Below are 288,358 nucleotides of genomic sequence, written 5' to 3'. Positions count from 1 at the left end.
CCTGAAAAATATTCACATTGACCAAACGGATCTAATCTTACCCTCTTTTTTTCTTCGATCGAATTCGAAGCGTGAACTCTTCACAGCTTCTGCCCGCGATGCCACATCTGGTTGTTTCTAGCTGAAGCTCCGCGTGCGTGTCTCGTAATATGTCTTACAGGCAGCTGGAAAACAATTAAATGAGAGTGGTATGAATAAAAACATAAGTCACAGTAAAATTAAACAAGGAAAGATGAAAAAGTAAAAATTACTTAGACACAATGGCGTCATTATCAGCGTCATGTAAATCTGGACTTGCAGACAGCTTCGAAGCAAATATAGGTCACAGACTCGTTGGAGGCGAGGTTAGTCTGTAAAAAAAAAAACTATGGTTAAGATCGGTATCTATTAACGTATCTATGTCCTTATACAGAAGAATTAATGAAATTCATTCAATGAAAGCATATTCTTTAAATCTTACCCTTGCTCGTCGCGAAGCGTCTGCTACAGTTTATCTCAGAGTTGTGAAGACGGGCACTGCTTCCTGTAAATTACGAAGATAAAAATATATATACTTTTATAAAACAACATCACCAGCTTAGCTCTGTAATGAATGGTGCTGAAAGCAGCCACAGCTCTGTGCTGCTCGGTTTAAACTTGGTGGGGTTTTAAAACATTACTGCCAAGTCTAAGTAGCCTGTTTAACATCCAAAAAAAATATTGTAACGATCAAGAGTTAATAAACAGTACAGACTAGCTCGCCGTTCGTCATTAATAATCATATACTTACGTTGTCTTCTTCTTTTCTGTGAGCGCATCTTTGGAGAGTGTACCGACAACTCTTTTACCAGTTGGCCTGAAATATTCCCATATTTCGGAAGTTTTTGCTCTAACTCTCAGACTCATCTCCCATGTCCCACCGATTTTTTTCAAATGGAAGCAGTGAGGGCGGGGCAGAGTGATAGAGAGAGACCGTGGAGCAGATTAACCAGCAGGGCGCGAACAGCGCACACACTGGTGTGGAGGTGAATTACAGTGAGTTATAATGGATTACTGGGAAATGTTAATAAAAGCACAATTGAAGTCAGGCCATTTCAGCAGAGCCAACCGCTTCATATGCCATGGACATGTGAATATGGTGCTGAATTTGCCAGTATTTTAAGAAGAGAAATGGTTGGGACCTTGTCATGCAATGACAGAGCTGATATGCTTTATGTGAAGCACAGTGTTTTGGTGTCAGCAGAAAGACTTCTCTTAGAAAACTGTACAGTGGAGCCTCTGTCTCCATTCCACCAGACAATGTTGGATGAGCAAGACCAAAGACTGTAGTCATGTCACTATGCTCAGTGGTTGAGCTAGCACATTTTACCTTTGTGGCAAAGCCTGATTAAAACAAATTGTTGAAATAAATTATTTTGTGTACCTTTTTTACATAACATTGGTCATTGCTAATGACATACAAAGTAATTAATCTAGCATACTTCCATTAAATAAATCAATTCAAGCTAAAATTGAAGAGTCTACAATTAGGCTATACTGAGTCTGATCTATTTTAAGAGATTTTCTTAAAATTAAGTTAATACCTTTTAGAAAAATGTCACCTGGGGTAAAACTCCTCCTGCTACCCTGATTTGCATTTGTATAGCTCACAGCATTTTCATTTACATGTGAAAGCCTCCCCTAGAATTAGAGGGAGGGGGGGTCATGGGGGGACAACTGCCAAGCAAGGCCCACGTCAATTTCCGACAATTTTCTGCAGTTTTCGGTGTTGCCTGTAAATTGCCGTGTACAGCCGTAAACCTGAAGTTCCACGACAATCTACAGTGCCGCATACTGACGAAAATCCCACTTTTCATGCAGTGATAATCGGCCAGAGCCTATAATCGCCCAGGGCCGATAATCGGTCTCTCCATTTTCTATATTTACAAGCGTAATATACGTATTTTAATGACCTTAAGTTATTTATTTTTTCAGGCAACACCTGTTGGTCAGCATACTGGTACAGCATATAGTGGAGCTGTTTGACTAACGTTACTGGTATTTTGTATTATTGACTTATATCACAGAAATGTGTTAATATTTGTGTGTACTATAATGCCGTTGTTTTGTTTGACTCATATCTCCTTGTGTGACTAACGTTAGTTTGACTCATCCTTCACAAGCCATCTAGCACACAGCAGCAGAGCATAACATATGGTCAATGCAGTCGACCTGTCATCTGAACAGGCCTCGCAGCATTATAGCTAAGTTAGGTCTTGCAATGCGAGACTGAACAACAGTAGGATTACTTACATATTCACACTATAGCCACATGTAAGTAGCTTTTAATACTTTGGTTACATTAACGTGTTTTATTAACCTTTATTCTGTTGATATATTAGCTTGCGAAGGAGCTATCCATTGTTAACGCTAATTTATCTAAAAAAGCAGAAATGTTAGCTAACTACTGCCAAGATATGATTTTACTGGAGACCAGAGAAGTGTTGTAAGACTTCTGAAGTGTTGTCATACATTTGCACTGTGCATGGTAACATTAGTACAGTATACCCTTATTTATTTTTAAATGCATTTAAAATGAAACCATATCTTGGCAGTAACGTTAGTAAGCTACTGCTTTTGACATAAATTAGCTAACGTTAGCAACGGATAGCTACTTTGCAAGCCAATAATAGATAGCCCCAGCAAACAAAATTATAATACAATAAAACACGATAACTATGTAGCCAGTATTACAAACTTCTTACATGTGGCTGTATTGTGATATTTTAGGTGTGTTCGGATGACATGTTGGATGCATAGACTTTATCCATGCTGGGCTAACTTTAGATTGCTTGTGAAGGATGACGTTAGTCACACAAGAAAATATGTTATTGTAATTCAAACAACACAACGGTATTATGATTAACACAACTATTAAGGCATGTCTATAATATAAAATCCTGTTCTTTCCAACCTTTCTGGTCTAAGGTTCCCCCACAGCCCTGTCATATTAACTCACATACCCCACCCTATCAATTCCCAATGTGTTCACACTATTCATTATAGCCTATTAAATTAAATATTCTTACATTTTCATGCAATTGAACTGTAAACATTTAAGTTGGTTTGGTCAGAAATTCTACTAGCTAGGCCTACTACTTGAAGTGTGGCTTAATGTTTCAACAGTCATCCATTACTTTTAGCTCATAATTTGAACCGTTTAGTCGGTAGGCCTACTTTTAGCAATTTATTTCTACCATTCATTACTTCGCTATATGTTTTAACATCAGTGTTGAGTTGTTTTAGCGGATATATTGTTTTAAATAAATCATTAAATTTATTTTTTTTTTTTTTTTTTTTTTTTTTTTTTTTTTTTTTTTTTTTTAAAAAATTTTAAAAACCACAAAAAAATTTTTTTTTTGAGAATTATTGTAGGTTTTTTATCAAAGCTGTGAACATTTTTCAAGAGTTGAGCGCACACACAGTGAAGAGTATGAGAACGAGGGAGACATGACCAGAGTGCTGCAGCGTCTACCTACGCACAGAGAAAGACTTTTTGAGAGGGCACATGACTAAACTGTGTGAGAGGGGTTATTATGGCACGTTAATATGGATAATAGCAAACATACAAATACATTTATTGAGCACGGAATATCTTTTTTTGCTGAAACGAAATTGTTTTTGCAAGTGATAATTTCTGTTCAAAATGTAATGTAATGTGCATGCAAAATATCGTTCTCTGTGCTCAAAACACACAGTTACTCGCTCAGGAATGACGCACATATACTGTATAATGCCATACTGTACATGGAATTTTTTTTGGTACTCAAAAGGTACAAAAAATTACAAATTAAGAGATTTAAATTATATTTTTAGTCATTGTTTCTCTTCCTTATGATTTGTCCTTTCAGAAACAAACCTGGTTACTCAAAGTAATCCACAGACCTTGCTGTGAACAGTCTCCTTGGTAACTATTCTTTTCCAAAGCATGGCTGTTACCTTGTTAATGGTGAGGTCTATTGAAAGGGAGGTGTGTGGATTAGATTGCATAACAGGAACACTGTTCTGTTACAAGACTCTGCTGATAAGTTTAAAACTTGTTTTTTTTAATTGTTTGATGCTTTGAGTACCACAAACCAAACAACATTTTAATGGTGGAAGATTCGGTGGGGGGAAATGTCAAAACCATCAAAACACTGAACCTGGTTAAATATTACTAGGATTAAAGTTTTTGTTTGTTAGTTCCACCCTCCTAACAAGCTTACGGCATGAAGATGAATTCATAAGATGCACAACAGCAATTTAGTTCTACAGTCAAGAGCAATAACATTAAATACATTCCTCCTCAACATAACCATTGTATATGCAGTACATCAGCATCAAATATTTTGCATGCTATAGGATTTTCTACCTTTGAGCCTTTATATGGTATTAAGGCCCTTAAGGCACTGGCCACCTCCTATCTCTAATAGTGAAATGTGGCATAAAAAGTCATTATAAAAACTGAGCCATTACTCCTTTTTTTTCCAAGGGTTTAGAACATTTGCATGAAATCACATATATGAGAGAGAAAATGATGGCAAGGCAGTTTTCACATTTCACTTCCAACGAGTCATGCTGCAGTATTATATGGCAATTACAGACATGGTTCACCTCTATTGGCTTAGCCATAAACTGTAATTCCCATATAGTAGTGATTAATTTGATTTTCTGAAGCTTTAAGGGGAGCTTGGCTCCATAACATATTTGATTTTTATGGGGTAAGTAAAAAAAGTCAACTTCAGAAGCAGCAAAACAATATAATTACTGGTACCAGTAGACATGTTCTTTTCCATAATCAGTTTGTCATTTGTAAATCATGTCTAGCACAACAAACTTGGAAGTGGACAAATAGAAATACTTATAACAATATATGATTCACATATAAAGGCATGTGAGCAGATGACAACACTGCAGGTTGGTGTGAATGCACAGTAGCCAAAAACTAAGTGTGCTATTAAAGTTGTTTGTGGTGCCATTACAGGCCTGTCTCTAAAACTGGCATGTTATGACATTAATGTTGATGGTGGGGATTCAGAATCTGCTGACTGCATAGGATCTGAGGCCGATCGATACAGGCTCCATGTATGTAAATGCAGTCATTAAATCTTTTTTCCAGTTAAGTGTCTTTTAGGAAATATGCAATAGGGAATAGCTATAGTGAAAGACATGAGACACAAATAATTCTAATGAGTAAGGAAGGCAGAAAGTGTTCCTTTTGGTTTTAGGGGACAGCAGGTGTCATTCTTTGATCTAAACATAAGGAATATTTTTGCATGACTCTGCAGAGGTGATTAAGTGAAGTTAGGCACTTGACAGCATCTGCTGCTGTTGAATGCAAATTTGCTGTTGTCACACTATCCACAGTATCAGCAAGAGCATGGCGTTGCATTCTTATTAACTAAGTCCTCATCTGTATGATGAAAATAGAGACAGAACACATGAGCACATTTAATCAGAAAGCCCTGTAGTATCCCTGAAGCCTAAACATTAGTTACCTATGCAGCTTGCATACAGTAGTAATATTCCCACTCTGTTAATGTGTTTGACCTCAGGTACAGTACTTTCTGCTCTGTGTTTCATAGTCTGATAGTCAGTGTTTGAAGTTTGAAAAAGCCAGGACAATTGCAGAAGTGGAAATGTTGACTGCACTACTAACCATGACCTCAATTACTTTCCCTATTGATGATATAAGAGCAGAGATGGGAAGTAACGAAGTACAAATACTTCGTTACTGTACTTAAGTAGATTTTTCGGATATTTCTACTTTACTATTTTTTTTTGTGGCGACTTTTTACTTTTACTCCTTACATTTTAACACGAATATCGGTACTTTCTACTCCTTACATTTTAAAAATTGGCTCGTTACTTTAGTTTTGTACAAGAGGTCGTAATGTCGGAGAATACGCGGACACGCCACTCCCCCCCGCGGGGGCGGCGCCACACACAGAAAAAATAGTGAGAAAAAGAAAGAGAGACTGCTGTCCGGAGGATAATCAGTTGAGATGGTGTGTGGCGTCCTTGAGAACTGTAAGTCGTATAACTTATGTTGTCAGTTCATTTAAGCCTGTTGTTGTATTGGTCTATAGTTCCTGCACAGTTAAAGTAGGTTAGCTAGTGATTTAGTTGTTTGTGTTCTTCACCTGTTAGCTAGGTTTCACGTTGCTACACGCAACGTCATTCCCAAGCATCAAAAGAGAGAAGTTGTCCGTGTTTTACAGACACACCTGGGGGGATGGAGGGGGGGGGCGAAGTTTGAAACCAGCATCAGCTTTAAATACGGTCCTAATCTAGTCCTCACTAGCAAGTTTCAAATACTTTCACTGGAGTTACCGTTATTATTTTTCACGTGATCAATACCGAATTCAATCTAGCTAATTGGATGGGAATATACTGTAGGCTACGTTGCATGTAACGCACCACTACAAGACGACTCGACAGATTCGGCCGCATTCTGCATTCATTTGCGGCAAATAATTGCAACATGATGGTGGTAACGTTAGCACTAGTAGTATGGACGGCGACATGATTGAAAATGAAGAAAACAGAGATCCCAGAGATTAGGCAGACAAGCAGCAAGACATTTCGAATCATCCCTGGCCTTATCTGAGAGAGATGTTTGAGATAGGCTAGGAGGCATCAAGTATGACTCCTGGCCAATGTGCTGTGTAACTCTAAAAGTATGGGGAACTTCTTAATTAATCTATGTTTAGTAATTCATATTGTATCCTTTATTTTCTTTCTATATTTGAGCACACACACATGCATGTAGATTCCTTTAAATGTTAAGGGGACGATTAAAAAAGAGAAACTGGATCTGTGAATTCTCACAGAATCACAGTTTAATTCATATCTTGCTACTCAGTCAGAATCTTATTAAGCTGGAGTCCCAGTCTCTGTCACAATAATCATATATGTGATGTTTGGCAGACATCCATTTAAAATGTAGACAATGGCATATAAAGAGCCTGGTTTTTATGTCCACTGAAGTTTCTCATCTTGCACTCTAGTAACGTGTGGTCCAGGTAGCTTTGCATAAAAAGTGGTTGTCATTCGCAAGGCTACTTTTACTTTTATACTTTAAGTACATTTCAAAGCCTGTACTTTGTTACTTTTACTTAAGTAAAGAAGTTAAATCAGTACTTCTACTTTTACCAGAGAAATTTTTAACACTTCTACTTAAGTACGGGAAGTGAGTACTTTTGCCATCTCTGTATAAGAGACATTAGATAGATTATTCTACTTCCATTAAGCAAGTTGTTTTGGTCTCTGTGACTGTTTCCATTTTAATTCTTATGCATGTGCAGCAATCCACATCAGATTCAAAAAGCGAGGCTTGTGATAGTCTATATTTTGCTTATTGTCACAATTGTCCAATAAAATAGCCAAAGCTAACAATGATTGGAACCCACTAACAAGTATCAGTGTCTCTATAGCCAAAGCCTGATGTAGCTATGGTCTGTGCCATACACCTCCATGTATGTCCAGTAAATATTAAATAAGCCACACTGTTGCACTGAGTGACTTGTTCCTTCATTAGATTTATCCACAGCAGAAAACAGTCCCCAACAAATGTCTTTGAGTAACATTTTCTAAAAACTACAATGCCCAGTCGCTTTAGAAAAATTATGTAGCCTATTCTTAATAATTCAGCTAGATATTTATGACAAATTTTAAATATTTAGGATTTCAGAAGGCTGAGAAAGGTAGAGAGAAGTCAGATAGAAGTAGTAGAATTAACCGGTGTTGGTTTTGTTTTTTTCACGTGATTTGTTGGCAATAAAAATATGTATATGTAATATGTCAGCTGAATAAATAAAGATTTCGAAATAAAATGTACAGCACTTTGCCACTGTGCAAGATGTTTTTCCTTACCAGATATTTTGTGCTTTGTCCATGCCTTTCCAGTTACTTCAAGCCCACAACTCCCTGGTCTCTCTCAGCATCACTGCGCCCCAAAGAGCATTTCATCTCTATACACATCACAACGTCATGCTTGATCACGCCTTGTCTTTGTAGATAGAAGATAGATAAAGACATTAATCTTGCTCAAGCACATAAAAAGGTATATAGTACAAATGCACACTCCATAAAAAGCAGATTTCTGAATCTAAATGACAACGTGTGAGGCAATTGTCTTTCATGACCTGCGACTATGCAACATAGACGTGTATGTTTCAACCTAAATATTTGTTTTTTTTCCATCTCGTAGAATGCATGGTTAGACTTCAGATAGAATTTATGTTAACAAATGTACCCTCATTCAAATACCCACTGAACAGAACATGACAGCAGCCATCATCAAAGCAGAAAGATTTCTGCTCACATATAGAAATGAAAAATTTATGAACATTCAGCATCTACATGTACAAAATATATATATTACTGTGAAAAGAACATACACTCCACTTTATGCAGATTAATAATGGCGATCATCATTTAAACCAAGCTTTTGTAATAACCTAATAGTATGCCACTACAATGCTCACCCGCCTGAGACCGATAGGGAGAAGAAAAGATCAATTGAGAGGTCCTCACCGTGTGGTTACAGATTTAATGGAGAGATTCAAATTTGTTCTTATTTTTTTTTTTTTTACAAACATTTCTATAATTAGATGTATAAAAAACAGAATCTTTTTAAATTAAAGAATGAACAACACCAGATGTATATTAAAAGCACAGATTCAGACAGAGCACGGAATAAAGTCTCTAAACTGGTCTAAAAATATGCCAGGAAATGCAAGGTTAAGGATGAACACAGTGTTCTATTGACAGAATGGCTTTTTGTTGAAATAACGGCACTCTTATGAGGGTCTGATCGGAAGATGAAACAGCGTTGGCCTTTTCAGGTGAGCTATGTTCATGACATTTCTCTCGTCTGCTCTCTGAAGCCTGCTCAAAATGTGATGTCCATATGTTTTCAGCAGGACTGGCATTGCACTATATTTTACTGAGTTTGTGAGATGGAGAAGACATTTTAAAAACAAGCACTTTCTGGTTTGTCCTTCAAATACGCCCACACACTGTGTTCGCTTCAGTCTCAACTCTCCCTGGCAATGTTACATTTATTGTTCGTCTTCTGAATAAAATAAACCCCCATGCATTAAAGAAAGTCTTGGGGTGGTTTATTTATTTATATACATACATGTATTTTTAATTTATTTTTTCAATAGCGTGTAATATGTCCCTTGTCAGAATTGGATTTGTTTTAAGATTTTTTTCCTAGTCCAAATGGAGGATGGCGGTCAAGGTAGGAGAGGAGACTGCTGGATAGGTGGAGGAGAACGAGATGCATTAGCCAGATGTTTACTGTATGGGATGCTGTTTTGTTGCATGTCAGATTCTATCTACATACAATATACAGGCACACTGAGTCAACACTGCTTTGTAAGCATTTTGCAACTCAACAACAGATGTAGCCAATATAGGCTGTAAAAAAAAAAAATATCATCCCATCAGTTTGTAAAGGGATGTTTTGAAGCCTGTATTTGGGTTTACTACTTAGTGTAAGGTGGAGTTAAAAAAGAAAGCACCTGTCAATCAAACAAACCTGTGAGCAGGCTTGCTCACACAGGGCTTTATCGGCCCTCAATTTTACTGTTATCATTGAGTCTCACAGCTCTCATCCACCTCATATCCCGCAGCCGCAGGCAGCCGCTCCAGTTTAGAAGCTCTGATAAAGTAATTGTACTGTACAGTATCTGTACAGCACCAAACAGCTGACTGACTATGCAGTCCCATCATCAGGTAGGAAAACCAATATTTTAGGATTCTGCAAAGCCCCAAATTCCATGTAATGCCACTACTGTTTTTAAAGTATATGTTTGCAATATGTGCACATGGCAACAATGCTATGATTAAGGTTAAGGAAAGATTGTGGTGTGGCAAAAAATGGTTACGATTCTGTAACAGGTTCAGTTGTATACTTAACTACTATACTTCATAGGGGGTTATTTATGAAAATGACTGTACAAATGCTAAATCATGCTCTATAAGAGTAGGTTGAACACTGTCAGACACATTCTAGTTTCTACAGTTCTATTATTTATTCCATCCCATATCCAATGGCAGGACGGTCCTTGGTGTGGTGTTAAATTGCGTAGCCCAGGCCTCCCTGGCTGAGTTATGTTAGCATAGTAAGCACATGTGGGTATAGCATGCTAACTTGCTAACATAAATAATTTCAGATAATTTCAATATGTGGAAATGTTTGTGAATGAGCTGAAGGTAATACAGATACCTTGTCATCCAGCTCAGTGGTGCATTGCCGCCGCCTTCTGCTCTGGAGTGTGGCTCAGACCACAGACTTACAATCTAATTCACTTCAAAAGAGGAAGTAAGAGCTTCCAATGGGTTTTAGAGCAGAGGGGACTGTACCATGTCGAGTGGAGTACAGAAGGGGGAGGGGGAGGGTTATTGTTTGGGAATAGTCTTTTTAAATTACCATAAATATCTATCTATATTTTTTATGTTTCTGTGTTAGGACAATTGATTTATATATATTTTTGGTTTTGTTGTTTTTGCACAGAAATGTGTTATTGTCTTAATTGATTATGAACTAACTTTGGTTTGTCTGTAGGAGGAGCTCCGGTTTAAAGGGGTAGAAGCTTGAAATCGGTTTAGTTCAAGTGCAGACCTGCTGCTTGCTGCTAGCTGCCTGAAAGCACTAGGCTCGTTCGAGATGAACTGCGCCTCGCCTGTAAAATGGACGAGAGCAGGCGGCAGCAACCGGGGGCGGTGACAAAAATCCGCTCTCCAGCCGTTTCCAGCAGCCTACAGGCTGAACAGGAAGTGACAGAAACACTGTGGTCCGATTCCGATTTAATAAAATGTTATCAGACCCATATATCAGCTTGTACACAAGTCTCCAGTTGTTTTTATTATGACAGAGTAGCTGTCAAAATGCTCTACATGCAATCTGTTGCTGATTTTAATTAACAATAACAGACTATAGATGATCTGTAATCTGAACATATTTAGTCTCTCTGACTTCTAAACGTCACTATCAGCCACACAACATGTGTTCTGTACAGAATAAGCCTTTAAATCAGACAAATAGCAGTTTAAATCCCTCCAATTCAAAAACTATATAAAGTTTATATAAAACGTCATCATGTTGAATCGATTCTGAACCAATCAGCTGTTAGATCAGCTGAGAGGCAGGCGTTTCCCATCATGCCCTGGTTCTGCCTGGGTCTTGCAGTCGGTGAAAAGCAACAGCACTTCCTGCGTCTCAAACCTGCGGCTGCATTGATCTCGTGAGGTTGTTGTTGACCACGTGTGCATGATGTCAGAGCAAGTCGGGATCAAGTCGGACACAAATCAAACCGGCATGCATTGGGCGCCGATCGCCGGTGATCGATTCTGTGCAGACCTGGCTCATCTCGAACGAGCCTACTTATTTGTTTGTTGAATGAGGGATTTCCTTTTGGTTCTTTTGAGGTTGTTTTTTTTTCTACTGCCTCACCTAAACTCGCTTGAAGTGATTGTTGGTGTTGTGATGTAAGACCTTCAAATAAAACACACACCACGTGAAAATTGCTCCTACGATTGTTCTCCTTTCATCACTTGACCAATCCATATAACTAAAATGACCAAACAAATTAGAGGCTAGATAGTTGGTGGTAAAAGGTTAAAGGAAAACGTTTTTTTAAAAACACAACAAACAGAAATTAGAACTGTCTGAATCCAGCATCCTGTTGCTCGGATCTGGCTAACTGCTGTATGGACAAAACACATCCTTTGAGTTTTCAAGCAGTTTTGCCAGTTTTTTCGGCCTCCTGTCAGTCATCCAGAGCTGTCCTTCCAAAAGACTTTATCTTTGCATGTGTCCCTTTCCCCTGCTCTGCGGACTTATTGAAGTTAATTCCCACACTGTCTGTGAAACACTAGCTTGCATGCAAAACAGAAACACAGGAGTTGTAGCTACATCTAAAAACACTACAGGGTAACTCAACCCCCTGCCCCCATCAGAATGTCAACAGGACATGTGCATACTTTCAATTGTTTTTATTACACTCCAGCTGCCTAACATGATTTTACCCTTCACGGATCTCAGACTCTGAACTGGAGAGCCTTTTAAGTGCTTTCCCCATCAAGTCTAACGCCTATGCTTTGTTTACACCTAAAACACTCCCCTTCACCCAACAATCAGAGATGGTTTCTCAGTGCACATCATCAAAAAGCTTCCCCAAGTAATACAGCAGCACAAAGTTTTATATTGGAGGTTACATAAGGTGAGTGTTGAGAGCGATTTTGTAATAAAAGACAAATAAATTGTTCATGCTGAAACAACAGAGGGAGCTGGTTAACAGATTTGTTTTTTTAGGATTAGAAAACATCCGGCAATGCGGATCTATGCCCATGAACGTTAGTTTTGGTGCTGCTAGCTTCGGGAGTTGTGCACTTGATGTTTTTTAGAGTTATGCAGTTAGTGAGTATCTAGAGGGTAGATTTACAACTCTTTCCTTTGATTTAGTATTTTAGTTATTTCTAAGTCCTCAGTCCTGCGCACGCACACACACACACACACACACACACACACAACAATAACTACACACTCCTGACATTAACAGGCCTACATAGAGAATGTGTTTACTCCCAAAACTCCACTGGCTCCCTCAGCCCAAATATTTAGACTGAAAGTCTCAAACTCTTTCCTTTGAATTGAAGTAATTGGTTGGCGTTTGAATATTGGCACGCAGTGTAGTGCAGCCCAGAGAAGGACTGTATGTGCTTACAAATGTGTAGTGTGTATGCACGTACGTACATGTGTCCAGCTTTATTAGTATTCAGTAGAGCTACATGAACGTGTCGACTCCCTCTTTTAAAGTCACCCCATCCTCAACTCTCTGCCGCTTACTTGCTCTCTCCCCTTTCTATGCAAAGGTCTTAAGTGTGTCCTGTGGGCAGCTATTAATGAGGCACTATGTGGTGAGTCTTATTAAACCTTAATGACAGGCAGGAACCTGCATGGATGTCAATATGAGTTGGGCTCAGCCAATGATCAACACAGAGAATCTGTAATCCACAGTGTGGAAAAAAGGTCCCCTGCCAAGCTGGATCCCTCTGTTATCTTCCATCTGAGGTTTGCTGTGAAACAGGCAATTTTGACGTCATATAAAATGTTTGGACACGCGCCATTGTCTGATGCACAGATTGAGAGCATAAAACAGATGACGTGTATGCACAGTTCACACAGAAGAATACATAATTTAACTGAAACATTTAATGGAGACTTAGATTTGATGAAGCCATATTCAGCTAATTCAACAGCAGAGAAAAGACATGGACATATGGACAGCCCTTTAGCAAAGCCACAGGCCGATGAAGGTGATATGGACTGTAGAACACAGAACTCACCAGGATTTGCTTCAGGAAGAGCTTGACCATGTGTCACTCATGTTTAAGATCTTCCTGAGGCTAATCCTGGTGTGTTAGGTGCATATACTCTAAAATATTTATTAGCTGCCAAAGACTTCATCCACATCTGTCCAGTTTGTTTTCAAATCCTTAGTAGGACAGCTGCTATAGAGGTGCGCCAGTTTTTCTTAGATGTTCTTGTATCGTTGAATGTGGCTGACATCACATAATCTACTCTCACCAGACTCCTGCTGTACCATCACACCTTTTCTTCCATTTTCCCTTGGTTCCCCCGTGTCTGACTGATGATGTATGCCCAACGTCAGGTTGTAAACTATGACCTATTAGTGGTGATGAATGGTCACAAGGCACTCTTTCTCCCCCTGTTTGCTGCAGCTGAGGCATGCTGTTTTGGTTATTTCAGCCTGTGTGTGCTGTCCTGACACATAAACAGAGAAAGGGGCTCTACCAACTGTAAAAATGCAATTCATTAGTTTTCATAGTGAGAACACACAGCACTTAAAGTGTGCTCAGCAAATAGACTGCGTAAAACATGGACGTAATCTCTGTGATGTCACCCGTAGGTTTCTGAAGAGCCATTGTGAAGCTCACTATGGGTGGCTCCGGCTGTCGCCATCTTGGCAGTGCCTGACTCCGCTTGTCCCCAACTAATCAAAAAATGGGCAAAGACGTGGAGGGTTAGGGTTAAATGTGGATGGAGATGAGGCAGGGCCAAATGAAGCCTACAGCCACCTTTGACGGCACCCACCTGTCACTCAAAGTGGCACACCCCTAATTGTGCACAACTTTAAGCCTTAAAGGTCACATATTATGCTTTTCCGTGTTTTCTGTCATATCTACAATGTTATAATGTTGGATTTTCATGTTAATCGTTGCCAAAACTTCAAATAATGAGGTCAACATATTTTAGACAAATCCCTGTGAGCTAAAACGCTCAGATTTTCAACTCGGGTACAAAGTCCTGCTATATACTCCGTTGCAGTAGCTCCAGCTTCAACTAGTGAAACACGGAGAGGAGGCTCGGGAGTTTCCAGGAAGCGCGCTGGCCAGGCAGAGCAGACTGGGCTTTTTCGGGAGGAGGGATTAAAGAGACAGGCGCTCCTACAGAGCGTCTCATACAGAGGGTGAATACAGGTGCAGCAGCCATGGGTATTATGAGAAAGTGTTTTTTTAACATTAAAGTGCCCATATTATGAAAAAAACACTTTTTCTGGGATTTGGGGTGTTCTTTTGTGTCTCTGGTGCTTCCACACACATACAAACTTTGAAAAAAATCCATCCATGCTGTTTTGAGTGAGATACAGTTTCTGAATGTGTCCTGCCTTCAGTCTCCTAGTGAGCTGTTCAAAATCGGCCTCGGACTGTGACGTCACAGTCCGAAATGTAGTGGGCTAACCACAACCGTTAGCTCGTTAGCATGCTAATGCTAACGCTAGCATGCTACGTCGTTCTCAATAGCAAAGCACTGCTACAACACACACAAGTTCACCATAATCTACAAAAGAACTACTTACATGTGCGCCCTCATTTAGAAGTCTCCCAGCTAATCCTGCCTTGTAACTGACCAAAGTTGGAGAAACAGGCTTTCTTTTACTGTCTCTAGAGTTAGCTAGCTGACATGATCTACATCTGAGCTACTGAGCGTAATGCGAGATGCAATCAAAGATAGTACAGAAGAAGAAGATGAAAAGAGGTCTCACTCTGTAGCTAAAACAGAAACCAGGTGAAAAGAGGATCTACAGCAGTGAGAGAGAGCTGTGCAGTACAACAAAAATATGGCGTTTTTTGAAAATTAAACCATGTAAACCTATTCTGGTACAACCTTAAAATACAGTTATGAACCTGAAAATGAGCATAATATGGGCGCTTTAAAGCATGTAAACATGTTCTAATACAAACACAAAATGCAAGTATAATCCTGAAAATGCATTAATATAATTTAAATGGGTCAGTTATTTTAAAATTGTTACCATGCAGGGGAAATTGGCTTTAGAGACAAAATCCATGGAGTCCATGGGGAGCCTCAAGTGGCCATTCGAAGAACCACAGTTCCACATTGACTATTTTTCAGCCCGGAGGATGCCGCTTGGTTCAGACCAAACACAAAGCAAATTTTCTTCAAACGTTATGTTATGACGTTGGTGCTAACATGGTACATAGTAAAGTCAGGTTGAGTATAAGCGTTGGCTGGAATCAAGTAACAAAATACATATTTTCCGAAATTTATCCATGGTCCTATGACTTCATTCACTTGTCTTCAAGCCCTACCTTTTTTTGTCTCTGAACAGTACTGAAATTGACTTGGTATGTAATCGCGCCTCAAGAAAAATTTGCTTTGCGTTTGGTCTGTACACACCTTAGCACTTTAACAACACTTTAGGATGCCAGTTTCAGTCGGTCAGTCAGCTGGTCAGAAGGTTGAAACTGCTTTGGTCCAGTTGGGGGAGAGTACTTTTTCTAGTAGTAGGATCTAAGATTGTTTTTTTTAGACAAAACATTTAACAATTACTCATTAGCTAAAAACTAAAATTATAAACCTATTTTGCAATATTCATTTTCTCATTTTACCGATATTGGCATGCTTTTTGAAGTTTATCATGTTTTAGCATTCCAGATTAGTGGATTGTCCTTTCAGCTAAAGAACACTGCAGGAAAGTAAGAGCTAAGAAGTGTTTTGATTTGATTTCTTGACTTTGACAATCAAGCAAGGCACATTTGTATTTGTTCAGCACCTTACGAACAAAAAGGCAATGATAGTGATCAGGTACACAAATGGATAAAAACAACGACTAAGTTTGTAAGTACAGTTTACAGAGCAGAAAAAATAAGCACACATTTTATAAAATAGCAGTGGCCCACAGAAAAGTTTTTAGTCTTAATTCATAAGAGTTGGAGCAGTTGTCAGAGCATTTTTGTTCTGAGATGAGGTGTGTAGAAGCTGAAAGATGCTTCACAAGGCTTTGTTTCAACATGAAGCAAACTGGTCCCAGTCCACCTGAGTGGTCTGAATGGTTTGTAACACAGATGCCAGATTCATAGATATTTTCACTCTAAACTATTTAAAAGTAATACTGCTTTAAAACCAATCATTTGAACCATACAGTATGTAGCCAGTGCATTGATGTGACAAGTCCACTCTGCTTTCTTAGTCTTAGAACTCCAGCAGAAAACTGGAAAGAACGTTTCAGTTATCCAGCCTAAAAATAAATCCCTGGACAACCTTTTCTATGTTTTACGTGATGCAAATCATGTAATTCCTGCTACAGCGAGCAGATTCTATATTCTCTTGATGTGGCTGACAGTAGGGTGACCTTGTGAGACCGTATGTGGTGTTTTTTTGCTCTGTCAAGTGTCAAAAGATTAAAAAATGTGTATCTTTTTATGCCTCAAAGAAACTGCATGAAGTCCGCTCAAAGGCAGGACATTGTTCAAAATTCCAAAAACTATGGGTGCAACAATTCTAACTCGACTTTCAAACATTGCAAAATGCTATAAAAACTATATTATACAGTTAAAAGTGACTATTACATGCATTTTAAATGTTTATTTAGCACTTCACAGTAGGTTATAACCTTCTAATTATACTTCAAGAAATTAGTGACTTTGAGAAATCACAGAATATAGTTGTAATGAATATGTTGGAGGATACAATCCAATGCAATAAATCTAAAAGAAACCACTTCCAGAACTTTGTGCAACCCTGTTTCCTAGAATATGTTTACATACCCTTAATTTGCAACAGCAAATATGTTTTGAAGGAAACATAATGCATATGGATTATGCTTTTTATATATATAGAACTTCTACAAGACAGGGTTGGTGTGTGTGTGCGTGTGTGTGTGTGTGTGTGCGCGCGCGCGTGCGCGCTATGCAGGTAAGTACAAAATTCTTTTTATTTGTCCATAGAAATCGCAGTGCTCCAGTCCTCTTCACTGTGACATGCCAATCATAGCAAATCCCCAGCTGAAGTACTTATAAATCTGTTTGACCTTAAATACCGTTGTGGAAATACATGAGACGAGCTGAGGTCAGTCAAGCTTAATGCGACCTTACGCAACATCTATCCCCAGACCCACTTGACCCTTTGCTACAGAGTCAAGAACCAGTCAACCAGTGACCTAAGTTAACCTCTGCTACTGTGAGCGCAAGCATCATGTGTCGATCGATCGATGTGTGATACATTGTGATGCATGTTCATGTGTGTGGGCTGCGACAATGTGCTGCAACATGGTGTTTCAGTGTGGAATAAAAGCAAGACTGGGGTTTGTACTTAGCATCTGATGTCATGACAACCTCAGGGGACATTTTGACAGGGGCATTGACAATGATACATCTGTGACCTTTTTGTTTCTCAGGTAAATTGAAATGAAGGCTGCATCGTACACAGACATGATGAAAATTAATAGATAAAGTATTTGTTTCATATATAAAACTTATTTGGTTTTGTAAGATTTCTTATCTGCGGAAAAAACACAGACTTAGACACAAAATGAAACTTGTCAGGATTATTTTGTTAATTTTCCTTCTAAATCTTTCATTAATCAATTTCACTAAATTGAATTTACAGCTCAATTCAGTTTGAATACAACATAGCAGAGACAATCAAATACATTTTCCCTATTACAGTAATTTGAACACAAATACTGTGTATTGTATGCAAGTATACAAAAAACAAGCAACAAACCTGTAAAAAAGCGTTAAAAATGTTACATTAACATACTTTATTTAGAATATTTTAAAATTAGAAAACAAGATTAGTGAAACATTTGTCCATATATGTCCCTCCAATACACCAGTTTCCTCTGCTTTGCTGCTTTTCTGGCTTATATAATAGATTCTGCTCTTTGTGTTTGGAGCCACTTGGTATGCATCAGGTCAAAAATATGAAGTGGTTGAAAGTGGAATTAAGTCGAAAATGGCCCACCTCAGTATCTCCCACTTTAAACAAGTAATATTTCAACAAGCAATTTTGGGTCAATGCAATTTTAATACAAGTATTACCACATGTATTTTTTTGATGGCAACAACAACACCTAAACTTTATTAAATCGTTTTCATAAAAAGTATGTATAATTTGTGTTTCTGTTGTATTGTTATATAAAGTGACAACTGATTGTATAGTTCATATCAACATGAAGAGTGATGCATACCTGCCAACATTGGGTTGTGAAAAAGAGGGAGCATTCTTGCATAACTTTTTTATATTAACGAATGAGTTGCTACAAAGCTAATTCAGACTATCAGCTCCACACAACTCTCTCTGTATTTCTCAGTATGGCTATGTTCACAAAATGATGTCGTCCTGCGACTTTCCCGCGCAGAAAATCAAGGGAAGATAATTACCTCTTTTAAAGAGTCTTTAAGGTTACGATTTCTGGGGCTTTAAAGGTCCCATGGCATGAAAATGTCACTTTATGAGGTTTTTTAACATTAATATGCGTTCCCCCAGCCTGCCTATGGTCCCCAACTGGCTTGAAATGGTGATAGGTGTAAACCGATCCCTGGGTATCCTGCTCTGCCTTTGAGAAAATGAAAGCTCAGATGAGCCGTTCTGGAATCTTGCTTGTTATGAGGTCATAACAAGCAAGGTTACCTTCCCTTTCTCTGCTTTGCCCGCCCAGAGAATTTGGCCCACCCATGAGAGAGAGACATCATGACTTGCAAATGAGCAAAGTGACAGTTGGTCAAGGCCACCCCCCCACCCTCCACCTTGCCCCGCCCTCTCTCCTCCTCAATAGCTAGAGACACAAAAAATGGCACATCTTAAGGAAAGCTCATTGTGGGACTGGCTCTAGTGGCTGTAATTCTGCACCAAGGCTGAATTTCGGGAAAGAAACTTCAGATATAGTATTAGGGGACCACTAAGGTCTATATAAAAGAGACTTCAGATACAGTATTAGGGGACCACTAAGGTCTATATAAAAGCATCCAAAGAGCACCATGTCATGGGACCTTTAAACCATTGTTTAATCCTGTTGTAACTCTTATCTTTTTGGAAAAAGGTGTCCTTTATGCAAGACTAGACTAAATCTAAGACTCTTTAAAATGTTTATGTTCTTGTGTTTTTATGGTTGTTACTGTTGCTTGTGTATTATTAGTTGGGAAAATGAACTATATCGCTATAATGTATGAATGTTGCAATTATCCTTCATCAACTTTCAAAAATAACCTGCATGCCACACAGTATCTCTTTCCTTTCCCAGACAAAATGTAAACAATGACCCACCTTCCTCTCTACATGACTTATATTATATTATTTGATATTGTATGTGGCTTATACAGCACTGAATTCAATAACTCAATGTGTCACAGTACTACAGTAGCTTCTGGCTGGATTCCATTTTATCACCAACGACCGCACAAGGCCAGGGGGCTATTGCACAAAACCAGGATAAGGTATTAAGCCGGAATATTCCAGTTATCCTGAATGAATTTAGCCTTGACTTGGTTGCACAAAAGCAGAGGCACCTAAGTTACCATGGAGATTTGTTTGTAAAGCGTCTTTGAGTTCCATGTAAAGCGCTATATAAAACTTATGTATTATTATTATTATTATTATTATTTATTCTGTACAGCTAGCCTGCTCTTGACCAGGCTAACAGCCAATATATATTAATCCTGGAGCCTTTTCTGTTCACTCAGCAGTGGTTTTTACCTTATTGTTATCAGCCTGCATTAAAATACAACAGGTGTATATTGCTCTTCAGTAAAGCACTGTTATTATTTAAAGTTGACCATTATTTTTTATAATTATTCATGTGACAGTCATTGTTACTGTTATATTGCTGTATGAAGACTGCTTGTTGTTAGAAGTTTGGTGAATATATTACAGAGATAATTAGAAAAGGCTGATTTAAATGATGTCAGTGATGAAGGACGATATATAAAGTGCTATACACCTGTTAGTGGTTCTTACAATGGCAGACTGGTCAGGGACAAATACACCTTTAATTATTTTAGTGGATTTATTTCTTTTAGTATTCTTTAACAAAGGATCATGTATGTTCCTCTTCCATGTGCACTGTCTTTGGCAGTCTTAGCACACAATGTGTGTTCTCTCCAGTGAACTGGGACTATAATCTGGGAGGATTGAACAATTATTATAGGTTTTTATAATTGTACAATCCTCCCTTATTATAGTCTTAGTTCACTGGACCAGTAACTATATAGTTGAGGCTACTGTACATACTGGACATTCATGAAACAACAGGGTGAGGACACCTCAGTGTTTTTTGACCTTGGGAAATAACTGATGAGTACACTGTTATAGTCATGTTTAAAGTGTGCATTAAATGTATCACTTAATTATCTTTATAGTTTCGTTTCTATGTCCATCAAAAGGCCTTCAAACCAAAGGAAGCAAAGCATATAATATGTAAAGAAGGAAACTCTGCCTGGACCAACTGAATGATACATCTAAAAATATCCATTTACGAACTACTGCTTTTAAGGAGTTAGGCTAATTATTTCTACAAATGAACTGTTGTACACTTTGCCTGAAAAGCGAGCAGTGGAAGTAAATACGTTACTTAGGTAATTTATATTTTAGCCTGAGAGAGAGAGAGACAGAGTGAGAGAGAGGGATATGTATGCATCACAATCTAACATTGTAGATTAGTGGTTGTAATTGATCTTCATGGTAAATTTCCTGCGTAACTTAGGCCGTCTTCTGCTCACTTTTAAGGCAAAGAGTACAACAGCTCATTTGTGCAATTAATTAGCCTAACTGCTTCAATGGAATGGCGGTTTCAATTAAGAGCAATGGTCAGTTAATGTATATTTTTAGGCTACTTACGCATTCAGTCAGTCCGTGATTGTCTGCCTCACTTTCTCTCGCTGTTTTATTACAGCAGCCGTGTTTCTTTCTTTTTTTTTTTACAAATAATGTGTTTCACGTTGTCATAATTCCATATGAAGCTACTGCTCACTCTGTGTAAAGAATACACAATACGTTTTCTCCATTATAGCATCAGTAAATCAGAAATCTCTGATCGACATCGCAGTCTGTTAAAGAAAGCCGTAATCTATCCGAATTACTTCAGCCTGGCTCGACCTAGTCGCTCCTCCTCAGCCTGGCTTGGCATTCGTGAAACACACCAAGCCAGGATGCACAGATTAGACTAGGTCCAGCCTCGCTTTATCAGTTATCCTGGATTTATAAATTGTACTTTTGTGCATACTCCCCAGGTAGCCAAGGTGTTTTTTTGTAAATGTTTCCTCCACTATCCTGTAGGCCTATATAAATCATTCAGCACCGGTGAATGAGCTACTGCCAGCAGATGAAGGGACATGAATCTCTGGCTGCATGAAAATATCAAGCAATGGAAATGTAGCCATATGTAAGCTGAATAGATGTTTTTGTTGTTGTTGTAGTGTTGTCCTTTTTTGGGATGGTGAATGGAGCAAAGACAGATACTGTAGATAGAATATAGTTGATGTAAAATAAAATTTGCTACAAATATTGTTACTGACTATAGTGAGACGTAAGCCTGGTAAACAATACTGTGAAATACCATAACTAGTACCACTCATCCTCTGTTACAGAGGCTATTAAACTCAGACATCTTTTAAATTATTCATAGGTCCTGTGAGAAGCAATAGGCTACATAATCAGTCAACCATCCCATAGTTGTTGTTGTCCCATTAGTCTGTTGAAGTAAAATACATCAGACGTCGGTGTGGTCTTTCATCAGTCAGACATCTAAATATTGGCTATATTTTATTACAGCTGTGGCGACTAAACGTGCCACAGATTGTCATGAGGGTGCAGGTTACAAGGCACTAGACAATTTCACAAGTCTTCAACACACTGCAACTAGATGCTATTCCAAGCTACACCACTTCTGATGAAACACGTCCCAGAACCGTCTCGACTGGGAATAAAACACATCACCATAGCCGTTACCACCCTTTTCATTATTGTATTAATATTAGAACCTGTGTGCCTTGATAAATAAAGTGGTTAAATAAAAAATAAAAAGGTTAAATTAAACCTTCTTTTTAAACATTTAAACATTATCGTGATACACTTTCCCTATCAACAACTCACTATTGAGTTTGCGTTTGGCAATTTGAGTGTAGAGTGTATTGATCATGTTGTGTTTGGATTTCTTATATACATGTAGAATTCTGTTAAACGTAAGTCCACATTAGTACCCTTACTTGTTATTAACAGTAGTATTAATAGGCTGATATTTATATCAGAATAAGCTATATATCAGAATAATAATATTTATATCAGAATAAGTTATATATCATGATTTATTAGGACAAACCAAGCAATATTATGTACAATCAGACATTCACCACCCCCATGTCGCCCGAATGGATTGATCCTTTGTTTCATAACCATATTTTCAGACACTGCGACCATTCGACTGTGAGATAGTCGACTATTCTGGGTCACTCCTACAAGATATACGTATAGCCAAGACACATGCAATAATTATATCATGCAACTCCTGAAGTAGGGTACTGACACCATTTTGGGTCCAATTCAGGCACTGACTAAGCTGAAATGGAAACACTGCTCTGCAACATGTGTCCTTCGGTTTAATTAAAGGCATTCATTTATGATTCTGTTATTATACAGTTTTGGGGGGAAAAATGAATGTTCAAATCCCAAAATTGAAAATCGAATACCTACCTAACTAATAAATAAATAGTGGAATATTCTGATCTAGCCCTATACGCACTTGGTGTTTCTTTCTGTTAAGCTCTTCTGACTGGTGACTGATTGTGTTCCTTGGAAACCGCTGTACTGTAGTAGTTCTTGGAAGTGAATCCATTTTCACTTCAACAGTCAATAAAAAGAATCAACGAAAAAAACAACTCTAAATCACTTAGCAAACTCACTGGACCTGCTCATAATGGTTGGCAATTATTTGAATGTTCTAATAGTAGAGAGGCCTTTTGACTGTCTCTCTTTGAAAAGCCAGCGTAGGTGGTTTGCATTGTTCAATGTTCAATGCTCACTTTCCTCATAATTGATGCAGCTTTCCCATGATGTGTTCCAAAGATTTGTTCAAACATATCGCACAGCTGTTTAAAATATACTTTGGACAGTGTGAAAGATTTAGCCCAAGGAGATCTGGCGGTTAATATGTTTGGCCACTACAACCTTCCACACATGTCACACTATATCAGTTAGATGGTGCATTATAATATCTAAATGATAATACGTGTTTTTGTGCTTTTGTTCTCAGACAGCACCACGTACAGACATGCAATGCTGTCTGAGAACTAAAACGGGGAGATACACGGAAGTACTTATGTTTTCACCAAGGTGTAAAATAATGGAAAATGAGCTCCAAAAACTAGAACTGCATATAGGTAGTTCAGCTGTAACATGGCAAACAATACATGCATGCAGTGTATCTGATGTATCAACCAAAAAACAATCAAATGCCTGCCTCTACTGACTTATATCCAACTGCTGAAACTCCCTTACAAACAAACTACATATACAGTACTATGAATGCCAAGCACAGGGTTCCACGCTGAAATGAAACCAAGCTGACCACTAATTGTTATTGAATGTAGTACAGATTGAAATACATTCAACCCTGTTATGCATCTGTGCAAATATGAACCACAATTAATACAGACTCTAGCATTACAGCATTTTTAGTAGAGTAAAGTCTCCTATGTGAGTGTAATGGCACTTAACTTGACTGCCTGAAATGGATTCCCAGGCCTTTCTATTAAATATGAATGTGTATACAGAGAGGCTAAACAGGCTTTGAATAAGATCAATCAGATCAGTTTGGATTAGGTTAAAAAAGTATATATATATATATATATATATATATATATATATATATATATATATATATATATATATATATATATATATTGCACACCCTTTTTGTATGTGATAAAATAACATAACTCAATAACATCCTTAATTTAAAACCCACCCCAAGTGAAGGATAGTATCAAGTACCTTGGGGTTTTGTTCGCGAGTGAGGGGACAATGGAGCCGGAGATTGGTCAGAGAATCGGCGGCGGTGCGGTATTACATTCCATCTATCGCACCGTTGTGCCGAAAGAGAGCGCCAGAAGGCAAAGCTCTCGATCTCGATCAGTTTTCGTTCCTACCCTCACCTATGGTCATGAAGGCTGGGTCATGACCGAAAAGAACGAGATCCAGGGTACAAGCGGCCGAAATGGGTTTCCTCAGGAGGGTGGCTGGCGTCTCCCTTAGAGATAGGGTGAGAAGCTCAGTCATCCGTGAGGAGCTTCGGATTAAGGCCGCTGCTCGCTGCGTCGAGAGGAGTGTTAGGGTGGTTCGGGCATCTGGTAAGGATGCCCCTGGGCGCCCCCCTAGGGAGGTGTTCCAGGCACGTCCAGCTGGGAGGAGGCCTCGGGGAAGACCCAGGACTAGGTGGAGGGATTATATCTCCAACCTGGCCTGGGAACGCCTCGGGATCCCCCAGTCGGAGCTGGTTAATGTTGCTCGGGAAAGGGAAGTTTGGGGTCCCCTGCTGGAGCTGCTCCCCCCGCGACCCGACACCGGATAAGCGGACGAAGATGGATGGATGGATGGTGCCAACATATAAGGCATATTCAGATACATCTAATAAAATTATATTTTACACCACCATGCAATAATAAACTGAAATATGTAGTGGACAGTAGACTAAAAAATATGTAAGGCACATTAAAAAGGACATCGCTCAAACTGTTTTTACTGCCAGATCCATCACAGTTGATTATGTTTTTTTCTTTTATGTTTGGATATACAATTTCAGAGTCTCTTATGTCCACTTAGAATCCAATTTAGCAGCCACAGGGCATCTCATCTGATTTTGAGATAGGAAGATCAATAACTCACGATGGTATTTAAGATGCAACAGAAATGGTTTGTAATGTTTTCCAAATTTCAGCTGTAATTCAGAAAGGCACCAAGAGGTGGTGAGGGAGTGTAACGGGATATAACAAGACACAATGAATCACTTCTCCCAGAGAAGTAGCCTATAACCTTTGAAGTAAATATAGTATCATAGAGGAATATATAAGGCTACTATTTTACTCTGACAATAACATACTGTGCATGAGGGGAAAAGGCTGACTTTTACAGAGTCTCTATTGCATTAGATTTAAAAAATTCAAAAATCTATTTAAGAACAGGAACCAGTTGATTTGTTGGTATCAGACCAGCCAACTTGAAGAATTTGGTGTCAAAGCTAAAAGCTCAGTCACCCTAAGATAATACGTATGTATTCTGAAACATCAACTGTGCAAGAAGATGCTGCAAGGATTGGTACAGCACCTATCTAAAGACAGACCATGGTAGTTCATGCAGACAGTGATGGCAGGCACCTCGCCAGCTGGGGACATCTGGGCATAAATCACTGCACAATCTGAATATGTGAGGCTGAATGCACTCCATAGCTACATCACAGCACCGGGTGTGTTGTGCCATCTCAAATGGAGTTCAGTTGTGTCTTTATGCTCCTTTCCAATACTGTGTAAAAGCTCAGCCCCACAGCAAAGCCAGACTTTGTTCACTATTTGTTTGCTCCCACACCTGCACCACTTTGGTGTCAGCTCCCCAGCACACCACTCCAAAACTACTGTGCTGACCACAACTGATTCACAGAACATGTAGTCTGTTGCATTCAATGAAAACCTGTGCCTCTTCAAGAAGAATAGCCTTTGGTGATTTCTCTTTACCCTGCTTGATGTTCAGTTCTGTACAGATACTGTACTTGGATTGGTCTACTCCCTCTTCTTTATCCGGCAGCAGGTGAGTCATACAAGGGCCAGCAGGCAGCATGATCCAGAGTTGAATCTGAGGTGAGACAAACAATATAGAGACAGATATGGGGACTCGAGTCTGAGACTCGGAATCGAGTCGCACTTAAGTCGCACAAACAGCTGACTTCAGACTTGACTCGGACTCGACCCAAAAGACTTCAGACTCGAGCTTCGAGACTCGTCAACAACATGTTTTCATGCAATTGTTGCTTTTTAAATCTAAATTTATTCATGTATTTCTATCTTCTTTTATTGGCGCATATGCATTGGGGAAACATATGACGAGTTGCATGTCCCCTGCCCTTTGCCATAATGTGCAACGTAACGCATGCATTATGCCTTATGTGCGCGCACTCGCATATCAAAAAAGTACATTGACGATGGCGACACCAAGTCCTCCCGGAGTTGTGCCTTTTGTCATTAGTTTTGCTTTTGATAACTTGGTAAACAGTGGCAGTAAGCGAACAGCTACATGCAAGGTGTGTGGCACCAAGATAAGTGATGCCGGATCAACAACGTCGAACTTCATCAGGCATCTCAAAATACACCTAAATAAGTCAGTCACTCACACGCCAATGTGAAAGAGACGTTACATTTAGCATATACCACAGGTAACAAGCTAACCTTCACAAAGTGTTTTGCTAATGCTGCGAACAGGCAGATTGTATCTTCATAGTTAGTATTTGCTGAGCCTCAGACATCCGTGGCGCACAGGAGGCGGGACCCACGGATCCATCTCCCCAGGAACAAACGCTGTTTCGGGTGGGCAAACTCATGTGATGCGTAATTGATCCAGTGGATGATTTGAAGGCTATTAAGTGTACAAGGTGTACCCGGTCCACCAAACACTGGGCAGTCTTGACTGTCTTAATTCTGCACATATTTCTGTTACTGTAGTCCTATTTACTATTTCATTATTTCATCCATGCGCGGTGCAGCAGATCCGTGCGCACTGTCCCCTGCCGTGGAGACACTGGCCTCACAAACCTCTCCTCCTCTGAATCGGGTCTCCCTCGCCCTGGACTCAGTTTCACTGAGCCTACTAACACTTAGAAAATACATAAATTCCATTAGATCAGTGAGTTCAAACTGCTTATTGTGCGTAATTTGGACTGACACTGAGATGCATGTTCTGTAACTGGTGTGGCGCTGCCACTATTCTCTTTATTTCCACTTCGACATTAGACATTTTTTTGAGTGAAAGACGTTACATTTAGCATATATCGCCACAGGTAACCGCAAAGTGTTGTGCTAATGCTGGGAAGAGGCACTTTGTATTTTTATAGTTGTATCCTTATGATGTGACAGACTTAGGTTAATATTTCACCAGGTCCGAGGGCTAGAGGGATATGTTTAGTAGACCCCATAAAGTTATCCCACAACTGATTTTAATACTGTACTGTCTGGATGGCAGCTACAGGACATGCTTTGAATTCATAAGATTTATGGGACAGATCAGATGGCCAGAGACTTCAGACTTGACTTGGACTCGTGGCAAAAGACTTGAGACTTGACTTGGACTTCCAAAAAATGACTTGTGAACATTTCTGTATAGAGAGAACAATAAATGTGACACCACTTCTTTCTGAAGCTAACATGCACTGACCCAGAGACGGACAAACTGTGGCCTAGGAGGCAACTTCAAATCCAATGGCATTGTAAGATACTCTGGGTAAAGAAGACTGGATCTGTGCTTCCATCTGGGCTTTGGTGGTCTATTCAGTGTGTCAAGACAAGTGACCTTTCAAAGTAAGTGCCCATCAGACTCAAACTGGAGCCAATTACTGTGCACACTTCATTTTCACTTTTCACAAACAGGTTTTTACTAATTCTCATCGAAATATACCCACATAAAAAATCTATATCACATAGATAAACACTGTTTTGTTTCCAGCTGCAAGAACTCAGTTTGAGATAACCTGATAAACAGTTCTCTTGTGGTATGTACTTTTCTGACTGTGCTCCTAGTAATACAAAGTGAAGAGAAATGGGAAGAAAATGCAAATAAACTGCTGATCATGTTTCATAATCTCTCAAAGTAATTATAAAACAACACACAGTTTAACTTGAGTGGGTTTGAGCAGCAAATGCTATTTTCTAGATACATTTTTCACCTGAGTTCATTTTTATTTTTTTTATTGTTTTCATTTCAATTTAACATATTTTTGACTTCCCTCAGTTTAAAATAAATGAATAGAATAAATAGCAAAATGTGCTCTAAATATAATGAATGTATTTTACAACACAACCATTGGATAGTCTTGAAAGCAATAGATAAATCAAAGAAGATAAATCTCGACATGCTTCACTGTGCCTCTGATCCTTATTTCCATCTTTGCATGTTGGATTAGATCCTGTCGGCAGTACATGAAGCCATCATCAAAGGCCTAATGCATGTGAACCCAGTATACAGTTAGGGCGTTTAAAGTAGTCCCTTAACAGTAGTGTGTGTGGTAGTGCAGGACCAGCGTTTCTAATCTCTTTACTATGTGAGATGTTAGTGCACTGACCTGCCTGTTGGCAGGGAACGCAGTGGTGAAGGGAACTGAGCATTAAGCGATTCTATCATCGAGGAGAAGAGGCGGGCAGTGTGAATGTGTATGTTGGCTTGACGATAACATCTGCTGGCTAGCAATTGGAAGTTTTTAAGGCCAAACCTCCACCTTTAGGAGAAACGGATGAGGTTGCATTGCTATAACCTAAACATTACCTCAGTTATATCTGTCACAGCACAGTCCCAACTTCAAACACGCCTAGCCAAACGGCGGGGAAGCTATTAGCAGGGGAAACACCAACACCGAATTATTTATGAAGACAATTATCGCTCAAAAGCAGTGTGTGTGTGTGTGTGTGTGTGTGTGTGTGTGTGTGTGTGTGTGTGTGTGTGTGTGTGTGTGTGTGTGTGTGTGTCACAGAACAGGTCAGACAGAGACTGAGAAGGAAAACACAAACTGTACAAAAGGTGTAGAAACAGCTTTTAAAAGAGAGAAAGAGCAAATGAGGCCATGCTGTTGTCTAACGCAAAACCATTGGTCTTTTATCTGGGTCTCAATTATTCAACTAGAAAGCAGCCTCCCCCTCCAAGAAGAGAGTGGATATTGGACTCTATATTACCTTTCGACAGGGGAATAGTGGGTCTGCAGTACATTCCACCTGAGAGGCTGTTCTGGGACCGGGCACCGGCTGCGCCCCTAATGACATCATCCATTTCTTGGGGCCTCCTGGAACACGATTATGGTGATTTACAATTTATTCACATCTGTTGTGTTGAATTCCTTTGTACTCAGTTCAGCTGTTTAGAGCTCTGTGATCTACTTCTCTGGGCCAGTGGTACTGCAAATAGCCAGGAGTGGATCAGTGAAGACCATATTTAAACCTGTGCAGCTGAATGCCCATCTAATCACATACAGAACCACCTATGTCAACACTCCATCTGTACTGTACACATACAGTATGTACTCTATATTGGATACATGTCATGATTATATTATTGAAGCACACATCACATTTTAACATTAAATTAAATAGTCGGACAGATGTCACATGTATTGTCATATGAATCAACAGCTCACACTCTGCAATATGATGAAAGTGGATAATTCTTCAGTTATATTATATTGACAGTAAACATGTCAGATGTGTGGGCAAATAGTATTTGGAACAAGGTCATATGTATATCCTTTGATTTATTGTTCTCTGTAGGGGATCAATTATGGAACCACAGATGAGGTATGTGTTAATTTTGAGAGAAGTGGCCAATTCTAAACTGTTGACCAAGGTCTTAACCATGGGTGCTTCCACAACTGGCTTCGGTTTGGTTAGATTTAAACAAACTGGTGCGTGTTCCCGATTAGTTCAGTTAAGTGGAGCTGGTGTGAAGCTATTATTTAAAATCAGACTATACAACTGGGCCTAGACCGGCTTAAAAGCTGGGTTTTGGTCCTCGCCTACGTGAACTAGGGTTGGGCATCGAGAACCGATTCCTACTTGGAATCGTTTCAAAAATTACGATTCCATCGGAATCGTTTCTTTATTGGAATCGCTTGGAATCAAATCAGATCATGGGTTCCAAATTTAACATGCGCTAGTTTTGGTTTCCATAGCAGCCAGGCGCTTGTTGTGTTGCAGCCATGGAGCACAGTAAGCGGTGCTCTAGTGTGGCTTTATTTGACGTTGAAAAAGCCCGGTCAAACTTTAACCCACCTTTGAATCAAAATAAAAATTTCGTCTTATTTGTGAAATAAGCATGTGACCCGTTTCAACTCCACCACTCACCGGAATCGAAAGGAAGAATCGGAATTGGAATCAGAATCGTTCAAATCTAAACGATGCCCAACCCTAATGTGAACTGTAGTGGGGTTTGAGTAATTATGTGATTTTTGCATCGGTTCAAAAGCTATTGTTTTAGCCTTGAACTGTCAAGAAAGATTTTCCCTGATACATCAGACTGACAGAAGAAAAAAAAGTAAAGTGAAAAATGTGTTAAGCATGTGTCTTTAGAGTGAAACATGATGCCCACACAGTAACTACCCTCCAATAATATTACACTATACGCTCTGGGTCAGGACGTATGTTTCAGTGACAAGGGGACAAGAACAGGACATGAACCCCGGTCTCCTGAGCGAAAGTCCTGTGTTGTTTGACCCATCCACCACCCCAACCAACTTCATAACGCAGATTTTCTTTCAATCTACTCGCTACCGTTGTTGCTCTTAATACTAAGTCATCTTGAGATTGAACTGCTGCTGGACCAAATCAACTGGACCACAGATGTAAAAGTGACCTGATACATGTGATTGTGAGGGACCGAGTAGGCAGTTATGAGGAGTAAGAAGTGGAATTTCAAAAATAGGGTTTTATTTACCCAAAACATTAAGAAAGGAATTAAAAAATAAACAATAGAAGTTCTGGTCAACCAAACAGAACTCAACACAGACTATGAGAACTCAACACAAACCGAATAAAACTGAATAGAGCTAGACAGACAAAACAGAACAAAATTAACAGGGAGACATACTGGGTAATGGCTTGTCGGACCACTTGAGGCTGGCTCCAAAATGCAATCCCCAACTTTACAGCAGAATTAAATTTGTTTACAGCCTAGTACATAAAACAGTTTTGGTTTCTATAGCTAAGTTCCCGCTTCGTGACAACTGTTCGACCTTTTTATCGGCTAAATTCAACTGTAAAGACCATCAAAGACTGTCATGTGACCGGTTGTCACGTGACCAGCCGTCACCTAATTTTGTATGGTATCATACTAATTGGTGTGCATATGTTTTTGTACAACATCATACAAACCCTTTAATGAGAATGCGTTGAAGTATAATGTATGAAGGTCAAAAGGTAAAAACATAAACTAAATGATGAGAATAAACTAAGTGTAAATTATAGAGAAAACGGAAGTGCATGAGTTTAGGAGGGTTACCAACATTTAAGTCAGTTGTGTGGCAGCAGGTGCGGCCATCCCAGTGAGTTATCCTATTATCAACAGGGGTTTGCATATGATTACCCTGGCACAGCACCGTCAGAGAGATTTAGTCATGCCTTAACTTGGCACCTGTGTTTCAAAACAAGACATTAAACTTTGAACAAAAAAAAAATACCTGACTGACTGAACAAACTATTAAGTTGCATTCAAATTGACAGCAGATGGCCAATTTCCGAAGACTCCTCTCCTGTAGGCAATTTCAATATACTGGATCGCAGAACATATTATATGAGGTCTGGCTGCGGGAGGGATTATTTATATCATGTTGTTGCCAGCTGTTATATTCACCTTGGCGACCTTTGCTGTACAGATGACAAACCTCATGAACATGCCTAATAAATGAAACGCCTATGTTCTCATCCCTCAAACACAGAGTACTTGCAGTCACACTGTATGCACATACACACATATCACAGAGGCTGCCAACATAATCTAGTCCATCTCCACTATCTGTAATATATTACACTAGTGTGAGTGATGAGCACAAGGAGAAACAGACTATGACTGGTGCAGCATCAATTTAAATTTTCAGATTGCTAGGAAGGGCCACGTGAAGGGAGGGAGGCATGGTGAGGCTACAAGATACAAGAGAGGTTTATCAATGAACACAGAATTTATTTGAGGATAAGCCTCATTCTGTGGACCCTCCCTTATCGCCTGGCCTGGAACTGGTTGGTTAAACAGGCATGATGACTTCACATTTGATGACTACACAACACTGCTGTGGGGGTAGAAGAATATATAATAAGGCTCATTTAATTTTTTTCCCCAGACACAGACATGAGACGTGAATGTGACACACACTTGTGATGAATGTTTCTGAATAGAAAAGATATTATCAGATGTACAGTTTTGGTGCTGCGCTAAGAAACTTGGCCCAACCGCTTATTATATCTACATTCATGAGGATTGTTGTGTGAAAGGAAATGACACCCTTGTAATATAAAACATATGTAATTTGGCTATTTTTTCTATTAACAAACAGCACCTAATGAATTGGTAAGATCCATTCTCAGTTTTGCAAGCAGTGTGTGTCTAGACAAGAATCATTGGTAAGGAATCACTGACATATATACAATACAAAAGGTGGTTCAATTGTAGTCTGTCCTTGTCAACAGCAGTTGCCTTGAGAAAAAGCATAATTTAACATAGCAAAAACATCAGAAACCATCACACTGGGTTCACAGTTAAATAGTTTTCTTGAGAAGTGTGCTTGAGCATACCTGTTTGTGTGCATATGTGTGTGTGTGTGTGTGTGTGTGTGTGTGTGTGTGTGTGTGTGTGTGTGTGTGTGTGTGTGTGTGTGTGTGTGTGTGTGTGTGTGTGTGTGTGTGTGTGGGGGTGTGTGTATGTGTGATATGAGACCTTTTGTGTTTCTGTACATGTGTCGCACATAATTGAGTGTGTGTGAACATCCTGATTGCACACTTCAAAGAGCAGCAGCAGTGAGGCTCATCGGGAAAGTGACTCAGGCCCCATAGAGACCATGAGAAAGAATCAAACAGGCTGCCATTTTTTGTGGCCTGCCAGGTTGACAGAGGTTGTGCCTCCCATCATTCTCTCTCTTTTCATCTGAACACTTCTGCCATTCTTCCTCAAAGCTATAGCATCAGCTCCAAATTGAAGATTGCAGATTATCTTTGAAACTTGCCCTGGAGCCGGCGCAGGTTGCATGCAATAAAACTTTAAACCATAAGGATAAGAACAGTCTTGGCTGAAATCATAAAAAAAATGATGTCCAGCATTAATGCCTGTGTACATATCTGGCACTGGAGGTAAATCATGCGTTACCAGAAGCTGCTTTAGCTACTGATAGGAGGATTTTGTTAGAACCAGGTTGGCTGTTTCCACAGGTTGCCAGTCTTTGTGCTAAGCTATGCTAACTGGCTGCTGGCAGTAGCTTCATATTTACCATTTTGTGAGAATGGTATTGATCTTCTCATCTATAAGTTTCTGCAAGAAAGTCAAGTATATTACTCAAAATTTCAGCTATTCATTCAATGTAATCTTTTGAGTTTATTACAGTATTTCTTGAACAGAATAGTGATGGGTTCCTACATGAACACCAAATACTCTGCCAACATTAGAACAGCTATGGTTATGTCTGTTGATAGATTTGTGTCTGTGCATTTTTTTCTGTGCTCTTCTGACTGGTTTAAAGTGGGCAGGGCTCGTTCGAAAATGTCCCGTATTTCTGATCACCCGGTAATATATAACAATATTTCCATTAAAATCTGATCACAGTTGGCGTTTGTTTGTGTTGCCATTGTCAATGAAATATGATCAAACCACACCCAAGTTTTATCAATGTTAAACTCTTAATCAATTTCCTGAAAGATATTTGTAGCATATTTAGTCATGAATAAAGAATATGTTATATACAGTACATATTTGTGCCTCAGGGCATGTGTGCATGCATATACAGTAGACAGTACATGTATGTGTCTACTGAGAGTGATGAAGGATGACAGCACTGATGTGTAGGGACAAAGCTCCAGGAACGCTTCAGCTTCTTTCCCTGAACGGTGATGTTGTGTTTGCCAGAGGCGAGTCTGATAAACATGTACAGAATCATGGGGAAGAGAGATCAGGAGCCAACTTTGAAGAACATCTAATTTACATTTCCTGTACATATTTGAGTTATAACTGACACTCTGATAGAGTGACTTCTGTTGAATGAGCAGATGAAAATGAAGTGTCCTACTCAAGGACAATTTGACAGGACATGTTGTTAATGGACAGCAGTTATTGTCGGGGTCGAACCGGTGACAGAATTGTCTTTCTAACCACCAGGCCAGAGGTGGGTCTAATAGACATGTTGTGTTCTGGAGACAAGAGGTCAGTGGCTGTCAACACAGCACACTTCCTGTCAGCCCTGCAGGGGTGCAGCTCCCCAACTGATGCCAAATGGGAAGCGATAAGCCTCTTTAAGCTTGTCAAAATGACTGATGCTTTAATGCTATCACAAATAGTAAGTTTTACTCTATCAATGTATGAAATCTGGCTGTGATTTTTTTCTTGATGTTTGCAGGAACGTACATAACTGAATATTATTCAGTATTTTGTTTGGCAGCAGTCACAATTTCTATTTTGTCAATGTGTAAAAGCAAAGGATGACCAAACCAATTGCTGTTGCTGAATTTCATTTGATGTGGAAATCTAATTGAATGGACGGGCCAATCTGATTGGCAAACTATTAACCCAACCCCAAGCCCTCAATATTTCTTGAAATGTGATTGTTGGATTCTAAAGTGAGTCATTGAAATGCACGGGCATGGCTCTCCAGGAGGTATTTTCATTTGCAAAGGTAAATCATTTCATTCCTTTAATGTCTGTGGAAGAGACTGAGTGGTGCCTTTGATCATGACAACTGTGAACATGATAAAATAGCTTCTGTCAATGAACTAAAATGAAATTCTGAAACACCAACTTTTACACATTAAAATACCGAACACTTTATTTTGCTTTACTGACAATGGTTATCGTTATTACTAATGACAAAAAAAATCCTTCTATTCATTGCATAACCATAACAAATAGTGAAATGCCTTCAGACTTTATAAAACTTCTAGGTAGTTTTGAATTTATTTTATAAATAACTTGATGCGTAACTCCATATGATATGGGTATATACACATGCCTATAAACAACAAATGGAAAGATTATTTTTTATGTTATCTATATAAGTGATCCTATAAAAGACTATCATTTGTTTGTTCACGTCTTCCCTCTTTCTTTCTTTTTTCTGACAAAAGCAGGCAACAGTCAAATTATGAGGCAGGGAGAAACTATCTCTGTCAGATACAATTAGTATTGATAAGATACAGTATGGGCTATCTACCTGCAACAATGGAGCTGCCATTACACATATTGCTCTCTGCCTGTCTTTGGCCTGGCAGAGACAAGCAGGAGGGAGTGGGATAGTGCGACCTGGTGAATGACGGCTAAAAGCCTGGGCAATCATGGTCGGCCAACAACATTAAAACCTTTTATAGATTTCTGCATGCCATTTTGTGACGATAGGGACATTTTTCAATGGGTTGTGATTGCTACTGTCAGAGGACCATGGCTTGCTTGCATATGGAGGGTTTGAGGGTTGCTGCAGATGGAGGGAAAACAGAAGAAATTATATTGATATTTGTTGTCTCCCCTTCAGTCTGCCTGTTGTATTCCTTTGTCTGTGTGCGCAACTTTGTGTGGGATAAAAGGGGTGAGGCACAGAAAGCTGTTTACACTCATAGTGTGGGTCAAAACAATAAATGATTTCAAAAAAGTCAGACTGGAATGCTGATTTTCTGTGTCAAACATCAACCCTGAGGTCCATCCGTTATCCATTTTTAGTCCATTTGTTAGTATGCAGATGAGAATAAGCTAACTTAAAGCACATTTCACCACAGGCCTTATTGATATTGAATTATGACTTATTCAGCATGAATTTTGATGACTTTATCAAATTTGCATTTCATTCAAATATTGAGTAGTTGTGTCAGTGTATCATCAGAGAGTGTGAGACAGACATTGGATTGTAAAATTCCACTGTTTCTCAATATACATGCAATTTGAGGTCTCATCATTTTCAGTAAAACGAAAAGTTCACTTAAAGAATTCTAATCATGATCTTGAGTTTGAAAGAGATTAAAAAGACGACCCAAAGTAATTAATTCTTATTTATGGTGCTGCACACTGATGTGACGTCACAGACTGGAAGTCAGAAAAACGTTTTGTTTGGGGGGGGTTTCGTAGAAAACTGCAATGAATATTCATTCATTCTTGCCAATATGTGTGTATAAGTGCATTTAATTTGCTAGTAGCCTACCAAGTGTGACTGATTACACATACTTTTTGGAGTGTAAGCTTCTACAGCTATACAATCCAATGCAACAGCCACTAAAAATGATTCCACTGTGAACTTTTCAAATGTTTTTAATTTTTTTTTTTTTGAATGTATCAAAGAGGTGTTGATTCCACTCTACTGTGAGTTTTGAGGCTGATTTTGAGCCATTTGTGGTGTTGTTGCAGAGCAGTGCTTTACATTGAAATACGTTCTTTTTAACTTCACCTCATTCACATATATATCAGTAAAATGTACAATATGATTAATTAGTTCTTTGGAGAAATATTTGCCATACTGCATGAGAGAAAATACTAACATCACCTATGTCAGGGTTGCCATGTACACTCCATTGGGTCTGACATTCCCTTTAAAGGCTTGGTTTGCGAGATCAAAGGTCCTGCTCTCAGCTCCACTTGGCATTCACAGTCACACTGTGTGAGCAGCACAGACAGCTAAGACACCACATTGGCAAGATATAACCACACTTCTAGTCCTGTCTCCATCTATCCAAGAAAAAAAAAGCTTTATCCTGTTTAACTCCACACTGAGCTATCTGCATATTACCACTATGCATACTTCAGTATTATTGCAGACAAAAGATAAATCTTGATGAGATTGGATGTGGATTTTTGACAGAAAAACTGACTGACTATGGAGCTCTGACAGTCCCAGCAACAAACAGAATATGAAATGGAGCTCTGTCTTTAATCAAATAGATGCTAGTTTTTTATTTCAAAATGCAATATCCATTTTGGAAGAAAAAAATACTTCAACTTCATCATTTAATATTTCATAAGGAATAATAATTGCATCCTTAAATTCCTAAAAAAAAATTTTTAATGCATTTTTATTACTTTAAAATCAAACCTCCTAAAGTGAATCATTATTGTAATGCTTATATATAATGCTCTATTTTCATGTCCAAAATTAATTTGTCACAATGAATGTGATGTTTTTTATATGTCGTAGATATCTCCTTTGGAATCTTCACATAGTTGTGCCATGTGTGTCTAGTAATTGATCAAATGTCACAAATCAAATTGCTTACATGTCTCCACATAATACAATACTATGCTGTGTTTAGTTATCCCATTTCAGTATTTAGTGTTTCACAGTCAAAACAGTGAAGCTGTTGAGATATAGAGGGCATATTCAAATATGTGCCAGTCCTTTGAAACTCTTCTACCATTCTTTAGTTTTCAAAATGCCATTTAGTGTTTCATAACAGACACGGTCACTTCCACATGTGACTAACCACTTCCACATTCATTATCCCCTTAAGCCTTGGGCCCACAGGTTATACTGGAAGTGGAGACTGTAAAAGCTGAAGATGTCATGCATGAGAAAAGCCACCATACAGAAGAAAAAAAAACATAATCACTCCTCTCTCTCTCTCTCTCTCTCTCTCTCTCTCTCTCTCTCTCTCTCTCTCACACACACACACACACACACACACACACACACACACACACACACACACACACACACACACACACACACACACACACACACACACACACACACACACACACACACACTCTCTCTACCGGCAGTTATTTACTCCCTACATTCTTTCATCATCTCTCAACAACCCAGTCATCTTTGCTTAGCATTATGCCAAAAGTAAAACCACTAAGCCCAAGCCTGTAATTCCACATGATTTCCCAGTGTGCGTAATTCTCTTCTTCCCAGGCAACATTCGGGTGCACTATCCCAGGAGTGCTATGAGGAAAAGAGGCTGTTATCCAACACAGGTTCATGAAATCCTCTGATCTGACACTGCATAATCACGAGGGGGTCTCGTTATCTTTGCAACAAGACTCCACAATAGCAGTCCATCCCCCGGTAACGTTTCTCCCTGATGCCCTAAAGTCGGCCCTTATCAGAGCCCACAAGGGTTGGAGAAGCTGAAGGTGCTCATCCTCAGATCCACTGGAAAGGTCCAAAGGTCAGAGGATCCCATTGGCCAAGATTCTTTTATCACACTCTGCCTAGAGAGGGAATACTACACTGAGAAGCACCAAGATGCAAAGCTGTCCAGGCTGGCACAAAGGTCTGTGAGAATCCTTACCCCATGTAAGCATTGGCACACTATGTTTTCCATTTAAGTTTTCCAATCTGGGAGAGTAGCTCTGATGGAATCCCGTAAAAATACGCTTCATAGCTATTAATTCTTTTCTGTTGTATTCGTTTAATTTGTTTTTGATTTTTGTGCCAACAATTATAGTGCCTGTAAATGTATGGATAGGATTTAAAGCGTGCAAGAGCTTGAGGAAGTTGCATATAACACACTATGTTACTTATTATCACAGCTAGGTCATTAATACCATTTAAAAACCTTGTGTAAAGACCACCACAGTGGCTATGAATGGACTTAGAGTGGTTTTGATTTATACAAAGCAAAGAACAATAACCAGGTTATGTCATATACCCTGTTTCACAACCAAATCAATAAATACTGTTAGCAGTTTCTTTGTTTGCTTTTTGCCCAAATAAAAGTTCTCAACCTAGGACAAGAGTAAATACAACAGCGCATCAGTCATGAAAGCCCTTTTCATAATCCTCTCTGGTCACACTGGGGACTCTTTTGGAGCAGTGTCTTGCAACATCTGGCTACAGCTTAACCTTCCCCTTCAACACCCATGAGCCCAGGGGCACACAGCACACCATACACACACATGCCTCTAGGGTGTGATGCATGCAGACTACAAGGGCTTTTACACTGTGGCCGCGTGCCGTGCCATATAGTATGTGTGCCTGTGAGTCTGCTGATGGTACTTGGCCTGTGTAGTGATGCCAGTAGTCACACACCAGGCCATCAAAGGCAGTGCTGTGTACCGCCTGATAGTCCGGAAGCCTCACATCCCCAACGTTCCTCCTGTTCACTCCAGTCCAGGAAGCAAAACATAGCCGCTGTCAGAACACCGGTGCCCACTGGCAGCGACTGCTGAGAGATCACATAGCCAGAAGTTCAAGGGTGAAAAAATGGCGACTGGCAACAAACCACTCGCAACAGCTTGGGACAGGTAGTTTTCATATTTATTTCATATTTTGTTTTCACTTTTGTTAGGTGGCAGTTTAAGGTTGTCATGCCATATAGACTGAGACAGGAGTTTTATATTTTTGCCTGCTTGTTTGTTTGTGTTTCCAAATTTCGTGCTTTACTTTTTTATCCACGTTGTGGCATCACCATCAAATAGGCTTTTCGGCACCTGAGCGTTCTCGGTGACAGCTGTGTGGGAGAAGTCTTACTCTGAAAATGGAAAAGGTCTCCTTCCCATAGAAATGCCTTAGGGAGAGAAACATAAATCCCTACGTCCTTTCTCATTATTGACCTTCTATTCATTCTCAGAAGCAACACAAATTGTAGACAATAACTAAAAGAGAAGGGTTACTTTTGAACAAAATGTACCATAGTACATATTCATATTTCACCCAGGTTCTTGTTGCCTTTTGTGTAATTTTTAAATAGCCATAATTCCAGTTCACAGTCCAGAGCAGCAGGCAAGGGTAAATAATGATATAATTGGTTGTTTTATGTAGCTCGCCTCTGCTCCTTCTCACTGGTGGCACATTTATTTCATCCAGTGGTGCTTTTAAATAAACAATACACCCCACGGTCTAATGCGTTCAATACAACTTGAAGAGCAAAATGACACATGCTGCTTGTTTTGACAGTTTGGACGTATAGGGAAACAGAGGAGAGGATACACCAGCTTGCCTTCAGATTGCCAGGGAGACAGTGGTTCAGGCACACAAAGACTGAATGCAAATTAGATAAGATTTAGTTTAGAAACTGATGTGTGCTAAAGAGCTAAGCCTAACATTCCGAGATGCTAATAAAAACACAATAGAATCATAATCAGCAAGTGGAGCGTGGCTACAGCCTGACTGCACGGAGGAGATTTGTGTTATCTTCATGGTCATTGGGATTCAGAATGCGTATTGAAGCTATAACCAGGTGGGCCTTCACCGCTGGTCGCTGATTTGTGTTTCGTGCGAGAGATATGGCCCAACTGCTTAAGGTCTTCCTTTCAGGGTTGCAGTTACTTTATATGTTGGGCTGTGGAATTTAAATTCTGAAAAAAAAATGTAAACGTTGCAAACTCTGGCTGTCTGTGAATGTGAGATGATAAGAATTACACTTTTGTCACTTTCAAATCTGCTTCAACTGCACAGAATGCAACAAAAATAATTTTGAAAATTTAAGCCAGTTTTTTTTTTTTGTCTGTTTTTTTTTTCTTTTCAGTAAAAACATTCTGAATGCAAAATATCTTGATTAAGAGCAAATATATCACATTTATGAATTTCTGGAGTTGATCTTGGCACCTTCCACTTCCACATATCTTTTCTTTGTTATAGAAGAGAGAAAAAGCCTGTGTTATATCATTAATGGTGTATTTGCAATTTCCTTTAAAAGTCAGAGCATGTAGAGTTTTTCCCAAGGAGCAATTGTTTCAATACGTCATACTGACTAGTGGGAGTAGAATAATGTGTCCTACATTGAGTAATGTCGAACCAAAACTACGAGCAAACACTTCTGCACCAAGTCATTTTTCACAGTGTGGCTTAAAAAGGTTTCATCTGCTCCTGGACAGCCTGATGTTGGCTGGAGTTTAATCGTCCCAAACCGGGCACAGCAGGACAGAACCAACAGAGAAAAATGTCTCAGTTTAGTATGATCACTGGCAGATCTGGAGTGTTTTCTATTTGTATGAGCCTTATGGACCCTCATGTTCCTCTCTCTCTCTCTCTCTCTCTCTCCATCTCTCTCTCTCTGCTTGGCCCTGCATTATTTAGTGTACCAACGGAAGATTTATATGAAGTAAACAGCGGATTTTAGCCCTTGGCTTGAGAAGACCAGACTGCCGATCAATATCTCTTAACCCATTGATGGGGAGTGAAGGACAGATCTATTATTTAAAAAATAAGGCAGCAATTGAGAAGAATATAGTACACATGAGCACATGGTTACTTTCTTCTTTTCAAACTTACTCTACTTGCACCTCTCAGCATAAAATGACTAACATGATGTTAGATCTCTGTTTGTTTTTCTCCCTTTAGCTGCCGATTTTCTGTGTCGGTTTATCCCCCCCATGCCTCTTGGCTACAATCCACTCATCTGCAACAGATAAACTTTGTTTGTCCCTCAATCAGACTGACCTGTGTAAGATATACTGAAAGTGTTATTCGATTCAAACAAAAAAGCAAACTGAGGCTGGTAAAATGCTAAACAGCCTGCCAACTGGCTCCATGCGGGTGGATGGATTGGTGGTGGCGGTGGAGTGCAGGGTTGAGTGTGGAGAGGGGGAGCATTTTGGGGTTTCCCTTGCCTCTGTCAGAGTACTGCAAAACCATCCATCAAGTCTATTTTTATGGGACTAAAGAGCTAAACCACAAGCCTGGGGGGAGGATATTAAGGGTCTGACAATACGAGCTGAGGCAATTGATCTATTTAAAACACCAGTGGCAAAGCGGTGGTGCGGTGCAAGATTTGTGGCGTTTTAATTTTTTCACATCTTGATTAGATCTGTATGGCCTATGGGTAAACATTGTCAGTAGATCCTATTTACTCCCTCTAAGGACCAACATATGAGGGAGTACAAGGGTATTTTCCTTTAATGCCTGCCCTAACTGGCCACATTGTGTCTTTTTCTTCTTTTACAGACCTTATTAGCGTAAGGTTACTCTCCCCAAGGATTTAAATAGTTAAAAGCAATGCCAAACCCATTAATTCACCGTTTACTTTTACTGTTAGGCCCACTGCTGTTATCTGGGACATTAACGCCTTAAACACACCAACCAGCGGAAGAGGGTGGCCTGCACCGAGCTACCTAGCAATGGAAAGCTGCAGCCGTTTGATTTTTGTGGCGAAGTGTGGCCAAATTAAAAGTTGCGGGCAGTTTAACTTTGGCTTGGTTTGTCTGTTTGCTTGTCTGTCAGCAGGATTAGGAAAAAACTACTTTACCTATTTTCATGAAACTTGCTGGAAAGGTGTAGCATGGGTTAAGAAAGAACCCATTATGTGCAAACCAGATGCCACAGACAGACACTTAGCGGTGACTTTTGGATGGTGAGTTTCAGCTTGTGTAGTCTCACATTGCCAGACTTTCCTCCACAGCGCTGCGGAGGAGAAAAATGTGCTCTGATTTCTTTAACCAATCACAATTGTCTTGGGCGGTGTTAAGCGCCGGACGGAGCCGCTGCAAAATAGCCTCGGGAAGGAACTTGTGTTTGTGGAACGTGTACTTTCAATGGTTGTTTTAGTCGTGCAACAGAAAACTCAGATTGGACAGATAGTCTAGCTAGCTGTCTGGATTTACCCTGCAGAGATCTGAGGAGCGGTTAACCCTAATCCTCATTAATTGACCGGAGTTTAAAATTACAACACAAAGAAAGCCCAAGGTAACGGACATCCGGCGGAATTTCTGGCAGCACCGGAGCAATCCCGGAAGTGGAACGTCGTGGATATAGACTACAGTTTGTGTGATTGATTATCACGTTATATTTATAGTATTACAGTACACAGCGTCACCCTCAAATTGTGCATTATGCAATAAATTTAAAGGAACACGCCGACTTATTGGGAATTTAGCTTATTCACCGTAACCCCCAGAGTTAGACAAGTCGATACATACCCTTCTCATCTCCGTGCGTGCTGTAAAGCTGTCCGACGGCTCCAGCGGCATCAGCCCATCACAGAACATGCAGGTGAATGGTTCCAGTAATCCTACTGCTCCGAATAAGTGACAAAATAACGCCTACATGTTCCTATTTAAATGTTGTGATTTGTAGAGTCACAGCGTGTACAAAAAACAAATGACCTCTTATTTCTAACCGTAAACAAACCGGGAACTATATTCTCAGGCGGAAGAATATAGTACTTGGGCGGAGTGATATGCTCGCAGCAAGCCTGTCTGAGAATATAGTTCCCGGTTTGTTTACAGATAGAAGATGGCTGTGTCTCATGTTACGTTGTTTTTTGTACAGGCTGTGACTCTACAAATCACAACATGTAAATAGGAACATGTTGGCGTTATTTTGTCACTTTTGTCACAATTCGGAGCAGTAGGCTAGTTGGAACCAGTTACCTGCAGGATCTGTGCTGGGCTAAGCTAATGCTGGAGCCGTCAGACAGCGTTACAGCACGCACGGAGATGAGAAGGCTATGTATCGACTTGTTACGGTGAATAAGCTAAATTCCCAATAAGTCGGCGTGTTCCTTTAATAGTGAGTTGTGTTCTATCTTTGTATGTCTGCTGCATTCTACCACTAGGCTGCACTGTTGTAAAGCAGCTATAAGTTGAGCGTCCCTGTGCCTGTTCACCGGGGTTGTTGCTTTGCTGTGCTGCAGTTTAGGATTGCGCTGACGACCTGCACCCGGGTCGGGGTACTGCAATTTCTGCTACTTCATTTCCTTTCTATATTCTTTACTTAGTTATAGTAGTTAATATGTGTTATGTTTTTTTGATTAATTAATTGGTTGTTTAAAATAAAATTTCTTGGTAGCCTACTGTCCCTTGTGGAGTGGTCACATTCTAAGAGCCAGGCTGTGACATGGGCAACTCTGACATGTTGAGTAAATATATGGACATATATAATATCTGATAAACTTTAGAACATTAAATATTTTGCGCGCCTGACATTTTTTTTCTTTTTTTGTGATCATCTTATTCAAGGATTAATCTCCACTTAAAGCCTCAAGAGAAAACAACTGGTATTCAGCGAATATTGTTGAATAATCCAGTACCTTTTGCAAGCTAAATAAACACATTTCAACACCCAGCTATGTCCGAGGAATCTTGAAGATATAGTCCAGAGTTTCAATTTCACACATGTAGTTACACAACAGGAGATTGTTTGTCTCAAATGCATTCTCACTTACTGGATATACTCCGTGAATATATGTGTGGTTTAGATGAGGGGTGGTGCTGTGTACAGCATGCAGCAGAGCCTTTTATAATTTGGTCATATACAACCGAGTTGCTTGCCGTTACTTGAATTTTGACGATTTTGGCGTTGGCCCTTACCTACAGAAAGTGTCTGAATCTCGTCGACTAATAGACATTTTCTTTGTTTTCTTCCAGTTTTGCGTGTTTTCATCAACACGCCCACTCAAATGCTGTGAGTTTTCACACTTTCGGCTCAATCGGGGACTACAAGAACTTCATCCACAGATAAACTTTTGGGTAAACATCTGAGGGGAGAATTTTCCTTGAAAATCTGAAACAACCTATTGCAGGCATACATGTGTTGTACATGTTCTTTCCTTTTCCTGCTCCTTTTCCTGTCTGTTTCAGTTCAAATATAAATGGACGTTGAGGTTAGGGTTATGCTGTCATCCCACTTACTGTAATTCAACAGACAGAATCACTCATGGCCTTACAAAAAGGTACTCTATCTGTAACAATCCTGCAGAGCCGGAGCCTAACAAAGTTATTAAAAAAAAACATCGGCATGTTTGGGTGTTATTATAGTAATATTAAGAGTGCCTTAATGATACAAGACTCAGAGTTCTGTTCAAAATGGCATGTTTATTGATTAATGGGTGTAGTAAACATGCTTTGAGCAGCTACTCTGTCAGAAATACAAAAGAAGTCAAGCAACTTGTGCATCTTTTTTCTGTTTAAACTGCTATACCTGTACTGATGCAAATATGTTTCCTCTTCAAAACTACTGGCTGTGCCACATTATGTGACAAATGTTCATACGCTATATGTGCATTGCGTTTGTCTTCCAAATTTCGTCCAGTATAGATGCAAGCATTGTTTCCTGTATCCCTTGTGCACATGCATGCCATTTGAATCCAGAGCAGGAATGTTGGCCATTGGTTTGATATGATAAAAATGTTGAGAATTATATGTCAAAAGACGTAGCTAAGGGGGACAGGGCTTAGTGACATGTCAATTACAGACTTTAACACACACACACACACACACACACACACACACACACACACACACACAGAGAGCAAGTGTTCATTGTTTTCTGCTATTTTCCTTAATTTTATGAATTGTAATTTTTAATGTAATTATTACTTGATGATTTGGCAATATTGTAACTCATGCCAATTAGCCAAAGCATATTAAACTGAATTGATTTGAGTGAAGAGAGTAATAGCTGAAGTGGTGCAGTCTGGATACAGAAGGGAGGCGTGAGAGAAGAACTTTTGCCTACTGGTTAACCCGTATTCAGATAATATTGGTGTCAGCTAGTGAATAGTTGATATTGCAAGCCTCATTTCAATGTCCCAATGTGCAATAAGAGACCAACACTTCCAATTACACCAACATGCTAATCTGTTTGGATAAGTGCAGCAGCAACTAATTCCTGGCATGCTCCTGCGGACTTCATGTTCCTTCACGACAGCAATGTCCTTGCTTAGCACATTTCTGGAAGGAGAAATACAGTTTATCACTGCTCCGAATCCACATGGTTATGTTGTATACTTTGTCATCAAAGGTGAAATCGTGACGCCAAATCCAAAGTTACAGTACAGACCCACCTTTGCTTCTGGACAAGAGAACAGTTTCAAAGGATTCCTGAGTGTCACTTCAAAGATTTCTACATCTCCTTGAAGTTTCCTCTCTTCCTCTCCTGTTTGGCTGTTCCGTGTACAAGTGTGTTTTAATCTACATCCCTGTAATCTTCTATCCATTTCTCCATCTCTCCTTCCTACCTCTGCCTCACTCAGGTTAATGAAGGACACAAATTCAAAGACTCATCAAAGCGGAGATATGCTTTTTAGGCATAACCTTTGCTCACAGGAATATGATCTGAATTGGCCGTGTGTCTACAGGTGGGAATAATACAAATTTCCAACTCTGTACGGTTGCCATATAATTAAATTGGTATACATTAGCAGCTTCTAAGAAGTGTGGTTTATAAATAATGAGTAACAAATATCCCACCAATGCTAGATTCCTTCTACCTGCTGTTTCATCAGGTGTTTAATGCAGGTTCTTCAAAGGTAATTTAACAGTTTTATCCAACTCTGATGATTGGCATTAATAAGACCATTACGCTTTTTGAGAAGGCAAGCAGACAGTGAATTCTGCTTCACTACATTTCTTATTCACAAAGGAGGTGTTGAAAGACTCAAATGCATTGCCCTGAGCTGACACTGCCATTATAAGACACAAATATTGCCAGATGTATGGGAAGAAGACCTATTACTATGGCTCATGTTACACCTCACAGCTCTTAAAGTGCTATTTCTACTTAAGCTGTGACCTTTTTAAAAACTGTTCAAAGAAGATAAAGTCTACACAACAGCTTAATGTTCTGGAAAAAATGCTTTAATAGTGCAAGTAAGGCACACAACGTTTCGGCCCACAATTTGGCCTTCCTCAGGTTTTTAAAAACTGCCCATGGCAACAGTTTATCAAGCAAAAATGCATAGTTGGAAGGTTTCTCTTCATTTATAAGTTTGAAAGTAACATCAAAAATGTCAACTAAAGTAAAGACACAGTAGCCTAAATCATCTAAAGTTAAATACATAATATTCTTTCTATAAAGTACATGAACAGATGATAAAAATATTCATTCCCCAAGACTTTGTTAGGGGTGTGTCCTATAGAAAACTGTAAATGTAATAGTTATGTATGTTTTGTTGTACTTTTGTGTTTTTCTTAGTGTAGCAGTAACATAGCAGGGGACACCTGGTCTAACTCCTTTAGATAGATATATGAGCGATTCACTTTAATGTTTTTCCTCACTCACAGTGTGAGAGCAGCTGGCTGATTTCCTCTTTCTCACTGATAACTGGTGCTGCATCTCTGGGGGGCCTTTCATTTTCACTCAACGACTATCACAACTGCTCAGTGAAAAACACTTTCTAAACTAAGTCAGTCATTCTACTCATTGACAAGCCAGGCAATCTAACTGAGTGTTATGGTATTGTTAGAGCCTATAAAATGTACTTGTGAGATTATGGAGCTGCCATTGTAAAGATGTAAAAAATGAGCATCTTCTCCCACAGAAGCTTTGTAAACTCTCCAGAGACTAAATCAGTATTTTTTGGTATCTTCATACAACAACTGAAAAGGTGTGCCTCTTTTATTGCAGTGGCTTTTATGTTACAATATCATAGGTATAGCCTGGAAATTTGGCAACTGCAGATATAGATTATTGGAACGCTGTTGCCAAGATAGGAACACACCCTGGGTCTGCCTCTCACTGTTCCCCAGGCTGTCATTGAGAAGTGTAAAATTCTCCATAATTTACATTTTAACACTTCCTGAAAGACATAAACCCATTAAGAGGCCCTCAGGAGGAGTTGCCTTTGGTTTATATTTTTATGAATCTTCCAGGAGGGCTTTTACAGCGTCTGCCTGGCTGCATGTGCCAGATAGCCCCCACGGCTACAGTGCATCATGTAAAAAAGGAATGGTAATTAACGGAATAAACAGCATTTTACTAAGGTGATACGTTGATAATAACATTATCACTTAGAGGGCAGACTTTTTTTCTGAAAATATTGTGGAAGGGCAGCCAGGGAAATCTGGGTTCTGAGTTAAAGGGATACTTCACCGATTTAGCATTAAGCTTTGTATCAGCAGAAAAACAGTAGTATTTTTGAATGACCGTGCTTCCCTCCCTCATGTCCTCTTGAGACCAGAGATTTCTGTATTGTGGGTCTGGAAAAAAATCTTCCGATGACCATAAACGACGATTTTTGCGTCATCGGAAGATTTTTTGCCCAGATGCAATGGACTACAGCCAGTAGTAGGAGCTACTTCCGTATGTTTTCAACCAGCCCATAGGGGGTTGGACTGTTGTCTTTTTCCAAAGATTGCCAAGGCGAAACGAGCGTCAGCCATCTTGAATCCTCGCTTACTGGCTTCTCAGAAGAAAACTTTTAGATAGATAGATAGATAGATTTATGGGTGAGGCTATTTGCACCCCTGGTACAATTAGCAGTGTATGCTATTTGCACCCCTGGTACAATTAGCAGTATGCTATTTGTACCCTGGTGCAATTAGAAGTGTATGCTATTTGCACCCCTGGTACAATTAGAAGTGTATGCTATTTGCACCCCTGGTACAAATATCAATGTATGCTATTTGCACCCCTGTGCATTTACAGTACCTTGGCATATATTTACACACAGTTATCCATACTACTCATGTATTACACCTTTTTGGAATATTATCGCCCTGACATTCTTACCCTAACCATAACCATCCCACTCCTCTTGCCTAAACCTAACCAACCCAAGCAGAGCAGGCATATTCATGAGTCTTCCCCTACCACCCTGCAAAAAAAATAAAAATAAATACGCGTTCGCGGGTCCTGACTTACGCAATTGCATGCAAATTATCCAATCCAAATTTAAAAAAATAAGATCACCACACAGGGGAATCGAACTCCAAACTCCCATACCAAAGGCAAGCGCACTAACCACTCACCTAGCAGTTCTTTCAGAAAATTCCACAACTTTTTACCACTTCGTTTCTTCAAGCCTCGTTTGCTAGGTAACTATACTGTATACAAAAAAATAGGTACTAACTAACAAACAAACGGTTGTATGCTTTCACTGAAGACAGAAAGCGCAACTGTAGTATCCATTTTCCGCTAGAAATTCAATTGTTATAAACTTTAGAGCCAAAACTTCCCTAATATGCCAGTTTCTGCGGTCATGGAAGATGAACGTCCGCCATGATTTCGGTGCACGCGAGCAACGTTTTTTTGTTGTTACGTCACAGGGTGTAAATAGCTCAGCTGTGTGGCCGAGGCTATTCGTACCGGGGGTGCAAATAGACACTCCGTAGATTTATTCATCCCAAAGGAAATTTTAGAACAACAATTGTGTGCATTCAAACTACCGCACTTGTGTACCACCGGGATACATTGGTACAGATCGGAGAATAAGCAGGACACTTTATTACAGACGCAATACTCCACACACTACGAGAGTGCCGTCCGCTGGCTATGGAGACCAGTGGTGTTGTTTGATGCATCTGGCCGGTAAAGGGAAATCATCAGCAGGGAACGTTGAACGAGTGTGCCAGTGGAAAGCTAACGCTAGCCGGCCACCTGTTCCATCAATCCTGCTTGCAAGTGTCCGCTCATTAGACAACAAACTGGACTACATTCAACTTCAACGAAACTCCCAACGCGAGTTCAGAGACTGCTGTGTTTTTGTTGTTGTGGAAACATTGCTGTATTGGACTATCCAGCCAGTCGCCGGGTAAGACTAGCTAGTCGATGTGGGCTGTGTTAACACCAACTGCCTGGTGCAGAAATGGGGCGCTTGTATCCAACTGCTGGTGGAGTTTGTGACTGTAAAATACCGACCATTCTACATTCCATGCAAATTTTTGGCTGTGCTATTCCTAGTATACGTTTTAGCTGAACTTTATGGAGCATATAATGTGTGTGCAGTGCAATAAATGTAGCTTGTTTCATGTTGTTTTTATATAATGTCGTTTTTATATATTTTAATTGTGAAACCACTTGAGCCACGGTGAAACGTTGTTTCATGTATATGGTTGAAATGACAATAAAACACTTAAGTTGAGTTGACTGTCTCACTGTCTGTCTGTAAACGGTAGGCGTGGCTTGGGAGTAGACGCTAAAGCAGCAAAGCAAGTGCATTCTGGGATTTGGTGTCTTTCATCCACATGAGCCAAAAACACATTTTCTGGCTTTTCTCGGCGTAGAAGGCACCAATTTCTAAAAAATGTTCACATTTCTACTACATAAGTGGCCCAATTTAAAGATATATTCATCTTTCCAACGGTGAAATATCTCTTTAATGTTCATGCATTACATTTCTGATGTTTTATTTTGAAATTCAATTTTAATGTTTGTAGCCATCATATATCTACCACAATGATGGTCAATTGCTACAGTATGTTATATAATTAAATTTAAACAGGACTGCTGAAGCAATTCATTGATTATTCAAGTTTTCTGTTTTGATTATTAAGTCAATCATTTATAGTTCCACCTTCTCAAATAAGAAGACAAGCCATCTGAAGACATTACACTGGGCTGTGGGAGCTTGTGATGGGAGTTTTTCATTTCATAGCAAAACAATGAATTAATCTAAATAAATTGACACATAAATTGATTATAAAATATGTATGTACACTTTGTATTAAATCACCATTTTCAATAAACATCTGTGTGGGTTTGATAGTTTAGCACCGCAGTCTTTTGTATCCATTGGGGACATCATACATTGTTTTTGATACAGCTCACACAGAGAAGATACACATAATACAATCATAATAGAGACTGAAGCCCAAAACCAGCTTCCATACATTTCTGTGTGCATCAAAAAAATGTGAGGATACTTAAAGAATCACAAGGCTGATGTCTTTGGTGTTTGTGAACTACCTGACATGAAATGTCAAGATTGTCACTTACCTCTTAAATCTCAACTCTATCTACATTTCTCATCTTATTATTCAGTGTAACAACTCAGTGCAGAGTCCAAAGTCATTACTCAGCAAAGATCATCCAGGACGATGGAAATGCGGACAACTTTTTACAACACAAGCCCATGCTGTTAGACATCCCTCCAGTCCTTCCTTTAAGCAGTGTGCTTCTGCAGCATCTCTAAAACATGTTTCTCTCTTCCCTGTCTCTTCTTTTATGAGTTTTTCAAAGAATCTGGCAATGTCTTTTACACTGCATACCTCTGAGGAGGTTTGAAAAGAGTAGTCAGTTGGAAAATGAAACCTGAGAATGGGTTTTAAAAAACATTGCTGCTGAGATGACTGTACAAGCTAAGTAGTGCTATTCTCCATGTCTCTTTGGAGGAAAACTTTTATACTTTGTTCTTCTCAAAGGATAAACTGCTTCACACTTTATCCTCCTTTACTTAAACAAGACTGACTGTGAGCTCATTGTTGGGTAACTGTGCATGAATGGCAAGTAGAGCTGGGATTTACAGTTTCCCTAGCAAAATACATAAAATAACTTCTGGATCTCTGAATTGCTCAGCTTTCAAATATCAGGTGTTAATGCCGCAGTTAATGTCACATTGGAGTCACCTATTTAAAACGGAAGAAAAATAGTAAAATTATGTAAATAAAATAACTTCAAAATATTAATCTTAATTGATACTCCGGAAAACTTTAACAACCACTAACACAGCTTCCATGTCAACTGAAAATTATGTCTGTGGATACTAATTGGTAAGAGCAAAACCAACAAAAAAATGAGAAAAACCCCACACCCATGCTGTACTGAACAAGGCATCAGTTAACAAAAATTTAATGTCAGGCTGAATCAATGAAGTGAAACAAAATGGCAGCTCATTCTGTTTATCAGGCAACGCAATGTGTTTCAATGTGTTTTTGAAATGATTAAATATAAAGGAGAGCCAAACTATGAAATAGCTTGGACATGGCAGCACAGTGGACATTCCTTCATTCATGTGCCACCACTCCTCCCAAATTGCTCAGGAAGACAGTATAAACAAAGAATTCCTAGAGGCTCCTCCGAGGGGCCTTAGCTATTCATCTACAGCAGGGGCATTTGCGTGGTACAAAATGTTGGCATTGGCCAGGTGGCACATAGTTCACATTAACCAGATGCTGGAATGCTAGCTTCAATCACTTTGACCAGTGGTGGGAATGCTTGCTGAGATCTGGCTGCTCCTGCTGCTGCACCACACAGACACTGTCACAGGTTAACAAATCATATGATTGTAAAGTCATGACTTCTCTGTTGGAGTGCATACTTGTACAAATGTCAGTGCATCAAAAAATAGTAAATTGGTCTCTCACTTAAACATTAGTTGCAGTGTATTTGTTAATATAAATGTATGTCTTTCACATACTCACATGTGCTGGTCTTCCTCGAAATGTAACTTTGCTTCTTTTGGAAATAAATACCTTCTCTAACTGATGTGTTTTAGCAGATGTGTGGATAATTATTTTACACGCTTATCTAAATTGAAACAGGTGTTAAAGGTTTTCCTCTCGAAGGTAGAGGCATTGGTAGTTGAATGCAAATGTTTATAGTTTCCACACAGTGTGGCCAGTAAAAAAGGAATACTGTTGAGGCTAAATTACATTTTAGATAAGTATAGCTCAAGGCATAGCTCAAGGCCATTAGGCTGTGCTTCCTTCAAGTATACTCAGCTGTCCTTCACTACAACATATCATTTAGTTTTACAAAGACAGATGCTCAAAAACAGAAATATTCAGTAAACAAAGGTTTTTAAAGGCAATATAATCGTATAATCCTTTTTCACTTAACAATAAATTTCTCTAAGAGCTACTTATCCTTCGTTTCCCAAAAGCATCCTTATGCCAATATGATCATAGCCCTATGAAAGAATATGGACTTGGATAATCTTAGCCTGAAGATGCTTTTGGGAAACGAGCCCAGGACACAGAGTTTCTCCTTCTAGGATATCCTAACAGAAGAAAATGCTAATTGAAAGTGTTCATGCCAGTTCAAAATAAATAGATTTTTTTCTAGTGTTTCTGATGTCAGACCCTTCAGCTCACTTAACAACATCCAAATGCTGAGGTGGAGATTCTGAAGTGGCCAAAGAGAGACACTTTGAGCCATTTCCATTATCACAAGTGTCAATGAGCATTTTCTTTGTAGGAAATGAACCTGTCTTGCTCCTTCACATTGCATGCATGATGTGATGGAATTTCTGCTTACAATTGCATTCTTATTTTTCTTATTTTTTGTCATCTAAATTAAGTGCTCTCATACACAAAGCAAGTGGTCAGAGTGGCACAAAAATGATATAAAATGAACCATAAACTATACTTGAGTTAGCAGAGTTATTTTCAGATGAGCACTTAGGGAAGAAACAGTGCCTAAAATAGTTTACTCCATTATCGTCAAAATGCCAGTTGATGAAAATACAGTAGGTGTAAAAGCAACACTCAGCCTAATGGCTCAATGCTGATGCTCTAATTGCGAAAGCAATATCTTAAAAGCTGCAGAAGTCTCTTATTAAAAATCAATACATATCACTTCCATCAAATGTCTCATCTTGCATATTTTTTGTAGAGCTTTAGCATTTTTTAGGTTAAACCAATAATCTTACTACATCTTGTTGATGCTTTGTGGTATCTCAAGTAGAAGTTTGAGTATTTGCTTTGACCTTGATCACGTATCTACTTTAAAGACATTAACTACCAACTATGTTCATCATGAAAACAACATAATTCAGCTACTGACTTACTGATTCACGTATTCACCTAAGGCTGAACATATTTGAAGATAGATAATATAAGTTTTTGCATTGTGATGCATTGTCTGGTAACTGAAGCTTTCAGAGGCTTGACAGACATGCAGACCTTAAAGTGCTCATATTATGCTTTTTGGCTTTTTCCATTCCTTTATTGTGTTAAATATCTTTTTTGTGCATGTAATAGGTTTACAAAGTGAAAAAGCCCAAACTCCACCCAAAGGGAGTTACCATCTCTCACAGAAAACACTGTTAACAAGCTGCTCGAATTAAACAAGCAATTAAAACTACTTTAAGAAGGAAGATTAATTATTTCATGATTAAAAGAAACCAAATTAGACACTCAGTTAAAAAGATCACAAACCACCTAGCAAACATGCCCTGTTGAGGCCCAAGTGGTGCCACTGCAGGCAGAAAATTGGGCCCTGTTCCATTCTAGATGAGAGTTAAAGTTTGACAGAAATATTTCAACCACATACTTCAGTTTCAAAAGACTGATCATATTAATACATTTTGGTAAACCTGCAGGCCATAGAAATCTCCCACTTGAACCCTGGTGAATAGCTGGCTGGCGAGGTCCCTCCGATGGGGGCTCACAAATGCCAATCAGTCAGTAAGTGACATGTTGCTGTCGAAAGCCATAACAAATCCCCAGAGGTCAAGGAAATAATGTTCTGAGGCTGGTTGTGGCCTCTCTCATGACTCATGTTTTCAAAAACTGAGTTTCTAAGAAGTGAGAAAACTACCTTGATGAACAGGGTAAAACCTCTTCACTCTGTCCATGAAACTTTCTCAAGATGAGGAGGCTTGAAAAGGAAACTTGGAAACAACAGAACACCACCAAAATAAAGGCAGAAAAGGAAGAAAAATATCTCTTTCCAGTCTACAGAGTGTTAGCAGAGTAATATGGATGGCCGTGTCAATACAACTGGCTCTTTGTTTTATGGCCATAACAGCTCACCATCCATCCTCGGTTTACAGACTATTGATTACGGCAGACTCAACATCATGTGAATTCTATTTGTGCCTTTGCAGAGTAAAAGCATAACTGCCCATTAAATCTTTTCTCAGAGCTCAAGAAGTCCTACTTGGCCTTCGTGGAAGCATATGCTCATAACCATTGAAGTGCCTTATCTAACCCTCAGCATACTACCTTTGTTCTGGAACTGCTGTGGCATACTGCACTGTCAGGTTTGTAGTTAGAGGTAATGAGATTAATCTAAATCAGTATGCTTAAGCAAGTTAGTGTGTGGGCTACTTCTTTGTATTAATTATACTGGTGACAGTAGGAAGGTTTCATTACAAAACATACATCATAAAATGCTTAATTGTTGCATCTGTAAATGACTGATTGAATAGTTTCAACAGAGTCACCTTTTTTCAATGTGTCCACAAAAATATTGGAAGTACTGTCGAACTCTTTTTTCAAATCTGAAGATATATCTATTAATGCATTATCTTATTATTTGTCCATAGTGGTATTTACAATGAGCAATTTGTTGCTGCAAACTAATGTTATAAATGCATTACCTTTAAGGACATTTTATTAGTTTACAACATTGAATCACAGTGAATATAGCAAGGCTTTTTTTAAACATATCAGATAAATACAGATAATAACTTTATGCATATGCAGTAGCACAGGTTTCCTATTGTGGAATATTACTGCATTTGCAGTTTTGGTCATTCAACTTAACATTAGGAACATGAACAACACATTCTCATATCTAAGTGACATTATAGGTTGATATTCCAAAGACTCCTATAATGAGACTTACTGCCTCACGTGGTTTATCCATTTGACCGTAGTCATGTGACCGTTCCATTTAAGTAACGGGCGCTGTGTAAAAAATTTAGTAAACAGGTAACGGAACTAGTTAAGTTCAGGCAACAAAAATGCTTGATTAGGGTTAACAAAACATCAGGGATTGGCTTAAAATGAGTCATGTAAAACTACTAAAATAAGGAGGTAAAGTGACGTCACGGACGTCATTGCGTCACAAACTATAGGTCCGTAAAACTGGGTTAATTTCAAAATGACAGTTGACTTTTAGTTTCACACGGCACACAAACCCAGGTCTCCTGAGTGAAAGTCCTGTGCTTGTTTGAATCATGCACAACCCCAACATTCCTCCTTCTGTGGAATTTGGGCCTTTTTTTCTTTCAAATCAATTCAATAACATTTTATTTATAGTGTCAAATTATAAAAGGAGTTATCTCAGGGCACTTTACAGATAGAGTAGGTCTAGACCGCACTCTATAATTTACAAATACCCAACAATACTCACTTCTTCTTTTGCTGTCGCAATGTTTACTACAGCCACGAGAGTTCACCGCCCAACAAGAAACGCAATTGTCGTTAAGAGCTGCTTGCATAATCAACCCATATGGTTGTTTTCTGGGTAAGGACAGACTGACATGAAACATATAAGTTCTGTACAGTATCAGCTATAAATAATCAACGGCCCCTCTTAAAGTCAGGAACTCAAGATAAGGTAATAAAGTATGACGATAGTTACGTATTGTATCTCCAGATTCTATGAGTATAGGCATAGCCCTCTAAGAGCTGTTGCTATTGGGTTTATCCTTTCGCGCATGCGCAGTCGTGAAGATTTCTTTCGCGCCCTTGTGCCCTGCCTATCTGTGGCCGAGGCGCCGCTCTTCAGGAGGTGTGTTTCCGCATCCCTTCCACTACCTACAGCTCGTGGCTGTCCGAGGTGCGGTCTAAACAACCCACCAGGGGCAATGGGACCGCCCAAGAGCACACGTCTGCTACTGGCTGGGAGTTGTGACATGTGCAGCTAGATGTTGACATAACTCCCGGGGGGACAGCCAAGGCTAGCAATCATGGCGGAGACAGCAGAGCGATGTTGTTCTGTGCTGCGGTCACCCAGGCGGTACACAGGTACGTGCGGTCAATGAAGCATGGACCTGGATCGGGGGGATGGCGCTGTGAGCCTCCATCGACTTAAAAAAGGGGCCTTCGGAGGCAGGATGGAGGATGTAGCCGGTCCGTGAGTCGGTACGCCAGCGGACACCACTGTTCTTCGAAGTCTTCAAACTGCTTGTTGCTGAAGAAAACTAGGGAGCAGATCTATGGTCGCGAAACTGTGATATACAGTAACTGCTGACGTAATAGAGGCCCATGCAGGGCACAAGGGTGCGAAAGAAATGCGCAGACTGCGCATGCGTAAAGGGATAAACCCAATAGCAACAGCTCTTAGAGGGCGAAGGCCTACGAAATAGAACCAACCACTATATTACCTATATAACCACTGATAATGTGCTTTAGTTGTGCATGTTCCCCTGTTTACAAACAAAGCTCCAATTAAAGAAATTACCACAACTAAGTGCTGCATAGTGAATGTGGGGCCTTTGGGGACCCTTGGGCTCTGGAGCCCTGGCGCAGCTGCCCACTTTGCCAAATTAATCCAGCATGGGTCCCAACTCTAATCACCTTTTAAGGTTGAAACACTTTTAAGTTATCTACTGTCTTTAATTGATTATAAGTATCTACATCACTTTTTAAGTATCCGCTGTCATCATGTAGTTATCTGTTATTATCTTTGGAATATGATCTATTTTTAAATGTCCTGGGCTGTATTCTGTCTTTAATGTATTGTATGTCTTATTGTATGTAAAACACTTGATTTGGCTTAGTGTCTAGAATTTGAAGAAGATTAACGAAACAAAGCAGCGAAGAAACCAGCCATGCTGCAAATAAGCATATTCAATCTTCACAGAACATTTTCAGGCTGCATTTCTGGAGTGATCTGCTCACGGATATTAAAAGGGGCCATGAGGAGTACTAGGCAGCCTGTTAAAATAGCTGTATAATGTCTTCTGTAGCTCTGGAGGAGCTTTTGTCAAGTCTGAAATAAAAACCCTGATGATGTCATCAGGATGTCATCAGGACTTGGGTGTTTACAAGGCATGGAGGGTCTAATGACACTATTGAGTTTTGTTGTGGAAAGGATAGGATCCAGTGTTTTTGGACTCGGGACTAAAAGTAAGGAATTGGAAGTGACTTCTATTGAATCAGTCAACAAGTCCCCCAACTTTATGGGAGCGAAGTACTAAATTCCTGAAGTACCACTTTACTTATCTATTATTTACACTGATCAAACCCACACTGTGTAAGTTGTACCATTTAGTAAATAAAAGTCTTATGAGTATTAATAACATCATTAACATAAGATAAAGGAAACCACAGTCTTACCTCTGCAGTGTTTTGGAAAACATGATAATACACTTCATCTAAATCTGGGCTTGTCTTTGAGTATACAGTACTATAAACTAAAGTTTTGTCAAGTTGCATCCAGAAGGAATGCATTAAACCAAGGTCAGAGTTAGACAACAATGCCTGCATTCTCTGTTTTTTTCTCTGGCTATCTTGTAAACCCACACACAGACACATAAACCCATAAATAATCACTGCATCATTTTTCAAGGTATAGAAACACTCTCACATTCTCTGTTTTCCTATTCCTCTCATTCCTCTCCTCTGCCCCTGTCTCTAAAAGAGAACAACACGTTGTCATGACGATCAGTTGCTAGCACTGTAGCACAGTTGCAGATTCAGCAACAACATACGACCGTTCACCAATAAATCATAACACACTCACAAACACACACAACACACACACACACATCACGCCGTTGGCTGAGGCCTCCACCTGATGGAAAATACACCACTGGAGCAGGAATATTACATATAATGTGCATACATGCATACCATTAACATCTGCCAGTCTGCAATCCTTATAAAAGAACCAACCTGCATTGGAGGCAAACAGATTTCCCCTACATCTGCACGCATCATCGTAATGCCACGCAATGCCGGGCAGCCAGATGGCAGCGAGCAGCAGTCGAACTGAACAGACCAGGTTTTGAACTGTAGTTCCTTCCTGTCTCGCTCAGAATGGTTACAGAGAGGCTCATGGGAGATCACGCAGGCTTTTCATGAGGTGAGGAGCAGACCACCTGTGCAGTGGGGTGAAGGAAGGCAGAGGGACTGTGTGTGTGTGTGTGTGTGTGTGTGTGTGTGTGTGTGTGTGTGTGTGTGTGTGTGTGTGTGTGTGTGTGTGTGTGTGTGTGTGTGTGCCTGTGCGTGTGTGCTGTTTTGTGTGTGTGTGTGTGTGTGTGATGTGATGAATGAGGAGATCTTACAGTATGCAGGATTATAGCCAAGAAAATAATAAATTACATTTTTCCTCTTATTTATGCAGAGGACAGCAACAAAGATTATAATAATTTTTACACTTTGGATGTGCAGCATGTTTTTGGGCATACTATATCTTACGAGGTAAACACACAAGGGATATCTACTAGGCTACATTAAGAAGTTCTGAATAAATTCCTTTTACAGGAAACTATTTGATGTTGAGTCCAAAGGGCCTCATGGTTCAGAGACCATGGAGGTTTATAATGTTATCAAGTGTGCAGAAGGTGTGCCTCCCTTCATTTTTCTAGTATCCAAGTAAGTAAAAAGTGATTTGGCACCACACACACACACTCAGACACATGCACACAGTGAATGCTTCATTAAACTACATCTATCCTCCCAAATGGGCCTCCATAAACCCAGAAGGGAGGGATACAGACAGAGATGAAGACCAATGCGTGGCAGTTCAGCTTATCTCAGAGATAAGATGGAGACCCTTCAGGGAGATGAAAACAGAGAATGAAAGACAGGGGGGAGAGAGATGGAGAGAAGAGAGACAATTTGACAGAAAGTGACGGGACAGATGTTGAAAGAGAAAGAGAGACAGACAAGTAAGGAAAGATGGTGGAAAAAAAGACAGACAGTCAAAAGATAAGTGGGAGAGAGAGAGACAGAGAGAAGGTTTATAAAATGTATTGGACTTTATAGGCTTAAGGTCAGTCTCTCTCTCTGTATCTTTGTTCCTTTATTCAGTGGTTATAAATGCAAAGATAAGGACTGTGCTCCGCAAATGTAAATCAGCTAGTGGGGAGATCAAACAGTTTTAGTTGATTTTGCCCTTCGGTCCACACACTTGCTTCCTATCAGAATAGAAATTGTTACAGTTCTCCCTCAGTCAACCCTTAGAGAATACGAAGTAGAGTTCTCCAGAGCCAGGGAGCTCACAGGGCATCTGCTTAACTTTTCTCCCTCTCATCCACAGCTAAACTGTGACTTCAGATTTAAAAGAATTTTGTTAGAATTCATGGAATAAAAGACATTATACAGTAGTATATAGTAGTAGTGTAGATGCTGGGTTTTGGAATTGAATATCTAGCAGGAAGAGTCAATTGTAATTAGGCTTTAATTAAAAAGGCACCTCAAGGAGAGTGGTGTGAGACTTTCCATGCAAAATGAAATTTTTTCATACAATGTTTACCCTTTTGAATCTACACTAAAGTGTGCAGCTATTCATTGATAATCTCCTGAAATAAACAAGCAGGCTGAGAGTTGTGGTTACCTTGAGTGGAACTTGACTCAATCAGAACACAGTTGGGTGACCTCCATTCAAACATGCTCACATGTTCACAATGACAATGCTAACATGCTAATGTTTACCAGGTATATTGTCAATCATGTTTATCTTCAATTATCATGCCAGCATTTGCTAATTATCGCTAAACGCGAAGTATAGCTGAGGCTAATGGGAAAATCATAAAGTATTTGCAGGTATTTGGTAATAAACTAAGTTTTTCCAGACAAAATGGTCGACAGACCGACCAACCGACAGACGTTGCCATTCCTAGACCCAACCATTCATCGTACACTGAAGTTGTATTTGTAGACAGACTAGATTCACTGACATCACCATTTGACAGTTGACCAACAAACATTTTTTTACAAGTGATGCTGGAGACTTTGAATCCTGCAGGAAGTGACTATGGATACATTTGGATTTTCAAGTTCCCTACAAAGTCCAGCAGCTAATGTCAACACTATCTCACTGTGTAAAACCTGTCAGTGCCACTGCCAAAATTGGCAGGAGTCTGAGTCCTAATGGGGGCCATTCATGTTAAAAAATGTATGTTGTGGGGCATTTTTGAATTACAGCATCCATTATGTGGCAGATGTTACATCTCGTTCACATCTTTATGCTCTGTTGGTTTGACAGAGACCTGAAGCGATTCATTTCAGTAGAAGTTATTTTGTTGAGCACTAAAAGCTTAATGCCTCGAGTGGACAACTGGTCAATGATTTACTGTGGAAACTGGGCATCAACCGATTATGGAGGCTGTGGATCTTTCTAAATTCTGCATTGTCAGTGTCGAAGTCTCGAAACTGCTGGAGGTGACAAAACGACAACAGCTGGTTTATGGTCCGACAAACTGTAAATATAAAGTCTTTGTGGATATATGGGGTCATCATTCTTGACTATCACAGACCGAATATGTAAATATGTTTAAATTCACTGATCCAATATAAAAAAGAGAGATGGTAACCTTTTGTTACTAGTATTTTGCTAGTAAAAATAAAATGTACTACATAAACAGTTTTAGGCATGGTGTGTGTGCGTGCATGTGTGTGTGTGTGTGTGTGTGTGTGTGCACTGTAGCAGTGTTTCTGAGTGACTTGGTTCAGATTGACTCTATAATGCTCCAGAGTGCAACCATCTGAGACTCATCACCCCTAGACACTGCAACCATGACATTTAAGGAGTTTTAATTCAGAAACACCTTAAAGGGAACAGACACTAGAGGGAAAAGATGATGCAAATCACATTGGTGAGCTTTCCGAGGTTACAGTCTTGTATATATAAAGAGGGCCTGAAAGTCTGCGATACAGAGTCTGACAATGCAATAAGCAGGCAGAAAACACAACATCGCTGTTGCATCCAATGAGTTATTTTTTCACCAAATTACAGGGCTGCTCCACCAGGCACCTAAGACCTGTGGGGCTACATACTGCCATTGTAATGAATAAAAGATATTTCACTGATGATTAAGTCGCAGTAACAGCAATTTAACCAGACAGTCACATTTGTATTCCGGGAAACACTTGATGGTTTAACTAACCCTAAATGAAAAATTACTACAATGATATTATATTTGTGTGTTTGAAATTATAAAATTATATATCTCAATCACAATGTACTTGCAAAATATGTTGGTACTTCTTAAGAGCTCTCAGTGCAGTCTTAGTTTGGTTGTCATGAATAACTGCATTTATTAAAAGTAGACTTGCATGTTTACCTAACCTCAACAAAAACTGAACAACACAAATAATGCTAACAATTTTAGAAATATTACCAATTAAGAAACTCCACCCACGAACAAATAATATGCAACAGATTCCTCAAAAAAGTTATCAAACCAAAGCCAAGTATCTTTAAAGGTTTGAATGACAACACAACCATACAAAAGCAGGTTTTGCTTTTCTTATATTTCATGACAAATCAACAACAGAAAAGAGGCAAGTCATGATGGAAAAACTGATCATCATCCTACAGTGACTATGTTTATGTTTATGTTTATTAAATCTGATACATCATACAAACATCAACAGTGGATTTGATCTCTATACAGGTAGAAAAGAAAGCAGATGTTGATAATGTAGGGAACATCAAACGCTCGTTAAGGTTTGGATCATTATGCATCTGCTCTATGTGGCTGATGTTTTCGCTGCTATTTGCCTAACATGAGCTGTTCCACGTGATCAATTAGTTCTGGTTTAATCAAAAGTCAACTGTTTTTTTTTTAGCCCAGAGACATACTTATTTGAATATGTACAGAAGTTTTTTTTTTTCTGTTTTTTGTTTTGTTTCCTTCCTGGAGTGCTGCCAATTTCCTTTTTTCCTGTTTTTGTCTGCCACCCTAATGCTCTTTGGAAGAATGCTCTTTACACCTGCTATCCATTTTCACACACCAAGTACATCTTTTCCATTCCCTGCTTAAGACAGGTTCTTTTGTGTCATACAACATGTATCTATAACATTATCTGTTTTTCATTTTCTTTCTGATGGGTCGAAAAAAAGAAGAAGAAAGGAAGTATCCTTGACCTTTGTTGTTCTACCAGCACCTTTGATGAATGTGTAACCTTTTGAAATAGCCCAGGATAGTTGAGAGACACACAAGACTGGTCAAAAGAAATTCATTGCTTATTTATTGCGTACTGTACACAGTACATTATTCATAGCTTTTAGTCACTGCAGACATTTACCAGATATATGGTATGAGGTAGTGCATTGTATGGTAGCTGTTCTATGATTTCCAAGCTCGTTGATCACACAACAGACTGTCCACCGGTGACTTTGTAGTGGTGCATTGCATGGACTATGAATGTCTTTTTTCTTTTTTTTTGGTATAGTGCAATACAAGTGACCAACATGAAAACAAACATTTTGTTGAGTGAGGAGGTCCAGTGTGTTTATAGATATAATATTTATCTTTTTGCTTGAAAAAGAAAGATTTTGTGCTAAGCTTTCACACAGAATGGTGATGAATCAAATTGAAATAATTACCTTGGCATCTGCACTGCAGAATTATTCTGCATTTACTCAAAATTAGATTCATTTAGATAATAATACCGCAGTCAACCTCATTCCACCTTAAACAATGAGGCCAATGTCCAAATTGGTGGTCACAGTCCTAATTTATTTGCATTTCTGAATTTCATTGAAAATTATTTTTACCCAAATCTTTCTAAATTACTACTAAAAGTCTTCTTTTTTTACACGCCTGTTCATATTTGTCCACCATATTTTCTCAGCAAAGAAGCCCATGCAGATGTTCTCATATTCCAAACTAGGATTCTCATTCACATTAACCCAAATGTCTTACTGTAGATTCATTGCATTCAGAAAAAAATATGAATTTATAAGAATCCCCACCTCAGCACACCCCTTTAGACATTTCAATAATAAATGCTCTCTCCCTCCTAAACCTCTCCCGTGGGTCAAGGGCTGATGTATGGGAGCCCATAGGGGACATATTGGATGCATTAGCTGGGCTAGAGTCTGCACAAATGGGAGGTGAGTGATGGCGAGGAATGTTGACATCTTTGACATCCCAGACGGCGAGAAAACAAGGCACTTGCATTTCAGCCATTGTCAACTGCAGACTGCAGTCAATTAATACTGAAACAAAAGAGTGTCTACAGGACAAGGACAAAGAAGAGAACGCTTACCAAGAGATCATTTTTGGTTAAACTTTGGGCCGGCAGTGAAATGTTTTTGTAATCACTCATCAGCCCTCCTTGGTATTGAATTCCTGTTACACTATGCCTGCTTTGCATAGTGCAGGCCAATTACTCCAACTTGTCTGCTTCCCCTTGGAGTGCTAATGCAATTAATGGGATTGTGGCTTAAGCTAGTTGGATGTGGGTGACCATACATTTGCCAGGGGATAAAATCAGTGACAGAAAGACGTGTACACTTCAAAACCGAAAAAATCTCAAGACGTGTTAAAATCACTTTGAAGACCATCTTAAAGTCTTAAAGCAGCAAGGTTGGAAAAGGGAAATGGGCATTTTGCTGATGAAACTTGATGCGCATTATGCAATGCATTCATTCCATCCAGTATTACAGCAGAGAGCACACAATATAGTCAGACTTTATCTATCAAACGATGGCTTGGTAGATGAAACCTGATGACTGAAAATGTTCCATGATTCAGTCCTCTCTGTCTCCACTCCTTTTTTGTCAAACACAAATTAGCTACCTGCTCATACAATATTGTATACAAAAGATCTATTTTTGCCATATTACATGCTAATGTGATGCATGCTTTTATAAAAGGTTGAGCTCAATGGACTGTATGGACATACTTTATTTTAAAATATAACACGTAAGAAAACCAGTATCTAACTTTTGCAATGAACAGATAAACTGGAACTGGGCCATATCCTTATCATGTGTGGTCAGTATACGGCTACAAAACACGGTCCTCAATAAACTCCATCCCACAGAGGCCATCACCCTTAGAACTGTAAAAGCGGCTCAAAGTGTTTCACAAATCCAGAGACAAAAGGCAAGCAAGAGTGAGCAATTTAGTTCTCACTGCTTTGTGAAGGGCCTCGCAGCCCACACAGCCCCATTCAGTGGACTAAAACACAGGCCAGGATTACGCTTATCAAGCATCAAATGTTTGGTCACACAGACAAAAGCTTATTGCTGTGGGACAACTTTGATGGCCTGTGGCTGAGAGCAAAGAGGGCCTCTTATGACAGAGAAAGAGGGTGAGTGGAGGGCGAGAAAGGGAGGGGGCCTCGGCAGCACAATCACTACTTTTGATAATGATGAGAGCAAATGAGGGGATGGGCAGTTAGGGTTTGTTGAGTGGTATTATCTCTTTGGACCATAATGAAAAGGAAGCAGCACATGAACCACGGGGTGAGAGACTGAACAATGGCAATCCCAAATCGTCCAGAGGTCTATGTGAGTTTCAGAGGCTAATAATAGCTGGATGGATGAAAAGTCTGCTGAAGGCTTGATATAAAGTAGTGAAACAATTTTGTCATGGAATTCCAATCTGTCAACAACACACTGTCAGAAAAGCAGAAGGAGCTATTACAGTTGGTTTGGCATAGATCCATGAAATAAACTTTGATGACCTTGGAAAACAGGTGCGACCACACTGCTGTGCTGTCACCTGCAAGGGCTAAATGTCTGAATCTGACAGGCAGCATTTACCACATTAACACACAATGCAAATCACCTTCACCTTAGGTCTTTCTTCTTGGTCCAATGTGTTTACCCTGTTTGCTATTTTAGATCTCTTGAAGGATAATTCAGTTTTATTACTGCTTGGTTTCCATTTTTTGGCCATCCTTCCTATCTGTAATAATAACATTTAGATCTGGGAAAGTGGCAACATTTCTGAAATCAGAAGTCAGATGCCCCCCCCCCCAGGTTAGTCAAATATATTCAGAAGAGCAAACAAAGGTGGCCAAAAATATGAACATTAGACTCAAGTTGTAAACTGGAATTATCCTCTAAACAAGGTAAGACACTGGTCATGTTATTTTCTCATACTTGTCATTTTTGCCTGAGCTGCTTCATTTAAAATCCATTCCAGCATTCATGTGTCCACTGTCTTTTCTAGGATCTTACTTGTGGAGTGAGAGAGGAAACCCTATTTCTAGTTTCACCAATGACACCACTTTATCTACTCTTCTTTGCCTACAGTACTTTAGCTCATTTCATGTAATACTTTTATCCCTGCACCAACATTACACAGAGCTCACCTACATATTCCACAATCACTGATACACTCTCCCAAATCCATCAGATATATTCTCTTTCCCTGTTAATCCATTTGAGAACTACACTCTATGTAAATCCTGTTCTTCATTTTTCTTTCTTGTTATTCTTATTTCTATAATCCTCAGCTCTCTATCTCAGTTTCTCTTTCTGTGTCTCTTCCCATGCCACTTCCTTTCTCTCTTTTTCCACACTCTCCCTCACCTCCTCATTATGTCATTCTCTTCCTAAAATGCCTGCTCTCATATACCTGCATCTACTCAAGGACAATATGTAAACAAGTATACGTGATCTGGCATCTCTCACTGCAATATGTTTCCTTCCACCTCTCCTCCTCTTCCTCTCTCTCTCTTTATTGCTGCTTGTCTAATTAAAAGGCATGCAAAACATTAAATTATGACTCTGGGACTTCAAGCTCATCTCCTCGCAGATCTACAGTAAAAGGGTCAATTATATGAGGCAAAGTGCTGAGAAAAATTAAACCCACCATTAGCTCCTTTGCGCCATCTGCATTATTGCAGAGTGCACATGCAGAGTAGTGTCGTAAATTTTAGCCTGGTTTTTCTTAGGAGGGCATGCTTTGCTGAGTTTGCTCCTGTCGGAGTAAAGCATAATTATTGTCAAGGAGGTCTGTCACAGTTAATCTAATTCACTGACAAGATGACAGTCTCACTAACTACTTGGGGATGCTGTATAATCACAAGATAGATGTTGGGTGTGTTTGTGTTTTTGTTCTACGGGCCCAGCTTTTGAAATGACATGCAATGAACCAAAGCCTTCTCTGCCATCTCGAAAACCAGACCATTACTCTGCGTATTGATATTCCATAAGGGTTCACATTCCTAGGCTTCTCCTCTCTTGCATCCCAGTTCTTTGCACTGATGTGGCAATATTCACTTGCACACAAAAAAAAACCCACACACACACACAACATAGCACAACTCAACACAACACAACACAACACAACACAACACAACAGTCCTCAAAAAGAAGCCGTAAAAAGGATAGGAGGTCAATCAGCCATTCTCCATTTGCGTTTGTTCTCAACACGGCAGACTTTTCTGTGGAGTCTGAATACTAAAAAGAGAGCAGGTCTGTGATGTGGAAACGCCACACAGGTCTCTATCACCTCCCCAGAGACACCAGGTGCCTCAGCAGACGAGGGAAGAAACGGAGACTTGTACTTTATTCATTGATACCACCCGCCGAAGTAAAGAGTTTAAAATGAGTGGAATTACAGGATCAATAGTGTGATTAGCAGAGGCCTTGTAGCTATTGTGTGTTGTTGGCAATCCATTGCATCAAGTTAAACCCATGGGACAGAGGGGGGCTGTTGCTCCTTTCAAGCATGGAGGCCTAAAGAGGAGGAGTAGTGTGCGATAACGAGGCTATAACACATCTATCCAGATAGATGTTAAAGTTAGATTGATGTTAAAGTTATGCCAAAATAAATGTCATGTGTTTCCTACATATTATGCTTGTCTCTTTTTCAACACTTAGAAATAGTGTATTGTTTGGTACAGTAATAAATCAGGATAAATGCTAATTTGCTTTTTTATATTATGGGTAAACGACACTGGTGGAGCCTGAGACAGTGAGGCTATTAGGCAGAGCTATTACATTAAAATGAAAAATATTAGTACCGCACTGTAAAGAAGAAAAGAAAGGCGAACGGAAGGCTGAAATAGAAAATTGTGAGCTATTTTATTATGTATTTGTTTTCTTAGGGATCTGTCAGTTTTGTTCTCCTTTTCGATTTGAAAGCTAAATGCAAAAACAACAATTCTCCAAATCAAATAAACTACACTGGTATGCACCTATTATGTAGTATTAGGTATATCAAGAGGTTGTAGAGCATCACTTACATACCACGACTGCACTGTCATACAACCAACACTGATAACGTTAGTGTCAGAGTTTGGTATGTAATTGGTTGAGAAAATCATCCTTTACATATCATGTCTAGTATGTCAAACAAAAAATGCCTACAAGTGAAAAGGCAAGTTTCAAATATCGGGGTTACTGCTACTATGAAATGTTACTGTCCTCTATCCACCTGTTTATATTCATCGTTGCTGGAGATGTTCTCTGCACTCAGCTATTGAGAAATGTAGCTTGTTGCCCTGGTTGACAGTGCCAGGAAAGTCCTTCAAAACATGCATAATTTTAGTATTTTCATCAATGGACAAAATAGATGAGGAATATAAACACAGTGGCCAATTCATCTTACTGTAAAACCTTCTCTTGTATTTTACTTTAGTGCCAATAATGCATGCACATTAGTGCATTTTTCTGGCTGAGCTCGTATGCGTGTGTAAAAGCCACTAAAGCAACATCTTGATATGACTCTTGTTGGGTTAAAATTTAACTGAAATTAAATTACATGGGTATTTTCAGCTACTGCATATATATCTGCTCTGTTATATTGTTATGGTTATTCCCCCTATCTTTGCATAAAACAGATTTAGGATGTGGTTTGTTCTCCTGCTATGTGCAAAGCTATACATGTACAGCCAAATAAATCATTTCATTTTAAATTGTATTTGCATAACGCAGTAACATCACCATTCTATCGTAGCAGGTGGTCACACAAACAGCCAGACAGCAGCTTGCTACACAGGAACCACAGACTAAACAACAACCCACATTATCTTTCAAGCTAATTCCTGCTTTTAAACTAACAAACAAGGACAAATGTCTATTCCTGCACACTGGCTTGCTGAATGAGCAACAACAAAGACACCCACCACTATGTCAGTTTGCAGGCTAAGAAGCTAATTATAGCACATTAAACTGCTTAAAATCTTGGTTAGTTTAGACATTGGTGTGGTTCTAAAGCTGCCTGTAGGAATCATCAGAACTGTGACGGTATTGTAGAGAGGATGTCCGGGTGAATGGATGAATTAACAAAACTTTGGACTTTCCTGTCTCCAACTGACTGTCAATATCATTTTTCTTTTAAATTAAGACCACAATCATTCTCTAACCTAACCACTTTTATTATAGTAACCCTGCTGACGAAGGTCCTCCTACCTTTATGAAGTATTAAGTTAACGTCACCAAACTATGGCATGGTTGCATAATGAAAGAGAATAAATCAAGTTCTTCTGCCATTAGAGGCTTAAATCTGAAAACTTACTTAAAAGTATTTTAAGTAAGAGCCGAGAGACATGTATCACGCTACTTCCAACTTTATTCTTCTTCTTCATCTACACACATACCACTCTGTATCCTCACTGTGCACTCTAGCGCCCCCAGTGTTTACTAACAGTATTAACAGGACACAACAGACTTGTTCAAGTGTGGCCATTCAGAACGGCCTTTTGATTTCCAACATGGACGAACAACAAGTCATACAAAGTCGCTCTTTTTCAGCATACAATGGCCTTTAGTCTTCCATTCCTGTGCTAACAAAACACTGTCTGCCAATAGCATGTAAGCAACAGTTCCCAATTTGTTTACTTCTCCTACCTACTGGGCTCTGCTGGCTGGCTCCTCTGTCAATAAATAAATCACTAACAATAACAAATAAACAATACATTCTACTTTGACATTTTTGACTGCAAAAAGAGAGGACCAAATTAAATTTATATCACTGCAGGGGGGGAATGTGCAAAATGCCTCTGTATGGATTCACAGCAGCTCAATTTTTGTCCGTTTTAACTCAGTCACTATGGAACATTGCCATTTTTAAACCATATAATTGAGTGTGTATATATATATATATATATGAATATAAAAGAGTTCATTGCTAATGTCATTGTCATTAGCAGCAATTTGAACACTGAATTCATCCAATTTCTTTTTACACATGGAGCATTTTGTACCTGCAGACGTACTCAATATATCCAGGTTGCTTTTAAACGTAGTGTAGCTGTCAACATGTTATTTCCATTGCAACAATATATTTGAGACGTCTGTAACATCATCAATCTTTATTTCACATGGAGTATCAGTTTAATCAGTGTTTCATCCTCATCCTAATTTAAACCATTCTAAATTAGCCATGGGCACTTTCAACATTTATCAAATTCCCCAAAAATTGGCACATTCTTTTGAGCTAAGCACAAAATGAATTTGACTTTGTAACCTCTGGTAATGGACTGCAAAGTGAATGGTCCAGCTGGTTTTTGGCTCCCAAACCATGCCTAAATGTGACTGTCAAACAGACATCCCTAAGAAACGGCTCACTAAAACATAAGTTCATGACACTACATGAAAAAAAATTACCCTTGGGTCCAAACACAGAGTGGTTTTCCCTCTCAGCAAATTTGGGCCACTGTGGGCCAGCATATATTTAGGGAGGTGAAGCAGCGATGCTAACCTCCACTTAAAATGGTACACAAGTAGGCATTCTGTCTCCTGCCCTCACTGTGTGGCTCTACAGTATCACCAGTTTACCTCACTTCAGTCCAGTCTTTATGCATTTACAGCTGCTGGCTCTGACGCACATTGTGCTATTACACGAGCAAGCTGCTGGGTTGGCCTCGGGATGCGAAGGCCAATCAATACAGTCAGTATCTGCTCCCTCTAATCTCTGTCGCCTGTGTCAGCGCTGCTATCTGTAATAGATCTTAAGGATTAGGGCCCTTCTTAAGACACTTCTTATTGCTGAGGACTGGCCGGCCAGTAGGACCCAGGGGGGCCATGCCCAGTCATGCTGATCCAGCGTGAGCCCCGCGGGGAGTGCCAGCGGTATGGTGAGAGCAACACACTCACAAAAAGAGAAGCCGCGGCACAGCTACAAAATGGAGATAGGGGTCGGAGAAATAGAAATAGGGGTATGTCTTAGGGTAGCAAGTTGGAGAAGGCAACAGAGTAGCTATGACATCGGGAGATAGATAGAGACAGGCACAGAAGAGAGGGAAAAGGACATTGGAGTGGCAAAGATGGTGGGTAAACAGAGAGAGCAATGCAAAGAAGGTAGGGTAGCAATAGATGAAAAAAGACAGAGAGAGAGGGAGAGATGAGCAGAGAGGAGGATAAGCACCAGGCCAGGAAAGGCGAGAGCCCATGTAATTTCTCTAATCCTCCTGGCATTTATACTTTCACCAGACAGATAATGAAAATGAAAAATAAAATGGAAAACTTCCCCTCTCGGACTGGGCACAGGATTTTTTTTTTAATCTGTTGCACTGCTCAACTTTCTTTTTTTTTTCTTTTTCTCAGTGCCTCAGTGGGTGTGTGCTGAGTCAGTAGAATTGTCTATGTGTTATTACTTCACATCATGGTAACTTTAACTCACTATAGGCCTTGTTTCTTCAACAGCAATAGATAGATAGATAGATAGATAGAGATAGATAGATAGATAGATAGATAGATAGATAGATAGATAGATAGATAGAATATTTCAAAACTTTTTCTACAACTACATGGATGTGACATGGATGTTTTTTACTGAGCAACAGTGAGTGTAGAGATATTTTGTCCCTCTCCCTCTCTCTCTCACACACACACACACACACACACACACACACACACACACACACACACACACACACACACGAGATTGAACTGAAGTAATTGTTAGCAAGCTGGAGGGCAAGAGCCATGTCCAATTCTTTATAATGCGCATGTTGTGAGAAAGCAGTTTCGACACTTGTAAATCAGGACAGAGTGGCGAGCCAATTAGCGAGACGTCACTGTTCATGACCTACAATACATGCGTTGCTTATGCTTGTCAGGATGACAAGACTGCATGGCAGAAACCAGTGGCACAGTCATTCCAAGTCATTCACTGAATATCATTTTCCACATTTACAAGTAGATTATTAATCTATTAAAAGACATTTGTTGACACTGTAATGTCTTGAATACTCCTAGTTATTATTTTGGTAGTGTAGTTTACTTTTAACAGGCATGACCTTTCACGGGAGCAAGCTGCGTACACAATTTGTTGAGATAATACACAGAACACAGTGAGATGATTTATATTTAAAATGATTGTGATGATTTATATGCAGTTGTGTGCTACACCAAAGGATACAAAAGGGCTCCTCCCTCTTGAGTGAAAAATTAAAGATGAAAGAAAATTGCAGTGCTTTCTCTATGGTACCCAAAGTACTTCACTCTTATGTGCAGCTCCTCTTGGGCTCAAACAATCCTATCCCCTTTTCTAAGCACATCACAATTAACCTCAAGTACAACCAGGTCAGAACAAAGTAATTTCTGTAATTTTCAGTCATTTCCTCAACTCTGATGATGCCACTGCCCCTAATTCTGCCTGAAAACACACTCTGTGATTGGTTTAGCCAAGAGCTAAATGAATGTGTGTAGATAGCCTTAGGTGAGCAAATGTAATTGCAAAAAAAAAAAGAAGAAACGTACAAAAGTAAAATATACAAATTACCCCTACAACCAAGTATCATGTCCCTTCCAAGGATGTGTGTGATCAAGAAGAAAGGGTGAAAAACTGAGATTTTGTTTGTTAATGGTTGGCTGCAACCTTGGATTGCGTTTTTTATACACAAAAGTACTTCAAAGTGTGCCACAATTTTGTGATTTAAATCACAGAGAAACATTAAGCTTTTGTTAAGCAAAAGACATTTTGCATGACAGTCCATCATACTCAGTGTCAGCTGGACGAATTGTAGTGTTCTCTCTCAACAATTTAGCAGTTAAAACAAGTAAATCATTGTTAAAAAGTGAGAAAAATAAAAAATGTATGACATCGTATTCATACCATCAGTTAAGAATTGTTTTCCTGAGCTCTGTGGCTCCAGAACTTAATCGGGACAAACAGGACAGAACGCCCAATTTCATTTTTTTTTTTTTAAATAGAGGGAAAAACACAATTGTTTAAAAGTTTCTTGACAACAAAAGCATGGTAAACAAGTACGAAAGGAGAACACCAAACTGAATATTTCATTAATTTACTCTATCTGTCTGTGTAATTGGCGCTGAATTTCAGCAAGCATTATCAGATGGCGCTGCAGTGGTGATCAGGTGAGGGCCTGTTCTCTGTCAGTGTGGGCGAAGTTCTGTCACTGAAAGGTCTGACAGGGGGCTTTTCAATGGCCTCTCTCCTGGATCCCATTTTGCTGTTGCAGCACAATGTCAGTATCTGTGCCTTTACAGCTGTCCAAATTCATTCTCAATGCTCACATAGTGCTCAAAGCGCAGAACATTTCCACTCAGTTCATCCAAGAAACAGAAAGAAAGAGACCATAGCAAGATCTTCAAATGAAGGTCTACGGTTGAGTTCCCATACTAGAACCATGGACTGGAATAATGTAATGCTGTATAGGCCTCTAAATATTAGCCACACCATTCTGCTACTTTAAGGTATTAAAGTAAAGGGAGACTCAAGCCAATTTTAGGCACCATTTGAGGCTTTCCTTCTGTGTTAATGTATTGAAATTGAAACAACCATTTAACATTTTACAACTCTTTGACTCCACTTAATGTCTTCCCAGGCTTGCAGAATTAATTTGATATCACCTTGCATCACCTCCAACTTTTTAAGCTGATCTGAGTTGCTGGCGTGTTACTCATACTGTCCTATATTTGTCTAAAAATAGCTAAATGTTAAGTGCAGATTTATCAAATATCCTAGTGTGCAGCCTCTTTTCACAACAACATGCATTACAGCTCAAATAAAAAATTGTGACGAAAAGCGCCATAGAAGACAATTCATAAAACAAAGACAAGTGTACAAACCAACAAGAGTGCAAAGCTATGATATCTATTAAAGGTCAACAAAGTCCAATGCTTTTTAAGATGCAGAACGGAAGAGATTGGAGAGCTTCTTGGAACTAGTGTTAGTGAACAAAAGACGGTGCTCTTTGGTAGGGGGCATGAACAAATCCAATAGACATCAAGGAAGAACCGAAGGCACTCGTATTTAAGAACAAATATTTTAAAATGCCTTTAATACATCTGGCACATTCTCATTAGAATAAGATTAAAAAACAACTTCAACGCGTTTCGGCGTCCAGCCTTCTTCACGAAGTTACAGCATAAAAGTACACTGATCTGCTTCTCTGAGCCTTTGCAGAAGGCTGTTGCAAAGTCAAGGGTATGTTTTCTCAAACCTCAGTGTCTGGCATGATGCTTAGTGAACATGGCTCCCCTCACAGTAGATACATATTGCTTTTACAAGAAACACACTCAAGTTAGTTGATGATTTTCAGCATGGTGTGTTTTTTGAATCATCAGCACACCAGTACATTAACATTTGTTGGTTTATGCTGTTCACATAAAGCGCTCTGCTCTTAAGAAATTAAAGAGACATTTACCTGCAGGCATTCATGTTTTCCTACCTCAGTAGCTTGACTGCACAGAGGGTGGGAAGTGCCTTTGCCACTTTGGATCATTAACAAATGCAGCATTAACTCGAACCACAAAATGTGTATTTAGGGAAACGTGACTCATAATTTGGTGCTGTCTAAAGCCATGCAGTTGTTAGGATAACACAAATGAATGAAGAAGACATAACAGTACAAACATTTCAATGAACATCGAAGCTTGAAAGTGTGAACAATACACTGGAGTGTCCTCCCTGCTGGGAAAGGAGCAGTCAGGCAAGGCAAGGCTTACTGAACACTGAGGGCCAGATGTACTAACGCTTTTGTGCCCACTTCAGGCGTATTTGTTTCGCAACGTCTGCGTAAAAGCATGGCAAGGTATGTACAAACAGGCCGCACTGAGGTAAAAGCGCAGACTGCCTGTCGCGGGGACTGAAAATGGCAAATTGCGCTTTTCCTTGTCATGCATATGCATTCATGTGAGGGTGAAGGGGAAAGTGGGAGTGTACCATAAAGAGATGGGAGGAGAAGCGCTTCTCCTCCCATCTCTTTATGGTAAACTCCCACTTTTGCGGGAGTTTTGCGCCTAATTATGTATTCCGCGGTACGAACAAAAGATGGTGTCCTCGCATATGCCTCCTGGTGAAATGGCAGCAGTAATCCGAGCAAGACGAAGATAGGCCAAGGAGACGAGCTGAAAGGATTTTTGCCACAAGGATCACACTTTTTCAGATGAGTGAACACAAAATCATTAAGCGTTACAGATTAAGCAGCCATGCAGTATTACAGTTACTGGAAGAAATCAAAGATGACATTGAATCTCCGACTCAGCGTTCATATTCCATTCCAGCAGTTGTTCAACTCCTCGTTACATTACAAATATTGGCATCAGGATAATTTCAAACAGTCATAGCATCAGCAGTGGGAATATCGCAGTCTGCACTCAGCCATATCATAGCACCAGTACTTAATGCTTTGCTACAGCGCACTAGTCAATACATACATTTCCCCACCACTAATGTCGAAATAACACGCATCAAGCTGTTACCTCATGAACAAGCAGATCAACTTCGTTATCGCTAAATCTTTGTTTTCGCTGTTTTGACTGACTTGGTGGCTGATCCATGATAGGAAGATGCACGCAATTTACGGTATAGTGGGTAGAGAAAGGCGCCGATTACCCGATGAACTGCAGGTTTGTTAAATATGACGTGAGCTGAAGTATCACAGCGTGCGCTTTCTGCAGGTTGGCCATGGCGCTGATAACGCTACATTCGCAAATGTACGTACATCTGGCCCCGACAGTAGTAATCATATCTGGATCTTTTGTCACTCTAAGTGGTTATACTTCACATAAACTTCACTGAAGACTGCTCTCAAAGTAGGATGTGGAAATATAATTTTTCAAGTGTATGACTTTTTTTTAACAATTCTCCTTTATTTTGATTGAGATCATGAAGTGGTGTCAAGTTGAATCCATCTGAATAACAGCTATAATCGGCATATGATGTGAGGCATGTGTGTATGTGTGTGTGTGTGTGTGTGTGTGTGTGTGTGTGTGGGGGGTTAACACTAGAGTTCTGAGCTGTAGTGGATCAATGAGTTTGGTTTTGCACAAATCATAGAGCCGCAGAGGCTTACACAAAGCTTGCAGAGGCCAGGACAGAGTGTGTGCTGCTCTGAGCTAACACAACTTCTCTGGCAGATTCAGCTGTGCTGGCCTGGTGCCAGGGGATGTGCATCTTTGCTTAATGCTGTCCCTCGATGGAGCAGAAACATAGTTTGTTTTAGACCTGTCATGGCCTGTTGGGGTTTTGCTCGATGGTGATGCCCTAATACATATTGATAATCATACACTGATGGTAATAGTAATAAACCGCCTTTGTCACAGCACTCAGGCATAGGATGGATTAGTCTGGGTATTATTTTCCCCTATCTTGGCCATATTTCACTACTGCTCTGTGAAATACCAAGCCAAGCTCATTAAATATTTTTTTGCAAAGCACATATGGTGTTGTATTAAAATTTGGAGGTAAATCCAGAGTTATGAATCGGAAGGAGCAGCACTTGGAGGCCCAATGCAGCAAAACAACTCAATGTCAGTCACTAATCTAGTTGCAGGTGTTCAGAAGAGCAGAGCTCAATTAAACCAAATTGGCTTTCACACAGTTATTCAAATTAGTTTAGAATCAAATGCTCACAAACTAAATATGCTTACCTGAGCAGAATCGCCCTCTTCCCTTCGACCCCCTCCCTGCTCCCATAGCAAGACACTGTCAAGATATGGGAGGAGCTGAAATGAAAATGAATTTACATTTAAATCAGCCTGGAAGCTCAACAAAAATGTGATCAGGGTCTGTGCTTTTCCCACTGCCTTAATCAAAGTTTGGATGTGATGACACACAACCCGTGAGAAGTTGCCTGGCTAGTATCTCAAGAGAGGGCCAAGGTAATAAGTTATTAATGTACTGCCCACGCTGCAATTAAGCACCAATTAAAACCACAGGTTGTGTGTCTAGCACACCAGAACAGAGTCTCTTTCCTGGATTCTAGCTCACTTTTAACTGAGTCGCATAGAGTAGCCTACATGTAATTTCCTGGTGTAGCCGTGTTTAGGACAAAAAAAATAAATGAAAAGAGCAAAAAGTTCAAGTTTTCCATTCAAAAACAATGTTTTTCTTTAAATATAAATATTTCTGGCTCAAATGAGCCACAATTGTTTGAAACGTTTCAGGTTAATTTATAAAGTTACTCACTCATTACTTCCGTTGATAAGTGTCACTATGTTGCTATTCAGGATCATATCTTTTTCTGCTGTGTGTGTATCTGTTAATGTGGGTGGCGAGCTGCCACCCACATTACAGGACAAATACAGTTACAAGACAAATACAGTTGTTTAAGATTAATTTACCATGTAGGGGGTATAAGTTGTTTGATTTGGGTCTAGCAGTAAATGATTGTTGTTATTATTATTATTATTATTATTATTATTATGGCAAATTAGCTGTCACTTTTCTTTAATTTGAAGTATATATAACATTGGAAGTTAACTCTTCATTGCTGGTATGATTATTTATCCTGGAGAGAAACTCATCTTCTGTTGTGGTTGACATGGCAAAAATGCTGAGTTAGCCTCTGCATCTCAAACCTCAGCATCTGCTTTGTAAATCTTAATTGCAAGATATTTCTCTCAAACTTAAGAAAAATTAAACATGATGAAGTGGTTGTGTTGAATTAATCACATTACTTAAAAAATATTTGCATCCAGATTTGCCTTAACAGATGTGGTGCTGGTGTTAAAACCTGAATTTGAATGAGTCATTGTCAGTGACTTTCATTATGTTGGGACCAAGCAGGGGGTTAAACATTGATTTTAACCAAAAATGGCTCAGATTGAGCTGACTGCAGAGACAAAGGACACCGGGAAGGCAAGACAAAGGATCTTGGCCTACATGTGAATCCCAAAGCCAGTTTCACCAAACTCCTACAGGCTGCCACTTGGAAGCAGAGTCGCCAAAATGGAGATTCTACCTTCAACACGAGGAGGGCAAGGCAGACTGGTGGTGAGACAAAGAACTGCTTCACACCTGTGACAAGGTTGCGCTTTTCCCATTGGCTGTCGGGCCTTTGAATGCACCACCCCGCCACTAGGAGGTGGAGGAAGGATAAAAGCTGTCGGCGTTTGTGTTTCTTTGCTTTTCACGGTAATTCATTTTACCGACAGGAGGTGCACTAGTCCGGACTAGCTAGCCAGCATCACCTCGCTGGTCGAGATTGAGCTGGGACATTTTATATCTTTCTGATATACAAGAGATCCGAGGGGATACTGACCCAGTATCTCCTCACATCTGCAGCGGGTTTAATCAGCCCGGATTCAAGAAAAGGACTACGTTCCGCTCTTCTTGCGTCGTCGACCTGGATCGCGTGTCGTCCACTGCTCTGGACGAAACGGATCGTTAAACTCTGGCGAGAGATTAACTACAAACAACACATGTACAGTAAGAAGGCTTACACAGTTCTGGGCAGACGTTAGAACTAGTGTGTTTGGTTTGTTTCATTAATGAGCAAAGGGTTCGCTACCGCTTGTTGCCATTAATGTGATCTGTGATTGTAATCATGTATTGGCCCATATCTGGTTATTAATCTGTTTCTGTGAATGTATAATTGATCACGATACTGTTGATTGTGGTGTTAATTAGCTGGTTAAAACCGTAAGCGCTACCTGCTAAATCACTCCATTCACGGAGTTTAGTTACTGTCTGCGAGATAATCGCGGAAATCAGCTGTTAGCCACTGGGCTGGCCATTATCGATAACTAAGATCAGAGTGCCTCTTCCCTTCAACTTTCTTCTTTTACTAATTATACACACACACCCCCCCCACACACAAGCTAGCCACGTAGCTCCCGAGCTAATGCTGCTAGCTTAACCATGTGGAGTCGGCTTACGTTTGTACAGAGCTAACACATGACCTAGCATACGGTTTAAGCGTGCACGTTGCCTAGCAACCCGCTCGACCTCTTCAACCCCTCCTCGGGCACCCAGCACCACTACCGCCCTCTTGAGGCTAAATAGTGTTGTGCAGCTCACAGGAGTAGCCATTTTGTAGATTTGTGTTAGAACTACATTTCGACACCGCCCCCTCCACTTTCACTCACTGTTACACACACACACACACTCACTCTCACACACGCCCACACACAGACACAGACGTGTCCATGACAGATGCTGCTTTGTTTTTGCTTTGTTTGGTTGTGATATTGTAAAAAGTATATACGTTTTATTATTGAAGGATTATTGATTGGCTACTGATAATTGTGACGTTAATAAATTCGATTATACTTAATTAGCAGTTGCTGGTGATTATTTGTGTACTTATTGTGATAATTGCTGGTGAATACAGGTCCGTGCTCGAATTCACACCTTCCTTTGTTTCCTTTTAAAGGATTTTCACAGAAATGAGACTGTTCCACAGTTGGATTATTGGTCCCTGACTTGCAGGGTGGTGCCCCGTTTTGATTGTTTGTCAATGTGATGAAGTTATTAATAACCATATTCATAACTTTATTAATATTGATAAAACATCTTTGATAATTTCCCAATGATCAAATCTGTACCCTAAGTGTATCCTACAATTAGAAACACCACGTTCGATCAGTAAGATACAGTATTTCAATAAGGAGAGACTTCGGTGCACAATAAAGTGAATTGTGAAGAGTCTTTGGCTATTAGACCTTACTTGTGACGGAGTATATTTAAGATGGTAGTGATGATATGATTAGTTCAGGAATATTTCCCCCAGGGGTCTAGACACTGGTGGTGGTGGTGAAAAGGTGTAGAGAGTTGGCTGAGGATATAGATGGATGTGTTGGAGACGTGAAGGGAGGTGAAGGGATGTCGCATCTGTTCGTACTGAAATGACAACTGACTGCAGCAAAGAGGAGAACCGTTTAAAGTTTGACAGAGACGATATTATAGGCTTAGGGAGATTGTGGCAAAATCGGGTTGGATAGTCTCAGAGTTAGTCTATAGCCACGACGTTCCTTTTCTGGGATTGCTCCAGTGCTGCCAGAAATTCCGCCGGATCACGTTCTTTTCGTCCGGATGTCCGTTTCCTTCCGCTTTCTTTGTGTTGGAATTTTAAACTCCGGTGGATTTATGAGGACTATGGTTAACTGCTCCTCAGATCTCTGCAGGGTAAATCCAGACATCTAGCTAGTCTATCTGTCCAATCTGAGTTTTCTGTTGCACGGCTAAAACAACTTTTAAACATACACAAAAGAAGTTCCTTCCCAAGTCTATTTTGCAGCGGCACAATGGCTCTGTCGGGCGCTTAGTGGCGCTCATGACAATTGTAATTGGTTTAAAGAAATGCCAATAAACCAGAGCACGTTGCATCCCGTAATTTTGTGTGGACTAGCCAGGCCCTCCTACGCAGCGCTGTGGAGGAAGGTCTGGCAAAGCGAGACTCATAGTGAACGCCCATTGTCAGCTGATGGAGTAGAAGCCAGAGAGTAGGAGACAGAGAGATTGTGAATAAATGAGAGCATAAAGAGTCTTCCTGAATGAACTTTCGCTAAGCTTCAAAGTGTCTCTTTCAAGTGTAAGCCATTAAAGTATGTTACAGAAGTGTGTTACCATAAATGTCAATAAGAATTTCTACTGTACAAATGTTCTTCCTGGGTTATCATATCCCAAGTACAGCTGACGGTGAAAAAATATGAAGTTTGCCAATAAAGTGCTGAGTCTGACACCCTGAATCCCAAATGTCAACCTCACTTTTTTCTTGTTGGGTTTTAGTTCCTCCTCAATTTTCACAATTTCTCTCTTTTCGCCATGTTTCACTTTGTTTTTATACCGGTTTATCTTGGCTTTTCTCTTTCTCTCTGTCTGTGTATCTCACTGGTCCAGTGGAGTGAAGGAACTACTCAATTCACTTCATATAACATCTGGTCTATCCTCCCTCCATATCATCTCTCTCTGTGTTGTCTTCTCTGTATCACAAGAGTCTCTGGCGGACTGAAAGCAGTTCTGTCAATCATTCCAATACATCCCTTTACCCATCTAACTGATGTTATCTTTGTGTCTCTCTTGTTTTTTCCATGTGAATGTGTGTGTGCGTTAGTTTCTGCCTATCTTTCTGTCTGTTTCCTTGTGTGGTCCAGTAGATGGGGATCAGTCAAATCCAGTGGGAAGTGAACAGCATGTTAACAGAGCCCAAAGCATCTGTGGGAATTGTGGCCAGGGATAGAAGGCCAGTTGAAGTTAAGCTAACCTGTCACCTACGACTAGAGAGAGAAAAAGGCGGCGATCTGCTCAGTCAGGAACTCACACCTGAGGTTGCTGACAAATTTGATGGAAATTAGGGCCACTGGGGCAGTTGAGGCAAAAGAGATGTAACGGAAGTAGTTTCTGAATAACCAGCATAATTATTTTAAGATTTTTGCGTGCCATTTAACCCCACATTCTCATTCCTCACACATGTTATGGATAATCAGAGGCACAGAAAACAAAGAGATGGTTGATATTAGGATAATTATTTATCAAAGAATGGACAGAATCACTGGAGTTCTCTTAAAAGTTTGTTTACTTGCAGCAAGTAGTCAGTTTACAGCACTTCAGCATAAGTACAGAAAATGACTGAAGATTGTTCACAACAGTGTTTTTTTTAAAGGAGTCAAGTTAGTTATTCGGTTCATGCAGTCCGTAGCTTTTCTTCTTATCACTGGTCATTCCCGGCATCTCCTCCACATTATGCGCTCTGCCCTCAGGATACATCCTGTGCTCCTTGCAAGGTCACTCAGCTTTCATGATTAACACACGAAAGACAGAAATACTAAAACAGAAATACTAAAACAACAGTTTGGATGCAAATGGTTTAACAAAGAAACTGAAGCAAAACTGTTCTAAGCATAATTTTTCTAACAGTTGAGGTGAATATAGCAAATATGTAATGCAATTAATCACAGGGGAGTTACAGAGGAAAAGTAACAAGGTCTTCTCAGTTCAGTTTTCCCCAGCAGCTCCCACAGAAAAGTTTGTGCACAATGATTTCATACTGCCACAGAATAAAGAAGCCTTTTCTGATTGGAATACAGCCAAAAATGAATCTCTCCTTACCCTATGGAGAAGATTCTCTTTACAATACTCTATTATCATTGGACAAAAGTCTTCATGCAACAATCCTCTGTGCCCTATAGAAAAACAGTTTCTTTCCGCCACTTGAGGCCTTAACGTATGCATTACAGTTCATATGGTATTTAGCTTATGCTCTGAGGAATGCCTGCTTCCTGTCACAGGAGATAAATCTCTTCTGTAGGCCTACCAATTGCTCCTCCAATATTGCAGCAGTGAACACAGCTTGAGGCCATTATGAACACAGTGTTTATAGGAAATGTACAAATGATAATTAATAAAACTCAAGGAATAATAAATCCTTAACCCTTGTGTTGTTTTCCCATCGACTATGCAACTTTGTGTTTTTCTGGGTGAAAATTTCAACATTTATTTTTCTACACTTTACTCAACGTTTTTGTCAATTTTATTCAATTTTTTCCACTTTTTGGGCGTTTTTTTAATTATGTTTTTGTCACCTTTGGTGATGTCTTGTGTCACTTTTTCAGATTTTTTTGGTCAGTTTTTTCAGCGTTTAAAAAAAAAAGAAGTATTTTTTTGTTTTTGTAGGTTTTTCCAACATTTGTCACTTTTTTCAACTTTCTTTTGTCATAGTTCTGATATGGAAAGTTTTTGTAAACGGGTTAAATGTGACCCGAGGACAACAGGAGGGTTAACAGACGCTTGATTAGGACCCCTTGGCGTTACCTTTAAGCACACTGGGTAGCCATACTTGTCAGACTGTGATGCTCCACTCTGGTCGCAGTTTTAAACACGAAGTTAGCGTTGTTTAATCAAAGAAACTAAATGTGTGCATCTGAAACAGACAATTTCCAGAGTTATGGACAAAATATTCCAATATCAAAATAGTAAACTGTTACAATCCTTACACACGTCTGTATATCTCTTTAGGCTCTTTATCTGATTAATTAAATTGGTATTACATTATAGGTGTGTGTTGTTGCAGCAAATACATCTCTCAATGAGAAAATGAGAGAAAATCTGCTAAAAATAAAGATACAGCCAGTGTTGTAATGTTACAAAGTACAAATACTTTGCTACTGTACTTAAGTAGAATTTTCACGTATCTGTACTTTACTTCGTTATTTATATTTCTAGAAACTTTTACTTTAACTCTACTACATTTCCCCTAAGCATCTTAGTTACTCGTTACTACAAAATAAAATCAGAAGAAATTTGTTACACTAGAAAAAAGCAAGTTTGGCGAATCATTGCTCCTAAATTGCCAAGATAATGCACGCTCCATTCCAGTTGGTGACCCAATGCCTGCTTGTTGCCAAGCGGCAAAACCATAGGCCAAAACTAAAGATGAAGAGAAGGAAGCATAATGACTGATAGTGTCATGGAAGCACCTGGTGCAAGCTATGCTGCCATGGTAACAGAGGATGACCACCCTGCTGACAGTGGTGAAGAAGATATTGTTACACACCTTTGGCCATAAAGTTCATAATCAAAGTTTTTCTTACTTTTACTTTTACTTCTAATACTTAAGTAACTTGTCTCCAAATTCATTTTCTGTTAAGATACTTGTACTTTTACTCAAGTATTGCTTTCAAGTACTTTATACAAGACTGGATAAAGTTGTCACTTAATTAATGGGTTAATTTACAGGGTGAAGAAGACACATGAAAGCTGGGAAAAGGAGAAGAAGGAAATGAAGAGCTTTGGATGGACAAAGCAACAGAACTAGAAATATCTTCAGAACTCGCAAACAATGACCTATACGATAAGTCATATTCAGAGTATATTCAGATGAATACGGACTCGTCGAAGAATTCTATCACTAACCTTGGAATTGCATATATTGTTCCCGAGTTTCATCTTAATATGGAGAGAAGGTTTAGGGATGGTTTATCAATTTACAGCGGAGAAATGCTCGCAATGTTGTTAGCACTGCGTTGGATTGAAGAGACAGTTGTTTGTTCAGATTCAAGGCAGCTTGAGATGCAGTCTTTCAACAAGCAGACCAGACCTTTTGATAGAATTACAACAGCCATTATACAGAATTCAAATGATGGGACTAAGTTTCCTATTTCTATAATTACCAGCACATATTGGAATCAAAGGAAATAAATTAGCAGATACATTTGCAAAAGAAGCCACTATAATCAGTGCAGTAAAAAAGTTCATAAAACTTCTCTGTAAACAACCTCATTTATTATTTAACCTAGAGACATGGTTCATCACACATGAAGATGCTTGGAGGTACACATGATAGTGAAAGCTAATCTTTTAGCAACTTTGCTTTAGATCTAAAAGAGACTAAAAATGTAACAGCAAGGCTGTTACGTATTCCATCTATGACACTGCATCGGTGTAGAAACCTTGGGCCTCAACCACCTTTACTGATGAAAAGCCTCCAAGGGAACATTAATAAGCAATTTTCTGATAATACAAACTCATTACCCTTACGGCCAACACAAAACCAGCTCATATAGACCATGTTGCATTTTCTCAGGGGTGAAGTAATACTGACATCTTTCCTTGGCTACATTTGAGCTGTAAAGAGGTGAAAATAATATCATCAAAACGAGCTAAAAACATTGAAAATTAAAATTTCAGATTGTAATGATTCAAAACCACAGTTATACAATATATACAATACTAAAATGATAAAACAATGGCAAGAATGAATATATACACACATAAGTAAGTACAAGTACTAATACCACACTGTAAAAATACTCTGTTACGGTTAAGTAAAAGTCCTGCATTGAAAATTATACTTAAGTAAAAGTATGCAAGTATCATCAGGAAAATGTACTTAAAGTATTAAAAGTAAAAGTGCTCAATGCAAAAAAATCCTCACATTTTAGAAACTGAGAACTATCAAAACCGTTCTGTCAATCAAAGTGATTAATCAGCTAGTCATTTCAGCTGTACTTTATATTGTTGGGAAGTTTCATTTATAATAAAACATCGTATTTTATAAACTACATGTGTTTTGTGTGAAAAAAATCTTAACTTGTAAAGTACTGAAGCTGTCAGATTAATGTGGTGGAGTAAAAAGTACAATATTTCCATCTGAAATGTAGAGTAGAGTAGAAGTAGAAAGTGGCATGAAAAGAAAAGACTCAAGTAAAGTACAAGTAACTCAAATGTGTACTTAAAGCTATAGTGCGTAGTTTCTGTCTCCCCCATTGAGAATTCTAAGTAATGACAACAAAACTGTTGGTGCGTCCACACGATACAAGCCTTCCGTGATTGCGCAGTGCGCACCACCCCTCATCCACAGTTGCCAGTAGCCAAGGAGGACACGTAGGATTAAAAAAACGAAAGAAGAGGTAATTATCTTCACTCGATTTTCTGCGTGCGAAAGTCATCGGACGACACTAGTTTCTGAACATAGCCATACTGAGAAACACAGAGAGAGTTGTGTGGAGCTGAGTCTTAATTAGCTTTGTATCAACTTATTTGGCAATGGCTTAAATGTAACGGACGTTCGTTAATATAAAAAAAGTTAGACACTAAAGCTTTAAGTACAGTGCTTGAGTAAATGTACTTGGTTACATTCCACCACTGGAGATAGGTCTGGCATTGCGAGACTACTACTACTACTGATAGAATGTAGTCACTGAACAAGCCTCAAACTGCGAGCAGCTGTGGTAGGTGGGGCGAGGCCAGATCCAAAATTTTTCAATGAGGGAGAAAGAGTAGATTTGCTCCCAGCCTCTTTTCATTGTTTTTTTTTTTTACTCTTTATGTGGAAAACCCATTTTAAAACTAAATATTAATCATAACAGAGTATTTTTACATACTTTAAAATGTGTCTCAAGTGGGACTTCAAATAAATGTATTTAACAGAAATTGCAACTGCATGCAAGCATAAAGAGATCCTCAAGTTTAAATACAATACATTGTTATTAATAAAGAGGGCTCTGAATTAGTCATCAAATAAATTTCTGTACTTTTAGCTTTTTATTATCTTCAAATATGTTATCTTGGGCCAACCACATGAAAAAAAAGTACTCATAATGTTTCAATCGCTAGTATAGCCAGAAAAAAGTATCAAACCACCTGCTAAAAGGCACCAGAACACAGAAAATGACATTTACTGTTAGATTGTCTCACCTGCATTTCCAATGCTTCCTACATCCATGGCCTTTAACAAAAGGTGTTACAACTTTACAGACACAAAACTAGTTTTTGTCATCTTTGTTGTGGATTTAAAAATTGCCAGTGGCACCTTAGGTAAGGTAAATGTTTTATCTTTTCACATTCCCTCCAGTTACTTGTCTTCACAGATCACTGCTCGGTGTGTCAGATCCTCCTTGTTTCAATGGTGCTTTTTCCACCCACACAGTCTTATCAGTTCTGCTAGAGACTGTAATCAAACCGAAACCGCATATTATACTGTGTGTGTGTGTGTGTGTGTGTGTGTGTGTGCGTGTGTTGGGGGGCGGGCAACTTCTTTTTTTTATGGCAGGGCTAGACTCGCTGAAACTCTGACAATAATGCATTTTAAGCCCATCTGACATGATAGATGAGACAGTCCACCCTGTAGGATATTACCGTTTTTCTGCAGTGCCTCCTTTTTGTTAAACTCTCTCTCAAACTGGTGCTTGAAACCTATAAATACTAAAATAGTGGCACCCTTTTAAAGATTGCGCAATTTTAACACTTGTCTTGACAGCAAATTTTTGTTGTTTTTTTCTCCCTGCAGACAGCACCGTTTGCATTGGAGCTGGTTTTTGTGACAGGGACACATTCATCATGTAATAAAGTGACGCAAGCGGTTACAAAATGCCAAAATGAAACTCAGCGACTGGGCGTCCTGTACAGTAGTGAAGAGGAATTGTAGCTATTTCAGGATTGTTTCTTTGGCTTCAATGCCAATGATCTCCTATTAGGAGACACAAATGATTAACTCTTGATGGCACGTATGTGTGTGTTTGTGTGTGTGTGTATGGGAGAAAGGGTTTTGTAGTAATGGAGAGGATTTTTAATTGATTATTCCCTTATTACTGTGTTTAGTACTACTATGTTGCTTTTCAATGCACGTCTTGTAGCAGCATTACAAGTTAACATGTTAATAATTTCTGCTAAGCTTAATGTTCTCTGCCTATGAGAATTAATATGAGTATTTAAAAAAATAAACATGCAGTTTAACCCTAATCATATTTTCAGAAACCTGCTTTTTGAAGGCACTGCTCTCCCTGATGGTGTTTCTTACATTATGGCTTGTGTGTAAAATTAAGAAAACAATGGGCTTATGGATTCAAACACGTTTTATTCCATTTGTTGTAAGTTGCAAGCATGATAAATATCAAGTCATGTTCTTTTACAGTGTTTTACTGCCACCTATTGTTTAGGAAAAAGACAATTGTTACTTACACAAAGAGTCCTAAACATACAGTAGGAGAGGTGTTACAGTTAATACTTGACAAATTATTTAGAATTCAAAATTAAATTGTTTATCATTTATCACTTATTCTGTGACTTGTTACAGATCCCTGGTTCATGACTTCTGCAGCAAAGCAATTTTTAAAACAAAAACACTGCACACTATATCTAAAAGTGTAAGAGAAAGTAGCAAAATGTATATTTGTTGATATAGAGGTGTCACAGAGTATTGCTATTACTAAAGTCTGTATTTTCAATGAAGAGTTTCAAAAGTAAATGTCATGCAAGAAGATTATGGTCTCAAGCAGTACAGTATTTTTGTAGACTTGTTTTCCTAGTCCAGCATGGAGTAATTAAAAAAAACAGTAAAATCATAACCTGTTGCCATTAGGTTTTGCAACCAACAGTTGGGACAGAATAGGCAACGACAGTTCTCTAAGATGGCTTTTCAGAAGTCAAGTTGATCAAAGTTTAGAAGGTTGTTGTTCTCAGACCAAGCAGGGTGCTGTGCCCCATCCATCTCTGAGGCGACTTGGTTTCCACTTGCCAATCTGTGATTGCCCCCACCAATAGTAGCGTCACAATCCGGGCAGCGTCGGCTCTCCATAGCCCCTCCACAATCGGCTATAACATATACATGGCCATTGGGACATTTGTACCAGTGTCCAGGCCGCATTCCCATAGCCGAGACAATCATCTTTCTCTCCTCCTCATTGATCCTTAAACCTGTGGGTGGAAGAATGTTGTCTAATTCCTTCATGGCTTCTTCTACTCGCAATTGGTCTTGTTCAGTAAATTGGCCAAACTTTTCCAAAACCTGGGTTATGGTTTGTACCTCGGTATTGATTTTGTCACTTTGTCCTCTCATCTCTGCCATATGGCAACGGGTGTTGAGTTCAGTCAGGAGGGTGATTCTCCGTAGCTCTCTCTGCAAATCAAAGACCTGCTGGTCTGTGAATTTTTGGTGCCAGTTGTTGAGCCAGTGCTCAAACTCCTCAAAATACTTTCCTAATCTGTTGCTATGCATGGCTGACATGTTTTCCCTTTGGACCTTCTTCAGCTTTGCAACTCTTATTAGGAAGTCCATCTTGTTTTCCAGGACCCACAGATGTTTTGCTGTGAGATATTTGCTTTCCAGTTTGTTACTGATACACATATATTCTTCTTGGTGATGCATTTCATGGAGGAGAAGGTTGTCCTTCCACTGATTTTGAAGGGCCTTCCTGTGCTCTTCAATATCCAACTGACGTCCGTTTATCTTCACCTTTACCATCTCTATTTCAGACAGGCTGCGGTTGACGTGAGATCCATAGCGTAGATTCTTGCGGATTGGTGTTCGACACTTTGGACATTCCTTCAGTTTGATGGCCACCTGTTCTCCTTCATTTGCCAGCTGGTTGTCATCCATCCCCATGTATTGGTCCATGGCTGTGTATTCAATGATGTGTCCACAGTCCTCTAGCTGAATGAACAAAGCCTCAGGCTCATCCTCAGTGCCGAAGAAAATCTCTGTGACCTCATCGTGATTACAGATGCGACATTTGCTTGGACATTTGTCTCCACACAGACCAATGCATGGGTGGCCGCAATCCAGCGTCTTGGCACAGGGTTGGGTGCATGGCAGACGATCGCATGGCTCATAGCAAAGCTTACTGCAGCTTTGGTGAGGGCACTGCCAAGCGCAGGGCTCAATGCAGGGAGCACAGGGCTGTCCACATGGCTTCATACACTTGCTGTGCACGCAGCAATTCTCACATGGTTCCTGACAGGGGGGGCAATCGCGAGTGCAAGGCTCCCTGCACTTGTGAGAGCAAATCAGGAGACGGTCACAATGGTGAAAACATGGGTAATGGAACCGTCCCTGATAACACTTGCCACAGTTACCATGACAGGGATGGCCACATTTTAGCTGTTCCTCACAAGGGGTCCTACATTCAGGCTGCTCTATGTGAGTTTTGTAAAAGCACGCATCTTGCTGGCTGTGGCCACACTTTAGTTTTAAGGTGACCTTCACCTTGCACTGACTGGTGCATTTTTCCCCACACAATGAATCACATGGATGCCCACATGGAAGCAGCTTCTGGCAAGGCTCCTTGCATATGAATGTCTGCGGGTCCCTGTGGCAAGGAACCATCTGAGTATGTTGACACTGGGGTATGATCTTCTCAACCTTCACTGGACATTTCTCTGGGCATTCTTTATGACACAGAAGGGTGCACCTGTGTCCCAGATCACATAAAATCTTCTGGCACTTTTTAAGACACTGGTACTTCTTGTGCTCCGGGTCATAGGGGTGGCAGACACGTGAGCAAACATGGCCACATTCCAAACGGAACTCACAAGGCTTGGTGCAGCCCCCCTCAGGGGCTAGTTTGAAATCATCAGCACAAGAGGCTTTTACCTGTCGATCTGGATGATTCTGACAGCACAGGGTCAGAGCACTCCCAACCTGGTCCTTCTCCTCCAGGGTGTGGAAGATGTTGCTCCACAGTTTGACTTGGCTCAGCATTGACTTATTGCCAATGCAGTAGAGACCTTTTTTGGCGCGAGACAAGGCTACGCAGACTCGATTGGGAATGTTCAAAAAGCCAACTTTACCCTGCCGGTTGCTGCGGACCAGAGACAACAAGACAATGTCATTCTCTTCTCCCTGGTACTTGTCCACTACATGCACTTTGACCCCTGTGAACTCGCTGGCAGGCATGAGATTGCGCAGGCAGTGGAGCTGCCCGGTATAGGTCGTGAGGATGGTAATTTGCTCTGGTTTGTAGTCCTGAAAGATAAGATAGCGGCAAAGAGAGACTACAAACATTGCCTCATGTTTGTTCTGATGGCTTTTCCCATCTTTAATCTCTTCTTCTAGGTGGTTGTGCTCCACAAAGAATAAATTGGTATTTAGGCCCTGTAAGACAGCAATTGATAAAAACATTCTGTTATTATTTGATATTTATGATATTCTTTCATATATTGTATACTTTCCCAAACTGACATTTTTAAATTTTTTTTAAGTCTAAGACACTATGCAGATACTTTTGATCCATGCACGCAAGCAAACAGATATTCACTGCTGAGAAAAACAAGCAGAATTGAGACGCAGCTGGAGAGCAAATAAAATATGTACCTTAATATTGTCATAGTCCAACACCGAGGGATGGTTTTCCAGCTCTGTGTAGATGTGTGGGGTCAGAAGACGGGCAATTTCTGGCTTCATACGATGCTGAAAAACAGACCAAAACACAGATAAACACAGGCAATCACATATGGATACACAGGCATACATGCACCTACAAACATAACAATTCAAGTGTAATGCTTTCAACTTAACTGCATCATCTAAACATTTTATTGATCGATAGATCCTGCAATAAGATAAACAAATGAATAGATGCAAAAACACAAACCTGGTAGTTGAGTCTGACAAAAGGAAGTCCCATGTTCACCAGCCTCTCAAACATGGACATCTCCAGGTTGAAGTTCTTAGCAAGTTCATATACTGTGGCACTGGGGCGCAGCTAAAGAAAAAGAAAAAATCACATGTGCATCATATGCTTTAAACACTTCAGTTTTCAAATCGCTTAGTTTTTATTTGCTGTACAAACGGACAACCTTTTGTGACGTAATGGAGGTTTTTAGGGCTAGAAATATGCTTTTATAATCAATATGCAAGTTTTGTCATCTCTCTTAACCTTTTTCCAACTTTTGGCTTTTCCATCCAGTGGTGATTAAGTTAATTTGGCAGGTTTACTGCCTTATATTAGCATATTTAAAGAGCCCTAGATCATAACCATGCAAGTGAAGAATGAAGAGAGGACTTCCATGGTCACAGTCAGGGTGATTGGACCATTTGAAGTCATGTAAATGTTAGTAAATACTTATTACACAATTCCCAGACAGGTGGAAGCAACCACAGTAGTAAGCCTAGACGCGATGAACAATATTCTGCTTAGGGTTTCTGTTTTAGGGTGACTGGATGGGAATATAAAATGTATGCAAATGAACTTTAACTTTCTTTTCCTGTCCTGTTAAGTTTTAGCTTTTTTGTCTATACAGTATGTGGGAGTGTTTGTGTGCGTGTGTTGGCAAACCTAATTTAGCTAGAGGACAGAGTGTGATTGTGCATGTATGTGGGAGGGGTGTCGGGGAGGCAAGACAAATTCTAGTATAAATGTGAAGCATTGTGTTCTGCTCGATTCAACACCAAACCTGTGATTAATGAACAGCACAACAATGCCAAAGCTTATTTTACTTGGAAAGTGTGATCCATCCACCTCCATTACATGCACAGATTTAAGTCTACGTTCCACAAAAACAAAGCTCTAAACACTTACAATCAAAATGAAATACTATCAAATGGCTTTAAACCCATGAAACAAACAGACCAACACATAGTTGTGCCATCAGAATACCTCATCTTACTGAAGGTGTATAAGAGGATGCACCCACCTGGGTAATACTTAGTATATAATATTAGGTGAGAGTAGCAGCATTTAAAAAAATGTCATACAAATGGTTTGCAAGATTAAGTGTTTACACTAAAACAATGGGCGAGTCCCGGAGCTATTTGGAGGGCTACTAGGATGCCATATACTGGGGACAGACGTATGCAATGTGCTTACGGTGTTATATATATATATATATATATATATATATATATATATATATATATATATATATATATATATATATATGACCCCATGATTTGTTTTTTTTGGTTTACAGTTTGTTGTTTATTATGTTATTTTATTGTATTGAATTGTATGGCTATTATTTCATCTTTTCATCTTATTCATCATTTTGTATAGGGAGGGGTTGATGTCGAGTATTAATACCTGTAATAATTTAATTTAGCTGTAGTTTAAATTGATACATTAGAGATACTTTGATTTATGCATTTAGCACATTAAATTGCACCCACTTGTATAAAAAGGTAAATGGAGCTTCAGGCGCAGTGGTAAATTACTTTTATATTAATCTGATGCACTTGATGAATAAAAATGACCATTGATTTCCAAGCCTCTATTTTGCATTCCATTCTTATACTTGTTAAACTTTCAGTGTGATTGTAAGAAAGTCAGTATTGTTTGTATATTCAAATGCATGCATAGATTCATGCATAAACAGTACAACAAGCAAATATTAGGAAGAGAGCAGAAATAAGTTACACAGCAAGAAGAGACTAGATCAGAATATTGAAATGTGTGATAGAACTGTGTGTAGTTGTGATCGCATTCTGCAGATTGCTAGACAGGCTGCCTGGCCATATGTCCTTGGCAGGCCCTGACAAGTTGTTGTAATAGTCTACTGAAATTCTAGTCTGGCTATCACCAGACCAAGCTCAATCTTTTAAGATTGAACATCAGTCTGGGGAGTCTGATCTGTATTTTCTCTACACAAGAGGCATGAATGATCAACGGGCATAGTTCAAATGACTCTGTACGCAATTGGATAGTCCTTCTACCAATCAGACCAACGATGACGTAGCAGCGACAGCGGCATCAATGGGTTGCTGCGCTTCGGTGGCCGGCTTGTTGAATGTAAACAAAAAGCTGCTTGCCGTCGCTTCTCTATTGTCATCGTGTTAAACCCGCCAATAGCACGGCAGGTGGATAAGCCAGTTTGTGATTGGTTCCCGCAAATTTGTAACCGAAGCAGGATAGATAAACGTACAGGTTTCCAGCCTGTGAAATCAAATCGCCGGCAGATCAGGCTGGGTTTACCCAGTCTACTGAAATTCAGCATGTCACTCATCACTCTTCTATATATTTTGTAATGGCTGGCATGGGATGTTTATTTTGTCCTCAAGGCAACATGCACAAACATACTGACAACCACACAAATACACAAATTCCCTCATGACAGGTTGTCCTTTCATTTTTCACCTAGGCATGTAACTAAGGTAATTTCAGTCAAAGGATGATGGCATATTAAAAAGACACCAGTGCATACATGGTCATGCAGAGTATAATGAGATGAAACCAAGGGGTTAGGAATGATTGTCCTATTTTCTCTGTGTGGATTCTCACCTGCTGATGGTCTCCGATGAGGATGAGGTGTTGGCATGCTTGGCTCAGTGTGGTGATGGTGTGGGCCTCGAGAACCTCTGCAGCCTCTTCTACAATCACCAGACGTGGACGCACTTTCTGCAGAACTTTACGGAACTTGGCTGCCCCAGTTGTTGTCATGCCAATAACCTGATGGACAGTATATGTGTTTAACTACACACCTCTGCTTTTTCATGATTAATTATATTGCAAAGGTTTGTACAGATTCCCTTAAGTATAGAAATACTCATTTTAATGCCAGCCTATTTAACAGCGTTGACTTTTTGGGGGCTCATAGACCTTTTGTATATCAGACCCACAGTTACAAAATGTATTATAACAATACATGTGTTGTACGGTCCTTTTGGGAAACGTTCTTGTTCACTTTCTTGCTGAGAGTTAAATGAGAAGATTGATACCACTCTCTGTCTATGTCTGTGCAATAATTAGGAAGCTACAGCCAGCAGCTGGTTATCTAAGCACAAAGACTGGGAACAGGAGGAAACAGCTTGCCTGGCTCTGTCCAAAGGTAACAATATCTGCCTACCTGCACCTAAAGCTCGCGAATTAACACATTATATGTTGTTTGTTTATTCAGCACTAAAGCTGAAGTTGCAGTTTGAATTCTGACTATTTCTTGGCTGGGTGCAGTAACCTCCTGGAGACCTCCTGCTGATTGCCTGGCAACCTCGCCTTAGTATCACGGTGATCCATAGATGCCGTGTGATGAAAAGTTTGTGCTACTTTCTACTAGTTCCAGTGTTGCTTTTCTTCGGTATACCCAGGACCGGACTTATATAGATAAATAGAGATATATTGAGTATTTAATGTTGCGCACCTTTCAGGAAACAACAGTGCAAGGCACATTATCATTATTTGCGATTATCGGGTAGACTGTAAAATTGTGTTAAAAGTTTTGACTAAACAAGGATCTACTGGTGGATCATTGAAAAAAAATAACATGCATACTATTCATTGCTGCAATTGTACTGTACCGTGGCTTCCTTCAGGAGACAGAAGTTCTCCTCACGTTTTACATCAGCCAATCTGTCCACTGCATTCTGATAATCCTCTTCAGTCTCTAGGATTCTGGCGCAAAGTTCTAGCCTATAACGTGCCACCCACAACCTGCAGACACAAAGGAATAATAATGGTCAAACACTGTGACAACTGACTCAATTATCTGGAAGTCATAGACTCATTATTTGCTCTGCATCTGGAACTATAATCAGAGCTGAAGTCAAAGAAATATGATGCGGTTCCTTGATATTACTCTAAGTGCAAAACATATATCTGTCTTGGAAGGAAATTGCCCCATTTGTTAGTTTAAATAATATTTACAACTATGTTAACAAGAGTCCTCACAGTCCATGTAACGTGTTATGTCTTGGCCCTCTGAGGTGAAAATATCCTCCTTTCTGGTGATTAGTTGACTTAATAATACACACTGGGAATAGACTTGCTTGGGGGATGAGAGGAAGAAAAATGAAGGAGAACAGAAATATGAGAAAGGTACTAGGAGAGGAGATTGAAAGTAAGAGTTGAAAGAGAGGCACATTGTTAGAGCACAAAGAAAAAAGAAAAGTGAAACACAGATGCAGGCCTACCGATAGAGTCTCCATCTGTCCGGCTGGCTGAGGGTCCAAATATCCAAGACAGCATCTTCCTCTTCTTTAGTCATGACCGAGCTATTCCTAAGCTCTTTCCTGATTTTGTTCTTCAGCTTTCTTTTCTGGGCCCGTTGCATCTGTACAGATCAAAACAACTTTTGAACTTATAGAGCCTCAGTTTATTAACCGTTTTAGATCTAATCTGGTAATATTTTTGTTGCTCATGAATTGAAATAGAATGTTGCAGTCTCTTTGTTTCAAATCAAAATTTACATTAAAGAGTGAGCTGTAGTTTAATGGAGGGCGAAGTGTGTCAAGGCGACAGTATGACACAGAAGTAGTGTATTTAGCCATGGTCTGTAAAAACTATGACTTTTTGGAACATAGGTTTCTATTGGACAACTCTTAAAAGTACTGTTAGCATGTGCATGTATCTACTGCTCTCCAACCAGTCCACTATTGCTAAAAAAAAATTTGCGTTCTCAATCAGTTTGCCTGATTGAACAGGGATTGCAGACTTGTAAAATGTTCATTACAATCTCCACATTAAAAACTAAAAATTAAAAATTAATTTACCTCCCATCCTTCCTCGCTCTGCTCGGCCTGTATTTCAGTTTTATCCAGGTTCATAGCCAGCATCAGTTCCTCTACCGCTCTGACAGCCTCCGCCATGTCTCCGTTCCTTTTGCCATCTCTACCACCTTTGGGACCAATGTTGTCTTCAATAATCCGCTCTGCCTGGATCAGATCTGCTTCCTCTGCGATTTCAATGAGGTCGTCCTCCTCATCCAGCTCCATCTCTTCTTCTGCTGCTATATCCAACACATTGCAGTAAGAATCAGTATGAGAAGGATTCATGCACCAGTACAACACCTGCAGAATTTTTGTTTTCACTGACAATTTATAATGTCGCATGGGGCGTAGTAAGACACAAAACAAGGAAAGGTCCTAAAATACAGAAAGTTAACATGGTATGCAGGAGAGGGGGCAGACAATATTTGTCTATATACTGTACATACCATGATAAATGGTTGAAGTTCTTGGTTTATATAATCTTCAATTATAAAAATTTGGGTCATTTTGCCATTTTTTGGAGCACTGAACACTCATGTTCATTTCAGCTGGCTTTGGAGACTGCAGACATGGAGCTGCAAGGGCTACCTGGCCGATGTTCATACACATTGCTGTGGACTGAAAGGTAATGACAGTTGCCCGAAACAGTTGACTTTAAAAGACAGAGTTTAGGTGTCCGGCACTGAACACAGCGCTAACTGGTTTTCACTTTGTTTGCTTGGAAAATGTAAAGGCCTCTGTGGAGGGAATCTTGTGTGGTTAAAATGATCCATTCACACTAACACAGTTAGAGTGTGTGTAGGTAGTTTCAGGTCCTGTTTACAATCAGTGAAAAGAAGCCAATTATCAGATCTTCTTACATCGTTACTGTGGAGCACCGCTTACATTAAAGAGGCGCTATGCAGTTTTGGCCATTTCTTTGCTATTTTCTCGCAGGTTTCTATATAGAGCTCCCCCTACAGCTTCAGAATAGATATTTGGCAGCTCCTATGTTTACTTGTGTCTGACTCCTCGCTCAGTCTGCAGTTTCCTCTTTCTCGGTTCCTCCGACAATGCTTTCCTAGCTTTCTGCTTCTTTTTTGCTGGCTCAGCCAAAAAAACTCCATTGCTACCTTGTTAGCCGGTTCCTGAATGGGCGTATGTGTGCAGTGCAGTGAAGCAATTTGTTACATCGCAAGAGCTGATATCACATGATACTTCCTGACGCTGAGGCCGGCGGCTCACCGGCCGAAAGCTGCAAGGGTGGTTTTTCACAGGCGCTAGGGGGGAGCAAGACTACCACCATTCCACCCGAAAAAAGACATAACCATTCCAATGACTCCGAAGCTGTAAATTAAGCTAAAAAAAAACTGCATACTTCCCCTTTAAAAGCCTTACCTTCATTTATATTTGCATTCTCTGTCTCCCTCTGCAGGAAGACGGTGGAACCGATACCCAACCACTCCATCATCAGACTGGACTTCTTCTCACCCCAGGTCACAAAATCATCTGGTGTCTACAAATCATTTCATAAACAGCAAATGATGAGTTTGCACTTGTCTTGTTTGGTCTATTCAGTTGTACTCAGTTTACACATATACATAAGATGTGTATGTTTTATTCCCTCACTGGTGGTTGGTTGTGTAGATTGTCCCAGTGTCTGGAAGAAATAAAGTTGCGCAAGAAGACTTCACGCAGGACGCCTTTCAGAGAACACTCCAGCTTCATGCTCTGACTCTGGATCTCCCTCTCCTTCTCACACAGCTGCCTGTAAATCTGTTAAACCGGTTATTAATACAGTGATTAGGTGGCGACATCACACAAGAATGTAATGTATGGCAACTAAAGCGGAGTAAAGTGACAAGCATATGAATAGGACACAAAAAGATGAGGTACAAAATGTGCAAAACACAACATTAGCATGATAAACTTAAATACATTTTATAGACTATAAAAGGCTAAACTAGTAGGAATGATCTTAACCTAGTCTCAACACATTGATATGCATTAAAGAAATTGCATGTAGAGCAACTTGAAACATCATGCTAAGTTATACGAGCCACACTGTAGGTCAGTCAGCATCCTACCTGATTATATGCTACACGCAGGTGAGACGGCAGCTTCTGTCTGAAGCCATGTGAGCGGGTCAGCTCCCTTAGATTGAAACGCTTCAGGATCTCACTGTTGCTGCGGCCTCCTACTCTCACTATCCCCTCTGGCAGAAATGTATGAATACCTTAAAAGCAAAGGCAAAACAGAAAGCTTATGTGTCTTTGTTTGTTGTGTTTGTTGTTAAGAGACCGTTTTAAATCCCAAAACCACTCAAACAACATATAAAACAGATCTGAAATTATTGGCATCACTGCTTACCCTCAAGGAACTGATCCAGGGCATGGTTAGTGTAACACACTACCAGCATCGGAGCATTGCCTCTCCAAATATCCTGATTTGCCAACAGAGCCTGAGCAATCTTAAGGCCAACGTAGGTTTTTCCTGAGAGAACGCAAGATGCCTGATTTTAAGGGATTTTATCATTTAACAAAATGTGTGAAATTCATTTGACACTTTTTTCACAAATTTATGAAGTCATCAACATCCAACAATGGGTTTACAATGCCTCACCAGTGCCAGGAGGTCCCTGTATGATGGTCAGCTCCTTTGTAAGGGCCAGCTGAAAAGCTCTCATCTGAGACTCATCCAGTCCCAGCTTCTCCATGCTCGGCCAGGCCGGTGCCTCCAGGCAGTGAAAGGGCAGCATACCGTCCTTATGGTCAGGGTGAGCAACAGATGACAGGTCATAAACATCTATTCTCCGCAGATAAGCTGGGGGATGCACGTCTGTGCTGCACTCCACGATGTACCTGGATGCATTATGGACAGAATTACATCTTTTAGCGTCTACTATCTGTGTAAACAGAGGATGTAGAAACTTCTCACTAATAGATCCTTGTTAATATGTTCCTTTCTCCAAAGAACATTTTTCTGTAGTAGGCCATGGTTAAAATGTACAGTTAAATCCACTGCAATAAACGTGTTAAAGCTCAATTAGTTTTTATGATTAAAGAGAACTTATGTAACTTTTGCTGAACAGCGGCCACAAGTGGCACTTACAGGATAATGGTAATGTTAAAAACATAGTGTAACAGTAGCACAAGTAGAGAAGAGTCATAAAGCCGTTGGGACTGACTCAATAACGCCAATTACTTAGCAATATCTATCTAAATTCCGCTTTCTTTGTGTTGGAATTTTAAACTCCGGTCAATTTAATCAATTTATAGTTAACTGCTCCTCGGATCTCTGCAGGGTAAATCCAGACAGCTAGCTGACTATCTGTCCAATCTGAGTTTTCTGTTGCATGACTAAAACAACTTTTGAACGTACACGTTCTACCAAAACAAGTTCCTTCCCGAGGCTATTTTGCAACGGCATCGTGGCTCTGTCCGGCGCTTAGCACCGCTCATGGCGATTGTGATTGGTTTAAAGAAATGACAAAAAACCAGAGCACGTTTTTCACCCATCCCGGAAAGCTGTGTGGATTAGCCAGACCCTCCTCTGCAGCACTTTGGAGGAAGGTCTGGCAATGCGAGACTAGGCGATACCAGACAAAGTAAGCCTTTAGCTGCAAAGTGTACTGAATTGAGCAAAAGGTGCATTTTGTTGCCTGTGAATTCAACCTTTCATTTGCAGAATAAGGGGTTATTCTTCAGTTTTTAAATACAAGCTCAAAAGCAGCATGAATTTATTTATGATAGGTAAAGGAAAACGGTGGGAGAGCTGGATAATTCATCTTCACATGCCCCCAGCTGAGGTAAGGGGTGTTTGAGGGTTTACCAGGAAAAGCTGGAGATGGTTCTCAGGGGAAACGCCTACCAGGCTGCACTGTTTGCACCACACAAATTAGCATCTAACATTAGGAAAAAACATCAAGAAAAAGAACTATTTTCGATAAACAATGCTTTGTAACTGATAACTCCCATGGTGCACTTAAGAAGGAAAAACTGTTATTTATTTAGTATTTTCAGGTAGTCACAAGAGAAAGGTCTGGGAGACAGATGGCCAACAAAGTGTCCCATAATACATTACTTTGTGGTATCTATGAAGGGCACTGGGAGTGCAGACAATAACCGAACTTTTGAACTCATCCATGCGTGATAGCCTTTTGGGAATACCGTGGCAATATAATTAAATCATGCCAATTAAGACCGTGATTGCTGAACTTGCTTTGTACCATTTCTCCCCCCCTGCTGCCCTTTGAAAAAATAAACTTGTTTTCAGTGCTGTGGGATTATATAAAAACTATGACCTTGATGGTAAAACTCCTCCACATCACACAGACACGCAGACACACACTCCTACCTCTGAAAGGGCAGGTTGTCCTCCTCCTGCTCCTGTAGGCCCTCTAGAACATAGCGATAGGCCTCAAAGTAGGCAGTGGTCTCAATCATCAGGAACGATTGATCTTTCTGTGAGATAAAACATGTTTAGTCCTTTGTATATCTGTTTCAAACCATGAATTCCCCCACACTGCACCTATCCTGCATGTTAGGAACTTAACAGTCTTGAGAGGTGCCGATTTACCTTGGTGGTCATTTTGGAAGCTGCAGTTTGATGTGCTATACAGTTATACTGAGAGGTTTTTAATCTTTTGTCAACCCCATTTATATCAGTGAAGGGTGGACTAAATATGATGAAACGCCTCTCAGTATTTTCGCTTATGTACCTGAAAAACTGGCAACTAAATTTCAATTCAGCTAGTGTTTTTAGATTAAATGGCTGAAATTAAACCCTAACCCAACTCCACAACTGCATGCATTCTGCCCTTATCAACAATTTACTGCTCACCTCAATTCTGGCCAACTTCGCTCTGCTTTCTTCAGTAAAGGCAATCTGGACCTGTCCCTTCCGCAGCTGTTTGGGGTCCCGATCGGACACTGTGGCAAATAAGAAGCTCTCAAAATTATCACACGACAGGCAGACCAGGGACCCATAGATCAGCCTCTTGGAGTTCTGCCAGACCACAAACTGTAGGAAAGATGGAGGAAGTATTTTTATTACACATGTTAATATACTCTATGTCTTCCCATTTGCTATTCAATTAGTAAAATGCCATTGTTTCTCTTAAAAATGTGCTTGATTGTATTAGTCAAATGTCATATACACACTAAATGTGACAAACATCTAAGTCCATCCAGAGACGTACCTTAAGTGGCTTAATGTCAAACTGGACTATGTAGGCAAGGCCAGTCGGCGTGCACTGGGGCACCACCACTTTTGTGTCCAAATACACTCTGATGTCATCAAAGCGCTTCATCTTCAGTGGATTATCACTCCTCCCCTTGTCCATTTGGTCCCGAAGCAATTGCTGGATCCCCTCACGGAGTGGCCGCACAAAGTCCTCTCTCAGCAGCCGGAAGTGCGTGTCAAGGTAGACGTGGGTGTTTGTGTAGCGCTGAAAAGTGAGGTTGGGTCTAAGAAAGGGCCTGTGTTCCTGATGGAACTCCTTAGGAGTTGGGTAGATGGATATGGTCCTGAAATCTTGCTGCTCTTCGTCACCTGGGTTAGAAATAGTGGGAGTTTCAGTTACTCACGTATCTATAAAACTGTGTGGCAATTAATTCATCACAAAATATTTTTTCTGCAGTGTTGGCTTGAGGGCAGGGTATCAAAATGTTTAAAAACAAAAAACAGCATTTCAGTAAAGCTATCTATAGGAGGCCATTACCTGGGTTATCACCTCCAGTGGGTAGGAGGGCATAAGTGTCCTTGTCTGAGCGTAGGGTACCCTCCGAGGATCTCTCCTCGAGGTGCTTGATCAGGCTCTGAATACTATCCACGCTCTCCTCCGTTTCAGGCTGGATGTCCACTCCTTTTGCCCTCAGGCTGTTGATGGAGGCATTGAGCACCGTCAGTAGCAAGCTCACAGCCTCGATAGAGCTAGCAGGAAAGATGCTGAGGACCTAACAAGCATTATATTGAGGATAGTTAGTTAAAGCATATTTAATTACAAGGAGTTCAACTACTAATTTAAGAATTGTTAACAGAAAGAAGCACAATCAGGCCAAAATAATGTTTTTACATTTTACATTTTCCGTAACAAAAGTTTCTGTAAAAGTTTGAACACTGTTGGTTGGACTTGAGTTTGTGTCATTTATCAAAAGCAGCTCTTCTGGGTCTACTAAATGACTTCAGTGCAAACTCGCACTCATGGTGTATTTTTCGTGCATTACTTAATTTATCCTTCAGCTGAATTCACTGACTGATTGGATTCTTACACTCATTACTTCCTCATATTTACCTTTGACAGAATAGCCAGGATGTTTTCCAGGTGCTGTGGGTACTGTGCCCTGCGGACGGGGTTGAACTCTGACCTCATGCCCCCCAGATAGTGGGGCAGGATGGTGCGGAAGAACCCAGAATCTTTTATGATGCCAGCCAGGTGCTGCAGGGTGCCTCTTTCTGTATGTGATTTGAAGGCTTTACTCAGCACCAGGCAGAGGAGTTCGACAAGGTCCTGCCTCATTTGTGTCTCGCGCAGGACCTCCTGAAGGCCAGGGTGAGAGGACAGGGTGATGGCCACTACAGATGGATCTTCCCCAGAGAGTTCTTCCAGTGCTTTATAGCCCAGTCTATGACCCTTCGGTGCCCAGACTCTGCCAGTAGAATTGGATCTCCCTCCATTTCTCTCTTGCCTGTCTCCCACATTATCTCTTCTCTCACCCCTTCTATCCACACTATGTCCTGCTCTGCTTGCACCCATTCCTGCCATCCCCCTTCTTGCTCCTTCTCTTTCAGGTGCACCTTGCTCTCCATTTCTTCTTACCCCACCTCTCTCTGCCCCTTCTCCTCCATTTCCACCTCTCCCCCTCCCACCTACTCTCGGTCTGGCTCCTCCTCCCTGTCTCCCTGCATCTGCTGCTGATCCTCTTCCTCTCTCTGCATCTGCTGCTCCTCCTCTTCCTCTCCCTGCACCTGCTCCTCTTCCTCTGCCTGCTGCTCCCCCTCTTCCTCTCCCCCCTTCCCATCCTCCTCCCCCATCTGTCTCCTTCCTGCCTTCTCCTCCTGCACCTCTTTCACCCCCTCTTCCTGGGTCTGGTCCTCCTCTTCTTCTGCCTCTCCAACACATCCCGACACCTACTCCTCCTCCATCGGTCTCCTCCCTTTTAGCTTGGTTACTCCCACGACTTTGTGCTCTTTTTCTTTGTTTCCCGCTGTCTCCACTAGCATTTTCATTTTGGCCAGTATCAGCACCTGGGGGGAAAGGGGGGGGGATATTTGTATACTGAGACCTTGAAAATGAACACCTGTTTGCTAGATTTGTACTCAGGGTTTTGCTCGATTGCCTCTCATACTGTATATTTACCATTGCTAGGTCCTCTACTCCCCGTTTTTGAAGTCGGTCTTTCCATGGTCTTGCTTGTGCATACGGCAGTTTCTGAAATTAGGGTTGGTAACATTGATGATTTCCAAGTGGCAAGTGATTATGACATGAAAGTGCACAATATATCGTTTTTTGTTTTGCTTCTTTTTTTTTTTTTTTTAACGATAAAAAATAAACACATTGCAAAAGGCTGCAGCATATCGTGAAAGCCACTCAGAGATTTGTTGTGTTAGTTGAAAGAAAATATTAGTATAAAGAACTGCACTTTATCATATATTATAATATAATATATATTATTTTTGAGTGGTGCCTTTTATATTCAATTCAATGTTCAATTTGTTCAATAAAAGAATGTTTGAAATGATTTCCTTTCATTTGTTTTAAATTCAACAAGCTATTTGTTGTATTTTAGCAGAATACTGAAGGCAGCAGAACTGAGTACTTTAATATTTATTCATAGCAAGTAATATCGTTATTGCAATATTCAACAACATTATCGCATATTTTCCTTATATCGTGCAGCCCTAGTGAAAACACATTTGATCATGATCACATAAGATTTTGAAGGTTGTGTAATTTATGTGTACTGTAAGGGCAGTGGTAGTATTCAGGTTTTTATTACTAGGGTTTTCCCTCCCATTATAAGGCTTTGATGCAGCACCCAAAGTGTTTTGGGCACCACCTCAGCTAAATACATGTCAAATCAATTGAGCATTGAGTTAGCAAAACTAACTAAATGTCTTATCTCAGAGCTAATTGTTGTAGTTGGTCCCCATTGGACTTATTTAGCAAGCTTTGTCTTCAAGCATTTTGAGCGTTATTTATTCATTATCTGCTCTAGCTTTTCCAATGTTTTAGACACAGATATGGCAATAATAATCGTCCAAAATGATGAAATTGCATTTTTTTTAATTGAAAAAACATAAAATTTTCTTGAGCGAGGACCCCTAAACCCCCAGCTTAAGTCTGCAACAAAACTAGGGCAAACACCAATAGTAATACCACAGTGTAAACATACTCTGTTACAAGTAAAAGTCCTGCATTTAAAGTCTTACTTAACCTGTTCAGATAGTAGTTTTTAGCATTAGCTAGTAGCTGGATTAAACACAATGGTTAAAATGCTGACAGTTGTAGCGGTGTAAATTGTGACTGTATTTCCCTGTAGAGGATTCCAACACTGGGACGTAACAGTCCGCAGCTGCCGTTGTCAGAAAAACAACACAGATGGTGCGTTGACTTGAAAATCGCCAGCCTGCATTTTAAGTTATTGTAAAATACCTTTTCCCATCTGGTGCATGTTTTTGTCGTTTACCAGCAATTTACTGGTGAAAGAAGTCATGTTTTAAGTTATTGTTATTACATTATTAATCAATCATTTAATTTTGACCATATGGCCTTAGCAATAAACAAGCCATTCTTTAATGTCTTAACTGTCATTTTGTGCTCCTTTTTATATTTTATATTTATACATTATAAATATATTATATATATTTCGGTTCAGGCCCCATTTTTTTTAAAACAGAGCACATTGAAACACAGCTGGAGATTTATGTTGAATTATTGATTTTATAGATTAGTATCTATAAAAATCAATGCAGCAGGTACAGTACGCACGGACAAATGGACAAGAAGTTTCCTCTGAGTAACCTCTCCCCTGAAGGTGTTTAGGGTTGTGCTAATTTTAACTCCTTTATACTGTTGGGTAGTTTGATCTACAACAATGCATCATATTATAAAAGATGTATTTTGTAGCTGAAACAAGAGGATTTTAAAAGACTTAATTAGGAGAATTTCCTCGACACATAAGGGGAAGTGTCGGAAGTTTATCGGAAGTTTATCAGAAATAAATCCCTCCTGCACCTGATATGCTAAAGTATGCTTTTTATATTTAGAGCATTTATTGACATGTTGTTATATAGTACAGTATAGCAATCTATAACAATATGTCGATATATATTTTTTATTACTTAGGCCTATCTGAATATGTAAAATAGGCTAAAGCTGTCTAATGAATGCAGTAAAAACAATAGTTGCCTCCATGTGGTGGAGTAAAATAAAAAAGCATTACATGGAAATACCCAAATCAAGTAGTATAAAGTAGTTTACAATTTTACTGTCATGTTTTCTACTATTAGCCTATGATCTGTAAGGTCACACAGTCAGATAAGGGAGTGATGTCATAGCTTCTGAGGAAAGCAAAGCATGAGTGCCCTCTGCTGGATGTAGTATAGATCTTGGAATGGGGGATAGGTTTCTTTTCACCAGAAACCAGATGAGAGCTTTTAAACGCATAATGTCTTTTGTCACAGCTGCTAAAACACACACGTTCAAGTTGAAACAAGCAAAAGGCAACGCCTTACATTTTGTTCCATCAAAATGTCTCACATTATACTCCGCAATAATGCTTTATTTAAATAATACTATTTTATTTTAATTGTTTTACTTATTCAGTTTTGATTATTAGATGTGTATTTGTTTTCAGTTTTATTCATAGTCACTAATAATTTAGAGCATTTATTGACATATTGTTATAGATTGCTAGAGTATAGCAATCTATAATAATATGTTGATGTATATTTTATATTACTTAAGCATTTCTGAATATGTAAAGTAGGCTAAAGCTGTCTAATGAATGGAATAAAAACAATAGATGCCTCCATGTGGTGGAGTAAATTAAAAAGTAGCCTAGCATTACATGGAAATACCCAAATCAAGTAGTATAAAGTAGTTTACAATTTTACTTAAGTACAATAAATGTAGGCCTACTTCGTCACATTCCACCACTGTCATGTTTTCCACTATTAGCCTATGATCTGTAAGGTCACACAGTCAGATAAGAGGGTGATATCATCTTTAACTGTCTATGGATATCATAGCTTCTGAGGAAATCGATGAGTGCCCTCTGCAGGATGCTATAGATCTTGGAATGGGGGATAGGTTTCTTTTCACGAGAAACCGGATGAGAGCTTTTAAAAGCATAATGTCTTTTGTCACAGCTGCTAAAACACACACTTTCAAGTCTAAACAAGCAAAAGGCAACGCCTTACATTTTGTTCTATCAAAATGTCTTACATCATACTCCGCAATAATGCTTTCGTTTACTTACTAAGTTTTGATAAAGATGTTAATTTATTCTCAGTTTTATTCATATTCACTAATAATTTAGCCTGCTGCCTTTTTCACCCTCTACCCAAACGCAAGAATGAAAGAGGAAGAACTTACCTAGACTGAAATCCACTTGACATTAATATTTCCACATCAAGCTTTACAAAAGAAACAGGCAGGCCTATTTGCGATCATTACAGCACCATCCTTCCGTCGGTAGTCGCTGTCTCAGCTGTGCCTGCTGCTCACACTGCTCAGTTCAAGGAGCTGCTTTTTATAGGCACTGTCTGTCCGTTTCGTTTTCGTTTTAAACAGAACACACCACACCTAGAAGTGTACTACATGCATTTGTTTATGACTAAGAGGCACGTCAGGTAACATCAGCACACATAAAAAGTTGCAGAACAGTTTAGTATGTAGCTAACGCCATATGGCTACGAGCAGTACAGTGCCATGGAATTAGGCCTAATATAAGCAAAATTAATAAGACATTTAACACAGCAGAATGGCTCAGTCATACAGGCATGTTATCGTATTGTGATCAAAGAGTACGTGTGATTAGCTAGCTAGCTAACGATAATTATTGAGCAGTATTTAATTAATTTTTGTAGCTCGTTTATAAGTTAACATGTTTTGTATGTAAAATAGACTACGTTTATTTTATTTTTTTACAAATACAAAAATACATGTATAGGCTATATTAGATATTAACACAGCCGGGGAGAGATCGGAGGGTACGCCTCCTCCTCTTCGACTCCCATCATCGCCATCATTTTGACCTACGTCATCATCAGTCAGTCTGAGCAGGGAGGCTAGCTAAAGCTAAAGCTTGTATCCTATTTATTAGTCGCTTTTGTCAATGTAAACATGTAGCCGTTCCACGGGTGTAACCGTATTGCTATTAAGCGGCGTTTACTAATTGTTAACCAGTGTGTCAATAGTACGAATAATGATGGCTGTGTCGCCGAAAATAGCAGGGCTGTGTAACGGTAGAGTTAGTATGACAACTAGCTAGCTAACACTGAATAGCTAGCTAGCTAACTATCGGGCCGTGTTTGTATGAGGCTGGCCTTGCAGCTTCCAGTTGACAGCCATGAAGGGCTAACTCGAGGTTGGCCAAGCAAAGGAGGATGGCAAGTAATGCAAATTAGCAAGGACACATCAAGAACTGGAGAAACAATGAATACATCTAGAAGTGCTGGTGCCTCGTCACCTGTAAATGGAAAACAAGTGAATGGTAAGTGTACGTCGCTGATGCAACGTTAACTTTAGCTAGCTAACGTAATCAAATGTTTTGAGCATTGCAGCAGCTAAAACAGACTAAAAACGCTTTTTAATGTCAAAAACGTGATCGCTTGTGTCTGATGCTGAAGTTTGCTAACTGCCCTCCATAACCTTGGCAAATGTGTTAACTTACGGTGACGTTAGCTGCTTAACGATAACTGTTCCAGGATAAAAGTAAGCACAGGCCAACTTGTTAGTTGAACACAGTGTTTTCTGTGTCTCAGACTGGGATACCAGACGGAAGAGGAAAATTGCGGACATCAAACAGGCCCTTAGTGCGAGTCCAGTGGATGTGGCTGCTTTGAGGAGGATGGCTATCAGTGAAGGAGGTCTGCTGACTGATGAGATACGCTGTCAAGTCTGGCCTCGGCTTCTCAACGTCCCTCCTCACGTCTTGGAACAAGAGCCAGGTAATATACGTAGCCTATATATGCACAATCCGAGCAATATAGAATTCATAGTTCCCTTTCCCACTATGCATGACAAATGTTAACAAACAGAGTCTTAGCAGGTGCAAGATATCCAATAGTATTTGACTAGTGAATGATATTGCTGATAGTGACATGTCTTGTCTAGAAACTGTAGAGCGGGAGAATAACAAAGACTATAACCAGGTGCTGCTGGATGTCCAGCGGTCGCTGAGGAGGTTTCCACCTGGTGAGTTGTGTGTGTGTGTGTGTGTGTGTGTGTGTGGGTGGGGGTGTGTGGGGGCACCCCCCCCCCCCCCCCCTTTTTTCCCCCCCCCCCCCCCCCCCCCCCCCCCCGGGGGGCCCCCCCTCCGCACCCCCCCTTTTTTTTTTTTTTTTTTTTTTTTTTTTTTATATATTTTTTTGCAACCTATACTTTGTAAATTAATTTTTTTTTTTTTTTTTTTTTTTTTTTTTTTTTTTTTTTTTTTTTTTTTTTTTTTTTTTTTTTGGGGGTTCTGAACCAGACAAAAGAACATATTTGCTAAGGGGTAGAGGGGTTAGGTTTCATTTGGAACTTATCGATAATTAGTGTTGTTGCATTTGAGTTCAATGACAAAAGCAACATTTTGACACATTATGTAAATATAATAATTTCAGCTCTTTCATAAAGCCATTCACTTGCCTCTGGAAGTTACTTTATGTCATCCACTACTATGTCAAAAACTGCATGTAATATCCTACAGATCAATGCAGTGTCAAAGCTTTGCCACTATTTTCCGTTATTGTTACTTTTGCTGGTATTTAACTTGGCACACAGACACAATTCCAGTAGAGTGCTTTAGGGGTTCAGCCATTTTGCCAGCTCTGCACAACTGGAATCTCTGCCAGTTCATGTCACTACTGTTAATACTCTGATTGTCAAATGAAGATCTATCAATTTAACACTATACTTAAGGAACTGCACCCAACGTGCTTTTCTGGTGGGAGGAAAAATGTCTGTACTCTGTCTGTCTGTGGTGATCTCATTTAATGCCAGCTCTGATCTCAGTGAAGTTTGACGTGCCAAACTTTGACGTCTGTCAGTGATCAGGTGGAAGTCAAAGAGTTCTGCCTTCAAAATAAAACTGAACAATTAATCATTGTTACTTTTGGAGAAGAAAACCTCAGCATTATTCTGTACTTTACTTTTCAATCAGTGTCCTTTTTAAATGTATTGTATTACTCAGAGCCCAGCAGAATTTGCACCAATTAGGTTTTATCCTGAAATTATGGAAATGTATTTGTTTTTCATCTTTCTGGCAGCTTTGCCTGGTAGGTGAACCAGTAATGAATGTTGCTATTCATGTTCCTTAATTCCTCAGATTACTGTATCTTCTATTTGAATGAAGAGTATAATACAGCAAGAACTGTTTCTACATTGGTTAATCATACACCGATATAAGTTATTATGACTGAGTTAGTTATGAAACATGGGTATTTCTGCACCTCTTGACATTTTGGCATACTTAAAGCCTATATAAATTAACAAGTGTATTTTATTTTTGGTGGACTTGTACAGGTATGCCAGATGAGCAGAGGGAGGGTCTCCAGGAAGAACTAATTGACATCATCCTCCTAGTTCTGAAACGCAATCCCCAGCTGCATTACTACCAAGGATACCATGACATTGTTGTCACCTTCTTATTGGTCCTAGGAGAGCGCCTTGCAACTGCTCTTGTGGAAAAGCTCTCCACGCACCACCTCAGGTACTTACCATATTTATAATCTGCAGCAGCTTTTTTTATTCTACCAGTTATTTTGTCAGTTTTTCTTTCTCTGTTATGTGTCCACATGTCAGAATAAAAAATATCCTCTCCCTCCCTGCTCCGCTCCTTCACCTCCTTCAACAGTGGTCTATGGTTTATGGTTTGCACTCTAATAAATGCTCTCTGTTGTATCCTTTCTTTTCAGGGACTTCATGGATCCTACCATGGACAACACAAAACACATTCTGAACTATTTGATGCCCATCATTGACAGGGTCAACCCTGAGGTGCATGACTTCATGCAACAGTAAGGCTCCCTGCTGTTTTAGTGATAACAGGCCAAATCATGTTATTTTCTGTGTCTCATAAGAGGTTACCTGTAAGACATGAAACTTTATTCTTAACAGAATGCGAAATCCAACCTCACTTTATATGCAGTATGGACATTTTTCAAGGTTACAGCTAGGGCTGCAACGATTCTTCGAATAACTCGAATAATTCGATTACAAAAAATCCTCGAAGCAAAATTCTTTGCCTCGAAGCTTCGTTAAATCAATGTAATTAAGGTTGTACGGCTCACTGTGTTTCCGCACGGAGGATTATTACTAGCGCACAAGAGGTTTGCGCTTCTGCGGACACAAGACTGACGGCCCATATTACAAATGAAGGAAGACGAAAATAGCGAGGGTCTAAAAGGGAGAGACAGGCGAGAGAAAACGACAGAAAGTTTGGGATCATTTTAAGCTGCAAACATGCTGCTACATCACCTCTGTAACAAACCTCCAGTGTACTCATCCATTCCACGGAGCCAACCCGACACAAGGTAGCTAACGTCTGCTGCTCCGTCCCGGTCGCTGGTTTCACAACTAGCCTGCAGCATGCTATTTTGCTAATAGCGATGTTTTACACAACTAGCCTACAACATGCTACTCTGCTAATAGCGATGTTTTACCAAGCTAAAACGAAAGCTGTCGGTTTGTAGTGTAACTTTTTATTAGTTTGCTTCTAATCTTTGGAAATGTAGCTGCTGCCGGAGACAAACCGGCTCCTCCCCCCAGCATGGCTACTTAATATGCATGTGAATGACGTCATCATGCATTCTTTATTCTTTCTCCTCACCATAGATATATCTATGCTCCTCACTGTGTATTAGGCTTCTGAAAATGTGTCCCCCAGAACAGTGTAGTTGAGTAGCCCTGCTGTAAACCCTCTGGTCAGTGAACAGCTCTTTTGCATATCCAGTGCAAAGAGCCAGAGGCAAGAAGGGGAATTGGGTGAAAAATATTAACATTTGGGCCACCAAAAATGTACTATTGTAATGTATTTCTTTTTAAGGGTCTTGGAATTTGGCAATACATTTTTTTAATAAGAAAACAATTCTTTTGTATATATACAAGCGACAGGTTTCCTTTTTTTTGTAAACAGCAATAATAAATATTTACTATTGCTGTTTACTAAGTATTTCTTACTAAGTATTTCTTATCCGATTACTCGATTAATCGATGGAATAATCGGTAGAATATTCGATTACTAAAATAATCGATAGCTGCAGCCCTAGTTACAGCGCCATAATGAATGGTCCCATGGCATGAAAATTTCACTTTATGAGGTTTTTTAACATTAATATGAGTTCCCCCAGCCTGTCTATGGTCCCCCAGTGGCTAGAAATGGTGATAGGTGTAAACCGAGCCCTGGCTATCCTGCTCTGCCTTTGAGAAAATGAAAGCTCAGATGAGCCGTTTTGGAATCTGCTTGTTATGAGGTCATAAGGAGCAAGGTTACCTCCCCTTTCTCTGCTTTGCCTGCCTGGAGAATTTGGCCAACCGATGAGAGAGAGACATCATGGCTTTCAAATGAGAAAAGTGGCAGTTGGTCAAGGCCACACCCCCACTCTCCACCTTGCCACTCCCACTCTCCTCCTCAATAGCTTCAGACACAGAAATGGCACATACTAAGGAAAGCTCATTGTAGGACTGGCTCTAGTGGCTGTAGTTCTGCACCAAAGCTGAATTTCGGGAAAGAGACTTCAGATACAGTATTAGGGGACCACTAAAGTCTATATAAAAGCATCCAAAGAGCACCATGTCATGGGACCTTTAAGGCAGAACTGTAAGAATATTAAAAGGCTTTATACCCAACACAACTTTCCCTGTGATTATTAATACATGTAATACCAAGATTTTCTTCCAATTAAGGTTAATGTTAAACCTCCGCATGCTCAAATCAAGATGGTGATGTTGTAAGTGAAGGAGAAGGGTGACTGAGCACTTACAGCATACTGATCCTATAATGACGGCTTGAGTTGCGTCTGTAAAGACTTAACTCACAAGTCATTTAATCCTCTGCTTGGAGGGCTTACGTGACTGTTGCCCTTGTCTTTCAGTTTCAGATACCATAGCATAACTCATTTTTAATAATACATGCTACACATTGTCCCCAAAGTGGAGCAATGAGCACATGTTACAGTTTTGTGCACTGATGTAAGTTGATCTCTGCCATGCATCGATTGATTCTTAGGGCTGAGGTGGGGACAGTCTTCGCCCTCAGTTGGCTGATCACCTGGTTTGGCCATGTCCTGTCAGACTTCCGCCATGTTGTCCGGTTGTATGACTTCTTCCTGGCCTGCCATCCATTGATGCCCATCTACTTTGCTGCTGTGGTGAGTTTTCTATAATTAGCCCTCCTAGTTTGCAGTTCAGAATGACTAATTCAGAATCTCAGCTAGGGCTGAACGATTTTTAAAAATAATCTAATTGCGATTTATTTATTTATTTTTTTCAAATATTGCGATTTAATATGCGATTATTTTTTTTAAGCTCTTTTTCTTCTGTATTATTCAACAAAGACAAACAATAAATCATTGTATAGTATGAACAACACACGATTAGATAGATTAAACAAACTATTCTTTCCTGGAGGCCAGGCCTCTATGTGATGATGAAATTAGGTGATGTATGAATTTATATGAATGATGTCTTTTATTTAACTACTTCAATCACAGTAGTATATTGAGCACTGAGCAAGCCTGGTGTAAACATTCATATGAAAGTCAGAAACAAATCACACAAACTAAAGTGCAGATTGCAGAAATATAAAAACAAATATGTGGCTTTACCACACTTAGTAGTACTTAGATTATTTAATTATTATTCACTGTAACTAGTGCAGTGCCCGTTGAAAATGTGCCTGTTTGGAACGGGCTGATTGCTTGGCCTGTGGTGTTGCTGCTTGTAGAATTTATCAAAACCAAAGTGTACCCCAAAATGACTTACAGAAGGACCCTGAACCACTTAATATGCAACTCCACTGTATAGCCTACTATCTATTGACTTAGTGTAGGCTACGTCTACATCAGAGGAAGACATAGGCGCCGATACAGTGGGTGCTCCGGAGTTCGAGCACCCATGGAAAATACCGAGCACCCACTGAGCACCCCCTTCTGCCAGGCTGCCAGCAGGCTACATTCATTTAAAATTAAACATTGCAATAGGTGCTAAGTGGAGTGTCTGTCATAATGTGATTGGTTATGTCGCTGTCAGTCCCCTGCTCCATATCCTATCCACCAATTACAGCGTCTCATCGATGAAAACGCCTCCATCCCCCCCACAGTGTGTGCATGTGCGTTAGGTAATCAGAGTGAGAATTAAATGGACAGATTCGTTATTAAAAAAGCAAACCTAAAGTGCATCAACGCCATCCACCACAAGTGCAGAAAGTTTTTAATTTCCCACGAACCTGATCGCGGTTGATACCCCAGAATCGGTTACTGCGTGCTGGATACAGAGCACCGCGATACAGAGCGACAGCGGTAGTTGGTGATCAGTTAAACTTCTCATCTCCTATCGTGTGTGTGTGTGTGTGTGTGTGTGTGTGTGTGTGTGTGTGTGTGTGTGTGTGTGTGTGTGTGTGTGTGTGTGTGTGTGTGTGTGTGTGTGTGTGTGTGTGTGTGTGTGTGTGTGTGTGTGTGTGTGTGTGTGTGTGTGTGTGTGTGTGTGTGTGTGTGTGTGTGTGTGTGTCACACACCGGTGTATTTCTTTTACAGCGCACGGAGAGGAGCTGCCTCCAGCCCCTCCCCCTCGTGAAGTTGTGTGCCGTATGCATGACAGCGTCAACGTTGCTATAGATACCTTAGTTGCTGGTGTTCTTGCCGTGGGATTAACTGTACTAATAAAACTGTTGAAACACCGCGGCCACGCTGCTGTGAAAGCTCCCCGAACATCATTTAGTCTGGTTGTTACCCCTCTCAGTGGCAGCTCCTCCACTCCATATCTTTATAACGGAGCAAACCGCTAATCAGAGCTAATCGTTGCTAACCGAGCCTTCAGTTCTGCGTGCCTGTATCCATTAACTGCATGTATGGACTCGAGCCCGAATAAAACCCTTCATTTTATTGAAATGGCTGTAAAAGTTTTAAACTACAACTCAGAGTTGTTTGAATGACAGAAATCAGCTGTACGGTACGGAGTAGCGTTAGTGTGCCAAGTTGATGATTTCTCTGCGGATTGCAGACTGATTTGCGAGTCATGGGGCCAAATTGCAGCCTTTGCGATTAGGAAATCGCGTTTTAACCTATCGCGATATTATTGCAAATGCAATTAATCGTTCAGCCCTAATCTCAGCTTTCATTTACCGTACATGAATCAAGTCTGCTAAATCAATTGTAGGCAAGAACATTTTGTATGAGCTACATTTATTGATGTGTGAGTCAGAGGCCAAAAGTTACGCTTTGAGGAGGTGTTCTTTTTATTTCTAATTGACACTAAAGTTTTTGGTATAACTGTGTACAAGCTGCACCAAGATCTTCTCTGACCGCAGATTTGTGTTGAATACACATATGTATTCAAGTAAAGACAATCAAGTTAATTCTCGTGTTCAGTGAAGATTGACCTGAAGTACACATTTTCCTCATCATGGGTAATGGCCTGTGTTATTGGTATTGGTATTGGTTGCAGATCGTACTGTACAGAGAAGAGGAGGTGTTGGAGTGTGAATGCGATATGGCCATGGTTCATCACCTGCTGTCTCAGATTCCCCAGGATCTGCCATATGAGACACTCATCAGCCGAGCAGGAGACCTCTTTGTCCAGTTCCCTCCCTCTGAAATGGCCAGAGAGGCTGCCTCACATGACAGGTAATTAACTCTTTCGGGGTTCCACCTTGCCTTTACAAATGCTACCTGCCTCAGTGGTAGCAATCTTTCATTTCTCTGCTACCACATTTGCACTCTGAAATATGACTATTACTATATATACAGTAACAATAATCACGTCTTCTTCTCAACTCTTGTTGCTCTCTGTTCTTTCATTAACACTTTTAATTTTCTGTCTGTCGTGGTCTCTCTGTGTATCTGTGTCTTTTCCTCCCTAAGCATGGCAGCCTCTACCTTCAAGGACTTTGACCTTGCGTCCACTCAACAGCGACCAGACTCTGTTCTCCGTCGCCGACGCAGACAGAAGCAGGCTGCACTCGACAGCTCAGCAGCGAACGCAGTAGTGGCGGTAGCCCGACCTTCAGCGGCACGGCGGCTTGTTCGCCTGGCTGTCATGGGTCTCACGGTGGCTTTAGGGGCAGCAGCTCTCGCTGTGGTCAACACTGCCTTGGAGTGGGCCCCCAAACTGGACTTGTTTCCTTGAACGGCTCCTCTTTTACCCCTATGCTCCAACTGTATCTGTCCTTGACTGGTTCTAACTGGTTGGTCTGTTTCCAAGAAAACTCTTAATTTATGGAACCACAAACCATGCAGTCGATAACACTGTCTGGAGTTTACCCTCTAAACTGAAGTTAAAGGTCCTCTTTCGTCTTCTAGGATGTGTCTTAACATCCTACGTAGGGCTTCTCAGGCTCCAGCTGAAGGTCCTTTTGATGACTCCTGGAGAGCCTGCACCAGTATAACAACAACTTCTGCTGGTTTGTGAAATGAAGAATCCACCCTGTTATAATGAAGAGACTGTTTTTCTAAGAACTATTACTGATGGGGTCATTGTTAAAGTTTATTTATATTTGGTATTAGGATAATCTGATATTGAGTTATGCTTACAGAGATGTATGCTGAAAGCTTGGTGGACTCACTACACTTGAAACTGCTGCCAATTAAGAGAGCTGGAGTGAATGAATGAGTTTGTGTGCGTACGTGTGCGCGCGGTTGGTCGCAACCCATTTGTTGTTTATTTGATACCTGGACTGAGACCAAATAGAGGATTGTTAGAGTCCTCTCTATAATTTTCAGCTTCTTAATTCATAGGTATGTAAGCAGCTGTATAGAGAGATGGTCATGACACACAGGCACATTTTAAGGCCACCATTGTATTATGTTTTAGGTCATTTTGTCACTTTTTTTAAGAAGTTCAAATAAGCCTTTTTAGTCAAGAAACAAATCTTCCTCTCTGGGACAGCGTATCTGTAAAACATGTCAACAGTTTTCACCATACACATTTTAATTCTGGCTCATGGTTGGAGTCAGCAAAACTATCTGCAAGAAGTTTTAAACAAAATGTGATTAGTGTAATCAAAGTAAATATTGTATCTCAAGACCTCATAGGATTAGACCCCCAGAATGTAGTACAGCTTTCACAGTCCAGGAAGTCAAAAATCTACCAATATCGATGTTTGTTTTACTAGAACTTTCTAATTATTCCGTCACCTAACTGTTTGGTTGCAAAATGGGTCTGTGTTTCATGGCCTGTAATGATTAGGGTATGCTTTCTGCGTCACTTTTTATGGAGTAGATGATTAAATCTCTCCTTAGAGTTTAGCAACACACGCACTCACTCAATGCCTCGTAACATAAAATATCAGAGCTGGTATAAACAGCAGGTAAAATGAATTTGAGAATGTGGTCTTAGGGTTGGCACCGTGGGGACCCAGTTTGCACTGACTGCATTAGTTTTGCAAAATCACTTTAAAATCAGTTTGATAGGTGCTTTTCTCACTGTAAGGGTGCTCCTGTTGGGGAGAAACACCCGAGCCTTCAAATGAATGCTATCCAAGGTTTTTTTGTTTTAAACCTAAATTTAGCTTTAACACATGCTATTTTAGTAAGTTGGATTGCTTTGAGTGTAGCATTTGCATTTCAGAGGCAGTCCAGCTCATTCCAATGTTCCAGTCATTTTCATTTGATCACATATTTAAAGTAATGGGGGTTTGCTTAGGTTTCAGTCATTCTAAGATAGTGAATTGGGTTGTCTGTAGTCTTTATGATGTATTTTGCTTAACAGAATTATTGACTTCTAGGTCACCTACATTGTACGGCACAACAGCTAGTCAGTTTGCTGTATTAGGAACTAAATTCTTGGGCATCATCCTATATCATGGCTGATTGGTTTATTGCCTTTATAGTGAACCACTGGTTCAGCTGGTAGGGGATCTACAAAACTCATCAAAATGAAGGTGACCTGGAACATATCTAAGGACGCTCTGAGAGTGTAGCTGATCAGCAGTATTGTTATGCACCATGTATCTGCACTTGGTGGTTTTCATTTGTCAATGCACTAAATGATTTACCTGCCTTTTATGTTTGTTTTGTTATAATGAAACTGTCCTACTAATGTAAAGTTGTACAAGAGAATGCTAATAAATTAGAGTGAAAATGTTCCAATGTATGGGTTGGACGCAGTAATTCACATGTACCTGATATGATTTATACATTGTGCTAGCCAAGTACACTGGTGTTAAGATTTGCACTATAGAGCTACCAACTAAATACCGTTTTTATACAGCAAGGACATATTTTCAGATTTGAGGAAGATCCACCTGAGCCTTTAAATAAATCATGCAAATAGTTTAAAACTGAAGTAGAGATGCACCGACTACAACTTTGTAGGCCGATTCCGATTTCCGATTTTTTTTCCATTGAGTTTGACCAGCCGATACCGATTTAATTTTTTCTAACCACTTTACAGCACACACAAATATTTATTTTCTATCTTTTAATAGAAATTTTTTTTGAACAGATAATCGATCGCTATAAAATAGAACTATAAATTACTCCTGGTGTGGGAAATTAACACATTTAAAGTGCAATGTTATGGAAGAACCATTTCCTTCTTTTCACATTCAATATCCAACTACATTTTTAACTAAACTTCTGTATGTATGAAAACAGGTAATAGTAATAAAATAATATATAAATAACAAATAAAATAAATATAGCCTTAATGCAATATAAAGATAATTCTCAAAACACACACATGAATCCCCACTAACCTGGAAAGCGTTTTAAACACTAACGTTAATACAGCGTCTCTTTTTTTCTTTTCTTCAACACAGCGTCTCCTACAGCGGCCAGCGGGGCGTCAGAGGCAGAGGGACCACAGCGTTTGCTAGCGTTAGCTTCTTGTCTCATCTGGGGTCTGATAAACAGTAAATTCATCAAAATCAGTTTGCCCAACGCTATTTTCCAATAAACTGCTCCGTCATATTTCACAGACCGCGTGAGTGCGGTTTTCATGTTCCAGTTGTTCAGCCTCAGAGGGGAGAGAGAGCGGCTGACCGTTCACCTGAGATCAGTAGAGCAGACTGCTCTGCAGAGCCGTGTATAATTACGACTTTATGACATTTCATAAACAGCTGATTGAACGGCAGTGCGCCGCTGCTACATATAGCGGAAACCCTGCATCATGGGCGATTTTAGACCCTTTTTAGGGGGGATCAAGCCCTCCTAAATTTCATCTCAACCCCCCTAAAAATTATATTTAATATATAATAATTTTTTTAATGCCAATCGGAGGTGGTTGTGCCAGACTCACGCCTTCGGCGGAGTCTTTATCTAATCTGTCAGAGGGAGAGCAGGAGTGCTGTTGGTACTTGGTAATTTCATGGAGATTAGAACCCAAATTGAAACCTAAACTAAAACTGCTGAATGTTAGAACATTGTGACACAATGGTCGTTATTACTGTGACTTATAAAGTGTCCGGTTTAGTTGCTTCATTGTGTTAATGGAGTCAAAAACCGCTAGCAGACGTTGTTGTTCAGTAGCTAGCTCAGAGATTATGGTGGGGGGGTGGGTTAACACTTTTGCATGCACTGTATCCGTGTCACATTGTCCTTAGGGGCTGAGCCCTCCTAAAGGTCTGATCCCAGAATCGCCCCTGCCCTGCATGTGCACGTGTGGTGCTGATGTTGCGCGATGTTAATCACGCGGCGCCCGAGTGAATTTGACCGGCATAAAATCGGCAGGTCGCCGGTCATGGCCGATGACGTGAAAATCGGCCAATTCCGGTCACCGGCCGGTCAATCGGTGCGTCTCTAAACTGAAGTCGTGAAAAGAAAATGACTCAATTTTTTTTCTAAATGTATTTTTAATAACCGTACATTGGCCATTTTGGGAAAATGTCAGAACTATACTTTGTCAAGTTTATCTCAACAGCTTCAGCTATCCTGTTGTATTGAGTGGGCCTTTTTCAGCTTCAGCTACACTTCATCAGCCTCAGCTGTCCTTTGTCCGACTGGTTGTTCTTTAAGCTCAATGTAAACATAGTTTTCATTATGTTACAATAATGCTATCATGATATACTTGTGGTTCCAGTTTATTGGGAGTTGAGGCATGTCTCTTTAAAAAAAAATGTGACGCCCAACAAACTTCATGGCTACCGGACATAAACAAATATATTGTATGTATGTAAAAGCACATTCATTACTGTAGTTCTTGAAGAATGAGAAGAGGGAAGAACTACAGTTAAAGTCCTGAATACAAGACACAAAATACAGCATTAATTATGCATTATGGAGAAAATTGCTCCAGAGCAGCTCGTTTTCCTTTATGAACACAATTATTCATCGTAAACAATCCTTCACCACAGCCTGATTAGTCGACTGAAAGAAAATCTATTGCTTTTATAGTACTGATAGTAAATCAATATTTTAGTCCGCAAACATACAGTGGTTACAACTTCAAAAAACATTTTGGTCAGTTTACTTAAGAAGATATCACTTCCAGGAAAATATCCAGCAATCGTAACACTCACTCCTGTGTTATATTGACTAGAGTTGTTAAAAATAAAAATCGAATCATAAATTAATGTTATTGTTAGTTGTAGTTAATTAGTTGTAGCCATAACACAAGAAAGAAACAAGAATACAATATTTATGTAGTTGTTAGCTGTGGGGTGACATATTTATATACTGTATTTGAGTATAAGCCTTTTTTTTGCATTTTTGTTTAAAAAGATTAAAAGGATATTTTGGTGTGTTTATCCGGTCAAGTTTTGAATTAAACTCAAGCTCACGCAATAGGATTGCTGGCTCATCAAACTTGTGATGAAAGCAGTAGCCGGCGGTCAAATGTATACTAAGCATTAATTCCTGACAGCAAAGGATTTTTATAGCAGAAGATCCCAGTAAAGCTTTTTTTTTGTTAGTATCCTCAGCTGTAGAGATGTAGTAGATAGCGCTGGCAGTTTGTATAGCTTTGTGTATAGCATTCATATTGCATCATTGCTACTGCACAAACAAAGTACAGTGTCTTGTCACTATACCATTAAAAACAATGCTAAAAGGAAGTGAAGAACACAGAGCATTGACAGCATTAACGGCCCAAGCATCAGCTAAGGTCTGCGTTTCATCAGATGTTGCATGTGATTGCAGCAGTGTGGTCATTAGTGTGCTTCCCTCAGTGGCAATTTTGGCAGTTGGGATGGCAAGGTTGATGATTGACTCTGCATCTGCAGCCCCCAGATGTGTCGCCACTGCCCTGTAAGATACAACAACAACAACAAATAGTCATACACACAGCTCAAACACATGCACCGACTTTCCTTTTCTACTTCACAGGTAGGTGAATATTTTTACATTTGGTCCCCAGCGAGCTTGTTTGGTGACCCAGCAGATTTCTGTCTTGCACATCAAACAGCAGATCCAATCACAGCCATCTTTTTTCTGGACGATGATGTCACACCGTGGACATTTCATGGCCTCTCCATTCTGTAGCATGCTCTTTATGGAAAAACAGGGAAATTGTGTAAAATTTAAAGTAGCCACAGGAAGAAATGCTCAAATAATACAGTACAACTACTTAGACAATCAACACTGAATTACACTTGCGTTCAAAATGATTGATGGGTGTTTTGTAAAAAAAGTACACAAAGCAGCAACAAAATCCCAGCCATACACCCAACTCAGAAGTAATAGATATATTAATCTTAGATCATGGGGAAAAAACCTTCGCCACTTTGCTTTGCGTAAGTTGGCCTTGGGAAAGCATGGACCAAACTTAAAGACTCAGTCTTGAGTTAAGGACACAGAACCTGAGGTGTTGCTGGAACATAATAAAATGGATATTAAAAAATAGAGAGTACAACTAACTACAAACTTATCAAACATTAATTGGACAGAGGCAGCCGCTGCGCGTTGGACGGTTCACGCCTCGCCGTCGTCCATTAATACCTGACGATGGACACCTCGAAGGGCATTAACCCGCTTATACCATGGTCACTTGCCAAATAACATATTTTTAAAACATTAGTTTATATTTGAATTTGTTTTACAATCGAAATCTAAAGTTTATCCAAACAATAACTCCGTTTCCCTGGGGTTGGACTAATACCTGGAACAATCATTCCCATCCTATAAGGTTCTTATGCAATGCACGGGAGATATTTATATCCGCTCCGCTCGTAGAACCCCTCAGCTTAGCTACGAGCCAGAAAGCTAACGCTATGCTAGCAAGATCCAAAGTCAATAACATTGTGTCCAGTTGGCAATCAGTAAAAATAATTTGACAGTATGTTAAACAACAAGACAAGCTAGCTATCCAGACATGTCATTGTCCTCAAAACAATATAATTACTTTTACCAACAATTTTATCTGCAACGTGCAGCCTGAAGTAGCGACCTGAACAGTGAACGGGATGTGAGATAACGTTATTAGCTGTGAAACAAAGTCAGTTCAGGGGGGCAGTATAACTTACTTCTTGCAACTTGTGTGTTAGCGCCATCCTGTGGTGTTCAGTGGACGAGTTGGAAATAACAGATTCACATTTCCTTTTTGTTTTAATATAGCGCATTCATTTAGAACAGTAAACAGTCAGTTTCACCGAAACTCCTTTAGTAGGTGTCCTACAGCCCTTTTTTTATGGACACCCTGCAGCCAATCAGAATTGACTATTCACCCAGACCATGGTATAAAAAATATTAACTTTTTATCTTCAACAGTGTTTAGGTTGACTCCTACAGGATGTGATAAAGCACAAATAAATAAAATTAAAAAAATTACATTTAAGCCCCTTCAGAACCTTCTGTACTGGTTTATGGTTTACTGAGTAGTGCACTGGTGCCAAACGGTAATGCTGCACAGGAAGTGGTTTCTGTTTATTTGTACTAGGGTTTCTTCTGCTGCACGTGTTTCTCGATCAACCCTGATCGGCAAGCACCAAAGAGCACACAAGTGTTTATTGCCAAACGTCATCAACAGTGCAACAGACTGCAGCTTTAAGGTCGACCTACCTCTAGCATCTGCTTAGTTTGCTGAGCCGCCTGGTCGTTCTCTGCTCGGATGCGCAGGTCATCCTGGTAGTCCTTGCAATTCATGCCATTATGGATGGCCTGCAAACACACACAACTTCCTTTATGTTTGGTGCTTCTACTATTACTACACAGTAAGACAATATCGGTCAGTTAATACAGTGAATGTCAGAAAACTACCCTGCAGAGAATGCAGTTGGTTTCATTGCAGAGTTCACAGTGGAACTCGTTGACTTCGTCCTCGTAGATGCACCACCCTCGACAGTTGGGGGTCTTACAGTGGAAGCTGTGGTCTGAGCGGCTTTCTGCAATGTTCAGACGCAACTCTAGAAACCGCTGGTGCTCCTCTTCTGTGAGCAGCTGTATCCAGGAGCATATGAGAGAGAGAGAGAGAGAGAGAGAGAGAGAGAGAGAGAGAGAGAGAGAGAGAGAGAGAACATACTGTGGTTATCTTTATAGAAAATAAATAGAGAATGTGTTATATGCTACCTATTAGAGGCCCTTGAGGTTTCTTCCCCCAGAAGATGGTTTAAAAAGTGGATTTAACATTTGAGTAAATGTCTACAGCCTAATACTACTACAATCCCCACCTGACTTGCTATTTACTGTACTGTAGATCGGCCGTGTTCTGTTGCTCAAAGTGTTGTGAGGTTCTTTTTACTCAAAAAAAAGATTCTTATGAATAATTAAGATGAATATTTTTTGTTGCATGCTCCACTAAAACAAGTTCTTACATTTTACAGGTCATATCACATTAGGACTACATTGTGAAAAGCTAATGTGCTCAGGTTAATTTGAACAGTTTTCTGTAATCATTGTCTATTGACAGATCTGAAATTATAATCTGGTCACAGATGGAACACGTAACTGTGTGGATTATCATATTTTTTTGTAGCTTATTATTTTCCATCAACTTTGAGATTTTGAACATCCATTCCAAAAGTTTGTTGATCTCCTGTCTTACACTCACCGCTTTGATCTCTCGATCCAGTAGCTTGCTGTCACATTTCTCAGGACAGGACACCTCAGCATCTTGACTGTTCACTATTGTCCCTTTTAGACACTCCCTTAACAAGGACACGCACACACACACACACACACACACACACACAGTCTTTAAATACTAACGTTTGCACATCCTACAGATAATGGCATGTACGTGGTCATTGCAGACTTTTAGAAGGACAAAATACTTTTATCCCTTTAACGACATATGAGTCACAAATGATTAATTGTGTCAGACCTGCAGAAGGTGTGTAGACACTCTCTGAGCACGATGCCCTCTTCTGGCTCCAGGGGAGAGAAGCAGATGGGACAGTCCGTCTCTGTGGTGTTGGAGATAAGGTTTTGGTCTTCTGTTGCCAACAAGTGCAGGAAGTTCCTCTCCCGTTCCTCCTTCTGAGCCTTCATAACCCGCAAGGGCAGGGAGGCAATCACAATACAGAGATTCACTACAAACTGCCATGAGTCCTTACAAACACCATTATCTGGATGGGAAGTGAACCCTCTGAAGACTGTTGAAAACAAAAAGCTCTTGGCATCAGCTTCAATAGTTTCCATGAGCATCACCGCCAAAGTTTTTTTGGACTCTACTAAGTTTTACTTTCCAAAATCAGTGCGTCATCAGCTCTGTGGCTAACAAAGACCTACACCCACATTGATTTTATCTACAAGATATCAAAATGTATGCAAACTGTAAAATGAGAATGGCACGCAACGTTGCATAGCTTCAAAATTGGAATATTAACAAAAATATAAAAACAATTGAAGCTGGTGGCTGATGTGGACTACAGACATTTTCTTTTCTCATAAATGTAAAACCTTGTTGGAAAGCTGGCAAACAAAACCCCGGCTTGCTATACACTCAGTGGCCACTGAGTTTGGGTTCATCAGTACAATCTTATACAATCAAATATGGCTTTTCTGCCATAAAGTCTACTTTTGGGATGCATGTAATGGCCAAGTTTTGTTTGAAACTGTCAGAGAGCTATTACTTCAATTATATGTTAGTGAGGGTGTTGTACTGAACTGCATTATGTTGAGACGTGTTTCTAATATTATGCCTCTGTAAATAGTAGGGGTGGGGGAAAAAATCGATACAGCATAGTGTCGCAATATTTTCGCGGGCAATACCGTGTCGATACACAGGCGCCAAGTATCGATCTTTTATGATATATTTGTTGGTCAGTTTGTCTGCTTGACAATCCCATTTTGCAGCAATAAAATTGAAGTGAGATGAACAAACAGAGAAGTGTATCTTTTTAGATAAAACAGATGTTGACAAAAATTTTCCTTTGGGGACATCATTTTAAATTGGGAAGAATTTGAAGTTGGAAAAAAGGTAATACATTGCAATATATCGCAGAATATTGCAATAATATCGTATCGTGACATAAGTATCGTGATGATATCGTATCGTGAGACCTCTGGTGATTCCCACCCCTAGTAAATAATTTTTTAAAAAAAAAAATTTGGGGGGGGGTTTTTTTTGGGGTTTTTGGCGGCATACAACTAAAAAAATTTAACAAAAAATTAGATTCGGCATCAGGCTGAAAATATTCCAGGAATCGTAGTTGCCTGATTTTTAATGAACAGCACTGTTACCTGTTCGTACTGCAACATGGCCAGTTGTTCCTGCTGAATTCGAAGAACCTCCTCCTGGTCTGGCTTGTATATGTCAGGCACCTGGTAATCCTCTGGCCGGTCCCCCCCACACATCTCACAGCCAGGACGAGTTGGTTTGTTCATGAACGTACACATAGCACAGGCCCAGCCCAACTACAGCCAGACACAGATATACAGTATCCATTTACAGTTATGTAGACACTCACAGGCTCAGTCACACTGCTGGCAATGTCTAATGCAGAGGTTGTATTCTGACCTGAGGTTTAGGAGGCACGGCAGGTTTAGGAGGAGGAGGAGGAGGAATATGTTGAGTCTCTGGAGGAGGAGCAGTCTTCTCACCACCACCTCCGCCCAGCCCTCTGGGAAAAAGTTGCATTGACTCCACGATGCCTGAGAATGAATTATCATTCCATAAAACTTAAATTTAAACGGTAAGATGAGTTATTAATTCCACCTGTAATCAAGGCGGGTTTTGAAACTCAATATATTTTCAGTACTGATCAAAATGTGTCTTTATCAAATAACAAACATTGTCAAATAACACATACGCATTAGTATGTTTGGACAGTTTATTTGGTGTGTTTACTTATTATTTGACCAGACTTTGCCTAATAAAAACTAAGTATTGCCTAAGTAGTTTGTTATTCATATTCTGGCTGATTCTGCTCAGATTGAAGGTGGGCCAGAGCTTTGATTGGAATTTATTACGTCACAAATTTAATCTACCAATAAGAATGATTTAGGTGTAATTTGTCCTGCCCTATCAGGTGCAAAAAAGCTAACAGGAGGCCCAGAAAGGTGTCAATCAATCAGTCTAGACACACCCACACAGTCCTGGGAAGAGGTCTAATCAGCCAGATTAACTCAAAACACCTGTGTAGTAGGAGTAGATAGTCATTAAATAAGTGAATTCATCACTTTGCACTCTGGTTGTTATGAGTCAACACTGCTCTGTTGAATACTCAATTCTGATTGGTCAATTAAAGCATTCTGTGGTCTGTTAATTCTGAATAGCAGACTGCTGCCATGAATAACAGACTGTTACCATTGAGGCAGTTCTGATCATAAACTCTGGAGGACCATTTTTAAATCAATAAAATCATTTTTAAATCAATATTTTGTGTCAAATGATTGATTAGCTGTGTAATAAGCAGGATAATGTAGAGCCAGGGGGTCATTGTAGTGAATTTGGGTCGATGTATCATCCTGTCTGGGTTTCATTCGCAATAATGACATAACGATGACTCAACAGATTCAACAGAAGATATGTCTGACAGACTGATTGGTTTTTAATTAAACTGATTAACTGACAACGAAAATAACTGTTATTGGCAGACTTGATCTCTGTGTGTGTATGTGTGTGTGTGTGTGTGTGTGTGTGTGTGTGTGTGTGTGTGTGTGTGTGTGTGTGTGTTACTGACCCTCTATGCGTTGTTGCTCCTGGTCCTGCTTGTATTGCTGCCGTGTGAGATGAGCAGCTTCGGCGGAGAGGATGAACAGGAAAGCCTGGTCTCCGTCCTGACGGATACCGTGGCTGAACAACGACTCCCGATCGTGGGCCAACCGCTTCCCGATCACCCAACGCTGCAGCGAGGGGAGGAACCCAAAGTCATGGCTGATCTGTGAACGTCAAAATGAGGGATGGACAAATTATTCAATGACATTTTGATTCAACATTGTTTTACAGAAAGTGTGTATGCATTGTATTTGTGTTCATGCACGTAAAAAACCCCACAAACAAACCTGTATATGACCGAATTATAGCATCAATTAAATGTCATACTTTAAAGACCTAAATTAAAACAATAAAGCTTCAAACATAATAACAGAGGCCCATTGACCTATTACCACATACTAACTGTACAGTTAATGATTGATGACAATACAAAGGAAACAGCAAAGAAACAGGTAAAAGGTCAGAATTAATATCATTTTATTTTACAGGTTTGTAAGATTTTATAGATGTTAAAGTAATTTAAAAAAATGAGGCTTTTAGATCATCTGCTGTAAGTGTTGTGCTGTCACATCAGTACCTTGTCTTTAAGTTGTGCAATTGTCATGTCACAAGAAACCACAACAGTCACTGGGATGTAGGCATCTGACTGAGCATCCTCCACTCCAACCCGCAACCTATTGAATAGAAAACAATGACACCTGTGGCCTTGTCTTGATTTTTATATTAAAGATGCATCCAACCTCTACTTCTTTCAAACTTCTAAATACAGTAGTAAACACACACACACACACACACACACACACTTTGGTTTTTAATTTCTCGTTGCCACACTTGACCTTCATTTTCCTATCCTTATCAATTACAGAATTCCAATTCCAAGCAGACCTCACTCTAAAAGTAAACACTGCCCCTATAAAGACTGGGCAATATATCGATGTTATATCGATATTGTGATATGAGACTAGATATTGTCTTAGATTTTGGATATCGTAATATCGTAATATGGTTAAGTGTTGTCTTTTACTGGTTTTACAGGCTGCATTACAATAAAGTGTTGTCATTTTCTGAACTTACCAGACTGTTCTATCTGTTATTTACCTTTACCCACTAAGTCAGGGGTGTCAAACTCATTTTCCCAGAGGGCCACACTGGAAAAAGAGAATCATACCAAGGGCCGGACATGTAGAGTTTATTGACGTGCTTTTGTTACTGCATGTCACTTCTTCTTCTTTTTTTTTTACATTTTTATAGCTTTTTTCCTCTTTTTCCCTTGTTCTGATGTTTTTGTGGCTTTCTCAGACATTTGTCACCTTTTTGTAAATTTGTTGCTTTTCCCGAAATTTTTGTCGCATTTTTGTTGACACGAAGAGTTCCTTCTCTGGGAATTTCTGAGTCTCTGAGTCGGCAAATCTGCCATATTCTGCTTTGAATGTCACGTAATTGCAGTTTAAAAAACACTTTCCTGTGTTTTTGGTTTGGCGCACAACTATAGGTGGGCCAAAATGTATTGTGAACCCAAATTGATATACGGGCCGGATCTAAATCTACAAGGGGCCGGATTTGGCCCGCGGGCCTTGAGTTTGACACATGTGAAACTAAGTCATTAAATCATTTCTAGTGATTATTTATCAAAAATCTCATTGTGTAAATAAAATGTAGTTAAAGCACCAATAGTCAACCATACAATATCGTCGCAATATCGACATCAAGGTATTTGGTCAAGAATATCGTGATATTTGATTTTCTCTATATCGCCCAGCCCTAACACACACACACACACACACACACACACACACACACACACACACACACACACACACACACACACACACACACACACACTTTGGTTTTTAATTTCTCGTTGCCACACTTGACCTTCATTTTCCAATCCTTATCAATTACAGAATTCCAATTCCAAGCAGACCTCACTCTAAAAGTAAACACAAGATGGAAATCCTTCCCCAGAGGCAACCAAGTTCCTGTTTTGGTTGTTGTTTTGGAACTATTTGGCCAAAATATTAAGATGCGTCCCACCTTATGGAGTCCTGAGGGTAGGCCTGACTGTGGACCGTGACAGACACTGGAACTGACAGTTGTGACATTCTCTGGCACAGTCGGACTGCTTCCTGTTCGTCCCCGCTGTTGAGGGCTTCACTCAGAGACAGGGCCAGTTCCTCCGCTGCACAGTAAGCAAAGGAAGATTCCTCACATGGCTTATTAATATATTAATTAATACACTTCATTTCTCCTTGGTGATGACCGTTAACCACTGGATGGCACTGTTTTGTGTATTTGTGCTTGGACTATAGTTTTCTCCCCCTCTCGTCTCACACATAGCCTAAACATCAAACACCAAGAGTATTACGGTTGAAAAATATTAAATAGCCTAGTTAACGTACTACGACTGTTCTTTAATTCAATGGGGCTTTTATATGGGCCTAACTATAGAGAACGTAAGGTTATGACTAATCAAAACAATGACCCACTTTAACTATCCTCTGTAACACTGATATAATTCAATGCTAAACAGTAACATATGACCTATATAAAACATTTTTTTCATAAGAGGCATTAATTACATGTCATAAATTAAAAGTAGGATTTGTGACATGACATTAGCTCATAACAAAATCGAAACCAAGATGAGCTGCTCACCCTCTTTCAACTCGACTCTCGATGTAACTTCAGAGGCCATAATTACACCTGAAACGACAGGTAGCACAGAATGTATCCAGGGAACACACAGCAATTCTGACCAAACAGACTGTAGTCCATGAGACAAGTTCACATCCAACCTTCTCGGGTGGTGTTGCTGCAGTCCTGTCCGCATACAACACACGCTTCCTCTAGTCGACCTAAATGTAAGACGTGTAGTTTATATGTTTAATTCGAAGTAAAATCGCAGCCAAGTAAAGACTGAACTACTACTTGTTTTCTTTTTCTGCCGCGATGTCTAGCTCTCACTTCTCAGTAGGTAGAACGGAAAGTGAAACTGACTCAAGTTCAGGAAGAGGAATTATTTTTTTCTTTTTTTCCACATCTTTATTTAGAACACAATTAACGCATGTTCCAGTGACAAACTCAATGTTTGACAATTCAAGTAGAAATCTTTCACAAATACAGTCATACCTCCTAAACAGAACATTTTCATTTTAACAATTCTCCACTATAGGAAATAAAACGTCAGTGAATGATGGTCATAGTAAATAAAAAAAACAAGGTTGAAGTATCGAAATAGTACATTAAAGAATAATAAAAAATAGTAGTAGTATAATAATATAAAAGTTAAATTCAGACACAAGTGTACATAGTTTCCTGGCACTATTTGACCTTTTTTATACATTTGTTGAGCATAGAAAGTTCGTTTTGTAGTGCATTCCACACGGGGAATTTTTGCAAACCGATTGTGTACAATATTTCATTATTATTATAACATTATTAACCAAGAATTCAATTATTTTGTCCTTTTAGAGTATTCCTAACTTGAGAGATAGTTTTGCTCGCTTGGAATCGCTATGCTCCGCCCCTCAACTTAACGGTTTTTATGATTTTGATTTTAAATTGTCTAAAAACCAATGAATTATGTCCTTTAAGTAGCTAGCCTATCTCACCGTGTTCACACCGTCGTTTTATTTTCCCACTTTTAATTACTGCAGCCAATAGGCTATAGCCTACACCAATTAGGCCTACAGTTCAAAGGTACGACTACAAATTATTAATTACAATTCTTGAATGGGAAACACACCTGCATGCAATACAATAGCCAATGTATTGGAATATAATCGATTATAATAGACTAATTATATATTTAAAAAAAAGAAGAATGTCAAAACAATGACTTCCAACATCCAGTAGATGGCAGTGTCTGATAAATTTGGTCTTGTTGAATTTTACAGCTCAAAGTTGTTTCTGACAGGAATAATCTTTACGTTAAACTTTACATTCAATGTAAATTTTAACCTGTCTGTATATCTGACCCCCTAAAGAAGAACACAACATAAGAGAAACAAATTGCATCATTAGTGTTAATAACCTATGTATGTTACAGTAATAACTCTAAAATTATTAAATGATCTCTCCCTGCATCACAATATTCACATAAAGGGGTTATAGTTCGGATTCCGAAGTTTGTGCATTTGAATATAGGATTAGCCTGCTTGTGTTCCATGCATTGACGGAAAACACAGATAAATCAAACGTTATCGGAGGCTATAAGCAGCATGTGGTCCTGATGAAGTAGGCTAACACTGTGATCCCGATGCATGGCGCAGGTTAACGAGCCAATCACTGCGGCTCCGGCAGGAGGGGGCTGGCAGCCTCTGCTCAGCAGCGTATGGACCACCACAAAGTTGCAGAGCCTGCTCCGCCTTCACTTGGTATCAGTCACACCTGCAGCGCGCCTCTCCTCCAGACTACTGCCGTTACTTTACTTCAAGCTTTCCCCTTCAACGAGCGATCCGCCCGATCACGGTGTTTCTCGACGCGTTTCAAAGATGCTGGCTTGTACGGAGATGATCACTATGTGCCTGCAGTCGGCCAAACAGAAGCATCTCCGGGCTCAGCAGCATCAGCAGCCGCTGCACAGCGCCGGACAAGGGCTTACTATCTTTCATGATGTGAGTGCATTGGCTCTCTTACTCTATACATCACCATGAAAAGTGGTGTTTGTATTCTATCAAAGTATTACAGCTATTGTTGATCTTGCAAGTAGCCTACTCTCAGTGTCTTGTCAAATGAACTGTAAAAATCCAAATACATTTCAACTGCATAAAACCATAAAGAGTGGATGAATAGCCTATATGACTGATCAATAGCAGTGTTCTAATTTCGACTCTTTTTTGTTTAAATGTTTTTCTGTTGTATACCCACATCACACACCCAAAGATGGTGTCAGGCGGTGTGTTTGTGTGTGTGTGTGTGTGTGTGTGTGTGTGTGTGTGTGTGTGTGTGTGTGTGTGTGTGTGTGTGTGTGTGTGTGTGTTTTTCAGAGGAAAGTAGGAAGAGCTGCAGCTGCTGCCTCTGCATGATAAATTAAGCTCTCACAGTCGGACAGGTTTAGGAACTGTTGGGGGGTTCTCCTCTTTTTGTTGCACACACACGTACTGTACAAACACCTCTGGGTTTTCAAAGCTTTATGCAGCAACACACACACACACACACACACACACACACACACACACACACACACACACACACACACACACACACACACACACACACACACACACACACACGCACAAATATGCACACAGACTACCCCAATTGGAGTTTAAATCAACAACACCCACTGCCTAATTAACCTGCAGCACTGCAGCAGAAACTATCCATCAACACAGTAATTATTCATCCATCACATACTGACATGTTCTGGGTTAGTAGGCCAATGGTGTGTCCAAATCTAAGCTTTCCCTTATTGACATCTTTCTCCGTCACAAATACAGTACCCAGGCAGCCTTGTCTAAAAACGGACACATTATTCACATGGCAGTATTGTCACTGCATCTGTGCAAACTGTCCCTGAACGGGGTGCTGCACCAAAGTGCCTCCACATTTAGGCTATGTTCACACTGCAGGCAAAAGTGGCTTTTTACTCATATGTGACTCAGATCTTTTTCTTTTTTTTTCCATAACAGTGTGAACAACACAAACCAAATAGAATCTGATCTTTTTGTTGTGTTGTTCTTTTGTGCATGCCGCTTATTCAAGACTGTAACCAGTTCACGCTGGAATCTGATAAGGGCCACATATAAAAATGTGCAGTGTGAACGTAGGTCTTCATCCTTGAGTTTTCTCTGTTGATGAAGCACAAACACACTCTGCTTTATGGTTCCAGGCTCAAAAACATAACTGTGTTTGAATTGCCTAAAACATCCAGTGTCAGAGATTATGGTGTAATAATCCTAATAAAGTAATAAAGTAATCCGCAAGACAAGGACATGCTGTCTTAGTTTTGATTGTCACGCTTATTTGTTCATTGTGTCTTTTTACCTCATTTTTGTTTTGTTTTTCCATTCTTATTTGGTGAAGGAGAAGGATTTTAGACATCTTATTCTGCCTGTAGCTTCCCCAATTATGTCAGCAGACAGAGTTTGACTTTAGAATATGGTAGCGCATTTAAAAGGTATTTCCACCAGCCCTCACAGTGTGAAATAAGCTCAATAAAGTCAGCTGGTCAGCTAATAAGCCTAAAAACAAGAATAAAGATTGTGTGTGTCTGGAGCAAAGGTTGTGTGAAGATCAATGGCGATAGATTTTCAGAGATAATGCCGGTGGATGAACTTTGTTATTGCAGTACACATTGATTTTCAATAGTCTACTGGAGATTAAACAAAAACAATAACACCTGATTACTAAATAGATGGGGTAAAAATTATTTGAATTCTTTGTAGTAATCAGACCAATTTATTTAAAAAATAAATAAAAAATAAAATAAAAACATGCTACAAACAGAGAGATCAATAGATCAATAGTGGGTTGATATTGAGTCCTTTTCACATGATAATGAGCCAGTCAGTAAATGTTAAAGAAGCAGAGATTCACAGAATTTGACTCACATACCTAGAAGGACGGACAAAGCCATGCCTCAAAAGAATTTTCCGTTCAAAGGCCAGGGATACTAATGACGCTGGTGATGGTTGGAGGTGATGCTTTTCTAATGTCTTTGTTTTGCGCATCCCACGGTTTTGCATTTCTTAGACTTACTCCATCTGATTCTCTCTCTCTCTCTCTCTCTTTCTCTCTCTCTCTCTCTCTCTCACACACATCGCAGTCCTCCCTCTCCTGATGTTCATCTTTTCTCCATCTGCGAGAAAAAAAAAGAAAAAAAAAGCATGGCATGTGAGGATTCGAGGAAACAGAAAGAAATACACATCTTAGTGAATCACTAAGAATCCCCAAGGAAAATGGCACATAGAACATACTCAATGAAATATTATCATGTGCTCTGGTTTCCTCTATCTCAAACATATCTAAGCCCTGCACAAAACAGTGTGTCAGCAGAGCCTGAGAGAACCCACTGTCTCAACACCTGCCACATGACATCAGAACAGCAGCGCTCTGGGAAGCAGGTCTGACCTTTTCTGGACTTGCTGTAAATGATGCCTTATCTTCTCCTGACACTGGAGAGCCTAAAACACAAAGCCGAACAACAAACAACTTTTACCGTACTGTCTGTAACTGTTCTTCATTGAATCAAGCAGGAAGAGGGGGTGGCTTTTAAATGTGTTACAGTTCAGAGGGAGGAAAATAAAAAGACTGCTGACTGAGATGGGAAAAGGAGATTTACTGTATTGTACAGAAGCCAAGTCTCATACCAGCAGGTAGGATATGAATTTCTTGTTCATGTGAGAGCGTTGATGGCTCAGAATGTCCTGTCATCATGCTATAAAAAGCAGCATTTCACTTTATCAAATAACACAGACAGTAATTTGCAGCTTTCCAGTCACCTTTAAGTCTAGACAGATGAATCAAAAGCGAGCAATGAGTGTGTTGTGAAGTGGGTTGAAATGACATGGCTCTTGTTATTAGCCAGAACTGAAGCTGTGGAGAGACAGACATTGACAGACCGAGGACAGAAGTGCAGACCTTCAGCTTATTGACCTCTGGAAAATGAAAGTGCGGGACAGGTTCGGTTGTTATTAATAACCTGTAGGTCAAAGCTGACAAGCATGTCAGTGCTGACCGCTAACAATGGTAACAACAAACTAAGGGAGGGGAATAGAATCGATAGAATAGAACAAATCACATTTTTTTTTCATTTTAATTGCATGGCTTCTTTGCAAAATATATGAATGATGAAGTTAGATGTATTGATGTATTGTATTGTATTTTGGTCCTCTGGTTCATAACTGTGCTGCTTATGGAAATCGATTCTTAAACAAATTATAGTGCCAGTGTTGTATTTGAATTGCAGAAATTTGCATTTGTCATAGTCTTAAACTGCTGGTTTAAGAAATATGGTGTTTGCTGAATTAATTAAAAGGATAAAGTTTAAATTGTAACGATTCAGTATCAGATTCTGTTCTCTCCATACGAACTTAGTTTTTGTATTGCAAATCTTAACTTCTTGAAAGACATCTCTGCGCACAGTAGAGACTTTCATCCTCTTATTTTCGGCCACTGATAACATTTTAGTCACCAGCTAATTTTGTTGCTACATTGGGTCACAGGGACTCCAGTTGACAGAGCTTTATAGAGCATGTTTTTCCCAGTTTAGTCCAATTATCTAACCCACATATTGGACATGAAAACAAAGCTGATCGTTAGAACTGTCACCCAAATTGTCAACTGTAAACATCTATTTGATTTTCAAGAGCTACTTCAAACTACTCCAGCTTTGATCCACCGTACTTTAGTTGAGTGTGCATGCATGTGCATGTTGTGTCGACTTAGCGATTCAATGGATGATTATATAATTGACATTTTGAGGGCACTAACCTTTGTTTTCAGTCTAGATAAGTGGTTTTTGTGATTATGGTTACCTTGGGGACTTATTTAAAACCTGTCTGATTATTTGTGCAGTTGCCCAGTGCAATCTGTGGTCCTTGATCCTGCCTTGTCGTCAGATCTCAGAATTGAAGCTAGTGAGCGACATAACATACTGGAGTAATAGATTCTATTTTTCTTTCTTCGATCTTTGATCTGCATCTACGTCTTTTAACATCACTAGTGCAGTGCCTGTTGAAAATGTGCCTGTTTGGAACGGTTACTAAGTTACTACTGACTTACAGTGTAGGCTACGTCCACATCAGTGGAAGACATTGTACTACTGTATTTACCTGACAGAGTACAGGGCAGATTCAGAATGTAATCACAAAATATCACAATGAAAATGTGGAGTAATCAAACATTAGCCTCATGGACTCATGGCAGTGTGCTAACCATCCGGCCCGTTATGAGAGCTAATCAGCACATATCTGTGTTCATGAACCTCCAGAACCGGACTGTGGCAGAGAGAGAGAGAGAGAGAGACACAGAGAGAGAGACACGTCTTGTGTTGTATGATTGTTAACAAATGTAACACTTCAGCAGAGGTGCTCATTTCCATACAGGTTTAGTGGCTTGAAGGTTAACGGTGAAGTATGGATTTGGATTTGTTGTAAATTAGCAGTAGGCCTAGACTTAATTAACCTGACCCAGGGTGAGTCTGATGACAACTGATGTATCTGCCCGGTTCAACTCTGAGATTTTCTAGCATTGCACAGCGCTGTGAAGGAATAATCTCAGAGATTACGTTATGTTCTGACAGCTCACAGCAATTTAATACAACAGCAGGAAAAGTCAAAGACCAAGTCCAAAGTAGTGCAACTTTGCACATTGTAGTGGGTCTGAGGTGTATGTCACATTTTAGGTCCCAAAGCTCCGCTGCTCTCTGTCTCTGGTCCTCAGTGACTACGTTTACAAGCTGTCAATTTTCGGGTTATGGTCAGGTTAAGGTCACTATTCGGGTTTCTGAAACATTCGGAATAACCCATTTACATGCGTGAGCAGAGAGAGTTACTCCTGTATACATGGAATTTGTAATCAAATGGCAATATCCCGACGTAAACGGCGATGCATACGGACAACCTTAAGACGCAATAACTTTTCGGTCACCTTCTTATAAATCTCACTATCTCGGTACTTTCTGCCGTCAACAAAAGACATTATATTCATGGTTTTCACCACACTAATGAAGAAATTGGTTTCCTCCTCGCTCCAAAAGTGTTGTGCTGTGCTGCGTCTCGCCATGTTTACCTCTACTTCTTGTTTACTTCCGGTATAATGCGCGCAGGTTTTCTGCATTGACATATATATAACTATATTATTATAGTATATAATTATTATTATAACTATGTTTTCTGGCGCATACAAGAAGTTCCTCTACTCAAAAGACCAAGATTCCTTGCGAATAGAACATGCGCAGAACACAAATCAATGTTCCTTTTGATGGGGATATGCCGATACGCGTTTACATGACCAAAATTTCAGGTTAGAAAAGGGGTAACCCAGGTAACAGTCAGGTTTTTAAAAACCGGAATATGAGCATATTCGGGTTTTTGCCGGTGTTTACATGGCCGTGCGCGACCGGGTTATTGCTAATATTCCGGTTTTGAACGGGTTATTGGCTGCATGTAAACGTAGTCAGTGTGAGAGGGGGAGTGGCCAGCATTTCTAATCCAAACAACGTCAAACTTGGCACTTACTCGTGCCTGTAGTAAGACACCTGTCAAGTTTGAAATCCATCGGACTAACGGTTCGAGAGATATGCGCATAACAGACAGACAGACAGACAGACAAACAGACATTCCTGCAATTTATAGATAGATGCTGTGCATTGATGTTCTGCCTGGAATTGGAAACTGGAATTTTCCTTTGTCATCCAAGAGGCAGCCCATTTTCAAGGCTGCCCGTAGTTGACTACCACCCCTCATTTGGGCAGCCATAAGTCATTTTGAATGTCCTTGTGTCTTGTTCATGTCAGTGAACAAATTGCTTTCCCAGTGTTAGTCACACATCCTACTGAAGTCATTCTATTGTTGATTTCAGCTGATCTGTGTCAAACAAGTTTAATATCACCAGCCCTGAAGCAAGGCTGTGTTGTAGACTTGCTGCCATGAGTGGTTGTGAATGGTTAAGCCTCCGTTTTTTTTATTATCCAACACACTGTAAATCTCCATGACAATTACTACAATAACCGCTGCCAAATCCAGAACAGTCATACAATCAACATCAATAATCATTAATCAATAATCATTAAAAAATAAATAAAAATGTCTATTTGCACCACGAATAGCCTCGGCCACACAGCTGAGCTATTCACACCCTGTGACGTAACAACAAAAAAACGTTGCTCGCGTGCACCGAAATCATGGCGGACGTTCATCTTCAATGACCGCAGAAACTGGCATATTAGGAAAGTTTGTAACAATTGAATTTCTAGCGGAAAATGGATACTACAGTTGCGCTTTCTGTCTTCAGTGAAAGCATACAACCGTTAGTTTGTTAGTTAGTACCTATTTTTTGTATACAGTATGGTTACCTAGCAACCGAGGCTTGAAGACACCAAGTGGTAAACAGTTGTTCAACTTTTTGTAAGAACTGCTAGGTGAGTGGTTAGAACACTGAGCTTTGATCTGTAATGATCTGATTTTTTTTTTTTTCATTTTGGATTAGATCATTTGCATGTCAGTGTGCAAGTCAGGGCCCGCGAACGCGGAATTTTTTTTGCAGGGTGGTACCATAGACTGTTAGTCTATGGGTGGTACGGGAAGACTCATGAATATGCCTGCTCTGGTTGGGTTGGTTAGGTTTAGGCAAGAGGAGTGGGATTGGTTATGGTTAGGATAAGAATGTCAGGGCAATAATATTCCAAAAAGGTGTAATACATGAGTAGTATGGATAACTGGGTGTAAATATATGCCAAGGTACACTGTTAAATATTTCCCTGTTAAATAACAGGAAATTACTGGCAGCAGGGTTACCATTATTTTCTAGTTTATTCTTGTTAATGTTTTTTTACAGTGCACTCCCCGTAATGTTTTTTAACAGGACTTTACTGTAAATCATAGAAAAAACAGGAAATTACTGGCAGCAGTGTTACCATTATTTTCCTGTTATTTTAACAGTTTATTCCTGTTAATGTTTTTTTTACAGGAAATAAATTCACCATTTATTTTGTTTCCATTAAATATTGCTTTTTAAATGTAATTTTAATTATTTTATGTGTACCACTGATTGTAATAGACATATTCTAGCATGAGTTAATACAAAAATAAGCATAATACATTTGTTAAGTGAAAGAAAACTATCTAGTTCCGTGTTGAAATTAACTTTTTTTTATTGTAATACAAACACTGAAAAGGTAAATACTTACAAATGTAAGCACACATAGATTGGATCAATCACAGAAAAATACATCATGTTCATTGCTGACATCTACAACACTGTGGGCCCTATTTTAAGGATCTAAGGTATGAAGCGGCCGGGCAGGTGTGTTTAGAGCATGTCCAAATCCACTTTTGCTAGGTCAACAGGCGTCGGTCCTAAAGGGTTGTTCTTAGTGTCTTCATTAATCAGAGGTGTGTTTTGGGCGCGAAACATGCAATCAACCAATCAGAGATCATCTCCCATTCCCTTTAAAAGCCAGGCGGTTTGGAGCATTGCTATTATGATGGAGGATTTATCTGTAATCTTCTGCATGTTTGTCTGTGTGTGTGTGTGTGCTGTATGTCCCTGTGTGTGTAACAAGCATAGTGTGTGTGTGCCTGTGCACGAGCCTAGGAGCATTTTACTAATGCTCTGTTAAAATAACAATGAAATGCTGCGTTATTGACTCTAGACCAGGTTTGTGTTGGTCAATGGTGCCATCACTTCCCACTGCCTCAAGATAGCAATACACCCAGAATGCACCTGAACACACCTCCCTGTAAGACCAGCACACCCAGAATGCACCTGAACACACCTCCCTGTAAGACTCAAACTCCTGGTCACTCAAAAATGTTACACATAGGCTGAGATTAATGACAAACAAATCTCATGTTTATGGCTTAAAAATAGGTTGTAGCAAATACATTTTTAAACCCAAATACATTGTTCAATATAACAAAATACTGAACCTCAACACTTAATGTTACCCAAACCACTTAAATTCAACGTGGATGAATACATTCAAGCTAAGACTTAACTTAAATTCATGGAACTCCTGGTCAATACTGTAAAGAGCAATAAACAATAATAACACTGTCACTGCTTAGACCACTAACCATTTTGTAAAACAAAGCACACAATGAGGATCCTTTGGGACGCCTTTGGTTCTAAGAGAGAGAGAGAGAGAGATCCATGAATTTCATTTTGATCCAAAATTAAATCACATGGCTTTACCAAAAGCTAATTTCAGGAACAGAGCACAAAACAGACAGAATAACATAAAATAATAGAAAGTGTGATGAGTAAAAGTAATTGAAAGAACAAAAACAGAATGACAAAAGAGCATGGAAGAGGAGTTCAGCATTCTAACTTTGAAAGGGAGTTGAGAATGAATTTCCCCAGTCTCCTGAATCATTGCTGTTTGAACATATGTGTAATGTATACATCTAACTCACCATTTTCAAATGAAATCCCACTGAAAGTCCATGAGCCTACGCAAGAGGATGGTGACGTGTGAATTGACCGTTCTTCGTTTTTTTCCTCTTTGCAACCTTTGTCCTTTTTTTCTGGGTTTATACCCACAAAGCATCTGAAAAAATTATACACTAGTTGAAAATCTAGTAATTCACACAGACTAACAGCACAACAAAGTCAACAAATACATGAACTAGTACATGAACTATACTCAACATGCACTATTTTCTTGCCTCTATGAATATTGTAAGTTGCACTCAAACTTTCTAAAGCAAAGTTAATTGCTAAATCCCATCACCAGACCTGTTAAAACCATGCTTGAGCCACAGCTAGGCCAGAACAAATGCAGGTTTTAACAGACAATATCTTACCTCTGGATGAATTCAAGCGTGCAGGCTGCCTCCTCTTGGTACTGTAGGTTAAAGATGTAAAAACAGGAAGAAAAAAAAGACGCCAGTTCTGTCACAAAGGTGGACTGGGTCCCTTCGCACACAATTTGGCCCTCAATGCTGAGCATCCAGCGTTGGAAGCGGCTTCCCGTTTCTCCTGAAACAAATGTTTTAACTTTCAAATTTCTGTTTTAGTTTTCATTTTGAATACAGTGTTTAGTTTGATAACATTGAATTCACTACATACAAGATATGGGAGATCATCTTGATCAGCAGTGTGATCAGGGATGGTACCCTGCATCTGCATCTGTAATTTAAAACAAAAACAAATGTACACATTTATCTACAAGTCAATGATAATCCAAACAGCAAAAAAGCACAAAACCGGGTGCACTATCCCAATGCAATTAAAAGAGAATAGCTGTTCACATAGATACAGCACTAGCCCAATCAGTAGTAGCTGTTTTTGCTGGATTGGACAGTTTGTAGCCCAAACTGCTATAATCCATCAAAGATGAGCAGCTGACATGAAATCATCAAATACAGTCTTAGACCAACTATCTAGCATCATTAACAGCTATCAGTAAATGTATTTAGCCGTTTGATTTTCAGGATGAACCTGCTTTAACCAGACGTGGCAATGAATGAAAGACATGGCAAGAATGGCACACAAACTTGACCACGGGAATGCTACTTAGGCATAACGTTAGCCTATTATTTATAGATTTAGATCGTATACATGAATGGACATTGAAATAAATTGTTTTCTAAGATTAATGGACAAACTATCGAAATCTTGCTAGCTGGAATCACCTAGCAGCTAGCTAGCTAAGTTAGTTAATTTCATTGACATATATAAAAGGTTCATTTCATGTCATGCAAGTCCGTGGCATTTAGTATACATCAACATCACTGATGTTAAAACTATACATGACTTTAAAGAAATTCGAGTTTATCTCACCTGATTATTGAGATTTTGGTCGATATTACAACCGCGATCTTCCGACATGGATCTCCGTGTGTTTGTTGCAGGTTCAAATGCCTTCTTCTACGCTCCTTCCCAGAATCCAAAAAATACTGTATGAACATGTTATTTCAGATAGATGTGCGGTTAAATAACAAAAATGAGTGTTATTTAACAATGAGATGTAAAATAACAAACATTTGGTGTTATTTAACAAATATTCCCTAAAAATTGACAGTAAGGCGCAGTTATTAAATATAACAGGTTAATCATGTTGAAATTTGGGTGTAAATTTACAGAAACATTTAACAGTGTACTGTAAATGCACAGGGGTGCAAATAGCATACATTGATATTTGTACCAGATGGGGTATTAATAGAACACATTGCTGTGTGCACCGGTGGGGTAAGAATAGCATTCATTTCTAATTTCACCAGGGTACGAATAGCATACACTGCTAATTGTACCAGGGGTGCAAATAGCCTCACCCAAAAAATAAACATTGTTTTGGCTATGCATAAAAGTCAGCTATTATTCTGCATTCATCCTTGTCATAGTTCTCATTATTCAGGGTTCGAGTTTTGCACTTTTTACACTATGCATAAGTGCATGCACACAACCTCACCATATTTGAACAGTATTATATGTGCCATATAAAAAGAGCTTTGTGGAGTTCATAACAGATGTTTTGCTTTTATTGCAAGAACAGCAGCAAAAGCTTAAGTAGGCCTTTTCACCGCAGGTTTTTAGACTTGTCATAAAAGGGAATGCACAGGTGTAATTAATAACACTAACGATGGCTCTGTTTAATTTAAGCGTACCAGTAAATGAGCCAGCATATATGGTGGCATGGCACCTGTAACTGTAATTCGGGTATCTTTAATAATTGCTCCTGTGCTTTTCCTTCTATGACATGTTGTCTGCAGTGAAAATGGTCTGTTGAATCCCATATGTGTGAAGCCTGGAGTGGTGGGTGTTGTGTTTTAACTTGCAGTTGCAGCAACTGGCCACTGAATACAGTTAGCTGCAACGGAAGCAAAAAGCAGCAGTGACTGATTCTTGGAGTCAGTCTATTAAATAGACTACTCTGTTCAGGGATATCAGCTGGCCTAATTTCCCTGCCTGATTCTACACTATGGCATTATTGATCTTTTAAAATCTTTTAAATCAAGGCTTAAAACTCCCACATTTTTTGGTTTGTGAGAAAGGAAGTTGTCATTGTCCAATCTGCTCGAAATTTCTCATGCTTAATAAAGGTCCAAGCCTGATATTGAGTTATAGTCATAGAGCCACCTACTTGCAATAGGAAGTCAGCGTTGTGTGACAAAGATCATCCAATTTACATGAAATGTACATGGTGTGGTACACATGATATACATCAACATGACATATACATAGTGTGTGTTGTCTTGCGCTACACAGGAAGTGGTACAAAATGTTAAATATGTAATTTCCAACGCTATGTACTTCATGAAGGGAATTAGGTCTACCTCGTGTGTGCAGGGTCACTGAAATTCAAGGCCGTGTCGACCGGCATCCCGCAGGAACCCTTGACATGCAGGAATCTGTGAGGGCCCGCTCAATACTGCTTGCAGCTTTAATAATTATTGTATTTTCTGTTTTATTTCCTTTGTATTTTATGCTTATGTTAAGCACTTTGAATTGCCTTTGTGTCTGAATTGTGATATATAAATAAATTGCCTTGCCTTGATGATGAATGGCAAAATTGATGATGAATGACTTATTGATGACTCAACTGTTAATAAACCGTTAGCAGAGGAGCCACACCATTGCTCCTCTGTTAATTGTTTATTTGGATCCCCATCCAAATCATTGGCAACAACTACATCGATCTCTCTTCAATATTAAAAAAATACAGTATACACATGTTTACACCTACATTAATAAAACAGTCAATACAAACAATATCACGTTACACCCAACACAATACAATTAAATAAAACATAACATATGACATTCAAACAAATAGAACAAATGAGCATTAAACATGAAATAATAATACATCTCAATGCATTTAGCTTTTCCCCTTAGCAGTTTATCAGACTGAGGAGCCTGCAAGATAATGACTATTGAGCTTCTAAAATTAGTATTTACTACAGAAGTGATAATTGTTGAAGCTATTTTACAACTGACACATACTTTGAATTGGCATTCAACCTAACATCACTCTTTGTGAATGACCTTGTTACATGTTTCAAATGAACCGTCAACAGCAGACGTCAAACATCCTATTGTGTTTCTGACAAATTGCTATCATTCTTTCTAAACTGTACTTGTGTACCACAAGAACCCCTTTAGTGATGCTCGGCTAGAGGTAATAACCATCTCCTCCCCCATTTTTGTTTTTCAGATTTTCCGCAGAGCAGACAAAAATGGTGAGTAATTTGTCACAATGCATGCTTATTGTTTCCCCACATTCTTCCACTTGTTATTGTGCCTTAGACAATCTGGGTGGAGAAATAAAGGATTTGCATGTATGACTCTTTAAGTGAAGCTGCTTTCCTCCTCATGCACCAACAAGTTTCTCCGCCCAATTAAAATGATGCTAAGATGCTGTATTATAGCCACGAGTGGAACAACTTGTCACACAAAATTAAGCACCTCTCTGTCACTGTCAACACAGATGAATGGGTGTTATAAATGAATGTGAGTCATGGTTGGACCAAGTTATTTTTTTAGCAGTGAGCTGGTGATAATATGGCTTTATTAGCAAACAAGGTTACTCCTCATCCTCAGAAATGTAAACACACATACACCCATGCTGGCAGATAGGCTATGCAGTAATTTCACACAAATTCCTTAAATTCATGTGTGTCCGCTGCTAATAATAAGGTAAGTGTGAGTAATGGCGTATACGGTTTGTGCAATGTTTGGTTGTCAATCCAAAACAGTGATCTTATATATAAAAACAAATCAAAGAGCAACGTCTCTTGTGTGTGAGGGTAAATTGTGGACTAAAACAGTTACTGTTGAAAGAAAATACTTGTGTCATTGCTTTAGAGTTTTTCTGTGTTGAAACTATCTTGCCGTGATGGCACAAAATGATCCCATGTTTTCAGCTCATTTTTATTATGAAATCCTAAAATACTTCTAAAAATAAACTCTAGCACATTAAGCTTCACTATTGTATAAAACATAATATTGCATAATAACGGTCCTCCTTGCCTCTGATACGCCCTGCCAAAAAATATGTTAATTTCTGCCTAACAACAGATGAAATAAGATGTCATAAAACAAATCAACAAAGAGTGGAGATCAACTGGACATTGTTGCGTTTACAGGGGCTGTAATCAGCATGCTTTCAAACAGCAATTACTTCTCTACAGCTCTTAACCTTCGCTATGATGAGTCTTCCGTGTGATAGATTGTTCTGTGGCTTACGGCCAAATGTATTCTCTGTTGGATTTTTTTTTTTTATAATGAGCTCGAAGACTGTCATCACTGAACTATCCATGGAGAAAGGATGGTGGGGAGAGGGAAAGAGGAGTGTTACTATAAAAGGAAAACACAAAGGAAATATACTGCGCACATTCACTGGTCTTTATCTTTCAGTAATAAACACCACTGGGATTAGACTGAGTATGTAATATCAACAAAATAAAGATGAGGTCCATAGCAGTAGAATGCTTTAAATAATAAACCAGTATTTTATTTCAAACTGTTCTCACTCCCAACTTGTAAAATACGGACGCTTGGTCAGTGGCTCTCTGACCCCTTAGCATCTGTACCGGACACACTGGGCAGAGCAGCAGCTCGACCGCAGCGCTGTAAGATGATGTAGTATTAAGAGCGACAACGGTAGTGAGTAGAATGAAAGACCTAAATTCCGCATAAGGAAGTTGGTTGGGCTGGTGGATGGGTCAAACAACACCCAAGAGACCAGGGTTTGTGTCCCGCTCTTGTCCCATGTCACTGAGACATACATTTTGTAACCCCACCAACGATCTTTTCCTAAACCTAATTGTGCCGCATGTCGGTTCAATGTACGTCCTGACCCAGAGCGTCAAAAAGTGAGGGCAAGAGTCCAGACCAAGTGCGTCTAAATATGACGCTAAAGGAGACTTTTTGCGTCAATAACAAATGCCAAAGTCACCTGACAAAGGGTCACTTTTTGACGCGATGGGAGTGAGACTGTGTTGTTTATTTAAGAGATGTACTGTATGTCTGACTGAGCATACTGCACAATGGTAGAAATGTTGAAATGAAACCCTAACCCTAACTCTAAGGAAACAAGAAAGGTTCTAATATGAGTAGTATGACAAAACAATCCCAACTCAAGATCCATGTACTATATTTTTCAACTGAAACATGTTCATATCAGCACATTGAATTTGTTCATGGATATTTCGACATGCTAACGTAGTAGCTGTTTCATCTGTAGCACTTTAAGGACCACTCAGCTCTACGGAGCGTTTTAGCGTCTTTCAGCTGTTTTGCTACCTGCCCAGCACCAAACAACAGGCAGACAAAGTTAGTGACTACCTGGTGAACAGTGATTAGCAGATAAACTACTGGATATATCCCTCAGAGGTTTGTGGAGACTAAAAGGAGAGTGAATATTGGACTTATGTTTGTCAGGTGGACAGAAACACGACTCCAAATTAATGCTAATGTTGCTCTGTGCCTGAAAGATGTGTAAGGTACTTACTTGCAAACAAACAGAACAACAGAACAACGCAAAACGTAACTGTTGTGTTAGCAGGTTGTTTTGCTGCCCTCAATTGGCTAAAAAAAACTATCAATTAGTACTAGCATAAAACTTCCTTCTTGACCATGGAAATTGTAGTTTGACAAAACAATCTAGACAGAACGTTCTCTTATCCACTTTTTCTAAATCTTCTAACCATGTCACGCTGTGAGGACTTAAGGATATAGGGTGTTTGCTAACCTCTATCATCTGAAATCTGTTTCTTAAGCCTTGCCTGCCTCTTGTTTTCTGTAAACTTGTGTACCTTAATCTGGTCAATTAATAAATATGATGAACTTTAGCAGTTATTCTGCTTTGTCTACAGCATACTGTATCCCCGGGTGAGTTCAACAAACATGAGAGATTTGTGATTTTGAAGCCACATACAGAAATTTGACTTGACTTGACCACTGAGCTTGCATGTCAACAAATCCATCTCTGTAACATCTGAGCAAACTCCTTCCAATGAAGGAGATGAATACAGTTGAAAGCTGTGTAAAAAGCTAGTATGTCAACTTTGAGTTGGGATAATTTTTTTTCTAAGAAAAGAGCAGGCTGTAAATAAGTCAAACTCAGTTTTGGTTCATGACTTTTTTGTAGTCCAAGCATATGCTTTAAAGGTTTGAGACTATTACCCATGCATGAAATCTTGAGAATAATTAGCCATCTTACGCAACCCCAACTGCCATAAACTAATTGGCAAAATGGTCACACATCAGCAATCTTGTTTGAAATTGTTATGGATAGCAGCTTAAAGTTTCGGTTTAAAAAACAAGTAAATCAAAACAAAACTTCAAATTAGAACTGGGAAATGTTTGTCTTCCTTATCCAGATATTAATTTCCCATAAATATAGAAAACACCTTGTGATGAGATCATGTCCTCTTTTTGTTCTCAGCTGTTAATGAACCTCACTCCCCTCACACCTGACATCTTCTCCAATGTGGAGGAAAAGACCATTGAGCTTCCGACCATTAGTGAGGTGGAGAATCGAGAAGCAGTGCGATCTAAAAGCACCATAGAGACTTAAATTAGGATATGGAAGCTAGAAGGAAGCTTATATCACAGCTTTCCTCACAGTTGGCCTGGTGGAACAAATCCTAAGTAAAGCATTGATACTAAGAATACCAGAATCTGAAATGGTTTGGGTATACAGCAGTGCGTATGAGTTTGCCATGAAGAAACAAGACCCAACTCTCTCCAGCAATGCTAGTTGCTTTTGAAGTTGTGATGCATTCATGGGAATTTATAAACCACTTAGGAGAGGCTGCAATGGGACTAACCTTTGGAGAGATAAGAGTGCAGCCTACTTTGTGCCCTACTTTACAGGACTTCCTCGCTTGCTCATTTGGTTCTTGTTTACTCTGGTTTTGTGAGCACTTCGTTTTGAGTATTCAGACTCTTTTTTTAAGAAGAAAAATCCACACACTAGCTGTCTGCGTCCTGCTGTGTTGCAGAATCAGCACATTTCACCAGCCTTACTTTTTCTATGAAAACATTTTTCTGACCTTGAAATTCCTAAGTGATATTAGTATTAAAAAGCAGTGCGAATATGGCTTTTGACTCAACCTACAGTATGATGTATAGCTACTTTTATTTTGCTGTAATAATAGAATTTCCTGTGCAGCAAATGTGCTGTATGAGTGCTTTAACTGCTTCGATTTTGGTTCCATTTAAAGGAGAATATCACCAGGGGCAGAGCAAGATGTTGTAAACATTTAGGGCTCAGCCCAAACTAGGGGGGTCGGTGAAAAAAATCACGCGTAGAGACTACATCCTATTTTGTATCTAATTGTTCTTAAACTGTCTTCATCATTGTGAAACCAAAATCTGCCACCTAAAGAGAGCCAAACATTTATGTTACTAGTTTTAGGTGACATCCGGGTAGGAATTTGATGTAAACAGCATTACTAATCTTGAAACCTATTTTTGTTACACTAAAGTGGAGTTCACACAATGAATATTTTGCTGTCAAATCTGAAGTTTCAGGAGGCTGTGATTATCCTAGAGGTCACAACATGTCATTTTATACAGTGACACAAGTTCCAAAAAATGGTCTCACTTACTAATACATCATCACACATGAATATGATTAAGCTCACAGCAATCCTGCCTAAGTTTGGAGCGTTATTTAGCCTTGAAGCTAGCATGCCATAGTTGGTACCACTAGATTTCTTAGGTCGTCTGGTTTCATATGATATATTATATTTTGAAAAACAGCATCAGATTACATAAACAAATTAAAATGATAGTAATATGAAAGTCTGATTTCAAGTGAACAAGACATACACAGGTATTGTGTTTGTTCATAGAGCTCCTGTTGCTGTTAAAACAGGGTCAACAACATTTGCTGATGCAGAGAAATTATTCATTTGCAGACTATGATTAAGTTATTCTCAAGGAAACTTGTTTTGTTCTCTGAAAATGTTCCAGGAATAGCTTCACATTAACTGGGAACGTGACAGGAGCAATGCTTTATAAGTTGTTCATAGTATACATAATGTGTATGCTATGAGTGTTTTTGGAAACTGTGATCTACTTATAGAACCCATGTGTGCTACATATATGCCGTTGGGCCATGTACGAATCATTTATTAATTCAGAGGCATCAGCTGGCGTTTGGGTTCCGAATCTGTTTAGTAACTGAATGCTGCGGCTGCTCTGATAGGACTGTAAGAGGATGAATAATTGAAGTGATACATTTAAGACAAATAGAGTTTCAAATACAACAGCATATCACATTATCTGAGCATATGCAAGCTGTGAGGGACAGAGAGAGTTTATGAACTGTTTAGTTATGATCCATAGCAGGTTTGGGTCAGGAAGTGGCAAAATGTTCATATCAATATGTCAATTTTAGAAAACTCTCTCAACCCTTTCAGCATCAAGTGACCTCATATGGGGTCCTCGCAATCAACTCTGAACAGATTTTCTCATTATCATAAAACTAATAATAGAAGAGGAAGAGGAAGAAGTAAAAACACACAGCGGTCCAGGCTTGTGTATTTGTTGCAGCCAAGACATTTAACCCAGAACTGTCAGAGTAAATAGAGGAGACTGCCAGTACATCATCAGTAGTCCATCAAACTGATAATCAAGAGTGTCACTACTGAGCATAACTGCTGCCTGTCTAGTTTGGCACCCCAAATTTAGGAAGCCTTTCAAATATACAGTAAACCTGCGAGAGAAGACAAAGACATGTGGAGGGAGCCTTAGTCTCAGATCCACAAACCAACTACAGATGGCATCAAAATATAAGTAAAACAAAAAAACTAAATATAAAAAGCACAACAAAATGTGATATTACTGTATCAATATAGCTTCCCCCAAAATACTTGGTTTAAAATCTATACTGAGGGGATCATGATAGAGACAATTTTATGATAGAGAAATATTTGTAAATAATATAATATAATATATATATATATATATATATATATATATATATATATATATATATATATATATATATATATACTGCTGTATATATATATTCTCAGGATAAACAGCTGTATTGCAGTTTGCTGAATTAGCACCAAATAATCACTGCAGTCAGCTCTTGTGATTGGTTAAAACATATAACAAGCTGAAGCACACTTGTCTTTGACAATGCTTACCATGCTTATGGTGCTTATTATTGTTTATTATTGTTTAAAATAGTTTTTTGTGCATTGCTTCCATGCTCCATTTTTGTATTTTACATTAGAACGTTTTTCAGTGAACGGTTGAAATGAAGAACATGAAGTATAGACTTTTATTGAAGCACACATCAACCGTATACTTGTACTTAAGCTTAAGTGGGCAAAGAAAAGATGGAGCCATGGCCTTCACCTTAAGAATTTACATAATATTCTGCTTGTGCCTCACATTTCAGTCCTTGCTCCAGCATGCATAATGGAAACCCAAAAATTACTCTTGATGGCTCAGAAATACAAATTCATTGCTCCTTAACCAATGAATAGTACATGACTGTGTTGATTAATACCCGCTTGCAATGCTAGATTTAAAACAAAGTGTGGTGCAAGATGCTGAAGAGCTGCTATGCTGCTTTATACTGCAATTTCTTTTGACATTCTTTAAATGTATTGCTACTGTGGTACAATACTTTTCATGTTTTACTTCTAACAGAGAAACAGAAGCACAGCGCCAAATTGGAAACCTTTGTTACTTCAAATCGCAAAAGATATTTAAAGTCCTGTTGTCAGTTTGATCTTGCTCTGGAAGTGGAGGAGGAAAAAAAGCATATAGAGAATTGGAGGAAGATTAAAAAAGACCATATGAAAACAAAAGAAAGTAAGTAAATGGCCATGGACCAGGCATTGTCTCGGCCAGCACATTACACATTCTGGTCAGAGGTAATGATGAGCAGTGTCTAAAAGGCTCCAACTGAACAGATGGTCTTCAAGGTTGCCCTCTTCTGAGTCAGCCAACTGGAACTCTATGGAATATTAAACTGTTCTCATTTTACTTTGTCTTTGTGTTTTAGGGTCATTATTTGGGGGGATTACTCAATGGGGTTATGAAGCTAAAAGTCATCCAGCACAAAGAAGGCACGGAAATTAGAAGTGATAGTTCCTTTATGGGTGCACTAATGCCATGGCTGGATGGCTATTTGTTGTCCCATTAGCTGTCTGACCCTCTATGACAAAACCAGTCTGTTTGCCTGATTCATCAAATACAAAGTCACACTCATTTGTCTGTATGTCATCTTGGCTCCATCGTATCACTCTGACCATTCTGGTGTGTCTTTCGTACACATTGACTGACTGAGTACCTAACTCCGTATTCCGATCGCCTGAGTGTCTGTCGTGGCTCAGAAACATTCTTCACAGACACATATCTGTCTGTTGATGTGGACTCTTTTATGATGATTAAAACATCTCTGGCAGGCTAACTGCTGACTGCTCTATGCAATCTGTGACAGTGGACAGATTGATAGTAGGCTCACAAAGGAGCACTTCTTCACAGATGACAAACAAGCTATTTTTTTCTGATATTGATTTTTCCGTGCATTGTCTGTCACAACAAGCTGTGCTCACAGTTAACTAGTTTGAGGAAACGTAGAAAAATCAAAGCTGCTGGCATATGTAGCATCTTCCATTTTAAAGTTGTAGTTTGTGGAATATTTCTGCAAAGTGTTTGTAGTAATACAATTTTAGTGATTGGGACTTTCCAAGTTTTATACATACAGCATAAAGTTGAGATCATGTTTGACTTTTGTGTTTGATTGCATGCCACCAATACCAAACTGTGAAAATTAGTGCTTTAACAATTAATCAATTTGACGAAAATTACAACTTTGAATTTTGATAGGTTAATTGTTTAAACCAAGACAAAAACGTAAATGTCCTCTGGTTCCTGCTTGTCAAATGTGAGAATTTACTGCTTTCTATTTACTATCTTTCATCAACATCATTGTACATTTAGAACATTTCTGTTTTGTACTGTTGGTTTGAAGAAACAAGCAATTTGAAGATGTCAAATTGGACTCATTTTTCACTGTTTGCTGACATTGTATAACACTAAAAGGCTCTAATCAGAAAAACAATCAACCAATTTATTGAAAATGAAAACAAATTATTAGTTTCAGGCCTAGAAATGACCAAAACAATGTGGACCTTCAGGATGAGAATGGAAGAAAGAGCATGGTAGAAAAGTTCTAGATGAAACCAAAGGACTCATTTGCACTAAGATGGTGCTCCTCAAGTTGTTACATTAGTGTGCTGCCAGACCAGAAATAGAAAAAATGGGTATAGAAACAATAGAACTACATACAGTTTACAGTATTAATAGTTGAAGCATATTGGTGATATGTTTTAGTCATTTTCAGAGTCGGATTAATAACATGTTTCTAAATTATTGATAATATTAAAACAAACATACAAAGTTTAAGTAACCTCTTACATTTTTATAGATAGGGCCACAAATAGTTGACCCCAAAATGTTTGTTTGCTTAGCATGAAGCACATAAAGACCAGATGACACAATTACATATGTAACCGTAGTTCTCTGAGCGTCTTCTCACAGACTTTGAGGGTAAGGCACACAGGGGCTTTTATGTCTTAAGCATCTTTTACAGTAATCATCCCAGGTTCCTGACCCCATGGATCAGTTCATGTGCAATTGGAATATGTAAAAGGGTGGAGAGATTGTTTTGACATAATAGAAAACAGGTTTTTAGACACCATAAAGCCAATAATATAGTTAAAACAAAAACAATACAAGGGGATTCCCTTAAGATGATGCTCATGCGATCCTAGGATGATTATTTGGACTTTTTGATCTTCTAAGAGGCAACACACTTAGGTTACAACCCTATTATTAGTATGCAGATGTTATTTCTGTAATGATGTACACCTATACTTTCTCTGTGTTTTAGATGATGGCAAGCTGACCTTTGAAGAGTTCAATGCCTACTTTGCGGATGGAATCCTGACTACTGAGGAGCTACAGGAGCTTTTCTACTCCATAGATGGCCGACAAAATAAGTGAGTTTTTTTTATTTGAAATGGGCTCTGAATTAAATCCTGCATTGGGGAAATTAATCATGTTTAGTCTATCTATTTCTACAAGTGCTATATTAAACTTAAGCATTTTACAGTTAGTAAGAAGCAGAAAAACAGCACGTTTGGAGCTTAAAAGCACAGTTATTGTGTTTCTATCAAGTAATCCATTACAGGCTAAATGTCTCAGCTGGAGGGAGGTCTTCAGTAAAAAACAGCCCTGTAGCCAATCTCAAGCAGGCTGAATTAATGTTTACCCCCTTCCTTTGGACATAAAATACTGTGGATTACAGCCACTTCAAAGCCTACTCCCTCAGAATTGCAATCAAAGATATCAGCCTGAGGGTAGCTGCTGAATTCTGGTCTGCACATGATGTTTTACTCACTGCAGCCATAGAGGAAAAGACCATTGCTCCCCTGTCGTGATATATTTAATGCTTTTAAGTTTTCTCCTTTTTTTACGAGTTCTCTTTACTGTTTTTGGCAGATCAGAGATTTGTTTTCATGAAACATTTGCAACCTTTTTCCACTATACACTTTTTTACATTGTACCTACAGTTGTCGGCTAAGCAAGACTTTCTAACTCATCTGTTAAACCATATACAGTCTGTATCAGCTCAGGATTTCTCAGCTCAATGAATTCACTGTGATTGTCAAGTCTCTGTTTTAGTCTCACAGGATGGCACTCACAAACATAAACAAACCCACGCACACACACACACACACAAGCACATTGATTAATATACTTTGTAAGATTTTTTTTTCTTTTGTGCATCTAACCATTTAGAGCGAGTGTCTGGCAGTGGCTACAGTAACAACTCTGCATTCATGTTTTGTTGTGTTACTGCCAGTTCTTCCACCACGGTGTGGTACATTGCTTTTGGACATGCTGTTACGCTGGCACTGTCACTGATGTGACCAACCAGACCTCTCTAACCAGCTCCAAGCTTTGACACAGTTGGCATCATCTGAGCTCTGATGTCAAATAATGGGTGTTCTTGATCTAAATAAAAGTACTGTTTCTTATATAAGATCACTTCTGAAACAAAAGCATGTCCAGGCTTTCGTAATGACTTTAAAAGACACGGAGAATATTCCCTCGCTGCTGTAATCATTTCTGCCATGACTGGTAAACAAAGGATTATTCATTTTAAAGTTTTTACAACAGCAGATTAAGTAAGTAAGTAAGTAAGTAAGAAGAAGGCACTTTCACAACTGCATTAACGCACATTTCTATCACATTTTATAATTCATGTAGAATGACAAAGTGAAGAACCCTAATTTTCTAAGCAGAATATGTCAGCTTGTGGTGCACATAATGACAGGGAAATAAGCTGTGTTTATATGCTTAAGTTTTACAGATTTTTATGGTTTTAACACTGGTGTCTTATCTGTGTGTCTTCCTTTGGGCTAACTGTAATATTCATACAGTTCGGAGCTATAGAATTTATCTAGCAGAAAAAGAGCAGCATGACTTTGAATTTCTCTAATTAACTTTCTCAATACTTTCCCCATGTTTCTTCTGTTATGTTACGCCCTGCAGCAATCTGGACACTGACAAGCTATCAGGTTGGTTGGGAGAGTGCTTTGTCTTATTTTTTGCGTCGTAGTACTTTCATCTGTTAAACTGCTGTATTTAAAATTTGCTAACATCAGTGATTGTTGTCTTACTTTAGGGTCCATATCTTCAAGTAGTAGCACAGAAAATGTTCAGGCAATAGTTTGACATTTTGGGAAATGCACTTGCATGCATGAGGTCGACACCACTTTCTTAGCTGTCTACAGCTTGAAGACGGTTAGCTTAGCTTAGCATAAAGACTGGAAACAGACGGAGACAGCTCAACACTGGAACTTGTTGTTTTTACGCTTCACTTTTTGTACGATTTATAAATGAGACAACGTAACATTAATTTATGAGATTTAAGGTTGGTTACAACAACTTGTCCGATCATGTCAGAAGGCAAGCATATTTATAGCTGATCAAAATTGCCCTACTCAAAGGCAGGGTAGAAGCAGGCCATTATAGAGAGATGAGAAATAATGGCGCACATTGTCAAACAGTCTTTATTTAAAAACATGCATAGTGTTGCGTTTGGTTGTATGCATGAAAAGTGACAGAAATATCTGTTTAAAGAATAGAAAAAGAGACCTTGAGAGAGAAGTTCAAACCTTTGCTCCTTCCTCAGCTCCGCACACAACTGGCCAATAACTGTGTGAAGTGGGTGTAAACGTCTGACACATTTTTTAGAAAGTTTCAGAAATTGTCAGACACAGCCTCTTTTAAGCCACAGTCGGCTGCTGGTCGTAGCTTCACATTTACACATGATACATCAGAGTAGTAGCACTCTTCTTCTCTAACTCTCCACAAGAAAGCAAATAGTTATTCTACTATTTCTTTAAAGCCTCTCTATTCTTTAGAATTTTTTTAAGGTGAAAAATATACACTGCAGCCAACAACACCACCGTCCACCTGCAATACTGACTTTAATCTGTAAATATGAAGAAAAAAACCCGGCACAGATCTATTGACCTATTTTCTATCATCTTAAAAATGTATGTGTGTGTCAGATGGCCTGAATAAGTGAAGAAATAGAGCAGAGACCTGTAAATACCAGTAGTACCCAGAATAAAACTTCTGCATAATTTATTGAATGGGAATGGCATCTTTTCCATCTGACGTCAATAGTGGTTGACTGTTTTCCATGACAATATGTTCCGCTTGTCTCAGATTTAGTTCACAGTCATTTTTTTGACTGAGTGTCTCTGAGAGCCATACAATTCAGGTGGATAACTTAATTGAATCTAAGTAAGAGTATTGTAAAAGGTGCTGCTGATCCATTAACCTTGGATCTGTGTGTCACATCGAGTGCACTCTTTGGTTATAGTAAATTAAGGTTTTGAATTGAGAAATAATTAAGATTGAATTCTGTCTCTGCTTTACTGATCTGTGTTGAAGCATTTTCCCCACACATCCATTGACTTTTATTCATTTAAATAACTAGTTTTCTCAGTTCTGTGCTATTTTATTTGGGACCTAAATGTGAGCGTGTGTAGGAGATTCTTTATCGTTTGACTACATTTCATCAAATAAATCTTTATGACTCCTGTCAACTGTACGCTGGTGTGGATGAGCTACTGTTATAACACTAGGTGATTAAAATGATGATTAAAATTAAACACAGTATCCATTTCCTGTCATGGTGAGCATTGATTGTTATTGATGCATCGGCATGTGAAGATCAAATACTTCCATCTTGTATATAAAACTAAACGTATACTTTTACCCACGTCTAAGATATGTTCACTGCCCTTGTCATGGTCTTCTTTGAATTGGAATTTGTCATGGCAATTGGCAATATTTAAAGGGTTTTAGGGGTTGAAAGACTGTTCTTACATTGCAATGACACTGACAGTTTGTTTCCAATTTTCTATTAGATTATTTTTCTCAGCACCTGGGGGAGTATCTCAGTGTACTTTCAGCTCTGGAGAGCCTGAATGTTGCCATTTTAAAGGCAATGGATAAAACTAAAGAGGTAAGTTTAGTTGTATGTGATTTTGCCTTAAATCAAGCTTCTACAGTACAAGAAGCCATGCTGAGTGAAGAAAATAGGTGTTGAAACGCACAGACACACAAAGTCAAGGTGCTATAAATATTCATAGTTTTGAGAGGAAACACTGACATTCACAGATGGAGCCAAAAGTCTGTCAAACTGATGAGTTAACAAAAGAGCAATAAAAAACACCTCAGCCAAACACATTTCCATTACTTATCATGATTTTAAAGAAATAGTCCGAAATTGTGGAAATATGCTTTTTTTCTTTCTTGCCGAGAGTTACACAAGATATCTCTTTCATGGGTGTACGGTAAATATGAAGCTACAGCCAGGAGATATTAGCTGAACTGGGAACAGTGGGAAACAGTAGTCACTCTGTCCAATAGCAACAACATCTGCTTATCAATCCTCTAAAGCTCACTAATTAACTATCTTGTTTGTTTAATCCTTACATACGAGATATAACGTGTTAATTAGCTAACTTAGTTGGCAGATTTTGTTGCTTTTGGACAGAGACAAGCTAGCTTTTCTCCCCCTGTTTGTAGTACGTGTGCTAAGCTAAGCTAAGAAGCTGTTGGTGGTAGCATCCTTTACTGTACAGTTAAAAGGGTGGAATCAATCTTCTCATCTAACTCTCGGCAAGAGGGTAAAAAAGCATATTTCCCAAAATGTAGAACTGTTAAAATTCATAGGAGTAATCTTCACTTAGTAAGATAAAGAACATCTGTCACAGTTGGCCCAGATTGTGAAATATTGATTGAAATGTTATCTCTTCAGTTTTTGCTAATGTAGCTTAAGTTTAGAGAGACTTGTTAGCTCTGTAATTTGACAATCTATAAATTTGCATAGTGTAATTACTGCAGAAACTATTCACTTATATAGGCTTTATGAAATATTCACATATTCCAAATGTGTTTAGCAAAACCCCCAGAGAAGCCTAACATTTTGCTCCCCAGTCAATATATTATGTAATTGCAGTTGACAAGATATGTTGAAATTACCTCAGGACCTTTTAAGGCAACGACCTAAAATTAGGGATTTCAATTGTAATACATCATAAAACAGCAATGCTTGGTAAACGATAAGGAGAGGGTAGAGGAGAGTGCTGAATAAATATACGTCCTGTCTTAATTAGATCACTTTGTTATTCCTCTGTTCTGGTTCCTCTTTAAAGCTGTTGGAGTGGATAAATCCATAGAGGATTGTGCAATCACTAGTTATCAGCTGTGGTCTGGCACGGAGTGCTCTGGACTGCTAATCCCATGATGCATTTTCAGTAGAAGCTACTTGTCTCTATAAGTCTGGACGAAGAGCTACTGCACTGTTACTTCATTAGCACATTGCGTGAATAAGAGTACTTTGAGAGTACATAATCACATTCGTGTTTGGGGACTCGTGTGCAGCAATTATGTTTCCTATTAAAGTTCCTCCACCTTGGAATTTGGATATGAGTTACTGAATAATGTATGTGTTCAGAGAATTAATTAACCCATTTAATTGCCGCTGTCACACATTTCACAAGTACCTTGTAATTGTTGTTTTGGAGAAGCTATCAACTCATCTCTCGCTGCGTCTCTGCGATCTGTCTTGTCTCTGCCATGCTTTTACTTCCTTGTTGCTTGAGTTTGAGTATTATGTGCTTTAACTTGTCCTTCTGTTGGTCCCTCTCTATCTTTCAGGAATACCAGGGTTCCAGTGTGTTGGGCCAGTTTGTCACAAGGTTCATGCTAAGAGAGACATCCAGTCAGCTACTGTCTCTACAGAGGTCCCTGCAGTGTGCCATGGAGGCTGTGGAGGAGCAAAGCAGCCCTGCCCCGTTAGTAGTGCAATATGACACTGTCTGTATTGTGTGTTACTTATTCAGATTCCAAGACATTATCTATACTATACTATGGCCTCAAACTCACCCTGATGAAGGCCCTGTGCCAAAATGCATTGGTGAAATGAAGCGGATTCTTCAAATTGGCTGGCATGTCTCAAGGTTACAATTATGTAGCTGGACAAAATAGGAGTGTGATGTTCTTATAAGTGCATCAAAAAATATATGGGTATCTCCAAAAAACAGTTAACTGTGTTCCCTTTAATGCTCATCTTTCCATAACCTTAACCATTAACATGGTATCTCTATAAGTGTTTTAAGTGCTTCAACTTAAACACACTGAAACAATTCAAGACTACAGTCTTTCTCTAATTATAAACCCACATTTCACCTTACCATCCCCATCAGGGATAAGGCAGACTAGAAAAAGTTCATTTCAGTTCATTCGTTTGTTTTAAAACCATATTATATCATAATATTCTTTACCAAACTAGGAAACACTAGCCTGGAGGCTGAAATTTGGAGGCAAAGACCAAAGACCTCAGAGAGTGGTGTGTTGTTAATCAGGTTTTGATTCAAACCACAATCATCAAAGCAAAACACTGTACTAATATACTGCACTTTATTCTTCCATATTATTAAAATTGCTGCAAGAAAGCAGTCCTATAATGCAAAGCAGCACGACTTCTATGCTATTAAAAATAAAAATGTTGTCAGTGAAGTCAGCATTGGTAAGGAAATTCAACAAATCAGTGGTAACTCAGAGGCCTTTCTTTTCAGATATGTCTTTCGGCCCAAACCTTTGAATGTGCTGCATTCTCACAATTATTCAAAAAGTTCCCTCATTAGTAATAGGCAGACTGCTTAAAATTCTATATTTCAGTCAAAGAGCCAAAACACTTTCATTAAATGTAAATGGAGCTCATAGAATAACAGATCGAAATTGCTGTCAACAATTTGGTGAACCACTGTGCATGAGTCACTGTATAAAATGGTAAAATCTTTGCTATTTTTTGCAATGAAAGATCTGTACTTTATACATTTTTCCCTACACTGTAGTTCATCAAAGACCCCGACATAGGCTCATATCTATGATGCATTACCTATTAAAGAAATTCAATGCAGAAGATGCTCAGCGAAACAATCCACCAAGGACATTTAATGAAAAAGTAAATCACCATAGGTCAATGTCACAAATGACAATACAAAACAGACTTTAAACATTTTCAAATGACAAAGATTCTTCCCCGACCTCCGTAGCTTGCTGCTGATGTTGTTTGTTACACTGTGTGTGTCAGGGCTCAGCAGAGCTCTCCTCTCTCCCCTCTGGGTGCCACACTGGTATTATTGGAAATAAATGAGTGATTATAGCCAAGGCGAATTATTGGGAGGGGACTGGTGGAAGCAGAGGGGGAGCAGAATAAAGGATGATATGGGTGGCATTGAAATACAGAACAAGTGAGTCATGGAGAAAGGAAAAGCAAGGAAAGATGAATACAAAAATTAAATGAATGACAGAATTGTTCAGAATGACTGAGATAAATGGAAAAAAGAAGAGAGGGGGCGTACGGAAGGACATGAGGATCTTTTTTGCCACAAATAACTCTTTTAAGACTGTTCAAAGAGGTATAGAATTTGGAAAGAAAAAGAGGGAGTATTTGTGAGGTGTTTTCTGGGAGGGGCTGAATTAGAGACATATTGAGTTTGCAACAAGCTTATTTCTCTCTCCTCTGCTTTCCTGCAATGGATTCATGGCTGTTGCAGTGGCCTTTGGGCTCCAGGCTGTTCTCAGCATGAGAACCTCATAGCAATGCGCTCCCTCTGCGCTGTCAGCGTGATGCAGCACACTCACACACACACACACACACACACACACGCACGCACGCACGCACGCACGCATGCACGCACATCCACACACACACACACACACACACACACACACACACACACACACACACACACACTGTGAGTGGTTGTCTCAAGTGTCCCACTCTCATAACCACACAGAGTGCTTGATGTCCTGCCCTTGACACTATGCATGTACAGACAGCAAACACTCCCCATCTAGGAGAGCTGTGTGTGTGTGTGTGTGTGTGTGTGTGTGTGTGTGTGTGTGTGTGTGCGTGTGCGTGTGTGTAAGTCCCTAACACCAAGCCTGTGGGTTAATACTGATGTGTATCTAGCCCATCACTAAATGCTTTCACCTCTACACTTGCTCTTTATCTCTGGTTCCTTTTTCTCAGTCTGCACCAGCTCACTCTCTCACATTTACCTATCTCAGTTTCTGATTTAAATTAATTATTAATGTATCCTACCTTACCTCTCTCCTTGCCTCTCTCTGCCTTTCTCTCGCATCCTCTCTCTCCCTGTCATCTCTCTGTCCTCCGTTTCATACCATTCCCTCTTTTTCATTCCCCCATGTGGCTCTGTCTGCCATATCTTCTTATTTCTGTTGTGTTTTTTCCCACACCCCTGTGACAGTTGCTGTCTCTCTTTCTGATGTTTGTATCCCTGGGTCGCCACCGCTGTCATGGCAGGAGAGAGGTAAAGGCACCGGAGCTGACAGCAGTACAGAGGAATGGCAAGCGATGTGGTCGCAGGATCCATAATAACCTGTGCATGTCCCCATCAGATCCTTGCTCTAGCATCCTGACCACGGGTAAGAGGAATATCATATTATGTAAAAAAATAAACTATTTAATTTAAAAAAATGTAATTTTTATAATTTTTTATTATCCTCAACAAATCCCATGAAACAAAAAGCCAATGTATCCCTTAACATTTTACACTAATAATTAGCACATTGCCAATACTCTCTCATTTCCCTACTCTCAACCTCAAGCCCCTAGGTTCCTACTGAAATGCAATCTTTATAAACCGGGTCATGAATATACTAAAAATGGCAAACAATTTCCTGGCAATTGCACTTTTTAACAAACATTCCTCCAACAGGAGTAAATAGTGCATTTGCTGTACTGCTGAGAATTTATGGCAGCGGAATGGTTAATGTGGGATTAAATCAAAATAAACTACAGTGCACATTTTCATCATGATGCAGAAACATGTTGCGCCCACATTTTAAATGACGTTTACATTATTTTTGACTACAAAACGGATGACTAAATGTGATTTCAGTTGTACCTATACCAGAGGTGTATAGTCCAGGTGCCAGAAAGTAGAAATCCTGTCCAGCAGCTGTCCCAACCATCACTAAACCAGCTCCTCTACCAGGTAGATGAGCTCGTTAGTGAAAACACCTGTTCTAGATGTAGAGGCAGATCCAAAAACATGGCAGGATTTTTACTTTCTGGCACCTGGACTATACACCTCTGACCTATACTTTTTAGACAACAATAAAGCTCCATGGCACAAAGGAATAAGCTATATCAGGTTTGTCCTTAAATGCATGCAGCATTGTGTCAAAGTCTTCCCACTTGGACAAAATACACCATACTATAAATTAACATTTTAAACATCTCTATACTTAGTTTTACATTCCCACCAAAGCAAATCAATAATGAAATGTACTTCCTGTTATTGTCATCCATTAGGGAAATTGTGTTCAGTGGTGTACACGTGAATTATTTCCATCACTGCCATTACAAGTATTGTACATAATTAGAGCCAGCTGTAAGCTCTCTTTGAGGACTTTTTTTAACCTAGAAAGATCATGTTGACATTTTGTAGAGACGATTAATTGATGTTGATTTCGTCACTAGTATTGATAGACTGAACATCAGATATTGAGCCTGCATGAAAAAATATGAACCCTGAGTTTGTCATTTAACTGTATCAGAAGTGAGATGGGTTTCTTTTGTATACGGAATAAGAAGTTGGAACCTGATTCACCGTCTGTTTGGATGTAACTGATTGAGGTTTCTTGACATCTTCAATCAAATAATTAAACTCTCAGCGGGCTTCCAACTCTAAATTTCTAAAATGTATTAATACTACAAAACGTAGACTGCTGGATGTACTACTGCTACTGCATTTACTCAAATTCAGTTAGAAGTAGAATGCACAATGGAACTGGGACACAGATATACATTTTTGTGTGTCATTCTGATGATTTAGTATTGTGTTGTCTTCAGGTGTGTGCATGGAAGAGGGAGAGAACTGGTGCTCTCAAGTCAACAGGCTGCAGACGCTGCTGGATAAACTGGAGTGTCAGGTATGAAACTGTTCCTTCTGTATAATTTTAGGTGGAATACGAGAGATAAGGAAATATGAGCACAGAGCAATCATATTTTGACCCTTTTGTGCCCACATAGATTTATATGAATGCATATGAATGTAGCAGCCATCAATATTAACTTTGTTGAGCAGGCAATGGAATAAATTTAATAGGAAATAACAAAGGCTGTGTGTGGGCAATTTGTCGTTCTGTCGCCTCATTTTAAAAAACATTTTCATTATTAAATAACTTATGCAAAATAATAACAACTAATGCATTAGCTTTTCAAACATGTTGGGGGCACAGAATCATTAATGTGTTAAGAATATGAGAAGTACACCGCTGGGCAACACACACAGCACTGCAGGTTGTGCACATATATATAGCGATATCTGTAAACCTGCCTGCGAGGCTACTTATACAATTGCAAGATTACTTCAGACACATGGATTTCACTTGAATAGTTTAATGTTGTGTTTTCACAATTATGTCTGAGACAAGGTGTCAGCTAAGTGCTTGAATGATTTGGAAAATATCCTGCTTGAACAAAACTATTGTGTGTTTTCAGTCATTTAGGTCTCATAAACTGTCTAGTATGTTACATGTTGTACATTTCTATTCAACTTTGCACTGACAGCATAATTCAGAACATGTTTTTGTGTGTTTGTAATGATCAAAAACAGCAAATGTTGCACTCAAAGCATGTCAAAACAATGCTTTTCCAAGAGGTGTTGTGCAGATCCGTGTATCGGTCAAACACAAAGCACAGTCACCTCTCAACCTCTCGTTTCTTGTTCTGTATCCTATGACCCATTCTTGCTACCACGTATTAAATTCTCTTTCCCTCTCTCCTGCCACATCTTCTGCTCCATCTCATTCTCTCTATGTTTGTTCTTTTTTTCATTAACTCCTGATATCCCCATGTTTTGATGTTCATTTTACTCTCCTTTCGGAATCTCTCAAAGCATTTTTCTCTCTCTAACCCTCGGTTTTGCCAACCCAGTGGGACTCAGAGTGCAATATCAAAAGCAATTCATAACCTGTAGAATGTTCTGAATGCAATAACCATCCCCATACTTCAATGCCGCCACCACTATCACACACACCTTCTGTCCATCTCGCTCTCTTTCTCTGCTCTCTCAAATACAACGCAATGAGTTTTCTGAGTTTTCCTCAAAGGTTATGTTCCCTTTGTACACACACAGACACACAGACACGCACATATGCACACACACACACACACACACACACACACACACACACACACACACACACACACACACACACACACACACACACACACACAAAAACCATAACCTTTAAGATGGAAAGCTCATTCTGTTTAATTACATATACTGTATTTCATTATTCATAACATCATACATTTATAGACTGCATATAGCCTAGGGATATTGGTGACATAAATCACATGTGGTGAATTACATGTTTTCCACTTGTTTTTCTTTAAAATTACAATGGCATTATTGAATGAATGAATGAATGTAACCTTTATAGCCCTGGGAATTTGTTTTGCACAACGGCCTTTGAAAAATGTCAAATCTCAAACCCATCAGATATCATATAACAGCAGAGCAAAAGGAAGAAAAAAACGACATTACAGTAACAGGTCCAACTTAGTCCATTTCCTTTGCCTACTTTTATGTACCCCATTTGTGCCTGCAGCCTGCAAACTGGTGCAATTTGCCCATAAGGTGCAAATGACTGCATGCGCAAACCATCAGTACTCTTTTGTCCTTATGTAACTTCTTTCTTGGAATGATGAGGTGACATTGGCTACTTTTCTTAAAAGTAGCTGATGCTTTAGAATGGCATGCAACTTTATGCAATGCAACACAAGTTTGGTTAAGTGAAATTTGTATAAATTACTTAAAGAATAATTACTTAAAGAATAAAGTAAATAATGTCCATACCTCTTGCATCACTGACCATTCTTTCCCAGATGTTTAATAGAGCCAAAATCTTGTTCTGCATATATTCATATTTGATACCTTCTTGTTTCAGGGTCCCAAGTTGGAGCCACTGAAAGAGGACACACTGGCCAGCACGTACAAGTCTGTAAGTCAGCACTGATATAAAAATTGTATGTGGAACACTGACCACAGTAAAGAAGCAGTCAATAAAAAAATTTTTTTGTGGCAGTTTGTTTTTATTGAGCAGTTTCATGATTAAAGTAGAATGATTTGTTTTGACAGTTAGTGATTATGACTCAATCTCGGAACCCATGGGCCACTGGTCTGACGACGATTTGGCCTCTGGAGGAAACATTTCTAAGGGGTTTCTGTGTAGCCAGTGGGCCAAGACTTCCTCATCATTGTCCAGTTAGTGCCAATACTTTTTGTAGGTGTTTTATGTCCAGATTACATTTTGGCTAATATCTACTGGATAAAAAAATATCAGACAAATACATAAAAAAAAAAAAATGCTCTCCACATGGACTGTTTACATATTATAAACGTTATTAAAGCAAAATATAAAAAGCTTGATCATTATAACACAAAATCTTAAGATGACATTTTAAAGGTTCATTAATGTTCCATAGCCACACACACACACACACACACACACACAGGGACAGGGACTGGTTTGCAAAGATTTCTTGTCCATATAAACCAAGCGTTTTACAGCATTTCACAGTAGTCCAGCACTCAAGGTCAAACTATATGGTGAGGTGCAATGTAATGTTGAAATGTGACACTTCTCTGCCTGAGGCTACTGTACAGCAGATTTATTACGTTTATAGAGCAACTCTCTCTTTGTTTGATTATACAGTGGCTGGATTACATTGATTGCGCCTCACTCTGCAAATCAAGTAAATTAAGGATTCACTTTAGTGGATAATTGCTGATTAAAACAGTATTTTCGCATTTGTTCATTTTAAAGGAAACACACTTAGCTTTTTTCATTTACTTTTAATTTGCATATCTCTACATAAAAGACAAGGAGTAGACAAACATAATTGAGTCAATACCACTGTAGCACTGTCTAAACGTGAAAATATTATTCAAAACGTTTTACCATTGTTGGTGTTATTCCACTCTAGCTATGTATTTAACTTGTGATTGAACTCCATTAATGACTCCTCTTTTTGCTCTTTCTGATTGTGACACCCCTAGTAGTTACAGTATTTTCCAAAAAATCTGACAAGCTATCACTTAAACAATTTTTCAGTTGCACTCAGCTGCAGCACATCTGTTTCCTTTTCAATCCAAATGATACAATAACCTCCTGTACCAGCATTTCTAAAGTCTGTGTGTTTTTTGGGAACTTTTACTCTCATTCTAGCTCATTCCAGCTATGAAAATCAAGTTTATGTTCACAAGGCTCACATTAAAACAAGAGAGAGGAAATCAAAAATTGTCTGAGTTTGGGTATGAGTGTTTTTGCATGTTTCCATCTGGTTGAAGAAATGAAAATGGTGGAAAGAGCGATATCTTTCTCTGTTTCTTTTAGGATTTTATAGTTATCCTTCCAAAATAAAATCCAATAAAAAGCAAACAATTTTGAAATAAAAGCACATAGACTCAAACTACATATTTTCTCACTCGCCTTTCGTGGAGTCTGGTCATGCTGATTGGTTTTGATTTATCTACCTGTAATGTTTCTGCCACTGCAATACAATTGAGCTGAATGTAATTTCTTTGCTCCTCAGAACACTGAAAATTTGCACTTCTCATTCATACTATTTTTAATGACAACCCTTCACAACGAGGACTGTGGGTTATTCGCTTTTTTCCGTGTCATTTTTAAACGCTATGAGCATCATGAAATAGATCCATCCTCCTCCATTGTATTGAGGTGGCAACAACAATCTCAGGAGATCTCAAAACTAAACCTACATGGCACATGCAACCACAAATAGGTATTTTTGTAATGAAGATGAACCAACCTATTACAGTTAGACTCATTCAAGTCTGTGAAAACAGTGCTTACAAAAGATAAGCCATAAGACAAGTTTCACTTTATACTGGATGCAGTGGTGACTCACTCTTGCATTGAATTGTTGAGAAAGTAAAGAGGGCAGCAGGTTGACGTGCTGCATCCGGAGACCAGGCGGAGCTCCTAGTCCCCTGAGGAGGGTGTTGTATCACTGCCAGTTGCGGTTGATGTTGCTCGTTATCTGGAACATCAATCGATGAAGGATTTCTTTCTTTTTTTATGATTTCAAGGTGTCTTTTCTTTTCCTCTGTCAGGAGGTCCATGGATCGATATGGAAAGCAGGTGTTATATGAAACATTTTCATGGCACATTTAGCTGATAAGTTGAATATGCTGTCTTCACCAGGGAACTCCACAAGCCACTTTCTGTTGTTGTTACACATATCTCTGCGGTTTTTGTATCTGTGGTCATTTTCTGTCACTTTGTAATTGTTTTGGTCTTTTTGTAGTAATTTTTTGTCTGTGGTTGTTATGCCCCTTTTTGTTTTCATGTTGCATCTTTTTGTAGTCACTTTGTGTCTCTATGTACTCATTTTGTGTCTCTTTGTAATTGCTTTGTGTCTCTATATAGTTATATTGTGTCTCTTTGTAGTCGTTTTATGTTTCTTTATGGTAATTTTGAGTGTCTGCCTGGTTGGCACATCTCTTCAAGGGACATTTTGCAAGTGAAGGCGACTGGGACCCTTTGCACTTTAGGCCCCTAGGCCTGTGCCCGGCAGCCCAGTTCAGTAATCCATACATGAATCTGCTGTACACAGTGTATTATATAAAGAAAGTGACAAACTTCCCTGATGACACAGATGAGGTATCCTGGCAACACAGTTATTATTGTGCACAAGGACGTCACTTTTTGTTGAAGTGATGGGGACGTAAGGTCTCGGATAAAAACACATTTTTGTATGTAATATGGGGATCGGTATGAGGTTAGAGTAGATCATTAAAATGCATAATTACCCATTAAAGGGCAATACAAACTACAAAAATAGGGCTACTCAGCATAAAATGGACAACAATGTCAACCATACAAGAGCTTAGATTTAATTTCAACATAGGGCAGGGACACATACATTGCAGGGGGTCTGGAGGTCCTCTCCCAGGAGATTTGTAGCGCTCACAAATTTCAAAATTTGACAAAAGCGACCAAGTGGTGAGGACATATCCCCAGTGTCTCCAGTGTAAATGAGACCTGATTGTGCAGGTAGTGTCAGCATTGTGTTATCTAATCACTTTGCTGTGTTTTTTATAGCTTAGAATTTACGAACGGTCCTTAAATTTCACTTAGATTGCTTTACAGTTAGTGCCTCCATTTTACTGTGTGCAGCTGTTTCCACTTGGCTTTCAGATACATTGACAAACAAAACTGAATGTACTGCCAAAGTGCCTTAAGTGAGCGCAATACCAAGAGATGTACCATTAACATGTTAGTGATAGTGAGTTATGAACCCTCAAGAAGTAAGAATCAGTTTGTCATCAAACACTTTAAAAGTATCTTGAAAATATCTACACACACACACTTAGACCTCAGGGGGTGATGTGAGCCAACACGGTTTCATGGCAGTTCGTCAAATGGTCACATTATTTTTAATCTATTTGATTCGTGTTCACGGGGACGTTTTTCTCGTTTTTTTCATGGTGGCCAGCACGAAATGGTCTATACGGAGATTAACGGGGAAAGCAAACGCCTCACACGACGGGAGATGACCGCAGGGAACGCACGACAATAACGGGACGGTTAACGGGGAAACAAGACGCCACACGCGGGACGTGATCCCCGGCCTCCGGGGGAGAAAAGTCCTGAGTAGTTTGACCATCACGACATATGCTTCCCATTTAAATACGTTTTCGTGCTGGCCACCACGAAAAACAACAAAAACTAGATTTAATAATGTGACCATTTCACGAACTGCCATGAGACTGGGTTGTGTGAGCCTACTCTCACACACACACACACACACACACACACACACACACACACACACACACACACACACACACACACACACACACACACACACACACACTTCTTTGGCAGCCAGTGTGTCATCTCATCATGTTCCTCTCTCTTGTATCCTTCCCAACAGAACATCCTTCTTGTTCAGAGGCAGATGTCGGTGACCGATGAAGATTTTGACAACTTCCGGAAAGTTCTGAAGAGCTACATTGATGCCACCGCAGCCCACTCTGACAACCTGCAGTGAGTGTCTTGCTTGTTGTCAGAAAAAGCAACATATCTTGTCAACATTGTATTAGACTCTGCTGCTGAGGTAGCTTTTTGAATGTTGAAGCAAAGTTGAATCAGGGGTTTGAATTGTACCAACTATGCCAAAACGGATAGACAGCTAGTGTCAACGAAATATTCCCATTCGCATTATCATTTTATCATCTATCGTCCTTGGATATTATGGCAGCTTTTATGAGACCCCGAACTGTGAGCAGCTTAATTGAAAATTAATTAAATTGTTTTACATTAATAACCATTTACAGTAATACTTTCACAAAGTGACACTGTCACTAACTTATTGTATAGAAATTAGGGCAAATTTTACTGTAATCCCATCTGCTGTCTTGCAAGAAGCTTTGCTCCCTGCGAGTTATAACTGACATCTCTCTTCAGACTTTTTCATTTACGTATTGATCCTTGGTAAGTGCAACCTCTCTTTACAGTAATTTTGTACCCTTTTCTTGCCCCACTCTACTTTTCTTCTTTATCCTGATGACAGTGTGTCCGTTCAGAAGCTCCCGGGAAAGTTGAGTTACATAATGTATGAGTTCTGGCAAGACCGCATCTCCTGGATGAGGTCAGTATTTTTGTGTGTGTGTGTGTATTGTATGTCAGATATTGGCAGACTGTTTGGCACTCTTAACTGTTTGATGAAAATGTTCCCCACCAGTGAAGATGAGCAGATGGCCCATCTCTCAGTTAGCACACATACACAGACACACGGATGTATGGTTTAAACCGATCCATGGCGAAAGCATATCAATGAATATATATTAATCCGCACAGAACTGTTGTGTTTGATAAAAATGTGATTTAAAAAAAAAAAAAAAGATTTTCAATAACTAGTATGAACATTTACATGTTTGTTTAGTCAAACAAACTAATTTACTCTTTGCAAACTTAACAACTCATAGTACAGTTTTTACTGCCTCCAATGTCAACATACAATAAACATAAACATCAACAGTTAACATTAAATATATAATATATATAAATAATTTTAACATAAACAGGAATGAACAATTAATTTTTCTACAAGTGATGCTTAACTCTGATTTCCTCTAAGCTGTCTCTTTTTCTCTTTTTACTTGTATTCTGCGCCTTCCTTTGTCTCTATATAGCTACCTGCAGTCCAACAGCAGTAAAGACTTTCAGCGCTGTGTCATTGACATGTTGGAGGATGCTGAAGTAGTTTCTACCATGTTGCTCCCAGGTTTGTATATGTGTGTCTGTAAGTGCATTTATGTCTGCCTCAGTGTGAGATAAACACATGTAAGATATATCCAAACCTCCAAAATTATGCAAGTCAGACTTTCAGTGAGATATAGTTGTAGCATACAGTTTCTGTGACATTTACTTTTACTTTATTGTTTTGTACAATGTCATGTGTTTATGTAGGATGTTCCTTTACCTCCTTTATCTCCTTTACATGTGTAGAGGTCTGCTTAGAAAAATATCCTGATATTTGTACGTTGTAAACGATGAAGACCACAGACATCGTGACATCACGATTTTGCCATTGGTGTCTTCATATGACACGCATCCAGTTTTGGCACAGTGATGGCACATTAGACCCAAACTCCTTGGGTGCTGAGAGGATGCTAGCAATTCTGCTCATTGCCTCTCTGATCTGTCATTTTTGTGCTGTTACAGAGTCGTTTGTGATTATACTGTGCTGGGTCACTCAAACAGAGCCTTGCTCCTCCCCCGAACAGCAATTCCAAGTCTTTTGAGGAATATCTTTAGAAAAATAGCCTCGCTAGATAGTGGAATTGTAAATGGTTGCCAAAAGTATCCATTTCAGGGATCTGCTCACATTCACAACACATTGCAAGGCTTAGACATTGTCTATTCAGCCTATCTTTCGACATCTTGGGCCATGTTGCAAAGTGTTTAACTGTGTTGTACTAACAGGAAATGGTAGAATTTGTGTAAAACATTTAAAGGTGCAATATGTAATATTGTATGTAATACTGGCAGCTAGCGGTTAAAATAGTTACTGCACTACCAATTCAAAATACTGGAGAGTCGTTTCCCCCGCCCCCTCCTGCCCAGACTCGAAGTTCACGGGGGTTGCCAGGCTGAGACCGCAGCATTCACAACAATGTTGCTAGACGCTTTTCTCACATAGCCAGACATTACTTCACAGCACAGCAGAGCATAGATATATACGACAGCAGAGTAGCTAACGTTAGATGCTAGTCTCACATAGCCAGACATTACTTCACAGCACAGCGGAGTAGCTAACGTTAGATGCTAGTCTCACATAGCCAGACATTACTTCACAGCACAGCAGAGTAGCTGACGTTAGATGCTATTCTCACATAGCCAGACATTACTCCACAGCACAGCGGAGTAGCTAACGTTAGATGCTAGTCTCACATAGCCAGACATTACTTCACAGCACAGCGGAGTAGCTAACGTTAGATGCTATTCTCACATAGCCAGACATTACTCCACAGCACAGCGGATAAGCTAACGTTAGATGCTAGCTATATTTACAGTCATAAAAGCCCGTGCTCACGCGGAGCTCTGTAAGCAACTGACAGACACACTTTTTCGGCTTAAAATTACAGTATGAACTGCTAAAAACACAACAGCCTCACCGTCCTCTCCACACGCCAGTCAGGCACACTTCCTCGGTTTAGAATTACAATAGGAACCGCTAAAAATACCACCACCATGCCGACTGAACAGCCCGGTCTCATGACAGTTCGTGTAAATGTGACGTTATTTTAATCTATTGATACGTGTTCACGGAGGGCCGCCTCGCGGGCGCCTCCCGGCTTATGGAGCTTCCTTTTCGGCCGCCTCCCGGCGTCCTTTCCCCGAGAAAATAACGTGACATTCGGCGTCCTTTCCCCGAGAAAATAACGTGACATTTACACGTAAAAAACGAGAAAAACGTCTCAGTGAACACGTATCAATAGATTACGAATAACGTTGATATTTACACGAACTGCCGTGAGACCGGGTTGGAACTACACGTTGTAAACAGCCATGGCCCGCTTGCCTGGTCCTCCCGGTAACGTTAGCAGGGCTAGCATGGCGGCGTTAGCCAGGACCAGTCGGGATCACTTTACTGGCTATGTCTCAATTGTTTTTGCGAGTAACCAACTCGGGTACTCTAGCTATATAATTCAATGTGAGTACACAAATATTGAAATGACCTAAAATGCCCGTCCCTAGTGGCTGTGATAAATTAGCCTGTAGCTATGCTTACCTGTTCAGGAGGAAATGAGCCAATTCTGCGTCCTTTTGGGATCTAAGCTGTCTCCATCTTTGAAATACATCTCCAATATTTACCAGGGGGTTTTTACGTCTCTGGTCACGCAACTGTTTTTTTAGGTTGGGTAGAATCTATCTCCATTTATCCTGTTCGTTTGTTTGCTGCTTTCATGGCTGTACTACCGTTAGAGCTGTAGCCCGCTGGGTTTACGTTTTTACAGGTATATCTGGCAACCCGGCCTGGCTGTCAAACTGGGCCGTTGATAACAACACACAGATCAAAACATAAACAGAAATTCCGTCACGGAATGTAAATTTCAAAAAGAAAAAATACTGACATTAGCATTGTTGTCAGAAAAGATAGTATTTCAGCTTAACATGTTTCCTTAATATCTGATGAGGCATTGGTGTCATTTTTGGATTTATTACAGTACAAATATTACATATTGGACCTTTAATACCGTTGCTGTTGTGTTTGCCACAAATCTTTCTGGATCTGTTTCAATACCATCTACCACCATCTTACATTTTCAGCTGTGTATAGCTCCTTCATTGCATTGCATTTTGGGACAATACATCAACAGTCAACACTCGAAATCCAAGGCTGAGTTCCAAATCACATACTTTTTCTTTTTACTTTTAGTATGTACTGCATCTGCCTTTATATATGCTGCGCATGGAATTGTGGGTCAGAATAGCCAGAAAAGCATGCTGGCTTGCATACAGCAAAACCCAACCGGATGCAGTAGGACATCCAGGTATTTTATATGTTTAGATGTACTAAAACCTCTTATCTGTAGAAATTGGGGTTGCGTCAAGAATTTTTTGGCCTCCTGACAATAAATCACTTTGAGAATTTGGGGAGCCTAAAGGTAAAAAATGTTTTCAAATCAAGGCATTCACTGTGCAAATATTCAGTGTTTCCAAATAAATAAATATGCCATATGGGGATATGCTCTCCAAACACTCTGGGTTATGTTCACACTGGCTGTTGACAGTGAGCCGGTTCTGATGTTTTGCAGATCTGTGTGTATTGCCTTTTTTTAGACACATTTGCATGTGGAAATAAGTTCAGCAGGCAACCTTATTGGCAATGTGACTTCTATCTGACGCACATAGCTTCTCATCATCAAGTCCTCAGCAGGACGAACACATGGCAGAGTAGCACGGATCACTGACACTCCAGCCCAGGCATCAATCATGACTCTTCGCTCTCGTCTTGACATTTTATTCCTTTGTTGCACGCCTCTAAATATGCTTCAGAAAGAGATGAGGTTAATTATTATTTCTGCCTCTTTTGCGTCCATTGTCGATGATGATTTAGCTGTGTGGGCTGCACGGGTTGCTCTCGTTGCTAGGTGCTGTACGTGGTTGTTTACTTCCACATCTGTGACTCGCATGCATGCTGACTGTCTCCAACGTCAACCACATAAAGCCCAACTAGTATTTGTAAAATAGACAATTTAGCATAACATTTGTGGAGCTGACGGAGAGGCGACCTTCTAAAGTAGGGCGAGTCACTAGAACATCCTCTAGTCTTTGAGTGCTTATTTAAGATAAATGCAAAAATTCACCTTGTGTTTTTGAAAAATCTACAATACAACTGAAATATGTTTCCAGATGTATAACTAATTTAAATATGCCTCAAAAATGTAAATTTTAAATTAATATTGTCAATATTCGATTAAATTAAACTAAAAAGAAATCATGAACACAGAGTGAAACTTGAATGTGACACTAAAATAATCACATTTACTTGGTTGTACTGTAGTTGCATTGGCTGAGCGTTTGTTTAATTATTTATAAGTTATACTAATAAGAAGAAGAAAATTAGAAGTTTGATTAGAGTTATTGACAACCAGTAATAGGGCTGCAGCTATCGATTATTTTAGTAGTCGAGTGTACTATTCCATCGATTAACAAAGTAATTGGATAAGAATTACTTTACTTTACCTTGCCTTATTAAAGAGCAATAGTAAATATACAAAAGAGAAAATAAGATAGGTCTCTTAAAATAAACAACTAACCGGGTCACATCTAATGTGGGTCATGCCTTTGCCGTTCTAGGAAAAGAAATATCGCCAACGGGAACCGCCCACTTTAAGCTTAATTGTGGCTCTTCAGAAACCTATGGGTGACGTCACGGATACTACATCCATATTTTATGCAGTTTGTGATCTTAACTAGCAATCATATTGATTTACGTTAAATGCTAATGTTAACGTTACCATGGACTGGGTGAGTAACGTCAGATCGGATGCTTTCTGCTGAGATGCTGAAACACTGACGCACTGCACTCTACAGAGTTTTGGTTTTGTTTCAGCTTGAAATTATCCCAAACTTGTGACACTTATAAGTATCCATGTGAAACACAGCAGGTTGCATATAGTTTTATGGATTAAACTCTTTGCGTCAGTGATTTCTAATAATTGAATTTTTCAAGATACTCGAGGAATCGCTTCAGCCCTAAGTGATTGTAATCTGGCGGTAGGGATGCTTGCATTCTGTGCAGCATTTTCAGTAAAACAGCTGTTAAGCTGCTTCTTGTGGAACATTTGCGTTGAGACATAGTCTGTTCTTGTCAATGAGAGACATCATTAGTAGGTTACTTGCTGCTGAGGATAACAGTGCCCTGATTGGGAGAAAGAGGGAGGATATAGTTTACAAAGTGCACGTCAGAAGCCCAGGAAGGATTCGACTCTGGAATCAATAATAGAAAAATAAATAAAATACAACATTCTGCTGCTCATAGCAGCGGCTATTATTGTGTGTCTGAGACAGTCACCCGGCACTGCCTTTATATTTTTTCCAGGAGGTGCTTTGCACTAGCAGCCAGGTCTTTTAACATACATACGTACATTGTTATTCTGTCAATACCACATTGTTACCACATTGTTACCACTAAGAATCTGTTCACAAAGTAAGCAAGTGCTACTCTTGGACTGGAATGGACACCATGGTACATACTGTAAATTAATTTGCTTTGTATTTGCCCTGTGTTTGCTGCACTTTGACTATCAAAAAAGAAGAAGTTTGAAAACATATATATATATATATATATTGTCAATGTGCAATGTGCACACAACCTCATGATCTTATCTCTAAAGCTGTGATTTTCCTGCGATTAAATGTTTTAATTGTCACCATCCCCAAATCATGAAAATCATGTACACGTTAGTTTGCTGATGGAAATGTTTAGCTGATAAATTGGAAAAATTTGAGCTTAATACAATGTAAATTAGATGAACTATTTTTAAATGTACCCTGACGAGTCATAAATCGAGTTATACAGTAGATTGGTGTGTAGTGACCTAACTCTTTTTCTCTGTATGTGTGTTTCCTCAGCTTCCTGGTGGATTATGACTAACAACTAGCAAGTGAATCCAGAATGTCACATCTACTGCCTACACTGTCACACGGACAAAGACACACTGGTGTATCAACCCTCTCACCCACACATGTAACATGCAAACACACACACACACACACACAGACACACACACAGACAAATTAAAAGGCATCCATGTGTTTGAAAACAACAGGAGACAGAGACAATGGCGTCATACAGCGTTCTCCAGCAGCATCTTTTAATGTTCCTCTGTCTACGACAGCTTATTATTGTGCCGCTTATATCAGAAGGGATAGTTGCACGCTATAGCCGATATTGACTTGAAAGTGACTGATTCTCTGCAATGCAAAAGCCTGTCTCTTACTCTGCCTCCTCTCTCCTGCAGTGTTTGTCTGGTATTATGCCAGTGGAGAACAACCAAAAAGATGCTAGTATAGGCTACTAGAGCACATCCAATTGAGATGAAAATTACCATGCCAGTAGTGTCATTGTGCTTTTGATGAGTTGTTTATTGTTTGAATACAATTACAGTAGTACAAGTAGGAAGAATCAGCAGAGAGGATGAAGAGATGAAGGTTTCTGCAGCCTAAACATGCATGCTGATGACTGTGGCCAAGAGCTTTCAGTAATAGTTCCTTTAGCTCCTGGCTGTACGTGCTGTATGATACTGTAGCACTGTTATTCTTTCATTAGCTACTGTCATGTGCACAGAATGCCAAAAAAAAGCTAGTGATAAAAAAGCTACCCCTGCCCTGACATCTGCAGTATATACTAGTGGTCAGTTATTTATATTAGTTACATCTCCTCTGAGACACACTCTTTGTCTCAAATGTAAAAGTATCTCAAAAAGTGTGGGTATTAAATGGAATTAACACTTTGTGAGGAGATTTTATTGCATCACTAAGTTATGAAGAGAATATATATTTAATGTATTTATTTTGGTTATGGTAGAGTATTCCATCTGTACATATGGAACACAGATATATTCATATTTCTGTGTTTATTGGTGTTTTAAGCCCCCCACGTCTCCTTCCTGGAAGGCACTAGGATTAGGCAAGGGTTATGGTTAGGGTTAGGGTTAGGTTTGGGTTAGGTGCCTTGAAGTCAACGGTTGCAGCGTTGCCTGGAAGGACACGTTGGGGGCTTAAAATACCATCGAGCTATTTCTGTTGTGTCTTGGTTTCGTAATGTACCCCACCAATTGTAAACAAACTAAAAAACAACTGTAATAAAATCATTAAAGCTACTAATTGTTTTGACAGGTGAAAAAGCCTCTGAATCTCTCTGTTAGTGCACTTAACTTAAAGACTCACTTTTTAAGATTCCCTTCTCCCAGAGCAATTTACAGTAAAGTTGCATTAATTGGGCCACTGAGGAGTAGAATAATTCCAAACATGCTGACACACAGCATTCATTGGACAAACTGTCAACTGATAATTTAGTTTTGGCCAACACGTTAGCAAACATGCATCCAGCTGACACAAAGTAACATCGCAGGGGTCACATTTCTGTCCGAGTGACGAATCAAATTATAATCGTCTTTTTAGCACTGGTTTTTACCTAAGACGTATTTCTGGATGCATAGTTTGCTCGGTTTTCTTCAGCAGGAAGTTGCTAACTCGTCTCCCTGCCATCTGGTGTCAGGAGGTAATTTACAATAGGTTTCTCCAGGCTTTTTTGTTCTCAGACTTGAAATGAACTAAAAAAATTTACCAAGTTAAAGAGGATTAAAGGTTTGTGACGCAGCTACAGACCTCCGTCACAGCTCGCCGTAGCAGCGGCAGTTAGTAGATGTGTTTAGCTGCTACAGAGCTCTGCAACACCGGCTGCGGTGCTCCGCATGGTGCTCTGTCAGGTCAGCGGTAGTTGGTGGTTCAGTTACTGAGAATAGACTGCAGTGAGCCGGGTACAGAGCACCGTGAGCTGCTGGTCATTTCGGCGGAGATAATGGTTACGTTTAGGCAAGAAAAAGTGAGTGTTACGTGGTGACGAAAGTTATATTTTAGGCACCGAAACGACTAGTTAAGTGTATTAAAAAGATTGTGATTTGTATTAAAATTCTCCCAAGGAACACGCATTTCCTAGGTGAAAGTCTTTTATTTCCCCTGGCAAGCGAACTCGGCTCCCTGGCTTGAAAGTCACCCAGACCATCTCCTGCACAAACGTGGAAATCATAAGAATTACAGTGCTTATCTTTTCGTAGGTTTTCGAATGTATGCTTCATGAGACAGGCTGCCAGGTTGCATATCTATGAGTTGTGAGCAGTTCAATCAAGCTGTGTTTTTAGATTACTATGCTAGTAATTACCTGGGGTTTTAAAACTCAGACAAGAAGTTGGGAGCCACTGCATTACACCATTACAAATGCAGGCTTTATTCTTTCCAATGCTGCAACACAAATGTAGCAGCATTGCACTGCAAAACAAATGTAGCAGCATTGCACTGCAGTATATATATATATATATATATATATATATATATATATATATATATATATATATATATATATATATATATATATATATATATATATATATATACAGTATAGGGACTTTGGGGCTGTAACATCTGATTGCATGATTACAGGCGAATTGAAGCCCCATCATCTTCAGCCTCCTGTCAGACAGGCTGTCTGCTAGTAAGACAGAATGAATATATAGTGGCAATCTGGACAGCCATGTAGATGAGGCTGAAAGGAGGTGTACCCACACCTCCTGTTCCTCATCTGTTGAACGCTTAGGAACAAGTGCCACCACTCCATATATTACCAACGCTGGAGAGAAGGGTCCAAGTCACAGCAAATTATAGGTAGCAAAAAATCTGAATTCAGAGGAATATTTCCAGCAGATGTCACAGACAGATGAAGGATACAAATGTATTTGATAGAAACAAATCATGTACATTTTACAGTAATTCTCTTCCTATTTTCAACTGTTCTCCCAAAAGCAACTGTAGCTAGAAAACCGATTAAAACACTAGTGTTTCAATAGAGTTCATTCAAACCTGTTCCTCTGAAGTCAAAGGAATAGTCAACATTTGGGAAATACTCCTTTCAATGAGAATATCTAAACTCAGTGAGGCTCCCTGTGAATTCCTCATACATAGGTATATTTGAATCTAGTGTGGGAATGGTGGACCCTGCCACTAACAATGACTATCACTATTAAAACATGGGGTGTAACTATAAATATATCAGAAGTGTGCTTCTAAATGTAAACACCTCAGAATATCTAACAAAATGTTTCCAGCTCCCAATAACCTGCTGCTATACACAATACAGTATTTATCTCGTGATAACTGATGTTCTCCAAGCCAAACAGTTACAGACACAGCGTTCTACCTGATTTATTATATATCTTGGAGATACAGCAGAGATTAACTCACTGAGTCTCTGTTCCATTTTTGAGACAATGTGGGGTTGCAGTTGCTGCTGCTGGATGAGAAATGTGTATAGTGAGAACCCTGTGGAATGCATTATTCTCTGAACATACAACCTCAGAACAGTCTCAGAAGATTTCTTCTTGCAGTTGCATATTCCAATGAGATACTGAAACAACATAAGCACCGACTGACTTCTTTTGCTGGATAGATGCCTCATGTGAGCTGTAATTCAATACATCAGTTTGAATAAATAAAAAGTAAATGGCACATTTCAGTACTTACTTTAATTAAATCATATTTTCCTATGATTAATTTTCTGTTCTTAAAGCGTGCTTTTCTGTGGGGGGAAAGGGAAGTGGGACACTGATGAATAGCCAATTAGTTTTTATTACAAATCATACAGTTATTGGAATACCACTGTGTACCTCTCCTCCAGCAGGAAAAAAACATGCAGGTGCCCTTGGCTCTGATGTAGGCAAACACAGGTCATCACTTCAGAGAGCCCAGGGCCTCGGCTAAGGTGACCAAGCAACATCTGTTGTCCTGTTTCATTCCTCCTTATTGCCATTTCCTCCTCCTTACTTTATTGTGCAGAAGGCAGCAAAGAAGGCATCCAAAGTCAAACGCTTGTGTCTCCTCTCTGTGTTTGTGTTGGAAGAATAAAAGCTGTGAATGTAGGAGATAGCAGAAAACCTTGAACAATGTCAACACAAAGGCACAAGGTATTTTATAATCTGATCTGTCAGAGTGTTTCAGCTCACGGACACAACTATACAACCATATGTGAAGTCAAAGAACAGCAAATAAAAAGAGAAAGTTCTTGAGATTAACAATAGGACACAAGATGATAAATTATCGTTGCGTGTCTGACATGTTCAAGTGCAACTTATCTCCACCAAAACCCAAAGACTGTGGGCCAAAGGTGAGATAGGAACAGCTGTTGTCCTATTTCATGCCTCAGTATCTTCATTTCCTTCACCCTGGAAACTTGATTGTGTGGGAGGTAACACGTTGAAAGGGCGTCTCGCCTCTCAAAGGCTGAGTCACTCGTCCTTCTTTACTCCAAGACTCACTTACACTGACTTGGGTTTTTGCAAATGTTTCTGTATTGATTGTTAAATAGATCATTGTTGTGTTATGCAGAACATACAAAAAGCTACATTTCATGCAGTGTCTCTTTGTTACGAAGTAGGCCCAGCACAGCAGCAGCAGTCTACAAAAACATTCTCAAAATCAGTTACTGTGTCACTCCTGTCCTTGAGGTACATTAAGTGTTCATAAAAGCGTTCTGTCAAGAACCACTTGCAAATTTTCCAACGGAACAGAGAATGTAATAAAAATGTCTGTGAGGAGAGACGTGAAGATGTGAAAAAGACAGATGGGGAAGAAGAGTTTTATCTTCAAAATGGGTTTTTTAGTGTCATGTGACGTCCAGCATGGGAGTAAGATACAGCTCAAGTGTCCTCTTTGCCTCTTTGTGATGACAAACTGCGACAGATGCTTCAGCACCATCATATAATTTAAGCATCATGCTGACCAGAGGTGACAGACACAATGTTAGCTCCCTGTGCATAGCTACATTTCTGAGTGTGTTTGCGTAATGCACTGGATCTGTGTGTAATTTAGAGTGTAATGTTGTAAACCTTATTTTTCTTTACTTTCATTTTCTTAAAACTGCCATTTTCAGCCTGTAGCTTGCTAGCTCTGAAGTTCTGGTTGTTGTTTCCTGAAGCGAACAGAGTTTTAGAAAATAAATAATCTCAACAACTATTGGATGGATTGCCATGACATTTGGTACAGAGATGCATGCTCCCCAGATGATAAATCCTACTGACTTTGATGATCCTAGTTTTTCTCTAGCTCCATCATGAGGTTTACATTTTTGGCTTTTAACTGTTGGATCTTTGCCATGAAATTTGGTCCAGATATCAATGTTCCCCTCAGGATTATTATAAGAACTTTAGTGATCCCTTGACTTGTTATCTACTGTCACAATCAGGGGGCTGTTTCACAAAAGCAGAATTTATAAATCCAGGATAACTGATAAAGTGAGGCTTGACCTAGTCTAATCTGTGCAGCTGTAAAGAATAAATCTCCATGGTAACTTAGGTGCCTCTGCTTTTGTGTAACCAAGTCAAGGCTAAATCCATCCAGGATAACTGGAATATCCCGGCTTAATCCCTTATTCTGCTTTTGTGAAACAGCCCACTGGTCTAAAATTTTACTTTGGTTGCCAAGCTTTTGTGAGTAAATCAAACTGAATATGTTAACTTAATGCTGTAGGACCCAAGAACATATATACTGTATACAACAAAAAATACATATATCTGCAACACTCCACTGATCTGGGATTTATGGCAGGGTGGCCGGACGGAAGCCTCTCCTCAGCCAAGACAACACAGGAGTGACTTAGGGTCAAGTCGGTCAAAATCCTCGAGTGGCCCAGTCAGAGCCCAGACTTGAACCCAATCGAATATCTCTGGAGAGACCTGAAGATGGCTGTCCATTGACGGCCCCTATCCAACCTGACAGAGCATGAGAGGATCTGCGGAGAATCCTGGCAGAAAATCCCCAAATCCAGGTGAGCAAAGCCTGTCGCGTCATACCCTAAAAGGCTCAAGGCTGTATTGTTAAATTACAGAGTCAAGAGTTTGAATACTTATGTCAATGTTCAGTGTTTTTCAGTTTTGCTTCGTCATTATGGGGAAATGAGTCTGGATACTTTCTAACATGTGTAGTGTGCAAAACACCTGCGTATACAGATCCATGTTAATGACCAGATAGAAACCTACAAGCAGTTTTGCTGTGTGCATGTGACATCCGAGCCACTGCATGAAACCACTTAATATCTTATCTTCAGGATAAAACAGACGTCACGATTCTGCTAGTAGACAGGCCCCGAAACAAATAACAATGCTAATTCTGGCATACATGCCGACGCACACAATTACCTCTACAAACAACAGATGAGTCACGTTTCATTTTTAGATCAACTTATCAGTAAATACACTTTTATAAGCGTGTTTTTTGTAGACCTGTGCTTTAAACTGGAAAAATGCTTACAAAAACAGCAGCTGCTTTTGTTAAGATGTATTATTGGCAATTAAAAACTATGCCTATATCTACAGTGGTGGACTGTAACCAAGTACAGTCACTCATATACTGTACACAAATGTAAGGTTATTGCACTTGAGTATTTCCATTGTATGCTGTATTTATATAATTCTACTCCACATTTCAGAGGACAACATTTATTTGACAGCTGCAGGTACTAGTTTCTTTGCAGATTAAGAATTAATAAATGTACTTTACTTGTAATGAAGTATTTTTTCACAGTGTGGTATTACTACTGGTATTCACCTACTGCCTTTCATCACAGACTTTTGCAACAAGTCACCCACATATAGGATCTTCCGACTTGGCAAGGAGATTCAAAGCAATGACGCTTCACTTATTAAAATATAGCTTATACTGCCACTGTGTGGTTACATACGATATTACATATTTCTGCTGCCTGTTGGCATCTGCTTGAATTAATATTTAGCTTCTTTGATGTGAAACACAGTGATGACTACAGTAACTGTTGAAGTGTGCTCTTCTCCTGAAAACACCGTTCCTTTTAGCACAGAACTTTAGCAACTGCGTTGAATTCTAATTACCTTCAGCGGTGGAAAACATTTACACTTTTACACATTTAGCATGAATTTCCAGCCACTTTCGAATAATTCAATCACTGGGAGAGGCTTCTTATTATTTCATACCTGAATTCAAAGATGCCTCTTGCATATTTGAACAGGAGTCACTGAATGATTTACAACATTCAGACAAAGAGGATGCAGAAAATAGAGACGTGTGTGGCTTTTGAGAAGAACCTCGCCATTTGTGCAGTAAAACACGTTTATTGAAGAAGCAACTGCTGTCTATAATTTGATTTATTCTAAGACACTTTTAAACATATTGAAGTGATATATAAATAATATGTTAATGTTATTTCACTTCTTTATGAAAAGTATCAAAGTGATATTTGTTCTGCAACAAATATCTGAATTATTAAGTGCACTGTTTAAAATAGCACAAAATTAAAGCAACAGTGCTCTTGGTATTACATGATTAAAATTAGAATATGTTCTCAGCTAAAGAATAATATATACTGTATATATATATTCAGTACAGTGCCCGATGAGCCGATTGCTTGGCCTGTGGCCAGAACCAATTGTAGGCTACCCCAAAATTACTTGCAGAAGGACCCCAAACCACTTAATATGCAACTCCACTCGACTACTATTGACTTACAGTGTGCTTCTACCTCAGAGGAAGACATTGTAGCCATTCAGAATTTAATCACAAAATATCACAAAGAAAATGTGGAGTAATCACACAATTGTATTCATGGACTCATGGCAGTGTGTTACCCATCCGGCCACGCCAAGATCTGCCCTAATAGCAAGGCGGGTCTTGGCGTGGCCATAGTAGGGGAGAAATCACATCTGGGCCGTTATGAGAGCCAATCAGCAAAAAGCTGCGTTACATGGGTACACCTCATTTACACTGTACAACTACTTTAGCCAGCATTCTGATTTTGTGTCCTCTTCTGATATGATGACATACCTTTAATATTTATCTTTTTAAAATTATCTACTTTGTGGCACAATTAGAGCTTTTGTGATGTGCAAAGCAGTCTTATTTCGCAATTCACTTTTCAGCACTGCCAGCTTTTTCCAAAAAATTACAACCGCCCCAATAATCAAAACTGGCCAGTGCAACCCCCCCCACAGCCAAATATCGAATTATAATTTCCTTGACATAAAGAAATTTGCACCATAAATTGATGTCGAAAAGGCACAAATTGTTGCAGAAAAATTCAACAGAATGCAGGAAATGGAAAAGTGTTTGATATTTAAAAATAAAATGTATTTTCAAAAGTAGAGATCTCAAACCCCACCATATTGTACCCAAAGTTACGCCCTTGCATGAATCCTTGTCTGCTCCTACCGCTGATTTGGTTCTTGATCCAGTTTGGCCTCTTGCTGCTGCTGCCGCTGCTGGCTCGCTCTCGGGTGGGTTTACTTTGGTTGCCAGAGAAGACGAAGTGAACCGTCCTCACGTGACTCTCTGCGATGGATTGCGTCCACGGCACGAGAATCCTGGGTCTGGGTCTCAAACTGTAGTGTAAACAACCAGCTCTCATGAATATATATATATATATATATATATATATATATATATATATATATATATATATATATATATATATATATATATATATATATATATATATATATATATATATGGATATGTGGCCTTTGTATCATGATATTTAACATTTTTTAACATTGATCAAGTAAATTAGTTGTGAGATCTATAGACAGGTGTTTTATTTTGTTGATCTTTACTTCATCACATATTCCTAATATGAGGTCAATCAGAGAAAACAAAATGTTGAAGTAGTTCTATTTCTTTATTTCATACTTCATGTCAAGATATCTTTTTCATATGAAGTTATGCCTCATAACAAAAGAACGTGTTTAAAGAACAAAGAAAATCGTGGCTCACAAAATAAAGGCATTCTCTCATAATATTCTTTACAAAGTCATCTTACAACGAACGAAAAACAAAAACAATGTCTCAGTCGTAACAGCAGACTACAATAAACTTTTGACTTGAACCTAACTGCGACAAAAGAAAAACAGAATGATCTGTGCATACAAATACAGTTTTGCTCCTGAGATTCTCCGTGGGACAGAGTCGCTGCTCTAAAACTTCACCGAGGCAATGTAAGCAACCAGTGAGAATTTTCTCCCTTTAGATGATTTCAAATGAAGTAAAACAGATTTAATTGTCACCCCTTATCTCTCCTTTTGTTAAAAAACTGTACTTGAAAAGCTGTCCGATGCAAATATTGCAACGATGTAAGATTTGGAGCAACATCCGATCCCGCCATACACACAAACTGGTGACGCAAACAAGTGCCAAAATGAAACCGCAACCACAATAAAGTCTTAACTTCATCTTCTGCCTTCCTTCCTTCTTCCTGCGCTTACTTCATCCAATCACCATCACCTTTCTCTCTGTTCTTTGAAGATGACTGATGATCAGACATTTAAAATAGTGACCAGAGTCATTATAAAAGTACATATGATGTGGGGTTAGTGTATAATTATCTCTGATTCACAAGGACATTTACAGGCAAGGACGACTCTCTCTTTAGCGACTAAAAACTTTGGTGATGCAGAAACGGCTTGTGATACCTGAACACTTCACTTTAATATTGCTTTGACAAAAGTTATCATATGCTGTACAATATTCACTGACGGCACAACCGTTTGACACACGCATTCACACATGAAAAACCTGACAAGAAGTTGGCGAGCAGATATTTATGTATACAGGAGGAGGAGCTGCAGAGACGACTCTTACGGTCTACGGTCAGATTTTTCCTACAGGACGAAGACAGATGCTTTATGGCTGGTACTATTACACTGTTTACATTTTCCACCACCACCTCCCTATCTTAAATCTATAGACATCAAAGTGAGAATATTGGGGGGGGGTTTTTTTTAATCTCCTCTGTCTTTTCTCATATGTCTCCCCTTTATAACTTCCTCCCCGCGGCCGGAGATACACTCAGATCAATCGTCAGTTTTTTTCAGCCCCTCGCAGATCCAAGATTTGGGGTTTTTGGACGACGACAGACACGTTTCCATCTGTTCGGGGAGATCTGTTCATCCAATAGATGCATTCGAGACGAGTCCTTCTGTTCTTTGCCAAAGCCAAAGTCCCAGTTGACATATCACTCAAACAGTCATCCATAATCTGTCCTTTTCTTTCTGCCAAAGAGTATGATGAAAAATCTGGTATCCTAACTTAACCCACAAATAGTTTCCTCTTGCTGCGGATTCAATTCTTCCCCGGTAAGAAAGAGGATAGGTGACACGTTCACCACTGATGTCCTTCACCTCCTAGTGTCCGTTGGTCTCAGGGGCCGAGGCGGGGGTGGAAGGGGTGGAGGAGCGAGAAGCGACCAAAGCCTTCTCTCCCCCAGGACTGGAGACTGAAGAAACGCTGTCGGGGGCCTTGACCCCGACCAGACTGACAGGAGACACCCCGGCTGCTGCTGCTGCTGCTGCCCTGCTTGCGGTGATGGCGGAAACTGGTTTGGGTTGAGCCTGAAGTCCTGGGCTGCAGATGAGGTGATGCCTCTCCCAGTCTTTGTGCTGGCAGAAGGAGCCGCAGTAGCGAGCGGCATTGCAGCCGCTGCACGTCTCGCTGGCTTTGCGGCCACAATTCCAGCAACACTGAGGAAGAAAGGAGAGACGACTAAGTTTTACAGGAATGTAAAGAGAGTAAAGAAGTGTCTCACATGCAGATTTGTGTTCTCACATAGGTAAGCCTCTTCCAGAGTAAGAGTGGAAACCGAACATTTGCCAATTTACAAATCAGACAGATATGGAGCAACGCTGCTGTTATAAAGTTGTGTTCCTTGCCACCTGATGTATTTAAGTCTGACATTAACTCTCATTTGTGCGCTGTCTTGCTCTCCACCAGCCCTGAGGGAAATAGCCAACCTTTTAGCTGCTAAATGCTCCACTATGTCTTTGTCTGTCTGCTGTTGGGCGAATGGCGAACAGTGGAGTTTTAGAGCTTTTTAACACACAACACTGATAAGAGCAATGGGAGTGAACCAAAACAGTGAACTGCAAGATGCTGTATAGTTCCATAAAGCTGAGTCAGACAGCAGGTGATAATTAGGTGTGGATTAGACTGTCACTTGGATGTAGTCATCTGTATGTATGATTGTGTACATCTAGGCTAATTGTAAGATAAATGTAAAAACAAATAATCATGTATGCAGAGTCACTCTTTTTAATGCAGCACTATGACTGCAGGATACTGTAGAATCTCCACAATCTATAGCTCTGCTCACCTCACTGGAATCCTCCTGCTCATTGATGACCATGATGGCATCCTCTTGAGCCTTCTTCTTCGCGTCAGCCAGAGTCTTTTCCATTTTAGCCCTCTCAGAAGCAATCATTTCAAAAGCCTTCTGCTCAGCCTCTGCTACTGCCTTCTGAACCTCATCCATGGCCTGGCGCTTCACCTCATTCACCGCTTCTTCTATATATCAGGGGAGACAAGTGTTCTAAGTTTAAACTCTGCACAATCGCATCAGTCAAAAACAGACCATGGATCAGTAGTTTCATGTTATGTGTGTTCCAAACATTTACGTCATCTATTTTTCTCTGTAATCTTGATTATTGCTTGAATAAAATGCATTATGATCAACCTTTTTTATTTAGATAAATATATAAGCTTCTTTTTTTTTTGTCAATAACACATCAATGATTTCAATTTTAAAATTTGATGGTGATCTTACCAGCTTTCCTCCAGATCTCATCTGTAACGTATGCTGAGCCTGGCCGTGGAGCAAAGTCGCGCTGGGAGTCTGCGGGAAAGCAGAGACAGAAGGGATTAGCACCTGCCTCAGCTTAGAAAGATATTAAGATGATTAATTGTAAAAATAGTGGCTGACTTTGTGACTGACAGCTCAATCAAAGTAACAGGTGCTTACACAGAGGCAGACAGTGGTATTATCTTCATCATGCAGTCTTTTTTATTTTATCCTCAATGCAAACAAGTCTGCATATCTAGGCCACACGACCAATGTAATTGTTGTTTATCAGAGTCTTGGACTGATCTGAGATCTGACAGCTTTAGAAAGGAATGCGTCTGGCTTGGAGGGAATTGCGGACCAACAAGCTGTGTCAACATTCTGTCTGTCCCTCAAATTTCTCTCTCTCTTCTGCATCTCCATTCATTTCTGTGTCTCTACCGGGCTCTGCCTCTCCAACACAGCCACCTGGCTCATCGCCTCGTTCCCCATCTCTTATATCCTCCATCTCACCATTGCTTTCTCTCTTTTCCTTCATTTATATCCTCTCTCTTCAACCAGGCCTGCAGTGCATACACCCTCCCTGCTGCCATTTCCACCCCCACTACAGTTTTCCTCCACCCGAGCCCAGGCAGGCAGGCAGGCTGGCTTCCCGGCTGGGGGCCCAGATGGTGCTCAGGCGAGTCAGCCAGCTCTGGGTCTCTGAGCCTGCAGGACGGCAGGACGGCCCTTCTGTGGCCGATATGGCCGAGGCAAGTCCTGGCACCTGTCTGTGACTATGGACCAGCAGGGGGAAGGCAAGGCTGAAAGAACCGTGCCAGTACACAGCAGACCATGGAACTAACTGTGGAGGACTCACTAACACTGTGACTTGGCTGCAGTTCTTTAAATAACCACCAGATGGAGTAAATAGTATGAAATAGAAGAAAGGCTGTAATGGTTGGTGTTCAGACCTTTCAGCATCATGGTCAGTAAGTACACCTCCGAATGTTCAGATCAACATATATCATATTATAAAAATTAAAAAAAGCATTTAAGTTCAGGTTTTGCAACAAATTTAAGACTTTTAATGTCTAATCTCCGGAGTGTGAATTGCCAATATTGTTTTTTTTTTTCTGCCAAGATATGTCTGTATTTCCAGGATCTGAGACTGATGTCTATGATGTTCCTTTACAGTTACCATAAAAGGCTCAATTGCCCAAATAAGCAGTTCTCAAAACTTGGGCAAATAAAACTGCATGGTAATGAGTTTTTTTTTTATTTGGGTGGAACTGACCCCTTATGCCTAACAACTAACTGATTTCCATTGGTTTGGCTTCATCGTGGGGTTCATGAAGCAATCTTCTTTTGTGGACCACAATAGGCGCCAATCACAGACATGACAACAGAGTTACAGAGTCTATTGGTTTTCTTCTACCAACATAATTGAATTGAAAAATAGTGGCACCCACCCGACTCTGCAGAGTGGGGGCTGTGTGTCTTTGAGAAGGGAGCCGAGCCTGAGCCGCCTTTGCGAGGGTCCTCCTGCTCGTTTGAACGCCGTCTCCAGTAGTTGAGCTCTTCGCGATCTGACTCCTGGCATCGTCTGAGCACGCTCACTGACCTCCGTGTCTTTTCCACCATGTCCACAATGCAGTTCAGCACCTAGAGGATGAAGGACACACAACATGTTACTGACTTGAGTGTGCTTTAAGGCTATTTATGAAATAAGTATATCTAAATCTTATCACTACTCATTAAATGTAAAATAATTTGAGGCCAGTATGTATTATATATTAATTCCCCGCTTCAATGTATAACGTCCAGATGTGCTAGAGATGTGTCATTGCTTTCATGCTGTGAGAAGTTAAAAAATCTTTAGTGTAGGACCCCAGTAAGACAAATTACATTTTACATTCTTTCTATATCACAAGTCATTAGCAGTAGTGGTGTCTGTCTGCAAACTTACATGGTCCAGATGCCTCCATTCATCAGCCCACTCTCTGTCTGTCAGTCTGTGGTCCACTGGCTCCTCGCGGTAGCCTCCGTTAGTGCCTGATTAAAACACACAGAAGACAGACCACAGGCCAACGTGATTAACATTCTTTTTAATGTAGCGAAGCCACAAGTGACAGTAAGTGAGTGAAAGGTTTGTGTGTGTCTGATGACAAAAACTCCTTGATTTTAGATACAGCGGCTTCAGTATTTCACCACAAGATATCTTGTGATGGTCATACATTGGAATTTATTTTTAATTTTTTCACATAGCATAAGAGATGTGACTCTTACATCCAGAATTAAGAGTGGCAGCGATGAGGTAAAGTAAATTGGGAGCGAAAAATAAGAAACAAAAGATGCAGAGATTGACTGGTCGGATTGTGAGCGAGAAAGGTGGGGTGAACAAGAAAAGGAGAAGCCTGTGATACAAAACAGACTTCCAGCACCCAGAGCCTGCACACATCTGGAAGTCAGCTGTCAACCACACACAAAAAAAACGTCTCCCTTAGCACCTCCCCTCCTGGAGCTCACAGCATTCCAGTAGGGAGACACTCAGGCTGAGTGGAGTGGCTCCACTTCTAAACACAACCAGCCGGTCTGACACTCACTGTGGACCATTACACACACACACACACACACACACACACACACACACACACACACACACACACACACACACACACACACACACACACACACACACACACACACACACACACACACACACACACACACACACTGACTTAAGCAATATCTAATTGTACATTTAACAGCAATAATACTTTGCACACACAAGCTTGTGCTCAAGCAGAGCCCCAAAATGTCCTGATACATGTCCATACACAGACACACACTGACTACAAAGACATAGCAAACCACAATCTTTTAAAACTGAGTAACGAACAGCCAACAAGAGGCCACATGCACACTAGGCCTGCTGAAAAGAATGACACACACACACACACACACACGCACACACACGCGCGCTTTCCCCTCAACCTCTTCTCCACTCCTGGTTCTCATCAGTGTTCATCAGTTCAAAGCCACAAGTGTGTGACTGATGTGTTTATGTGTGTGTGTGTGTGTGATGGTTGTATGTGTGTGTGTGTGTGTGTGTGTTTTTTGTGGCGGCAGGCGGGCGGGAGGCTGTCAGACAAGGGACTAAGGCCTCGTAAACACAGCACCTCTCCCATGAACATATCAAGGTGTGTTTCTGTACGTGTGTGTGTGTGTGTGTGTGTGTGTGTCTGTGTGTGTGTGTGAGCTACTGCTGTTTCCACTGCTTGCTGACAAGCCCCAAATGGAGGTTAGATATACACCAGAGTAGATCTAACCCTCCCTGCCTGGACAGTATGGCTCTGTTTATACACACATGTGGACTCCAGCGATATATACGGGGACGGCTACACAAACACACAGACCACCCGTTATCGCTGTGTGTCTGTTTTCATGCAAGCAAGTTAAAATCTTAGTTAATCAGCCACTTGCATTCACAATGCTGCAAAAAAACAGATTAAAATAAATAAATAATGGTATTTAAGTAATTTACAGGAATGTTATTTCTTGAATAATCAAAGTTTACGTTATTAAATAACTGGTTAAATGTCCACAAGGATGTATGGTAGCCTATAACTATCATTTATTACTGCCACAAAATGAGGAGAAAAAATAGTTCTAAACTGAACTTTTTTCACTACCAGCAGCCATGACAGATTGAGACTTAACTTCTCTTCAGGAATAAATAAAATGTCAGTAGTCATTAACTCTAAATGCTAAGAAAAAAAATGAAAAAAAAAAAAACTTAATAAGCATCACATACCAGGGAGTCTGGGCCTGTCTTTGAGCTCGCGGATCTCCAACATGCGTTGGCTGTGCTCGCGGTGTAGGATGTGTGGCGTTGCGATGTCATCTAGGGCATAGTGCTGCAAGGGTGGAGGGGTCGGGTGAAGCTGGGCGCTGAGGGGCAGCGGGTGGGCGGGGCTGTGTCGGGGAGCAGGGCTAATGGTGCAAATTCGTTTTGCGGCGGGCTCCATGGCTGCGGGTGGACGTTCGTGGAAACCATTCTCTTTAGCTCTGAAGGAGAGACAGCGGTGGGGGTGGGGTTAAAAACTGTACAGAAAGATGAAGGCTGTATGTGTATCATCCACCATGGTATACTTTAATCTAACCTGTTGGGGCTGTGTCTCTTGGTAACAGCCTCCGGAGGCTCCATCAGCAGCTCAGAGGAGTCTGGCGAGGAGGCCATGGTAGTGCTCAGCAGGAGATGCTCATGCTGGGACAGGTACTGGGCCGGGGTCTGCTTGGCTGCCCGTGCACAGTGGAGTAGCTCCCTCTGCAGAAGTGGAAGGTTTGCCTGGCAAGAAGTAAATCAACTGGTGAGGTTTCATTCTAATTTACTTTAGACTTTAGACTGGGAAGAGGATCATTTTGAAATCGGCCTATTTTTCATATGACAGAGCATTCCTGTTGAAATGTCTGTTCAGTCACATATCAGTCTACATGCTCCACGCTGAAAATGGCAAGACCTGCTGGGTTGTTTTGGGGAATGATTCTAAATATTTATAAAGAATACATTTAGGGCATTTACTATCTAACTGGGACGTTGGTACGAGCAAATTTGGTTTAACCATCTACTAGCTAATTTAAATAGCTCACTTTACTGTATTGTGTGAACAGTTAAAGTGATGGTTCGGAGTAATTTCACCCTAGGGTCCTTTGCACCATGACCTCGAGCCAAACACCCCCCCAGAAGCTTTTTTCACCTGGGTCTAACATTGGGAGAGTTAGCGTAGAGTAGCGTTATCAGCTGAATAGCTTAGCGCAGAGGCTAATGGACCCACGTTTGTATCTCGTAAATGACCCCACTAATAATGCCCGAAATGATACCAAACGTCTACACTAGTACAAATAGGTTATGTACTCATAAAACGATGGATTGGAAAGTTTGTAAGTACACCAGAAGTTTATGAACACTTGCCTGCTCTCTTCTGCTCTCTGTTGCTGCTGCTGCTACCTGCAGTTAGACGAGTGCTTAGGGTCGTCTACAAATTACTACACCGAAAAGAGATACAACAAAAATATTTATTAATTTATTGATTAAATAAGGTAATGTCTCCAAACTTACCTCAATTATTACTTGTCTCCTGCTAGTTATACTACAGAACTTACTTAAAAAAAAAGTGAAATTAAAAAATATTTTTGTTGCATCTCTTTTCGGTGTTGTAATTTGTAGATGTCCCTAAGCACTCGTCTTACAGCAGCAACAACAACAGCAGAGAGCAGAAGCCAGCAGGCAAGTGTTATTTACATAAACTTCTGGTGTACTTACAAACTTTCCAATCCATCGTTTTATGAGTACATAACCTATTTGTACTAGTGTAGACGTTTGGTATCATTTTGGGCATTATTAGTGGGGTCATTTACGAGATACAAACATGGGTCCATTAGACCCTGCGCTAAGCTATTCAGCTGATAACGCTACTCTATAATAACGCTCCCAATGTTAGACCCAGGTGAAAAAAGCTTATGGGGGGGTGTATGGCTCGAGGTCATGGTGCAAAGGACCCTAGGGTGAAATTACTCCGAACCATCACTTTAACTTCATCTAATATTGTATGTGGCGCTCTCTTTTGCGGGGTGCAAATGTTCCACCAAAAGAAGTTCCTTCCCAAGACTATTTTGCCGAGCGTTTTTTTCCTCCTATCCTAGAATGTATGCATGGTGTTGCCAGACATTACTTCACAGCGCTGTGGAGATAGGTCTGGCAATGCGAGACTAGCCATACCTCACATACTTATTTAGAGGCAGATAGAGACATAAAATAGAGAAGCACCGGTCAGCAGGTTTTTAAAGTAGTGGAGGGGAGTTCTGAACCAAGCAGACCAGAACTGTCCTAGACAGACCACCTGCACACAGTAACAGAGCTAAAAGACATAGTGTACGTACATATGCCTCCTGGGGACGATGCCTTAGTGGGAGTAAGGGGGTTTTAAGAAGGGGGGGGGGGAGGGGGAGCATTGACTCCTTGAGGTCTGGCTGTAAGGCTCAATTTGGGTCTGGGTGTTGTTCTGTGGCTGCCTCCATGGTGGCTGTGGCTTCCCTTGCTAAGCTGCTGCTGAAGTTGGTTACTAAGCGCAATACTTTGGTCACACATATATTATACTGATGATACAGAGGCTTAAGAACTTAGAAACATTTCATAACAAATGATACAGACTCCACTTCTCCCTCATTCCTTACCTTCTCTCTCTTTTTTATTTATTTATCTATCTATCTATGACTGTGTCCGTCCTATCTTTCCATCTCGCTTTTGTTCCATTCATTTCCCTAATTAGGAACAGACTCTGGTGTGTTTGCAATTACGCCGCTTCCTCACTCCCTCATTCTCCGTCTTCTTGAGCAACCAACTAAATAACCATATCGTTCTCATTTTGTGAGTCTGCCCTCCTCCTATAATGTAGCGCTGTCAGCCATTATCTTTCTGTAAACCTAGTGCCCCTTTCTCCTCTAATCTGACCCGGCCTGCTCTGTCTTCACCAGCTCCAGCATTTCTCCCTATAGGAGTACGTTCTTCACAACGATGCTGATACCTCTGCTTTATGGTCTACTCTGTGTAACACCCCTGCCATCTCTTTAGCCCGTCTCCCATGCTCCTTTGCCTCCCTTCTTTCCCTGGGGCCCTGGCTAGTGGACACATGTGCTGTGTGTCAGTTGAGCAGAGGGCTCTCTGAGGTTCAGCGGGGCGGATGCTAGATTGGCGGCGCCATGGCAGCTGAATGCTCTTTTAACGGGACAGCGGCTCCATATGGCACACTGAAACCCATAAAAAGGGAAGGGAACACTTTATAGGCATGTTTCACACTTCCGATTTCCCACTTTTCCCTCTCTCCTCCTCACCCACCTCTCTCTTTTCCACTTCCTCACCCGCTGACTTTGTCCCATCTGTCTATTTCTCCCCCACTCGTTCTTTTCTATTTAAGACAGACTACTCTCAAGGAGTTGGAATTAAGTTGTGGGGACCCCACCCCCTCGTAATAAATTAGTAGAAGGAGGGGAACAGAGGTTTCTTGTCTCAACGCTCTCAGGCAGACAGATGGAGCGGCTCCAAAAGGTGAGTAAGAGGTAAGTGTGGAAAAGGAGCAGATTTTGACTGCTTGAAGTTACAGCGGTACAACTGACTTGAAGATTTATGGGCTGCTTTACCGAGGGGAGCTCCTAAAATGTATACTCTTGCCGACTCCCCTGGTTACAAAGGGGCTCGAGAGGCTGTTTAACACACACATTCATCTGTTGCTTGTCAAGTCAACACGCAAATCTTGATAGTTACTTTGAACTGCAGAGAAGCCGTTTATTCAATTAGAAAACCTACAGACGCCTATTTATAGACTACTGCTTTGTGTCCTGGAAACACAGTAATAAAGTGTAATTAATTAATGAATTACTTTTCCATCATGACTCACAAGCTCTGATGCGATTGCCCATAGATTATTCAGATCATACTGAAAGAGGGTTATGTTGGTGTCAAGGACCTTCTCTTTATCTCTTTTGTTATTCTGCGATTAATAATGCGGCATTAGTTGACAACCTCAGCCGAGAGAAGTGAGGGTGTTTTTCTCAGAAGGGCTACAGGCTAACCATAGGGTGAAAGGTTTAAAACTTAAACTGAGAGGGGGGAGGAAGAAAAATACTGCTGCAAAGAAAAAAGGAAGTAGCCCAACGGAATAATGCAAAGCAAATATGGGAAGATGGAGGGGAGGTTGGAGATGTGTTTACCTTGAGAAAAGGAATAACAAAGGGCCGTAAAGGGAAGTTGGTGGCCTCCTGAAGCCGTGAATGGAACTCCTCAATGGTAACTGTCGAATTCTAGGAGACAGAGATGGTGAAGTTTTAAAAAAAAAAGTCCTGAAGAAAATACAAAATGCCAGATACATTTTCTACAAAAATTATCTTTTACACAAGAACTTACCACGAGGGCCAGAACCAGGCTTCGGACGCTGTTTTGCAATCGGGGGGAGGGGGGGGGGGGGAAACGGGGGGGGGGGGGGGGGAAAGTGCTGCTCAGCTGGCGAGCCCCACAGGTGGCTGGCAGCTGCTGGTTGGCCAGCGATGAGGAAGAGGAAGAGGACGGTCCGTTGCTGTAACGCTGCGGAGGAGATGGCACTGCATTCAGGGTTGGTGGGGAATGATGATTCCCATTGGTCACTGGGGAGGAAAGGTGAGATCAAGAGGGGGAGAAATTAAAATAATAAAGTGGACGAATGCTTTCAACCCACTTATGAGATGAAGGATGCCATTTGCAAAAAACACAAGCTACAAATTTACCTTAAGAGAATTCAAACTTTCGGGTGGAAATGACAAGAGAAGTAATGCCAAAGGCTTGCTGGAGATAGAATCAAAGAAACTCTGCACAACAAAGAATTCAAGAATGACCCTTACATGCTGTGGTGGAAAAGGAGGCCGGGCGAGGGCCGCTGGGGTTGACAGAAGGCAGGGGTGGCATAGTGGAGCTGGCGCTGCTGCTGGGGGCTGATCTGGAATGAGTCTTAGCATCCACAGGAGAACCGGGCATGGCAGGGGTCTTCTTCTCTCTACTGTCTGCAAAGAGAGAGAGAGAGAGAGAGAAAGAGAGAAAGAGAGAGAGAGAGAGATCAGCTGTGGATCAAAAACCAGAACCCTTTTAATAATGTTGTCACATTGTACCGTTTTCTCTACAATAAATGAACAGCGCACACACAAATGTACAAAACAAGTTTAAAAAGATAACCATTTTCTTTAAAACTGAAGGAATTTAACTCACTAAAGTGCCCACGTGAGAAATAAACAAGCAAATAAAAAGACCACTTTTGCTTTTCCTATCAGCTCTATAGTTTGAGTCAATGCGAAAGCTTCTGGTCTACAGCCACAAAAGAAAACAAAAATGCACCCCCCCCACGCCCCAGCCCATTTCGCTTCATACAACGCATACTGCCAGGGCATCAACCACCCTGCCTCCTCCCATCAAAGAGCCAGATGTCTAAAGTTTAGCCCCTCACTCCCAACTATTCAGATCAACAACAGGAGAAATGCTGAAGAAGCCTATTGTGTGGGAGAAGAATGCCCCCTCAGTGAGCTCCCCAGCAAATGGGGGGATGAGAAAAAAAGAGACCGAGAGAGAAAGGGATGGGGTTATTTCACGCTTTACTAACACGATCGGCAAAGCTTTTGAATGTTAAACGCAACTTCTCAATATGCTATTGCCGCTGAATGAGACCACCAGATAAGTGGTATGGAGAAAGTGAAATGAGGGTGTGGCGGTGGGGAGATGTGGGATCAGAAGCCGTCTTTGTCTCCTGGAGATCCATGAAGGCCGGGTCCCATCTCCATTTAGAGTGGATCAGACTTTTCTAACTGCTTCAAGAATAGACGATTAATAGACAAGCACGGTCTCATAGGTCATGGGTCAGCAGAGAGCAGCTTTTTAAATGTGGTTTCATGGTTTTAGGGCTTTGGCTTCAATGGCATCCTTTATATCTTTTTCACAGCTATGAACTCTGCATGGCCATGAGCCACAGGGTCCCAGTTTATAAAGGCTTACGTTGGAAGGTTTAAGCTGTCAGTAGGTAACTCATGAGAACTCAAAAGGAGAAATTACACCCACTGAATGAATAAAAAAGGATTTTAAATTTTGTGAGTGCAAAAAAAAAAAGTAAAAACATACAAAAAGCAATGCATTAAGAATTCTGAAAAAAAATAAAATTACAAAAGCATGATATATATATATATATATATATATATATATAAATACATAAAAGCATGCACACATAAAAATAGCCTTAGCCTTGCTTCCCTTTAAAAGAGTCAATCTATCTGCAAACTTTCTCAATCTGCCCTATGCAACTTATCTGTCATGTCTGCAACTCATTATACAGTGTTGAATGTTCCTCCTTTTGCAGTCCTCTCTTCCTCTGTCTCTTTCCCTCTTATTCTTTCTCAGCCCTGTGGCCTGCCTGCCATCGCTCCACCTGTTCACCAACATAGGGGGCAGGAAGGAGGGATCTATGCAGACATTTGGACTGTCGTACCCACCACATGCACGGCCTGCCAGTGCACCGCAGGAGGCAGCCTGCAGCACGCACACACACACACACCGTTTCCAAAGCTCCGCACACTCCATCCGTATGGCCAGGAAATTAGACTGACATCTCAATAACAGAATCAACGGGGCATATGTCAAGATTGCTACCATGTAAACAACTTCATATGTACATATGGGTAGAATTTGGTTAGCTTGTGCTATACAGCATGCAGCATTCACAAGTTGACATGTTAACACATCAACAGTTCTCCAGTGGTAGTGAACAGTAGTTTTTCATCCAAATTGATCATCCTTGTATAAGCTTCTTGTCGGCCAATTGTGTTTGACAGGCCCACGTGATGCCATAGAACATAAACATGCACAACAAATACAAATTTATCGTACATATGTCTTATTGTGCATCCCATGTCAGTATAGACTAAGAAATTAGGTTACAGCTGCGTCGTGCATCTTAAGACATGGCAGGCTCTGCTGTGCCAGAGGTAATCACCGAAACAGGAGACATCAGGTGTGTGTGCATGTAGTGCTGACAGCCCATAGAGAATTGCCTCTGCTTGTCAGTTAGACAGTGTGCATTGCTGGATGACTTCATCTGGCTTGCAAGCACCTGAGCTCATCGTATATAGTCACAGGACTGTCAGAGGAGGCAGCTGTTAAACAGCAGACGCAGACACACACACACACACACACACACACACACACACACACTGTACAAAGTGGTCTAATGTTAACTCAGGTGAATGTTGGCTTAGAGGAGGATGTGGGGCATTTGTCTGGCCTAAATGTCACCTGCCATCTTTGCTCTAATGGAACAAAGGCTAGGTACACAAAGCTCCTCATTACACAAAAAGGATTACATGGAAGTGCCACGATGCATAGAGACAACCTTTGAAGCAAAGGGGATAACACTGTGAGCAGACCAATGCATTCTGAATATAAAGCTGGGAACCAGAAGGCTTCATGTACTCACTGTAATATTTTTTATAAATTCTTCTCATCGTTCCGTGCTGCTGTTCTTCCTATTGCGTTTTCTCATCTCTTCTCAAACAGATGATATACAGGTCTACATATAAAATTGTATAATCTTGTAAATTACTTGAGCTTACTTATTTGCTTTCTACAACAGATGGAAAACTATAGTGTGCATCTGTGGCGATGGCTGTCGCTAGCCAGGTGTTCCTTGTTTGTTCAGCTTCAGGTGACGCTCATCTGCATTAAAACATTCAATCGGCTTTAATTGCCTCTACAGGTGATGATTTAGAATGAGGCTCAGGAAGAGACCGAGAGAGAGAGAGAGAGAGAGAGAGAGACAGAAGAGGGATATTCCCACTGAGCTACTGCTGTGACTGAAGGCAATCCATTAAATAATGAAATTGGAAACGACGAGACAAATAAATTGCAGAGAACATTCATTAACCACCTTACGTGAAGTGAGGATGGATAACCTACTCTGAGTCAGTAAAAATAAATTACACTTAATGTGATGTATACATGAATGTGTTCGGTGTTAGGGTTTATTAAGCTCATGGTTTAACTCTGAAGTTTCAACTCTGTGGCAGCTGTGAGTCACAATGTATGTGTATGCGTGTGTGTGTGTGTGTGTGTGTGGTGATGTAGGATTGTGTGTGTGTTTATCGTGCCATACTGCTATCTCTGTCCTGTCATTGTAGATGAGGTGAGAGAAGATGTAACACAGGCCTGACTAATTTATCATGCAGCAAAAAGACAATTCAGAGCATGTGCAATGCTACAACTATGCGGGCCCAGAAATAAAATTAAAAAAAAACACCCACAGACACACACATTCTACTCTTTGTGTCAAGAAATTAAATTTAATAAACTTTCTAACTTTCTATTCAAATGTTTAATAAAATGTTGGTGTAGCATTTTCCTGTCCACCATCACCCCCACACTCACACCATTTGAAAAAAAAAAACAATCCCTAATTTTAAACATCAGCAATGACAACAACTAAAACAGCAGAGAGGAGACCAACATTAGATTTGAAAATGAACTAGGGGGAATAATAACAATAGAACAAACCCCAGAGTAAACAGAAAGAATAGTGAGACATATAAGGAGTGGAAAAAAAGTGATAAAGTGAAATAGATAAAGAAAAAATGAGGAATTGTCTTGAAGCTCAGGGCAAAACAAGGACAAGCTAACAGCTCCCTTAGCACCCATGCAACTGATGGGCATTTCTCTCTCCTCCTCCCTCCTCCTCCTGTACCATATGGATCTAATCGGCCAAAAGCTGGCCAGCTGGGACCTACAACAGTCACCTGTGAGGGAGGGGGAGGGGGGTGCAGAAGGGACTGCTGGAGCCTTCTCCGCTAAGCCAAGGCAGCCCCTCCTCCACACACACACACACACACACACACACACACACACACACACACACACACACACACACACACACACACACACACACACACACACACACACACAAACATTTCTGCCTTCCCTCCAAGGAGTGGAGGAGGACATGGAGGGGAGGGGGGAGGCACGAGGCGGCTGAATGCAGCGAGTGGACTTAAATGCCGGGGAGACAAAGGCTGCACCTGGTCCCCGTCCGTCCACGCACACCACCACAATACAGCACACATCTGTTCCTCTATCCTGCGCTCCCTCCTGACCTCCACCCACACACAAACACACACACACACACACACACACACAGCAAAGACAAGGGCGCATGCACCTAACCCTTACACAACCACATCCACTTATAAAACAGATAATTTGACAGTGCATGGTATCTCTCAGTGTCAGGTTGTTGTTATAGCATCATATCGAAACAACATGTTCAAGGACTATACAAGTATTTTAGAGGCTTTCGGTTTGTGCATGGTGTCTGAAAATCACTAGACACGTGTCCCCTCTGTTTATTTCAATCGACTTAATTTATACTATTGCTCTCTTGGGACTGACACCTCCTCAACAGTTGCCGTGATACAGTGCTTCACGTCTGTCTAAATGGTCATCTGATACCATATACAAAATATTGGTTTACAATATAATGACACGCTACATGTCACAAATCTATGTTTATGCGGTCATTTAAAAAATACATCCATTGTTGCATTATTTTTTAAATTAGGTTCTGTATTAAAGCCCTACTGAAGTTGCCTATGTATTATCACTGCAATACTTTTACTGACCATGCAGAATTGTTAAACAAGCAACGACTTTAATAAGAAATTACTCTGCAAATTAGAGGCGCCACAGGTGGAGATGGAGGGATGCATGTAGGGAAAGGATGGGAGGGAGGGAATAACAAGGATAAAAAATACTGGTTTCATTTGGTTTCATCAGAAAGACAAGCCTGGTTGTCAGACTCAGAGCCAGGCTGTTTTTCTTGGCTCTCATTACCACCTCCCAGCCCCATAGACTACATATTTGGACAAAACCCAATGTCAACACTCCACTCCTCACTCTGCTAGGGAGGGGAGAGATGGGGAAGTTGACAGTAAGGAGGGTAAGCGAGAGAAAGATGTATACAGGGAGAGAAAGGAGTGACATTTGGAGGAAGAAAAATAGGGGGAAATAGAAATGTAAAATAGACATGTAGGTGAAGGAAGGGACATTGTGACTTTCATGCACACACGTGAAGAGGCAGAAAAGTGTTTCTGAAGTGAACTCATCACATTTCCCTGTGACGGTGAGAGAAGCCCTCACATGACTTTGTCACTCAGTGAGAAACTACAATAAGCTGCAATCCAGCATGCCACATGGTGAAAAAAGGGAACCAGGGATGGAAATGTACTTAGTGGCAGAGCGAGAGAGAAAACTAAAGAGGGGACGGCAAAGCAGACAGACGTCTTCCATAAAAAAAAACTAAGAATCAGCCGTAAAAGAGGCACAGTGATGTGATGCTGGAAGCGGAGGCGGGCTAGGAGGTTTGGCAGCGGCTGCATAGCGAGAACGGACAGTGTCCACGTGTACATGAGGTCAGACCGCAGGGAGAATATACTGGATGGGATTTTAAGTTAGTGACTTTACACTCCAAAACACTACAGCCAAAGATAATGCGTCTTAAGTGTGTCATTGCTGGAGTTGGGAACTTTTTCAAACCCTGTCACCATATCATCAGGAGCAACAGCACATAAGAATATCTGATTCTTTCATGAAGAACTGCAACTATAACATAAACCTGTGGTGTTGATAAATGATTAAATAGACTCCAATGTCCCTATGTTGAAATTAAAGGATAAAAGGAAGAAAAGTAATAGCATAGTCTATGTCCCAGAAATAAAACAAATAATAAGCAGTGTAAGTTTTATGTATTTGACATAGACCCACACACTCATGTGTAGCTGCATTCGTCCTCTGTCACAGGCTCCACTGTCACTGGGTCAAAGGGATGTGTGTTATCCAGTGGCACAAACTTTAAACACAGACGCACGCCTGCGTCACACACAGCTGAGCCACAAGGGATAGAGCTGGAAGCGGATGTGTGTCGTGTGTGTGTCGTGTGTGTGTGTGCGTGTGTGTGTGTGTGTGTGTGTGTGTGTGTTGGCCCCATTTACCAGGTGTTGGGTCTGTCATCGGCTTAGTGGAGAGGGGACAGTTATCCCTAAGTAACACACACACACACACACACACACCTGTGAAATGGCCAGCCTGAGGCACGTGTACACACACCCACACAAATAACAACTGTGACAAAACAGAGACAATTCAAATCTGTCAATCATGACATAGTACCACAAAAGCTGTGACTCTCTCACACCAGCTCCCCTTCTCAGAGGGCAAGTAGATTATCTGCCTATCTGGTTACAAGCCTTCTCACCTCTCCGTAACTAATTGGTTAGCCTGCCCATCAATCACCATGAGCCTGGTGTGAGTCTTTAAACCCAAGACTGCGAAGTGAAAAACAATCAGCTATATGGAAGCATGACTTTAAAGTATTAAAATGAAGTTGCATTGTCCGTATTTTCTCCCCCCCCCCCCTTTAATTCTCAGGGTGAAACCAAATCATATGATGTCAGGACAGACTTATAAAGCCCCCCTGACACAGGGTAAATGTATATCATCATGTGTGTCTAGAGGATTAAGACTGGGTTAAAACCCAGACAATCAACTTATCATGCAGCAAGGCAAAATACTGTTTTTCCTCAGCTCCGTACTTCGGCAGACATAGCATACGCAGACACACGCTCTGAACTAGTAAGTTACGGTAGTCCATAAAACAAATACGAGCTCTAGACATGAGAAAACAAAGCAACCATTAAGACTGGCCTGTTTCAGACCAGGTGTCAGAGGCCTCAACAGCCAAATGGCCTGGGCTCAGATCCAACCAGATGTTGCTATCACCATGCTGAAGACATTTACACGTTTTTTTATGGTCTTCTTGACCCAGACAGAGAGCATTGGTGCAATGACTTCGAGTTTAGTTTAATTTCAACATTTTAGGCATTTCACTTTCATTTATCCAGAGATACTTACAATGAACATGTAGGTAGAAGTTTCTTCCCATTAAGTTTTGAGACTTCAAAAATAGTATTTTGCCACACACTACTTGATGTTTTCTGTCATGTCACAAGGTATATCAGGGTGTGCAATGCTGTTGCATTTCTCCGATCGGGCTTTCAGAAAAATGAATTGTGAGTCAATGTGAAACACACTGAAAGGGAGTCATCGTCACTGAGCACATAAGGAAAGCTCAGGAAAAACCACAAAAATTCTACTTACTTGTATTGTAGTAAAACAAATACATTACCATTGTCTCCAAGCATTGGCTATACAGCTGATCTGTCACTTTCAGGTTTTTGGGTATGCAGTGAATCAAAGTTGAGCAGTAGGTAACGGCCCATAGAGTCCATAAACAGAGCTCTGTGTGTAAGCTTAGCCCAGCTGTATAAAAGACCAGAGCTCAACAACCGCTGAGAGAGACAGATAAGTAAAACAAAGAGGCCAGCTGTGCTCAAAACAATGACAATGAGACGGAGAGATAGCTGGGGAGGATGAGTGTATGTTTGTGAACGTGTGGGCAGAGACGTGTTTTAATTAGTGGTATTGTTTTGTGTGTGTATGGGTTTGAGCGCACACATGTTAAAGAACACTGTATTTGTGGTGTATGTTTTGATAACGTACACACTTCTTCTCGATCATGCGGCTGTTCCAACATAAAATGGTCTACTACAAAGTTTTTAGTCTCAGCCAACCAAATGAAAAGAGTTGTCTTTCTTTAGTTTGTCATAATGCACCCATTTTCTTTCCACTTTCTCACAAGGAGAAAGAGGGAAAGGAATATGGAGAAAGAGAGAAAATAATGACTATGACAGACAATTCATGGAGAGACTGCACCACCCATTTCTTGTCCACCCACACACCTAACAACACAAGCACATTCATTTTTTTGTTGCTCTTGCACGTCCTCTTGAGTATCAACTCTTGCCTTTCGGGTTTTACTTTGTAAAAATGATACTGTCTTTTCAGAGTTTAAATGCATCCTGTTGCGGTGGTTTTTTCACAGAGGCTCACAAAGCGCCACTATTCCTTCTGTGTATCTGTGCCTGCTTGGTTAAACATTTTAGCTTACATGATATTTGTGATATTAACATTCAAATGGCTGAGTGTAATGTCGTAGAGTACCTAATACTGCCCAACACGCTTATAAAAAGCACAATTTGTACCTGTTGACTGCAAGTTACATCTCACCACTCTCATTAATCCCAAATATAAAAGTGAGGCAGCCAACAAGCTCTGAGAAACTGATGCTACCAATAATTAGACAAAAGTTGAACTAGCTTGCAACCTAAATACACAGATGTTTTTCTCGGGTATCGGTGGACACAGCAATAACTAGAAGGCTTCGACAGATATTGAAGTTATACGTTCGGTAGGCGGAAAAACAACACCAGTGGGATGCTCATGTTGGACTGTGTGCGCTGGATGAGTAACATGTTAGCAGCTGTATTTTTATGAGATTGTTTTGGACTTATTTTGTTTACAAAAATGTTTACAGCAGCTTTCAGAGTTGACTTTAAACTTTTTTACTGTCTGCACCTGTGAAGAGCCCCTCGGTACTAGATCGCAGATTACAATTGTTGCGTTACATTCTACTGTATGTGATGTATTATTCTTGTATTCACGCAGACAATTCATTTCAATTTAGAACTGCAGGCCTAGAATTGATTCGTTTGAAGAATTCAATTGAGGTCATTTTAAAGCCTTTAAAGCGTGTGCTGATACTCTCTCCTCTGAGACCACAACAGCCCAGTAAATAGAGTCCTTGACTTGGGTCACTGAGCGGGTCTCTCAGGCCAGCAAAGGGTCACTAGACCCCTGCAAGAGGCCTCTGACTCATGCACTTAGCACAAGGAGAGGGGCTCCCATACAATTTCAATGGGGTTGCAATAGGGGATTTGGGGTTTTGGGAGAGGGCGCAGGTGGTTAGATGCTCATTGACACAGATACGCGTCTGCACACTCATAACACACACACAGCCATTTATTCTGTCAGGAGACGTTCCCTGTGATGAAACAATCTTTCACTACTCTACTTGTAGTGACTGAGCTGTTTCTGTTGAGTAAATGACCCTAACCCTTTCATGTCCACACACACACACGCAAACACATAAGCGAGCACACATTCAAAACACACAACCTCTCATTGAACCCCTGGGGCCAGATATCACAGTCCTCACCACTGGAACTAATAGAGCACTTCCTGCATCAAACTCTTGAAGCAGCTGCTCTGTTCTGTGTGTATGTGCATGTGTGTGTTGAAAAAAAAAGGGGGGGGGGTATTCTGTGCATGGATTCTTCAGATAGTAGCATGGTGAGCAAGGGTCCTGGTTTTTCTGTTTCTCCATTTATTACTACGTTTTCAGAAGAAAATCTCACAGCTGGCAGGGAGGTCAAAAAGACGAGGGAAGAGTAACAAAGAGCTATAAGACAACCTTGTACTCGAGCAGACACAATGTCTACAAGACACCTGGTACACACACACATTCACTTCCTTAGACTCAACTATACACATATCAAGTATGTGATCAAGAACTTCAAAGCCACATAAATCCAGGACAAAAACAGTAACTGCCTGACTGCCTGACACAAATGAATAGATGTGAGATAAAATGTCTTACTAAAATAAATATCACATTCGCTGGATCTTTGCGCAAACGCACAAATGCAGATGCAGAACAGTTCCCGCTGTCAGGAGTGTGACAGTGTCCAGCAGACCAGACAGGGGTCTCCGGTTTGAGACTGTGCAGCCGACAGTAAGTCGCTCCTATCTCCCTGATGGACTGGTCTGGTCTGGCGTAACACTAGCCAGGTCTCTCTGCCTTTTCTCTATCTGCTGCTCCCTCACACACCTCATCCTCCTCCTCCCTCTATCCACACATTTTCTCCCGCAAGGTACTGTAGATGGGTAACGTAGAAAATGGTGTTCCAACATTGTAACTCAAGTTACTGATACACAATATCCATAGGGCAACCATGTGACATTTGCACTTTTTGGGATCCGCATTATCCCACTGATGTCGGTGTTGTGTAACATGTAGGCACAGCATGAAAGACAGACACAGCAGTTTCTCTCCTCTTCCCATATGTCCGGGATACTGTACAACAGATGCACACGTCTTCTCTACCTATTTTCTTCTGCTCTGCTTGCCATGTGGAAAAACTGATTACTATCTGAATAAATGACAGCTGAGCGGGATAATCTCCTTCCACACACAGAGCCAATCACACTGTTGTGTTTATTTATCTGGTTGATGTGGCAGTTTCTGATGTTTGCACACAAGTATTGCTTATATAGGAGAAATAAAAAGTCTGTTCCCACATATCATAATCATTCCAGGTGGATTCGATTTTTCTTCTGATTGCCACAAGTTGAAGCAAATTAGGGGATTAGTTGAAAAATGAAAAAAACAACTGAAGGCTCCATGTTTTAGCTGCTAAACCTGGCTATGTAGTTGCTTTTGTTCACTAAAAAAGTGAGTTGTTTTTTTTTTTGGAAGAATCACTAAAACCTTAATAGCAGATTGCCACAGCATCCTTTTTCAAAAAATCTGCTACTGCTACAGATGTTACCCTATGATGCCAAATACTGAAAGTTGCCAGTTAAAATGGACCGATTTAGTGGCTATATGGCATGAAAAAACAGAAAAAGAAAAGCAAACATTTGGACTACCTCTATGCATACCCTGAGAAATTATTTCATAAAAGCTAAACTACAGAAAACAATCATATAAAAACTTCAACAACGGGATAAAAAGAGTCTCAGAGACAATCATCAGCTTGTCCATATGGCAGCAGAAGTTTTTTGTGCGCTGGTAAAAGGAAGCAGGCAGACAAATTCATCCCTCCTACCTCAGAAGATAAGGATGAAGAGATAAGAGGAAAGGAGGAGGCACCATCTGTACAGCAGTACAGAGCAGCTCTGGGAATTAAGATGGAACAGACGCACACACGCACATGAATGCATCCTTTGCAAAAGCAACACACTTACTCGCTTACAAATAGTAATAATTATTTGCTGAAAATACACACAGAAAAGCACAGACACAAATTCCATGTTGAAATCCCCACTCTTCTCTCCTACCTCCACTCTAGTAGAGTCCACTCTTCAGTCCTTTGAGAAAGTCAGCTGCAGTGGCGGGGATTTGCTTTCTTATCCTTTCCTTTTTGTCTCTTTTTGTGACTCCACGCCTTCATATGTCAGGCATGTGTTTGCATTCCCACATATGTGAGCTCCGGTTGTGGCGAAGGCCAGAGCCAGAGACACAGATGGCACCCAGATGGAGACAGATAGCCGAGTAGACCAGCGCAACACTGCACTACACGCACTCTCTCTCTCTCTCTCTCTCTCTCTCTCTCTCTCTCTCTCTGTCGCTCTCTCTCTCTCGCTCTCTTACTTTCCTTCTGTGTCTTCGCTGCTGCTCTTTCTCTCATGTGAAGCTCACTCTATCTTACTATCTCTTTCCCCTCAATCTGCCTCAGCTGTTGTATTTGTTGTCTTTAACTGTCTTTCTCTCAATGAATTTTACGTCCTCTCTTGCGCTCGCTCTCTCAAGCTCTGAGGCTCCCTCGCTCTCAATCTCTCTCTTTCGGCTCTAGCTCCTCCCCTGTTTTCCCACACACTGTCTTCTCCTCCGTTGTTGTGACGTCACAACCCCCACCCCCTCTGTCCCACCTCTCCCTACCCATTTCCCCCATGGATCCTGGCCAATCATCCACTGCTGACTGGCTCTATTCAACCTGCATTCACCGGCAATGGCCCCTGCAATTAACATAACTAATTGCTTTGGCACCTAAAGGCTAAACAAGAGGCCGTGCCAACAGAGACAAAAGTGTGTGTGCGTGCATTTGTGTGTGTGTGTGTGTGTGTGTGTGTGTGTGTGTGTGTGTGTGTGAGGGAGGGGGTCCTTTGCAACCCCACTCCTTACCACCCTCCCCTCTACCCCTTCAAGAGAAGAGGGGCTCTCCCTTTAAAATGTTTTTATACTAAGTACCCCCTCCTTTTTAGGCTCTTTCATTGATGCCCTCTTTTGTCTCAGATTCTTAATGCGGCGCACAGCGCTGCCTCACCAGCCAATCCATTGTGGGACACTTGAGGAGCATGAATGAGTTATTCTTCGCTCCTCTTCTACTCTCTTATCCCCTGCGCTCCGTCTTCACTGAGTTAAACTTAAATCACTGTCTGATTTATACCCGGCCTTGCGCACAAGTGCTGCTCTAGACACAATGCAGGTTAAGATAATGGAGCCTGGCTGAGATTGGGCAGCCTGCATGCTTTACTCACTCCTGCCTATTATTTCCTTCACCAGTTTACTTCTGGAAAGTACAGAGGATGATGCACAGTTCATTCTAAAGCCTGGGGTAAATAAAGCTTTAATCTGTTTTTAATTAGACAACCGACAATTGAGAGAACATGATCAACGTGTGAGAATTCACAGGCACTTGGCTGTGTAAATAAACAATCAAATGCTGTAGGATAAATACAAACAGTTCATTAGGAGAGGGTGCTGCCCCTTTCTCTTGCCCAAATGCATAATACACACTTATGAACAGCACTGATTTAACTTAAGGTGTAATCCTTTCTTGTTCTGCCCTTAAGGTAAAATCGACACTAATGTGAAATATTTCTACACATAAAAACTTATTGTTGGTTGCTATATTTCAGTGGGTTGTCAAAAGCTAGATTGTAGACTGAATAATCATCCATAATAACCTCTATCTCCCCTCCTCTCTCCTTGTAGGCCGGCTTTATTCAGGGTGCATCTGGTCAGCCAGCAGGCTCAGAGGCAGGGCCAGGTGGCTGTGAGAGAGGGAGGGGGTGGAAAGATGGAGAAATGAGGAAGGCCCTGCATACTGTAACCCACATGCTATTGTAGCACATAGGAGGTGGTGAGCTCCAACTGATCCCACCGATGGACAAAGGCTACCAGCAGATTTAGATTATAACCCAGGTGTAATGGCAGGCAGGTGGCTGATCAGTGAGCGCGCTCATTGGATTGCTTTGCCGTTTTCTCCAGAGAAGGCTGAAAACTAAGTTAAATCTTGTCTGATTTTATCCTTTCTACAAAAAAGCTGTAGGGAACTTACAGGAAGTACCAGGTTTCAGCACAACAGTGGCAACATAAAAAAGAAATGCGATTCAGTGTCTTATTAAAGAATTTGTATTCGGCCGTATGATCAACAACACTAAAACTGGCTGCAACTAACAATTTACTTTCATTATCAGTTCATGAAAATCAACTATTTATTGTAAAGTCTAAATGCGGTCAGAAACAAGCAGGTGTCTGATAAGCCTTTAAAACACAATAATCTGTTACTCCAGATGAACTTCCTGGATCGTATTTCTCACCGGTACCTGACGCAACACGCCCCCCAGCAACGTAGCCCCGCGCACTGGTTTAACGCAGGGCTGTTCCGGTCTGGGTCTCGGCTTACCCTTGAAGGAAATGTGAGAAGCTGGTTGTCATTGTGACGGGGGGATTATATAGGCCAGTAGAAGTTGTCATTGTAAGCGACAAGAGATCAATTAAGAGGCTACAGGGCATACAATATTGGATTTACAGGCAGCACTCAAGCAACCACTTTTCTTTCCCCATGTACGATAATCAGAAAGGTACTTATGACCACTTTTACAAATAGATAAAGGTCTCTTGCAGCAGTTTGAAGTATATTGGCCTGAAGTCTGAGCACTGGTCCTTTCAAGAGTGTCCCAAACAAGGAGAGTAAACAATACTGCGCATTCAATACTATGTATGCATACTGTATGGCTTCCTTTTACTGTAGCTGCTCAAGCCTCACACAGCTGTTTGCCATTGTGTGTATGCAAGGGAGATAAAGAGAGAGAGAGAGAGTGACAGAGAAGGAGAGTATGCAGCATCTGTTTCGGTTCACACGCTCCCTCGCCAAACTTCCACTTTTAGAAAAAGTAAACAGCATTTTTTAGAGAGGTCAGAAAAAAACGAGAGGCAGAGAAGGAGGACAAGAGGGAATAGGGGATTTTAAGAATTGGTGATTGAGTAAACGAGATATGACCAAAGTCTACATGTTGCCTACATGTGTGTTTGTGCATTCAAGACCACAGAAGGAATAAAGGTTCATGTGCCTTCATTTACATGCATTTGCATTGCTTTTTTCAGTATTGCTCAATGTTTTCATTCAGGTGACTGAGTAAAAAGTAGAGTGGCCTCAGCCTTATGATATTTCGTGGACCAAGAAAACAAATATGTAATTGACCATAAACTCCATGCATTCACATTTACCACCGTCTTTACATGAATCACTGGATGCGCATGTGCCTCTAGGGAAAACATTTTCTAAGCTTCCATTACCATGACATTAGATGCCGATGCAGCCTGCCCATGGCTGCATGAATGGCATACACAAGTGGTGCATGTGCTCGGAATGGGAGATTGCATCTCTAAAAGGGAATGTAACGGCTAACCTTCCTTTTATTGAAAGGCTAATTAACCCTTGATATCTGGGCTTTCACACCAACAATAGCAACATAACAACAAGGGCTCTACTGATGTGGGCATGTTGCAACAGGTAAAGAAGATAAGATAACAAGTTTAAAGTCAAATTCAAACACTGGATTGGTGGTTTATACTTTTAAAAATGAATCACAACAGCCAAGGAAAGCAGCAAACTAGCACAATGATAGTGTAATGCATTTCGGGGTGACCACAGAGCTGCAGATTTATTACACTCTGCCAAGTGGTCCAGTGAATAAGGATCTCTGCGTTTTTTTGCCACAGACTACAGGACCGTCATGTCCCCCCACCCACCCCCCCCGTCCTTTGAATTGCATACCCATGAACTTGGTCTTGTATGGACTTCCTAATCCATACTTAATATTTTCACCACCAGTCCTCCCGTGTAGCTAACGTCAAGATAGAAATCGGGAAATATGAGATATCCTCTGAAGAAACAAAGTCTCTTGGGCAACATGCCACACCAGCTCCGCTAGGTGTTGAAGAAAACAGAAACTCTGCCTCCAACACACACTGTGCAACTGGAATCACATTGTTTTCCTAAAGCAATACAACTCACACATGGTGAGAGCATTTTGTTCTCAGCACTCATGGAGGGGTTTGAAAGGGTAATCTGGCTGATGGGATTTCACTGGGAGAGTTGCTGCCAAATCAGTGTGAAACGATGACAGAGATTTTCATAGGTTAAAAAAACCCTCTGCTGCCGCTTTGTATTTTTTCCCAGCCACAGCTTCCTACAATCAGAAGCTTTTCCACTTCACACTGTGTTAAGTTAATCTTTGTGAGATATTGTGTGCATGTGGTGCATGTGTCTGATGTGAATAGGTATGAAACGGTTACCGGTTTTATGATAAACCACGGTAAAATTCCTGAAGGTTAGTATTACCATTTCAAATTTTAATTATCATTAAAACCGTGTTTGATTTTTCTTTTATTTGGGCGGGAGGAGCTTTTTTAGGCCTTTATTTCCACAGGACAGATGAAGATATGAAAGGGGAGAGAGAGGGGGAACGACATGCAGCAAAGGGCCGCAGGTCAGAGTCGAACCCCCGGCGTCGGGGAGCAAACCTCTATATATGTGCCCCAGCTCTACCAACTGAGCTAACCCGGCAACAAAACTCATGGTATATTCTGTCCAGCATAATTCCTACATGCACAATTTTACATTGCTTTGCTTATAAGGGTTGTGGTGCTTTTATATTGGATTTGCTTACTTAAGATGGTGTTCATTTAAACCTGCACTAGGGAAACATTTCATGAAAAAAAATATCTTTTTTTGCAAGCTAAATCACAGAGTTGGGCTGGACAACAGAAAACCCTCCCAAAAACAATGCATGAAACAGTGAAATTTCCCTTTCTTAGCATATCTGGTCAGGCACAACCAATGCTGCCAAATCTGTAAACGACTAGATCTCATTACTTGAGCATAGCATGTGAAGAAATGTCTTTTTAAATGCTGTTGTCTGCCATCTTTAATGTTAATACAAATCTTATATTGTTTTTATTTATTTTTGAACATTTATAGCACATTTGAACAATACTGAGATAATACTGATAACCATGACATTTTGGTCACTATAACACTGATATGAAATTGTCTTATGTTTTATCTCTAGATGTGAATGTGGCCTTATCAGTTATCAAGCTTGTCTATGGTCATACAAGTGTGGAAAGTGAGCCAGAACAGCTAATTATAGCCCGACTCGCCCTTGGTTTCACTTGCCAGAGATCTGTAAGAGGGTCCACCAAGGCTGTGTATCGCCTCACCATGACTTACCTTTTATAATAAAGTTGAAAACACCACAAAGACAAATGACGGACAGAGAAGGAGAAACCACACCAACCGGCTTAAATCACTGGTTTGCTAGATTGAACAACTAATCGCATTGCTGAATAGGCTCAATTGCTGCTAATAAGAACTGACTGGAGACAACAGTACCGGACACACAGCAAAATCACTGCCCACTCTGACACCTGCAAAAGCTCAACAATGGCCAAAGAACATTGGTTTTGTGCGTCAGGGCCCCTTACAATTTGGCAAATAACCAGATGTCTCTCTTTCTATCTCCTCTCACCCCCTCTCTTTCCAGCTATCTGATAAACATGTCTCTTTTGGTTAATTATCCACGTTATGTTATTTTTCCCATCAAGCCTCATCATCGCTGCCCTCCCCCCTAACCATCTTACCAGCAAGGCTCCCCTCCCTCTCCTTCCCCTCTTTCCCTCCATCTCATCACTGTTCAGACTCCTGATATTCGCTAATCTGATGCAGCCATAGATTTCCCTGTCTGATCTCGCATGGCCACATTTTCCATTACATCTTCTACAGCATATTTATCTAATAGGGACACGTTATTTTCCAGGTCCATGTCTGTCTGGAGGACCATTTACTGTAAAAACAAACAAACAACAACAACGGAAACAGCACAATTAGCGATCCAATAAGATGCTTCTCGGTAGTAACGAAGACTAAAGTGAGGGCTATTTTCTCTCTGTCCGCAGGGTCAGATAAACGATAGGTCATATAAAGAAAATAAAAAAAACTGATTTTACTGTATGTGTTGGTTCTGGACAGTGAACCTTTAAGAGTAGTATTGGAGGATGGCACACACACACACACACACACACACACACACACACACACACACACACACACACACACACACACACACACACACACACACACACACACACACATTTGCTTTTACTTCAACGTTCTCAAATACCAAAGAAAAAAAAACATTTCAATCTCCTTCCACTTGGGAAGTTTGCTTGTAAACAAACAAAAGTTATGTTTACATTCAGTGTGACTCACCAAAATGCATTACGTGTATCCTTGAGCTCTACAAAAACATTCCTCATAAAAAATTGTACTTTTAAATCCAGCATTGTTTACATCAAGTTTTAAAAGCTTGCAGTCTTCTTCTTTCTTGTCTTTGCTGGCACATTGCTGGCACAGTGCTGCATGTATCGGTGTGTAACTGCCCCCCTTGATCAGTGGAATAGTGCGACACCATTGGTAGAACTGTGTATAGTGTTTCCCAAATGTGCATGTGTTTGCATAAACAAAATGGGGACCCACTCATCGAAAAACCTCCATAGAGGTCTAAAACTCCAGAGGGAACCTTTAAATTGCATTTGACAAACCACAAAATGATTCTGGTAAGCAGTGTGGCTGGATGGATAGACCTTTTCACAAACCTGCTTGATGATATAGGGTTAGTTTTCCGAGCAAAGCTTCTAATTCTGTGCCTCTTTCTGTTGTCACTTAGTAGATGGTTCAAAATGAATGATGTGCCTTGGTTAGCAAATAGCCTTAATGTCACTGAATTAAATACATTTGTATGGCCTTGTAATCATCTAAAATAAACACAGACATCGTTGGCGACAGCAAAAAGGTCGCTTCTTCAGGGCAATTCACACCGCTAGCATTTTTGAAGCATTTAGTTTAGACATCTATCTCTAGGGACAATTATGCTTCCATTTCTGATATTAGGAGAGCTGGTTCTGAGGACAGTAAGGTTGGAGTCGGGGTGTGAATTAAACGAATGGAGGCTTTGGTAGAGCTCAAGCGCAACCGGTCTCACGATGTGTGTACATTTTGGGTAAAACATTTGCTAAGCAAACCTTTTGAATAGTTTTGTAATTTTCACTATTTAAATTGCGTGAGAGATCTTCTCTGCCCTTGCTGGGCATGCCATGCCACCAACAGTACTAATTACATTGGCATCATCATGTGCATGCTAGTAGAGCACGAGATAGAAACAAAGCAGGCTCATCAAACATGAGCCCATAGTGTCACTGCTATCAAAAACTAAACTTGGTGACAGACAAAAATACACCAGCCACAACTGTGAAAAGTCTATCATATGACATAACACCACGTTTAATGTATTTTTAAATGTAATCACTTTTTAGGGCACTTCCGGACAAGATTTGTTGGTCAACAATGCTTGCATAATTTGGATGGAAGGCCTGCAAAATAAATCCTCTGCGTTAGTTTGGACATGGCTAGTTCAAAACTATCGATTCCCTCAAGACTCATTCACAGTTCATCCCAAAGACGTTAAAAATAAATGGGTGCTGTGACACAAAACAACTACTGACTGGTACTTTAACCCTGTCCTGACGTCCCACTAGCCCAAACACGCCTTTCCCCTCCCTTCTTTCCCCACAGTCCACCAACCCGCCCTTGCCCCCCTCTGTCCGTCCATTCCATGACTATTGTGCCCTCCTTTTCAGGCATCCTCATATCACCCAAAACAAACGGGTCCCGTATTTTCCCTTCTCTCCTCCTCCTCCTCCTCCTCCTCCCCTTCCTTTCTCTTATTTTCTCTCTCTCTTTTCCTCCCCTACTCGGTGCCGATGAAAGGCAGGCATTGAGCCGGCAGTGGCATTCCAAAACCTCAGGCCTCGGCTCCAGTGTGTCTGGCTATTCAACACTGCTGGGAGCCATTAGTTTAAGTAAGGTCTGACCCGCCTACTCACCCACGGAAAACCCTCAGATCTCCTATTACACTCTGCACACAGAGGGGAGACACACGGCTGCTCTTAGGGTGCAACGAGTGTGTGTGTGTAAACACCAGACAGGGACAAATAGAGATGAGTAAATATAAGAAGTGCGGGTAGGAGGGAGAGAGAGACAAGCATGTGTTTATAAGTGAGAGGGAAAGTGAGTGAGAAACTGTTTGTGTGTTGGTATGAGAGCGGCAGAATGAGAGTGGCTGAATGTGTGCTTAAAATTTATGAGCGGTGGGTTTCATGCTCACTTGGCTGCATCTTCCTAAAGTTTCCACACAGGGAAGCCAAGTGCGTAGCCAGACGCCAAACCCTTCTCACCAATAACTCCCCTTAAACGATATTCAACAACCAACGCACTTTTCAAAGTCTCTCTCCAGCCGCTCTCTTGTTTAACTTTTGTACCAGATACGCTGTCAGGGATATCCATCTATGGCACTCACAGTTAAAACCTTAAATGCAGCAATTTCGCTAATTGGAAAATGATGCCGTGGATCAGAACTTGCCAGCCTCACCCAATTGTTGGCACATAAAAATGAATAGTGCTCATAAACAACTCCATGTTTGGGAGAAGTTGTGTGTTAAAAGAGTGTGCGCTCGCTAAGATGTGGACAAGCCCACACACAGACATAACACATACAGTGAGTAACTATGCACTGGGCATTCCTCTCAGTACAACAGGCTTTATTTTAGTGACAGTACTGTGTATTGTTAACAGCTGGCCAGTAAAACATATGTGACTTTTGAAATGACATAATTTATGGGTTAAGTCTTTGTAGAGGGTGTCACCTTATGAAGACAAACTAATATCTTCTTGTTCCCTCTGTCACTATACTCACTGATGCAAAACATACATGTTCCCCCAGGGTTCAGATATGAAAGAATTTAATTATAAGAAGCAGTATACTAATTATAAAATTATTTTGAGTGTAAAAAATGACTCAACAATTAGGTGGAAAACTGCTCAAAGGTAGCAGCTTGCCTTAATCTGTCTTGCACTAATGGACAGAAAATAGAGAGCAGCCATTAACAAATTATACAATGCAACAGCATGGATATCCTTCTATTTTCAAAGTTATTACAATAAATGGACTTACATGCTGTGTCAAGGTTCATAACAACTCCCACTCTTGTCAAAGCCAGCACACCAAGCTGCTTCAAATGAACATCGCCAGTGGGCTAAAAAAGGGAAGGTGGTCTTTACTGAAAGGCATGCGATGACAACACCACCTACGATTCAGTGTTCCTTTATGCTGTGTATATTTTTGCCTGATGTGAAGCTTCCTGCTACTATGATTCTATATAATCCTTCCATGTGTCTCCTTTTCTCTCCCTGAGGCTGTCGGAGCAGCTGTGTTGTTCTCTTGCCTGGCGATGGCCACACCTGTGATCTGCAGGTGGTTCATCTGGCAGCGGAGCCAGGAACACCTGGCCAGGCAGAGATAGAGCCTCCAGGCTTTACTATGTGTGTGTGTGTGTGTGTGTATAATACTTTTTGGGCTTTCTAAAAGGGCTCAATTAAAGCTGAGTGAAGATAACGGCTGGCTTTGCTCACACACACACACACACACACACACACGCACGCACACACTCACACACACACACACACACACACACACGCACACACACACACACACACACACATTCAGAGGAATGTGTTGGCATTTCCCAAGGTTAAGCTTCAGGGATGTTTGGGCTTGTCAATGTTGCGATACAATCCTCAATATGTGTGTGTGTGTTGTGTTGTGTAATGGAGAGGGGGTGTATTTACAGTTTTACTTGTTCTGGTTCTTTTACTTTTCAAGACATAACAAATCCAACTAAACCTCCCCCTGCCTTCCCAGTTGTTCCTGCTTAGATTTGCAGACAAAATCATACAAATATCTCCGAACAGGACAGCAGGAGACTGTGGCAGCACCTGCTTTGTCGTTGCTTTGCAGACCCACCGCGGGTATGACGTCTCGCTACAGTACCCCGCTAGATCAAACACGCGAAGACAACAAGCAGAGACACCAGCTGAGGACAAGACACATAAACAACAGCACCCAGAACACATTCCACACTGGGAGCAAGAGCAGAAAGAGTGCAATGCGAGTTTATGTGTGTATACGAGAGAGCAGGTCCCATTCTCTGACAGCACAAGGCCCAGCAGGAGTGAAATCAGAGAAGGGACAGATGAGGTGAACTTGACAAAAGTCATAAAACTCACAACTGACACTCGGGAGCTTGGGAGTGATATTGGCTTAGGCTATTAGATCCTCTGTCACATTCACTGTGAGTGTCTGATAAAGTGTGACAAGGCCAAGGCCACACATCATCTTCATCGTTATCTGTCAGGATGTGAAGCAGTCATTATCTGGGTCAGACTTTGCTGCATATGCTTGTTGCATGTGCTTTATATAAACATTACATGTGTTTCAGCTAATAATTCATGATCATTTTAAGGAGAAAAGAAACATGTATATTGCTTAAATATGCAGAAATATTACCGACAAAAGAATAAGTGATTGACTTTCTCTAGAAAATAGGGGAAAATGGTAAATTGAAGAAGAAAAAAAGAATAGGGTTTTGTGTGATTTTGCCTATATCTTGTCAAACCATGAACTGAGACTTCTCTCTCGAGTCTTCAATAAGAGCTCGTACACAGCTGGATGTCAGATTTCCTCTGGCCGATGACAGGCCAGCTGCAGTTGGACTCTCTGCGTGGCGGCCAAGACAGACAAGCGAGGATGGAGAGAGGGATAAGGACAGATCAAATGAGACGGAAAAGTAACGGGGAGAGAAAGATAGGGAACAAAGAAGGATGGATGGAGGGAGGCCGGACGTCAGACAGAAACAGGAGGTGAGAAAGAAGCGCTGGGGTAACCCTGGAAGGCGTGGAGAAAAGGGGGAACCAATGCTAACCCGTCTTTGTCTGAGCCAAGTGGGAAATGATGAAGGGGGAAGAAAAAACATGGGAGAGACAGGGGGCATTAAAAAAGCATAATGTGGTGATAAGTTCCTTTCACTTGCATTTTTTTGGTTGTTGCTCTGACCACTCTGATTCACTCTGAAGTGACTGGGCCCTTTTGTTCACAGCCAGTGTCCCTCCACTTAGAGTGGAAGACCGAATAAATGCCTGCACACAATCCTGGGACCTGCATGCCGCCATCCTGATAAAGGATACATGATTTTTTTTGCTCCATGATGATTCAAATTTAACACAGAACAACACACAAAAGAAGCTGTCATCCCTTTTGGTTGAATGTTTCAAAAGCCATATAAAAATATGCAAAAACACTCTCCAAACCGTGCGAGGCGCCTTTTTGTAATAGTCAAATGTGTCAAAGCAATGTTTACGCTACCGAATGACACCTGAATACAGAGGCCATGGCGGTGGCTGGCAGTATAACAAAATGACAGTGTTAACAACACACAGGAGCCAGGCTGAGACCTGCAATCACCAGTGAGAAGCACAGAGCTGGGTTTATCTTTCAGAGGCGGGACAAGTGAGGTTTTGTCAGGAGGTGGGTGAGCTCGGACACTCTAATTGCCCACGTCTCCTGTACGGCTGGTATTTCTGAGGATTGTTATTGGCGGGTGATGTTTGGCGCAAGATCACATCTGGATCCTATCCTCTCTAGCCGCTCTGTGCAGCGCGGCACAGCAACAAGAAACAGCTGTGCAAAACTGGCTTCAATTAGCCTCACATTCTCCCTGACAGTTAATCCCTTTCTATTCCCCTTCTCTCACTGTTTTTTCTTCTTCTTCCCTTTAACTGTTCGGTCACTCCTTCTCTTTCTCTTTTTTTAAGCTTTGCTTCAGGTTGCCACACTGTCTGAAGTAATAGGCAGGGGAACACAGTGTGCTGAATTGGAAACAGACAATGGGACAGAAAGCTGAGAGGTCTCACGAAACACGGAACATGACAAATCCTATCTGTTTGAAAAGACTGATGATGGGGTTTGCAGTGGTTTGGGGATTCAACACACGGCAACTTGATAATAGGATGCAGAGATTATATATTTTCTCTTCCTGTCATTGGGTAGTAAACATTTCATTACAATTAGGGTTCATTCAACTCTTACACTCCAATTTACTGTATACAGCATGCGATCCATAACAGTGGATATGTGACACACGCAATTAAAGTCTGTTTAAACAGCCATTTGGTCACATACTGTTACTCCAACAGAAGATGCCAGATTCTTTGTTGTGGTTCTCACATGTGGAGCACTGGGCAACAATATGACCCCATAAATTGAAGTGTTTAAACATCTCCTTTCCCACTAAAACCACACTTTGCAAACACTTAAGTGCGATCCAGCAGTGCAGCACACTGAATGTTGTCGCTCAAGAGTCATTAATCAAATTCAGCTCAAACCAGTTCAACTGCACACCATCTTGACTCAGCTAAAGTGCACCGGGGAATCCAGCTCAGATTGGTCCTGTGATAGGAAATGGGAGCCAGGTTTGAGGTAAGGGAGACAATTTGATGGGCTTGATGAGCAAATCTGAAAGGTTCTGCAGTCATTGTAGCCCTGGGGCCTGAGTAAAACACTAACAGGTGGTAGTGCTGGTGGAAAAGACCCACGCAGAGACCAGAGGGAGTAAGAAGGATACTGGGCTAGCAGCCTGACACACACAAACACACACCCAAGCACACACATATTACAAAAAACACAACATTAATGACACATAAGCAACACACAGAAAAAAGCATTTGCAGCGCGCCAAAAACCACGCAACTCGGCGCATTTGCATATATTTTCAACAGATGCACCTGAAACGACACTTCACATGCACACAAACAGCACACGCACACACATGCATACAAACAACCCACAAAGACAAGAAACTGTGCAGGGATGACTCAGAGAAGATCTGCAGGCACCTCTCTCTACCTCCAGCACAGGCACATTCTCCCACATGCAACACAACACAAAGGGCCTACGTCTGGCAACGCTAACAGCCCACTCAAGCCAAAACCAATTAGGTCTCTAATGCAAACCTGCAGGGCCCCTTTGTCGTTTATTTCCCCTTTTAATGTCAGAGGATTGGAATCTGACTCTATAACCCACCCCAAAGAAAAGAAGGAAAAAGGCAAAAGGGAAATTTATCATGGGGTTCCAAATCATCCACATGTTTTTAAGTCAAGCTAATTGAATCAATGTTGAATGGAAATGATTGACTAGTGTGAGCAATGTTAGCATTCATTCTCTTTAACACATTTTCTTGCAGTGTACACACATCCTCTCTGCTTCCCAGAGGGCTATTTAGCTTTCTGCAAAACATCAAATTACTCCAACGATTACGATAAAACAGAAGAACACACATATTTGAGCTTTTGCGGATTGTAGTTGGAACCAAAGTTTTCCAAAACAGAATTTCTTTTTCAAACTCAGAATCCATCATGTTTATAGTTTTATATTACAGTACACCCTCTGCTGCTCCCTGGTGGCAACTGTAGCCCCATCATTATCATCATCACCACAACATCACCATCAGCATTACAGTCATGTCTTTGTCATGCGATTATTTGTTTCTCTGTGGGGGGAAAGGGGACCAACTGGAGTCCTGAGGGGAGCCACAGTGACACATGGGGGCCTGCAGTCGTGCCCCTGGGCCCTGCTGACCCCACTTGCATTGCAGGACTGTACTATTGACCCCTGATGTAAAGCAGGCAGAAACCGCAAGCGAAAAGAGAAAAAAAAAAACTCATCCTGGCATCAAGCAGCAGCTCCAGCCTGGTTTCACACCGCCTGGTGTTTTTGTCTTAAAAAGCTGTAAAGTCCAGATGGTGGAAAGAGAGAGAAAAAAACTTTGCCTGGTGGATTAAGGGCTCCAAATCCTCCACTGAATAGACACATAGACTGAAAGCTGCTATTCAATTAAATAGGAGCATAATAGCTGTCTTGTGGCTTTTATAAGGGATAATGCATCCAATAGAGTGTGTTATGCATAGTTCATTTTCACTCTTTAATGGATCGTAATGAGCATAAGATCTCAGCAGACAAAGGGATGACTGAGTTTTTGTTTGGTCATTATAATGATTTGATATGATCTGAAGTAACACATTCAAAGGTCTCCTCTGAGGACTTAGCCTGCTCCAGGAGAAGAACCTAGAAATAATAGAGTGGGGTTTTTGTCTGTCCACATTATGTAGAGAGGCTCATTACGGGGCGAATACAGCCTTTTAGATGAGATTCTGGTCCTTAATGTGTAAAACATAGAAATAAGATGAGAAGCACACACGGGCAATTAGTTTTAACTCAGCGTGATGTAGCTATTATAGTGTGCAGGTGCAAATGTACATAGCCTATCTGTTAGTTATTTCTGGTAATAGTAAAGTGTGATGCTTCATTTTACACAGCATGTTAAGCATAATTTAAGGTCTACTTACAATTTAAAGCACTCGGCATTCCGACCATGCTCCTCTGTCTTTGAGTTCTCTTCCTCTTGTCAGAATTATGGCTGATACGATCAAAATCCTTCAGTGTATCTTCTCTACAGAGCATCTACTAGATTCAAACACTTAAAAACAAATCTTTTAAATTAAATAGAGTGGAACGAAACCTGCAGGAGACGATCGATTCGGTCCACCACCAGGCATCAGGTATGTAGTCCCTAGCCCCTAGCGCTACAGAGAATATTTGAGTAGGCGGTACTAATTGTCAGCATTTAAGCAGAAAGCCAATAACGCGCCGTTGTTACAGCAGGGAAACGTTGTCTCTTATTATCTGCAATGATTAACTCCAAGCAGCAACAATAGGACACCAGCGCTCAACTCACATAATCCTCACAGCAGACACACTTCCACTGCCTTGAGCAAAGTCGTTTATGACCTCGACTTGGTTGGTGTATTGATTTTGTTTTTCAGAGCCTAAATCTATAGTCTGGAATGCCTCCACAAATTGTCATTGAAGGATAGGGAGAGCCTGAGGAAACTTAAAAGGATGCATTGCACTTGATAATATGTGGCCATAAGGGATGAATTATAATTTAAAATGTTGCACCATACAACCAAGCATAAAGGCAAAAAACAAAAGTTGAATATTTTGTGTGTCATCTTTTGAGCTTCATATAAGCCAGCACACAAACATCTACAGTCAGAAGGATCTGGACTCCATCCAGAGTCTCACGTGTTATTCTTTTTTAAAAGCATAACATTTCAGTGTTGGCTGAGATGATTGTGAGCTGTACCCCCCCCAACACACACATAAACATCCACCATCATCTTTCCATCCTCCACCCCCCTGCAGCCACCCACATATGCCACACGCTCCTGTCCTCCCCCTCCCCTCCAGCCCCCCATCCTCCACTCCTGCCAGGCTGCCACCTGCTCTCTGCAGCATGCTGCACAGCTGCTCTGCTACAATAACAAATTAAGGTCCACCGTGGCAGGCAGGAGTCATTACCTACTGCTCCTGCTATGGAAGAGCCAAGGAGCCATCGGCTACTGCCTCTGTGTGAGGGGAACACAGGTTCACCCCCCTTTTTGCGTAGAGCTCGGGGCCAAGGGCCACTAATTGTTTTGATGTGGAGCACAGGAACAGGGGTGCTACAGTTTGGGGACACAGAAGCTAAGAGTGACTACTTGCTGTGTCTGTGTCAGGAGCAAGTCACATGCTGCTGACTGTGCTGTTTTCCCCGTGAATGAAAGACAAAGAAAATGCATGACATTTCCAAAAAAACACATGATCAGACCCCTGCTTAAAAATCACTGATTTATTTACCAGAATCCATTCTTGAGCTATTGTTTAAGAACTTAGAAACATAGTTGGATATGTGCATCCTCAAATTTGATTAGCAATAAATAAATCAACAAGTAGATTGCTTTATTATCTTTAACTCTTTAAACTTAAATACTGCTTTCTTATGGGTAAATTCTACAAATGGTGACAATGTAACTTTCTTATTGGTGTTATTAAAATAACAATGCACCAAATAAGGTACTTGAAGGTTGTTTTGTGCCGATCCCTGCATTAGAATCTTGCGATAAATTAAATTCACTTGTCACTTGTCAAATGTAGTGAGAGCATTAATTGAAATGGAAAAGCATGATAAAAATGCATCAGGAAATAATTTTCATTTGTTAGTGACTGAACAGCAGTGTGAAGGTACAATCCACAGATGAGGTGTGGATATCAACATTTAAAAGCAGTACTAACGGAAGATACAATGTTACTCTTTGCTTTGGAGAAGATTAAGTAAAACTCAAAGTTACAAACATTTTAACGATGTTGCCAGTGAAATTTGGCCTACTGTTTTAATGAAAAGGGGAGACTCTGTAGTTCTCTAGATCAACCACCCACATAGTCTCCGGCAGGTGCACCATACACAGTTCATTTACTGCCTGCACCTGCCTGAGAACACAAGACACAACAAAGTGAAGAAGATAATGTTACTGTGAACAGGCTGTTCTGTAATACCTTGAATACGTTGTAATTACATATATGAGACAAATGAATACTCCAAAACAGTAAAATTAACAGAAACTGTCTTTGAATGGAAAACATGTTGAAATCACATATATTTACTGCAAGAGAAGGCTGTAGAAGTGGGGGGAGTAAAGATACTTGGAAGCATGCAGCAAAGAATCAGCAGGTGTATAGGCATAAAGAATGAACACCAAATGTATTTATATGGGGTTGTTTGAGTTACATTGTGATTATACATGATTGGACAGCTTATAGAATATGTATGCACGAACTACCATTGCAGACCCATTTCTTATTTCAAATAACCTTCTGTATCACAACATGATCTTTTATTATTTCAACATTGAAATCAATCAATCGGTGTAATTTAAATCTACATGTGTAGTATGTATTCAGTGAATTACTCATACAATGAATCAATCCAGACTGAACCTTTGATTGTGACAACAATGTCCAATCTAACTCATCTTGTCAACAAGCTCAGTGACAGGTTAACAAAGAGATGACTAGTCAGTTAGCAGGAAGCTGACGTCAAAGAAGAAACTCAGAGGCTCAGACGGTGGTGGGATTTGCAGTGACCATTATGGTCCCTCTGTGTGTGACAGCTGGCCATTGCCCCCCTTCGTCGCCTTTCAGCGTCTTTGTCACAGCTCCTTTAATCACACCAGCAGGACTGTTACACAGCAAATCAGCTGACCTGACCTACTGGCTGACTGAGTGACTGTCTGAACGTATAACCTACTGAGCATTAGCAATGTTTTTACAAGATGAAAGTAACCCTCTCCCATAATACCAAAGAATTCTCAACATGCAAACTAATGTGTAGTAAGCATTGTGCCATTTTCAAATTAAAGCCCATGCCAAGACAATGGAAGATGTCATGAGTATATGGAAAGTCCTATAATCCATCGTGAGCTCGCTGCCCAGCACCTAACAGCATACAGACAAAGGTAGCAACTATTAGCTGGGAAACATTATGCAGCATTTAGCAGCTAAAAGATGGATATTTCCAACCAGAGGTAAGCAAATACCAAAAACACAGCTAAAAAAAAGTCAATGTTGGACTTAAATGGTGGCATCTCCAAATGAATGATAATGTTGTTGTTTTCACATGGAGTACAACTTTGATGAATGACCAATTGCAAACTGTCTTGAGATTGCTGACCTTTGAGTGGACGAAGAGAACCAAAATGGAAGGTAACAACCTGCAAATACGTTACATCACCAAGCTTCAAGCACCACGTATTTCGAGTGAATGCACACATGTATTTTGCAGTGCTGTTTTCTGGACACTAAAAGACTAGGACTATGTTATGTGGGAAAAAATAAATTTCACCATCATGTAACCCTCCCGTGTTTTATTTTTTCTCTGTATAGAATCACTCTGTAGTTGTCATAAGCCATGGAGTGGAGAACCTGCAGGTCTTTCTTCTATCCACATGTGTACTTCCTAGCCTCACAAGGAACTGGCTACCCCTCCTCTCTGCCCAGTATGCTGAGATAAGTAATCACTTCCTTGCGGTGATCTGACAGTGCCAAAAACACTGTGAAAAGTTGCCATTAATAAATGAGCTCACACATTTACCCTTTGCAACCCTGCTCACTTACCCTCTCCACTATGCAGTGGTTGACCTGACAGATTCTTAATCCCCGTGAGGGAATGCTTTCTCCAATGATTTGCTCTTTCACTTCACTGTACTGAGTCAAGAGGGGCCAAGCCGTTAGCTGGGACTGTTTACCCTGCTTTCTGAGCAGTCGTGCCATCTGCATGAGCTCTAGGTTGCATAAGGCCTGGCAGATATGACACCTCCGCAAAACCTGTTCCCTTCTATCAATTGTTTCAGTCTGCGCCTTCCAATATTATCTTTTCCCTCCCCTGTGCCTTTCTTCTTGTTCCCTCTGTTGGCTTTTCATGATTTCACTCTCCTTACCAATTATCTTTTCATTATGTTTTGCTCCTCACCTATTGTACATCTCCCTCACCCTCTATTACATGCATCGCTCCTCTGCTCTCCCCTCCTCTCCTCCTGTCATCCCCAACAGCTGACAGAACAGACCCTGCCTGGTGGCGACACTTCACCCACGCCGACCCGAGCCAGATCACTAGTGCATGTGGGAGCCAGACCCAGGGCCAAGGCCAGGGTTTCTGCTGGGGGTGGGGGGAGCAAGATGGCCCTAGTCATCATAATCATTCATTGCCTGCTGGTCCCTCTGTCCTCGGCCCCCTCCCACTCCTCCTGCTTTTTTGTCCTCCTCATGTCAGGGCCACACGGCACGCGTATCAGCTGAGCCCAGGATGCTTCGGAGTCAACGGGGTCAGGTGGCAGACGCTTGGTTAATTCTCCTGGGGCTGCAAAGTGCTCGCATCAGCTCATACAAACGGACACTGAAACACACAGATAGAGACAGACACATACACATTCTCACAGACACAGATACACAGTATTCATTGCACCCAAAAAAAGACTATTATGCAGACTGTAGATAGAAAATGCTATTATTAGAGAGCTCAAACAGGGGGTTTGATGAGGGCGATGGGGCAATGGGTCTGTCAGACAATCAGATAGATCGGCATTAGGAAGGAGGAGGGGAAGATTATAAACACATGACCAGATGGAGAGAGAGATAGCCCTATTATGTAGATCCTTCCATCCCTCAGCCCTGTCTCGTCTTGTTCGCTTGGATCCCTCATGCATATATACCTTTACATTATTCAGTAGGTTATAATGAGAGTAACTGAATGTGGTGGGGGTTAAAAAATGGTTGCTGGGCGGTTTAGATGGCAGAAGGTGGGCCACAGGTGTACAAGCCTGAGACTTATTCTTCTCTTTGACCTCTCATTATCACCCCCAAGTTCTCATCCATTATTATCCTGTGTCCTCGGGTGTTTAGGGAGCAGCGTGGTGTGTCTACTGCAGTCTGTTCACTGCACAGTCTGTCATTCATATTTGGTGAATAAATTATTCCATATTTTTAATCTATTATTGTCTGCTCATCTGTTTGTCTGTTTTGTGAAGTCTAACAATCTGCGCTTCTGTCTTTTGACCCATTTCCGATCTCTTTCTCCCCTCTCCGCTCATTTCTGACCACATTTCCGGTGACTTATCTAATGGCTTGGCAGGTGCTTATCAATAATATGATTTGCAGCTGCTCATCGCTTCACTGACTGTCACTTTTGATTAAAATCTTTTCGAAATCCTACTGTCACATCTGCATATCTCTCCTCATCTTCCCCTCTATCTATTTATCTTTTTCTATCTCTGTGATCATCCATCTATCCACCAGCCTGTCCTGGGCGGCCTGTAGTGGAGCGGTCTGGTCTGTTGTTACAGAGGAACAGGTGGGGCAGGCTAACAGTAAGAGCAGGCTTGAATCACACACACACACACACACACACACACACACACACACATGCAAGCTGCAGGGAGACAGGCAGTCAGCCGCCCAGACACTGGCCCATATGGTAGACCTCTGGAGCTGTTGCCCTTTGCAGAGTAGGGGAGGGATATATGGAGAGATGGTTGGAGGATGGCAGGAGCAGGAGGAGGCAGAGGGAAGCGGGGGGAGGTTTAAAATTAATCAGCAGGCCACCCCAACTGTCCACTGTCTTTGGGGAGTTGAGACATGCATATATGTGGCTGATTGAACCGAGAGTGAGGATGGCAAGTGGGGGTTTGAGTGTATTCAGTTGTCTTTTTCTTTTACTATTTTACTTGATTTTATTTATCTGATAGAAAAATACAAACATTCTTTAACAAGATAAAATATTTTTAAAAGTTATTTTTCTAAACCTCTGGTTATCGTTTGCATTGTTTGTCATTTGTATTATGTTATACTTCATGTTAATCTTCACGGAGGTTTTTGCAGCTAGTGATGGAAGAAGTATTCAGATCTCCTACTTAAGTAAAGTAACCCATTGCAAAATATTCTGTTAAAAGTAAAAGTCCTGGATTCAAGATCTTTCTTAAGTAAAAGTAGAAGTACTTGCAACAAAATGTACTTAAAGTAGTTCTTTTGTAGAATTGCCCCTTTTACAATATAAATATATAATACATTTTATAATGTGGTATTATTATTAATGTGTTATTAATCTATAAAAATGCCTCTCATTTAATAAGATGATCATTATTGCTTGGATGTAAAATCTAGTGACTATTGTTACATCAAATGTGCTAGAGTAGAACCAAAAATATCTCAATGTGTCACTGTCGCAATACTGTACATATGTTTCCCTATGACAAGCAACTTGTCAGTGCAATACATGACTACACCAACTCCAAATGTGTTTTCTATGAGAGGACTTCTATTCTTTTGTGTGAGAGATTCTTACAAATCCTTATGGTGAATCTTTGAAAAAAATATTAAGGCCTGGTACTGTGAAAGATAAGCTGGCCACCTGCCATTCACATCACAAAGGAACCGACTGACAGATGTATAGACAGGATGTCAGATGGTCAAATGCTTTGTCATAATTCTAAACATCATTAGGTAGATGCACTGCTTAAGGCAAGCACTGTCGTTAAAGCCTCCTATTCATTGTTGCTGAGCTGTCTATATGTGTTGTTCTATACATGTGCTAAATAGTACATCCAAGTGTTTTTGTCTGAACAAAGAGTTGTACAACAGTGCAAATATAGGTAAAAGTGTATAGAGAGAAATACAAATACTGCATATATACCTCATTTTTTACCTCAACAAGGCCTGACTCTATCATAATGTTCACTTCAATCTAACTCCATGTTGAACAAATAAAACAAAGTGGGCCTGAATCTTACCTTGATTTTGCCATAGGGGGCACAAATACTCCACAACAAGCTATTACCTGTTGTAATGTTAGCAAAAAACGTACCTGACTACACATAGACACTTACTGAAATTTGTTTAGCCTGTTTGTTTTCTACCATCTCAGGAGGAGAATATCTGGCTCAGCTAAACGTCAGCTACAAGTCAGGGGAATGTTCCTCTTCACTAGCTACTTGCTAACCTTGGCTGCTGTTTGTTGCAGTGCCGGTGGCATGCACTGGGTTTATCATTAGTGTTTTTTGCTGAAAACAGCTGCCTGCTGTGGCTGGAAACACAGATAAGAGCGCCGAGACTGAACCATCAGTACGTTTGTGGGCCATAATCAAAATGTTAAACTAAAAGAGGCTATAAAGCTCAGCAGAGCTAAGAGTTGGGTAATGATTCTGTGAGTCCTTCACTTTGCATGATGCCTTTTACACGTTACACATAGTCATTTGATTTGTTGTTAATATAAAGAAATAGTAAAGCATGAAATATATAATTTGGCCGCTTTACAAAAAGATTATATTATGCATTTTATCTTAATTTTGATCCATATTTTCATTAAAGCTGTTTTTTATAACTGCTATATGTTAATCACAATATTCATACTGAAAGTAATTATGAATGTCAAATTCATTAATGCCTTTTAAATCAATTAAACTAGTTGTTTAACCATTTACTTATCAGCCATTAAATGTTCTCTTTGAGAAAGGTTTGCATAGTCTATGAAATATATTTCACAGATGAATAATAGCCTATTTGTAAACATGCTGCACTCTTCTTGGTAAAAAACAGGCTAACTGTATTGAGGATACCAATACTGGATACTCGATTGAGCAGTTCCCCGTTGATGTCTTCTAAATGAAGAAATGCCTCTGTAATTCCGTGACTAAAAGTAGTAAATAGTACAGTAATGTTTTCAAACTGAAATGTTATTTAAAAAACCTACATGACTTGAGTTAAATGCAGAGATGTTTGTTTAAAATGCATGCATTTTCACTGGACATATGGTTGGATATAAATTTAATAACTGTGGTGCATTTAATCCTGGGACAGATTACTATGGTGTAGTGTTAGTTGATGACACAGTAATTGTAGGCCTATATTTAATCTTATGCACAAGAGATTATCTGGTATCTGTATGAAATATATTATAATCAATTGGTAAAAAATTAAAAATAAAACTCTGAAAGGTCAGATAAACTAAAATCAGTCAGCCTGGTTTCAAAGAAAAAGAGACAAACAATAATGATATCTTGCAAAAAGTCTGAAATATTGCCCTTAAAGGCATTTTTTAACTTTTTAAAAGTTAAATATATAGGTTTTATATATGTTGTTGTATCTTTTACAATAAAACTCATAAAACACAATCATAAAAACTGTTTAAAGATGTAAAAAGGTAGAAACTATTGAATATCCCTTTCCAAATATATGCCTCATATTCAAAAACATGTCCCTGTGTTGCACTAAGCCACTTACATTGGTGTCTGTCTTGATGTAATGGAGCCATTTGATCACCAGGGGGAGACAGAAGATTGGGAACCAACCTTTGAAAACTCTATCTCTGTGTTGTGCAGAACATTAAGTTTGTCTGTGCATTATGTTCAATGGACGCATAAAATTCAGCTACAGGAAATAAAACTACATCTCAATATATATACAAGTAACCAATTCTAACTTAATACAGCAGTTTAGGTAGAGTTGGTCTATCTGTTTTGCTGCTTCTATGTTATAATGAGGTTTTATTAACAGATGAGCATATTTAAACCATCTGTATTGGTTGAGAGCCATTTTCAGTCCAAAGTTCCAAACTTGTTTTCATTAAGGGAGCAATTGCCCCTTTACCAACCCACCCAGAAGACTAGTTTCTAAAATTGGATGCAGGAACTTCTTTGCTATTTCACCTGCTGTGAAGCAGATGTAACACAGGCTGCCACACACACAGCTGAAGGGATGGCAGATTTCTTGCAGAAGCAATAGAGCATTGAGAATGTGGACTGCTTCATCAGCTTATTTCAGTGACTCATGCATGTTGTTAATGTCTACTCCGCCCAATTAAGTGCACCTCTGCTGAGTCACCAAGACTCAGTGCAATCCTTATCCATGTTTAGTTGGAATCAAGACCAAGACCAAATTGCTTTTTCATTGTGTATTACTGCTGATTAATATACATAAGTTTCAAACATATATTAGACCATATGTGTTTCCATAGTATTTAAAATATAGATTGAAAGAAAAACTGAAAGGTTACAACTAGAGATTTGCACAAAGTTATTTGTGCATATACGAGGCAGAATTGTTGCAAATTGCGGACTCTACAGAAATAAATTGTATTGCTTGATAGATCAGATGGATGTTGGAATAAAATAGATCAGAAAAAAAGAATTGATTCAGAGAAAGTTATTTAAGATGTAGTCTTGTGGACTGCCTGGAAAATAATAAGAAATGAGGCACAAGTCTTTACCATGTATGCATTCTATCCAGAGAACATTTGTTTCCAAAGCTCTGCATGAGTACATGCATTTCTAGGATGGGGGTTAGGGTTAGGGTTAGGGTTAGCCACGGTGTGAATCAAACTGATCCAAACAGTGATGCTATTTGCTCTACTACTTCAAAGAGAACCAACAGCAAACTTCTAAGCCAATAACTACACATATATTTTTTGGTCTCTTGAAGTCTTTCTCTTCACTCTTATGCAACTCTGTCCGGCAAATCAGGTCCTGATTCAGCTTTACTTTTGCTCATATACTGCACTGCTAACTCCTTTAGTACCTACTGGAAAGAAGCTTTGGCAAACCACCCGTTTAGAGAACGCCATGTTTGTCCTGTGTTTACCTTTTATTAAGATTTTGCTGAGCAATGATAGGAGGGTTTACTTGCCACAAGCAGTTTAAGGAGCTACAGCCCAGAATTGTCATGGTACTATGAGTTTCTTTGTGAAGTATATTTTGAATGAGAACTAATAAGGCATATTCTTTCTTTTACTTATTCATGAAGCAGTATTGTGACATTACGTTTCTTTACTCGCATTGTTAACATCGTATTTATTGTAAGCATGTTTTCTGTCAGCAGAGTTCAAACTGAAGACAATGTGTAAATGTCATGCCTGATATGAGCTCTATGGCAGAGCAGTGAGCTACGGCCTGGGAAGCACTACTTATTTTATTTTCTTTATGACAGAACGTCAGTAGCCTATATATCAGTGCAGTGATTTTGTGTCTGTTGGGCACATATTGCAAATTAGATCTGTGATCTATATAAGCCCGGATGGTTCAATGCACTAAATAAATAATAAAATAAATCAAAACTTAATTATGTGTGACTCAACTGCACACACTTTATTAATGGAGGATCTCAACATGAAGCTCTTTGAACTTTGTGTGAGTTTGTGTGTTATGTGTGTGTGTGTGTGTGTGTATGTGTGTGTGTGTGTCAACACCATTGCTAATCGTATCACCCTCAATTAACTTTAGCTACTTCTTTCTACTGGATCAACATCTCTGGAGGGAGACAAAGTCCGGATAGAGAGAGAGAGAGAGAGAGAGAGAGAGAGAGAGAGAGAGAGAGAGAGAGAGAGAGAGAGAGAGAGAGAGAGAGAGAGGAGGTATGTGTGTGTGTGTGTGTGTGTGTGTATGTGTGTGTGCCCCCTACCCCATCCCTCCACCCCCTATCTCTTTACAGGACTGCCAGTGCGTCTAGAGTTATTCCAGGAATGCGTTGAACATGGCTGCCGCGATGAAGGCGCAGAAAACGGGACTGCTAGAACTTCGAGTGACCGTGGACCGCTGGATCCGGGTGTTGGCCACTCTTACCGAGGACACACTAACACTAAACCCCGGAGAGGGTGCCGAGGAGCCCGCAAAACCCAACCCGAGCCCCGTCGGTGCAATCAACGGAGACCCCCCGAACCTCAGCTCGTCCCCGGTCCCGGAAACCATCACCAACGTGAAGCGCACCGTGCGAGTTACCAAGCAAGATGTGGGAGGACTCGGAATCAGTATAAAAGGTTAGACAGTTTAAAGAAATAATAACCAAACTGTTAACTTCATAAACGTCGAGTCAATGTCTGTTCGCAGAAGTTTTGGCTAGTTTGAAGTTGAGTGCAGTTTCTGTCAACGACGACGAAAACACACCCGTCTACTTGACAGTTAACTTAGCTAACTTCAAACTGACTGTTAAATCCCACAATGTGCGATAATTTCCACCATAACGTTTAGTCAAGACACATTATTATTTGTATTTTAATTCAAGCTAAATGCAGGGCTGTTGTTTGCACAGAGAAAAACATGACAGCTGTGATTATTATCTCACGCTGTGCAACTTAACGGGGAACCATTTCAGTGTCCCAGAGTCACCGGAGATGGCAATTAGCTAACGTTACTGTCCTTGGCAGTGTGGCTTGGCACTCCCCTAATAAAATGCGAATTAAAAACTAAAATTGTTAAGTTAAAAAAATCATGCTATTTTATGCTACGTAGTACTAGTTTTAACAAGTAGACAACTTCTTATATAACTCCTAATAGTTACGAATAATGTAGCTAGCCTATTTAATTTAAATGCCATTGCCAACCCTCTTTTGTTATGGATTTTTTATTTTTTATTTTGAGTTTATCCCTCCAGCAGACTCACTAAAGTCAGATGATAACATGCTGAAGTTTAGAAGACCAATACACATAAGGTTATCATAAACCAAGACAAACAAAACGTATCAACTGTTAGCAACTTTGTGCAGTTGTTTTGTGTTATAGCCTAACACTTCAGTTTGTTTAAACCTCTATTTTAATTTTGAGCCATATATCTGAAGGGTGCACTAATTAGATACAAGCTTATGAAAGTGGTGAAAGTGAGTCCCAGAAACAAAGAGTACATCCATCACTGTGGTTTATAGTTTTTACAAAAAACTACTTTTCTTGGGTAAAATTTCTTTTTTGCTGATGAACTTTGTCTTTGAATCAGCAAACGTTACCAGCATTGCTCCTATAACCCCTTGATAGGAAAAAAAAGTGACCTTTCCATAGCTCACAAGCCAGGCTTACATACCTGTGCGGTGTAGGCCTACTGTTCAGCGGCTGATAAAAGCCTTTTTCTTGTCCTGTTTTTTTTTGACCTGCAGCTAAAGGCTACTATCTCAATGGAGATCTCATTGTGAAGCATTTGGGAAGCTGTGTAAATACAACAGATAAAATTGACAGCACATTGAATACAGTCTGAGCGATATTTCAATTTTATTCCTGGAAGTTACTAGACTGGGTAGTGGGTAAACCCAGCCCGATCTGCCGGCGATTTGATTTCGCCCTGCAGCTCAGGCTGGAAACCTGTACATTTATCTATCCTGCTTCTGTTACAAATTTACGGGAACCAATCACAAACTGGCTTATCCACCTGCCGCGCTATTGGCAGGTTTAACACGATGACGATAGAGAAGCGACCAAGCAGCGACTTGTTTACATTTGGCCACCGAAGCGCAGCAACCTGTTGATGCCGCTGTCGCTGCTACGTCACCCGGATCGTTGGTCTGATTGGTTGAAGGACTATCCAATTGCATACAAAGTCATTTGAACTATGCCCGTTGATCATGCCTCTTGTGAAGAGAAAATACAGATCAGACTCCCCAGACTAATGTTCAATCTTAAAAGATTGATCTTGGTCAGGTTATAGCCAGACTAGGAAGTGACCAACATGGTTTAGCCCAAAATTAATAGGCTGTTTGAACAAGATAGATTCAAGGCTTTTTTTTTTTTTTTTAACAATGCTTGCTTGCTTTATGAGGCCTTTTTTGCTTTGTATCTCTGTTGCAATTTAGTTACCAATTTGTTCACGGCCATTTTAATCCTCCTGTGGCCCACATTAGGGTTCCATTTCCCTGGCTTAAACAAGACCCCTTTGGGGTTAAAATGGTTAAAAAGTTATGATTGTCTGTGCCACTTACTTTGAGTTGGGATTCATGCACTATCACAACAATGATGGTGAATAATGGACCTGCACCCTGGTGTTGCATTCATGTGAGTTAAAGCCTTCACCTCCTAAAAGGGTCTGCAGCATTGACAGTTTATCACCATAGACTGTATAATATGAATGGACAGAGCATGTGTGACGTCACCCGTTGGTTTGTGGAGATCTGATATCCGTCGAGTTTGCCGTTACGGGCGCAGCCATCCTGGTTGCGGATTGGACGATTTTAGACGAGAGGGAGGAGTGAGGGAGGAGCCCTTACACTCTACGTTACGTTACACACTTTCACTGGCAATCACATCATAGCCACGCCCTAAAACACCCCCTGCTATATCGCCCATTTTAAAATCAACGAGACCATAATTAAAAAAATTAACATCATTCTGTATTGCAGAAGACTTAAAACTAGCGATTGAGACCATAAAATCATTCTGAAAATGTTTACTGAGGTAATAAATCAAGTGAGAAGTGGGTCACTTTCTCATAGACTTCTACAGAAACCAAACTCCTTTTGCAACCGCACGTGTCGCCCCCTGCTGGAATTCAGATAGAATGCAGCTTTAAGGCACTTCCGCATTTGCAGCACTTCACCGAACCGGATGCGTTGTCCATTAATATTAACAGTCTATGGTTATCACTTGGCTATTGACTGATGGACAGGGTCGATTTGACGGACAGCTGTGGACTCGTACCATTGTCATGTTGCAAAGATGGCTCGTCATTGTAGCTGCGGATGACATGTTCATTTTAACTCCCCCACCGCTGCCACCACCAACAACAACCACAACAAAGCCAGCCCCTAATGACATAAATGTAATGTCCATCTTTGTGGAAATGGGTGGCTTTGAAAATCAGACAGCATGTTATTAAAACAAAACCATAGCTGGCACTCTGCTGGCTTGACATTGTTGTGATTCTGGTTGTTCAAAGGCAACGATGAAGAGAGGGAGGAAGAAGGGTCTAACAGAGGCATAGAAAGAGAGAGGCAAAGGCACAAAGAGCAAGCCATACATAAAAATGGACTTGAAACAAGCCAGCAAGAGGTCAAATGAGTAGAAAGGATAAAAGAATGAAAAAAGGAGTAACAAATAATACAGTGTCAAAATGAAACAGGGTGAAGGAAATGAAAGAACAGGGCGAAGTTGTTGTGGGCTAGCTGACACCACATTGTGAACAGCTGAGAGGAGCAACCCATTGAGGAGCAAGCAGTTGTCATTGGCCAACGATGAAAGCTATGTGGCTGGGAGTGGAGTACTCCACTAGTGTTAATTTTAGGGAGCCCACCCCAGCTTGCAGAAAAGCATGGAGGCACTCAACCTTTCCTAAGTCCTATGTCTAAATTTAAGAGGAGAGGCTAGGAAGTGAGGCTCCAGATCTCTAGACAGGCCCACTGGTCAGAGTGAAGCAGTATGTGTATCTGCAGATCTGGGTGTAACACTTTGTGTTGAGCTTGGTCTTTTTTTTTCTCGCAATTCAAGTCACAGCTTCCTTGACATTGTTTAAATTGCTCCAGTCAGTGTGCTTTATCCCAGTTAGGTGTGATCTCATGCAAATTAAAATCGATGCGAGGATTTTTAGGGCAAACATTATGAAACCATGTTTTGATGCCTCAAACTCTTTTGTTACAGAACCCCTCAGATGTGCACATAGATAATAGTTTTGTCAGTTAACAAGGCTCAGGTGCAGTGTTATGTAACAAACATGTTATTAAAAAGCTATTCTGATTTTGAAGGGTTGCGTTAGATCTTTTTGTTCTGTTGTTTGTTCATTAGCACGGCATGCAATTTGATGAAGTTTGATGAACTTCATCAGCTGAGTTGATCATACTGAATTCTTTGAAAGGAGCATTAGCACAACAAACACATTGCTAGTACAAAATTACCTAATTAGGTACATGTCAGTGTATAAACCAGTACCATTCATTTACCTGTCATGGGTAGCTCCGGTGGTTCCACCCCCCTCCGCCACCCTTCTGTCAGCTGAGTGACACGCTGCCAGCTGAAGGCTGCTGACTGTTTGACATGAAAAGTTGGAGGAGAAAAGGCAGGGAAGGGAATATGGGAGGATTAAGGGTTGTGTAAGAGTGGCAGACATATTGACAGTATTTCTTTCCTACAATATGTCAGCTATGTTTGTTCAGCAGTCGTGTCAGTAAGAGGTATTTCAGATTGAAAGTAAACCTGAAAGCATGTGAACAGAGGAAGAGAAATAGAAAACATGTATAAAGGTGGGAAAGGGGTACTGTGTGCAGCACTTGTCCCTGTTGTTGGCCCTCACCTCCTTCGGCTGCCCCAGGGTCAGACTTAATAGTTTATCAAAACAATCTTCCAAACCATCATTTTGATCAAGTAATGTTGTCTCCTTATCAATTCAAGTATCTACAATCTATATGTGCATACATCATTTTGGTGCAGATGCCAAGTCATTTGGACACCAATATCCTCTCCTGTGACACTGATGTCACTATCATCCTCTCATATCAGCAGGCTGTCTTTTACCTACTTGTCCAACCATTTACTTTAAATAGATCCTTCACATACATTTCCACCTTTCATCAAGTAAAAGTGGATAGCACTGCAGTTGGTAAAGTGAGAAGTGCTGTGGTGAGCACCCTATTAGCATGGCTGTGGTATGTGAGAAATTATTAAATATTCAAAACTGTTATGCATGTTCGTGATTAAATGGTTTGCAACAGAGTCGCCAGGACAAATGTGTATAATGTTATATTCAGGTCAATATGTCCATCTGTTGTTGCTCGATAGGCTTAAGTTTGACATATTTAGCTTGCAGCATATTTTTGAGCATACAGTACTTTTGAGGTTATTCTGGATAATATTCTAGACAGTATTTGTCATTGTTTTGGAGTGTTGCAATAATAATAAACATTTTCAAAAAGCAAGCATATTTGTCCGCTCCCATGTTGATTATAAGAGCATTAAACTTGAACTTAAAAATATTGAAAAATATTCCTTTTCAAGTACATTTAGAACAGATTAATTAATTACGATTAATTTGCGAGCTAACGATGGGCAATCGTGAGATTAATTGCGATTAAATATTTGAATTGATTGACAGCCCTCATATCAACACATCACGATTCAGAGACTCAGTAAGCACAGGGCATTACCTCTCTTCTAATACTCAGTCATGCAGTGAACTACAATCTGATTCTGATGTCACAGAGCGGTCAAGTAGCTGGTAAATCCCTCTTTCTCAACAGCATAATGACTAACATGCACAGTAGGAGCTCAGCCCTTGTGTTTTTTTTATTTTTTATTAACAGCGCCAGGCTGTGGCCTCCAAAGGAAGATACATGAGTTAAATTCAAAGGAATCACCCAGAGGAAGCAACCTGTGGAAGATGTATTTTAAATTAATTAAATGTAATCCTCTTTTAGATAATTTCTCACTAGCCTGAAGGCCAGAGTCCAACTGCCAGCTGACATTAATGACGATATTTCTCATGGAGAGTGGAAGCCCACAGCAAAAGGCAGATCCATCAGCTTACTAGCTGACCTTCATTTAAAGAGAGAGAGAGAGAGAGAGAGAGAGAGAGAGAGAGAGAGAGAGAGAAAGAGATTGGAAACTTAGTAGGAAGTTAGCACAGGAGGGTAACAAAATAGGCGTGGACTTTTCTTATTGTATAGCTAAGTTGTGTAGTTATGATATGCAGTAACTGGACAACAAGCTGATAATATCTTTATATTAAACTAAGCTGTTATCTTTGTATTGGGTTTCACTGTCCGTATTTATTTCAGGCATTATCTCCTTCACTGTGACTTGCAAACTACCTTCTAGTGTGAAGTTGGCATTTGCTCCCAGCGCCTTATAGGCTATTCATATTCCACAGTGTTTAACTGCATGCCATTTTGTTAGTATACTGGATCTCTTAGCATAAGCACTTGCACTTTGCACGGATTGTGTAAGTAGAAAATAACGTATTTCCCAGCTGCTCCGATAAAGCTGATCAGGGGTCAGAAGATGAGGCTTATGGTGGCAAGTGTGCAATTCTAAAGTGACCATGTGGCCATGTATACTGTTCAACTACTGCATGTAAAGCAGCAGGTTTCCTGAAAAAAAAAAAAATGACAAGATGAAACAGCAACATTTTCCTTTCTTGTCATGCAGGTGGGAAGGAGAACAAGATGCCAATCCTCATCTCCAAGATTTTTAAGGGCCTGGCTGCTGACCAGACTGAGGCGCTTTATGTTGGTGACGCCATACTGTCTGTCAATGGTTATGACTTACGGGAGGCCACACATGACGAGGCTGTGCAAGCACTGAAGAAAACTGGCAAAGAAGTCATCCTTGAAGGTAAGATATTTTTCATTCAGAAAAAAAATGAAACCCCAAATCGACTCTGCGACTCAGGAAACTTGCAAAATATGTCACACAACTGTCTTTGTTGCATGACAAAGAAGTACTTCATATTTCTTTACCAATATAATCCTCAGAGTAGCACTGAACAGAATCCTTACCTTTCATGAAAAAAGGAGCACTTCCTCGTCTACACTCCGCAGCTTCAAATACATACATAGATGGGAACTTTTGATAACATGATATGTTTTTTTTGCTGCATTTCTCCTGCACTCTGTTAGATTTTTCCTTAAGGGCCATATATGATGAGCTGAGAGAGACAATCCGGTAAATCAGAACTTTGATCAGACAGACATCAGAAACATCAAAATAATGAGTTAAATTGAAACAGCAAGAGGAAACCAAAGACTCAAAAGTTGGGAATATTGTTGTGGCTCGCACCTCAGAGTTTCTCGGCATGCTAATGAGCAGTCTTCCCGACCATATAACACTGTTGACACTGATAGAAAGTACTTTGTTTTTGTTCATGTCAGAACCGAAAACTGTGGAGAACTTGTAGGGTAAGACCTGCTGTGCATAGGAAGGTTTGCAGTGTAGTCAGCAGGTATTTGCAGGTGGTTTTCTTCCCTCTTGCTCTTAACTTAATCACATGAGCTGCCAGAGCTAATGGACTGTCTCCCTGTCCTTTTCTGTCTCATTCTTACACTTAAGTCATATGCTGGATGTGTTTGTGAATGCACATTTAGCCTAAAAGCATCAGTCCACCAGCAGGTGTGAAACAACATGGCTAACCTGAGATGTGGTCTTTAGCTGAGAGGACAGAAGAAAGGGATTCAAACAATCTTTTGTATTGCCAACTGATTGCATCACAGAAATTCTGCATCCCACCAAGCTGATTTCAAGTCACTGGGTTGAATTGGAAATTCACCCGCTACAAATGCACAGTGTCTAAAAGCAAAGTTTGAGTGATGTTTTACATGTTACTTTTCAAAAAGAATATGTTTCCATCAGGAACCATGCAACTTCACACTTTGTTGCTTTGCTTTTATTATTCTTTCTATTGATCTGTATATTCTCTGTGTGTCAAAGTCCGTGTTTTGAGGGAGAGCTCACCCACAGAGTCTAAACAGAGGCTAACAGTTATGTTCAGTGATGTGAGTCAAACTGACACTTCAGACAGTAGGTGCTCTCAACGTATACTTGCATACAAAAACCTAGTATGTCCAAAACTGTGAGAACCAAACCCTAACACTATTTAAAAAATAAATAAATCTTTAAACGAGAATAACTCATAACACGCATGATATAACCTTTCCGTTTCCGTGAGAAAATCTATTTAAAAAAGCAACACAAAAACCGGAGTTACCGGTTTTCCATGTGACAGCATTTCTGTGGGTTAGCTTGCACAGTGGGCTAGCGTCAGTAACTTCGGTCAGCGGAGCAGATACAGCTAGAGCTACAGCCAGGGGAAATCATTGCAAATCCCCCTGCCTTACTTGTCCACAGTCAGGCAGAAAAGTGTTGATATCAGACGGCTCAACCAGCGCTGCTCTGTGATCCGTCATGTCAGGAATCATTTCATGGGTTTCCCTTCCCCCTGAGGACCTGATGGAGGACTGAGGAGACAGAAGAGGCTTGGAGGCTCACTGAGGGGAGAGGGTTGAGTGTGTGTGTGTGTGTGTGTGTGTGTGTGTGTGTGTGTGTGTGTGTGTGTGTGTGTGTGTGTGTGTGTGTGTGTGTGCCAGTCTGACCCGGAGATTGCAGGACTGCAGGATTCATATCTGTAGTGAGAAGCTTTGGAGTATTTTTAGGGAATAGAGGAAATAAAGAACGAAAGTTTTTGGTCAACAGTTGAGGGCTACGAGCTTTCCAGTTGCAGTTTTTAAGAGTCAGATTTTCTTTCAAGACTATTTGCGTATCATGAAAATACTTGTGATTACATATGACTTGAAGTTCCATTACAATGTATTTGTTTTTTGTGGTTTTGGCATTTTATCAATCTACTCAGAAACAAACTCCTTTGCACCGCTACAGTGTCAAAGATCATGGTAACACTCTTTCTTACTGTATGTGCACAGCAACAAAACAAGGCTCAAGGCAGTTTTCTTCGCTTTCTGAAATACAGAACACAGACGGCCTTGACTGAGATCAGGGAGAAACTGCCTCCATCACATTAACATATCTGGAATATGTGAACAGTAATGCTTGAATCTGTCAGATAAGTACTTCCACAACATTTAAAGGACTTATATTAGAAGCCTGATTGGCATTCTGCGCTTCTGGCAGGATTTTCCCTTTTTGACTCTTTTGGAAGTCAAGAAGAAGAAGAAATATTTCTGAAAGCCTGTATTAAACAGATTTCTTCTCACTTGGATTAGTGCAATTTTGATTGTTGCAGCAGCACATGCAAGGTATTTATGCTGCGCTTTGCCTCATACCTTAAGCAGTATTATCAGGCGAAGGATGTTGTTATGAGGATGCTATGTATATCTTTCAGTGATTGATTCAGTGGTTGCCTTCAAAATTGTCTACATGCATAAGATTTTAAAACATTAGAAAACAAGATGCTTTTTAGACAAGGGTCAAGGGTTACCAGCTGTGCAGATATGACACAGCTAGAAATTGTTTTACTGTTGTTCACTTTATAGATTTTTTATGAATCATATGATTTCAATGTCCCACACAGTTGCTTAGCAGCCAACTAGGGCTGAACGATTTTTGAAAATAATCTAATTGCGATTTATTTCAAAAATATTGCGATTGCGATTCGATATGCGATTATTTTTTAAGCTCTTTGTCTTCTGTATTAGTCAACAAAAACTAGCAATAAATCATTGTATAGTATGAACTTCACAAGATTAGATAGATTAAACAAGCTGTTCTTTCCTGGAGGCCAGGCCTGTATGTGATGGTGAAATTAGGTGATGCGTGAATTTATATGAATGACCTCTTTTTAATATACTACTTCAATCCCAGTAGTATATTGAGCACTGACCAAGCCTGGTGGAAACATTCATATGAAAGTCAGAAATAAATCACACTAAAGTGCAGATTGCAGAAATATAAAACAAATGTGGCTTTACAACACTTAGTAGTATTTAGATTATTTAATTATTATTTACATAGACATATGTAAACATGTGGATTGCATTTTTTAAACACTGTCTTTGAACTTTACTAGACAGTTAAATAAGTAAAATATATATCATCGGTGTATTTTCTTTAACAGCCCAGCAGAAGAGGAGCTGCCTCCAGCCCCCTCCTCCCTCATGAAGTTGCGTGCCGGTGTGCATGACAGCGTCAACGACGCTGCACTAGCTCAGAGAGGCTATCGTTACGTTAGTAGTAGCATGCGAGGTGTTGGGGGGGTTAGCTAACTGTACTAATAAAAAACCGTTGAAACACCGTACCGCGCGGCTCGTGACAGCTCCCCGAACGTCATTTATCAGAGTCTGGTTGTTACCCCTCTCCGCGGCAGTCTCCTCCGCTCCATATCTTTATAATGGAGCTAACCGCTAATCAGAGCTAATCGTTGCTAACCGAGCCTTCAGTTCTGCGTGCCTGTATTCATTAACTGCATGTATGGACTGGAGCCCGAATAAAACCCTTACAAGTTTTAAACTACAACTCAGAGTTGTTTGAATGACAGAAATCTGCTCAAGGTACGGCGTACCGTTAGCGTGCTAAGTTGATGCTTTCTCTGCGGACTACGGAGTGCGGACTGATTTGCTCTCGTGAGTCACGTGACCAAATCGCAGCCTTTGCGATTAGGAAATCGCGTTTTAACATATCGCGATATTATCGCAAATGCAATTAATCGTTCAGCCCTACAGCCAACAGCAGAAAAGAAAGGGGCAACACTCATTGACATATATAAAATGGACCAACAGATCCCGTTGCTCTGGACGGAGACCAGTGAAGGATATTAGAAGCACTTTTCCGGTGATGGCTAAGCGTTACTGCGCAGCCTCCAACTGAGAGAGACGACGTAAATGTGACGTGAGCAACCTGTCTGAAAGTTATATGTCATTCCAAATCTTGCACAGACGGAGAGCGTAGGTATATGTAAGGAGATAACATGGGCACAGGCTTAGCTAGCTAAAAAAAACATTAGTAATTCAACTTAAACAGCTAATGTAAGTCCAAACTGCCTGCGAGCTTCTCCTGTACTGTACGGTCATTTCTCTACTGTGCGATTGTAAGTCACGTGGTTATGACACAATCGTTAGCCTATTTTTACAAAAACTGCTACTTAGCCATAACGTGTGGTACGTTATGGCGTTTAAAGTCTCTATTTGTCCATTGTTTAGTTCTAAAGAAACACGACAATGTATAAAAGGCTCCATTACCTTGTACCTCATGTTATGGCTCCGTAGCAGACGTTTTTGTAAAAATAGGCTAACGATTGTGTCATAACCAAGTGACTTACTGTCGCACAGTAGAGGAATTACCGTAAAGAAAAGCTTCACGCAGGCAGTATTCGATTTACACGTTAGCTGTTTATTTTTACTAATAGTTAACTAACATACATTTAGTTAGCAATAATTAGCCTGTGATTATGTTATCTCCTTACATATACCTACACTCTCCATCTCTGTAAGATTGGGAATGATTGAGATTTCTCTTGGCACAGCTACTAGAAGACTTACAACTTTCAGACACGTTGCTCACGTCACATTTACGTTGTCTCAGTCAGTTGGAGGCTGCGCAGTAAAGCAAGAGATCACCGGAAAAGTGCTTCTAATAGCCTTCACTGGTCTCCGTCCAGAGCAACGGGGTCTATTGGTGCATTATATATATGTCAATGGTGTGAATGTGTAAAACCTTCCACTTCCTGCTTTTCCCAAAGGTCTTTCCACAAATAAGAATTTGTGCATATTGTCAATCTGTCTGTTTGAAAGACAAAATATATCCTTTATATGTTTCCAATAAAAGGATGCCCTCTGCCCTTCTTTTTCTGTATTCTTGTCGCACCTTACATTAACATAGAGATGGAGTAATCAATGTGTGTCTGCGAGAGAGGAACAGTAAACACCTGAGAGGGTCAGATAAATATAACAGACTAGATGAAACCATATAACCACAGCTGCCTTCATTTAGTCCCAGTGACATTTACAGCCTGACTATGTGTGAAAACAGTCTGCTGCATCTTCAAGTGTGTGTGCTTCTGTGTGTATACAGTACATGTAAGGAGAGAAAGGAAGAGGATGGAGAAGAGAGGTACATAGGTCACCTCAACATTTTCCCACCCACACACACCTTATCACACCTGAATGTGCCGTTATAGTAGAGTTACAGATTCATTCTGGGGTTGCTATCACAATAAATTGGGAGATTTATATATACATTTTGCAAAATGTTACGTTTGATAGCACCATGAAACAATTAAACACGAGAGCACCATGAAACAATTAAACATGGCTTCATAAAGCAAAAATTAATAAATGGGAAATTCGAGACAGAAATAAAATAGGACTGCAGACATATGAAGTAGCTCTACAGGGACTGGATGAGCTCTCAACTGTTCCACTGTGTCTGTCTACCCTATTTTAATTTGGATTATACTCTCTCTGAAAATGCATCCATCATTGCCACCAGCTTGCCAGCCAAGGTAAGGCATGTTCCTCTACTCTATGAAGAAACCATGGAACAAGGAAAGCATGCGTGTGCATGTGTGAAAGAAAGGGTGGGGGGAAGGGATAGTTCAATGGCAAATCTGTTCTCTGGGCAACCAAGGCCTGACAGAAAAGCACACACACAAAAGTAAGTATACAACCACATACTACACATACTTACACACATGGTGTAAAGCAGAAAGGAAGGATGAATGGGCTGCAAAGGGCAGGTCAGGACACCAGTATGAATGTTGGGACAGATGGAGTGTGTGCATGTGAGTTTGTTAGGGAGCAGGCATATTTCAACGTGTGAGTGCTGTTCATGTATCCCAGGAGTCAATGTGCTGGTACACCATATTTGTAGCAGGGGAAGAATGTAACCTTCTAACAATTGAGCTGGCAAGGCTTGTTGTGAGACCCATAGTCTGGATGAGTGGCTGTGCAGAGCTATTGAATAGGGGTGCACGATTCAGAAAATGTCAAGATTCGATCCAATATTGATTTTTAGGCTCAAGATTTGATTCAAAATCGATTTTCGATTTAAAAAAACGATTCACAGTATGTAAATGTAGTTACTTTTCCCATGTGATTGCAGTAGACATACAATTTAAAAGAAAAGAAACAACAAATTAAATGTAGTTTGCTATTACTTCATATGTCTAAATAAAAAAATTCAAGTATAAAATAAAAGTGTTAAAGAAAAAGAGCTTTTTGTTCAGAGTCCAGTGGGAGTTTAGAGCATTGAAAGAGAGTGCGTTGGTTCTTCTTTTGATCATGACAAGCGTGCCCAGGCGTCAGTGTGAATTTGACGCAGCGCCATCTATGGGAATGGCGAGCTAAACTCATTTCAGGACAATAGTATACACGCCATTACAAAACAAAAAGAAAAAAAATATGAATCGATTTTTGGAATTCTTTGAATCGATTTTGAATCGGTAGAGCTTGAATCGCAATACGAATGTGAATCGATTTTTTTGCACACCCCTACTATTGAACAACTACCTCATTCATATACCAGTTTGGGTTACTGGTAGCATACTTAACCCTCTAGTTTAGCAGCTAAAGGGTATAACAGGTTGTCTGACCACATGAATGCAAAAGTGTTTTAGCGATTCCAAGCGGCCACACTCAAAAGCGGGACGAAAATCCTGTCATCATAAAAAAGGGCGAGATGGTGATTCAAATGGGGATAACAGTGCACAGTCTCAGACAGCCCCTCTCCAAAGGCATTCATGGTGTTTGTACACTTAAAAAAATTATGGAAGTAGTTGTGTGATTGATTGCCAATTTTAAAAAAGTTACAAAAAAATTGTTGTACGCCAGAAAGGGTTTAAGACACTGTTTGATGATCCCACAAGCACTTTATTTTAAGGCTTCTGAATTTGTCACACAAAAATGTCTCATATTAACTTTTTTACTAATTTGTTTGGTGGCATTAACACAGATGTTCTCAATCTTTTTTTCAGCCAAGGACCTAGAAAATATACCAGGGACCCCCTCATGTATGTCTCTTGGAAAAATTTGATGTAGCCCATTTTTTACACTTCTATAGTCCTCCTCATGTTAGGTGAAAGAACAACACAAGATAAATGTATTAGAAAAAATATTAGACATGTATTTGCCCAAACATGTTTGCAGATTCTGGGAGTTTAAAAATTAAAATATTAATATTGAACTTATGAAGCCTTTTGTAAAAAGAAAATCTGAAACGGACAAATACAGATAGAGTACAGATATACAATCTTAAATGACTCAAATGGTAGAAGAAGTGTATTTGTTTTGTGTTATCATCCCATGTGGGGAGCACTTTCCACTTGGCACCTAAAAAGACTGAAACGCACCATTAAAAAGTACGTCTTTGACGGTCTTGTTCCATGTGGCTAGGTCCATTTTTGTATATGGTGAGGGTATTAGCTTAATGTCAGCTTGGATTTCAGGAGAATTTACTTGCATATCCAGGGGGACATAGTAGGGAACAGAATGAGAGAGCTAGTTTTCCTCTGCCAAGACATTTCTGGACACTGCTGGTTCTTTTTCCCCTCTCCTTTTCATTAAGGTAGTTGTGCTCAGGCTCAGTGCACACACACATGGATTAAGTAGGCTTAGTTATGGAAGCTCTACGGTTGCAGTCTTTCCCTTGTCTAGAACATCTTTTAAGCAGGACATGTCTTGTTGGCTGTATCAAGTCTCCTGATCTCTGTCATCCCCATTGGGCTGTTGGCCAATGTGTAAGCATTAACTATTGATCAACTTTGTACAACGTTTAATGTGTCTGGGAAAAGTATGTCACGTTTGAAGCCAAAAAACAAAAACAAAGATTTAAAAGAATGTTATTATTTAGTTGTTTGGTAAAGACGTAGATATTTTTTATTGGCGTAAACCAGGACTCGAGACATTTGGGGTCCCATTGTCCAGGGGGCAATATAAAATGTGTTTGGGACAAACGGAGATGTTCCCCAGGACGCCTCTGGGACATACAAAAATGTATATATGTATGTGGCCTATGTAAACTATAGCTTAGCAAAAGACAAACTGAACCAATTACTGTTTCTACTGTTACTACAAACTGCTTCCAGGGGAGGAACCCTATTTTTCCCTGATAATGCTACATAGGCAGTTGAAATCGACAGGAGAGAGCTAATTAGCTGTTAGCAGACGGCAGGCAGCAGAGTCCTGGGATGTGTTTGGCTAACAGAGCTAACAGAGCTGATTGAGCGTTCGCAGCTAACAGCTCAAGGAGATATTAGAGCGAGAGGAGCTAATAGCTCACGGAGCTAATAGTTCACGGAGCTAATAGAGCTTACAGCTAACAGAGCTAGTAGAGCTAACAGCTAACTGAGCTAAACACACAGCAGAACTGAGAGTTTCTGTTTAGAGAAACATTAAGCGTTAGTTAGTTTTAACTGCAGTTTAATGTGACAACACAGTAAGTCTACAGTAAATACATGTACTGAAGTACTTACGCTAAGAGCAGTTTGGAGGTAAAACATACTTTGAGTTTGGAATTACAGACACTTTACACCAGTGTTTACATTTTACCAAACTTCTGTCGGAGATGAAAGTAACCATATACATTCACTCCTTTTTGTACCTAAGGACAGTGCTGCGGGTCCTCCAGCAATAATCTATGTAAGAAGGGTGCTTATTTCCTATAGGCCTATATTCATTATTCTATAGGCCAAAAGTATTATAACCCCAGCAAGACTTGTCTAAGTAGGCTAATTACATATTAGACACACAGCATTGTAGGCTAGACAATGTCATACATGCTACAATGACTTTTATCACCAGCAGCATAGGTTTTACCTTTGTTCTTCTTTTTTTACATGAATACCATCTTGTACCGTATACCGTATAAAATGTCAGGAAGGTATGAAAAAATAGATAGTGCCCAAGCCTAATGTAGCTGTTATTGATTACAAAGTGCTTTACAAAAGTTAACTCAGATAAATCTAGATCATTTTAAAAATAAATCCTGTTAACCCTGTATCTTTTTCAAAATTAGTTAAATTCAGTTAAAATAGTTTTTCGGGACAGTGGGGAAAAAAGTTAGTCTAGAGCCCTAGTGTAAACAAAGGCCCAACCTTTAAAATGTGTATTTAACCATGGCTGGCAAGTGGATTTAATAATTCAGTGATAGTAAATGTACAATTCCTCAAGGATATCATAAACATTTTTTGTTTATAAATTCTGCTCACAAATGTAATCTTACTGCCAAATATATTCAGAACTTGTTGCTTGATGATGTCATTGCTGAACCTCTTTGTTTCCTGCTGTGTTTGAAAGATAGATTTGTGTTAAATTAAATTTTGTATTCCCGTCGCTCATCTTTAACTACTGCCCCAATGGCCAATGGTGGAGGAAGTTGAAAGCACACATCATTTTTACACATTTTGCCTTCTTCAGGAAATTAAAAACAGCAGTCAGCCTGTGTGACACACAACAGGCGATTCAAATTAAAGAGCTCACATGGCAATCAACAGGAACGTACACACGTACATACATATTAAGGTTATTCAGCAAGACAGGTCTCCAGAACATTTGAAATGTTGGTTTCATTTGTTTTTTCTACTTTGCTTTATCTGGGACTTTCTACTTTGCCGATACCTAGATTGTTTACTTATGGACATCGAAAGGCTTTCTTGGCAATAAATCACAGCTCTATGTGATCTGTTTAAATGTTAATGTTGATTGCTCAGTTATTTGAAACACCTGTCCTATACACTATATATGCCACTCAAAATAAAAAAAATCTCTTCATCCTAAAGAGTGTTGACACAGATTTTTATTTTATTTTAATTAATTGAATTGTGCTGTTCTCTCCTTAAAATTACATAACCAGCTAGAGTCATGTGTGGCCACACTGTTAAGATCATGCCTTTCGTGGAGTTTAATTATAGCTATTAATATGAAGTCTCAGTGGCCACCGTGGTTGCACTTTTGATTGTATTTAATACATGTCACTACATTGACTGCATCATTCCACTGGAATTGTGCATTAATACAGCTTTAGAACGGTCAGAATGTGAATATTAAATATGCACAAATAGGAATGTGTTTCAGGAACGCCTGAGGTGAGATTAGTTTTGAAGAGGTTCATTTGTGTCAGTGATAAGTATTAGCTGAAGGATGCTTTGTCAGCGTTCTCACCAAGAGCTAACCCCAAACTCAATCTCTCTCTCTCTCTTTCTGACACCCAGCACACAACTTGTGCTTCTCCCTGCATCAAACTCTTTAACTTACTGCCTTTGTACTTTCCTTTATTCGGATCCCCATTTAGCTGCTAACAATGTAGCATCTACTCTTCCTGGGGTCAACAACTGCATGCATTCATACATACAAGTTGTATGATCTGCAGCACTTTGTTGTTAAACAGTAGATACATTATCAACCACTTTCATTACAGTATGTGTGTCACGTAAGATCTTTTTCATAATAGTATAACTATTCTCCGTTATTAGTACAAGGGGCGGGACAGGCAGCCCTTCAAAAGGCTGAATAGTGCAGACAGTTTGAGTTACATTTTGCTTTTAGGGCTAAAAATGGTATTTCATATCTACAATTCAAGCTCTTCAAGGACATATGTGACTATATCCCCTCAAGAGAAGATACATACCATATAGTCTTTTTAAGCAAGGCCAGCAGAGATATATATTCCAGCCCTATTTTGATTTAAGTCTGGTAAAGTGATTGATTGATGGAATATAATGACTTTCAGGAGTAAAGTTTATAGACCCTTATTAGGACACAGCGTGGTGCTGGCTAAGACTATCTACCATTCAGTGTTTGTCTAAAATTAATTCTGTACAACTTCAGGTTCTGTTACTGAAGCAGCATAAGTCTCAATCGTGTTGGCTGTTTACACATGATCTGATCTGTAAATACGTTTATAGGCTCTGCTTGTGTGCAAGTGCAGGCACTTGCATATGAATTTGCACACACACATACTACTTCTTCTACCTGTAGTGCTGATACAGAGGGTGGCCCATGTCTGTTATTGGACAGTGGCATACAGGTAGCCAGGGAGGCAAGTGAGATTTTCTTAATTTACAGTTTCCAACTGCAAATTCTCAGGTGGTGTTTTTGGGCCATGCTGCCTCAGCACAGTCAGAGTGAGAGTTAGTGTTGATGTGTTAGCAGCTAATCTATTCATCTAGTGGGTGGCAGCAGCATCTTCATGTGGATTGGAGCGTTCTTTCCAGTAGTTGTTTGACTGTCTTGTGTTTCTCATTTCTCCAGTAGCGCATCTGTGTGCATAAGTGTGTTTCGCGTTACGCGTTACAATTCAGTGGTTGAAATGATTACAGAGACGGATACATTTGCGACACGGACATTATTTTCCGGAGTTGTTTACGCTGCATTGAAGCGAGCTGTCCCGTCACTGTTCCATGGTCAGAACCAGAGACGGTAACTGACAACATCTGTGTCCTGTCAGTGGCGACAGCAATGTGACCGAGCAACTGACAGATAACATGTCGGGAATTAATGTTTAGTCTTGCTACACGTAACATTACATTTTATCAGCGGTGGAAAGTAACAATAGCCTACCGTCGGCTACTTTGATTCAATTTTAATTGGGTATTTTTCATTTAGTCTTACTTATCAGGCTACTTCTAGTCCACCACAATTCAGACTGAGTGAAGTAGGCTATTGTACGTTTTACTTATATAACTATTTATTTCATAGCTTTAGTTACTTTGCAGCGTCAGATTAATAATACAAAATAATATGAATAAATTATTATGTATTAAAGTGGATAAAGATGAGACTTTGTTGACCCCGTGGTGTCAAAGCTCACAAGCTACAAGCTACCTGCCAAGAATACTTCCGCTTTTATTTTAGTGAAAGTAACTCAAAAGTAACGCAAAAGTAGTGTAAGCATTACAATTCAGAGACAGTAATTAATTAAAATTTAAATTTTTTTTTTAAATTAATTAAATAATTATTTTTAATTTTTTTATTTTGGAATTAACTTGCCCAACACTGGTGTCAATAGGCTAGCCTATCACACCTGCCATCCTTCCCATTAGTTGGGGGTAGTTAGAAAAGTGGTGGAATGGCTAGAAAACTAAAAGGTTTTAGAAAGGCCAGGTGCTGATTAACGTAAGATAAAAGTAACAGTTAGGCTATTTATGTGATTGGTGGCAACTGACATGTCAAATTTGTAAAAGCGTATCTGAAAATGTCTGACCCATGTTATTTATTAGCCCATAATTGTGTCTCTGTCAGGCTTCAATCTTGTGCTTTTAAAAGTTGCTTTATGAGTAAATCATTACTTAGACTACTTAATTTCCCTTCAGTAATCAGAAGAAGGCTATGTGTTAACCTGGTCTGACTCTCATCTTTAACACAGAAGTACTTAGGAATATTTATTAGCTCTCTCTGCCTCCTGTTGGTTAGACTAACAAATATATGGTCACAAAATATTGGACAGGATATAAGAAAAAATGTGTATAGTAGTTTCACTATGCGTACAGCCGTTCATCCACTCCTCTACACAGTAATAATAATTTATTGTAATCTAGAAGGTAGTGATGAGCAAAACCAATGTATTTTCAGGTGGAAGAAGTTTCCATGGGTTATGCCTCCTGTACAACAGTTTGTTTTCAATTCAATGTTAGGAGTGATATCAGTAATTGTATAACATGTATGGTCTACTTGTATGTGGTTATGGAGTAAGTAATAAATCTTGATTGGTGAAAGTATATTATGTAGTATGGTATTAGGTATCTCATAGGTTTCTCATTGGTGAGATTGGCAACGGTGGAGCATATATTGGCAGTGGGCTGTCGGTGATTGGTGCGCGTGGGGGGGTGGGGGGGGTTGTACTCATAAAATTTCTTCAAGATTGGCAGGTCTGCTTATGTGAACACTGTTGTGGCACAGTCTAAAGGCACCTTAAAACATTGTAAAATCTATTGTAATTGTAGGATGTGATTGTCTGCAGCATGAGAATGCTTTCTTTTTATCTTCTGAGTCAGACCTGCAGGATTAGTACATTTCTCATACTGTCCCCAAACACTGCCTGGATAGCTTGTCACGCTGGATTATTAGTCACTGGTGTGTCCTTTGCCACAGTGTCTGCTGTCTTCGTTACATTCCTTGCTTTGCTGACTTTCACTGACATCTAATGAAATTTGTCTTTAAAAACGTGCGTATGGTAGCGTCCATTAGACAATGTTGCAGATGAAACGCCTCTCATAAATGGAAAACCAATTTAAAATTGTGGATTGGACATACCCTTTTTTAATTTTTCCTCTTTTTTTCAATTGAACCTGTCTGTCAACTTTAATTGCTAGTTGAGAAGTACATTTGGCAATATTCCAGTGTGGGCCATGTGGAATCAAACACGCATGGTTTAGTGATGAGCCTGTGAACAATTTATAAACATTTGATCAGATTCTAACCTAGATTCTGTCTGCTAAAAATTCATGCTTTGGGATTTTGAGTGTCAAGATTTGAATGTATGAACCCAACCAGTGTTGATGCTGGAGCTGTACAGTTAACGCCAATGACATGCATGTATTTTATCACCTAATTAAAACTTTCTAGCTCGCGCTCCTGTGACATTATAATTATTACTTAGAAAATAAACCTTCCCATTGTAGCCTGACTGAATCCCTCAGCCACATCCCTCTACTTTCTTGGTTTCTTTTCATTTTCAAGGCTCGCTTTGCTCTCTTCTCTTCAGCTCTGCTAGGTAGAAGTGACGTATTTACCAAAACAGTACAGACATAAAGGCTTTTTTCTTAATTTTGATTTCTTTATCTAGATATAGAATTGTTATGTAGAGCAGTTTAGTGCAGAACGCAAGTCCATGTAGTCTGATTTTAATTGGTGACTTCAATTTGGTATATCAGTTAAAGGGGTGATAGAATGCAAAACCGATTTTACCCTGTCATAGTTGAATAACGACAGTTCGGTGGGTAAATAGAATAGAATACATAGAAGCTCAAAATCCCATTGACATCCCTTTACTATGAAAATCTAATTTTTTGAAACTGCCGCTGAAAACGGGCGAATCTCAACAAAGCTAGTTGCTTACGTAAGCATCTCAAAATCCGGAACCTTTGTCACAGCCATGGGTGTATTAAGAGAACAGTCACGCCCCAACATTTACATAGGCTACACAACTGACCTGAGATCAGGTAGTCTTCTGAATCTAGGTCACGCAGATCTCTGCTATTCCGTTACAAAATTCACTTCTGAAACTTTTTTATGCGAGAAATCAACCATATAAAGCTCAAATATGGGCCGTTTTACGAAAATGGATGGCTAATTGCAAATTTTGTCCGACTGTGTGTCGGAGTTTAGCGCCGGTGCTGCCTGGGTTGCTACATCGCCGCCCTGCCTGTTCTCCGTCACAGACCCCGGCCTGCTGTGAGCTCGATTGAGCTCGGCCAGCGGCCCGGTGCTCAATACCCGCGCAAACTCACCCTTTCCTGGGTGACTGGAACTACCACACACTGCTGCCCTGACAGAGCTCCAGGGCCTGCATCACGCTGTTCTCCCTCCCCTCTTCCTACTACCGGTGAGTGACTGAGAGTGCGGTCAGCGAGCTTGTTACGCCCGCAATCTTTTACCGCAGCCCGCAGGTTCCAGTTAATCTTATAATGGGTATGTGTGTTGAGTTATTTAAACAAACAATCGGGGAAATAAACGCCTCTTGTCCGCGAGTCTCATTGATAGAGCCGCGGTGAGATGGAGTCCATCAATGAGAGCTAGCTAGCCTCCTCCTAACTCTGACATTCACAAAAATACATTGAATTGAAATCCGAAATCGGCTAAGCTTTGTAAGACCTTGAGGAACCTGTAATATTCATGCCGTGACGAAATTCAAACTGTAAATATACTATAGTTATGCGAAAGTGAGCAAGCTGCGATATTTCCCCATTGTAATGAATGGGACATATAGCTAGCAGCTGCTCGTCCTACAAAGACGCCTTGCGTTCATAAAAATGCCTTAAAATCAAATCGGACACAACTGTTAGCTTTATAAGACATTGGGGAATGATGTTGTATAAGTGGCGTGACGAAATTCAAACTGTAAATATACTTTAGTTATGCCGACAGTGTAGCTAGCTAGCTGGGATATTTCCCTATTGTAATGAATGGGACATATAGCAAGCAGCTGCTCGTCCTACAAAGACGCCTTGCGTTCATAAAAATGCCTTAAAATCAAATCGGACACAACTGTTAGCTTTATAAGACATTGGGGAATGATGTTATATAAGTGGCGTGACGAAATTCAAACTGTAAATATAATTTAGTTATGGCGAAAGTGTAGCTAGCTGCGGTATTTCCCCATTGTAATGAATGGGACATATAGCAAGCAGCTGCTCGTCCTACAAAGACGCCTCGCGTTCATAAAAATGCCTTAAAATCAAATCGGACACAACGGTTAGCTTTATAAGACATTAGGGAATGATGTTATATAAGTGACGTGACGAAATTCAAACCGTAAATATATTATAGTTATGCCGGCAGCCGGCCGTGGAGCCCCGTAGTGCAGTATCCACAAAGGGTGACTTTGCGCTGGGTATGGAGCCCAGCAGGCTGCCGCTTTCTCGTCAGACTGTGTGGAGCTCCTAAAGTCCGACACGACTTACCAAATTTGCTATTAGCCATCAATTTTTGTAAAACGGCCCATATTTGAGATTTATATAGTTGATTTCTCGCTTAAAAAAGTCTCAGAAGTGAATTTGGTAATGAAACATTGCAGTGTCTGGAATATGAGATTCTGTCGCTTCTCTAATATATGTGTATTGGGGATTCGCTCAACCAATCAGCACGCGTCTCTAATGTGTGCGTATGGCAATTCGCTCAACCAATCAGCGCACGTCTCTAATGTGTGCGTATGGCAAGTCGCTCAACCAATCAGCGCGCAGCTCATCTAAATACTCATGAGAATACCATATTTGGAAGAAAAGCTCTTGTTACAAATAGGGCCAAAACACAGGGATGCATAAGGGCCAATAAAATATCAACCAGACCATTTTCAGCCCAACCAATGTTACATACCCCATTAGGAGACCATAAGGAACCGTGTGAAATACCCTATATAATCATTCTATCACCCCTTTAACCTTCACTGATCCAGGGTAGTCTCATTTGGAGATAAAAACTTACTTTTCGGGTGGGATGAGTGAAGCTGTCTGTGAAACTAAGGAATGAGAAAATAATTTGTCTCGAAAGAAATGCAATGCAAAGTTGTCTGTACATTTTCCAGTGTGCAGCAGCTGACTGAAAAATTAGCTGGCCAGTTCTTTCCTTGTTCCATTTCACCAGTGCATATTTGACTCCAACACACACAAGCAGACTTAAACACACACACTAGCTCACCTATAGAAGTTGATGTTGTTCCCCTTACCTGGTCGAAAAACCTTCAGTTCACGATCCCTACCTATCCACCAGATCTGGGTCCTACCAGGACACAAGAAGATGTGTGCTGTTACTGACAATGTACTTGGCACTTTCTGAGAAATAAATCCCACCCATCTGGTGCTCGAATTCTCTAAGATAAACAATCACAAATTTAGCCATCGCTCAGGAAAGTCCAACATTTTTACTTTCTTGCTGCAAGGAAAAATCCACACTAGTGGGCTGTATTGAATGTTGTTTTAGTGTTTCTGTCCTCTAGCTTCTGTCTCAGTGTTGTTTCTGTGGTTAAAGTGAGTGTAAAGTAAGTAATATAAATGCTTTGTTTTCACGAAAAGCAAATTAATATAAATTCTTTTTTGCACTGCCACTATATTACTCTCTTAAAAACTGAATAGAAACAGCCGAGAAGGAGCAACAAAGTCCATTTAAAATGTGTGTGTATTTAAATCAAACTGTCATGGGATGTAATCATAGAATAATTCCTGTCCACACCACTCATCTTCTCCTGCACTCTCTTGGATGTACTGTATTTACTGTTTCTGTCCTAAATGTCTCTGTGCATCCCTGCTGTGAAACCTCTAACCCTCTGGGCACAAAGCTTGGTTCCTTTTCCTTCAGAGGTGCTGGCCCATGATGACATTGTGCTTAGACTCAAGCGAGGGACTGGATTAACCTGCAAAAATAACAGAGCTTTATTAAATCACAACTTTCCCTCAGAGCCTCTCTCCCTCTGTGGCGTCAAGTTTGCTTAACTGGCCCCCTCTGAACCCCACTGCCCTGGTCCGGTGCCCCTGATAAATTGTTGGCCTAGTCTTTGTGCCACTCTCTCACTTCATTACAGGCTTAGACTCCACTGAACCATCTCACAGTATTGTGCAGCATGCGCATGTAGGGGATGGAGGAAAGGGGGGGGGGGGCATGGGAAAGTGTGTATGCAGCCCTTTTTCAGAATAAAATACATATATGCACAAACAAAATAAATAAAAAATATGAATGACTTTTTCAGCATTTCTAAAAAAACTGCCGATGTACCAGCCAACCTAAATCTATTATTCCTTTCACCACTGAATTTTCGATATGGCTACGTGGGATTTCATATACACTTGACCATAATAACCCACTATTTTGTCTATTTATTATGCATTGTGTAACTTTTCAGTGACATTTATAAAGTATTTCAGTTTTCTTCCAAAGCCCATCGCTATTTATAAATGGAGAATCACATGTTGACATCACTTTCATTTGACTCATTATAGAAGAAAACACACTGCAAATGAGGTTCATAAGTCGCACAGCAAGTTAGTGCTTTGAATCACACCAAGCAAATATACATGAAACCTAAAAATGGAAACAGTTCTCCAGACGCAAAATAAAAAAAAAAAGCTGGAAAGTAAAGTGGATATGTCGCTCAACCTCCCTTCCGCTCTGTTCTTGTCCTCTGCCAGATCCTGCTAAAGTTTCCTTCACTTTCACTTTGTTGAATTAGGATAATTAACTCTCCTGACACACTATGCAAAGTAATCAAATCTGTGCTTGGCAGTATGTAAATTAGTTTTAAAGTCTGATTTGGTGTGCTCTGCCCTCAGTCTCTCTCATGCCATACCTTATACCCCACCAAGGTTGGCATTCATCCATGATTTTAATGAGATGGGCTATAGGAACAATGAACTTATCTAAATCATTCAGAACAGGGGAAATTTTTCGCTGACTGACGCTGCCAGAAAGAGACACACATTAATCAGCGAAACACTGGGGACACATAAATCTGACATTTATTACCTGTACATGAGATCACTAAAAGAAGGCATGGATGTACACTTTTTCATTTGCACATGTACTCACATGCCTCAAAACAGACATTAACACCACCTGAGGGTTTGGTAAGTCAGAGTAGAAAACATGCATTTCTCTGCACGGTAGAGTCTGACTGATAATACATTTTTGAGACTGATGTGAATATTAACAAATGTTATTATTAGTGCTGTCAGTTAATTAATGTTCTTTTTGGCCTAGCAAACTTTGTAGTTTTTTTCACATGCTGTTGCAACAACTAGTAACGTTAGAAAAACTACAACACCACAACGGATCTTGCTAGACCAGAAACAAAATAACAGGCACGCCGCACACACTTGTTTGGGCTTGCGAGCCGGCCAAAGAGTAGTAGGCTAACGTTACGTTTTGAGTGGATGGCGAGCGCAAGACGCCAAAATGGATGCCAATAAGATTCTGAATGGAAAGTTTACTTTTAAAAAGTTGTCAAATGGTTCCATTGACAAGACCAAAGTGGTCTGTGTGTTTTGTCGTTGTGAACTCAGCTATGATCGCAGCACGTCCAGTCTGAAATACCACTTGATGGCCAAACACACAGCTGATGCGAATTCCCCGCCCCCTCGTCAAAGCCAGGCGACAATGGATGACTTCAGACATAAGCACATGGATGTTAGTGTGAAATTGAACACTACAGTATATGCCAATGTTGGTCTAATAAAAAAACATTTGCACAAAGCAAGCCGATCCACTTTTCCATGTTGATAAGAGCATTAAAATGAGAAAAAATAATGGGACAAAAGAATAGACATTTAGAATAGATAAAAATTTGTAATTAATTGCGAGTTAACTATGACATTAATGCGATTAATCGCGATTAAATATTTTAATCGTTTGACAGCACTAGTTATTAGGTTTGTAACATGAACAATGGCTACGATTTCTGTAATTTATCCGCCAACATGTGATCTGAAAGTATTTAACATTGGCTGATAACAATGTCTATACTGTTATGTCGGTTAGGCTGAACTCGCCACATGTTCCTTTTTTTGCATGCGCAAGTTTGGTTACTAAATCTGTAAAATATAAGCAACATCTTTCTAATATTTAGTTGCATCCACTTTTGCACAATCCCCATCTTTACTGTCTAAAAATCCTAGTTTTATACATCTAATTTACGATTGGCAGACTTTTTAAGTGGGCTCAGTAATGGCTGTAATTTTCTTTTACCTCGATTGACCTCAATTTACAGAATGAAAACAGCAAGTGTTCCTGTTATTTAGCAGTTATTTATTATGTTGTTTTGGCCCAAGACATTTTTCCTTGTTGGTGGTGTAACATTGGGACATTCTTTGTCCGACATGGTTGACAGCGCCAACAGCATGCTTCTGAGGTCGCTGACTGGCCAATGACATTCCAGCAGCTCCCACGGTAACCAGTTGCGGTGGGGGTGGGGGTGGGGGGTGGGGACTGTAAATAGAAAAAGCTTTTCAAAACCACAGTTAAGTGAATTGTGTCAAAACTGAATTGGCTGAAAATGTCTGGTCAGGATTTGTGAGGTTCAACGTAAAGACTTTAGCAGGAAAAGCTTAGTGGCAGATTCTGCAGAAGAAGCAAAGGAACTCCTCATGCACACACACATGCACGTGCACGCACACAGTACAAAAGTAGTTTCGCTGGCTGCCAGATAAGCTAAAGTAATAACAGTGCCATCTCAGCTAATTTTAGCTCTGTATTGAATGTGCCGCCACTGGTATTCATGGCTACATTTCTGGCTGAGCTTAACTGTATGTTTGGTCTCTCTGTATCGCTTGTCTCACTCTCTCTCAATCCTCTTCTTGCTGTCTCTCTCTCTCTTTTCCATGTATTTCATTCCTTTACTTCTCCCCCTTGATTCTCCATCCCTCTCCTCTCCTTTTCATTCACCGCTATCTCGTCTGATTTGTTATGTGGGGCCACAGCTAATGCCTGACATTTCTAATCTGGGAAACGCCAATGAGATCATGTCCCCATCGTTTTTTGGGATAATAGTGAAGCCTCTTTACAAGTAAATATCTACTTATACTTGCTATGATTGGTGTTTTTCCCCAGCCTATTCTATTCTGCAGTTTGTGCAGCATGAATCACAAACATAAACTCAGTCTTACATAATAAAGAATAATGACCACTGAGTATGGAACACTGTTTACGTGCCAGATATCAGCACCTACAGCCATGCTTGCTTTCTCACTCCTGACTTTCTCCCACAATGTTCTTAAGACACTTTTATTATTCAAAGTGTAGCGCTAGTTGCATGACTGAAACATCCTTATCATATACAGATAACCAATCTTTGAAGTGCCAGTCTTTGAGAAAACCTACAGCTTTCTTATTCAGTATCCTTGCAGGGCTCAGGATATCTTATATGATGACTTCCACTTGTATTCCACAATAATGTAGGCAATCCCATTTCCATTCCCAGTTGTGTGGCCTAGCTTGCCATATTGAGATTGACCACATCAATTTTGAATGGCCTCGGTCCAGCAACAAGGAAGCAGTTGGCTACCCCATGGTATAAACATCAATGGGTTGGCACAGGAACAAATGGACAGAAGCTCATTTCCATGAAACATTACGTATGCAAGTTGACAGCTACTTCAAAGCTGTAGCTGGTACGTATCGGTTGCTCACTGCTTCCATGTTCCCAGTCTACACATCCCCAATGTGTCTGGTTTTGTCTATAAATGCAAAGAAAAACCTGTTATGGTATTTTAAGCTGATTCTGCATAGTGTAAATGAGGCAAGTAAACAAGTGACCTTCTCTGATAGAAAAGGGAGAAATAAAATGTTGTAGACACTTCAAATGCATTAGGGTCATGTACGTAATGTTAGGGGCCCCCCCTAACATTACGTACATGACCCTAATGCATTGAACAAAAAACAGTGTTAATGAAGAAGGGATTTTACACTCAGGTTCTTCATACCCGACTGGGATACCTATAAGGCTGTGTAAAATTTGCTATAGCAGTGCCGATATGATACCTGCATTTTTGTACCAATGCAAGACTAAGCAAAACTTTCTTTCCTGTTTCTTTGAAGAATAAAAACCCTTTTCTTTATCCAACCAAAATGGCAGAATTCTTAAATGTTATTTAAACACAAGCAGTCATGAAAGAAAAGCGTACAGTTTATAATTGGGTAAACTGCTAAAGAACAAGTGAAAAGAGTACAAATCTGAGCCAGCTTTCGGTACTCTGTCCTCAGACACTAAAAAAAGCACTGAGGCTTGATACTCAGGAATTGGGATTTCACACCATGAATACATTTTTGGATATGCATTACTTTTTGTGCTAATTTATGAGTGTTTGCATATGTACTCAGCCATGTAAGTGTGTGAGCAAATGTTTGTGATAAACCCAGACTGTGTGTGTGTCATAAATGTTTGTGGAAACCATACTGGTAGACCACAGTCAGTGAGTAAGTGAGTGAGTGAGACAGGGAGAGAGATGGGGGGACAGAGAGAGTATGTGAGGCAGTTTTAATACTCTAAATCCAAAGTGGGGAAAAAGTCATTTTTCTCAGTGATTCTTTATACAGTAGATTTGAGAGAAATGATCCACTTCCCACATCAGACTGAGAAGGGAACTGACCTCATCTCTGAAGAGAGGGAGAAAGGGAAATATTACAGATTACAGATCTAGGACAATATTATTGAGAAAGAAGAAGTTTTCAAAGGAAGAAGAGTTTGCAGACGGGAAGACAGTGAACATTCTCTTTACTCAGAGGAGCTGCTGTATGTTTATAGTTTTTAGCATTTAGGTCATGCCCTTTTCTGAAGCCAGCTAATCCCCCTTCAGACATGCACTTTAGTCCTGAAATTCTCAGTTTTACTGTAAATGTTGGCATCAACACTTTTGAAAAAAAAAAAGAGTCTTTTTTTTCCATAAACATTGTTCTGGTAGTTTTCCTGCTTCAGACCATGCAACATTTCTGCAAGTTTTTTGAACAGTGATCACATGCGAGTACATGCAGTTACTTTGATATTAAAAGCACACAGTTTTATTTTTATTTTATTATTTTTAGATTTGACATTTCTGCATATAGCATTAGAGCCAATCATGGGAGACAAGAAAGTGACACTTTGGGACTTGGCTCTTGAAGTGGCAGATAAGACTGAAATGAGAGATGGCTTTTATAAGAATGGCTGGAGATGGCTTGATTTGACACTAAAATTTGATAACTGTTGTTTCACCGTGCCAAGGACGAGACAACAAGTGAACAATCTCTCGCCTTGCTCATCATCACCAGCTCGGGCTAGATGCCAATCGTGTGAGCTTTACATCCATAGCGGTCGTGTCCTTTTGAACAGAATCAACATGACACTTTTCCACAACAGAGTCCTATGTGTGAAAGCTCAAGCCATTGCTTAAACCGACAGATGAAACAAGCAGTGTTACAGATTGAATGTCAGTGAGTTAGAAAGTGTGTTAGGGGTGCTCAGAGTTCTTTCTCCAAGACATTTCAGACGGACCCTGTTGTGACCTTTGACCATCTCTTTAATCACTCTGCCACCTCCTGATAGAAGAGAAGAATGCAAATATTGAAATAAAACCATTAGAGAGAAAGCCACTACACAGTCATAGATATGATGTACTGCTTGTAGTTTTAACAAAATAACTGTATGGCTGACAGACAGACTATTTTGGGAATGGTGGAAGCCCGCTCTCTCACTCCTCTTGTCCTGTTCTGTGACTCTTCTGCTTGCCCTCTGACTACATGCCTCTTGTACTGTGTAAGATCACTTTGCACTTCCCCAGTGAAACCAGAGCTCAGCCTTCAGCCTCATGCCTTGCCATGTCCTCTGGGCTATTTTTAGTCCAGCAGTGGCTACTTCTGCCAAACCCATACCACAGTCTATCAGACTGGAGCTGTGTGTGTGTGTGTGTGTGTGTGTGTGTGTGTGTGTGTGTGTGTGTGTGTGTGGGGGGGGTATGTGGAAGGTAAAATTGCCAAATTATATATAATATATTATATATATATATATTATATAATATAATAAAAAACAATATTGTTTTTTATTATATTATATATATTTTTTGGCATCGCCCAGCTGTATTCTGCTCACATCTCCTTTTAAATGCAATTATTATAATCATTGGTTGCAATATTGTAGTATTTGGAAAACAACACAATTATTTTGGAATTATTGTATTTTTGAATAACAAAAATGTTAAAGTCATTTTGGTCCAGATTTTACAATTAATAACAATGTAAATATGAAGATCTTGTAATAAATACTTATTGGGTAACACCTTTTTTTACTAACACACTAGTTTTGAAATAATATAGGACCAGTTATGTGGACACAAACCAAGAAGAGCATGAATCATTTGTTAATCATTTTATTTTTTAATTATGAGGGATTCATAAAAACATATAGGGTACAATATTACCCTAAATAAATATATCACTTGGAAAAAATGTTGTAAATAGACTTCTGAATAGTGTAATTTCTATCCCAGTGTAGTTATGTGCTCTTAATCCACCTATTCCCTGTAATTATGGATGTATGGGTGCCACTTTTTCACTTTGTTACTCATACAGAGTACACAACAGTCATAGTCACATTGTGAATGTATATATATATATATATATATATATATATATATATATATATATATTCACTAAGTCACAAAAACTAACTCTAGCTGTTTTTGTTTTTTTCAGTAAATTATATGGGTGTTTACTATATAGATATAAATAGAAAGAAACATTTGCCATTCAGGATGTTTATACTTAACCGTTTAATTGTTAACCGACAATACAAATTCTGACCTATTTAATACTATCAGTTAAATAGTTATTATTAAATATTACGTTTGAAAAAAATAATTTAAAAAGGCGTGTCGCCTGGTAAAAGAAAAGTAGGTTATACAATCTATTTCTTAAAAACAACTCATGGGGGCGACATGCAACCACATGTGCCTTTTATTGGAGCGCTTAAAACGCAAAACTCTTTTTTTGTTGCTGTCATGACTGATTGCTGGGCGGTGCTCACAACTGAGAGTGGCTTGACAATAACATGCCATCCGACTATATCGATGAAATCGGCTGTCCTACTAACGCAGAGTATGCAAGGCAGACACACAGCTGACAACCTTGCATTGACGCGGTAGAAACGTACTGGGAAAGTGGCATGCGTGTGTCCACGACAATGCACGCAACATGTGGCTGCTACTTCTCCCGGATGGGTGAACTGGGACTCAGTTGCCTGCTTGTTAACGGTAATGATCTGTTAATGAGGATCGGCTGTTGGTCAGAAGAAGAAAAAACTAAATTAGCATCCCTTTTTGCCATGTTAGGAATATTTTTTTCATCATGAAAGAGCATGATAAGCACTTTATAAAAGCGGAGAAATCTGAAGAGGCAAAGAATTTCTTTCACATGAATTTCTTTTTAAAGCTGTTAATGTGCTACTATAGCTTTCAACTCATCTCCGAACCTGAAGGCTCCATATTCATATTCCAAATTCCTCTTCCCTTTGTCCTCTTGCCTTCTGCCCACTTTATCTAATTTTCTCTCTCACACTCTCGCTTTGCTTCAGTGAAGTACATCAAGGAGATGTCGGCCTTCTTTAAAAACTCGGGGTCCCCTGGGGCGGCCCTCCCCTGGGACTCTCCCCCCTCCACTCCACAGAGGGGCACTGAACTCTCACCTGCTGAGATGAAGGAGCCCCGCAGCATCCCGCTGAAGATGTGCCAGGTGTTACGAAAACAGTGCCCCCCGGACACAGAAAACAGGTACAGCATGTTAGAAGTTTGACATAATATTTCGATTTTCAGTTTATACTTTCCTCAAGAAAAAAAGTCTGACAGATCTCAACCTGAAAATAACAAATTGGCTCAGAGAGAATATTGTAAAATGGACTTCTTACCCCATATCATTCACATATTCTCTTTGTTATGTAATCTGAAACTTCCTCTTCACCCTCAAGCTTTCCTCTCTTTGCCATTTGTGTTTTGTTTCTCTAACTGCCCCTTTTATCCATTTTTTTTGTATCCCTGCTTGCTTCCCTCTCTCTTCCTCTCATCTCATCTGCCAGGTATTTCGAGGTGATTTCGTCCAGCAGAAAGAACTCTGTGTTTCTGCGGGCAAAAGACCCAGCCATGGCTCAGTCCTGGTACAATGCCATCCAGACTGGCGCTGCCAACCTTTTACCACGAGTGAAGGAGGAGATGAAGAGCATGCAACTTGGCATGGAGGTCAAACATCTGGGCTGGATTACAGAGCAGGTAGAATACAGAATACAGACGTAGATGGTCCATACTGCAAGACCTGCTCTGCAGTATTTTGCATGTTGATTTTAGTATGCCATGGTGCCCTGTTTATTTCTTCCTATATGTTGTATACCTTTGTGTCTTTTTTAATGTCTTTCTGAGAAAGACAACCTACCAACACATTAAAGTTGAATCCTGTCTTAAAGTAAATGCAGCAGCACAGAGCTACTGGAAGCACACATGCACATAAGTTCATTAACGGCTGTGGAACAACTGGATCCAAGATTCATAACTGCAACCAACTGATGTCCATGGGCCTTACTGTCATACCAGTGCCATGTATGGTAATCTTCAGTACCCTATGAGTGAGTTTAAATGATTTCTTCAACTCTGCTACAACTGTGCAGGTGACCCAGGGTCCAGAGAAACCAGTACTGGCCATGTTGACCGACAGAGACCTGCTCTTGTATCCCTGCTTGCCTGAAAGCAAAGAAAACCTCAGCAGCCCCACCAAGAGTCACCCGCTCATTGCTACCAGGTTCAAATACACAAATGCCTGCATATATACACATACACCTCATACAGTACTCAATATTTTTTAACACACTTAGCATACGTAGCACATTTGGCATTTAATACATTTCTGTCCTCCACCCTGAGCAGCCCAGTTTTGAGTTAACAGACCTTTCCGTTGCTTGTTTTGGCCCAGTCGCGAGAGCACAAGCTCACTTTTTCCATAACTGGATTGTTGGACATTTTGCCTCATAACGTCACATTCATTTGGAAAACATTAGTGGAACCAGACCCTATAACTCATGTGTTTTTCATTCCCTTTTTTCTCTCGTGTGAACGTCACGTCTCACTTTTTTACATCTGTAACACACCAACATGTATACCCCTTCATTTGCTCTTCTGGCTCATCCTTTCCTATGAATCTTAGTTACCCTCTTTCTCATCCACGTTCTTCTCATACTTTCTCCTCTCCCCTTCAGACTGGTCCACTCTGGCCCAGGAAAAAGTTCTCCTCTCCTGGACTCTGACCTCTCATTTGGCCTGCGTTCTGGCACTAAGCAAGGCGTGGAGACCCATGTGTTCAGGGTGGATTCTGCCAAGGAGCTTTCCACCTGGACTCATCTGCTGGTGGAGGGTTGCCATAATGCTGCTGAGCTCATCAAGGAGGTCACCACGGGTACTGATACAGAGATTTGTTTGACTCCCAGTTCAATCTTCACTCTTGCTACACAGTTCCTTCACCTACGAGTAGAAACATTAACATTTTGTTCTGAATGACGCAACCAAGGTTCAAGGTCTGACTCCCAGTGGGGTCACCCTCTTCTCATGGCACTGCAAGTTTGTTTTGATACATTCACTAAATGTTATATGCCACAGTCTATATCCTCGACGATCCACTTTTGGGATTGCTCCGTTGCCAACAGAAATTCCACCAGATTTCACTCATTTAGGCCGGATATCCATTGCCTTGGGCTTCCTTTGTGTTGGCATTTTAAACTCCGGTGGATTTATGAGGACTATGGTTAACCGCTCCTCAGATCCAGAAAAAATCCAGACAGCTAGCTAGACTATCTGTCCAATCTGAGTTTTCTGTTGCACTGCTAAAAGAACTTTTGAACGTACACGTTCCACCAAAACAAGTTCCTTCCTAAGGCTATTTTGCAGCGGCACCGCGGATTGTGATTGGTTTAAAGAAATGGCAATAAACCAGAGCACGTTTTTCTCCCATCCCGGAATGCTGTGTGGCCTAGCCAGACCCTCCTCCCAGTTATTTCAATTGTACGGCGTAGTGTGCGGCGTAGTGTGCGGCGTAGTGTGCGGCGTAGTGTGCGGCGTAGTGTGCGGCTTAGTCACTCGCGCAATTGATGGTAGCTTGGCTATTTTAAAAATCACAAGTTTGTGCAGGAAGTCCTGTGCCTCACTAGTGACAATTGTTTCTGACCAATCAGTGGTCTGCAGTGTTTTAACTCCACCTCAACCACAACTCAAAACACAACACTGCTGTCACTCTAAAATTGATTGACATGTATTTTACACTGACTAATGCAAGGCAAGCTTCTAAAGATGTTTGTGTCATGCATTATATAACACTCCTTTGTTTTCAATTCTGATCTGATGACAATCAGAAATGCTTATTATATTGATCAAACTCCTCAATCATATCTGTGAACATACGTCAAATCTTTTTAATCCAAACAATTACTGCCTGGGCACAAGAAGACGTATTTTCTATTCAACGGAGACACACAAACATTTCACTCCATAAAAACAGCCTGTCTCACAAAGCAGGATTAGGAGTTACTATGTATTGTTTCTTGCACAGCGATTTAGGAACTGTAGTCTTTAGTAAAATGTCCTCAATCTCTGGAGATTTCTTCTGCCTGCATGTTTATGAAAGACTTGAACTGGGTTTTTAGAAAGGAAAGCCTTTGGTAATAGGTTTTTATAAAGAGCTTGAGAGGAGGCAACACATTTTTTTTTGTTTCAAGTACAGCTGTATATATGGTGTCTTATAAGCCTACGTCTGCAACTCATTTCACTTCCATGATCCAGATTCTACATTTTAGTCATCAATGTTTCTTCTGGAAATTTAGTAATCCTAACTAGTCAGACAGCCATCAGGTCAGTGCAGTTTAGTAATGCTGTTACACTGCCCTCTGCTGGTAGCATGAGGTGGTGCAAACATTTCTAAAATCTTAAATAGTATTATTTTAGTGTTCCATTTAACTAAGACCTATTATCTTATCTTGACAATAACAATAATTTGAATCATATTGTTATCATTTCAGTGTCACATTCATAGGATACGTCCAAACATTCTGGGCTCTGTATCAACACTGTAACACTGAGCTCACAACAACATGAGTGCACAAAAAATATGTAATAAATCCAGATTTATTTGAGAAAAATTTGAGCTGTGCGTTGGAAAATCATTACATTACCTTCCTCTATGTAAGCCCTGTTTTCATTTTCTACCCTGGCAGCCTGTAGTTGGAATGGGAAGGAGTGCACCCTGGGTGTCCACATCGATGAGGGATTCACACTATTCACAGAAGAGATGGGTGTCAGGAAAAGTATTCTGCTTCAGCAGCCCTTTGAGCGTCTAAGAATGTCCTCAGATGATGGAGTTCGCATGATGTTCCTCGACTTTGGAGGCCCCGAGGCTGAGATTGTAAGTTACTATTTTCCATTAGACGTTCTCAATATGTTGCATTTTTAATATTGTTAAATTATAACCACCATAAATTTGAGCCGTTGTATTGAATATGACAAAGTTAGCTTAAATTGTTGTTATCTAACAGGACAGTTGGTTAGAGTGTTTGTGATTAAAGGAAATCTATTGGATAACAGCATTGAAGTCCCAGTGAAATGGATGTTGGAGTGTCTTTAGCTTCTGTACTGTGTAATATTTGAGTGGTAAGTCAAATCCTTCGCATTTGATTGGACCTCTAGAAAGTGGGTGGGAGTTTAGCGCAGTACGGAGCTAGAGGACTGTTAGCAATGGCTCTACACACACTTCTGTTAGATCAGAAGGAGAACAAGGGAGAGATGAAAGTGAAGTAATCTTGACATGAGAAGACACATTTAATGAATTCACTTTTTTTTTTCTCTTTCACTTTTCCTGCTTCCCAAATTCTATCTATTCTTTCAGCAACTGGACCTCCGCTCTTGCCCTAAGACTATAGTCTTCATCATCCACTCTTTCCTGTCTGCTAAGGTCAAGCGACTTGGCCTCCTGGCATGATGATGGCAAACCATCCGGAACATCAGCAATAGTAATATTCAATAAAACACACAGCCAGAAGACTCTGAAACAGCAGAGGATGTGGCCCAGGAAAAGATGCCGACTAACCCCTTCTTTTTCAGCCCTTCTAGGCCACTAAAATGGTCATCTCTGGTCAGGCACCTGCTGGTATTTCTTGGCGAAGAAATGAGAAAGCGGCAACATTGATGGACCTTTGTTAAACTTGTAGTTGTAAGGTAAAGAGGTTTTACAGATGGAGTAAGTCAGCAGCCACTGAAGGGATCTGACATCTGTCAAATCTGTTACGGTGGGTCATCGCCCTTTATGATGGAAAACTGTGTAAAAGGACAGCCTGCATCTTAATGTTTCTAAGCTTGAAGTCCCAACCATTTAATGTTTTTTCGCCCCATCGTTCAGTTTTGTTTTGTTTCATAAGTCACGACAGGCCTTTGTCATGAGCATCCTTTCATCTTTCAATCTTTGCTTTATGTGCTGTGAGCAGTCACAACAAAAGTTATTTCACAAATGTCCTGATTGATGTTGGACAATGTTTTTTTTTATAAAGGCAGCTTCAGCGAGGTGACAGAATGACATGACTGATTCGTGATCAATAGTATGTACTGAAGAATGTAAAGAATACATCTATAACTGTATGCTTTTTATGTGGATGCCTAGGTTGCCCTGGTTTACCCTGTTTTTCTTCATGAAAGAAAGATACACACTTTTTGTCATAGACAACTTCCAAATGCCAAATCACATACAGTATTTGTTCATTGCAGCTGAACAGCTTTTTATTTTTTTTTCTTCTCTGTCTCTCTTCTTCCCTGTTTCAAGTGTGCTCATCCATGGCCTAACAAAGAGAAATGAATAACAGAGTCTATTATAAAAGGCTGTTTTTGCAATTGTGTTTTAGCTTAACTAATAAATTAGATAACATGTAATTTTCCTAACAAAATATACATTGAATCTGGATGTCCTTAGTCAGGGAGTATGACTGCAGTTTCATAGCATATCAGTCCACGTGAAGTACAAAATAAGAGCTCTTGTGTTTTTAGTCCTACCGACAAAGGTTGTTCTACAATGATGACAAACATTTGGCTGAAAGAGTGCCAGTCCAGCTAAGCTTCTTATGCTCTATGGTTAAGCTTTCAAGTACAGAGTTTAGCTCTTAAATGAATCAATTTTATGGTATGGTGTTTTTGTCTGTACTGCATATTTTAATCATGACAAAGGACACACTGTCTTCATCAGAAAGCTCTGATGGTCCATTTTTCTACACAATTTGTCTAACATTTAAATATGTTAATTTACAATATAAAAGACGTTGAGTTGTTTACATCATAAAGTGTTTAATTGTTTGTTTGTTTTTCTCTATTATTTGTGTTGACTAAAACATCCACAACTTGGGGCCTTCTCTCTGTGTCCAACACTAAACAGACTTGTATTAATATATATTTCAAAACTAAAACCTGTTTGCTTTCAAGAATAAAATGTGTTGTATATTCCTATTTAAACAAAAGGTGTGCCTTGCAGGGTTGTTTGTATATAAACATGTAATAAACTTTCTTAACTTTTATTGTTTACATCGCATGTTCTTTATTGATACCGTATAAATGTCACGCTTGATTATTTTATTCTTGATTATTTTATTCCTTTCATTTGCTTCTCTAAAGACCGAGGCTCACCTGAAAACAGAACATATCTACACTTGGGTTGCAAATTACTTTTTTTTTTAGTTTAAATATGAAACTGAAAAACATATTGATCTGGTTGACAGAGTGGTAGCTTATCAGTTAAAGCTGCACTAATAGATATCTTTATATTATCAAAAGATGTAAAGTGAAAACACTTTTAGCATCTTTCAGCTTTTTGTTTTGGTTCACTCTCATGAAGCTCTTTTAAGCAGCGGCAGCAGGCATCTGTTTCTGTAAAAAGCATTCTGCTAAACCTATTGTACGCTACCTGTCCAGCACAAAAACAGACAAAATAAGCAACTAGCTGGTGAAGTTAGTGTTGCTTTTAGCAAGTTTAAGAGCCAGATTCTCCTTCAGGAGTTGGTGGAAACCAAAAACAAAGCTAAAAGGAGTGAATAGTACTGACTGAATAGTACTCAAATTCATCAGGTGGCCAGAAACACAACTCCAAATGAATGCTAATGTTCTGTGTCTGCTGGATATGCAAATAGGCATCTGTTTGCTAACATCTTAGCCATAACAACTGTATGGAATCAATGTTCTGTTTTCAGCTTATCCCGCCTTCAGCCAAATAAAAGAATCAAAGCGGATTTAAAGGCCTTCGGTGTAAAACTCTGCACTGTACATAAACATGGATATTGCCTTGGTAACATCAGGCACAGTGGCAGAATCAACAAAAAAGGCCTGCACATCCGCATCTTAAATAACCAGAGGGCATCGATAAACACACGTGACATACCACAAAATATTACTAGGAAAATACATGATATCATATATTGAGTATATGCACCCATATTGCCTTATATCTAGGTTACATATATAGAAAAGCTTAATTTGGATTTACTGCTCACCATCATCAAAGAAAATCCAAATTGGAGGAAGTCTTGGAGTTGACACCTGTCTTTCAAGCACACACTCTCAAGTCATATTTATACTTCTTTGTTTACATCTTAATTGCCTGGTGATTCTCAAATGGAAAACAGTATATGCATTTAAAGGAGTGAAATTAGCTACTGTAAACCTGACTACTTGTGTCCATCTATCTACCCGACTATCCATCCATCCATCTGCTGTAATAGCTCTCTGGAACAGTCTTGTAAAGTCCTTTTTTTTAAGTCACTCTTAATGCACTTTTCATATCCAGCTGCAAGTTTCAATGTCATATCTCGTGGTCTTTAACGATCTGTTCCACTGCGCTGCTTCAGACTGCAGATTTAGCCTCCGCGCAGTCTTTATTTAACAGTCCCAGTTGGTGGTCTGACAGTTTTATTAAGTCCAGACAGATCTGTAAAATGGGGAAGAGCAAAGATGATGATGATGATGAGATGCTTAAGTCAGCGGGGTGTGAGATGGAGACTGTTAGGCCTGCTGCTAGTCATTGTAAAAGGAGCAAGCAAACAGTCCCCTCTTATATGCTTTTACTGCCATGAGGTAGTGTTATCAGCGAGGCGCAGATGCTGTTTGTTGCTGTGTAAATTTTGTGTGTGTGTGTGTGTGTGTGTGTGTGTGTGTGTGTGTGTGTGTGTGTGTGTGTGTGTGTGTGTGTGTGTGTGTGCGTGCATGCGTGTGTTCATATGCTTTTTAAACACGAGTGCATTTGCATGTGTGTGCCTAAACAACAAATGGGAAATGAGATGCTAGTAATAACAAACTGTGAGTTGTATATCAGCCTGTCAAATCAGAATGGAGTGTTCAGATTTGATCATATCTTCTCTCTCTTTTCTCTGCTTTCAGCCCCAACTCCTCTTGTTGAGATGTTACTATGGTAACGGCAGGGTGCTCTCAGATTGGCTGCGTCCATCTCTTCCCCTGAACTATGGTTTCGCTGCTGAAATTGCCAATCAGCCTCTCAGATCCGCTGGAGAGGAGGAGGAGGAGATTGTGTGAATATATTTTGATTAACAAAAATGGAAGGGCACTTAGGAGGGAGAGGAAGGGGGAGAAAATTGTCAGAAAATATGATGTCAGTAAGGGAAGGGGGCTAAGAGAAAATGATGCACTGGATAGAATACAATTTGCAATTACTTCTTTTGTGTTGAAGCCTGGAAAGCAAACACTATTACACACAAAGAGAAGGAATATTGACTGTAATAAGGCACTGTTACACTTTTGCCAATCGGCATTATGGTCTTTGTTTGAATTTCCTCTATAACCAGGAATATTGTGTTTCAAAAATAATGTAAGACTGGAGATGATCAAGGTATGCACACTTGTGAAAAATGGGCCTTGCAGCCCACGTCGACACAGGATGGTGGCGACAAGGACACACTGAGGTTGGGTGGTGATGGGGTGAAGACACAGCAAACAGCAAACGTGGATTGTGGTGAAAAGTGCTGATTCATTTACAGTGCTATAAAATACGTGATCCGGCACACTGCCAACGCAAAAAAAGACCTCTGAAAAAACAAATAAAAATGAACCCACAGGTTTCTCAGTTTAAATAGCACAAGCAAAAACTCTCTATCTCAATAATTCCCCGTATACAACCTCTCAGCAAGTTGACACTCTCCAGACTTTAAATAAAGCCCTTCAATTAAGCTAATTGGTAGAAACCAACATTTTGTTTTAGGAAGACTGATTCAGCAGATATTCTATCCATCACACACATACACTGAAATATAGTTCATCATACATTTCAGTACTAATAATACTAATAACATTATTATTTGCCTATAATTAAATAATAATTAAATTGCAATACAGCCAATCATTTTGTATTGAGACAATAGCTTACCCTGCTCAAATCAACACTTTCCCCTGTCCCAAACAGGGAATAAACTAGCCATTGTCATGGGGCCCGTGTTCCTTGGGGAAACAAAGTGATGCGGGACCAGGAAGTGAAAGTCAGCGCTATCAGTGTATTTTTATTTTTATTTTTTTATTGCAGAATATTTTTGTTACAATTTCTCAAAACAAAGAGATTGAACTTGTAGTACACAACTCATTTCGTGTATTGTTGGTGTTTGCCAAGGGGGTAAGCCTCGCTTCAGAACTCAGACCTTCTATGGCACCATTTTGATGCTACCAAACGATCACCCGATGTTAGCATCCCATTGACTGCCATTCATTTTGACATCACTTTGACAGCGACAACAGCGACAACTTTACATCTGAAGCGTTTAAAGACTTTATTTGTCCATTGTTTATTTCTAAAGAAACACAACAATGCATAAAAGGCTCCATTACCTTGTACCACACGTTACGGCTCCGTAGCAGACGTTTTTGTAAAAATAGGCTAATGATTGTGTCATAACCGCGCGACTTACTGTCGCATAGTAGAGGAATTACTGTATAGTACAGGAGTTCTCAGTTGGAGGCTGTGCAGTAACGCTCAGCGCTCACCGGAAAAGTGCTTCTAATATCCTTCACTGGTCTCCGTCCAGAGCAACGGGATCTGTTGGTCCATTCTTATATACTGTTTATGGTATTTGTGCTGTAGGATAAGGTAGTGAGTTTAAATGTCGCGGGGTATGTCAGGCGAGTTGGGGAAAAGGAGGGGCTACCTTTTCACAACACTCCTCCTGTTTGAATGACTATGCTGCCCTTTTTATGATGTCGTATCCCAGATTTTATTTATACTATTTTGTCAAAATGTTGTAGCATTATAAAGCATAGCAGATAATTCACATCAATCTTTCAGCTGCGTTAACAGCCAACAATAAGACATATTTGGCAACTGTGATGAAAGTCTCCCCTAAACATATATTTTACGTGCAGTTTAGTGTCCCAAATTCCTTATGGAAGATTCTACGTGCAGTTTAGTGTCCCAAATTCCCTATGGAAGATTCTACGTGCAGTTTAGTGTCCCAAATTCCCTATGGAAGATTCTACGTGCAGTTTAGTGTCCCAAATTCCTCATACAATGTCCTTAATTATGAACGTGCTAAACTGGATTATGGTTATGGTTAGGATTAGGGCAACCTGTCTCAAATAACACCCTCATCATTTGGGAAGATTAGTTTTTGGAAAATAATTTGGGACACTAAACTGCACGTATACCTACCTTTTTCTTTACCACTGTGATGGCATTGGAAACCTATTGTTCTTTGTAAGACAGAGCAAAGCATTCATAAATGTAGAAAACATACTTTGGCAAGTAATTGGCATATAAGGGCTGTAAATATAAATGAGCTAAAGAATACGCCTAAACACGATATGATCCAACTGTAGTAATGTCAGAAGTAAATAAACAAAACGTAATTGAATCCTACGAGAAGTAAATTCATCATGTTGTGCATTATTTAGTCAAATAAACCTGATTGTTATTGCACACCAGCTCCTGCATGTAGTCAGTACAATGTTTACATATTCTCTCTCTCTCTCTCTCTCTCTCTCTCTCTCTCTCTCTCTCTCTCTCTCTCTCTCTCTCTCTCTCTCTCAATTTCAATTCAATTTACTTTATTGGCATGAACAAACATATTGCCAAAGCAGTGTACAGGAGGTTCATATACATATCACATGTTAGATATGTATACTACTGTGATGATGATTGCTATATGATAAAATACACTAAACTATAAAACATTCACATTACCCAATACAATAAAATACACTACAATGTTGTTCAATTAAATACAATTACTTTACAATACTATACATAACCCTAATTTGGGGGATCCTATAGTGGTTCTCTCTCTCTCTCTCTCTCTCTCTCTCTCTCTCTCTCTCTCTCTCTCTCTCTCTGGTTTTATGTCCTACATATTTTATGACTTCAGTAGTCCTATATGAGATTCTCAGTACTTTTAAAAGTTTAACTAATTAGAATCTGACATTTTTACAAGTTCTCTTTTCATGTTCAATCATTTGTACTGTGTCAAATTCTTTGTTAATCTAATAAATTAGACAACAATGAACCGCTGTTATTAAAATGGAAAGCAATTAAAGTGGATATGTCATTTTTAAATGACAAAATTAAAATGTCAGCTTAAATAACTGCCCAGGAAGCATTCTGAGATGGCACAGGCCCAGCATGTCCATTTGGCATCATATTAACACTTTATCACTCCATTAGAGTTTCATCAAGTGAAGCATCACTTTTGTAAAATGAACACCTAGGTTACTTGTAAAGGTAGTGTGTATTTGCTTATTGTGCTTACTGTCTTCATCACTTCCTTAGTGAAGCCTTCAACACAATAGTGAGGATAATTACCATTACCGTCAGTAGTGTCATCATCGTCATTATGAAAGCTGTGCATCTTGGCCTGACTGAATCATCACACTGTATACAGATCAGATGATCAGGCTTCCTTTCAAATGCTGTGCATAATCAAAAGATCAAGAGTTTTTGTGAATGCAAATCTCATTACAGCTTGAATGGCTACAGTAGCTTTTTGCCCAACTCCTGGGTCTGTCCTGGAACGTAATGAAGTACATTTACAAGTACAAATTTGGGGTACTTTAATTGAGAATCACCATTTGATGCTAGACTTCTACGACGCAAATATTGTACTTTTTACTCCACTACATTAATTTGGCATCTAGTTCTTTTCAGATTTTACAACATTTAATGACCTTATAAAATATGTGTTTTTTATTGATTAAACCAACCAACTGTAGTTCAAATTAGCTCCACATTGACCAACTATAATGTAAAATACTGCTTCCATGTTAATAACAGTCAAAAGAATGTAATATTTGACCGGGGACATTATGTGTAGTGCATTTTTCTGATAATACTTTTTTAGGTGATTACTTGTAATGGAGTATTTTTACAGTGCTGAGTTTTTACTTTTACTCAAGTAAGCTTTTTGTGACCAACTGTTTTAGATTTTTTTATTTAGAATGGCACAAGCATGTATTAGTACAACTGGCAAACAGATAATTGCAGCTAAAAACATTTTAAAAACTAACAAAACATACAATTCATCCACCTGCACAGTCCAACCCTCTAGGTGCTTTGCAGTCCATAGAAACTTGACAGTTACCTGTCAGATACATTCAGATACATTTTCCATAGGGTTTAGCAGCTCTTGCCTGCTTCTCTAAGAGCGTTTATAAAAGCAATCAGCATTTGTAAAACTAAAAGATTGTAAAAAGAGGATGCTGTTTAATATATACACTATGCACAGGTTTCTATTTAACAATAAAGATTGTCTCAGCTGCTGTCTTGGCAGATTACCTAGAAACTAAGGATCTAAACACTTTTTCCACTAGTATATGCAATTGTATCATTTTCACACAGGGCATATTGCATGGCTGTATATGTACATGCAGCAGCAGGCTATAGCGGACCCTGGCGATATCATCTTCTGGAGTGTGTATCCTAACAGAGAGATGGCAGTAGAGTATTGAGGGAGGAGAGGTCTGACTGGTTTTAATGTATGTCAGAAACAGTAGGGGTCTCTGTCTCTCCATGCAGAGGAATCACAAAGACAGCATTGGTGTTCAGTGGCTTTTTATTTAAGCTTTGATTGGTCCTGACCTAATTTGGAACAGGACATCCCACAATATTCAATACTCTTTTTCTTTCTCTCTCTCTCTCTCTCTCTCTCTCTCTCTCTCTCTCTCTCTCTCTTATCTTTTTTTTCTCCCTCTTAACACAAAAGGACTAGAGAGAGGAAAGAGGGCAAGAGATTAATACTAAGGCTCGAGCTAAGCAATTCATATTCCAATAAGAGGAGCATGTTATCTATTTTCTCACACTCACTCATTGTGCTTCTCTTCCTGAGAGGCGTTTGAATCAAAGCAGGATTCAAACAAGACTTTCAAAGAACCAAACAACGGAGAAAACATTTAGTCCAGGTAGAACGTTTCAACCTTGCACGGAATCCAAAGGAAACAACTGTGCAATCACTTTCACATCAACTCCTCAATAACCATGTCAAATATGTACAGAGGGATGGGGTGAGGCTAAAGCTGAGTCCTGTGTCATTGGAAAGTCATTCATCCAAGCTTAATCAATCTAGGCTGTTTGACTCAATTCAAATTGCCTCCCAGGCAGAAGAAGAGAGGAAGAGAAAGGCAGAAAATGAGAGTTGAGCTGAGCGGACTCTTTCTAACTTTGCGAGGCTTCTCTCCATCTCTTGTCTTCTTCATTTCCCCCCTTTTTCTTTCATTCTCTCTATCGTTGTCTCATCCTCCTGGAGGCAGGAATTATAGGTACTCGTTTCATGCTAAGGCATAGCTTGGATTTCTTTCTTTTTTCAGTCGCCAGTATTTTTTTAATATTGTTATTACTACTGTATGTCTTAAAGACCAGGTTAGGGTTATTAAATATGCCGAAGCGAATTGTATTTTCGCTCAAGTAAGCTCCTTGGAAATATTCCATCAGGGCACCCTTTTATTCTTTCCAAATGTAGTTATGAATTTTAAAGTAGACTTGTATTACTGTAGGAGAGAGGTGTGTGATCAGAATACTGAGCAAAGCCCAGATTGGAATTCCTTGTTCTTGGAGCACTGAAAGGGAGACGGTCAACGGGAGGGGTAAAAAGGAAAGAAAATGGGGGTTAATATTGGCAGCTGGTGATGAAGCAGATTTAAGCACATGTAAGTTTTTTTTTGAGGCTATGGAAATTGGCCAGATTGCTTTCAAAAAATGTGTTGCATCAAAACATTGAGTGCATAATAGTTATAGTTGATAAGGAAATTACAATAAAAGTGCACATTTTCATTCCTTCCCATGATTTCTAGGCTAAAAATTAGTTTTTGTTCATAGCAACACCATCATATAGACATTCAGATCCAAAACCAACACCACACCAGCCTGCCTTCATTTTTTCATATTCATGAGCATATGCTTCCGTGTGAAGTCCCCTGTCAATAAATATGCACAGTCTTAATTGTTCCCATCATAATTAGACTACAGTTCTGTTCTTTTTGGCTCAGGTGTATGTTAAAGCTCTTTCTTTTGTTTGTGGTTTGGCACCTCTGATGATTTCCATGACAATAATTTGAGTGAGCGAGGAAGCGAGAAAAGGGGAGAGAGAGAGAGAGAGAGAGAAAGAGAGAGGGAGAGAGGGGAGGTGAGAAACAGTTGCGGGAATAAAGCCCATCTAAATCTGAATAGCTTATTAATAGAGCTGGTCCCAGGCAAACAGATGGCAGCTGCCAGAAACAAACACAGAAATCACAGAAATGAAATCTAATTCAATTAAGTGGGAAGCATTCCTAACTGCAGCAGTTATTGAGCAGTTCCAATTAATTGGATAATACTTTTTTCAAAGAAACATATTAAAAAATGTCTTTTCCAGAATGTCCTCCTGTGTTTATTATCTGAGGCTGACAAGCAGAGAAAGAAGAGGCTGCATGTATGTGGGTGTGAGAAGAAAACAGGATTTAAGTCATAACTGGCTCATGCAATTTAAGTTGCTAATGAATGATACAATCGCAGTGCTTAAAATATGAATTTATTTATTTATTTAGTCCACTAGATCAGTGTGTAAGGTTCTCTGCTGTTCACATTTTAGCATTTTACAATTTAGGAGACAGAAAGATTAAAAAAACAATAGGTTTTTGGAGGTGATCCATCTCTTAATAGTGTTCTGTGTCTTGATCTTAGGGATTGTTCCAGGGCTGTCATCATTAGGGTTTCAAAATCTTGGGACTCAGCAGACAGAAAACTGCCATCTTTAGCCATCCTGGTGTCGTGGCTCTTGGGATGGCAATGTCGTCTGTCAGTCAACTGAAATATTTCAGCAACCGTTGAATGGATTGCTGTGAAATTTTGTAAACACATTCATGGTCCCCAGAGGATGGCCTTGTAATTTTGGCAATGCACTGACCCTCTTGCACGACCACCATTTCAGTATTTCCAGTTGTCCAATAATTAGTTTTTCGAGCAAATACTAGTTAATGTTGGCATGCTAACCAAGCAGCAACTTCCAGGGCTGAAAAATGAAGCTAACGCATAAGTGCCAGAAACTGCAGTTCCTTAAATGGCCACTTGCGGCTGGGTCTAAACCATAGACTGTATAATATTAATGGACAAAGCATCTGGTTCGGTGAAGTGCCTTTAACCTGCACTCTATCTGAATTCCAGCAGGGTGCGTCAAGTGCAGTTGCAAAAGGAGTTTGGTTTCTGTAGAAGTCTATGAGAACGTGACCCACTTCTCACTTGATTTATTACATCAGTAAATATTTTCAGAATGAGTTTATGGTCTCAATCACTAGTTTTAAGTCTTTCTGCAACACAGAATTATGTTCATTTTTTGAATAATGGCCTCGTTGATTTTATAATCGTCAATAAAGCAGGGGGTGTTTTAGGGCATGGCTATGATGTGATTGCCACTGAAAGTGTATAAGTAACGTAGAGTGTAAGGGCTCTTCCCTCACATCTGCAACCAGGATGGCTGTGCCTGTAACGGCAAACTCGACGACTCATAGCAGATCTCCACAAAGCAATGGGGGACATCACACATGCTCTGTCCATTAATATTATACAGTCTATGCTCCAAACAAAAGTGAGTCAATCCCCATTAGTCTCGCTTTGCCAGACCTCCCCCAGCGCTGCGCTGCGAAGGAGGGTCTGGCTAGTCCACAAAGCATTCCGGGATGGGAGGAAAACGTGCTCTGGTTCATCGGCATTTCTTTAAACCAATCATAATTGTGACACATCGAAAAGCCGCAGAAAACTCAGATTGGACAGATAGTCTAGCTAGCTGTCTGGATTTACCCAAGGGGGTAAGCTTCGCTTCAGAACTCGAGCCATCATGGCGCCATTTTGTTGCTAACTGGCCATCACCTCCTGTTAGCATTCCGCTGACCGCCATTTTTTTTTTACGTCACTTGACTGAGAATAACTTTACATCCGAAGCGTTTAAAGACTCGATTTGTCCATTGTTTAGTTCTAAAGAAACACAACAACGTATAAAAGGCTCCATTACCTTGTATCTCACGTTATGGCTCCGTAGCAGACGTTTTTGTAAAAATAGGCTAACGATTGTGTCATAACCAAGTGACTTACTGTCGCACAGTAGAGGAATTACCGTATAGTACAGGAGAAGCTCGCAGGCAGTTTCGACTTACATTAGCTGTTTAGGTTTAATTACTAATGTTAATGTTAATTAGCCTGTGCTTATGTTATCTCCTTACATATACCTACACTCTCCGTCTCTGTAAGATTGGGAATGATTGAGATTTCTCTTGGCACAGCTACCAGAACACTTACAACTTTCAGACACGTTGCTCACGTCACATTTACGCGGTCTCTCTCAGTTGGAGGCTGCGCAGTAAAGCTGGCCATCACCGAAAAAGTGCTTCTAATAGGATTCACTGGTCTCCGTCCAGAGCAACGGGCTCTGTTGGTACATTATATATATGTCAATGGATTTACCCTGCAGAGATCTGACAGAAGGTTAACCATAGTCCTCATAAATCAACTGGAGTTTAAAATACCAACATAAAGGAAGCCCAAGGCAACGGATATCCAGCCTAAATGAGTGAAATCCGGCGGAGCAATCCCGGAAGTGGAACGTTGAGGATATTGACTAATCCCCGTAGACCCCATGGTAAAATACCCAACTTTACCGCTTGGTAAAATAATCAGGTTTGTTTTTAATAGCTAATTTCCCAGATCATGGCACTTGTGCGGGGGTTGAATTTTTATACATATATAACTCACCCATTTAATTTTAATCGTTTTATATTTATTCTGAGCTAAAAGTGTTGCAAAGGCTCATGGGAAAAAAATATATGTTCTGAACGGTTTCTGTTCTAGTTACAGTGTGTTTTGATAATGTTCTGTTACTATTTTGGGTTTGCATTGATGTTTGCTGGGTTTTAGTTCTGTATGGTTGATTTAGTGTTCATGTTTACATTTAGTGTTGCACCATGACCGAGACCCGGGTGCGGACCGATGGGCTCTGGGCATCGGGACAGAGATGTATAGAGAGTGGAAGCAGTAACTCAGTAACAAAATGGATAACTCTGTTGTTTTGTTATAATCCTTTTGTTTTAATTTTGAACTAATGTATGAAGTACAATGTTATTAAAATCATACTGGCATAAAGAAAAAAAACAGTAGTTGTATAAATGAATTATTCCTTTACTAGTGGTGAGTAGCCTAATGTTTTTAATTTGTAGTGTTTCTTTACATGTTTAACTTAAAATGCCTATTTTAGACAACATGACTCCAGAAAATAATAATTGTAATTTTACTAATGATTTTTAGTAATGACTACTAATATAAACTTGATTTGTCTCCTGCATCAACTTACCGCTCTGTGTTACTACAACTTGACCTGTTAAGTTTCACCTTGTGTAAAAGCGTAAAGCTATAGTGCGTAGTTTCTGTCTCCTCCATGAGGAATTCTAAGTAAACAACAATACTGTTGGCACGTCCACATGATACAAGCATTCCATGATCGTGCACAGCCCCCACTCCTCCTCCACGCAGTTGCTAGTAGCCAAGGAGGACACGGAGGATTAAAAAAACATGATGCACTCTTCAGAAGAGGTAATTATCTTCACTCGAGTTTTTGCACATGAAAGTGGCCGGACGACATAATCTTCTGAACATAGCCATACTGAGAAATACAGAGAGAGTTGTGTAGAGCTGATAGTCTTAATTAGCTTTGTAGCACCTAATTTGGCAATGGCTTGAATGTAAATATGAAGATGTTACGCACTAAAGCTTTAAACGGTTTAAGGCAACAGGTTTCCACTCAAATTTCTAGTAAAGTCAACTAATTCGGGATAACAGTGTATACAGTTTGTCTTTTGGGAGTCATTGGCAATCAACCTCTTCTGTCGTTTGGGTTTGTTGTTCACTCAGCCCGCCTCAGCTCCACCCACACTCCACCTCTTTGCCCAGTTTTGGATTATCTGCACATTTTCAAGTGCTGTTTCCAAGGTCAAGAATAACTTTTTGAAAACACGTTCTCATTCTCATCTCATTTCTGATAAAGAAAATACACATTCAGGTGGCATTACATTTCGCTCAAAATGTATTTGCCATTGTAAGTTAGTAGTATATAAAGGTAGCAGGGTTGCATCTCCAGTAGCATTCAAAATTCTCACACATTTTACATTTGTGACAGCTGAGCCCAAACATTCACTAGAATGACAGGCTCCGAAGTCTATGAAAACTTTCCCAATCTGAGCCACACTGCACATAAACTCCTGACCTGTCTCACGCAGCTGCTGCCCTTCTCCTTGGCATGGCAGCATATCATTGAAAAAGTTATTCTGGTGCAATTTCACCTACTGACATGATTCAAAGAATGCATGGGTAACATTAAGAAAAGAGTTAAATGCTTTTAACTGAGAACTAATATTTATTTGTAGAATCCACACATTGTCACCATTTGGCCTTCATCAGGGTTCGATGTGGCAGTACCTGAACTCTCTGCAAATGATTTAGCCCAGGATGATCCTGTGAATTGAATCCCGAGTTAGAATTCAATCCACATTTTTTTCACCTCCTCCAAACCTTTTAAGTCATTTCTTTTAAACCAGGGAGGCTGATTGAAAACACTTTGGAGTGACAGAAACTATCATTACTTGGAAGAGAGACAGAAAGGGAGAAACCCCAAGAAATAGAAGAAAAAGATTCTGGTGTATTTGATTCTAATGAATGCAGATGCACCTGACAAAAATAAATGAAAGGAAAGGTTTGTCTCCCAGGCATACATTAAGAGTGATATAGCTTAAAGATGGAGTGATATGTTGGATTTGAAATGTAAAAATTACAAACAAGCACAAAGCGTTCTGGATTCTGCAGGTAAATAAACACTGCAATTGGTAAAAGAGAAAAAAGTACTTGACATACCATATGTCAGACACAATGGAGCTCACAGTGACTAAACAAGACAAGCTAGTTTTTCCTCTCTAACATCCTTCGAGCTAGCACTCAAAGGTTTACACAATTTCAGAGAGGTTTGCACTGACCCCATAAGCACATAACAATACAGTTATGTGAAAATGTAGTTATGTAAAGAATGTTTATTGCAAATCGCATCAAATCAATTTGAAATGAAGCATAGGCTTTTGCATAAAGTATTCATTTATAGTCAAAGAAGAAGACGCAAGTGCTAACTCATGTGGTCAGGCATTTGTAGCTACCAGCTACAGCTAGCATTCTCATTTCCCTGTTTTTTAAACTTCAGGCCTGTATCTAAAAATGTCAAAACCGTGCTGCATGGTTCCTTTGTTTATGCTTCTTGAGAGAGCAGGAGTTTCTGCTCTATTGCAGCAAAAAATAGAGATTCTGGGAGATATAAAGCATTACGAGCGTTAATGTTAGCTTGCTAACAGCCTGAATATATTTATGTATTTTTTTTAACCATATGGCTCACTGCATGGGAGAAAATAATTGTTTTCTCTGCACAAAGAAGATAGCTGTAAAAGCCCTCTGCACTAGAAGTCATTAGCTGTAGTTTGTTGCAATGAGTCAAAGAGGAACATGTCACAATTCAATCATTGGGTAAACAGGCAACAACATTTTCAAAATAACCATTTAATGCTTTCATTTTCATAAATGAGTATTTTGTGTTTGATAATTAAATTAGTAAATTCAGCCATACTGTTTCATATGGTATCATAGCAATTATAAATTGAGGAATAAGTCAGGAAAAATACATTGTGAAGTTACATTTACTGTATATTGGCAAAGCATGTTCCACAGCTTGGTTGCTATGGAGCCGATTTTAAGAACACAGACCTTTTTCACCAACCAAATGCTAGGACTATCTTTTATACAACGTGCCAACATGTTGCACTATATTCAATTGAATCCTTTCCCAATCTCATCTTCAAGCCTTTTAAATAGTGTTACATGCCATGTGCATGACAGAGCTGAATACCTTACTTCCTGAGTAATTTCTTTTGTATTTTCATAACAGGCCTTTAATCCAAAACATCTGGACCAGAACCTTGTTACACTAACACAAGCATTTCTCTCTAATACTCTCTCCAACATGCAATTATTGGAGGATCTAAGGTGCAGCATGTGTGGGCGATATTGCACATATAGAGCAGCTGCGGTGTTTTACAAAAATCTGAAATGACTGCAAATGGTTGGTCCCGTTTTTGTGGCTCCAGTGTGAGGTGATCCGGGGCACAGAGTGACCTGACTTTCACAGACAACTGCAGGGTTGATGAGAAAATAGTTATGTGTGTGGTTCTCAATCTGACTCATCTCCACTTCAAGTCAAGACTTAAGAACTGCTGAGATGGAAAAATGCGAGGCACTATTATTTCACCTCTTAGTCAGTGATCACAGTGGTTTCTCTTCAGGGATGTAGGCCCCTGGACCATACAACCCACAGCCAAATGAGGGAGAGAGAGACTTTACTTCATATCAAATAAGTCTCTCTTCCGGTCACTATTTTTGTGCTGTATGACCCACTGTAGATTACTGAGTTAGCGTTACCGGGAGATCACATAGTTGCGATGAATGTTTTGCTTGGCCAGAAAATCATTCATTTACACTAAGAGAATGAGTTACAGATGCATTGTTGTATTTCAAGTGTTGCATACGGTAACATAGCCTACTTTGGATGTCTCGTGAGCTATACCAGGTATCACTGTCACTGTGTCACGAGCCAAAGCATTTAGAGTTTGTTGTAGCAACCAACGTAATAACTTAATTATGTACTTAATATAGCGCATTTCATGAAATCAAGTACGCTTTACACAAGTACAGGGGGACAAGAGAAAAGAAAATAGTAGGCCTACACAAACACGGACTGAAAATAAATAAAAACCGGACCCTAAATGGAAGGGGGACGTAATTTAATGTTGGCTACTGACGTACATAACGTACGTACGTACGTAACTCATTGCGCATTGTAAAGAATTAAATAGACATACTACGTACCTGAAGGCCAATTCGGGGTCAGTTTTGAATCATTTACAATCCCGTAATTGTCTCCATCTGTTGATAGCCCGACCAACATCTTTTACTTTCCCTTTAAGCTTTTAGTTATTCTTCGTTTATTCCTTCTTTTCTGCAATGGCCCTGCCCCAGTATCAGCCATAACTACAGCAGATAACTTCTAAAATATATTAAAAAAAACAATTAGGCCAATATAAAGAAGACTCCTGCTACATTTTACCTGGCTGCATACAGTGTTTCCCGCCGCCGCCAAATGTTTTACATATGAAACGGAACTGACACTTTGTTTTAACACAAACAAATATATTTATTCACCTCTATTCACACACACTGAGGCATATCTTCAGTTGTGTCATGATGTTAATGATGACATCACATACAATCTAGTCACATAAATATAAAATAATGTAAATGAGAAGTAATTCATTTGTATTTGAAGGTCACAAAGTGGCTTTTCAACTCACATATCGTTAGCACCTACTGTATTTTATTACCCTATTCAATATTGTTGTATGGAATTGTAATAAAACAATACTATTTCTCATCCTATTTTATTGTACAACTGGAATTCCTAACAAATTGGGCCTAGGCCTAATACCATATCATTGTGCAAATGTACTTAATTTATACTTAGTCCTAGGTCAGGGGTCATGAGGGCCAGAATACAACCAGCATCATCATCAAGAATGAAGTCGTGGACATAAAATTGCGTCATTCACGTGCATATTAAGTAGCCACGTTGGTTTGTTTTGGTTTTATAATACATCCATAAATGCTCCAGCAGAGGATAGCTGGTTTAGCCAGCAGTTAAGTTTACAAGAATTTGTCAAAATTTCAAGATTTGTGGCAAACAGTTAGACAGTTAGATAAACAGTTAGACTACAAACCAACAGCTTTTGTTTTAGCTTGTTTGTCAAAATTCGCTATTTAGAGTAGAGTAGAGCTACTCTACCTGAACGCCTTTTTCTAGTCTCCTGTTTCACTCTCCACAACGCTGTCTTCGTGGCAAAAAGTCTCGTCATGAGATCGATAACAGTTAGCTAGCTAGACTGTTTATGTTTCGTGTAATGTTAGCCTTAGTTATATATTTCTTACCTTGATTATGGTGCCTGCGTTTCAAAGCCATCTCCCGTGGTGACATTTTTGGTGAAGCTGGACGTTTTGCCAATAAACTACATCAACACAACTGTATGTGGAGTTAAACTGGACAGGCCCAATAACCTCTGAATAGTTCTACTTGTTGTTAAATTGCAATGTCAGTGGCAGCCAACGGTGGGTGCATTATGTCGGCAGGATCATTTAAAAGGCAACCGCGACTATTGTGCGTCTGCCCTATTTCTGATAGCGTTCTTTACCCTGCTAGTCTTGTTTGCTACTGTTACAGGTCATTTATGATTTATGATCATAAGATGAAAAATTACACAGTATCAGAAACAGTGTTGTCTTCCCGTTAACCTTGAAAAACACTTTTTTTCCAATGTTTTTGACGCCTTTTTTCCCCCATTGTTTTAAATTGTAAAAATTTTCATCTACACATTTTCAGCGCTTATTTCTACGTCCCATATTTTCTGATATAAATGTGACCCGAAGTCAACACAAGGGTTATAACATTACATATTGTAACATTAAAGGTCCCAAATTATGCTCATTTTCAGGTTCATACTTAGTATGAATATTAGAATTTTGGGTGCCTGCTAAAACATGTTTACATGCTTTAATTTTCAAAAAACACATTATTTTCCCCCTACTGTCTTTCTAAATACCAGTCCCTCCAGGATTTCGCGGCCTTTTTTTGAGATTGTTGCAGCCCAAAATGCCTGATTTTGCGGGAGCTTTTGTAAAAAATTGCAATAAATTTTCTTGCAATGAAGTTGCGGGAGACAGTTGAAAGTTGCAAAAAAAGTTGCGATTTTTTTTTTGTATAGTTCTTTAAAAATAAAAAGGAAACTTGTTTTGGGGAGAATAAAACTACTCTGGGCTGAAATTTCCTAGTAACCTTACCAAAAAGGCTCAGGATGCTGCAAATGTTGGTATAATATGAAAATGGCTGGTGTATTTAAGACAAAAAATAATAATTTATTGAATGAATCAAATTTGAACATATGTGTCAGTGGCTTGTTGATCTTTACATTGTTAGTTAATTTCCTAACCTAGCCTGGGACACACATTCATACGGTTTGATAAAGTACTTATTGGACTTTAACTTATCATTGCACTTACAATAACAAGCGTAGCTTCCTCAATTTAGGTCATTGTGTCGTCTCATCTCCGGTTTTTCCTGCATCCACCGTGTCTGTTGTTTGTGTGTGTTGTTTGTGTGTGTGAGCGTCAGTTGCGGGGGGAACTGAGCTGCAGCCCCACCCGCTGCGGAGAGCCGACAGCCAGGATTGAAACGGCAGCAACTTCAGCAACTTTTAAATCATTACAGTGATTATACATTGATGTTAAAATGTATACAGGTTGGCAGGACGGTCTGAAATGTTTTGCACAGTCTTTCGCTGTACGTTTTGTTGGTAAATGTGAGATGTTCGAGTCACACACGTCTCGTCTTCATATCCCAAATAAGGAAATGATCAACCCGTTCTCACTCTCGCTTGGTCATTGGCTCTCAGAGTGCACATGGGACTGCTGGGATTGGTTGAAGTTGTGGGAAACTTCAGGTTATTGGTCAAATTAGTTGTGATTTGTGTGACATCACAACTGTACGGAAATCCTGATGGCTCGTTCAAAGGAATATGGGCTGTGTGCATATCTCTGTGGATTGAGGGTTTTGATACTTTCATAGTATTTATATAGCATAGCAACCTACTTGATAATAAAAATAGACATGGAAATATCACTTTTTAAAAAATCTGACCTTTAATGCTCACTCTCAACCTTGATATCCACGTGTCCATAAATATTAAAAGTGCAATATCAGCCTGTTCACAACCTGAACCTGGAGATTGGCTACATTGGCTTTGTGCAGACGTATAAAGCAGAGGAACAATCCAGTGGAAAGCACAAACTTTCAAAAATAATTGCTGGCGAAGAAGATTCACAAGACCACTCCACCAAAACTAAAACCAAGAGAGCTGTATTTGCACCACTTGCCAGCTTGTTAAATTGTGATTTTTGTGTCAGTCACTCTTTTAAAAATGGAATTTTTTTTGGACATGTTCTGTCATGGATATATATATATATATATATATATTCTATTTTCTTATGATCATGTGTTTGAGTCAGAAAGTAGCCAAATTGAAATTGAAACATTCACATAATACAGCGACATTCTTTTTTGTTTCACAGAGTCTGGGGATTTTATATGTTAAATTAATTGCACCCCTGATTATAAGGACAATGCAGTCACTTTTTAGCATTTTGATTATTTGTGATATTAGATAAACAGGAAATAGACTAAATTTGGCCACCACAGGTGGCACTTGATGGTTTTTAAAGCTGAAATAGCATACGCTGGATTACGTAAACATCTACAGGTGTGAAACCACAAGTGTGCTTTATGCATCACTTGTTATGTCTTATGTGTTATATTTTGTCACCCTGTGTTTGCTTCAGTGTGCATAGCTATGAGTGTGTAAGCTGCAACTGTCATGTCAAATAAAGATAACCCAGTTTGTTAAAAAAAAAAAAAAAAAAGGTCTTTGGTAAAAAAAATCATTATTGTGATGAAATTATGATTAACTAACAACTTTTTGCTGAGTTGCTAAATATGCTACATTAAAAGTATTGTACAATGAATTAAGCACAATTGAAATATTTAGTGTAAAACTCTGCCGGCAATATTGTGTTTTGTTGATGTACTAATTCATTTCGTGCGGTACAGTCAGCATAAAAAAGAAACCTTAACTGATTCTGAACACAAAGCGAAACCCATTTCTTGTTAAAACCACCCACATTTCCTGCTGTTTGTTGCTCCACCGCAGCACCAAAGTTGCAACTGAAATGTTTTGCCAGTATGCTACAGTAGCTGGTCTGTGAAAGGCTCAGTGTGTTTAATGCTCTCTGCGTGTTCGAGCCTTTAGTTCACCCATAGCACTGACCTTCTGCCCTGCATCTCTCAAAGGACAGATAAGCTCCAGCTAGCTTGTTGTGTCATGTGGTCAGATTTACCTTATTTATATTCACGCTCGCATGAAATGTGATGGTGCATTGCTCCACCACCACAACAACAAGAAGAAAATAAAGTACATGTTTTAAGAATATAAAAGGCTTTTGACAGGGTTGATCTTACACGCCTGTTGCAGATGGAACATCTTGACCGTTGGCTGAGTGACTCCACAGACTCACGCTCGCACACGCTGAGCTTGGCCTCAGATTTATTGTCTACAAACATTTACATTCAGTAATCAGTTGCAGACATACATAAATAAATAACTTAATAATAATAAAAAAAAAAAGATCTGGTGGTCATGCACACAGTTTGCAGCACTGAAAAACATTTAGCAGAACTTGCTTTGTTTTACTGGTCCGTTGGGTCATTTTTAGGCCACTGGACACTTGTTTCTCATCTCAATAAAATAAGACCGTCTCAAACACATGGATCCGACAGGAGTCTGAGGAGGGCTGAGATGAATCATTTAAAGTCCATTTTGATTTAAAATAAATGAAAATACATGATTTGAAAATAAATGAACCTGCATCAAAGTCAAAAACATGAAACATATCAGAATCACTTCCAAAAAATCTTTCATTCAAATTACAATATTTTACTTTTGATTCAGTATTAAACTTGCGTTTATAATGGTTCTGCATCACATTAATGTTGCTCTCTTCTAAATGGGTACCGCACCGACCTCGTCTTTATCACCCAGCCTACTATTACTGATGTCATTTATTTTATCGCTGCACTGGTCTTTAGGATTCTATGGAGACCAACAAGGCCACTGTATTCACCTCCTCTCAGTGGCATCCTCCACCATAAATTGCAGCTTTTGATTCTCTGTCGGCCTCATGACTTTGACTCTGAGACAAGGGATTGGGATTAAGGGCGCTGACGGAAGTCAAAGTGATACTGTCTCCTCGCAGTATTTACTACAGTAATACAATGACTGCCAGTACATCTGTGTATGGCAGAGAGAATGTGTAGTAAAGAAAATAAGATATTGTCACTATGCACGTGCAAATATAACTACAGCTAGAGAGGAGGAGAGGCAACACCCAAACACAGAAAAGACTAGAAAATAATACACACATCATACAAACACAATAGGCAGACAGGGCTGTGTGGCTGCACCCAAAACCTCTTTTATCTTGTATTGTATTAAGAATGTATGAGTGTGATTTTCATATAATGTGTGTCATATCACAAAGTGGCAGGTTCTCCAATTGGCCAATAATGATCTATTTGCCAATTCAATCCTGTTGAGAAAGAGACGGCAGGCAGACGTAAAATGAATAAAACATTGAATGGAGGGATTGAGACAGTTCCATTTCAATCTCTCTCTCTCTCTCTCTCTCTCTCTCTCTCTCTCTTTTTTTCTCTCTCTCTATCTATATATCTCTCTCTCTGTCTCTCTCTCTATCTATCTATCTCTCAGAAAGTCTCTAAGAAGACTTGTGTGCAATTGGGGTAAAATCAGTACTTGGATGATTGCCTAGGTTTGTGTGCACATTGCATTTCTGTTCTCTTTATCTCACACTAGACGCCTACGATGCACCACTTTCAAAAACAAACGTCTTCTCGCATCTGCTCTCTTGTTTGTTAAGATAGTTTACTGGCAATATCCACGCTGGCTGGTTCACTTTGTATCCATGGCTAATTAGCTAATGCCATTGGAGCCCTCAGATAAATATAAATATAGGATACAAATGTGACCCTCTTAAGTGCAAATACACTGTAAGGTTCAGTAAGTTGTAGGTGTTGGTGGATCTTTAAAAACAGTGATTATCATTTCTTTAAAACAAAAAAAGAAGGTGTGATCATCTCATTAGAGAAGGGGACAAAATGTCTGCAGGGAAATTAAAAGGCATCAGGCGTGATCACTTTTAAACTTTTTTTTATTATGCAGGTTTGAAATAAAAGAAGCATTGTGACACAAACAGATGCTGCTGGCAAAGAAAAAAAAGGAGCAGCACCCAAAATGTAAAAAATAAAGAAAGAATTGTTGTGGTCATCATTATTTCTATCAAACCAAAGGAAATGAAACAATAAAATAAGAATAAAAATACACCTC

The 288,358-nt window shown here is 40.0% G+C and overlaps 6 protein-coding genes and 1 long non-coding RNA gene across 11 annotated transcripts; 3 read left to right on the top strand and 4 right to left on the bottom strand.

The window, feature by feature from the left end:
* Window positions 1-83,837: 83,837 nt before the first annotated feature.
* LOC120556870 lies at window positions 83,838-86,051 on the bottom strand. Its single transcript, XR_005638903.1, has 2 exons — window positions 85,771-86,051; window positions 83,838-84,198 (listed from the first exon to the last, which is right to left on the bottom strand). It is a non-coding gene; the product is annotated as an uncharacterized LOC120556870 (long non-coding RNA).
* An 858-nt stretch (window positions 86,052-86,909) lies between these two features.
* Window positions 86,910-106,375, bottom strand: znfx1 (zinc finger, NFX1-type containing 1). Of its 2 annotated transcripts, none has more exons than XM_039797087.1 (19): window positions 105,846-106,375; window positions 102,606-102,677; window positions 101,541-102,493; window positions 100,968-101,202; window positions 100,446-100,798; window positions 100,088-100,267; window positions 99,602-99,708; window positions 97,868-98,106; window positions 97,616-97,738; window positions 97,333-97,481; window positions 96,875-97,021; window positions 96,644-96,761; window positions 95,270-95,505; window positions 94,691-94,830; window positions 94,079-94,211; window positions 93,066-93,233; window positions 90,444-90,554; window positions 90,164-90,259; window positions 86,910-89,944 (listed from the first exon to the last, which is right to left on the bottom strand). In XM_039797087.1, exons 2-19 carry the CDS (start codon window positions 102,649-102,651, stop codon window positions 87,491-87,493), a joined length of 5,988 nt encoding a protein of 1,995 aa, XP_039653021.1. In that variant the 5' UTR covers window positions 102,652-102,677; window positions 105,846-106,375; the 3' UTR covers window positions 86,910-87,490. The 2 variants fall into 2 exon arrangements, with proteins under 2 accessions (XP_039653021.1, XP_039653022.1); XM_039797088.1 differs by having other exon boundaries at window positions 87,491-89,944; window positions 95,270-95,502.
* Window positions 106,376-106,522: 147 nt separating this feature from the next.
* tbc1d20 (TBC1 domain family, member 20) lies at window positions 106,523-116,757 on the top strand. The gene is made up of 8 exons (XM_039797089.1): window positions 106,523-106,965; window positions 107,237-107,422; window positions 107,589-107,669; window positions 108,981-109,167; window positions 109,373-109,474; window positions 111,685-111,826; window positions 114,120-114,298; window positions 114,536-116,757. Exons 1-8 carry the CDS (start codon window positions 106,788-106,790, stop codon window positions 114,798-114,800), a joined length of 1,320 nt encoding a protein of 439 aa, XP_039653023.1. The 5' UTR covers window positions 106,523-106,787; the 3' UTR covers window positions 114,801-116,757.
* Window positions 116,758-118,453: 1,696 nt separating this feature from the next.
* rbck1 (RanBP-type and C3HC4-type zinc finger containing 1) lies at window positions 118,454-128,696 on the bottom strand. The gene is made up of 13 exons (XM_039798933.1): window positions 128,501-128,696; window positions 128,361-128,408; window positions 127,740-127,884; window positions 126,283-126,379; window positions 125,671-125,869; window positions 124,506-124,639; window positions 124,229-124,402; window positions 122,868-123,028; window positions 122,595-122,691; window positions 121,805-121,984; window positions 121,607-121,705; window positions 119,954-120,097; window positions 118,454-119,855 (listed from the first exon to the last, which is right to left on the bottom strand). The coding sequence occupies exons 2-13, from the start codon at window positions 128,398-128,400 to the stop codon at window positions 119,775-119,777; spliced, it is 1,551 nt and encodes a 516-aa protein (XP_039654867.1). The 5' UTR covers window positions 128,401-128,408; window positions 128,501-128,696; the 3' UTR covers window positions 118,454-119,774.
* A 1,314-nt stretch (window positions 128,697-130,010) lies between these two features.
* On the top strand, window positions 130,011-174,940 carry necab3 (N-terminal EF-hand calcium binding protein 3). Its single transcript, XM_039798040.1, has 13 exons — window positions 130,011-130,321; window positions 142,531-142,555; window positions 151,246-151,354; window positions 152,913-152,938; window positions 154,805-154,902; window positions 156,603-156,739; window positions 159,280-159,401; window positions 160,834-160,913; window positions 162,939-162,992; window positions 166,954-167,066; window positions 167,593-167,670; window positions 168,215-168,306; window positions 173,667-174,940. Exons 1-13 carry the CDS (start codon window positions 130,199-130,201, stop codon window positions 173,693-173,695), a joined length of 1,086 nt encoding a protein of 361 aa, XP_039653974.1. The 5' UTR covers window positions 130,011-130,198; the 3' UTR covers window positions 173,696-174,940.
* Window positions 174,941-182,489: 7,549 nt separating this feature from the next.
* On the bottom strand, window positions 182,490-219,474 carry cbfa2t2 (CBFA2/RUNX1 partner transcriptional co-repressor 2). Of its 4 annotated transcripts, none has more exons than XM_039798035.1 (11): window positions 219,352-219,474; window positions 193,852-194,010; window positions 193,382-193,617; window positions 193,189-193,278; window positions 189,585-189,769; window positions 189,236-189,489; window positions 187,388-187,473; window positions 186,891-187,083; window positions 185,425-185,493; window positions 184,975-185,165; window positions 184,010-184,345 (listed from the first exon to the last, which is right to left on the bottom strand). In XM_039798035.1, the coding sequence occupies exons 1-11, from the start codon at window positions 219,464-219,466 to the stop codon at window positions 184,010-184,012; spliced, it is 1,914 nt and encodes a 637-aa protein (XP_039653969.1). In that variant the 5' UTR covers window positions 219,467-219,474. The 4 variants fall into 4 exon arrangements, with proteins under 4 accessions (XP_039653970.1, XP_039653969.1, XP_039653973.1 ...); XM_039798039.1 differs by lacking the exon at window positions 219,352-219,474 and adding an exon at window positions 205,046-205,543; XM_039798038.1 differs by lacking the exon at window positions 219,352-219,474 and adding an exon at window positions 196,461-196,649.
* Window positions 219,475-229,772: 10,298 nt separating this feature from the next.
* snta1 (syntrophin, alpha 1) lies at window positions 229,773-267,294 on the top strand. The gene is made up of 8 exons (XM_039798889.1): window positions 229,773-230,180; window positions 236,254-236,439; window positions 261,289-261,484; window positions 261,787-261,976; window positions 262,369-262,499; window positions 262,954-263,150; window positions 264,958-265,145; window positions 265,626-267,294. The coding sequence occupies exons 1-8, from the start codon at window positions 229,898-229,900 to the stop codon at window positions 265,716-265,718; spliced, it is 1,464 nt and encodes a 487-aa protein (XP_039654823.1). The 5' UTR covers window positions 229,773-229,897; the 3' UTR covers window positions 265,719-267,294.
* The last annotated feature ends 21,064 nt before the right edge of the window (window positions 267,295-288,358 follow it).

This window comes from Perca fluviatilis, chromosome 4, assembly GCF_010015445.1.
Source record: "Perca fluviatilis chromosome 4, GENO_Pfluv_1.0, whole genome shotgun sequence".
Taxonomy (NCBI): domain Eukaryota; kingdom Metazoa; phylum Chordata; class Actinopteri; order Perciformes; family Percidae; genus Perca; species Perca fluviatilis.
This window is presented reverse-complemented; position numbering and strand designations above follow the sequence as displayed.

Bases quoted from the DNA above. Each gene is read 5' to 3' on its own strand.
- znfx1 (XM_039797087.1), bottom strand. From the start codon at position 102,651: ATGGAAAGACCGACTTCAAAAACGGGGAGTAGAGGACCTAGCAATG. The intron at 97,739-97,867 runs GTGAGGCATTGT...GCGTTCTCTCAG, and splicing joins ACAGGGACCTCCTGGCACTG to GAAAAACCTACGTTGGCCTT. The intron at 90,260-90,443 runs GTTTGTGTTTTT...TCTGTTTTTCAG, and splicing joins TTGTCAGACTCAACTACCAG to CATCGTATGAAGCCAGAAAT.
- tbc1d20 (XM_039797089.1), top strand. From the start codon at position 106,788: ATGAGGCTGGCCTTGCAGCTTCCAGTTGACAGCCATGAAGGGCTAACT. The intron at 109,475-111,684 runs GTAAGGCTCCCT...ATTGATTCTTAG, and splicing joins GTGCATGACTTCATGCAACA to GGCTGAGGTGGGGACAGTCT. The intron at 114,299-114,535 runs GTAATTAACTCT...TTCCTCCCTAAG, and splicing joins GAGGCTGCCTCACATGACAG to CATGGCAGCCTCTACCTTCA.
- rbck1 (XM_039798933.1), bottom strand. From the start codon at position 128,400: ATGGCCTCTGAAGTTACATCGAGAGTCGAGTTGAAAGAGG. The intron at 124,403-124,505 runs GTCAGAATACAA...GTCTGGCTGTAG, and splicing joins CCGTGCCTCCTAAACCTCAG to TTGGGCTGGGCCTGTGCTAT. The intron at 121,985-122,594 runs GTGAGTGTAAGA...TCCTGGATACAG, and splicing joins TGGATCGAGAGATCAAAGCG to CTGCTCACAGAAGAGGAGCA.
- necab3 (XM_039798040.1), top strand. From the start codon at position 130,199: ATGCTGGCTTGTACGGAGATGATCACTATGTGCCTGCAGTCGGCCAAA. The intron at 156,740-159,279 runs GTTAGTAGTGCA...CTGTCATGGCAG, and splicing joins GAGCAAAGCAGCCCTGCCCC to GAGAGAGGTAAAGGCACCGG. The intron at 160,914-162,938 runs GTATGAAACTGT...TTCTTGTTTCAG, and splicing joins TGGATAAACTGGAGTGTCAG to GGTCCCAAGTTGGAGCCACT.
- cbfa2t2 (XM_039798035.1), bottom strand. From the start codon at position 219,466: ATGCTCTGTAGAGAAGATACACTGAAGGATTTTGATCGTATCAGCCAT. The intron at 194,011-219,351 runs GTAAGTAGACCT...CTCTCTTTGCAG, and splicing joins AATGCCGAGTGCTTTAAATT to ACAGTAGAGAGAAGAAGACC. The intron at 189,770-193,188 runs GTAAACACATCT...ACTTCTTGCCAG, and splicing joins TTGTTATTCCTTTTCTCAAG to GCAAACCTTCCACTTCTGCA.
- snta1 (XM_039798889.1), top strand. From the start codon at position 229,898: ATGGCTGCCGCGATGAAGGCGCAGAAAACGGGACTGCTAGAACTTCGA. The intron at 230,181-236,253 runs GTTAGACAGTTT...CTTGTCATGCAG, and splicing joins ACTCGGAATCAGTATAAAAG to GTGGGAAGGAGAACAAGATG. The intron at 265,146-265,625 runs GTAAGTTACTAT...CTATTCTTTCAG, and splicing joins GAGGCCCCGAGGCTGAGATT to CAACTGGACCTCCGCTCTTG.